Source organism: Manis pentadactyla, chromosome X (assembly GCF_030020395.1).
Source record: "Manis pentadactyla isolate mManPen7 chromosome X, mManPen7.hap1, whole genome shotgun sequence".
Taxonomy (NCBI): Eukaryota; Metazoa; Chordata; class Mammalia; order Pholidota; family Manidae; genus Manis; species Manis pentadactyla.
Window position 1 is genome coordinate 8,642,402 of NC_080038.1, and position 288,358 is coordinate 8,930,759.

General features: G+C 43.2%; 2 protein-coding genes and 1 pseudogene across 10 annotated transcripts; all 3 read right to left on the reverse strand.

Annotated features, from left to right (window-relative positions):
* Positions 1-15,471: 15,471 nt before the first annotated feature.
* On the reverse strand, positions 15,472-158,468 carry GPM6B (glycoprotein M6B). 8 transcript variants are annotated; one of them, XM_036912954.2, is made up of 9 exons: positions 55,200-55,638; positions 46,938-47,057; positions 30,163-30,349; positions 28,020-28,176; positions 22,420-22,591; positions 20,760-20,833; positions 19,858-19,923; positions 18,357-18,479; positions 16,869-17,000 (listed from the first exon to the last, which is right to left on the reverse strand). In XM_036912954.2, exons 1-8 carry the CDS (start codon positions 55,258-55,260, stop codon positions 18,399-18,401), a joined length of 918 nt encoding a protein of 305 aa, XP_036768849.1. In that variant the 5' UTR covers positions 55,261-55,638; the 3' UTR covers positions 16,869-17,000; positions 18,357-18,398. The 8 variants fall into 8 exon arrangements, 7 of the variants coding, with proteins under 7 accessions (XP_057352084.1, XP_036768847.1, XP_036768852.1 ...); XR_005030396.2 differs by having other exon boundaries at positions 16,897-17,000; positions 17,279-18,479; XM_057496101.1 differs by lacking the exons at positions 18,357-18,479; positions 55,200-55,638 and adding an exon at positions 158,124-158,468 and having other exon boundaries at positions 15,472-17,000.
* Positions 158,469-209,033: 50,565 nt separating this feature from the next.
* On the reverse strand, positions 209,034-226,375 carry GEMIN8 (gem nuclear organelle associated protein 8). Of its 2 annotated transcripts, none has more exons than XM_036912949.2 (4): positions 226,220-226,375; positions 218,892-218,936; positions 217,858-218,296; positions 209,034-209,555 (listed from the first exon to the last, which is right to left on the reverse strand). In XM_036912949.2, exons 2-4 carry the CDS (start codon positions 218,901-218,903, stop codon positions 209,299-209,301), a joined length of 708 nt encoding a protein of 235 aa, XP_036768844.1. In that variant the 5' UTR covers positions 218,904-218,936; positions 226,220-226,375; the 3' UTR covers positions 209,034-209,298. The 2 variants fall into 2 exon arrangements, with proteins under 2 accessions (XP_036768844.1, XP_036768845.1); XM_036912950.2 differs by lacking the exon at positions 226,220-226,375 and adding an exon at positions 226,080-226,205.
* Positions 226,376-232,377: 6,002 nt separating this feature from the next.
* LOC118928709 (U6 spliceosomal RNA) lies at positions 232,378-232,476 on the reverse strand (annotated as a pseudogene).
* Between the last annotated feature and the right edge of the window lie 55,882 nt (positions 232,477-288,358).

Genomic DNA, 288,358 nt, shown 5'->3' on the forward strand with positions numbered 1-288,358 from the left:
GTTCTTTCCTCTCCAGAATTGGGCAACCACCTGTCAAACAGGCGGCCATCTTTGTGAACACTGCTGATCTGTCCTTGAAAATGGCACAGGTCTTTCCGTTCTAGGCCCTAGAAAGAATACACTGTCATCTCTGGTCTTTACTTCAGGCTTCTTTTCTTGAGAATCAACATAAACCCTTCTTAGATGGTGACAAAAAGAGAATGTAACATTTATTTAGCACTTCTTGTGTGCCCAGAATTTTAAACCTTTACATGTATTAACTCACTTCATGTTCATATCATCCATAATGTAATTACTAGGACTATCCACATTTTATAGATTAGGAAATTTGAGGCACAGAGAGGTTAGTGACTTGACCAAGGTCTGGTGGCCATCAAGTTGCAAAGCCAGGATGCGTACCCACGTGTTGAGACCAGTACTGCCTCTAAGCTGGGCTCTTCTGGATCTGTGAGGACACAGAATGGGTTGCCCATTGGATGTCCCTTTCCAGGAAGACCTTTAGAAACCACACATTGAACAAATCAAGTACTGCACTTGAATGCAGTACCAGTGTTAAGTTCCACAGGGAAGAGAAGACTCATTTGATCTTGCTCCCCTTTCTTCATCTTTGTATAGCTGAAGCTCTCAGTACAGTATCTTGTGTACCGGAACATCTTGGAAAAGTTCTTTTTTCAACACTGCGAGCCACCAAAAAGTGGACATACAACTGCTGAGGGTGACCAACCTCCCAGTTTGTCTGGACTGGAGGGGCTTCCTGGGATGTGAGATTTTCAGTACTCAGCAATGGTCACCTAGCTCCTAACACAGGAAGTATTTATGTGGTCTGTCTTTCCAGTAAAGTCTTAGAGATCAATTCCCTTTACAATTACAGACTAAGCTGAACTGGTTTTGCCAATGGTGTTTGGCCACTGAGTTCTGTTAACAAAGTGGGAAGGAGATTGTTTTGGTGTTTATTATTCCTTAGGCTCCTAAGGAATTTTCCATGGAAGTATACCTTTGTAGGTAATTGAAGTTGTCCAGGCACTGATCATTAGCACACTTAGCATATCAAACATTGAGTCATATTGCCACCAAGAACTTAGCATCTTTCAATGGCACCTTGTAGCTTTTTTCTCCCTTCCAGCTTGGACATAGAACATTGTATGAATTTAAGGTATAGAGCTTGTTGGTTTGACTTAACATATTGCAAAATGATTACCACTATAGCATTAGTTAACACCTGCATCACATCACGTGACTACCACTTGTGAGGGCATTTAAGATCTATTCCCTTAGCAACTTTCAAGTATGCGATGCAGTATTAACTGTAATCACTATGGTGTACCTTAGATTCTCTGAACTTATCTTCTAACTGGAAGTTTGTGCTCTAACATCTCTTTCCCCCACTCCTCAACCCCTGGTAACCACCACTGCAGTGTCTCTGTGAGTTCAGCTTTTTAAGATTCCACATAGAAGTGAGAATACCTGATGTTTGTCTTTCTTTACCTTTTTTCACTAAGCATAATGCCCTCAATGTCCCATCTGTGTCACAAGTGACAGGATTTTCTTTCTCATGGCTGAATAATATTCCATTGTATATACATATACCACATCTTTATCCATTCATCTGTTGATGGGCTCATAAGTTGTTTCCATGGGTGGTGGTTTGTTTTGTTTTGCTATTGTGAAACATTCAGTGAATATTAGTGTGCAAATATCACTTCAAGATAGTGATTTCATTTTCTTTGGATGTATTTCCATAAGTGAGATCATGTATGGAGTTCTATTTTTAATTTTTTGAGGAACTGCCATATTGTTTTCCTTAATGGTTGTACCAAGTTTCATTCCCACCAACAGTGCACAGGGTTCCTTTACTCTATATCCTCACCAATACTTATCTCTTCTTTTTGATGATCACCACCCTAATAGGTGTGAAGTGATACCTCATTTGCATTTATTAGCATTTCCCTGATGATTAGTGGTACTGAGGACTTTTTCATGTAACCTGTTGGCCATTTGTATGTTGTCTGTGGGAAAATGCCTGCTTGCTTCCTCTTCCCGTTTTTTAATTAGATTGTTTTTTTGCTATTCAGTTGTGTGAATTCTTTATATATTTTGGATATTAACCCCTTATGAGATGTCAGATACATGGTTTGCAAATATTCTCTACCATCCCATAGGATGCCTTTTCATTTTGTTAATGGTTTCCTCTACTGTGTGGAAGCTTTTTATTTGCAGCCCCACTTGTTTATTTTTGTTTTTGTAGCCTTTGTTTTTGGTGTCAAATCCAAAAAGTCACCGCCAAGATGGATGTCAAGGAGTTGATCCCCTGTGTTTTCTTTTAGGGATTTTACAGTTACAGAACTATTCAAGTCTAATCCATTTTGATTTTTGTGAATGGTACTTAAGATAGGTGCCCAGTTTCATTCTTTTGCATGTGCCTATCCAGTTTTCCCAGCACCATTTATTGAAGAGACTATCCTTTCCCTATTGTATATTCTTGACTCCTTTGTTGTAAATTGACCACATGTGCGTAGGTTTATTTATGGCCTCTCTATTGTGTTGCACTGATCTGTGTATCTATTTTTATGCCAATACCAAACTGTTTTGATTTCTATAGGTTTGTAATATACCTTGAAATCAGGAATTACTAATTTTGTGGTTGCATACAAATTTTAGGGTTTTTCCTATTTCTGTGAAAAATGCCTTTGGAATTTTTGATAGGGATTGCATTGAGTTCATAGATTGCTTTGGGGAGTATGGACATTTTAATAATATTCTTCCAATCCATGAGCATGGAATATCTTTCCTTTGTTTTGTCATCTTCAATTTCTTTCTTCAGTGTCTTACAATTTTTAGTGTACAGATCTTTCATCTCCTTGGTTAAATTTGTTCCTAAGTATTTTATTCTTTTTGATGCTATTGTAAATGGTATTAATTTCTCTGTCTGATGGTTCATTGTTGGTGTATAGAAATATAACCCATTTCTGTATATTGATTTTTCTATCCTACTCTACTGAATTAATCTACTGGTTCTAAGGTTTTTTTGGTGGAGTCTTTAGTATCTTCTGTATATATAATTTGTCATTGCAAATAGATCCAGTTTTATTTCTTTCTGATTTGGATGACTTTTATTTCTTTTTCTTGCCTAATTGCTCTGGCCAGGTCTTCAAGTACTGTTTTGAGTAAAAGTAGCAAGAATGGGCATCCTTGCCCTGTTCCTGATCTTCAAGGAGAAGCTTTTAGCTTTTCATCATTAAGTAGGATATTAGCTATGGACTTGTCATGTATGACCTTTATTGCATTGAGGCACATTCCCTCCATATCCAGTTTGTTGAGAGTTTTTATCATGAAAGTATGTTGAATTTTGTCAAATGCCTTTTCTGCATTTAATGGGATGACCATATGATTTTTTATCCTTCATTTTGTTAATGTGGTATGTTACATTGCCTGATTTGTAAATGTTGGACCATTCTTGCATCCCTAGAATAAATCCCACTTGATCATGTTGTGTGATCCTTTCAATGTACTGTTTAATTCAGATTGTTCATAGATTGCTTTGGGGAGTATGGACATTTTAATAATATTCTTCCAATCCATGAGCATGGAATATCTTTCCATTTGTTTTGTCATCTTCAATTTCTTTCTTCATTGTCTTACAATTTTTAGTGTATGATCTATGTTCATCAGGGATATTGACCTAAAATTTTCTTTTAAGTGTCCTTGTCTAATTGTGGTATCGGGTTAATGCTGCCCTTGTATAGTGAGTTTGGAAGTGTTTGCTCCTCTTCTATTTTTTGGAAGCTTTTGAAAAAAACCCTGGAGTGAACTCTTTAAATGTTTAGTAGAATTCACCAGTAAAGCTATGTGGTCCTGGAATTTTTTTGTTAGGATATTTATGATTAGTGAATCAATCTCCTTAATAGTAATTGGTCTCTTCAGGTTTTCTCTTTATGATTCAGTTTTGGTAGGTTGTATGGTTGTGGGAATTTGTTTCTGCTAGGTTGTCCAGTTTGTTGGCATATAATTAGTCTCTTATCCTGTGTATTTGTATGATATCAGTTGTAATGTCTCCTTGTTCATTTATAATGTTGAGTTCTTTCTTTTATTCTTGGTTACTCTAACTAAAGGTTTGTCAGTTTATCTTTTCAAAAAACCACTTTTAGTTTTGTCTTTTTTTAAGTCTCTATTTCACTTATTTCTGCTCTGATCTTTAATTCCTTCCTTCTAACTTTGGGTTTAGTTCATTTTTTCCTAGTTCCTTGAGGTGTAAAGTTAGATTGTGTATTTGAGATCTTTCTTGTTTCTTAACGTAGGCATTTATTGGTATAAAATTCCCTCTTAAATTTCTTAAGATTTGTTTTGTGGCCTTACTTTTGATGCATCCTGGAGAATGTTCCATGTATGCTCAAGAAGAATGTGTATTTTGCACCTAGTGGATGTGTGAAAGTCAGTAAAGGGAAACCTCTTTTAGAGTGGAGTTGGAAAGCCCTGAAGGGGGAGCCCTCATGCACAAACTTTCCATCACAGCTTACTTCACATTCCTGAGCTAGAAAAAGTTCACTTTACTACCCTATCTGGAGGAAGGAAGATTTACTTTCTTGTCCCGAGCAACAGCCAAGCTAATGAGAAACTATCATCACTCTGACTGAGTTCTTGCTTTCCTCCAATAGACTTTTGCTCAGGGCAGCCCCTTCCAACTTCTTCCTTTTTCTCTATAAAGTAATGTTTCTCTCCTTTCTTCCCTGGACCTTTGCCTGTGGTTTGCCATAGCTTGCATGTCTGAATTACAACTCCTCTGTGATTCCCAAATACACTCATTTTGCTGGTAAAATAACTGGCTATTTTGTTTTTTAAGGTTCACATTATTTGGTAATCATAAGTTGGATCCAAAGGAGATGAACCTTTGAGGAGATAATGACCCCCAGAACTGTGTGCAGTATCCACTTGAGCCCATTGCGCTCTCTGCTTCCATGAGTGGTCTTTTTCCTTTTTGTTTGGTAGGTCTCCTCTTGGATTCAAACTCTCTCCTTTTGGTTGAGCTCACCAACTTTATTTGAGATCTGTTTTTGTTTTTATACAGACACCCACCCTTCTTGGTGAGTACTCTTTTGTTTTATATTTGTTCGTTCTGTTTCTGTATGGTGAAGCATCTTGGTAAGTCAACCATCCTGTTCAAAAGGGGGAAAATACGTGATTTCTGCTGTTTTAGAACAGCTGTTGGAAGACAGGGCCCCTCATAGTTAAGATATTTTAGAGAATCCAAAGGCAAGATAGGTTCCACCTGGTTCTTGGACCAGGCTCTTATAACTTTCTGGAAAAATGAGTGAACTTCTGGATAATATGGAACTGTAATGGCCATTCTTTGACTTAAATAAATCTACTTTAAGGGCACATTTAAGGATCCCAAACCTATCAAAGACAATGGAATGCATTCTTGGTATGCAGAAGGTTCTAAACAACAAAATTACTTCAAAAACACTTGGGCCATCTGAGCAGATGGCCAACTGCCAGACACACAATTTAGATCCAGCCATTCTTTTGAGTTATGTACCTGAGACATGGCTAAGATATATTTTTTAAAACAAAAGCTGTAAGATGTCTGTTTATTATGTCTATCTGTATATATGATACTTTTCTACCTTTGGATGGTATTGCCAAAATTAGTTTGTAACAAGCTCTATTTAATTGCTTAAGGAAAAATAAGTGCTTACGTAAATCGAGTAAACTAACCCAGATGTTTTTCAAGTTCATATGATCTGGGATAATCTTCAGTACATAAAAACGAGTTGAAGTTTGTTGGTTTAATTAAGACATATGTCTTAGAGTTATCAACACTGAATGTAATGCAAACATACAACTCTTATTCTACCTGGGTTTGCTAGTCAAATAAGTTCATGTTAATCTCTGTTGCAAAGTCTGTCAGCAAGAAAATTTACTTGAGATAATGGCTGGCTTTGTCTAAGGTCTCATAAAGTTTTTGTGAGTAATCTAAGCATAATTGTTGGGACAAATGACTTACATAGATGAATGAAAATGGGGTGAGACTTTAGGTACAGTGATTATATGTGCAATAATTTATGGTATTTGGCTTAAAAAAGATAACTTCCCTAAGTCTTTTGGTATCCCAAAACTTTAGAGTTTTCATATGTTAAATTAATGATGGAATTTCATTGAATATCTGGATCATTTTCTGAACAAGATAAAATACTAAAACATTAATTACTGAACATAGATTTATCCACATTTGTTTTCTTATTACCGAGAAACTAAAGGTATTTGGGTCTGTTAGTAAGCATGCTTACTGCCATGCTGAGAAAATTGTCTATGAGAAAGCAATCATTTCTAGAAATTATGAAAGGTATTTATTAATTTGCCAGTCCACAATTGCTTCTTAGTTTCTGTTGGGACTTAAAGATTCTAAGGGTTAAGAATTCGAATTAATATATGTAAAAATAAAACTATTGACAAGGGTGAAAGAAAACAGTTGCATATGAAAAGTATGCAAGGAAAATAGAATGTGTATTTTCAGTAAATGAAGGTATGAGGAATGGAAATGCCTTTTGTTGAGGGATATGAAGGTGATCTTGTCCTAAAGTAAAACTGGTTGTTTTGGAAAAGGAAAGAAAACAAGGGACAAACTAAAATAGACACAGAAAGTTGTAGAAGGTGTTTGAAAAAGGAACCTTGGGAAAGGAATTTTGTGTGTAATCAAGCTGGCTAGGATTTAAATGAATTTACTTAAAAATGTGTTTTAATACCAAAAGTATGCTAGTGCAAAATTAGAATTTGTTTTTTTTCTCTGTTAAAAAGACATTTTCTTAGACCACTAGTCTGTTCTTAATAAGAAATTGTAAACAACCTTTCTTTACCTTTAATCTGCCTAGGAAACAGATTCTGTATGTTGTCTTTATCAGATCTTTGGTTGCTTAGAAGAACTGTCTTCTCTATTCAAAAAAGCTAAGGCATAAGAAGAAAGCAAATCCTACCATTTGCAACAACATGGAGGAGCTAGAGGGTATTATGCTCAGTGAAATAAGCCAGGCGGAGAAAGACAAGTACCAAATGATTTCACTCATATGTGGAGTATAAGAACAAAGAAAAACAGAAGGAATAAAACAACAGCAGAATCACAGAACCCAAGAATGGACTAACAGTTACCAAAGGGAAAGGGACTGGGGAGGATGGGTGGGAAGGGAGGGATAAGGTGGGGGAAAAGAAAGGGGGCCTTACGATTAGCATGTATAATGTAGGGAGGGCACGGGGAGGGCTGTGCAACACAGAGAAGACAAGTAGTGATTCTACAGCATCTTACTACGCTGATGGACAGTGACTGTAATGGGGCTTGTTGGGGGGGACTTGGTGAAGTGGGGAGCCTAGTAAACATAATGTTTCTCATGTAATTGTAGATTAATGATACCAAAAAAAAAAAGCTAAGGCTTTTGCAGCTATGTGATCTTCTATATTTGTCCTTGAAATCTTTTTGTCATTTTGATTTAAGTAGATAATACAGGCTTGTTTCATAATTTTCTGTGATCCTATGTAGCCAAGCATCCAAACCTTTCAATATTCTTGACAAACTTCCCAAAATGCCAATTCTAAATAGAGTCTTTTTGACCTCAAACTATTTTTGAGAATTTTCATAGGACCCCTGGAACATCTCAAAAGATTTGTTCTCTCTCCTTATAAAAAGAGATGTTAGAAAATTAGGCTTATTTGATATGCTAAATTCATGGGAAGCATTGTCAAGAAGTAATTCTAAGCCTTCTTTATGTTGTAGTTGTATAGGTATATGTTTATATGGAAATCCTAGAATCCTGATAGGTCCTGGTATGATGTTCGGTGATGATTTTAAAATGTATGTCACAAAAATAACATTTACTTGTAAATAACATCAATTTATTTTTATATGTGTGTGTGAACTCCCATCAGGTCTTTGTGGCCATTTTTAAGGCTTTTGTCATTTATAGTTATTTTACTCTGATGCTTTTACAACAGATATTCCTACAGAAGTGCTTCATATTCAAAGAGACTCATGAAAAAGGAATTTGAGAAGTACTCTAGAATATAGATTTTTTTATAACTTAAAGATCATAACACTGAATTGGATAAGAATTTCTAAAACTCTAATGGAAAACTGATTGCTTTAATGATTTGTTTTCCAGATTTAAAGGACCTCTTTGTCCCTCCTCTCGTTTTATGCCCTCTGTAACTCATAGCAATTTGGTAACGTATCTTTGCAACAAAAATTGAAGCACTTATCTTTATCTCCCTACCTGATCCCTTCAGGATTCTAAAAGTCTTATTGAATATTCTTATTTTTCATGACAGTATATGTACTTGCATAAGTTAAGTGAGAATTTCTTCTTGTAGCAGGACTCCCAATGTACCTAGTCCCTGCTTCCTTTCACCCACAGCTGATAAAAGGGCATATGCTTCAATTTTGCAAATGTCTAATCAAATCCATAGGGAATAATCACAGTTTGGTAGGACAGTCTTTCCACAGTATACTCCCAGGAGACAAAAGTACCACACATCATAATTTGTAGCCCAAAGATTTCATTTATTGGAAACAACATCTCCAGAAAGACCCTCTTCAACCTCATTGGGAAGGCCTCTTGTCAGGTGCTGTTAACCAACCCTTGTGTCACCAAATGCCAAGGAATAAATTCTTGGATTCTCATGTCACAGCTAAAGAAAGTGCCAAACCTTCAGTGGACCTGTGTACCAACTGGTGACATCTGTAAAGATTTCCAGGAGTTGAAGCAGATGATAGCTCAAGGAGACAGCTTTCCCAAGATGACCAGGCCAGGCCTGTATACCTTTTTCTCAATGTTGCTTCTTAATTTCTTGCTCTCCCTTTTGGAAAGACAACACTCTTGTCCTTGTTTCCCAATCTGTTGCAAAAGGGGGAAACTCTTCTGACTGTTGAATCTTTCACCAGAAACTCCAGTCTGTTCATGTCAGAGATCCCTTGGTCTTACCTGTAACCATTTTCTTTTTATTTCCAAATACCACAGTCAGTTATACCTGCAAGCCTATGGGTGTTAACTATTGGTTTAGGCTATTACAGCCAGGTGTTCCCATATCTTGTTTCAGTCTTTCTCCAACCATAACATACTAGTTCAAGTTAACACCTTCACGTTTGAAAATCATATGACCTTTGTCCCCTTCCTGCCATGTTCTTTTTCCTATCTAAATACTGTCTGCTTGCCTTCCACTCGATATAAAGAGGCTACTCCTTTTTCAAAGGATTTTAGAAAAGACCCCTTTAGGATGGGATGGTACCTCACTGAATTTCATCCCAATTCCTGATCCCTGGCTTGAAAAGGTCAATCAGGGAATTCCAGCTAATGGATCTATCAATAACCAGACCTTAGCTGGAGTCTTCTGTGCTTTACCTGGTTTCACTTTTGTCCACAGTAGATGGCATTGCCCATGGGCATTTAAATATTAAGATAGCTGAGGTTGGTGCTTATTGGGGCATGTAACTGTCCCTGTTAGCATCCATAATTCTGATTATGGATCCATAATACTAACCTGCCATCAGTACACCCCATTAAACCTCCATAGCCACCTTCAATGGGCACTTTAAGGAGGCATACATTACTCTGGGTTTGCCTCCATAGGGGGTGCTAGTCGATTCACAGCCAAAGCAGTTCCAGCCCAGCAATGATCACTTGATTCATTGGCTAAAGTCGTTTTGGACAATTGCATAGCCCTTGATTACCTACTTGCTGAACAAGGAAGGATTTGTGCAATAGCAAATACCACCTGTTGCACATGGATAAATGCTTCTGGAGGGGTAGAAACCCAAATTTTACAAAGTCAGGGAGCAAACACACTAGTTGCAACAAACTTCACCTGATTCTCCATGGTCCTTTGATCTGTTCAGTTGGCTATGTTCATGCCTAGGGTCATGGTTCAGAACCATCATACAATTTGGAATTGTCATGTTACTTTTAATTCTGTTTTGTATGATTTAAGTTTTGTACCTGTTGCCTGTCAAACCTTTGTAGAAATAATGTACCAATAAGATGATGCCAGCTTAACACTTCATATGATCTAAGTGTGTGACCTCAACAAGATACAGACTTTGGATGGGAAGGGCCTGAGAGTTCTCCCTCCTTACCATCCTTATTACTCAAATGTGGCCTTGGGTGGCTTCCTACTGCTATGTGCTTTCCCTCCAATGTGGGACACGATAACCTGGAAAGGTCTGTCATGGCACCAAGGGACAAAAGCACTAAATACAGAAAACCTGACTCAGTCAGCATTGCTTTTGGGGAAAGATCTTGATTAAAAGGTAGAATGTAAAAATAAAGGGAACCCTCATTTAGAATGGAGTCAGGAAGGCAGAGCTGTCCTGCATGAATGTTCCATTGCAGCTTCATATTCCTGGGCAGAAAGAAGTTCATTTTATTACCCTAGCAGAAGGAAGGAAGATTTTCTCCTTGCCCAGCAACAGCCCAGACAATGAGAAACTATTGCCACTCTGAACTCTCACCTTTCCTTCAACAGACTTTCATTCAAAGCAGCCCTTCCTAACTTCCTCCTTTTACTATATAAAGTAACATTGCTCTCCTTTCTTCTCTGGACTTTGGCATAGCTTGCATGTCCTGAATTGCAACTCCTTTACTATTCCCAAATAAATTCATTTTGCTGGTAAAATAACTGCCTATTTTATTTTTAAGGATAACAGATGGAATGTTCTGTAAATGTTAAGTCCTTCTGGTACAATGTATTGTTTAACTCCAGTTTATTGTTTGTTGAGTTTTCTATCTGGATGATCTATCTGCTGTTGAAAGTAGGGTATTGAAGTAATCCTACTATTACGGTATTGTCTATTTCTCCCTTAAGGTGTGTTAATATTTAGGTGCTCTGTGTAAGTTTTACAAATGCTATTATCTTTTTGGTGAATGGCCCCTTTATCATTGTATTACCTTGTCTCTTATAGTCTTTGGCTTAAAGTCTATTTCTTCTGATGGAAGTATAGCTGCTTCTGATTTCCTTTGAATTCTGTTTGTATGGAATATCTTCTCCCATCTCTTCATTTTCCAACTGGTGTGTCCTTAAAGCTAGAGTCTCTTGTAGGCAGCAAATTTATGGTTCTCATTTTTTTTAATCCATTCAACTACTCTATCTTTTAATTGGAGATTTGAGCCCATTTACATTTAAAGTAATTACTGATAGGTATGGACTTAAAATTACCATTTTGTTAATTTTTTTTCTGGTTGTTTTGTAATTTGTTTCTTCCCCCTTTGTGATATGATTTCCTGTAGTGGTGTGTTTAGGTTTCTTTATCTTTTGTGTATTTACTATAGGTTTTTGCTTTGTAGTTGCCATGGGGGGGGTCTTATATAAAATGTCTAACTTTGAACATAAAAGCTGTATATTATAAACTCCCCTCACATTTTGTTACATGTCACAGTTTATATCTTTTTACATTGTATAGCTATTTATAAATTATTGTATAGTTATTAATACCTGTATTGTTTAATCTTCATGCTAGAGTTATAAGTGATTTACTCACCACCATTACAATATTACAGTTTTTAACTTAACTATATATTTACCTTTACCAGTGAGTTTTATACTTTGATATGTTTTCCTATTGCTAATTAGTATTTTCATTTCAGCTTGAAGAACTTCTTTTAACATTTCTGGTAAGGCTGGTCTGGTGATGATGGAGTCCTTCAGCTTTTGCTTGTCTGGAAACCCTTTCCTTCAGTTCTGAAGGATAACTTTGCTAGGTATAGTATTCTTGGTTGGCAGTTTGAATATATCATGCCACTCCCTTCCGGCCTGCAAACTTTCTGCTGAAAAATCTGTTGATAGTCTTATGGGGGTTGCCTTATATGTTACAAGTTGTTTTTTTTTTCCTGCTTTTAAGATTCTCTCCTTGTCTTTAACTTTTGACAGTTCTCTATAATGTGTATGTTAGTTCACTTGGTGGTTTCCCATAAAATATCTTCACTTTTTCATTCTTTTTTTTTTCTTCTCCTCTGGATTAATTCCACTGGCCTGTCTTCATATTTGCTGATCCTTTCTTCTGCTTGATCCTTTGATCTGTTTGTTGTTGAACCCCTCTTTTGAATTTTTCAGTTCAGTTATTGTATTCTTCAGCTCTGTGACTTCTTCTTGGTACTGTTTAGTATTTTCTCTTTGTTGACCTCAGTGAGCATTTGTATGAGTGTTATTTTGAACTCTCAGGTAAGTCACTTATTTCCATTTCATTAAGGTCTTTTTTTTTTGGAGTTTTATCCAGTTTTGTTTGAAACATATTCCACCATTTCTTCAATTGCCTTGACTCTCTGTTGGTTTCTGTGCACTCGAGAGAAACGCCACCTCTCCCAGTTTTGACAGCGGTCTCATATAGATGATCCTCAGTCAGTCCAGCCCAAACTCTTGGTTGCCTCTCAAACTTTTATGATTGTCCAAGCTGCTTTATTTGTTCTTGGTGCTTCTCAGTAGTTTAGGGTGTGTCAAGACTGGTCAGTGTCCCAAAGGGGAGGATCACTTCAGCAGTTAGATGCAGGTTAATTGGAAGCCAGAACCTCAAATGGCAGCTGGGAAAGTATGTAGTTAGGTCTCTTCCCAGGATAAACTGGGAGTGGGTGTTTTTGCCTGCTCCCCCTTCACTTGGCCTGCATGTCTAGCTGAGGGGGGTGCTCCTGTGCCTGTTAGAAACTGCTGTTTCTTTGCTGCAGCCCTGTGGGACTCTTGAATGCAAGCCCCATTGGTTACCAGAGCCAGTCAATCTGGGGATTTGTGCTTTGGGGTGGCAGCTGCTACAGCTGGGGCACAGAAGTGTGTGTCAGCTCCTTCCTAGGAGATACCGGTGACTTGAAACAGGCTAGAGGGAGCAGGTGTTAGAGGTATCTGCTAGCTTCCCTGGTCTCTGGGAGGATGGCAGCCAGCCCCTTGATGTGTGCTAAATTAGAAGCCAGACTCAGGCTGTAGCTGTTGGTATACACAGGGAGATACTTTCCAGGGAAAGATCTGGAGTCGGTGAGTCCCTAGAGCCGGGTAAGGGCTGTTTGTTGTAGTCTGCTGTGTCTTGTGGATGTAAGCCCTGTTGGCTTTAAGAGCTAGGTGTTTGGTGGGGGGGGCCTCCCTCAGGTAGCAGTCTTAAAAGTTGGGGCACTAGGTATGGGGTCCCAACCCTTTGCTCTTCTGGGAGAACCTTGCTGTTAGGTGTTACCTCCTGATTGTATGGCATTGTGCAGGGTGTTGGGTTTATGGTGAGAGCATGTGTCGGCCTTTCCTACCTGTTTTGAGTATTTTCTTGTTTGCTGGATGTATAAAAATAGCTCAGCTAGTTTTATTGGGAATTTTTTTCTTTCACAAAAAATTGCCCTGTGTAGAGTGGTACATTTGGTGTGTCACTGGGACGAGGGGAGTTCAGGAATCTCCTGTTGCCATTTTGGACCAGAGCTCTCAGATAACTTCTTTTATTTCTAATATTACTGAGTTTTTTCCCTAAACTTTTATATTCAAAGCCTTTGTCTAAATAACTCATTGTATACTTTTTTGTCTAGCTTGGGGCTTGATAGCTTCATTTATTCCCCCAGTCAACTTACATTCTAAACAGTGTTCTTAATATTCCATATCAGGCAGAGTACATTTAAAGAAAAGTTGTCATTTTTTATGAAGCGTTTCGGATGGCTGTGTCATTTAGAACACCAATGAATGCAGATGGTCGGATGCAACACCCTCCCTGCGGTCTCCTGCCTCCGCAAGACTCCCTGACTGAGCCTCCATGTAGACCTGCCCCAGGGAGGTACAAGAGTTCAAATATCAAAACAGTGAGGAAGATTGGGGGGCAGTTTAGAAAAAGAATATTCTTTGCCAAACTTGACTTAGCTCTATTTGTGATTTTGCTTCCTCAAAACTTCCTGAGTTTCATTCATCCTAATACTCATTTTGAAAAAGTTCCCTTAAACTTTGTAATTTTTCACAAACATCTGAGAACAAATTAGCCCTGCACTAGCTGAAGATACCATCATTTAGAAAAAGATATGAATAACAAATGTGATTGCCTCTTTTAAATCTTATAACATTATGACTATCATAGCATTAGAAAGTCCTACAAGGATTTTTTTCCCACTTCTTAAAAATTGTGGAATCTTTGGTCCTCGTTTTTTAATGGACTTAGAAGTGTTTGCTTATTGGTTTTTAAATGAGTAGTTTCTTCCCCTATAATTCTGACTTTATCTCATTCACAAGTTACAGCTAGGGAAATCTCTGCTCCACCCTCCAGAGGTTCCTACGTTTTACGGCAGGATGACTGTCAATAAGGGACTGCATGCAATCTCATCTGGCCATGATTTACATGTAGTTTATTCATATGACTTGTGTAACTTAATTAGTAATTGCACAAAATTGCTACATAAGGGATTAAGTAATGACAAACAGCATACGGTTTGGGCTTCTAATTGTTCGCCTGCCGAGTGTGAAGGAAGGATAATAATCTGGAGGCAGAACCTCATTTAGAAATGGCACTGTCAGTAGTGCCAAAAGATGATCCTTACTAAGAAAGGTCAGATGTGGAAAATCGAAATGCGTATTCAGTGCTGACAGACAAGCAGTTTGAACAGACAGTGAAATGAGATGAGACTCTAACAAATTTAGCTCTGCTGCTTTACAGAGTAACTGTTGGAGCTAGGTCTTTTTTAATATTCCTGAGTGACTCTTTTGGTAGACTTTTATTCCTTGGGTTGGTGTGACAGCCAATGAATGGCACATGGACCCTTAGGAAGATTCACAGAGAACTAGCAAGAACTTTAGTTACTGGTACTTCTGTCAACTACAGCCTAGGGGGTCGGTCATTTTGCTTAAGAGGTTTATGTCAGAAATGAAACATACACCCTCTCCTATAAACTTGATTTGCATACATATGTGAAATCTTGATGCTATTTAAGAATGACACCATACTGAGTACAAAAAAAGGTAGTATTTATGTTTGGTAAAAAGGCAAGTGAATGAAGCTATAATTTTATTTCATTCCTCTTAGTACATCTACAACTATTTCCACCTAAATAGATCCTTAAAATAAGCATACACAAGTATTGACTATTATCTACAAATATTTATTGTAACACTTAAACTACAGGAAGCCCTTGGCACTGATAGAAAATATTGATTCACTGTTAGGTTACAAAAATTTATACATAGCAAAATTTAATGCTCTTTACATAAAAATATTAGACTACTTAAACAAAACTTCCAAAACTTCCTGGTAATAGCTACCAGAATTAGAGAAGTAAAATTAGCCTTTAGACAACTGCCTCTTCTAGAACACTGGACTCTAACAGCACCTCCACTGCTGGAAAAAATATTGAAGTCTCTCATGCAACAGGAAAACAAAACACCAAGCTATTGTAGAACAACTGGTCTACACAGAATAGAGCTTCTCCCAATCAAAACAAAAAATTCAAGATCCAAATAAGCATTTTTAGGCATTAACAACAACACCAGAAAGAATCCAAATGAAATATTAATGTTCAAGTTTAATAGCATCTTGACAAAGCTGTGCTTCCTGTCATTTTATACATTTCTGCACATGTACATGTTTTAAAATCCAGGAAACAGCAAACCACAAGTTAATTCTTAACATGAGAATATACATTGTTAACCCTATATTACGCAGCCCCTTTTAAAAAGCACTGATGCGCCCAACACTTACACATATCATTTCATAAAGAACAACACAAAGCTTACCATCACTAATACCCAATACCTATACTCACTTAATGTTCTGGAACACAATGGTTTAGAAGGCAAGTTTCTTTTGAAAATGGCTTAAATGCAAGCAGTTTTTTTTGCTGAACATTGAACTTTATTATTCCAGGAAACTAAGATGTAGATAAGAAAAAATGAAATAGCAACTCTAAATTACTTAAGTATTCAAGTCTATAAAAGTAGGAGGCCCTGTGGTCTCTTTGTAATTAGGTCTTAGATCGTTGGTATGAAACTGTAAACTTGCTATTCAGACCACATAAAAATGGTTTAGACTGGTGATCATTTTAATAAGGTAACACTTCTTAAGAAAACCATATGTGGGACAAAATTCTATGAAGGATGTTGGGTCTTCTGTTGTAAAATATGTTCTTAGAAATTTAAAACAAAGACTCATTAAGGCAGAGCCGACATTTCCCAAGAATAATAGCGACTGAGTCATTTTATTAAAATCTATTATAAAGTAGATTCTGGAAAGCTTGTCAGTGAGTCGGACCCAGCTTTGGTGGTAGGCGTAGCAGGATTAGTGCTTAGCTCAGCATTAAGGAAAAGTAGGTTTCTGATTGGATCAGAAAAGTAATGTGTCCTGGACTCAGGGGACGGGTAAGTCAGCTTATTTTTAAAAAGTCAATTATAAGAATATCTTTGAGCCAAAGTGTAATAAATGTCAGCTGGCAGAAATGGAACATCACACCAATTCTACTTAGTCCCTACATAACTTTATTTGAGGACAGGGCATACGTGAATCTACGGTCACATTCCTTGATGCTGGCACATCCCGGGTCCCTATCAAGGAATACGCCATATTCCCACTGCCTGTCTTGGTATGATTGCTCTAGCAATAAATGTGACCATGCCACAAATTTCAAAAGGATGAACAATCATTTTGTCAAAGTGTTGCCTTTTAAAATGGCTAGCATAAAACCTCCGATACCTGTTCTAAAGAAAAAGATTTACCTACTGGAAGGTTTTCCTAGAAATACATCCCAGCAGCTTGAGACAGACAGTGAAGTGTTAGTTTGCACTTATACATTAGTTTGTTTGGTGGGATACACATCTGTGCTGCAGAGCAGCTGTCTGATGACTTGTCAGAGCTGTAAATTCGCCGGCGGAAACACTCTGGCAGACATTTATGTGTAAGAATTGAGTTGTTCTTTTGACCGCGACTGGATATCTTGCAGTTCCTGCTCTTCCTTTGCTCTCATATCTTGGTAAGCCTGCATTGTGCTTGCATCCTTTAAGTAAGCCCAGTTAGAAGACAGTATCATGAGGAAGTGGATCTGGAAAAGAAGGGTGAGCATGATGGCTAGTGAGCATGTCAGAAGGCAAAGCAAGCTGCTAGGCAGATTAGATGGGCTTTACTGTAAAAAGGGCCAAGGTTATTCTGTATTAATACTTCTCTTGCTATCAGAGGCATCAGATACTGCGAGCATGCTCTACCAGTGTGCTTAGTATTAAAAGGCTGAAGAAAAGTTAGTATACAAACATAATGAAAAAAATGGCCAAAGTTATTGTTAAAGAAAAGCAAAAATGAAATACGAGAGTGTTTTTTTTTTACCATTTTGAGAGTAATTTTAAAGACTGATGCAGAAGTTCAGGAACACGTTATGCAGTTACTTTAAGTGTACTGCATAGATCTTTCCTCTCTGTGGATAAAAAGCAATTCCCCTAAAGGCCTAGAAGTATGAACAATGCTTATTTTAAGTAATAAGCTACATATTTAATGTGGAAAAATTAAGTGAATGTCACAACCAAGTACTATTAGCAAAGCATGCAGGCTCTGGACAGTGTTTAAGTAGTGAAACTACATTTTCATTTTCTAACTGCCATTATTTCATTTCACAAAACATAAAAATCCTTATCATTCTTTACAGGTGATGTAGCAAACACTTCTTTCCCACTTATTTCCTCATCTTTCTTGCAAAAATCTACATCTCAAGTTCCTTATATTTCATATTTCCTTCTCAACATATTTGAGACTTTCAGATCCAGGCACAGTTGCTCTTCCCATTGAAATCTGAAGTGCAGTTTGAGAACTGGCTATGAGGAGTCAGTTACTACTCACCAAAACACCACAACTTAAGGTCATCACTTTTAGGCTCTGAAAGGAATGACTGTGTTGTGCAAAAACACACACACACAAATCCTTTTCTCAGAGAAAACAAATGGGTGGCCTTTATTTTTCTTCACATTTCCATCTGGTTTCTTTGAGGGGGATTTATTTGGTAGCGAACAAAGTAATCAAAAAATGTTTTTAATCAGATATTTTCCAGAAAGTCTGCCAAAACAAAATCCAGATTAAAATGGAGCTCTTCCATTTCATCTTCACTTTTCATCACTGAGATCGGTTATCAAGAAGCAAAAACAATGGAAAAGGCAGGCATTCCAAAATTTTAATACTTGAAATACTGCTCAAAGTTTAAGAAAATTAATGGATGCTCACCAATGTCAGTAAATAACTGAATCCTTTTCAAAATGTAGAAATAGCCAGATCTCATTATTTTGTAATTCATGTACGATAAGTCATTAATCTACCATGCAAAATGAGTACTAAAGCTATTTACAAATTAGTCTGACAAAACTGCCGAAGCCTAGGCTCTGCTTTAGTCTGGGGTGTCAGTGATATTTCACGCTACCCAAGTAGAGCTCTCTAAAGCTCCTTGTTGGCCTTATACAATTTAGAACTTAGTGCAGCAATCTTCCCGACTCTTAAACTTCAAAACCGCATAGTTATATGTAGTAGCCATCATGTAGATCAGCTGGTGGAAGAGAACAAAACAGGACAGTAAGATACAGGCAGTCAGGGCCAGTGCCATGGCACTGTTACACTTGGGCTCAGAGCCTCGGGTGTGTTTTCCCATTTATAATCGTAACCCAAGGTTTTTCCTATCTAGCACACAAACTTTTTCCTTACTTCACATGTACAAGTCCTCGGTTCTGCCCTCCATACATGTACTAAGACGACTTGGATGTGTTTTCAAGAATGAGAAAGAGCTGGGCCAACATGAGAAAGGTGAAGCTAAATGCTCTCTTTCCCCACATCTTCCCCAAACTGCCTACTCAGCGGCAGTTAGTCCTGCTCCTGTTGCTCAGCCCAGAGAACAGGTCACCACCGTGATTGAACAGGTTGCTGTTTTCATGGAAGGAGTGACTCAATGTTTGGAAAAACCGGGAATGACTCATTTCTGAGCTGGGATTTGCTCCTTGTACTAGCAATCTTAAAGTTCTTGGAATCACAACCCAAGCCCTCCCAAATGACACATACACACACACCTGTACACCCGTGTGTGTTCGCAGTTCCACTCTTGCCAATTTGCTTAGGAGCTGAAGTTTCTCAACCAATCAATACTCAGGGTGCTTTCCAAGTCCTTCACGGCCATGTGGAGTGGTGAAAAGGCTGTCCCCCACTGAGGTCAGTCATGGCAACACTGCGTTCTTGTGTCAGCGCTTAAACTATACATACATGTCCTTTTTGAAGTCCACTTAATGCCGTGTATTTTTCAGTTTTGCTCTTTAAATGCTCCCTAATCATAGTGCTAAATGATCCTCATTCAGGAGTGAGTTATAGTCCTGGTGACCGTGAATTCAGTGTTAATGTATCAGCAATCTATACTAAATAGGTCTTAAAACAGAAACACACAAGATTGTTTTGGTTTGATAAAAAACGGTGTGACCAGAGGCTCACCAAAACCTAATGCTGTGTTTCCCCTCGTATCTGCTAAGCCAGTGTTTGCAGAGACTTCGTAGAACACTGCTCATAAGAGGATCAGCTGTGCATGTAGGTATATAGGCCTGTTCCATTTGGAAATTAAGGTTTCTTGGCAAGAAATGGGTAACGCCTCACGTGAGCCTCTGTTCAGGAGTAAAGTCATGAAAGTGAGAGTGAAACACGCAGCGGTGCCCTGTGCCAGTCCTAGCGGGCCCATGTGTGGGGTGCTGGGGCCCTCTCTGCGTTCTACAGAACCAAATGCATTACCGACAGCTGCTGCCACGACAGCCAGCACGTGCTTTCTGCAGTCTAGCCACGCGCTACATTTCCAAGGTGGAGTCCCAGGACCGTTTGCTGGAAGGGAGACCTGTCCTGGTAGACTGCAGGGAAGGCGAGCTAGACTAGGCAGTCCTGGGGCCACTACTCACCAGGGCAATGACGGTGGCACCAGCTCCTGCACAGGCCACAATGAACAGGTGGTAGGACATGTAGAACTAGGAAAGAACAGGGCACTGACGTAAGCATTTTAGGTGGAATGGAATGGCTTGCTTCATCTTTCTCCTCTAGTGCTGTTTTCTGCAAGGCAGGGTACAAATGGGCACTCCCTATAAACCTGGTTTATAACCTTGCCTGCAGGGTGTCCATTCAGTCTGAGTATCTGGGCCTCACAGTGTATCATAACACTCCTGCACGACTGCAGCATGCAGCCAAGCTTTGAACCAGCCCAGTCAGTACGGGCTGATTATTTCAGTAACTCATCTGCTTTCCAAAAGCATGTTAGGATTCTCTTAAATATGCAAGCCCCCACTACTGCACTTAAGAATTCTCTTATAAACCAGTGCCTGAAGGATAAGCTAGGGCTGAGAGATTTTAACCCAAAATGTGTTAGGGTTTATTTCCAATTAAGAGTGAATAAGAAAGAACTGTAAATCATTCTAGAAATGTAATTGATTAACTGTGACTTGATTTATAAAAATTTGGTATATGAAAACTAAATGTTCATTTGTTCAGGGACAAACATTCTACTTTGAAAAACTATCTGAGGATGAAAGAGAAGAATCAGTGTATTCAGATTTGTAGGACTGGGATCACTCCCAAATTATTGCCCAAAGTGACAGCTCTCTGATTACGAAGGAGCCTCAGTGAATGGGCTGGGCCATGTGAAATGGCTATGTTCTAGTTCAAAAACGGCTGCACAGTGGAGATGATTACATACAGTTCAATCTTACGAAGTCTGTGAAAAATAGCTTTTAATAGCATTTGAACCCTCCAAGGGAACCTTCTCCTCTAAGTGACCATCTCTGAGCCCTCCAGCAAGGGTGGGGTTTACCTCATTTGTGTTGCAGATGTTCTCCAGGGCAGAGCCACATATTTTTCCTGGGAAAGCATTCCAAGGAATGATACCTGTGAAGTGAATCCCACTATGTTAGTTTTAGTGCAAACTACAGTGCCCCGTGCATTAGGGTCATCAATACTGGACCTACCTGCCTTCTGCAGAACAGGCTTTTGGGGATAAATAATAAGTCCAAATTGGACAATATCAACTAGTCTGTAAGAGATTTAATTTTCAAAGCTAGGTTGTCTCTAAAATGAGTTTATGCACTATAGTTAAATGGCTGCAGGATAACCCCCTGCTAAAGCATTTCATCATGCAGAGGCCAAGGACCTTTCCCCATGAATTTCATGGTCCATGGCCTTGGCACTCAAGCTTTTTGTTAGTGGGGTGCCATGAGCTAAGTTTTGGAATTGAGAGTCTGTGCTCAGAAAGTATCACGCGGCCTGACAGAGTGATTTAGATTATGTAATTTGGTCTCCGGCACCTCTCACTTCATGGAGCCCTGCTCCTCTGCAGTGACGTCACCCCCTGGGCTGCCGTTCCTGGTGCTAAGGCACAGTTTATGTACGTAAATATTAAACCCAGCTCAAATTATACTTCTCCCAGGAAGCAAGGCGGGAGAGTAAAGGAAAATAAATCCCTTATTCCTTCTATCCTTGCCCTGGGCAAGAGTGAGTCTGTATGCTTCAGAAGAATGAGAAACGACAAGTCCCCAAATTGTTAGTGAAACCAGTGATTTACAATGTTGTTTAAATGTTTATTTACTAATATTCTAAAAATCACTTTTAGGCCCTGTTTTCAGTCCATCATAAAGAACAGTGTGGTTGAGCCTTGGTCTTTATAAGAAGAGATTAGGCCCATGGGCAGTTCCATATCAGGTCATTAGAGGAGAAGCTGAAGATAAGACCCCAAACTGAAAATAGGCATGTCTCTCCAGAAAAGCTCTGAAAGAACAGTTACTCTTCTTCCAGTCTGGTGAAGAGCTCCTTTTTCCCCCTTGGCAGTTGTTTCTGCAAAGAACAGGACTTCCTACCATCCTGGCTCCAAGCAGTAAGTAAACCCCTTACCCAAGATGCTGCTTTCCCTGGTTCAACCAACAGGAGGAGCCGTGGCCCCTTTACTGCGAGGAGTCCATTAGAGAATAGGTCTGAGCAGGCTTCCCGCAGCTGGCTTTTCTATACATTCTGATGACTTTAAAATCTGTCTGGGTTTTATGTGTGTGTACAGATAAACTTCAGTGTAACTGTACAGTACAGATGAACTTTCAGCAATGGGTCATTTTTCAAAATGACCACAAGTGGGATGTGCAAATTGCTTGGATTATCTATCACCTGCAATGGTTTGGATGGAACAAAACTGAAGAAAAAATATAGAGGATATGCAGAAGTCTTTTTTGATTGAGCTGCATTATAAAAAGTTTCTTTCATTACATACTAAACTTGAAAATATGACAAAATTTTGAACCCACCTTTTAGCAACTAAGAGCTTTAAAAGCTGTTTCCCTCCTGAACACAAGAGCATATGGAGAGAGAGCATGCATTGCTCCAAGGGAAGAATATATGCACCAGGCCTGACCAGGAGACCCCCGTGTAACAATAAGGTCCAGATGTATATACCCAAGAGGATAAAAATTGGGGGGATTAAAAGGAGGTACCGTATTGCCGGATATCCACACAGATCTGCTCCACACCAGCTGTCCCATTGGTCTGGGGAGACTTGATGACCTCACAAGTTGACCATATGTTGTAGAACATAAACACAGGCACCGCCGAGAAACCAAACACGCCCAGCCAGGCCACTCCCAACACGTAGGTGAGGAAGACAAACTGAGCCAAAAACAAGGAGAAAGAATTGTCACTGACCCAGGCAAGGCGAATCCCTGGGAGGAGGGCTTACGCGCTCCCAGCCCCATACGGAGCCTACGGGATGCCTTCAGAGCACCACGGACAATAGGAGCGGAGAGCCAGGCCTGGCAGCTGGGCCGAGGTGCTCATGCTCTCCAGAGCCGTAGGATCAAGAATGTTACTGTCGGAAGCCACTTCAGGGACATAGCATGTCCACTGACCCCAAGCAGTGGTCTCCCTTGTCCAGAGATAATCATTAGTAAGAGGGCCTTCCAAGTCATGCTCTTTCTGAAACATCAGTTCTCCGTGTACCTTGGGATGGTGCCTGGACACTTTCACAGGCCACTGGATTATACCTTCGTATTAATTTCTCAAAAACTACCTTTATTTTACATAGCACAGAGCTTCATATAGCAAGTGCTATTTTACCACCTTTCTCAAAAGGAACTTCACTAGTTTTATGATCATATGACATTACTAATAGCATTAGATGCTTGGCCCTTTATTAGAAGTTTAAAGTGGCCTTGAACACAACTCAATGTGCAGTGAATCTGATAAAATTCTATTTCCCTCTAGTTTTCAAGATTCAAAACAGCTCTACAGGCAAATCAATGGCTGAGAAAAGTCTTCCTCGTGTTTGCCCCCATGTCACGGGCAGTTTCAGGAGGCCTGCAGTCACAGTGCTTTACTTTCTTGAGAACCTCCCTGACCACCAATTTTCAGAAAACTTTGAAAGACTGTTCAAAAACATTGTTTTTGTCTTCTCAGAATGTGCACCCACAGAGTGTGGGGGGGAGGGTTTGGAATTCTAGTTTGGCTTTCATTTTTTTTTAAGCTTATGCGGAAGACCTGAAGTTTCCATCTAAGTTTCCAAACTGCAGGAAATACCTGGATGATGTGAGGTGGGCCTGGGGGTTAGGCTCAGACAGGTGACCTCCTGTCGGTCACCATGGGAAACTGCAGAAACAAGAAGCTTTTTCTTTTCTTTCAAGGACATTTTGTAACATTTGCATTTCTAAGAATATTCAGAAACAGATTTCCACACTGCCATACCCCCTGCCTCCCCTTTATAACTGCATTACTCCAAACTAGGGTTCCTTTTTCTTACCTTTCAAAAGAATATTTTCTTTCTGATAACACCACAAAGACTTGCAGAAGGGCTGGTGGTTCTTTGCTTGGTGAGGCTTCCCTTCCTGCAGCTGTCAGAGCTCCAGAAGGGCAGGCCAGGGCCCAGTGGAGAGACCCCTTGGGGTCGTTCCTGTCATGGTATCCTCAGGCATTCAGACTGGCTTCACACAAAGGCCCAGCCAGAGCAAGGCCTTCTGGTGAGCAAGGGCAGCATGCATTTGTCACCCAGCTTCACTCGACCTGCGGTTGGCGCATTGCTACGGCCATCATCAGCCCTCCTGTCCGCTACGTCTCCCTAGGCACGCTCCAAGGCCGCTCAGGTCAGTGACTGCCCATCAACACCACCACAGGGCTCAAGGCACACGTGACCCGTGGGGAAATGAAGATGGCCCAGGGTCCCTCCACACAGCAGTGGCTTTCCAACTTTTTAGAACAAATCTTTTCTTTAATAAACTTTACCACATACAACAGCTAAAAACGGGTTGTGTCCTCCAAGCGGGGCACTGGCACAGGAGCCCCAGGCGCTGCGGCACAGGCCTCTCCAGGGCAGCCTGCTGCCTCTGGTAAAAAGCAAACTGAGGCATGCACCATTATCTCCAGAAACATGAACGTGTGCTGGGCACACACTGTCCAGGGGGGGCCCACCGGCAATGTACCTGGGAGGCTCTGCAGCCACAGCGGCCACCCTCTGCAGGAGAGGCCTGCACGCACAGGCATCAGGTCTGGTTGCTGACGGAGGCTCTGGCCCCCTTGTTTAACTGCTTTGCCCACAAAGCCCCTGTAAGGGCTCCCAGGACTACAGTGCTGAGCTGCAGGCAGTTGCTGATTTCATGCTGGGCCTTACGGAAGCTGGACCCCTTTGTTTTTGAAACTTGATGGGTAGAAGTGAGGAGGGAAAGCTGTCATTTGAAAGCTGCCAGGAGTTTTGGAGGGTTTCCTCCACTTTTTGTTTGCTATTTGCCCTTGTTCTTTTAAAAGGTGCCTCCTTCCCCGGGAATCAAGCATTCCCCTGACTTGTAGCCATGTACTCTTACTTTTTAAAAGACAGCTTTATCAAGATATAACTTGATATCTTGTCCACTGACCCCAAGCAGTGGTCTCCCTTGTCCAGAGATAATCATTAGTAAGAGGGCCTTCCAAGTCGTGCTCTTTCTGAAACACGACTTTTAAATTCACATACTCCCTAGTTCTGCAAACTTCTTAAGAAGCCAAACTGAGTTTTAAATTCACATACTCCCTAGTTCTGTGAACTTCTTAAGAAGCCAAACTGAACTGAGAATCCAGTTTGGGGTTTGGAATTGGAGAGGTTCAGGACAACCACCAAAGAGTAAGATTGCTCAGCAACTGAGGAGCAGGTTTCATCTCTGTAGGTCATTTCTTTTAGGAGCACAGTTTTCTGAAATGACACTCTGTGGAGATTATTTGTCCCTGGGAGCAGTGTATGCGTGCGTGCAGGTATGTATAGGTGTGTGTTCTTGCTCAAGCATTTATGTACAGAGATTAGGCAAGCAGATCTAAGGAGGCCGGCAGACAGCAGAAGCCCGCCCGGACCTTTCTGAAGTCCCACAGATGAAGTCCTTCAGGTGCACTTCAGTGGTGGCGTGTGGACCCATGCAGCTTATGCTCTGATGGACTGCCCTCGGATCTGGGCCAGGACACAGGGCTGGGCCCAGACGGGCTGCTGTGAATGAGCAAGAGCCCAGGAGGGCCAGGAGCAGGGCCCTGGGCCCGGCCAGGCCCATGGATCCCAGCAACCGTGGGCTTCTTGGTGGTGTTTCCTTCTGGCAGCCCCCTGCCCTTTGTTACACTGACAGCCTGGTGTTGGGGCTGCAGGGGGTCAAGGACTGGCCGACCGCCGTCAGATGACACTACAGGCCAGAGCAGCAGCCTGCAGCAAAGCAGCTCAGGGTGGCGGGAGGCAGCCTGCCCAGGGTGGGGCCGGCCGAGGGGTCTGGGCAACATGTGAGGCTGCCTGAGAAGTTTGCAGAGATGGCCCGGTAAAGAGGCCCTGGCCCCGAGCACCTGTGGGATGCAAGCTCGGATGGCTGAGGTGGGCATGCGCAGGAGGACTGATGGAGGCCGGCCCCAAGGTCAATTAAATCATCCGGATGTTTGGGGGCACCTCCTTGGCTGAAGGCTTCCTTCTTCCTTGTACCCCACATCTGCCTCTGGCCACTCCTCCCTCATTCCCCACGAAGGCTCCTTTCCTCCTCCCTCCCTAGTAGCCTGTGGCTTGCCTCAGGGTTCCCTCCTCCAATCATCTTGGCATGGACTTGCTCATGCCCGCCACTTTCCCATGCCCCAGCCCCAGCCCGGCATGCAGCACCCCCAGCCCCGCCCCCGCCCCAGCACTTGTGCTGCTCTAGGTAACTCCCCCCATGGCTGCAGGCACAGGGCAGCGGGGTTGGCACCGCCCTGCAAACACGGCCTGCACAGCCCACCTGCCTGCCCTGACCCTGGTGCTCACCTGCTTCATCCCTGCTCCTCTTTGCTGTTGATTTCATTCCCAGCCTGCCACTCAAGGCCTTTCCTGACCTGGTCCCTATCCCCCTCTCAAGCAGTGTCATTCCCCAGCCCCTCTGCTGGGCTGTTCCAGCCGGCCTGCCCGGGCTCCTGGACTGCCCCCCTTTCCTGGGCCTCTCTGTCCTGCTCATGCTCGATCGCCTTCTCCTGTCGCGAGTGGGGCAACTTCCCCACCCCAGCCCACTGCAATGCCCTCTGATTCTGCACACAGCAGCGGTGCCCCTCTCCCCATGCCCACTGCCCACTGCCACATTCTCTATTTCTGGTCCCAGGCCATTTAGCGAAGGACTGAGAAACTCAGCAGGAACCAGGGGCCAGACAGCAGCAGCAGAGCCACGCGCTTTGGTACAGTTTCCCTAGGACCCAAGGGTGGTGAAGGGACATGCAAGCTGCCAGTGACAGGGCTGCCCCGGGTAGGACAGCGCCTACCCTGAGAAACCTGACGCACCCTTCGTACCCAGGCTCACATCTGCTCACCAGGAAGCACACTACAGTCTGCGTGCCTCCCTGAGCAGGACTCGGGAATGCTGGCCTCTCCACGTGGTGTACGCCAGCCTCTGCGTCCTCTCCCAGCCAGAACAGAAAGCTGGGTGGGGGGCCAGCACCCAGGGAGCCCTGGCCTGCAGTGAGGGTGAGTGTTTTCCTCAGCAGAGGGCCCACAGTCTTCCTCAGCCGGCCTGGGGTTTCCGCCTCCGCATCACGGCTTCTCTCTTGACTCCCAAATTATTTTCTTTATACCTGAGCACTCTTTCAAATGCCAGACCAACACAGCTAGCTGCTTGAGGGCTTTTTGATGTGAATTTGCCATAATAAACTCTCAATGTGCCCCAAATCAAACTCCATGAATGCCTCTTCCCTGCTAGCCTCTCCACCCACGCTGAATTTCCTTTTGTGACCCAGCACTTTGTAACCCTGGTTTCTCAGGAGCTCTTAGGCTTTGTCCTCCTCACCAGAGGTCAGCAGACATCACCTGCAAAAGGCCATCTCAGGACCAGTTTTGGCTTGTGGGCCACAAAGGGTCTCTGTCACCCCACTCAGCTCTGCTGTTGGGGCAGGAAAGCAATCACAGACAATGTGGCAGCTGATGGGTGTGGCTGGGCGCCAATAAAATTACTGGCAGTCATTGAAACTTCAATTACATACAGTTTTCGTGTGTCACAAGATATTTGTTTTTCCCCCCAACAATTTAAGGGTACAAACCATTCTAGCTCATGGGCCATACGATACCAGATGGCGGGCTGGATTTGACCCAAGGGTTAGACCCCGGTAGCCCCTGACCCCTGTCTCACACTATAAGGTTCTTGAGGATCGGAGCTTATGTTTTTCATCTTCATACCGCAGTGACTAGCAAAGTCCCCAGCTAGGTGCTCAGTAGAAAAAGTGCTTGGTAAATACTCCCAGAAGGGTTGTGGCAGTTTATCAGAGTACATGCAAGTCTCTATGGCCACAATCCATACTCAAAGACAAAGGGACAATAGGAAAGCCATCACTTTTCACAGTGGGAACTTCATGTTTGGAAAATCTTCTGAACCCTTGTTACCTGAATGTTTGTAAGGGAAATGTTTACTACTTCAGCCATAGGTTTTCATTTATTATCAATAATATGTTGAAGGTTCTTCATATTCCTAACTCTGAATTGCTAAGAATATTTGTGTCATGGACTCTATCCACTCTGTTAGCTTGTAGCTTTCACCAAATACAAAGAAATGCCTAGAGGTGTGGCTGTGGTTGCATATCAGACTGTCAGGTTCATACTCACCATTCCGCTGATGCACCGGCCACAGGCAGTGGTCTTAAACTCCCCGTGCAGTTCTTTCACGGCACTTGTGGTGTAAAAGCCTTCTGCCAACAGAATGATCCCATACAAGAAGAAAAAGGACGCAATGCCGTAGATGACATACTGCATCAGCTGTATGCTATGAAAAGGAGCAAGAGATCTGTAAAGTGGAGTTCACTGCATGGTAGACAGACTAGGTTTTTTGGCCTCTGGAGGGAGGACATGAAGGTGACATTCCTGTGACATCTCCCACCCCTCTGATGGCTTTGGTGGCAGGCTTGTGGGGCATTCCAGGCAGGCCTCTGCTCACTGCACAGCAACCCGGGCCTTTCTTTTGAGGTGGGCAGCCTTCCCAGGCAAGGGGAAAGGTTCCTTCGGTCAGGTCCAGGGGCCCAGGTCTGGTATTCACCTACCCAAGTCCTGGTAGGAGGGTTAGAATCCTCCTTTTGCATATAGGTTAACACCGGCCTTGAGGAGTTGAGTTACACCTCCAAGGACGCACAGCTGGTGGCAGGTTGGCATTTGAACTCTGGTTCCATAGACAACATGTCCTTTCCGCCATATCACAGTGCCACCCAGCCAGGCCTAGTGGTTGGCACCATTCTGATGAAACTGCTAGGTAAGCCCTCGGGGCTCAGGGAGCAGCCCGACCAGATGCTGGTTGAATTGAGATTCTCACTATACAAGTGATAATACGTGAAGTAGGTTTAAGATACAGAAAGTTAATTCACAGCTAACTTTGTCCTACAAAGGCTTTCAAAGACCCAGACGACTATTCCTGAGCTTCTGGCTGCCCACTGGAACCACCTGGGGAGCTTGAGAAAATACTGACGCCTGCGTCCTATCCCAGATATTATGACTGAATTTGTCTGGGAGGAGGCATGGGCAGGGGCATTTTTTAAAGCTTCTTGGAAGTTTGAGAGCCACTGATTAAGATGGCTAGCTACTCAAATCAACACGCCTTTCCCAGGTTACTCATGGTAAATACTCCTTGATTTTCTTTGCACATACTTTGCACTCAATGAATTCTTTGTCTTGGTTGATCCTCCTTATACCCCACCCCTGCTCATTTCTTTTGATATTTGTGAAGAGATAAAAAGATATAAAATTCCCTAAGGACTCTTCCACCATGATTCCATTACTGTTCCATAAAAACTCATTCATGCCTTTTTCAGCATGGTGGAGAAGTTTCTTACAGTCATGAGATACCTGAACACTGAAACTTTGCGAGTCAAGGAAAGAGAAAGGAAATGGGCACAGGGGAAAATATTTGAGGGAAATGAATCCATCAGTGCTGAGCTTGCACGGTTACAAGAATCTGCTGTGCATGGGAGTTGTTGAGAATCCACAGAGATGATTCCAGAACAGAAAGGCAGAAATTTCAGGCTAAAGTCCCTAAACTTCCCCTTTCTGAAATGCAGGATGCCCTGGGATTTGTTCCCCCAGAACAGTTCATGTTAAAGTGCTGCTCCTGTAGACGTAAGCGTTGGGGCAATGGTCACGAGGGCCCCAACATTCCAGGGGTCGTAATTCCCTGGGATGACACTAGAGGGCGCCTGTGACTTGGGCCCAGGGTAACTGGTGGGATGACTGACAGCATCAAGCCGTCACCTTGCCACTGTCCCCGCATCGTAGCTACTGCGTGCAGAGTATCCTGTGTGTGCACCTTGCCATTCCCAGGTGAGATCCCACCCTGGGTCCCAAACACCTCAAGGGCCAAATACCCATTGCATTGCCATTTTAAATGTATATTTTTGTTATTGAAGGTAGAGCTGATATACACTATTATTGGTTTCAAGTATACAACATAGTGATTCAACAAATGATCTCCCACATTATTAAATGCTCATCCCCACTAGTGCAGTTACTGTCTGTCAACCTAGGAAGATGCTACAGCGCTACGGACTACATTCTCTGTGCTGTACTTTCATCCCTGTGACGAATTTACATTATGATTGAGATTTTGTGCCTCTTTACCCCCTTCTTGACCCTTTACTTCCTTCTCTCTCGGACCTTTTTCTATCTACACGCAATGAGCTTTAAAGAAAGCATCAGTTTCCTTCCAGGACAGCACATTGTAATTTCTTGCGTTTCAAATACATTTTTAAAGGGAAGTGGTACTTACACCTCACTCAGCAAGGCGTGGTCACTGGTGTTGGTGGAGAAGTGCTGCTCCAGAATGGCCACGGTGCCCGCAAGAGCCACATGCCCACAGCCACAGAACAAGGCGACCCCAGAGAAGCAGAGGATGGTGGCCACCAGAGAGGCATAGGGGACTCCTCCCAGACACTTGATGCAGCACTCAAAGCAGCCTGGACCCAAAGGAGAGAAAAATGCAGCTGTTGTGGACAAGATGCCTCCAGTCTCACGAACACCACACATAGCAGAGAAGGTTCCACTTTTCCATCTTCCCTCTCATGCTCTGTGGTTAATGGCCCAACATCCCAAGGGCCAGTGGGGTAGTGGGCATCACCTCACAGTCTGTGGGTGAGGACAGTAGGGCTCCAAGAGGGAAGGTACCTTAATGTGCTCGGGGCAAGTGGCAGAACAGCCACCTGAGAAGGCATTATGGAGTAAGTCACACTTCCAGAGCCTCCCGGCGGGCCAGGGGCCAGGGGTGGAGGGGTGGAGGGGGCCTGCCCAGGTAACGGTGCAGAGCAATCATTCCACTAACACAGTCAAAAGAGGACAGCGTGAAGCTGCAGTTCTGTGAAGAACAGTGGCCCTCAAGTCCCCCCAGCCTCAATCTGCTGGGTTTCCAGTACCTCCATTTCCGTAGCAGCCAATGGCTTTCCCCGAGCCTTTGCTATGCTGGGCAACCAAGAGAATCAAACACAGTAGGCATACTGCTCCTGGCCTCACACATACATCTATGTGACCATTTTGGGAAGGTGATGGGTATTTTGGTCCCTAGAGATATCAAGTCACCATGATCCACTCAAGTGCGTCCACTCAGGTCTCCCTCATGTCAGTGTCAGGAATCACCCTCACCTTATTTAAGAAAGATATCCACCCCACCACCAGCTCCAGGCAGCACAGCATTTCCCGCCCCCCCTCCTCCCGGGCTTCTGTGTGCCCACGGCCCCAACACACGTTCACAGTAAGAACCCTTAGCTGGTGGGTGACATTTAGGTAAGTGAGGAGGGAAAAGGAACAAGGGGAAAAAAAAAAAGAAAATGAACATCCATGAAGTGAAATGGAGGAGAGATCCACAACCCACTCTTCACCTTGAGAAGAGTCTCTTCATTTTAAAATAAACCTCTACTTGAGCGGGCCATAAAGACCTCCCTGCGGGGCAGGGCCGCTGACATGCCCAGCCCGGAGCCCTTTACACTTCGGCTGGAGCGGTGCTGGCCTCCGGTCCCTGTGGATATTACCCAGGCCTGTAAGGAGGTGGCCTGTCAGGGGACACTGGCTGCACACGGGGGTTAACAGCCATCCAGTGCACTTCATCTCTACCAGGCAAGCACGCCAAGCCAGCTAAATTCCTTTCCCCCGAAACGGTCTTTATAGCAGACAGGAACTGCTGCCCAGCACACCACGCTGGAGACCGACGTCTCCATTTTGATGAGCGTCCTACTCGAAACTAGCATTTGCTTCAACCTACCACAAGAGGTGACTCTAATCTCATTATACCGCATGAATCTTCAGTTCATGGGAAAATTTAAAGTGCCAGGACTTGAGGAGAAAGTGATGCTTTTTTATGAATCAGGGACTGGTGCTTTCTCTTATTTTAATACATGCCCAGCTGCTTTCACGAAGACCAGCCTCCTTGAAGGGGATCTATGCAAGGACATAAAATGGGACCAGCACTCTATCTGGGTCCACTTCACTAGCAAGTCAGGGCCTTAAAAAGAGCTCTGGACACTTGAGGCTGGGAACAAGCATGCTGGAGCGCCATCTTGTCACATGCCTTCCTGGGAGCTGAGAGGAGGGCAGAGGAAGGCAACTGCAGGTCCAAACTCTCTGGGCTCCCGGAGCAAGAGAACCGAACCCCACCACCAGGGTGCCGTTACAGAAAGGCCCTTGACCTGCACGCCTTGTACCATTCACCATGTTCTCAGCCCTGCTGACGATGTGAAGAACAAAATGAATGCCTGCTTCCCTGGCTAACGAAGTTCCTTGCTGGATAGAGATGTGTGGCTTTGGGACCACGCCGTCTAACACAGTAGCCGCTAGCACAGGTGGCTATTGAAATGATTAAAAGTTAAATAAGATAAAAACTTCACTTCCTTATTTGCAGTAGCCATATTTCACATGCTCAACAGCCACCCTATTGGACAGAGCAGATATAGAACTTTCCATCACTGCAGGACATTGGAAGATACATTGTGACTTGCCAGATATTCAGTTTTCTGTGATGTGAGCTGGGTTCTGGGCTGTACTTTGGATTTCATTAGTTCAATACGTTTTGAAGACCTACTGGTGCTAGGTACTGTGTGTGGCACTGAGGTTACAAATCTGAGCTAAGACATCATTTTCAAGGAGATCAGTCTAACGCTATAGGCAGAAAAGTGATACAGTTATTACAGTACAGTGCGATCAAGGCCAAGATACTGACTGCTGGAGAGCCAGTGGGCGGTGGGTGGGGAGGAACGGGAGGGAGAAGGACAGGAAGGAATAGAATTCACACTGGAGAGCGACCAGGAAAGGCTTTCCACAGAAAGGCCTAGTGTGCAGAACACATAAACAGCCGACATGGTGACACTGATATATAATCTGATAAGATATTTTTGTGCATATATTTTAATAAGCCCACACCCTTGCTCATCAGCTGGAGTTAGGTTAGTTGTCACAGCATAGTGCACTTGCCCTTTAACAAAAGAACTCAGCCCTCCTAATCCAGAGTTGCCACTTCAAAACACTCTTTTATCCAAAGGTTACAGCATTCTGCTTCTTGCAAAGGAAGTTTCACGGCTGCTCCCTGGCTCAGCAAGACAGACGGGGTTAAAAGAATGATGTTGCTCAGTCCACCACCAGATCATGGCTAAAGTTTCCCTCCAGTTTCTCTCTCTCAAGGACTCCTTCTACCCCATACTCTGGGTCTCATTTTACGACAGCAGGAAAAACCCGGGCTTGAATGACTTGGGGGATTACTGCAAAGGGCTGTACTCTTTCAGCAGATGCAAAGCTCTCACGTTTTCGCACATGAGTTTATTTGCACCTGTAGGAACTCTGGCTCCTGCAGAACAGAAGCCACCATGTTGGACATCGTTCCACACATGCAGATAAAACTCTTATGGGTGCTGCCAGCCAGTGTGAGTAGAAGCTTGCAGGATATAACATGGGAACACTTTACAGGAAACAATATAGCTGGATGCAGAGCTTAGTCTAGCTTGGTTGACCAGTTATCTGCAGGGCTAAAATTGCATGTGTGGTGGATATCCAACCACTCATAAGAGGATCACTCCACATTGTACCTTCTATGCTAATCTAGAAGCTCTCTTATCCACCGTGTGTAAGATATCTGGGAACACTGGGCAGTAGGGTTGTGTGCCACACACTTATCCCAGAGAAACCAAAACTGCAAAAAGAAAAACCTAAATATATTTGCTAAATGTGGATATCAATACCATTAGCATCCTCACGCTAATAGCATTCTGACTAGAAATGCAGGTAGGTGGGTGTGTACGAGGCATGGGTGGTAGTGGAGGCCAGGACGGTGATGTGTGTTCGGGTCTGCCTCACAGGCATGTGATCTGTGCAGTTCCATGGGCCTCCATGCTTGGCTTAATGCTCTTATTGCCATCTTGAAATTCTAAATAATTTTTGAACAACAGTATCTGAATTTTCATTTTGTACTGGGCCTGCAAGTTATGGAGCCAGTCCTGGGCGTATGTGTGTGGGAGGAGGCAGAAGGGGTTCTTTTTACTTTATGTGTCCAAACGACCATTCTGTTGTATTTTACAGTGTTAATATAGACAAACAGACCAGAAAGGCAGCTATCGCCTTGCCGCACTATCACTCTGCGTACAGTGACCATCAACTCTACATGTACTAGAATGAATGACTTCCCCTTGACTCTGAAAGGGAGTGGCAATCATCCACATAGTACCCATCACAGAGTGGATACTCAAAGTTCTCGTGAACCAGGGGTTAGCAAATTTAGTAAATTACAGCCTGTGTTTTTGTAAATAAAGTTTTACTGGAACATAGCTATGCCCACTCACTTACAAATGGTCTGTGGCTATTTTTGCCTGACAGTGGCAGAGTTGAGTAGCTGTGACGGAGACCACATGGCTTACAAAGCCTGAAATAGTTACTAACCACAGACAAAGTTTGCAGAGCCACATCCAGAAGCACAGATATTCAGAGTGTGGTCCCGGGACCAGCAGCAGCAGCATCTATCATTAGATTAAAAATGCCCTTTCCTGGGCCCCACCCCAGAACAACCAAGTCACAAACTCTGCGGGGTGGACACACTGATCTGTGTTTTCATGAGGCTTCCGCGTGGTGTTCCTGCGTGCTCAAATTCGAGAGCCACTATCCTACAGAATCACACAGCTCCTTGCTGTGTCAGTTCCACCTGCTTTCTTTTATCACCGGCCAAGTTCCACTACAATAAAAATCTAACTCCGCACAATGATTCCTGGCTTCTGGCCAAGGTGGAGTCATGGGGATCTAATTCATTCTCCTGCTTCAAACAACGGAAACACTGGACAAGATATATGAAACAATGGTCTTCCAGATATTAGACTCAGGCTATGAAGAACCATCCGTGGCTAATGAGTCAATTATTAAAAGAAATATACTCAACCAAAGAATCAACATTCAATGCCCTGTAATGCTCTTTGAAGCAACAGCTAGCATAGGTTCACCTGAAGGCACAGCTCAGGCTCAAAGGAGAAACTTCTCCCCTGACCTTGCTGTTATCATCATCCCGGGTACTGGGGTCTCTTACAGGCCTAATTTAAGTGAAGCTGTCAGTTAAGCAGAGTCAGACATGGGTGAGGAAGACAGCATTGGGCGGCAGGGAGCAGCTGTCCATCCATTCATTCCATTTCCTTCAACTAGCGTGTGTTCAATGCGCAGCAATGGTTTTGATGTCTGGCGCACTGGGCTGGGTGCCGGGGACTCCAGGGGAGCTAATATGAGTGTGCTCTACACTCCAGTGGAGTTCGCGGTCTGTGGGGGAAACACATATTAACTAACTTGTGTTAGCTCAAAAGTGCTAGGAAGGCAAGCAATGGGGACCTACTTAGGCTTCTGCGGGTGGCCAGAGATGCTTCCAGAGCTTAAATATGAAGGATGGATTTGAACCCACTCAGTAAAGGGAGGGAAGGATGGGCTAGGGAAGCTGCTCTGGGAAGCAGGAACAGCGTGATCAAAAGCTGTATGGTGGAAGAGAGCAGGGCACTTTCCAGGGCACGGAAGCAGCTGGAATACAGAGTTTGGAGCAAGGAAGGGGCAGGGAAGGCAGGAGGGGCCAATTCATACCTGACCGCAGAGGGCTTCCTAAGCAGCCTTAAGGATTCTGGACTTTGTCCTCGGAATCATATGAAGCTGTTGAGCAATCTAACCAGGGGAACAGATCAGGGTTGTAAAGGATGTTCCGATGTGCCAGGAACAAAGTGGCTGTGCAGATGAGTAGGAGTGTGGGGCACAGTTCAGGAGACAGATAGGGGAGCTTGGGCTGGGGCAAAGGTACTGGAGGGGCAGGAATCCAAGGGTCTGAGAGACATGAAGATGCCAAATGGGCTCCACAAGGTGTGGTTTTGATGCCAGGGTTGCGGATGGACTGCTGAGTACCCAGGATGCCTCCTAAATGCCCGGCATGTTGAACCAGATGGGTGTTGTGTTGTTGCCTGAGCTGGGGGTGACCAGAAGGGGGCAAGGCTTGGCGAACAACATGTTGAGCTCAGTGTTCAACATGCCAAATCTGAGGTGAGTGAGTGTCACCTTAAGGGAAGATTTCTGGTAGGGGGCTGGATATGTGGGTCTGTAGCCCAGAAGAACTCAAGTTGGATCCTGTCAGTTTCATTCTACTCAACAGCAACAAAAACAGGCAGAGGTCAAGAAACGAGAGGAGGGGATCATAAAGTGCCTTAGACCCTTGGCTTTGCAAAATGAGGTCCTTGCCTGAGCAGCATAGGCTTAAGCAGGGAGCTTGGGAGAAATGCAGAGTCTTGGGCCCCACCCCAGACCCACTCAATCCGAATGCACAGCCCCCAGGTGATCTGCGTTCGCAGCGGGTTGGAGAAGACCTCTCTGGTCAACAGTCCCATTTTCCAGTCTCAGGTGTGCATTCCTGAGTCCTTTTGTGCTCAGATGGGTTTGGGGTTTTCTCCTTCAGAGGGGGCCACCGGGCTTGGCTGGAACATTCTAGTTACTTGCAAATGAGAAGGCAAGTACCAGGTCCTGCAACAAAGACAGACTAAGCGCCCAAGTTGTCAGCTGTCTTGATTGCTGCGTTCTTAGGGTAAATTCCTAGGAGTGCAATTCCTGGGTCAAATGGTAAGTCTGTTTTGAGCATTTTGATGTACCTCCATACTGCTTTCCACAATGGTTGAACTAATTTACACTCCCACCAGCAGTGTAGGAGGGTTCCCCTTTCTCCACAGCCTCGCCAACATTTGTTGTTGTTTGTCTTTTGGATGGCAGCCATCCTTACTGGTGTGAGGTGTGTCAGCTGTCTTGAAAGAGTGCAACTAGAGTATGCCTCTGTGGAGCCACACAAATCCTGCTGCCCTGAGGATTTCAGACAGAGACGCTTTAGTGGGGTCCTGCCGTTGGGGTCTGAGAAAACAGGTATGCAGTCACGTGAGGACAGACTCGGGATGGTCCCCCACCACAGGGCAGAGGGTGCCTCCACAGACTCAGGCTATGCCTGGGATGAGGAGTTGCAGCAAGCCTGGCGTCTTTAAATACCGAGGTGGTGCCCAGGCCCAGCAGCGCAGCACACTGTTAGAAGGTTAGGCTGGCTAAGGACGGCTGATACTTTTCTTGGATATTCCCTATAAATCCACAGACTTGAGTTTTCCCAGGCTCCAAACCAGCAATGACCACGTTAATTAACAGAACCAGAAAAGGCAAGGAAAGCAGTTTTTTGATGACTGTGATCTACGAATGTTAAAAAAAAACAAAAACCCAATGCCAGGCTTTTTAGCACATTTTACTAATAATTCTCAGTAACTCTCAGCAAACTCCCTAAACCTCTGTTAGGCTAATAATATCTTAAGCCTTCATTAAGCCGGTCTCTGGGATCAAAAAGAATTTTAGGGTTTTGATTCACACAAAACCTCCAGTGTGCATTAGCCTAAGACAGTTTAAATATAAACCACATAGTAGGGAGAAAAAATACACATCAGTGCCTCTAACTCTCAATGGCCATTTTGTCTCCAGCTTCTCTAGAACCTTTTGTGCAGAACAACAGAATAAAACACGTTTTGTCCTCAGGCTGGCGGATGGCCGTTGCCATGGCTGAGTTCATAACGGCCCAGTGATTTGCCCCAAGTTGTCTGTGATCCTGGCTGCAGATTTAATGCTGGCTCAGAAGGAGGGCCGGCAGGAACAAGGGCGCAGATTCTTCCCCCAGGAATGAATGTCACACACACAGACACATGCCCTGTACACGCGGCCTTCCCTGCTACTTTACTGATTCCTACTGAGCCACAAAATTAAAAAGAAAAGGAGAACTAACAAGGTTTGCAACTTTCAAACAACCAGCAATGGGAAGATGGAGGCAGAGAGAATCCTGCTTAGGAAAAGCAACAGTGAATGTCGGCTGACGAAGGCCTCCCTGGTTCCGGGGTGGCCTCGCCAACAGTTCTCGACAGGGGGCAACTGTGCCACCCTGGGGACATGGAGCACCGTGTGCATGTAGTTTTGGTTCTCACAGCTTGGGAAGGGGGTGCTCCTGGCTCTAGTGCATAGAGACCAGGGAGGCTGTGAAATATCCTACAGTGCACAGGATGGTCCTCCAACAGTGATCTGACCCCCAGTGTCACTAGTGCCAAGGTGGGGAATCTGAGACAGCAGAAACAAGAAACAATACATCGTTTACATCAGGGGCTTTCCACCCGGCATGTTGATGGAGACACTTCCAGTCAGCACAACTCAGAGGGCACTACGGGCACATAGTGGGTAGAAGCCAGGGATGCTGTAAACACCACCCAGTGTACAGCACGCCCTCCCCAACCCAAGAAAGAATGATGGGAGGGAGAATGGCACTGACTCCAAGGGTGGGAAGCCCTGCTCTACAGTTAGAATCCTGGGCTCAGACACCAGGCGTTACTGCCCAAGGCTACAATTAAAATTAAAAAAAAAGCTCCCAATAAACTTTACTTTGTTTAAAAAATATTATAAACCAGAAGGTCTCTAATTTTGCCCCCCATTAGAATTATCTAGCGAGCTTTTGAAAACTCTGAAGCCCAGACATCAGCCCTGACCAATGAAATCAGAATTTTGGGGGTGTTGGGACGTAGGAATTAGAGGTTCCATTTGAAACAAAAAAGGCCCCCCAGGTGATTTCAATGGGCACCCACGTTAGAGAACAATTGTTACAAAAGCAAGGGGCAGCAAACTGGCCCACGGGCCCGACTCGCCTCGCCACGTAATACCTGTAACGTAAGAATGCTTTTTTTACATTTCTAAATAACTAACACAGCAAAACCTCAAAGAGTAATATTTCATGATGTATGAAAAGTATATGCAATTCAAACTTCTGTGTCCATAAATAAAGTTCTATTGGAACACAGCCACACTCGTTCATGTATGTACCATGCGCAGCTATTCTCAAGCTGCAAAGGCAGAGGTACGTAGTGGCAAAAGATATTTACTGCCTGGCCCTTGACAGGAAAAGTTTGCAGATCGCTGCTCAAACTTAAAGAGCAGTGTGTCTCCAGCTTTAATGTGCATATAAATGTCCTGGGGATCTCATTAAAATGTAGATTCTGTTGAGGCAGGTCTGGGGAGAGGACACTGCTTCTGTCAGTTCCCCTCACCACCAGTGCTGAGCCACAGGGGTTCCCACAGTGGGGGGGTCTGTGCAGCCCCAGGAGACCCTGAGACCCTTTCAGGTGGTCTGTGAGGCCAAGACTTTTCATAATAGCACTAAGATGTTATTGACTTTTTTCACAGCGTTGGCATTTATTTGCACCAGTAAAACTGCTGATGGCTGAGCGCGAATCAGACAGCGGCACCAGAGTGTCCGAATCAGCAGCGCATTCTTTACCACCATGCACTCGCAGCTCAGGCAGCAAAAATACAATAGACAGTGTCACTGTAAAATGACACTTAAAAAATTTTTTTTGATTTTTGATACAGGAAAAAATTACTAATTTTATTTGACTACAACCCCTGAGTTCACACCTTCTGATTATTCGGTGTGATGAAATGGGAAGGATACATGGAGCGCCTCTGCTGCATACCAAAGCGTGATGGTGTCCTGGGGGAGAGCTCTGGTGTCACTGAGTCACAAGTGGTGTTAGCACCTTTTTGGGGGAACATTTTTTCTTGAAAGACTGATTGGCAAGCTATAGTTGTTAAGCCTTGGGTATCTGGCAGAAATTTTCCCAAAAATGATCCCAGTGAGCTTGTCCCTTTTTAAGGGGACAACTGATAGCATTTGTTGCCAATCAGTTTTGGAAAATCTGCACCTGCCATGGTGAAGCACCAGCTTCCCAATCCTTAAAAGAATTTTTGCTGAAATTGGGGGTGAGATGAACAAGTGTGACCTTCTTGATAGGGTATAACAAAATGTGTCAGTATTTGGAAGGGCTGAACAACTCAGAGCACAATATTTTCCAAATGCCCAACATGTGATGTTACAAAATCCTTCTTGAATACAAAGCCAATCAACATAGAAGACAGAGCAACAGATTTTAATGGAATGGAGTACAAATGTTCATTGATATGGCTTCAGATTCCACATTACAAATAATCTTTAGGAAACCACGACTTGTTGAATTCGGGTGTATTACCAAGGAAGAGTTCCACAAATATATGAAAAGGCCACCAGAACACACCTCCCTTCTCCAACTACGTATCTGTTCGGTCTGAGTTTTCTTCCTATACTTCAACCCAAACTAGACGCTGCAAAATGCCTTTGAATGAACGCAGAGGTAGGGGTAAGAGGGCAGCTAATATGAATGCAGCTATTACAGAGATTTGCAAAAATGTAGAACAGTATTACTCTGCCCACTAAAGTTTTTATTTTGTTTTGAAAAGTAGTTCTATTTCCTCAAACTTGTGTATGTTAACATATAAGGGTTTATTGTTCTTATTTTAATTAAATTTATTTTTAAGAGTGTATAGGAGCCTACCATGCAAAACTTGGTAAGTGACTGGTAGAATGTGTTAAGAAGGTATCATGAAGTCAATGGGGGGGGGGGGGCTTCCTGACAAAAACTAAGTGGAAAATCACTGAAATGATAGGTAGGTGGTTTCCCCGTTCTCTTTTGACCTCCTTGGAGTTGTGGGTGCAAACTCAGCTCTTCTACTGCAAGTGGTAGTGGAATGGGTCTTCCTGAGTTTTATACAAAGGGTACAGGGTGTTTCCAACAGAGGCAGGAAGGATGAGAGTCAAAGCTTGGAGCTACTAAGCAGTGAACATCACATGACATCAGCCTGTGTGGGGTGGGCTGGGGGGGGCATGTACTGTGGCTGCAGAACCCATGGGCTCCCCCTACTTGGTGACAGGAAAGTGAAGGGGCTGTTGTCCTCAAGGAGAGAAGACAGTACTCTAGGGGACTAAGGGCACATCTCCATTTTGACATGTTTATGCACCTTGTGGCAGGGAGTCTTCTGAGACCCCTCTCCCCCAAATGACCCTGGCCCCTGATATTCACACCCTTGTGTAACTTCCTCTCCCTAGTGACCTGCATCTCTGATTAGGTTTCAAAAGACTGTGACTTCTGTCTCACTAGCTTTCGCTCACGCTCTCTCTCACTGTCTTGCTGGCATACTCTCACCTACTCTCTTGCTCTCTCTGAGGAAGCCAGCTGCCGTCATGAGGGAGTTATGGGAAAGCCCACATGGCCAAGAATCAGCAGAGGTCTTGGGCCAACAGCTAGTGAGAAACTGAGTCCTGCCAATAACCACAGGAGTGGGCTGGGAGGAGGACTGTTCCACGGTTGGGCCTTCAGCTGAGACAGTAGCCTTGGCTAACACTTTCATTAGAGACCCAGAGACAGCTAAGCTGAGCCCAGACTTCTGAGCTGCAGAAACTGAGAATACATATATATATACACACACACACACACACACATATACATGCATGCAAACGGGTTGTTATAAGACCACGGAATGGCTAGTCTTCATCCCGTTGCTCTGCTACCAGCTGACATTTCACCACTAGAGTTATTCCTTGGGGAGAAAGCACTGTCCATGGAAGTCCCCAGATAAAATGCAAGCATGATGATCTTCAGAGAAAATGTCGTCCCACCTCAATGGCTCTCTGACACCAGAGCTTTCTGTTTAGTGCAAAAGCTATTTTATAAAAGTTTTTGATGGACATGGGAACCTGTGGGAGTGTGTGTGGCTTATTTGTGAGTGAACAGGGCACCCGAAAGGACTCAGGCTGGGGAGGTAGGAGGACTGTCGCCCGTAGCAGCAGCTTTCAGCTACTCGCCCACTGCTTCCCGGCATCTCCAGTTAGCCCTAGGGGTGGCAAAAGACCTCCAAACCAAATTAATTTTAATTAGCTGTAACTGAAAACATGTGACACAAGGGTATCATAAAGGAAGCAAAGACCAGATGTCACTCTTTCTACAAGACTGAGAATCACTGCTTTGAATCATGCAAGTGGTGTCCCTAAAACCAGATGTGCCTGACAGAAAGCTCCCCATCACCACTCAATACTGATCGATCTGCTTTTCATCTCTGCTTTCCTTGTTTGCCTACTCTGAGCTGAGAAGCAGACACAAGACCCAAAGGCAAGTGGAATTCTAGCGCACAGCACAGACACAGTCAGCCGCTGTTACACCATCAAGCGCTAGTCACATGCTAACAACAGCTGATAAAAAATGAACATTCAGAAACAATGAAGAAATTATATTTACATGGTTGACATATTAGCCTTTCATAAATTAGCTATAAAATAGTTAAATGCTCTATATGGCCCATTCTTTTGTGAAAACTGTAGGTGATTTGAAAATGAAATAATTGATTCATAGCAGAAAACAAAATGCAAAGGGCTCTTAAAAAAAAAAAACCTCAGAAACATTATAGCATGAACTTGAGCTGTAATACACTCACACTGTGTCCAAAGTTAACCTCCATTTAGCCTGAAATACTTTGAGTGACTGGAAGCCCTTAGGCAGACCCAGATCTCCCCTTGGCTTATGTTGTGTAAACAAAGGAAGCTTCTCCAGCCAGCCTCTGGGGAGCAGAGAAACTCCCCCTCATCAGAGCCCACACAACATGATTGGACTGCTGCTTAGAGTGGACAGCCAGCCGTGGACAGAGGCTCCATGATGCACACCGAAGATGAAGGTTTTATCCCCCCTTGAAATACAGTTCAAGTGTTTTCAGAGACTATCTCAAACTGAATGGCCTCATAACCTCAGGTTAAGAAAGAGTGGCACTAAACAACAGCAACAAAAATCTACTAGTATTTCTCAGGACTCTCATATGCACAGGTGTCACTCTGGGAAGCGGAGCCGGGAGACAGAAGTCCAGGAGCCGCCTTCTCAGGTCACACCTGGGCAGGTGCACAGAACAGACCAGTGAGACCTGAGTCCTGGCAGTGAAGAAAGAGATACACGCCTGCTTATCCCTCCCTCCAGTCCCTGCCCTCTGTGGCTTCTCAGGAATCCCTTCTTGGCAATGGAAAGCCCAGCAGTGGGCTTCCTGCCAACGCGTCAACGAAGCGCCTGCCCCATGCCCTCCCCGCCCCTTCTGCTGTCACCTGCGGGGGACAGGGCATTCTTTGGGCTTCTGAATATACCTATGGCCACCTTAATCCGGGCACCAGAGCAATTCGGGTTTGGGAGACCGGCTGTGGCCAGCTGGTGACGGGGCAAGGGGATGGTTTTTCTACTTAGCTGAACTGCAGATTTCCCAGCGCATGCGAAGGCGCTCTCGGTCCATTGCCTTATAGCCTACGTGAAGCAGCAGCATCTCGTGAGTCACTGGGTTACAGCAAAGAACATGACGAGGGACGTTTGAGAACTTCTCCCAAGCTCCCATCCACGACTTTCTCCTCGCCCTCTCTTTGCCACCCGTTAACAAGCCTTTCCCACCTCCACTGCTCCTCCCGGCTCCCAAGCTTCTAAACAAAGGAAGAAGGCGGCATGCTTTGAGAAAAATAGCTAAGCGAATCCGAGGTCCCTCTCCTCCAAACCACCCAGGGCTCAGGGCATAGGACTGGCAAGCCTCACACACGCCTCCCCACAAAGCGAGAGAGGGAGAAGAATGGATACCTTCAATAGTTCTGTCTTTTCTAAAGAGATTTCTAGATATCGTGAGGCTGAATTCACTTCTTCAGCTCCTTCCTGTCTTCTCTCTTTTAGTGCTTCTCAACTTTCATGTGCATAGGAACCATCTGGAAATGTTCAAATTCACATTGTGATTCTGCAGGTGGGGCAGAGCCTGAGACTCTGCATTTGTAATAAGCTTGCAGTTGATGCCAATTCAGCCAGTTCACAGACCACAGACCACACTTGGAACAGAGGATCGAAATTCTCTTGACTACACGGCGAAGCCTGTGTACCACCACCTCCGGCGGCCGATGGAAGAATTCCGAACACGGTAAGCACAGTATTCCACCGAACACAAACGCGGCATGAACTGCGCCTTCCTTCCCTCGGCCACCATTCAGACGTAGGGCCCAGACGGCGTCACTCAGATTGCCCATGTGGCCCTCTAGCCTATGATTCCCTGTAGTCCTGGGAAGGAGATGGGTATTACCTGGCCAAAGAAGTTAACATATGAAAAAACAAGGAAAGCAAAACAAAGCAGATGGTGAGGGATTAACTATCCAAGTCCTCAAAATGTAATTCTACTGGGAACTTAGGCCAAAAAAGAAAACCATGAAAAGATCAAGGCAGAGGAAACTGGGCCCACCCTGGTCCGTGCTGCGGGGAGGAGGCGGGTGGGGGTCGGGTGGCCTCTCTGTAACAGCAGCATGGACGGCCTGGACAGCCTGTGTCAAACCTCTCTCCACCTCCCCCCCAGGAAACAAACACAACTGTTAAAAAAAAAAAAGGCACAAGGGCCATATGGAACTCTCTATTTTTTCCCTCACACCATCTGGTTTGGGATCTAAGTACAGGATGGCAACTGCGTGGACTGCAGAGCCAGCACGATCTCCGAGCAACCGGGCAAGCGGCCCCGCGGCGGGGTGCGGGCTGCGTTCCCTGTACTCCCCTCCCTCCGCACGGCCTCTCCGGCCGCCTCTGGACCCACACACGGTCCCACGGCGTGTGCAGAGAGGCACATTTTTTTCAATGACTTCGGTCAATGCACACGAAAAGTCAAAACTACCTGTGGGTACAGACCGTCTCAGGACCTGGGAAGACGAGGCTATAAATCAACTTCAGTGATTTTTGTCCCCGCCCCGCCCTGCCCCCGACGAGAACCTGCATGACATGAAATGCGCCAGCAACCTGACACCAGCAGGATTCTGCAGTTTCTCCTCCTGCCGTTCCCCAAATCCCCAAATGCTGAAAACGAATTTGCGTGTTGGTGGGTTGGGTTTTTTGTTTAGCTCGCCCGGAAGCAAAACCTGTTCTGATCCAAACTTACCAGGTGATCCAAACTCCACCTGGACAGCCAAGAGGCTGTTGACAAGGCTCCTGCCCAGCTGGAGCTCCCAAGAAAGATAAACGCGGTGGGTCTGTGGGAGCACCAGACCGTGCTGGTAGCACCGCGTAGTACGCGCTCTAGGTACCGCGTTACTTGTCAAAAACCCAAACTCTTCTGAATTCTGAAACAAATCGGCCCCAAAGATTTCAAAGAAACTGGAGCCTTGTATTTTTCTTCTTGGCTGCCGCTGCCGTGCAGAATGCCCGTGTTCTGCTGTTTGGTTGTAGGGTCAAAAGCACGTGAGTGTGATTCCAGGCCTCTTCCAGGCAACTGCTCCACAAGGAAACGAAACTTTGGCAAGAGCAATTGATAGAGGGCTTTCCCTCTAATAACATATTGACGTTTACTCTTTACCACACAATCTAGCAAAGACTCTTAGTTTTTAACTCGATTTCCAACTGGCCTGATGTTTTCCAAAGAATTCTTAAAATGAAGACCATTCCCGGTCAAGCAGTGGTGTCTGATGACTTTGTCATGTTAATACCCTCCCCCGCACCTCCACCCCCACTGAATTGTGCATATCTGATGCTGCTTTTATCTGGGGGGTGGGGCTTTAAAAAAACTGCTTTGACATAGTTTACATATAAAAGTCACCCGTTTTAAGTGTACAATTCAATGATTTTGAGTACATTTACAGTGTGTAACCATCGCCTCGATCTAACTTGGAAACATTTCCGTCACTCCAAACAAGATCCCTTGTACCCACAAGCAGTTAGACCCTGCTCCCCACATCCCCCAGCTTCTGGCAAACACTGCTTTCCCTTCTGTCTCTATGGATTTGCCTCTTGTGGCCATGTCACATAAATGGAGCCACACCACATGTGGTTCCTTGTGTCTGGCTTCTCTCACTCAACATGATGTGTTTGGGATTCATCCATGTTGTAGTATAAATCAGCACTTCATTCCTTCTTATTATTGAATAGCATTCCATTGTATGGATAGAGCATGTCTAATGGCAATTTTTAAAAGATTCCAGAACTCTCTCTGTTCTTTAAAGGACCTATGAGAACAAATGTCTGATGTCACGTCTTGTTCACTTTTTCTAACCAGCACTACACAGGCACACACCAAGCTGGTGCCCAATAGCCACGTGCTGAATGAAGCAATGCATAATTCAAGGTATAGAGAACTAAGTCCAAAATCAGATTTCATGTTAATTAAGCTAAAGCCACAACTTAGCTTTTAAGAGAAAAAAAGTGTTATTAAATTAATTATAGGTGTTATGACTTTGTGATTCAATGGGCGTCTTATGCTGTGCCTCAGAATTGCTCTTTCTAGAGTTGTAGGTTCTACACTCTCATTTCAGATTTATTCCTGAAAAAGTAAGCAACTGTTTGAGAGAAATGGCATTACAAGTTCACACAAAAGCATGGCAATACTTTAAGCCTGCGGTTGTGTTTATTGGACAGACCACCATCCCTTTACAGCCACATGTTAAGTAACTTGAAGTACTGATTCTAGCTGACTGAGCTGAGTTTACGACACACGTAGCCTTTGGGAATGTGGAGGGTGGACGTCCTCGTTGCCCAGCATTCTCCCCCTTTAGGGTCCCCAAATGGGCTGATGCATGTTTCACCTAGGCCCAGCACCTAGCAGTTCTGAGAGACCCAGTGGACCTACCTGATGGGACCAAATAACAGTTATCAGTTCTCATGTCATGGGCTTCGAATTCCCCCTCTCAAAGGCAATGACTGACGTTTACAACAGCGTGGCACGAGCAGAGGGGCCAGGAAGCCATTTGGGGACACTCCCGGTGCTCCTGGGGCCAAGGGTCCTGAGTGTCCTGGCCCAGTTCACGGTCCCATGGAGGACATGTGCGACACTCCCTCCCTCTACTGGTTCAGACACTGCAAATTTCGTGGTTACCCCAAAATCATATCTCATTGTACCCTGCTCCCTTTGAGAAGAAGAGGTGAGGGGAAGGAAGGGGAGGAGGGAGAAGAAAGAGGTGAAAGATGGGGTGGAATGGAGAGGAGGAGAGAAAAAGAAAGATGATTACAAAAATTGTAAAGGGCCAGTTCCACCCACGCTCTTGTGAACAAATTAATGCATCAAACAAAACATAAAATATCACCAAACGGAAAGAGCCATTCCAAATAATAGTAAAGATAACAGTTGACTTGCTATTAGAATTCACCCCGTGGCTTTATTTACCTGGACTGCTCAAGGGGCCAGCCCTGTCCCCCAGGGTTGGCACAGGATGGTACTGGTGGTTCTTTGAGCCTGGGTACATCCAGTGGTACCTGCCAATTTCCATTTCAGCTCTGCTGTTCACTGCCAATTTCAGGTGGCAAAGAGTCAGTGTCTCTATCTCCAGCAAAGATTCTATATCAGCATTAGCATTTATTCTTTTACCATATAGTTAAAGGAAATGGGGAGTTTAGACAATAAGCTATCAAAATGCAGCCTTTTGGACCATCTTATCAACCAGCACCATAAACTGAGAATGTTACTGTCTCCTCCTCCATTTTCAAATTTAAGTTTATAAAAGTCACCAAAATTGTCTTTTCTTTCCTTATTTTCTCCACACCCCTCCCCCCCAACCCACCTCTTAGAATGCTCACTTGGGGCAGACACTATTTATAGTGATAATCTGGCTTCTCACAGTAATATTTTTCTTGAACCAACTGAGCACCGTAATTATTGCAACAGAACAAGCAAAGGTGAATACAGGCTTCCTCTGCGCGATGGGACCCGGTTACAGCCTTGAAAATCTGGCAAATAGCCCTGCGATCTGCACAGTCTTGCAGGAAACTCACACCCTCCCACTGACATCTGTGGCATCCTCTCACCCTCACCTTAAGCTCAGTACTTCAGAGTCTAGAATGTTCTGGATTAAATCCTGTTCCAGTCATCTCCCAGTGTTTGACAGAGAAAGAGCTGCCGGTCTGGGGCTCGAATCACTGCTCACTCACACAGGGTGGCAAGTGGGGCCCTTGGAACTCAGGTCCTCCTCTGAGACTGTGACTACACTTCCCACTTCTTAGGGGATTGGAGAGAAAAATATCTACCAATTTGCCCAACACAGAGTACACTGCTGGTAACTAGCAGTTGAACCACCCCTTGAAATATCTTGAAACTACTGAATTTTAAACTAGCTGACTCTAAACCAGCAGTTACCCCTGAATTATCTTGAAAGCCCTAAGAGGTCATAAGGTCACTGTGGCCAGTTTATGCCTGAGGATCCCGTAAAACCGAGGAAAGGGGTATGCCCTCTGGGGCGGCACAAATGCTTAAGGATAAAAAAATGATTGGGACACCGCCATGGGTAACTATTGCTGCTCCATTTGGCATCTCTGACCTCCAAGGACACAAATAAGCAAACCACCCCAGCGGGCACGAATGGCCCCCCACGGCCCCCCACACTCCCAGCTCCACTCTCCACACCCCGAGAGCTTTCCTTTCCCACTGGGAAGTGGAGACCCACTTTTCTAGGTGGTGTTTTAGAGAAAACTTTTTTGGCTTCAAGGTAAAGTAAAAATGTATTTTAAAGACATTTAAAAGGGAAAACAGAGCTGCTGGGACAAGATCAGATCCGCACTCTGAAACGGTCTGCTGCTGCTGTTTTGGTGGTGAGGAGAGCCGCAGTCACAGGGCTTCTTCTGCAAAGCACACCGCACTGGTCCCCCCGTAACCTGCAGCCACATGGCCTGTCCCAAGTGCCCTTCAGCACAAGTACTATGATTATACCATCTCTGCAAGCGCACACAGCCAGGGCGATGGGATGGCAGCTGGGGAGGCACATCCGGGATGCACCAGGGCAGTTTGACCCCAGAGGGCACAGTTCCGGAGCCACATACTGTGGCCTGGGCATTGGCTGCAGCTTTATGTTCTTTAGCTGAGGCACTAGTTGCCTCAACATGAGTTTTTCTGAGGTCTGTTTGGAGGGGAGCTGTGCTTCTGGCCTCCTGAAGAAATGTCACAGGTCCCAGGCTACTTTGTTATTTCAGGGTTCTTAAAAGTTCTTAACTCTCAGCCTTCCCTGAGTTTAGATTTTTGCTTTACTGTCCAGGAGATTCTCTCTCAGACATGGGTGTGTGCTACATTCTCCAGAAGCAAAGACACCTAGTGGGGCTGGTGGAAAGAACCAGAAGACAGTCAAGTCGCCTGCTGGTCTGATCTGATTTCCTCTTGGTGAAGTGCCCGTGAGCCCTCCATATCGACCTCAGGTCAGGGGAATTCCAAGTAGTTTGATCACCTTTAATCTGCAAAACTTTCATCCTCCTTTAAGAAGGGGATGAGGAAAACTTCCCTCTCTCCATGCCCAACACACAGTAGGTGCCCGGGTAAATGTCTGCTGCACACAAACATTTGGTTGAATGCAAGGGAGCGCCCTGGGACCTGGGGACCACAAAATAGACCTCCAGGTCCCCCAGCCCACTCAAGCCAGGCCATGCAAAATTCAGGGAATCTCTGCATAGGATTCGTCCATCCTCTGTCCTCATCTCCTTCCGTAAATGGGGAAGTCGCCAGACCGGCCTCTGCCACAGCAGCCGGGAGGTAGTAATGAGAAGCCATGGGCACCCAGTGCTAACATGCTGTCTGGGGAAAACATGGCAGCCATGCCTGAGATGCTTAGTTCAGCATGAAAATACTAGTGTACTCCAGCGCATGCGGAGACGGGACCGGCCAGTGGACGCGTGCTCTCCCATCCGCTGGGAAGGCCTTTTGTAAATCTTTAGACATGAAAGAAAAGAAAATTATGTCTATTTTATATTTTTGAGCCAAACCAAAAGGCATTAAATATAAAATTATTTACAACATTTCAAAGAGCACAGTATACATCTTGTTTAAAGGGACAGGGTCCCAACAATTAGAAGGGAGTGACATGATTCCCAGGAGAAGCCTCCGCTTCAGTGGTTTATTAAAATGCTGGCAATTCTGGGCAACGGTCAAGAAATGGGAACATGTATAACCCCAGGAAGACCCTGGTAGGGTAGCTTGCAAATGTTCCCCTGAGAGAGGAGAAGACAGAGATGGGCAGGAGACCAATCTATACTGTTGAAGCACAAAAGACTGTGACATCTGAGGTACTATTATTGATGGTTGGTGCTGAGGTAAGCGGTGGCTGCTGAGGGCGAGACACGACTGTGGGTGGTCAGCACCCAAGGTGGGTGTGAAGCAAACAATGGGAAGTTGAGGAAAGGAAAACAAAACAATGCCTTGTACACCTTTTCTCATGTCCTTAGTGAATGTGATTTAGTGACAAGTCGGAACCACTGAGTTGCAGACTGGTATACTTTTTAGCATCTAGGAAATGATCACTGGAAAACTGACAAAGACCATGCTTCTAGAAAGCCCATACTCACTGGGCAAGGTCTTTGGAAGCTGTATCTACCATCCTTCACTTTTAGCTATTATTTAAAATATTAAAGGAAAGCTGTAACAACACTATCGAATACAGCAGAGGTCAGCAAACATTGGCCCTGTTTTTGCAAATAAAGTTTTATTGGAGCACAGCCACATCCATCATCTCTATCCTTTCTGTGGTCGTTTGATGCTATAATGGGGTACATTTTAGTAGTAACAACAGAGACTGTGTGGCCCACAGAGCTGAAAATATTCTCTCTCTGGCCCTTTACGGATGAAATGTGCTGATCTTTGATATCGAACATTATGATATGATAGCTAGTAAGGTTTGAATATATAAAGAAGTTAATATAATTAACCAAATCAGCCTACAAAATAGGAAATGATTTTCTTATGTGCCCTCTGAAGGGAAACACATTGGGCTGGCCAAGCATCAAAATTCTGTCTGGCATCATCATCTGCTAGTTACTCGGCCACCAACCAGCAAAATTATGGTCAAAATCAAGATCATACTACATGTAATGGTCTCTGAGCTGGGTTCTACTCCTATGTTGTAAGCTGAGCGGACTGAGGAAGGATGCTGTCTCGGAGAAGAACACTACTAAATGAATAAATAGAGGGACAAATGATGAACAGTGCGGTACATTTGTGAAGCTGGGATGGTGACCTCCATCTCTTAAAAGCCAGGGTGCATCACCTCCTTCATCTGTCCCACAGCCATCCCTATTCCTGGCCAACCATATCACTTGGATGGACATTTGGTCCTAAGGAGAAAAAACTGAGAGTGTCTCTGGAACAATCCAATTTATGGCCAGTCCCAGTGAGGGGAACTTTACGCCACGGGGACACTGGCTACTCCATGTGTTCTCAGATGCGTCAAGGCTAATAAATTGTATTATGAAGATTATTTACTCTAAACTGACCTGCACTTCCCAATAACAGAGAAGCATGATTTTTAACATTACAATCTGAATTCAAGATTTCCACTGAATTTCAAGGAAAGAGAATCCGGGTTTCCAGTCATGGGTCAAAATGCTTTGTGTAATGAAATAGAAAGGCCTAGTCTTGAGGAGTATGCTAATGGAAATGACGATAAAAAAGTAGGAGATGCACCAAATGACTGGTTGAGATCTTCTCCACACTTAAAATTTCTTGGTAAAAGAAATTAAAGCAAGCTGTAACATACCTACCACATATGTCCAGCACCATCTGGCCAGCCACTCTTTTCTCTACAGCCTATTCCCCAGACACCCTCTCTTCAAATGTCCTCCTTGGCAGATTCTTATAGGAAAAAAACTGCATCTTAAACTCTCTCTGTACCATATTCATATAGTCAAGTTAGAAAATGACAAAAAATATCTCAAAATCAAATAATTTATGGATCACCAGGAATAGTGTGACATGTTAAATACATCCCTCTGGCTTTTAGCATACAGGTCATATATTCCAGAAGAGTGTTTTTCTTCCTAAACGAAAAAAGAGAGGGCCAGAAGTGCACAGATTTGCTGAATTAAAAATAACATATATAAGAAATTTTATCATTTGACTGAAAAGTTAAATGGATATACTAAATTTTTAAACAAGCCAACAATTTGAATTCATTTCTTACTTCGACTATGTCCTTAATTTATTTCAAAATTGCACATTATTTCCAATTTACTACATTTTTCTTCCTATGTGGTTAGAAACTTAATTTGGTGGCTGATATTCTTGAATTCATTTCAGTGATGATTCACAGGGGCTTAACTAGCCTGACGGCAATTGTTCCAGTAGATTCCAATTTCCTATGTATAATAAAAATAATTTTCATCCCAGATACTTAAGATTTTATTTCACACACTAGAGCAACTGATTCCATGGTTTTTTACCCCTTGATTACACATGTCCAGCAATTCCAGATGCACTGGTTTTCACAAATGAATTGACATCAAGTAATACTCTACAGAAACAAATAGGAGCCGAACTCTCCTTGTCTTTATTACTGAGTCCCGTGATTTATTTCTTTTGATTCTGTCTTATTCATTTCCTCCACTTATTCCATTTCAGCAAATCTGCTTACTCAATCCTCACACTCTGATTTAATTTAATGCTTCCAATTTAAAAACTGCCATTTGTAATAATCTGGCATTTCTTACATCTGTCTAAGGAAACTGGCTTGCTGTTCTTAAAAATTCCTGAATATCCACTAAATACTTCTTGTGAATTTTGATCATCTACTAGTGTTCTGTGACAAAAGCTATGAGACTGTTTGTTTCAAAAAACATGTATGCTTTTTTTTCTTTTTTTGAGGACTTGGATTATTTTTGTTTAAAATAGGAACAAAGTCATTCTGATTTAAAGAAACAGCTCTCTTTGTCTTACCAAAACTCCCGGAATGTGACACCAACTAGAAAACTTGAGGTCAGTTTATAAAGCTAAATTTAACTTATATTCTTAATAAACACACTGTAATAGTTATCCAAAGCTATTAATTCACAAGCTACTGGATTCTAGCCATTGGGCAATAATACCCCAAGTTAAGAGACGGGTATCCCTTCTATCACTAACTCTGGAAAACAAATGGGAAAGGAGGAACAGAGATGAACAAATATATGTGCATAAAACACTCTGTGAGAAGTGACAAAATGTAAATTTAGTAAATTTAATCCCTTGCTGAAAGGCTTAAAAGAAAGAAAAAACCACCCACCCACTCAAGAATTACATAAGGCATTCCCTAATTATGTCAAGGTTTTAACTGCTAATTTCCATAAAGTAAACATTGATGTTATAAATTTAAAATTCAATCTGATGGAATGCACAGACATTTTTGATCATCGTTTTACGCCCGTGTGCGTGTGTGCGTGTGTGTGTGTGTGTGTGCGCGTGTGCCTTGAATGACAATGTGTGAGCAAGCTGGGGAAGCCACAAAGAGGATACTTGTGTGAGTTCTGACTGTGCAGCTGTCGTGTGAACTTGTTCATCTAAATGGAGATTAGTAGGTAAGCTGCCCTCCAAGCCAACATTCATGGTAGCTCACATTGCTATAATGACCCCTGTTGCTGCAGTAAAAATACACTCCCTGGTCCACATCCTTACTCAAGCATGTACCATACATGCAACACTGTCTTGTGTTAACTTGCTATTTTGGAATTAAACAGCTAGGGTTCATCAATTTGGGTAATTTTTAAAATTTCTCCAGGAATTATCTTTTGCTTCTGATTTTGTCTCTAAAACCATAGCTAACAAGTTTTCATGTATAGATGGACGATGGATGTAGTGGCAGCCTGTAGATTTGGCATTAAATAAGATTTAATTGACATAAAATATTAACAGTCCGTAAGACTAAACACTGATGAGATTCAGTTGTGTAGTAAGGCTTTACATTGGTTCTATACCCCTCACTTGCTTTTCGAGAGAAAAAAGGAAGGTATAGTTTTTGCCGATACCAAAACGGTTTTATCTGCCCCTGGCAAACACCATATTAATAAAAAGTATGTACTAAACAAAGTCATCTATTTTAGGAAAAAATCGCTCTAAATGGTGACAGGCTTCCTCACAACAATGTGATTACATCATTACATTCTGCAAACTTGCACTCTAACCATCATGGCAATGAACTTTAAACTTTTATCTCAATTTCTCAGCTTCACATATTCTCAAGAGCTTCTCTCTTATTGCTACTATCTGGTCATTCATGTAAATTAAAATAGACACATACAAGAAAAGGCAGAGTTTTGGGGTTTTTGTTTGATTTTTTGGTTGGGGGCGGGGTAGGTTTGATGCAGGGCTTGAACGAAGCTACCACTTTAAAAATTAAAATGTCACGTACTTAATGCCACTGAATTATACACTTAAAAATGGTTAACACGGCCAATTTTACGTTATACGGATTTTATCGCACTTTTTAAAAAGTAGTTCATTTGAAAAGCAAAATCGCTCGGTTTAGGGTACACTGTTATTACTGTATTGTGTTTCAAAGAAACTCCATATAAAGACAAGCAGCCTCTACCCAGGCATGCTGTTAGACTGAAATACGTGAAATTGCCATTTTTGTAGGTGTAAAATGATTGACTATCAGCGATCTCAGATAGTTCAACCTATATTCATAAGTGAAACATAGCTGTACCTCCAACCTTGAGAAGTACTATTGTGTCGTGACTGTCGGTGGCAGCAAGGGCTGTGAGAAATAACTTAGCACGGTGGTGGCTTTTGATGTTAGAGCCACTGCGGGTATAAAATATGTTCTTGAGCCTTTATGATAGTCTGTAACTTTGAGAGAGGGAGATAAATTACAATGCGGTGAGATGCCGTTAGCCTAACGGTGGCTGAGCTCAGGCAAGGGGGGTACCGAACTTGAAATCAGTCATTGTCTAGGAAGAGACTGATTAATTTTAGCTTCTATCTTCTGCCATTTTCTCCCCGCAAAATACTCCCTTCTCTAAAAAAGCCATTCAGTGTGCCAAAATCATGATATGCTCCGAGATCCCCCTTAAGGAACAGGACCTCTATCAATTTTCCTTCCCCAGATCTCCAAGTCATAATAGCAGGAGACACCCTACCCCCTTCTATTAGTACTAGGCGACACCTTGACACCCTTTCAAGCTCCAACGGTCAATGGTTATTACATGTCATAGTCAGGGCCCGACACATGGAAATAGCAAGCATATTCAACAAGGAAATTAGATGATGTTCAAACCCACTACCGCATCAGCAAACCAAAGCATCTTTAATATGCGTGTCCTTCTAAGTTCCTCCTCGGCAACAGCAGAAAGCAATGCATTCCACGCCCCAGGAACATAACATACAGAACCTGGGACCTAAGTTATGACCTATTACACTAATCAAAAAAAAAAAGACAGTTTCGTCCCTCCAGCTACCCAAGGTGACAAACTGCGGATACCCTTCCGTGAAATACCAGCTTTGCTGGGCAGCTTTGGAACAGGAATGGGCTGAAGAAAGGCTGCTCTATTAATTTTAACATCAGCCTTTGGGACAAAACCACCCTGAAAGCAAGACCGTGCCATCAGAGCGATTCCACAAGAGACACAAAGCAGGCCCCCACCCCCCCCCGTCGTGAGCACCCCCCGTGAAAAGCCTGGAACCGGCTATTGTCAGAGGGCCGGGTACCTTTTCTCTCTTGGCTTTGTTCAGTATTTTCCTCGGCTGCAGTTTCCATGGCTGGCTTCATACCATCCACCAAAAATGCCTTTTCCCACTCCCCCCGACACACACTTCTCTCCCCTCCTCTTCCTTTTCTCTTGGACTCCCCTCCGTCTCTTATTTACACCGCGTGATTGAGAGGCTCTGTTCTTCACTGCAGTGGATCACAGTCTCTTCCAAGATGTAAAAGTCTCGTCAGTGGCAATTTCCCTCTGCCTACTGGTCTATAAAGACAGCTGCCAAGGAGCAGGCAGCCATACGTCACCGAGGATACCAGTTAGAAAACAGCCCCTCTGTGCCCAAGTGCGCCCCAGTCCTGATGTGCGGCTGGGAGCCGCCCCCACCGCTCAGCCTCCCTCTGATCCCCTGCACTCCGCTCCAGCTCTCTCCTGCCTACTGCACCCAGTGAATGCTAATTAATTCTCCCAGGAAAGAAGAGATCTGTGACATCAGAGGAGGGGATGTGGAAGAGAAAGGAAACGGCCCCCTCCTACCACGTGACTTGGCTGGTTGGCCACATGTATGTTCCCAGGGCATGCCTGTCTGGCATAAGCAACCACTTTCTTTCCCGTGGGACCCCCTTATGGGGCATCACAGTTTGACTGATTTCATTTACCACCAACCCTGGCAGAATAAAGCCAGAGAACTGGCCCACGGTCTCTACTTTATTTGCTTTCTTTAATATTTGTCTCTCACACAATCTCTAGATAGATAGATAGATTTTAAACTATATCATCTATTAAAGAGAGGAGAAAAAATACCTATGAGAGAAGAAACCCAAAACATGGATTTAACAATAGCAATGTAACAGTTTGGTATTAGATTTAGAATTCATTCCCTGTCTATAACTAACATAGTTGATAATAAAAGAAATTTTAGCTCAAGCCCAATTCATAAAGAGGTACCCTTAGGTAAAAATAAGGCTAATATATGCTAGAAGAATATCCAGCTAACATTTTGGTGGCTTCTTGGGATGAAAATAAAAAATCGAGTGGTTTCTCCTATTGGCCGTGGTTATTTCTACATGGAACTTTATTAGAACCCTCCCTCAAAGTCAAAAGAGTGTTCTTGAGAGCATTCTAAATGTTTGGCCTAAAGGCTATCATACTGATGATTTTGATTGCTGGATTCACAAGCCTCCTTGCACACCCAGATACTATGGGACAGACATTCTCCATCCATCCAAGCTTGTAAGTCTTTATCATGGCTATGAGCCATGTTTCCAAGCATCACACACCATGTTTTAAGCATTTGGTTGACCCCACTAACCTTCATTTTCCCTATTAAAAAATCTGTAGAAATTCAAGCCAAATATGGGATGAATATTGATAACCACAGGGTGAAGGGTTCCCTGACCAAGAACAGAGTCTGCTGGTTTCTTAGGTCGAGCACCTATCTTAGAACCAAACAAAAAGACAAGCCAGGGACCACTCTCTCCTAAAATATCTCTCCCAGTTTTGAGGATTTATTGCTTAACACTAAAAACAAAACAAAACAAAACAAAAATAAAAAACAATGTGCAAGATCCTGTATCAAAATCCTCTAACAACCTGATCTTTTAATACATTAGTTTTAGATAATCCCCAAAGCCTTCTACATTTAATACCTCTGGCCCTGTTAAACCAGAAAAGATGTTTGAAAACCAGTTTAGCTTGTTTCAACATTTTCCTTTAATTTGACATCTCATTTTTCACTTCAACTATCGTGGAGAAGAGCACGCCCATCATCAACCATTCCCTTTAATTATGGACCCAGCCAAGTTTCTTGTCTCATGGTGAGGGGATTGAGAAGCATGGCAGCCTAAAATTTCAGGTTTTCGAAAAGAGATCCATTTGTGGTGTAACTGTCTCCATGGGAAACCTGCTGATGTGTCCAAACAGGATGGTCTTAAACATTTTTGCAAAGTCTACTGAGGTGCACTCAGACAGAAAGATGGCAACTGTTGCTTTTCACAGATCACTTTCCGTTGGCAGCTCAAATCCAAAACACAATTCAATTCGGCACAAAAGGGGACCATTGTGATTAGCTATGTTATTGGTTTTTATTTAAAAAGTATCTAGCGAAATCATTCAATGGCAGAACGGGCAGAACAGAATAATCTTTTTGGTTAGTCCTTGAATGATTTTTAAATGTTGGCTAAAGTGGGAAGGCAGAATATGGAAGACATTTAAAATTTAAGGACAACTCTGGTTCTCCATCATAGTCAGGGAAATGAAAAACATTGGACAAACTACTCACAAATTCTTTGCTTAATATCTTGCTCTACTTTGACCTGGAACACTACATGCAAATGAACAATTGATCATTTCTGCTTTATTCACAACTTCATTTTCTTTTCATTAGGCTAATATATGACAATTCTAAAAGTTCCCATGTTAACTTTATAAACATCCTCAAACCTCCCTGATGTTTATGATAAACCGCTTAAGTCTGAAAAAGGATAGAGAAGTATATACATTTATAACGTCTCTGAGGTATGTATCCATTTGTGGCCAGAAAAAGTGGGTATGTAGAAGGAGTAGACAGGAAATGTCTCGCAGAGCTGAAAAGCTTTTCTCTGAGGCCCCTGTGTTGAGGCAGTCTGGCTGAAGAATACTTCTGAAAGCCACAACAGGAAGAACAAATGTTGACACAAAATGCATGTATGAGATGGTACCACACAGAATTGCTAATACTAAGAAGAACAGTAGTTAAAGGACAGGAGTCAACAGCTAGGTGAAGAGGCACGTAGGACAAAGCATGGGGAAAGGGTGCAGAACTTCCATGCCCTCTCCCAGTCTGTGACTCTCCCCAGTTCTCCACTTGCTCACCAACCAGGAAGCTCTCCGAACCCTGTCCTTTTGGGTTTTTATGGAGGCTTCTTACATAGGCATGACTGATTAGACCATCATCCATGGTGACTGAACTCAATCTCTAGCCCCTTCTTCCTCCCCAGAGGTCAGTAGGTGGGACTGAGTTCCAACCCTCTAATTACATGGTTGGCTGCGTTGACACCCAGCCCCGTCCTTAGATTCCAAAAGTCACCTCATTAACATAACAAAAGACACCTTGAAGGCCCTCCATTACAGGGAAACTCCAAGGGTTTGAGTAACTCTGTGCCAGAACTGAAGGCCAAATACATATTTATTACAAATCACAATCCCACAGTCTCTAAGTACAGTAAGGTTGCACTGTGTGTCTCATATGCCTGTGATCCAATAGTTGATGGAAGCGCTGAACACAGCAAGACCAAGGTGCGAATACTCTCTAACCACTGTGGACATCATCCTGGGCAGTTGACTGGTTCACTCATTCATTCATTTATTCATTCAGTCAATAAAGATCATTGAGCACCTACTGCATGCCAAAAATGGAGTCACTATTCTATGTTCTGATTCCGATGGTGCAGTCAACTGAGGGAGCCCTGAGGACGGGATGACTGCACAGGAAGGCACAATGACCCACCTCTACATCCTTAGCACCGTCACATGGCCAGCAATAAACACTGTCAAATGCCTACTCCTCCCACCTTTCTGGAATTATATTACAGGTTTCTTCTGGCCTCAGGATGATTCTTCAATGGGGAGTCAATCACCAAGAAGGGATGCCTCCATATTTCTTCAAACTACTAATTCTACTGAAATTTTCCCATGTCATGGAACATTTTTTTCCCTAAAGTCCAGCCTCCCACAAGGAGCTAAGACTGCATCTGTGAAGGGCATCTTGGTGATGCTCTCTGACAGTGACAGGCAACTCACAGCCGGTGGGTTTCCCTGAGACCTGTTCTTTCCAATTCATTCCTAAAGTTTCTGGGGCCTAGGAGACACTCATATGCCCTGGCTTAATCCTTCCTTCCTCTTTGCCCCTCCAAGGAAATCAATCCCCAGAGAAACCACCCCAGAAGCAAAGACAACCCCGCTTGACATTCTACTGCACCTGCATGGAAGGATCTTAAATAAATTGTGTTGTAAAAGAAATTTTTGTTAAGTGACTCCTATTTTCACATTTACAACCTCCATGCTATGAATCGAAGTTGTGTTCTAATTGCAAATATCTGAACCTTTGGAGAGAACAGAATTACAAATACAGAAAGAATTCTTCAATCTTACATTTTAAGCAGAAAAGACATTCCTCAATATAAAGTAGCAATAGTACTCAAAATAATAATACTTCTGTGCTCTGTTCAAAATGTGGCATCAATTTGAAAACACAGGAACTAGAAATATAGAATGGAGCCAGAAATTTAGAATATGATTGTCTAGAAGTGGGTCCTTTCCATAATTAGACCTTCCCGAAGCTCTATCAATTTGGCAAAGCTTTTGTCTCCCATTACCAGCATGAAATTTGTAATTGCACATTCAGTGTGGGGTTTTTAATGCCTTCTGATTCCTTACTCTCATTCTTTTGCTGATGTATTTCCTCAGCCCCTCTTCTGTATCTGTTATACTTTCCTTCATGGGAAATGACACCACATAAAGCTAAGAGCGGAAATGACAAATCAAGCTGGATGACATATATGCAAACTGTCATACAGCAAGTATAAGCCATCACCATTAATGTTTCCTGTTAGTGGCAGAGGTGGTTCACAGGCAGGCCACTGCCACAAAGCTGGCTCATGCCGACCACAAAAAGCACACGGGAGCCTGTTAGTCAAATCTCTTCCCAACCTAATCTGTTGTTTACTTAGTGACAGGCAGCGTCCTCAGTACGAGCTGAAAGAGCCACCAACAGTCATTGCTGAGTTTGGCAAAAGCTACCTGAGGGGAGATGAACCTCTCCCTCCTGTCAAAAATTCCACTGTACCTCATCTTCTAAAGGAGACAAGAATACATGTGGCAGGAGCAGGCTGATGTGTCACATGGCAAAAACAGGTGTGGCATGAAAAGTCTCAATATACCAGGCTGGCAAATGGGCACATGGCGTGGGGAATACTGGGGCGTGAGGCATGTACATCTCCCTCACTGACATGGACCACATCTGTTTGTCCCAAAGTCAAGGTCAGCAGTGCTGCTTCTGTCCTCTCTCTTAAATCAGGGCTCAGCCTCAGCTAGTGACATCTGGGGCCGGCTAATTCCCTGGTGGGGTCTGTCATGTCCACCGCAAGATGTTCCGCAGAGCCCCTGGTCTCTACTCACTGGATGCCAGTGGCTCTACCCGAAACAGAAATGTTTCCAGACACTGCCAAGTATTTCTCAGAGGGCAGTTACCCCCAGTGGGAATCCACTGCCTTAAATCAACCTTTTCTTCTCTAAGTTTTCCCTGGCTACTGGGAGGTTCTGCTGGCCAGTGGCTACACACCGGAGTCATCTGGGAAGCTCTGAGAATACCAAGGCCCAGCTGAGGCTCTGATCTGACAGTCAGAGGTGTGTGGTGGGCACGGGAGCTTTACAATCTCTCCAGGGAATTCCAGAATGCAGCCAACTGCTGCAGGCAGTGGGGACACAAAATGTGTGATACAGTGACAGGGACACAACCAGAGCCATTTAATGAAAATTATACAGAGGGCAGTTTGATGGATGGAGAGGAGCCTGGAGGGGCCACACGTGACCTGGGAAGAGGTGGACACTCTGCACCCAGCTGAGGCAGAGACGAAAATGGCACCGAGGTGAGGAGAGGGGATTCAGGGCCGATTCCAAGACTTCCAGCTCAGAGCCCTCAGAGGTGGTGAGTGCCGTCAGGAACATTTGGGGAGAAGAGCTGACGGGTTCACTCCCTAGGGCTGCCATAACAACGTACTACAGACTGGGGAGCTTTAAGCAACAGAAATCATTCTGGTAGAGTTCCGGAGGTTCCAAGTCTGAGGTCTTTGTGTTGGGAGGGCCGTGCCCTTTCTGAGGGCTCTAGGGGCGCATCGCTCCTTGCGTCTTCCAGCTGCTGGGGGCTACCGGCTTGTAGACACACCAGTCCAGCCTCTGCCTTTGTCATCACACACAGTCCCCGTGTGTCTGTCTTTTCTTATAAGGACACAGGTCATGCTGGCCTGGGGCCCACACTAACTGAGTATGACCTCCCCGTAACCTGATCACATCTACCAAGACCGTGTTTCCAAATAGGGGCACATTCACAGGGACCAGGCCTTAAGGCTTCAACCCACTTTTCTGGGGACACAATTCAATCTACAATGGGTGATGAGGAGTCAGAGACGACAGAAACTATCAGGCTTGCCAGCCGCAGGGACCAAGGGAGATGGCACCGAGGGGAGACCTTGAGGGGGCCACCCAAGGCAGGGGGCCTCTGGTGGAGAACTCTGGGACAAGGCCCAGGTCGCTGGCACACACCCAGGACAGGGCGCTGTTACAGAGGAGGATGTGGTCCACGGTCGAGGCAGCCAGAAGGCGACCACTCGGCAAAGGCCACTGAACTAGAGAATTCCAGTGTCCTGAGTGCCTGTAGAAAGACTAGGATGGAGACCAGTCTGCAGAGGGGCTGGGAAGCAAAGACGAGCGCCAAGGACAGCGCGCTCTCTGGAGGAAGGTGACAGTGAGGGGAAGGCGAGGAAGGTGGAGACAGAAGTGACAGCAGAGGAAGCGAGTCCCAGGGTGCCTCAGGCACAGCTGATGGAGGTTCAAGAAGATGCGAGTGCAGGCGGCTGAGTGACAAAGGTGGATGACTTCTGGGCCCCTGCCTCCGGGGATGCCCTCTGCAGCCGGAGGGAGGAGAGAGGAGGTGGAGGGAAGAGGAGCGCTTACCCAGGATTTCAGGAACTCCAGCCTGGGAGAGCACACAGGGCCAGAGGGAGGCTGGCGTGGGAAAATGGCCCATGGGTCCTTGCTGTGGCCCCTGCCACAGCGCTAAGGGGCGGTGCCGCAGCCCCGTGTCACAGGCGACGCAGGGGAAGGAGTGCCAGCCGTGGTCTCCGTGAGGTGGCAGCTGGCGCCGGGTCCACGCTGCTTGGGGATTCGTGTGGCTACGTCTCCGGAGGGTCAGAGACACGAGGTACACAATCAACATCGCCTCATCCTCGTGTGCGTCCTCGATGGAACCACACTTAGAGTCACGACAGAGACAAGGACCATCAGATGGGTTTTCAAACTGGTTTTGGTTAAAAAGGAAGGTTCTGCCTCTTCCCGGACACACGAGGCATCTACCAGGAGGCGGACACTGTTCCACTGACGTGTGCTTCCTCGGTAATTACCCGTCGGGGGGCTCAGATCCCTCATGAGGGTGGCACACCTCAGTGAGCTCATCTGTGGGGGCTGCCAGTTCACTTGAGCACCAAGCATGTCCCAGCCCCTGACCCAGGCCAGGCCTTCCAGACCCTTCTGTTTGCTGCTCACCTGCAGCTACTGGGATTGCAGTCAGGGCTTCGGAGCAGCATCTACTGAGTTGGCCAGAAACCACCAGGGCCAGAGAATCCTCTCACCCAGACAGGTGGTGGCTCAACCTCAAGGCTGGGTGAAGCCGGGGTGCTCCAAGGGGGGGTTTCCTTACATTATTCACCAAAACCCCAACCCGTGCTGCCTCCTCACTCCTCTTCCCCTCCTGAAAGGCACAGTCCCAAGCCCGCCTCCTTCAGGAAGCGTCCTTGGTTGACTCCACCCATTGTCCTCTTATTCGGATGCTAGCCACCCCCATCTCTTGGTCATCAATGCAAGCCTCTCCAAACACAGCTGTCTGCGCTGGAAGGACACCTCCTGCTTTTCCCTGCCTCCCATACAGATGGGAGACAAAGACTCATGCCAACCCTAACCTTCAATGTCATGCCCCAAGGAGACAAGTCTCATTATCTTTGGCCTGTTTTGCTGAAGGAAGCCAGACATTTTCAAATCCAAGGTTAAATCAGAAGACACGTGGGCTGTGAAAATTCTCACAACCAAAGCTGGAAAGCGGACAAGCCTGGCAGGGTAGCGATAGAGATGATGTGACCCCTTTACCCTCCGAGAACTCCAGGGGCATTAAGGCAGCCTTACTGTTGCCTCAGTGGAGTCGCTGTCACCTTTCCCTCAAATGCAGTCAATGTGTGACTCTGGGTTTTTAGCTGCTGGGCTGTTGGATGAAGGCGCTTTGTCAGGCAGGCACATAGGCCTCCTGCACCTCTTGGGGACCTGGACCCCTGCAAGCCCACCCCCAACAGTGCTCACTTCCCATGGATCTGAGCAGCAGGAAGCATAAGCGGCCTGGGCCCGTTATATTTTCCCAGCCTTTGTACACGCTCCTCTGCAACTATCACCAAGTCATCACAAAAACAGTGTAAGCCCCGGCTGCCAGGGACACTTGGCTAGGTCCCTTCAAGAGCTGCATCCATGCGCTATAGGTGAGAGAGCTGGTGGAGGTGGACCCAGGCACCAGGCTCGGCACGGTGTCCAGAGGGCCCACCGCACCCACGAGATGTGACAGTAGCTCAGGAGGTGAGGAGAGAGGCCGACACTCAGGGGTCAGGGTCTCCTCCACACCGACAATGCTGCATGCCCCTCATTTTCCCCTTGTGATGGCAGCGGGCGGTGGGCATAGCCTCCCCCTGTGTGGATGGAGAAAGCCAAAGGGACGTGGCCAAGGCTGAGCTGAGCCTTGACTCAGGCCATGCGATGCCAAAGCCAGGAAGTCAGGAGTCAGGTAACGGCCGAAGCTACGCAAGGGCCCAGGTGACTAGGTGACTGGCTGCACCAGCTGCTTAACCTAGAGACTCGGTCACCACCAAAGGCGTGATCAGAAAGGCTTTTCCACAACCTGCTACACTGTCTCCAAACACGGTAGCCTGGAGCTCACCTATTCGCCCTCCCAAACCTCGGGAAAAACACAGGGCTGCAGGCCTCCCCGGCCCAATACGGTTTTCCTGCTTGGATCCTTGCCCACCACCGCTTCCAGCCCAGCTCTCCTGCTCTCTAACCTCCTGCGGCCACCTGACCTTCCGGGGCCTCCACTTCGCCATGCATTAAAAGGGATCACAGAGAACTCCCGTCCTCAGGCTAGAGTGAGGGCAGTGAGACAGTCCATGTGCAGCTCCCCCGCAGCACCTCCTGTGTGCTCCTTACACCGTCATACAGGTTCCAGGAGGAGGTAGAGAGAGGAAGGAATCGCTGGTGATTCTACATCCTTCCAGACCTTTCCCTGTCCCTGAGAGGTTTGCTTCTGAGCCCTTATGTGGCCTGACTGGATTTCCAAAGACACTCTCCACCCCTGACACCCCCCGAGACCTCCCTAAGTAGATACAGCCTGGATGCAACGCCTGCAAACAAATAAATGGAATGACGATGAATAAAGCCAGGGGATTAACCAAGATGTGCCTCCGAGGACACTCTTTAACAAATTGCCAAAATTGGTTGCCGGAATCTGGAGGATGTTGCTAACACCTGGGTCCTCAAGACCAAATTAGATTTGCTCTGGGTATTAACAACAACAAAAAGACATAGCGCCCTGCCCTGGGAAGGGCTTCTAGCTTGGTTTAATACTCTGACGTTATTGTATTGAAATTCTTAATCTGACTGTTGAACTTGTGTTTGGAAGGGAAGCCAATGGGATGATGGGGCATGCGCATGAGCAGAGCTCAAGGTGGGCTCAAGGTGGGCCCCTCGCCACCCTACCGGCAGATGGCACTCATGCTGCCCTGTGGGCCCGTGAGGCCTGGGAACTTCAGCGGGACTCAGAGTCTGTACAACGTAAGCACACTGTGTCTACCACTGAGTAAGCGCTGGCTCACCCCTCGCCAGTCATGAGGACTTTGCTGGCTCCCACCTGCGCCTCTGTTTTCTCACCTGTCAGAAGACCGGACAAGGTGCTTTGTGAGGCTGGTTCTGGCTCTCAGGTCCTCTGGGCAGGATGGTTGTAAGGCATAAAAGAGAAGCACATAAGGAGCTCCCACCCCCACTCCCCATCACCTTTCTTGCTGGCCTGAGTCACCCACTGTGCAGGTCAAATGATTCTCCACTTTCTCCAACGGATGTCTGAACACCCTCGGGTGGATTCCACTGGGCTCCAGGTATTCTTGCAGCAAGATGCCAGAAACTTCCTTTTGAAGAATGTGTTAAATTAGGTTGTTCTTAGCTTCGATCTAACAGTGCCCTTTAACCTCTCAAAGCAGTTACCCTAAACTTACCTTCATATGCTCAAGGCACAAGGGAAATGGAAACCCATAAAACCACTACAAATACATTTTATAGTAAAATTTAGACCCTTGTTAGCCACTTGGAAATATATTTTAGAAACAAAGTGGATCAACCTTAGTGCTACTCAACAGAACATACAAAAATCGAATTTCACATTCTAATGTTTTGTTATTTCCAAACAGAAACCTGGTTGAAGAGAGTTTAAGATTGGTTAAGATCTTTTCATGGATTGAGGATTATAATTTTTAGTACAATGGAAACAGTACATGTACCTTTTACAATTTAAAAAATAGGCTACTGATAGGCTAGGCTAGGCAGAATCTGCTATTTGTCAGCCCCGATCTGCCACAGTGGATTGAGGTGATGTGGGTGAGCACGTGGCGGTCACCTTCCTCTCCCACTGCTCTAGGTGTGACCTTCCTGAAACTGCCTACTCAGATGAAGGACGGTGAACACCCTAGACAAGCAGTCTCACGCCAAGTGACCCTGAAATCCACCAACACCTGAAAACCACTGATTTACAGAAGAATAGGATTATCCAGTATGTAGCTGGACAGAACATTTGAGATTTACTTCCTGATGGTACAATGCCTGCCTGCTCTTGCTAGTTCAGGGAAACGCCCAGGACTTGTGAACATATAACTCAAAAACCCATGGATGAACATCTACAGAAAACCACTGCCCTGTTGGGTCAGCCACCGATTGGACCAGGGTTGGTATATGAATCACACAAAAATGTGTGCCAATTTCATTTAGCGTACTGCTGTGAGAATCTACACTAAAAAGGACAAAAAAAATGCACATGCTTTTAAATATATTCACATTTACTCATGTGCATTATTTTATTAAATTGCCTCTTCTATATATTTTCTGGGATGGAAACTAGAAGTAGGACGAACTCATGGAGGTCCTTTATCCCACTAAAATAGTGAACTTTGAACTCTGGAAACCCTGAGATAACCATCCCTGCAGGTGAGACATACAATGTCCTAGCGTGCAAAAAGGGCAACCAGTGAGTACATCTCATGGAACTCTACTAATATTATTTTACATTATTCAGTCGCACACAATGTCTTCATACTGGGTAATATGCAACTTCAGAGCATCTCAGAGGAAAGAGCAAAATCTGAGGAATGACCTCAGTATGGTCTCCCATCTCAGGAACGGGCATGGGAACTGAGGCCAGCCACCTGCAGGTGTGCACAGCCGGAGCTGTGACTTCCGCAACTGTGCTTGCCATGGACAAAAGTGACAGTTTATGATTTTGCTGGAAATGTAACATCTGGTCCACACCCAAGCAATGTACAGCAGGATGCTGAAAGAACTTTTGGATACAACTGTACAACTGCTGCAGGTAATCACTGTGATGTCAGAGAGAAGCTGGGGACAGAGAGAGAAAGTGTTGTCAACATCTAAGGCAGAGAGGACAGAATTTTGTCACTGAAAAATGCTAGAAGGGAATTTTCAACAGATGATTTATGAACATCCCTAACAGGAAACTGATTTCTAGAAGCCAGCATAGGCTCTAGAAGGACAAGTAATACCAAAGTAACCTGATTTCACTTTCTATTTAAACATTTCTGAACTTAACATGTTTAAAGAACAGTAAATTAGAGAAAGTTGTTTTCTCCCCATGAACGTTTTATGAATCAATTTTATTCAAACTCTTCTCCTGCATCTTCAGCATTGTTTGTTCAACCCATCAGAATCTTTCTCATCAGTAGAGCACCATTTGGAGTCACCTATGAGTCTCCCAGAGCCCACTGTCATTGTGTCCTTCTGAAAAATCTGTGGGTGATGCTGAGATTCACACAGCGAATGACAAGTACCCACTGACAGATCTCATAACTTTATGTAGGGCAGGTAGAGTCCCTCCTAAATTATGCATTAACAATTCTTACATCAGTGGCACACTGTTTTGCTAAAACAAACTTTTTTTTTTTGTAAAGATAGGATCACTAGACCAGGTGAATGTCATCTTCTGTGCCGACTTAACAAGCCATTTGATAAACCCCACCCCCACGTTTTTGGAAATAAGGCAGTGTGATGTCAGCAACATGCCAGAACACTTTAGAACTCTGTGTTTGTTCTGTGCTTCCAATCAACAATCTGAGGTCACTTAATCATAAAGTCAGGTGTAATCAGAATGGGCTAATGTGCTCTCAAAGTGGTTACTAGACAATGGCATCAGTTCAGAGAGGAAGGTATCTAGTGCAAGGCCATTGGGCTTTGCCCTTGGTCCAATGTCATGGAAATGGCAATGTCACCGAGGCCCTTGAGAGGATGGGCCACTTCCCCTCCTAGGCATTAAGATGAAGTCACTGGACTTGGCCTAGAATTTCTCCACAGAAACTACAATGAGAAGAATTTTGCTCAAGTCCTCCCTGATTTTTCTCATCCTGCTTAAAATAAATGTTATACACACACTGAATTCTAAAGCAGGAGGAAAATTTTAAAGCCATCTAGCTCTACTCTCCTTTTCCAGTCTGTAACTGGGAAAGACAGGACTAAATATCTTGATTCACAGCCAAACATGCTTTTGTTTCACTCGATGCATAGTTATCCAAGTAAATATTCTGTTAGGATAAGGCCCAAATGCCCGAGCTGCAATGCACACACTGGACAGAGATAATTTTTCCTGAAATACACATCTTTTTGACAACACATTCATGTATTTTACAAAATACCTTTTAAAAGTAATATCATATTGGGCCAAGACAGAATGTAATCGAGAAGACAAGAAAATCAATGCTTGTTAATGTCAATTTATCTTTTTAATGAAAAGCCACTGATAGACCATGCCATGGATTAAGTGAGCGAATGCATGCCATGGGCTTTGCACAAGAGCTAGGAACACTGAATAAAAAGCAACTGTTATGATTAATAGATGAGACCATAGTGGGGTTTGACCACAGAGGAGACCACGAAGGCAATAAAGCTCCAGGATGGAGTTTGTCAAGTAGCTCTGGCCAGAGCATAAGGGATGGATAATGGTTATCTGCTCCCCCCACTCTCAGGGGCAAACCCAGGTTAGGGGGCAATTCCCAACTCCCAAGCTGGGACTCCCACTCATTCTTGCCCACTCAGGAAAGCAGATCAAAGTGCAAAGGAATGACGGTGGTGTTTAAGAATGGATGGGTGCACTTAGAAAAATAAAACAGAAATCAGTGTATATCTTCATGCTTTATTATTAGCAACAAAGTGGAGCTTCTCACCAATGACTGCAGCACACACGTGTGATATGTCTCACAGCCAAGAATAGCTGCTTTGGGGGAATATGGAATGATTCAAAGCACTTAAAGTGATCAAGTATTGAAAGAATCCGAGCTGCTGCTGGTGTATTGCCAATGTCGGCGGTAACAGAGAAAGACAAGCCAGTTCTGATTTAGGCTAATTCTTCATATCCCAAAACTAAAGATGAGTTTGTAGCTCTTATTTAAGTGCCTAATCCTAGGGGATGGAAGATAAAGGATAAATTGAGCACAGCACTATCAAACTCAGATGTATTTAGAAAATTTAAACATTTTTCGAATTGGCCATCCTGATCATTAGCTTGTTTAAAATGTCAAAAATCCTATTTGAAGGATTTGTTATGTAACCTTTTCTGCTGCTCTGTCAGTTTCATGGGCGAAAGTGACAGGCAGTTAGTCATATTCACACCAAATAGTTTATCAGTCAATATGTTAGTTATCCAGTATATTTACTTGCTTTTAAAAAGTAATCTGACTATTGTCCACTAATTACTGCTAACCCTAGTGGTAGGATTAGAAAGAAAGAAGATATGAATTTCAAACCTACTAACCCCATGCTTGTTTTAATACATTTGATGGGGGCAAAGACAGAAGTTATTTCACACTTTAAACCATCATCATTAAATATGATTCTTTTTGTCATTGTGAATAAAAGCAACCAATGAATATGTTTGCTTCAATGCATCTTAGGCTGCCCTCAGCTTTCTCAACCTAAAACCTCTGCACAGAATTGTAATTTTGGGGCGTTTCAGCCAGAACATTTCCATTCCCTTCTCTCTGCCCTCCTCCCGCCTCACTCATCAAAATTCTAGATATCTTCTTATTTCTTGATTTAAAAAAAAAAACATATTAAAGCTCACAGTCAGAAATACACCGAAGGGGACAGATGAAGGCCAATTCTTTCTTTTTGTACTTATAATTTACTGCTAGCAACACCTAAAACCAGTACTAAACCTTTTAACTCTTACTTGATAACTCACTTGTTTACTTGACATTTATTTTCCAAGCTCCAGCCCCATGCCAGGTACTGTGGGGCTGAAAAGAGAATGGAGATGCTTCCTCCTTTGAGCAGCTACGGCGCTCTTGGGAGCAGAGGGCACAGTCATTACTATTCTGCAAACACCTGCCTACCCACTCACAGGGGTGGGGACGTGGGGGACGGGGAGGGCGCTCTCACGGCAGCTGGAGTCACCGAGTCCGCATCTCACTGGAATGGACAGTGCTTGGACGGAGGCTCCCCGCCCCACCCATTCCCGGTTGCAGGCCCAGCTGCTGGCCCTACTGCAGCTGCTATGGGTGGTGCTGGCTGGCTGGCCAACAAGAGGGATCTGGTCCTCAGCTTCCCTGATGCACACAACTCACAGGAGGACAGGCAGAGCCCTGGGGCAGACACGGAGTGGAGCTGAACTCAGCCGATCAGGGCTGGGGGCCATGGGGTGTTCTCTGTGACAATTTTAGGATCTCACAGTTTTCCTCATGAGTCCCAGACCTCGCTGTAAAAACTAGGAGTTTAAGATTTTCCCCAACTCCACTTGGAAAGCAAGTTAGTTACTCAGGTCCTCTATGTTTCAGATGGTCATCTGCAGAGCTGGCTAATATTTAGTCTACACACTTTAAGGTGCCTGGGAAGATTAAACAAGAATGTAGCAAAGTGGTGAGAGCAGTTCCTGACTAGTATGGTAAGTATGAAATAAATGTTGGTATAGATAAAAGCTAGTCATTTAATGTGCCCTTTTAGAAGTCATCATTAGGCAAGACTTCCTCCAAGTCAGAGCATCGTTACCAGCACTCTGCCTGCCCATCAAGCACTCTCACTGAGTTTCAAATCAAGGGCAAGAAGTTTTGGTTTCAGGGGTTTGCGTAACTCCAGTTTCACTCAACTTTTAACTTGCATAGTGAAATGTGTAAGTACATGATCACTGCTACAAGGGACAAATGCTCAACGAGACTACGTATTAGCCCCCAGCTCAGCGAGGTAATGAACAGGGCAGCAGCTTACAGGCGTGCCAAAGCTGACTCGGAAACACACGCAAGATGGTACTGAGGATAACGGGCTCTTCAGCACAGATCTTATGCCACCTGTTGAGGTGGAACGAGCGAACAAACAAAACGTGTTGAACCATTGTTTTGTGATCTGCCAAGTCTGAATGAGACACGTCTTGGGCTTGCAACCAGCAGCAGTGGGCACTTTAAGTCTCTGAAATAGGTGTCCAATCTGGGGCTTCACTATCATACCCCTGACATGCATTTTAATCAGAAAAATGGATTAATGGGAACAGTTTATGGACTGTGGTTTTAATGCTAAGGTGGGCTTACCATACTAGCAAACAGAACCCAGACCTTAATTTAAGGAAGAACTAAATCCACACAGTCTCAGGCATTTAAAACCTGCGTGTGTCCAGGTACCTGAGCTACTTTGTAGAGGTGAATGAATGAGTTCTAACCCTAGTTTCTATCCAAGAAAGTCCATGGGCATAAATAACTTCCCATTTTTACAATGTAAAGATTTATCATGTTCTAGCTGTTCCGAGTTTATAATCAAGAGAAACAAAGATGCAATTTTGTATTTTTTTTTTAAAAAGCGCATTAGAGACATTGTAATAAAGACATTCTACATTTTCATTTCACACCTCAAGCACACTACCATCAGTATCTACTCAATACTCAATATAAACCTAAAATTCAATTAACATTCATTTTCTAGCTCCAAAGGGTGGTATAAAATTCACTTTCATGAACCATATAGACTACACTGTGAGTATACATGACAAATACACAAACTGCCTCCAATGAGTCATGTGAAACTTCAATTCAGAAGCAGTTTTGCAGGTCTTCATGGCTGCTTGGTAACACGTACATTATTCTTCAGCTATAAAATTCACACATTTAAAAAACGAACTGAGCTAAAGTGTGCCCACAAGGAACTAAATCAATGCCCTTCCCTGCATAAAAATCAGCTAGTTAGAGCAGGAAGGAAAATGTAGTTTTCCGATTGGTGAACGGAGGAGTCCATGCCCAATACTGTCATTTCATTGTATGGAACTCCTGGCTGAATTTGCAACATAAAAATCAAAGTTTACCATGCAAACATGTAGCTACACACCCAGGGAGAGTGCCAGTGGAGTAAACTGAAGACTTGACAAAAATACATGCCACCCAAATGGTATTAAAGTGGGAGACTGGCTTTGGGGACGCAAGTATGTCCACGGCCCTTCAAGCAGGGCCTGGACGCCATGAAGTTTTTGCTGCCCTTTCTAAACAGCGATTCCTCCTTTCCTTGGCTATGCCTCATGCAGGGGGTGGAAGGCTCCCGGCTCTTGCAGAACTCCCCGGCCCGCCGCACTTGAGAATTGTGGGCACGCAGCTCGGCGCGAGGGGAGTGGCCGAGTCCCCGACAGAAAGGGGCTGCCACGCAGACAAGAGGCGGCCGCACAGAAGGCCTGCCACCCGGGGTGCTGTGGTGACCGGAGGGCCACCCTATTCATCCCTTTCCCCGGCACAGAAAGCAGCCGTGCCGGAGGCCCTCAGAGCGCCACCCTCCCCTCTTTATCATCATTCATATCTCAGCTATGACAGGCCCAGGAGACTCCGAGGGGAAATGGGCCTCAAATTAGCATATTCTCCCTCCACACAATGGAGGCTTTTAAGCTTCTGCTTTTTAAAAGCAGGGGAGAGGGGAGCGGGGGCGAGGCGAGGCTGCTCTTAGCAACAGTGTCTGAAATTTAATGATTTGCCTTCTTCAAGGCAGCCTGCGTGCTTTTCAATTTTCTTAAAGTAAGCAAGCCTCTTCTCGAATGGCCTCAAAACTGACTAGAAAATATTTATTGGTCCACTGAGGAATAAACATCCTCCCTCTTGTCATTAAATTGCAATTAAACTCCTTGATTACAAAAAATAATTACAACCCCTCAACTCTTCCTCCAGTCCTGCTATGGAGCGTGACATCTCCCTGCCTCCTGGAGAAATGGACACAATGAAGAAATGCAGTTCCTGTACATACTAACAGGGAGGCCTCAGAGGGGACACCACGCCATGGGCCGTTCATACGCTTCCAATTTCCGGTAATGGAAAGGGGGGAAGCTACACGGCAACACGATGCCTTGATTACTCTTGACACTTAACCATGGGTTGGTTGCAAGCAATTGCTTCACGTTGCCTTTTCTCAGAGGCTGCCCCTGTCACCTTTGTTGCCGCTAAAGGAGAGTCCTAAAGCTGCAACAGGCATGGGATGGCAAACCAGACTGGAACAATGGGAAGGCCATAAAGACAACATCAATCTAGTCAATCTCTTAAGAGGCCAGCAAAAGCCATGGTTTGTGTTCCATGCCACTAAATATTAATTCTCCAAAAGATCACGCCTCAATTCGAGAGGGAGAACTTAAGATGCCTCTGGCTCCCCGTGAACTCCATGAAATGGCTTTGCCCTTTGACAATAACTCAAAGCCATCGGGTGCCCTTACTCACCAAGGTCCGGCTCCTTCACTGGGGCCCAGGAGACCCTGAGAGCCAGTACTCTGCCTGCCGAGAGGGACTGGGCACCTGCCTTGGCTGGGCCGGGCCCTGGAGGGCAGCCAGGCATTCCGTCTCCTCCCTTCTCCGAGGGGGCATGGAAAGTGGTGTCGGGGGCCATGGCTTTGTCTCCCAACCAGGCCCCCACAGGGCTCCTGTAGCCTCCTGCCTGCAGTAGGCCCCTGCCCCTGGCCTGTGTCCCCCGCACTGGGGACAAAGTCCACCCTTGTGTGTGTGTGATCAGTCCCCAGTCACCGATCCCAAGCCAGCCTCTAGCTCACTGTTTTCTTAAATTTAGCCCCAAGCCCTAGACCCCAACTCCATCTTGCTTTGTCCCCTACAGATACACACGAGTGGAACAGAACAGAGAGCCCAGAAATAGACCCACACAAATACAGTCAATGTTTGACAAAGGTAATTTCATGGAAAGAGAATATTCTTTCCGATAAATGGTGCTGGAAGAAGTGGACATCCATTGGCAGCACATGAACTTAGTCACATACCTCACATAGAAATTAACTCAGAATGGCCCACAGACCAAAATGGAAAATGGAAAAGTGTAACACTCCTAGAGGAAGATGTAGGGGCGACTCTGGGTTTGGCCATGGGTGTTCAGGCACGACACCGAAAGCGGGCTCCACGAATGAAAACATCGCCAAGGTAGATTTATTCAAACGGCAGCTTCAGAAGTGTGTGATATTTGGTTTGAGAGATTCTAACGACAACCAGTTCATCTAGCTAATGAGTTCAAGTGAAACACCTCATTGTGGATGATGCCCCTGCAGGGCTGCAGTCCTGTCTTCGGTGGGGACTACCTGGCTGAGCATCACGCCAGCCCCCCGGCAGGCTCCGTGCCATTCCTCCCCTGTTGACCCTGCAGCGACCTGGCTCTCTGAAGCCACAGTGTTCCCTGCTCGCATGTGCTGTGCTCATGTTTGAGGACTCTGGGATGGCTGGGGCCACGTCTGAGGCTTCCCAGTGTCCCCCTGGCCCTCACGTGTTGCCTGGTGCATGGTAGGTGCACAATAAATACTTTGAAACAAAACAAAATGCTGACACATATTCAGAGGACATGTGCTGTGCTCTACTTCCAGTCAAGCACCACCCAGAACACCTGCCCAGGTAAGAAGGAACTCCTCCTCCTGCCGGCACCCTCTCCCAGTGCTCTGCTATGCCTGTGCTCCTTGCAGTCCATCTGGGGAAACCTGAGGTGAAATTAGGGCCCCATCCCTCTCACATCAAGGTGCCCTTTCTAATAGAGCCAAACAGCTCCTACAGCTCAAAACCTCTCAGGTCTACATTTTAGGCCATTTCTTTTCTAAGCTCCAGGGGCTCATTTACAGCACACACCCACACTTGTGTATGTGTATTACATGCATATGGGTTTAGACACACGGTTGCAAATATGTACATATATACATATGTGCACATATATGAGGGGAAGGATGCTGGGGATAGGGAAGATTAATTCAGCTTAGAATATTTCAAATTTAGAAGGATGTAACATATTTCATGAAAGTATGTGGATGTACACATGCATGCGTGCATACATGTTTATCATAGTGCACAGATGTACACAAATCTACATTCACGCATATCTATATACATGCGCAAACACTTCACACAGACATGCACACATGGATGCACGTGCATAGATGTACATGCACAGAAATGTACACATGGTGCACCCACACGTACACACACACATATATATACTTGCACTTAAGTATTTCATATCCTTCTAAAGTCAAAATGTGCTAAGTTGAATTCATCTTCTTCCACCCCCATCTGAAGCCTCCCTCATCCTTCCCACTGTTCTTCCTCCTGTCAAAATTACCACTATCATCCCAACAACTTACATTGTTCAGAAATTCAGAATTCCAGCTCCTCCATTTACCAGCTAAGTCACTTTGGGAAGTTATTTAACTTCTACCTCTCTGGATAGCCATGTCTCCATCCGTATAATGGTCATACTATATTCCCACATTGTCATATTATTCAAAACAGTCATTCGAATTCTATAAAGTCCCTTTCTATACCACACACTCTCTCTAAAATACATATTAGTTGGCTATGATGTCTCCACACTGGATTAGTTATGGGGTGGGGGGATGTGGGTGTCAGTAGTTCAAGCCCACCCTTGCCCTTTTACCAATTTCTCCTGGTCTCAGGCTCGGATAGTAGCGACGGCTGGCTGGTTGGTTACTGACGTCTACAGTCTGCCATCTCAATCCCAGTCCAAGGCTTCTCTGTCTAAAACCAACACCTTCACTGAGTAGTCCCCACAATCTACAATGGTACCCTGCCTTCTAGAGAGAGTGGCTCAAAGCCTCTGCTTCTTGGACCAGTTTCCTCCCCACTCTTCCCTCTCCCCTTTGGCTTGCTCTAATTCCATTCATTTTCAGGGCATAACTCTAGGGCTACACCGTGTGGGGAATGCTCCCAATGATTTGGTTCTCACCACAACTCAGGTCTATGTACACCCCCACCCCAATTTACCACATTATGACATTACCTTTTTCTCCAAAGCCTCCAAGTGTTTAAGTCTTACACTCCAAAAAGATTTGACCTCTGATTAAATAGGGACCATATGTGTTCATTCTCTGGTGCCATGCCAGATGCCTAGCCTACGTTTAGAAAAATGTGTTCACATTCAATGAGAACTCACTGATTTTTCAAATAATAATTACTAAAATATTTGCAATGCTATGTCCTGTAGCATTTAAAATAAGAGTGTGACTTTTCCGAAAGAAAAAAAAGTAGGCCACATAGTATCACCTTTTTCAAGAAACTGGTAAGCAAACACTATTTCACTACCAAAGAGGAAAAATCTAGCGAAGTATATTATAAACTGTAAATCTGCCCATTCAACATATAACATTGGTAGGGCTCAATATGCAGAAACACTAAGTGGTTTTAATTTTCCACCTACAGTTTGTCAAGCCCAGGGGCCCAAAATGACCTCAATGTTGAACAGGAGGCACATCCATCTGCCAGCAGTAATTGTTTTATTGACCTGATTAAAGAACTATTTCCACTGGTCAAAAAGATCTATCCAGACACACCAGCCTTAGGCACACAATGGCGGTAATTAGAGATGCATGTTTCCCTAATTAAAATGCGAGTCAGTGGGCAGAACATAAAATAATGTATGATTAACATTTATTCAACACATTTCTTTCACTGGTTAGGATGTATGATTAAGCCAAAATCCATTTTTTTCAAAGACAGCTTTATGGAGACATTACTGACATACAGTATAATCCAGACATTTGAAATGTACAATTCAATAGTTTTTAGTTTATTCCTCCCTTTCCACTTGTTCAAGTTCTATGCGGACAACCATCACCACAATCTAATTTTGAACATTTTGGCTGACCCTAAAAGAAACTCTGACCCCATCAGCAGTCATTCCCCATTCCTCCCTACCCGACCCCACTCCCCAACACCGGTTCTAAGCAACCACTAGCTTTCTCTGTCTACGAATTTGCCTGTTCAGGACGTACCGTGTGTACTCCTTTGTAACTGGCTTCTTTCTCTTAGTATATTGTTTTCAGGGGTCATCCATGTTGTGGTATTTACCAGTATTTCCTTTTCTTATGGCATTTGGCTTGTCTCCACTTTTTGGTTGTTATGAATAACAAGGTCATGAACAGTCGCATGCAAGTTTTGATGTGGACACAAGTTTCCGTTTCTCTTGGGTCCATAACCTAAGAGTGGAAGTGCTCGGTCTTATGGTAACTGTATATTTAACCGTTTGAGGAACTGCGGACTGCTTTGGTAAGCAAGTGCACCATTTTGCATTTCCACCTGCCTTGTGTGAGGGCTTCATTTGCCCACATCCTCAGTGATACTTGCTGTGGCCCGTCTTTTTGAGTCTAGCCATCCTAGTGAGTGTGAGGTTTTGATTGGCATTTCCCTAATGATCAATGATGCTAAACATCTTTTCATGTGCTTATGGTCCATTTGCATTTCTCTCTCTTTTTTTTTTGGAGAAATGACTATTAAATCCTTGTCTATTTTTATTTGGGATTGTCTTTTTATTATTGAATGGTAAGACTTTTAAAAACTATATCCTGGGTATAGGTCCCTTAGGTATATGATTTTCAAATAGTTCCCTGCATTCCGTCAAGTTGTCTTTTCACTTTCTTGATGGTGTCCTTTACAGTACAGAAGTTTTTAACTTGGCTAAAGTCCAGTTTATCTGTTTTTTTTCTTCTGTTGCTGGTCCTTTTGGTGCTGCATGTAAGACACCATCATCTAACCCAAAATCATGAGGATTTACTTCCATGATTTCTTCTAACAGTTTTATAGCTTTAGGTTTTACGTTTAGGCCTGTGATCCATTTTGAGTTAATTTTTGTGAATGGTGGGTGACGGGGCCCAACTTCATTCTTTTGCATGTGGATATCCAGTTGTCCCAGAACCATGTGTTGAAAAGAGCATTCTTACCCCCATTTAATTGTCTTGGTACCTATGTTCATCCGTTCAGGAGGCTTTAACAAACCACCAGCGACTGAGGGGTTTAAACAACACACATTTATTTGTCACAGTTCTGGAGACTGGACATCCAATGTCAAGGTGCCAGCAAGTCAGGTGAGGTTCCACTTCCCGGTGCATCAGTGGCTGACTTCTCCCTGGGCCCTCGAATGAGGGAAGGGGTGAAGGAGCTCTCCTGGGTCTCTTTTATAAAGGCACTAATTCCAGTCACCAGGGCTCTGCCCTCATGACCTGATCATCTCCCAAAGGCCCCACCTTCAAATACCATGCTGGGGATTAGGTTTCAACACAGGAATTCGTGAGGCAGGAGCACAAACAATCAGTCTGTAGTAGTACCCTTGTTGAAAAATCACTTGACCACAAATGCTAAGGATCGCCTCTGGGCTCTCAATTCTATTCTGTTGCTTTATATGTTAATTCTTATGCCAGTACCACACTGCCCTGATGGCTGTTTCCCAGACGTCATTTTGATAGAATTCAATTTTTACACAAATGTGGGTTTTATTAAAAGTGACTGGAAAAACCACTTCACATCTGACTGATGTTCATTAGATGGCAAAGGCTTTTAGTGCCTTCATCTTCTGACAGTTAAAAGGTGCTTTCATCGTATACACATCCCATGAAACACAAACATCCCATTTGACAAATTCAACAACTTAGTACAGTTATTTGAACAAATAGCATCAAAAGTATTATTCCAGCTGGATACAATAAAATGATTGCCAAGCCTTGGATACAAAGAGACTCAGAGCCCAGGGAACTGGAGAATGTTATTCTCCAAGTCAATGCTGGGATCTAGAAGAATCTTCAAACTTAGGTAAGACAAAACATTCCACAGCATTTCCCAGCTGTCCACAGCTACAGGTGGTCCCCCCTCAGAACACACCAACATATTTCCTACTGTCTGAACAATCTATGGCTTAGAGTTCTTGAACCATTCTTTACCACGGATTAAACTGAACAGAAGTAAGAAAACAAGAGACAACACATTGCCTTAATATCAAGTAAGACCTAGAAAGCTGGGATATATCTTGCCTCACTTACTTGGGTATCTTCTAACATTTGCCAGAATGTTTCCTTTTCTCCAATGGAAATTTAAGCACCCGAAAGGCTTCCAGCTCTTTCAGTATTTATTTAGGATAGACTGGCATTTTCCATCTCACAGAATTTTCGTTCATTTGTATGAAATGGCCTTCTATCCAACCTATTCCATCAACCGACTCCAAAAACAAAAGGCTTCTTATGGAGGGTAGATTTTATTTTCGATTCGAGAGTAAAGCTGACAGTTAAAGTTCTCTCTCCTCTTATACATTTTTGTATTTATATTCAATTAAAAGTTATTTAGCTTTCAGTATACTACTAGTTATGTTTGTAAATCAAATTTTAGGGTTTCATTTAAATCGTTAACATTCTACCCCATCTACGGGCTGCTTTAGCTTCTTAGGACTGCGTACAGCCAGCAACTTTGCAAAGAAACTTGATCTGCAGGTGTTGGACCTGCGGCCACATGTTCCATAAGGGGAACGTGCCCACACAGAACCCAGGGCAACCTCCAGTCAACGACCTTCCCTGCGCCTTTTCTTGGAAACTTCCCTCTCCCCATGCGGGAAGCTGGGTCCTTCTAAAGATTCTTCTCAAGCCATCAGGGACTGTGTCCAAAGTGGTGGGCTCTTGGTCTTGCAGAGAATGGGTGGGGTATCCTATTCCACAGAACAGAATGCCCAAAACTCTGCCTTCCTTTCTCCCCTTTCCTTCCTCCGCCGTTTGGCTGCCTTCCTGAAACATCTAAACCTCTGGGTTTTCCACCTGTTTTCCACCTGAGCACATGTTGCATTTATTTCCTCTATGGAATTCTGAATTTCCACACATCTACCACATCTCTCGGTCACTCCAGAATTTCTAGACTCCTTTATCCACTTCTGACCTGTGTTCCTGGCCACTATTATCCATGTTCCTAGGCCATCCTTGAATCAAAAAAAAAAATCCCCCAAAAACCAAAAAACCAGACTCTTTCAAAATCCAGTAGTCACGAAAAGGCATCTCCTACACTCACTGCAGACTCAGGTTTGTTTTCTTGTTCCATATAGTGGTGTGGAAGGAAACCCATCCGGACCAGCCTGAGCACATACAGGCTTCTTGCCTCTCCCCATGACCTTTTTTTTTTTTAACACTAACATTTTCTTCCTTGACTAACCATCTTTCCTACTACCGACTCATACTTCTAGGCAAATGTCAGTATTGTGGTGGGCCACCAACACGCCCAGCAAGCGCTCACTTCTTGGCCCCATCAGATGCATGTATGATGAGGGTGAGTCCTTTCTGTGAACTGTGCCAGTGAGACTACTATGGACGACGACAAGCAGATGGCTTGGTCGTTAAGTCAGTGTTAGTATTGAGCTTCCTCCCCTCCCCCACCCAGCATTTTTCATGTTTTCATATGTTAAATACATAAACATGGTGGTATAAATCCAAAATCAATAAAAATATAAAGATGAGACCTTATGAAACTATTTGAGATGAAAGAAAATAACATTTTATATGTCTGCAAACATACTTACACACAAGTTGTTGCCAAAACTCTTGAGCGTTGAACAGAAAAAATTTGGCAGAAAATCAGGTAAGAGAGTGATAAGGTCATTTTAAAAAATCCAAACAATTTAAGTATTCAGAGACTAAATTTTAACATTTACAATGACTTTGTCTCTCCGGGTCTACTTTAAACAAATAAGGATTCTTGTTCTTTATGGATTTCAGTATATTATTTCTAAACGCAATGCATAAATATCCCATCTAAAATCTAGCATATTAATCCCACCCATATTTTTGCACAGTCTGAACACATGAATTCTGATTCTTTTCAGCCTCCTTATTATCACTCAGGCTCTTACATTATCCATTCCTTTATAGAAAATGGAAGTGTTTGCTAATCCGTTAGCCACTCGGCTGTAAGTGGATTAATGCTGGTGCATTAGGAAATGGCTCCTATATATCATGTCAAATGAGTAATTCCAATATTTGACATTATAATAAAGTGAAAAAGGCCCTCCAAATCACAGCTTTAACACTTTCTTGATAGTATGGTTCTTTTTCAAGCAACTATACAAATACTGTGATTTAAATATTAATTGATTTTTAAATTACCTGTTATTTCTGTAATTATATTTGCTTTAGGACAGAAGGTAAAGTATAGAATAAACACCTGCATTTTCTTTCTATGGGCTAAGCCCAGAACTACATGAATACCCAATGCCCATTATAAAGACATTAAGGCAGCTCCCAGGAAATTAACTAAAAATTTCAAATACTTCTCATGTTTACTCAGACAGCTACCCCATATCATGAATGTGCTCCACCCGGCAAAATTAAATTTGAGAATGAGATACTACTTTACATAAACCAGAATGGCCATAATAAAAAATTAGAAGTGTTGGTGCAGACATGGAATAAATGGAACCCCCATATGTCATCTGCTGGCAGAAATGTACAATGGTGCAGCCACTTTGAGAAGCAATATGGAAGTGTCTCAAAAAGTTAGAGTTGCCATATGACAATTCCACTCCTAGGTATATACCCAAGAGAAAAGAAAACATGTCCGCATAAAAACTTAGAGATGAAAATTTACAGCAGCATTAGTTGTAATAGCCAAAAAGCACAAATAATCCAAGTGTCCATCAACTGGCAAATGGATAAACAAAATGTGGTCCATCCATACAGCTAAATACTATTTGGCAATAAAAACAAAGTACTGATACATGCTTCAACAAGTATGGACCTCAAAAACTTTATGTTCAGTGAAAAAAGCCAGACATAAAAGAATACATACTATATAAGTCCATTTATATAGAATGTTCAGAAAAGCAGACAATAGAAAGTTGATTAGTGGTTCCACAGGGAAGCTGGGCCTGGGGATGGGAACAGGGATTAACGGTAAATAAACTCAAGGGATCTTACTGGGTGATGGAAATGTTCTAAAACTGGATTGTCGTGATGACTCTACAACTCAGCAAATTTACCAGAAGTCATTTAGTTGTCTTTAAAACTGGGAACTTTATGGTATGTAAATGATACCCCAATACAATTGTTTAAAAAATAGATGCAGAGGAAATAGTCAGGAAGCAGGTACAGTAAATGCAGGTCAGAGACGATGATGCCTGACCAGGTAGGAATGGACTTAGAGAAAGATGGGCTAATTCAAAAGCAGCTAAGAAAGAAGTGTTCAGATTTCCACAATGCCTTCCTTACCCACTTTACCATTCTGGACCTCTTATGGCACCAACACTGTCCCTCCCCTTCATTTTGACATAATCACACATTGCCTTACGTCATCAGTTGATTGTTTTGTGCACACTGTTATTGCCTGGAGGCCAGATGTGTACATGGGGGCACCATTAATACTCACCAACAAATGAATGGTGAAACAACTGGACACAATCAGCCCCAGGGTGGATATCATTGATTATTCTGGATTATAGTAACAGTCATCATAATGTTAAGACAATAAAAACTAGCAATTACATTCGAATAGGAATTGCTAAAGTCATCAACACAACAGTAGAGCAAAACTCAGTTTGCCAGAAAATTACCACCATAATTGATAGCAAAACGGGAACAGAAAACAGAATCAGTGAGTCAGCCAAAAGCAACATCTAAATATATTTTGGGGTGGAAAAATAAAAACTAGAAGAGAAGAATACTTTGAAGAACATTATTTGTCTCCCTAATTGAGATTCTATCCATTTACTAACTGAAGTCTTAAGCCCATGTAGAGCAGTAGACAGAACAATGTCCAGGAGATAGGAATGTGGATCTTGGAACCACTCAGGGGATCTTGGGCAATATCCTTAAGCTCTTTAAAATCCAGTTTCCCAGAAAAAAATGAGAACATGAAGCACTTTTCACAAAGTCAATGAAAGATACCAATGAAATTATGTGCAGCTTTTCAGATATGCAATGACTAAAAGTGTTACTGCTTTTATTGCAGTTATTACTTAAAATACTTGTAGTGATCCATTTTACAAATGAATTAAAGCTATACTGAAGTCACTTCTTAGAAAAAACATCAAAGTTCATTTGAGGAAAGTTCTACCTAGTGATGACTTTCTGTTCCAAGTCATTGAGGTACAGGGAACAGAATATCGATTTTGAGTCAGAGCTAGCTAGCTTCTAATGGTAAGCTCTGCCACTTATCAGCTGAATGATCGTGGGCAATAACTTAAACTCTCTAAGCCTCAGTTTCCTCATCTGTAAAGTGGGGATGATAATAACCCCTTAAGGTTGACGGAAGAGTTAACTAGATCCAATACACATAAAGCAACTTATACACTTCCTGGACATAGTAGGCTCTTGATGAATAGTAGCTACAATCATTATTATTCATATAAAAGCATGATTATTTAAAAGGTGTCTTGCTTTCAGTTCTATACCAGGTTTTTGCTAATCACCAGATATCTCAAAGAATAATGCATTTTGTTCTAGGATGGATGGACTCATCTCAGACATGTAACAACAGAAACAAAAGAACAGTTGAAATGGAGGGAAAATTATCCTGTCCTGCATACTGTAGACTGGTTTCACCTGATGAATTCTACTTTCCAGTCTTTGATGACATGAACCTTCAAAGATAACATCTAGCCAGGGTAATTGCCAGGAAGGTAGACTCTTCATTGTCTCAGAGGCATACATATTTTTAGAAAAGAGCATTACTTTGCTTCTTAAAATTTTCTTGGCAGCTTTTACCAATGGGCTCATGCATCTCTTTAGAGAAGAATTCCTCTCCACCTTCTTCCACAAACCTAAGTAATCTCATACCACACATTGCAAGTACCAAATTCCATAGAGATTTGTTCAAAGTTTATCCAAAATTTCCTCTTTGAAATGAGTGTTGCTAGCCTTAATTACAAATGAATGACCAGATGAAATAAAAATGCATCCTGATGTCCTTAGGTAGGGTATCAACTTTGATCAAGAGATAGAAACCACTTTTAAAAATATCATGGACCAAATCTATGATATGCTCAATGAGAATAAGAATTTCCTTTACACAGCTTACTGTATTGTGGTCTATTGAACATATTTTTAAGAAACTAAATACATGGAAATTTTCCCTGCTCTATTGTATTCATTAATGAAATACAGAAAGAGGCATTCTAAATATTTCATATGTGGACCTAAAGATAACAAAAAAGATGGTTCATAAGGACCCTGTCTTAGTTTGAGTTCCTCCTGAAGCTGAGCCTGAAACAGAGCTTGGTTGCAAACAGTTCATTTGGGAGTCAATCCCAGGAAATACAGGTAGGGCAAGTGAGAGAAGATAGCCAATAAAAATAAGTCAACAAGCAAGTTATCCATATGGGTGGCTGGGTCTTAGTCCCACTGGAGAACCCTGAGAGACATACAGAACTGTGCTTCAGAAGTATCCCACCAAGGGCATGGGAGCTGGGGTATTTACACACCACCTCCTGTCAGGGACTAGTTGAGGGCTGCTCCCAGGAGGTGTTAATTCTCTGACGTTTCTAGTCTGCCAGCAGGTTAGCAAGGCAGTCTCTGGAGGCCAATGCCCTCGGGCAAAGAAATGTAGGTGCTGGCATTTGCAAATCAGACTGGAGTTCACTGAAGTGGTGATAGGAGGGGATGTGGGCAGGGCCCCACAGCATCTGCTACAGATACATTACTTAGACTATTGAAGGGAACCCCCAGCACTTGGGGGAAAGGCGCAGAGTACAGAGATTCTGAGCTCACAGACGCACCAAGGCTGCGACTACACATAGTGTAACTCAGAGAATGACCTGAGAAGAGCAGAAGAGCTCTTCCATAGCTAAAGATAGAAAATAAAAGCCACATCAAGAAGGGTAGGATGGGAAGACACCCATCTGGGAAGCAAACCCCCAGTGCAGAAACTCACAAGCAGGAGGGGTGCCACAGGCAGACACCCTCCCTGAGGAGTGAGCCCCTGCCCTAGGGATCTGCACCAGGAAGACAAGCTCCCCGAACATTTGGCTTTGAAAATCAGCGGGGTTTAGCTCCAGGAGAGCTGGCGGGCTACAGGAAATGGAGTCTCTACCCTTAAAAGGCCCATGTTCACTATCACTCACTCCAAGAACCAACATGGAGGCAGCATTTTGAAAAGTGCCTAGGTTATATGTGAAGGAGACTTATTGACTAATTTTAGGGCATGTGTCAGAGAGTCAGGGATGTATAGGAACTTTCTCCAGGCACAGAAGTGCTGGTGGGGGCCATTTTTCTTGCCTTCCTTCAGCTTAGCTGCCCTGATGCCAGCGGGCACCAGTTCTGACACTCTCCATCGAGCTTACTAGCATTAAGAATCATATGATCATCTCAACAGATGCAGAAAAAGCAATCGACAAAATTCAACATCCATTCATGATAAAAACTCTGAACAAAGTGAGTGTAGAGGAATATACCTCAACATAATAAAAGCCATATGTGACATACCCATAGATAACATCATACTCAATGGTGAAAAGATGAAAGCTTTTCCTCTAAGATCAGGAACAAGATAAGGATGTCCACTCTTGCCACTTTTATTCAACATAGTACTGGAGGTCCTAGCCATGGCAATCAGATAAGAAAAAGAGATAAAAGGCATCCAAATTAGTAATGAAGAAGTAAAACTGTCACTATGTACAGGTGACATGATACTATATACAGAAAACCCTACAGACTCCACCAAAACTATTAGAATTAATCAATGAATTCAATAAAGTTGCATGATACAAAATCAATATACAAAAATGTACTGCGTTTCTATACACTAACAACAAACTAGCAGAAAGAGAAATTAAGAAAAAATCCCATTTACAAGTGCATCAAAAGGAACAAAATACCTAGGAATAAATTTAACCAAGGAGATGAAAGACCTATACTTCAAAAACTATAAGACATGGATGAACTAAATTGAAGATGACACAAATAAATGGAAAGATAGCCCATGCTCATGGATTAGAAAAATTAATATTGTTAAAATGTCATAATACCCAAAGCAATCTACAGATTCAATGCAATCCCTATTAAAATACCAGTAGCATTTTTCACAGAACTTGAACAAAGAATCCTAAAATTTGTATGGAACCTCAAAAGACATCAAACAACCATCACAATCTTGAGAAAGAAAAAAACAAAGTTGGAGGTATCACAATCCCAGATTTCAAACTATATTACAAAGCTACAGTAATCAAAACACCATGGTATTGATGCGTGCGCACTTGCACAAAACACACAGACCAATGGAACAGAATAGAGAGCCCAGAAATAAACCCACATGTATATGGTCAATTTGTCTATGACAAAGGAGGCAAGAATATACAATGGGGAAAAGACAGCCTCTTTATTAAGTGATGCTGAAAAAACTGGACAGTTACATGCAAAAGAATGGAACCCACCACTGTCTAACTCCATACACAAAGATAAAGTGGAAATGGATCAAAGACCTAAGTGTAAGACCTGAAACCATAAAACTGGAAGAAAACATGGGTAGTAAACTCTTTGACATCAGCCTTGGCAGTACATTTCTGGATCTGTTTCCTTGGGCAAAGGCAATAAAAGCAAAAATAACCAGGCAGGACTCCATCAAACTGAAAAGCTTTTGCACAGCAAAGGAAACCATCAACAAAATGAAAAGGCAACTTCGCAAACTAGAGACAATGTTTGCAAATGATATATCTGATAAGGCATTAATATCCAAAATATATTTTTAAAACTCATACAATTCAATGCCAAAAAAACCAACAATCCAATTAAAAAATGGGCAGAAAACCTGAATACATTTTTCCAAGACGACATACAGATGGCCAACACATGCAAGAAAAGATGCTCAACATCAGTAATCATCAGGGAAATGTAAATCAAAACCGCAATGAGATATTACCTCACACCTGTCAGAATGGCTAGTACCAAAAAGACAAGAAAAAACAAGTTTTAGAGAGGATGTGGAAAAAAGGGATCCATCATGCACTGTTGGTGGGAATGTAAGTTGATACAGCCACTATGGAAAGCAGTACGGTGGTTTCTCAAAAGATTAAAAACAGAAATGCCATATGACCTAGTAATTCTACTACTGGGAATTTACTTGAAGAAAACAAAATTCCTAATTCAAAAAGGTATCTGCACTCCCTATGTTTATTGCAGCATTATTTATAGCCAAGATATGGAAGCAACCTAAGTGTCCACTGACACATAAATGGATAAACAAGATGTGGAACATGTATACAATGGAATATTACTCAGCTATAAAAAAGAATGAGATCTTCCCATTTGTAATATGGATGGACCTAGAGGGTATTGTACTAAGTGAAATAAGGCAAACAGAGAAAGACAAATACCATATATGATTTCACTTATATGTGGAATCTAAAAAACAAATGAACAAAATAGTAACAGACTCTAAATACAGAGAACTGGTGGTTGCAAGAGGGGAGAGGTTGGGGGATGAGCAAAATAGGTGAAGGGGGTCAAGAGGTACAAACTTCCAGTTATAAGGTAAATAAGTCTTGGGGATATAAAGTACAACCAATATTGCAATAACATTGTATGGTGACAACTAGACTTTGTGGTATTTTGTGACTATATAAAATGTTGAATCACTGTGTTATACACCTGAAACTAATATAATATTGTATGTTAACTACACTTCAACTACAAATAAACTAAAAAACAATAAAATATACAATTAAATAAAAAATAAATAAAAGGAAACTCCACAAAAACATACATTAAGGGCTAGAACCTTCAAAATTGCCAACCCCTGCTCAGAAGTGAGCTATACTATGGAAAATGAATCTCACATAAATCCACAGAGTAGTGATCAGATATTTTATCTTCTCATCTAATGCTTTTCATGTAAATAGAGCATTTATTTTATTAAAGAGAAAGTTAATTATGATAATATGCCATAACTAAACAACACTAAGGGTGCAGGGTCATCAAATTGTTCTGTGAAGGACCAGATAGTAAGTGGTTTAGGCTTTGTTGGCCATATGGTCTCTGTCCCACCTATTCAACTCTGCCACTGTAGCTCCAAAGCAGCCATAGACAATATGCAAAAGAATGGATGTGGCTGTGTGTCAACATTTTTTGATTTACAAAAATAGCTGGCTAACCTGTGGGCCGTAGTTGATATAAGCAAAGGGAAAAGAAAGTTTGAAGAACGTAACATTTTTCTTATTTTCACTTCCATGACTGCAATATACCTCAACTATACTGCCTTTCTGCCCTTGTGTTTTTAAAAATTAATTAGAGAAATTTAATAGGTAATACAATGACATGATTGGATAATCAGTACATAAGCACTACACATTGAGACGTCTCACTTCTCTGGCCACTATTCACTGTCTTACTCGCCTCGCTGTGGGTCACCACTTTGAATAAACATACACACTTCCTACCTTTCCTACCCAAAAAGTAGCATTCTGTATTTAATCTTCTACACCCTATTGTTTAATACATAGGAGAACTGTTTCTATAAATCGGTGTACAACTTCCTCATCCTTTTTGCCAGCACAGTAATTTCTAGCATTGAAGGTACCCTTGGAGATAGGTTTAGCCGGCCCCCTATAGGCAGACACTGGTTTCTGGTCTTTTGCTATTACCAGTAAGTGCTGAGGGAAGGGCACGATGAAAAGCTTTTACATACGTCAGTTTGTACAGGTGTATGTATAGAGTATAGGATACATTTCCACAGGTGGGATTCTTGGATCAAAGGGCTGATGAAGTGATTTGGGCACAGACTGACAACATGTCCCCAACGAGGGCTGCCCTGTGTTTGCACTGCCCACTGTAGCTCATGGGAGTGTCTTCTAGCCTTGTTCTCATTGGAAAAAAGCAGAAAATCTACTTCACTTACTCATCTGCATCCCCAAAACCACTCCTAGGACCAGAGATTCACTAAAGGGACTCATGGGACCCAGCATATAGATGTACTTGTGACTAAGATTTATTAGCAACACAGACAGATCGTAAGGGAAAAGACGCTCATGGAGCCTGGAAGAACCCACGGGCAGGCCTCCTGGCATTCCCTCCCTCCCCAGAAGGGTCACACGGGGCACACTTGGCTCTCAACAATGAAAACACAACACTTGATGAGGTATTTCTACCCAGTGAAGCCAATAGAAAGTCTCAGGCTGGTCACGTAGGCACCTTCTGCCTGGACATATCAAAATGCCAGACTCCAGGAAGGAGAGCAGGTGTTCAGCATAAATCCACGGTCTGTACAGTCCAGGCACCCTGGACCAGTCTTATTTCAGGAAAAGTTCAGATGCGTCCAGGGAACTGTTCACCAGCCATGTTCCCGGACGCCAACCAAGGTTAGCCTTGTTGAGGAGAGCAGCATCAGGCCTGCTGTGTCAACTCTCTTCTGCACAATCGCAGGATAAAATGATTTCAGGTGAGCTAACCAGCTAGTCTGAAGCTATAGGCCAGCCGCTGGGCATAACTGTGGCCTTCAGCGAACTCTGGCTCAGGGCGGGGATTTCTGATTGGTCGGCTGCTTGCCTTGAACCACAAGGCACCACTTGAACCCAACTGGAGCTCCGCTCTGCTGCAGGAAAGTGTGCCTGGCATGCCGAAACTGTCTCCTGACAAAATTACTATTTTTTTCTAGCTACTTCTTTTAAAAACTGGCCCCATTCTTTCACTCTATAAAACTACAAAGAGCCACAAAGGAACTGAGGCTGGTGCTGGCTTCATAGGTTCTCATGAAAGAAAGACCGTCCTAGTCCAGCACAAAGGCTGACTAAAGAATACTTCTCCTTTGGTTTACAACTGAGATTTAAATATACAAAATCCGTAACAGGCGATCGCTCTCGGTAGCACGTATTTTCTAGTGATTCTACAAAAGCACACATTCACTAATGCAATCTACCTGTGCACCTGTAGAATAAACCATACAACTAAATTCTACAGGGCTTAACAGTAGAATTGTGAGACGCTTCTCTGCAAACATTTTAATAACCCCATTTTAAAGTTAATTTTTGATTGGAATATACATAAATATGATGCACAAAAGAGAAGTATACACCTAATTTCATTTTCACAAAATGGATGTACCCATGTAACCGGATTTTTAAAAACATCGCTAGCACCCAAGACCCCCCCACCTTATGCCTCTTCCACTCCCTTGACACCAGCCTCTACTCTGACTTTTAACACCACTGGTACGTTTGCTTGCTTTTGACTTTTATATAAATGGAATCATATGGAATGTTCTGTTCTGCATCCGGTTTCTTTCATTCAACAACCTTGTTGTGAGATTCATCTCTGTTGCTGTATGTCACAGCAGTTTATTTATCCAACCTACTGTTGTAGGACATCTGGATTCCTTCCAGTTTGGGGTTCTTACAAATAGTTCAGCATGTTCATTTTCAAAATGCTAGTAGAAATTTTTTTAACTGATGGATAGCAGGTATACAGTTGAGTACACAAATCCTGAGTACACAATTTAATTTACACACATACACCTCTGTAACCAAACCCAGGAGCAAGAAAGAAAATTCTCACATCCCCCCAGAAGGTTCCCTGAGACTGTCTCAATTTTAAATCCCTTCAAAGAGATGAGCAACCACCAATCTTTAGCTCCCAGCACAGCCGCCACTGAGGTACTGCAGCAAACATGGCTGACCCATGGGTTCCACTCCAGCCTCGGTCACTTGCTTCTGACCTTACAAAGGCCACTCTTAGCCTCTGTTTCATCATCTGCAAATGAGGAGGTGGAGTTGGATGGATCCCAGGGTCTCTGCAGCTGCAAAAGTCTACAGTTGATCAAATAAAACCACCCCCTTCCCTGCCCATCCTTCACTCCTAACCCCCAAGTCTCTGGGCTGCTATTGTGTCCTGGAGCTGGTGCAGGAAAGCCGAGGTCAGCTGTCACCGCTCCCCACTCACCAGCTCTGGGGGTTCTCACCTATCACTTTCACACGGCCCTCGGCCTTCTTGTCCTCTAGCTGAGGAACTGCAGCTTTTATTCTTCCCACTCGGGCTCCACTCCGAGTCTTTGTGGCTCGCCTCAGAACGCTTTCTAATTCTCTACATGCCTCTGGAGACTAGAGAGCCCCCCTAGGAGTTAATATTTTAGTAATGTTGACCAAAGGCGACTGAGGAGAGCGAAGGCCAGACAAAGCACACGGCCTCCAGAGGCTTCCTACTCAAAGTGTGCGCCGAACCCACTGCGTCAGCACACCTGGGGCCCTGGTATGACCGCAAATGTTCACGCTCCCCCGATCCCCGAGAGGGAATCGGCAGCTCCAGGAGATACCCAACGATCCTGTGTACACTCTTCTGGCCAGAAGTCCAAATCAGGTTTATGGGCTACAGTCAGGGTGCTGGAAGGGCTGCTTCCTTCTGAAGGCTCTAGGAGAGAATTTCCTAGCCTCTGTTAGCTTCTAGTGCCCACCTGGATTCTTCGGGTTGTGGCTCCTTCTTCCATCTTCAAAGCTTGTAACATAAGATCTTCAGATCTGTGTCCTCCACTTGTTCCATCTGCATATCTCCTTACAGCCCCCCTGCCTCCCTCTTACTAGGACCACTGTGATTGCATGGGACTGTCTGGGATAGTCTCCCCATCCCAAGGTCCTTAACTATGTCTGTAAACTCTCTTTTGCCATATAAGGTAACACATTCACAGCATCTGGGGATTAAGACCTGGACCTTGGGGAAGAGGGTCATTATTTGGCCTACCACCAATGAGGAGGAGAAATAAACTAGAATGAGGCAATAACTATTAGCCAACATCACTTATAAGTTATCACTTACATAGGTAGGAGAATCTGATGCAAAGAAGTCAAACAAAAATACCAGAAATTTTTATGCAGGACATGACTTTGCACCCTAACATGCAACAATAAAGGACCCATGGTTTTAAGCCCACAAAGTCTGAGCTCCTCCCTTTTAGAATGATAGCATCTTAGACTTGCAAGAAACCTTGATAGTAAATTGCTTCAATTTCCATATTGTACAAAGAAACGGAGATGGTGGCAGACTAGTGCCCTCCAACAATAGAGACAAGGATTTGAGGTCATGTTTTACACAACCCAATGTTACCTCTTTTTAAATTTGTAAAAATAGTTTTCAGTGATTTACTTTATTGAAATGTAGTTGATATACAATATTATATTGGTTTCAAGTATACAACATAGTGATTTAACAGTTATCCACATTATTAAATCCTCACCCCGAGTAGTGTAGCTACTATCTGTCAACATAGAGTGACATTACAGACCATATCCTATGGTATTTGCCTTTCTCTGCCTGGCTTATTTCATTTAACATAATACCCTCTAGGTCCATTCATACTGTTGCAAATGGCAAGTTTTCTTTCTTCTTTTACAGCTGAGTAATATTCCATTGTGGAAATGTACCACATCTTTATCCATTCATCTATTGATGTACACTTTGGTTGCTTCCATATCTTGGCTATTATACAGAATGCTGCAATAAACATAGGGGTGCATATATCCTTTTGAATCAGAGACTTTGTTTTCTTTGAGTAAATTCCTATAAGTGGAATTACTAGGTCATATAGTATTTCTATTTTTAATCTTTTCCAGAACCTCCATACTACTTTTCACAGTGGCTGCACCAATTGACATTCCCACCAATGGTGCAGGAGGGTTCCCATTTCTCCACATTCTCGCCACCACTTGTTATTTCTTGTCTTTTGGGTAGTGGCCATTCTGACTGGTGTGAGGTGATACCTCATTGTGGTTTGTATTTGCAGTGCTATCTCTTTTTCACATTTTAAGAAAGGCTTGGTTTGTTTTATTGAACACAGTCAAATCAATCTTTTGATAACTGCATGTTATCTAAAACTGAAACTGCCTGAATTAATTATTTTAATAAGCATATTAGTAGGTGCTCGGATACTCAGAGATACAAAATTCCCGGCTCTCCTGGAGTTCACACCATTAGGTGTGATTTGTACTATAAGCATACAGTATGAGCAACAGTGCAATAAGGATTAGTTCATGATTTCATTCATTCCACCACCATGAGTGATCCCCCCAAAGTTCCCCCACCCTGACCGTGAGTGCCAGAAACCTAAAGCACTTCAGGAGGTACAGAGAAGTGAGACCCCATTTGGCACTGCTTGTGTTGGCAATTCAGGTGCTGCATGTGTCTCAGAAGTTGAGGTGAGACGAGCCCCAGTGATGGAAGGCCTAGAAACACCCATTCTGCATATGAGGCACTATGACATCTGTGCCCGTGAAAAGGCAGGCCACTGCTTCAGCACACAAGAATCATCCAACTTCTTCTCTCTCAGCATTAAGTACTTGTGTGCCTTTTTGTCCCCCTTAAGAGCAGTTTTCTGGGGATTTTTCCCCCTCTCTCAACACCTCCCAGCCATTTCTGGATCATTCTGTTTGCTCCCCTCTCTCAAGGTCATAATTATTTAACATTCCAATCCATGGTATGCTGGCTAATGGCTAACAACTGGCTCTCTGCGAGGTGGGGTGGGGACCCAGATCTGTAGCATTTGTCCCTTTCCGTGGTGTAGATAATTCCCATCATGGCCAATCTTAAGCTACCTGCGTGACGTCGCTGAATTGAGTTGGGAGAAGACACTCATGACCAGGGGAAGAGCCAGGATGCACCACTCCAGCAGACCCCTGGACAATCAGGAAACTTCTGCAACCACGTCTACAAAGCGGACAAACCTCAGAGTCTTCAATCCAATTCTTCCCAACACGCTCCAGACTGGCCAGTTGCAAGTATCAGTTGGGACCTCTGCACCTCTGCTCAAATTCTTTCCAGGATGGTCTACCCAACCCTCTCAAGCCTTAGCTCTATCAGAGGCCCTCCCCGGCTACTCCTATCCCCACGACATTCTCTCTCCTCTTTTTGATCTGCCCCATACTTCTCTTCACCACAGGCCTTGAATTCTATTTGCTCATGGGATTTCTTGACGGTTTAGTGAACGTGAGCCATCTACAAGCTCCCCACAATTTCTGTAAGAGTAAAGACTAGCAGGAGTGCCTGTGGCATCATCCTTTGAATCGTTCACAGCAGACAGGCATACAGTGAGTGCTCAGTCCCACCTGCTTTATTTCTCCTTTGAAGTAATCTAAGCAGTTCCAAAAACTGAATCTGGGTACAAACCATGCACCCCTATTCTAAAATACATGAAAATCTACTATCACACAGCTTTGCCATTTGCAGCAAGTGTGGCTTTTTTAGCTTTGAGGTATGATTTACATACATTAAAGTTTACCCACTTTTAAGAATACAGTTTAATGAAATTTAGCAATTATATACAACCACATAATCACCACAATTAAGACACAGAACAGTTCCCCCACTTGGCAAAGTTTGTACTACCTTCTGCATCTGATCTCCTTCTCTGATCACTGGGAACCATTGATCTGCTTTTGGTTGCTACAGTGTGACTTTTCTAGAATGTCATATAAATCAAATCATACCATATGTTTGCAGTGGTCTTTTTTCATTTAGCATAATGTTTGAGATTCTCCCATATTGCTGCATGTACCCCTGGTTTTCCTTTTCACTGTTGAGTAGTATTCCACAGTAAGACTATACCACAGTTTTAAAAAATCTATTTACCAGTTGAAGGACATCTGAGTTATTTTTGCTTTGGGGCTATTGTGAATAATGCTGCTATGAACATTCACTTTAAGTCTTTGCGTAAACACATTTTATTTTTATTGCTAATTTTTTCATCTTTATTGAGTATTTGTGTATCAGGCACAATTACAAATGTATTATACCTACCACCTCACTTAATGCTAACACTGACCCCAAGAGAAGGGTACTTTTAGTTTATCTTTCAAAAAAATGAAGTTGCACATGTTTACATAGCTAGGACGTGGAGAAGTCAGGATTGGAACACTGCTATATCCTACATGGTTGTCCTAGGAATTAGATTAGTTAATATATATAAAGCACTTAGAATAATCAGCATTCAACAAACGTTAGTTATTGTAACTATGCTCCTTACCCCACATGATCATACCACCCACAGAGAACTCAACAGTGTTTGAAACAGGCTGTACAGACACTAAAATAAACGAACAATGCACCTCACCAATGTATGCGTATCAGTCGCATTCTGCCTGTTCTCGACTGATCTCTCTTTTCTTCTCATCCTCCACTCCAGCCTCAGATTAAAAAAGAAAACCATGTTTTGTCACCTTGGCAACTGATATCACATCATAGCAGCAATTGAAACCTCACTTAGAGCTCACATGCCCGTTAAGGCAAACACTTCAGTGAGTTGAAAGAAAATTGTATTTTTTCAGCCAGGTGCTTCCTTTTTATAGAGAAAGGAATTTTAGAAGACAAGAGAATCCTCACTGGAGTTCTTTCTTTTTTCCCTTTCATCAGCCCTTGTTTCCTCCCTTTAGTTATTTCAATTTTATGGATTTTAAGACTTAGAGCACAAAAATATCACATAGCCTTGTTGGTAGGTAAAACATCACTGTTATTTAAAATATATAAGAATCTTACAAAGAAGAAATTCAGATGGCCAACAGACGCATGATAAGATGCTCCACATCACTAATCATCACAGAAATGCAAATTAAAACCACAATGAGATATCACCTCACACCAGTAAGGATGGCCAGCATCAAAAAGACTAAGAACAACAAATGCTGGCAAGGATGCGGAGAAAGGGGAACCCTCCTACACTGCTGGTGGGAATGTAAGCTAGTTCAACCATTGTGGAAAGCAGTATGGAGGTTCCTCAAAAAACTAAAAATAGAAATACCATTTGACCCGGGAATCCCACTCCTTGGAATATACCCAAAGAATACAACTTCTCAGATTCAAAAAGACATATGCACCCCTATGTTTATCGCAGCACTTTTTACAATAGTCAAGATATGGAAGCAACCTAAGTGTCCATCAGTAGATGAATGGATAAAGAAGATGTGGTACATACACACAATGGAATATTATTCAGCCATAAGAAGAAAACAAATCCTACCATTTGCAACAACATGGATGGAGCTGGAGGACATTATGCTCAGTGAAATAAGCCAGGCGGAGAAAGACAAGTATCAAATGATTTCCCTCATTTGTGGAGTATAACAACAAAGCACAAGTGAAGGACCAAAACAGCAGCAGACTCACAGACTCCAAGAAGGAACTAGTGGTTACCGAAGGGGAGGGGTGTGGGAGGGCGGGTGGGGAGGGAGGGAGAAGGGGACTGAGGGGTATTATGTTTAGTATACATGGTGTGGGGGCCACGGGGAGAACAGTGTAGCACAGAGAAGGCACGTAGTGGATCTCTGGCATCTTACTACACTGATGGGCAGTGACTGCATTGGGGTATGGGTGGGGACTGGATAATATGGGTAAATGTAGTAACCACATTGTTTTTCATGTGAAACTTTCATAAGAGTGTATAGCAATCATACCTTAATAAAAAAATTTAAAAAAAAAGAATCTTACAACCCTCTGGCATAAAGATTTTGTATAAAAGATGGCTCCCATGTGGAGCCCAACCAAGGCAAAGTGCTCACTATAATCCCAGAATATTCTTTTTAAATAAAAAAGACAGTCACATAAGATAATCTCTGTGAAAACTCTGTAGGGAGGTATCCAAGTACCTTTGTTCCTGACATGGTAGTTATTTACTCTTACCTTTTGATGCTATCAAGTAGCCATTTTGGCAACTATAAGATTTCTCTCACATGAATATGAGACGACGAACACAGTCAAACCCTGAACATACTTACATGTGCTTTTAGATAAGGAATTCGTTTTCATATTCTCTGTTAAAAACAACACAAATTCAATTGTTCACCATTTTTTCTAATACCGTTTCAGCGCTCACCACTGTTTTTGGCAATCACAATGATATATTTTGTTATGGAAGAAGTCAGTAATGAGCACTCTGTTTCCATTGACTCTCAGGACTCAATACTGCTATTAATCAAATAAGAAAAATCTGTTTTAGGCTCTTGGTCTTCTAATTAATAATTAATTTGTTAATTGAGAGAGTGACCTAGACAGACTCAATTAACAAAAGTAATATATGCAGATGGCAACATAACTCAAACCAGAAATAAAGGATATACAGTAAGATTAAATCCCTCAGCATGGGCTTCATGAAAGCTGTGAATCCCTGGAAAACTGTAGGCAAAACCTGCAAACACCTGTATAGACGCCTTTCAGGGCAGGGAGTTTATAAATTTGTGACAGATTCTTCAGTGGTCCTGACCCAGAAACGGTGAGAACCAATAGTCTGGTTCATCTGGCTTAGTACAGCTCAGAGGTTAAATCTTAGGGTGAGGATGGTGGGGGCGGGAGCAGGGTGCACTCACATGCATTGGGTAGCGTGGCAGACTCACAGAGGAAGTTCTAAGTCAGTGGAGAGGGCAAAAACCACCCAAAGACAAAGCCACAAAGTCTATTAAGTGGATCTCAGTTGTTGGATGCGCAAGAGCCAAAATAAATCCTTTGTTCATTTTTAGCTGGGGGCTCCCCTTCCTGGAGGCAGGGTGGTCATGGTCCAGGTTGACAGTGGGGAAAGATGAGAGGGGAAACCCTGGTGGCTCTCTCTGTGGCTGCAGTCACATGCCCGAGTTTGTGAGAGTTAACTGCACATATCTCAAGACCCACCAGAGCCAGCGAATATTTTTCTGATAAAGATGACAAAGGCCTTAAGAACCATCCATGGTTTCTGCTCCAAACCCCAAACACCATTTTCATAACACTGAATGGTAAGTGTAACATGGCAGAGAGGTACACTATAAATAATATGAAGCGACGGTAATCGATAAAAGTACATCATAGAGCTTTTGGAAAATACCCAATGAGGAAAGTATCCTGATTATTACCCTCTAAAGAACTGCCTCTTTTGCTTCTGACTTCTTTTGTGGAAACACACAGTTTAAAAACTGGTATAACCATAGAAAGCCATATAGCTTTAAAGCAATCTCTCCTCTCCCCCGCCCTCAATCCCACCAGTGTTTTGCATCTTCGATAGACAGCGAGCAGGAACTTCAGGAACTGTATCCTTCTCAGTTCTGCTCAGACAACAAGAGACCTTGCACATTTTTACATATCACATAAATAATTTCACCAAACCAGCCTTCAGGGGCAGTGGACAGTGAAAAATAATGGATAATGTCACAGTCTGAGTATATCTCATTTCTGGATAGGAGCAAACGTCCTGGCCACATGCTACGGCCATTTGAAATCAACATCTAGGGCACCCCCTTTTGTCTGCTCACACCACAGTAACTGTTTCCACCTCCTACGAAAATGGTACCTTACATTGCCACGATGCAGAGCAGTTTAAAAGAAGACAGTCAGACTCAGTGGAAACTGTTTGAAGACACCAGGGATTCGGCCCCAGAGAAAACCACAAAAGCTGTAACACCATGAGGAAAAATAAGCTAGTGGTAGTTATTCAGACGCCAAACTGCCCATTGTGCGACCTCTTTCCATGCTGGCTGCTTCCCAGGGCTCATTATGAGAAAGGTTGTTCTTTCTCTCTCCCGAATGAATGTAGCTTTTGAGCACACTTTTCTAGTTACACTTGGTCCCAGCACCGATGGATTATTTTAACCATGATCTCCTAATGGGAAACTCACTCACTTTCTTCCTAGAGAAAGAGCTGCCTTGTTGTAATTATAGAGGTTTTCAGAACTCCAGGATGTGTGGTGCTTTGAAAGGAAAGAGACGAAGTCTCTGGCAAAACAACAGAGAAATAATTTCCCTTTGGTCCATCCGTGGCGCTTTTCTTCAGTCGGCAGTGAAATGGTGAAAGAAACCAGAATGAAATACTCATACTGCTGTTTCGTATTTTGCATCATAGGTGATAACCAAGTCAGTGTTTTTCCTAAAGCAATTCTTTGATAAATAAATAAAATCTCATTTTATTATACCCAGAATTGATAATGACAGCAGGAAGTGGCCCATTTATTTCTGGAAAGCAGTGTGAGGTTAGTGAAGGCAAGAGAAAAAGTTGCCACAAATCCTATCAATAAAGTTACATTAAAATGTTGCTGGATTCTCCACTTTGTTGTACAAAGGAACATGGAAAATCAGGGAGAGACTGACAAATCGCAAAGAAATCAGTGCTGACCCTTAACCTTCTGGCCATCTCTCCGAGGACATGCATGGTGATGTAAATGAATGACTGAAGCTGGTCTGTGGAGCATCTTATTCAGCAAAAAGGCAGAGTTGCTGATAAATTCTGGATCGCCTTGTCTGGCATCGCTGCCAATCCCCCCTGTAGAAAGCAGAGCGGGGTGCTGCTGTAGCAGATTGAGTACTGGGCCCCCTGGGAACTAAGTTGGTGAAGCCAAGGGATTCTGCGATGAAGCGGCTGTCTTCTCACGCTGGGTAAAGGGCCTATGCCAGGACACGCGGAGCACAGTGAAGGGAGTGGTACTGGCTTCAGGGCTTTCCAAAGGCTCAGAAAATGGCAAATTTGATTCCAGGGTCAGAGCTTTTAAAGGAAGGTGGCTTCAGCAGATTGGGATGATCTCAGAAATGACATGCTGGTAACATACTCATCAGTAAGCCCCAAACGATGTGAAAGAGAAACAGAGGGAATTTGGAATGGCTTACGGAACTCGCCCTTCCCAGGCAGCGCATATGAAAGACAGAAGGGTGCATGTTAAAAGGACAGACAGAACTTCCCAAGAGAACATGAGACAGGTGAGCTTCCGCAGTGTTCAAGAGTGTGTGGTAAGTGCAGCAAAGGCTGTGTGGTAAAAAGGTCAAGAGGTGCCCAGCTTTGCTGCCAACAGGTTTCATGAAGACCTCGGAAAAATCACTCAACCCTATACGTCACTAAATGTAAGTTCAATTCTATTTCCTCCTTTCTAAAACGCAGGTGGTAAGACACTGGCTTACAGGTGGGTGTAAAGATGAACGCACGTGAAGCAGCTCCTGGTCCACCACCACAAAGCGCAGGGTGGGCATACGCGAACTCCGTGGGAGGCTGGTGCAGTTTCAACAGGTAAGAGAAAACCTGATTATCTCCTCAACTTCATTTTGCTTCTGACTTCTTGGACAAGAACAATGGGCTTCAGCCAGGAAATAGTGAGAAAAAAAAACAGCAGGATGAGAGAGCTGAGGCCCCAAATTGATAAGAAGATATTCTAAAGGAATTTAAGCATTACAGTGAAGACAAACTACACCCCAGGTACCTGGAGAATCGGATGCTAAAATACCTGAATCCTCCCCTGTAATACCGATGCAGAGTCGGGAAAAGCAGTTGTAATTTTTAGAACAGAAAAAGATATATGCCTCAAAAACCATGCACTGCTGAATCTGATATACCTCCTAGTCAAGAGCCTAGAATAGATTATTAGAGAATGCCTTGTAAGCCCTTAGGAAAGGATGCTGTGATTATTAGATGTAAGAAGATTAGTCTCTCTTGCTTCTCTTCCTGGAAAGGTAATTAGATTGTTAGGCTTAGGGAATTTTCCAGACACAAACTATCTGGATATGGCAAGGCACTGGTAAAGGCCTTTCAAACTGCCCTTGTTCACCCAAGAAGGCCAATCAGAGCTTAATCTGAATTAAGGCCAAAAACATGGAACCAAGATGGTATCTACTGTTTGGTGTTCAGCTCTGGAGGCCACACTTCTAGAATAACTACAAGAAGTCCAATAAGTGGGAGGCAGGTGGAGGGGGGGTGGGGGGGCAAGATTAGAAATTATGCATGCAAGCGCTTAGCACAGCGCCTCCTTCGGAACTCAGATTCTGGGACATGTCTCCATTTCTCATCCCGGTGTGATGTCAGAATACTGAGGGAGATTCAAGCTGGGCAAAGAAATTTCCAGAAAGAGGAAAGCGCTTCATAAACATTGAAATAGCGTATAAAGGTACTCCTGGAAAAGAGAGATTTAAATGATGGGAGGAAATGCTGTATATCAAAAAGAAAACTAGAGAGCAATGACTGGCAATTGTTAGATTTCAAAAATAGAAGGCCAGCACCTCAGCAGGGCAAGCTTACAGTTTCCTCGGTTTCTGAGTCTTGAAGGTCATCTTCACAACTGACTTATAACTATAGGATTCTTTAATCAGACCCAAAACCAATCTTGGGTTTTTCTTGCATTTCCTTATTTCCCATAACTTCTGCTAATAGAACATGAATTAGATATGTAAATCAGCTCTCACTAAAAGTGAAATACAGGATCTTAGTCATCTTTTCTTAAATTAAAACGGTCTATTGTTGGTTATTAACCAGCCTACATATGAAAGAATAACTTTTAAAATGTGATGGTTGCATAAGAGTTTTCCTTTGCCCCTTGGGTCAAATGAGGGGAAATTCCATGGCACAGAAGAAAATGCATGCTGTTCCACAGAAAAGAATCTGTTTCCACAAAGTTTGGCAATAGCATTCTTGGACAATTAGTATCTTTCGTTTCTCACACGTACTCAATAGAGTGATTCACTGCGCAGCTCCCTGAAGTGGTGGTTATTGATTTGGACAAAACTTAGCCCACATTTTTTCCCTTGCTGGGGTCATTTCTTGTCTTAATTCTAAAGATGCTCCAAAGTGGTTAATCATGTACGTAAGTAAACAACAATGCATGGGAAACTCACAGGTGCGGTGCTTTATCCCCAATGTCTACCTTCTTGAGCAAGAGATGCTTCGAACATGGGAGGCTGGGGGAGTATTCCACCCGAGGATCGGACTAAAAGCCATCGGAGTAATATAGAAGACCTTAGGTGTCCATCAACTGACGACTGGGTAAACTCAAGATGGTACAGAGGCACACAATGGAGTGTTACTGGGTCATAAGAAGGCATGAAGTACTGACACAAGCTACAACATGGATGAGTCTCGAAAACATGCTGAGTGAAGGAAGCCACACCCGGAAGACCACATGATTCTATTTAATGTCCAGAATAAGACACTAACGGCAAACAACCTACACAAAGTAGATTAGTGGGTATCAGAGCTGGAGAGGATGCTCGGAGATGCCGAGTGACAGCTAATGGTACGGGTTTTCTTTAGAGGGACAAAAATACTCTAAAATGAGATCAGACAACTGCACAATGAATTGCACACTTTAAACGGGTACACTGAATGGTATGTGAATTATATAGTAATAAAGCTATTAAATAATATTAGGGAGTCATGGTGAAAATGTGGGGCCATCAATTTGTAATTCGGTTATCTGGTTTAGTTGCTATGTTGAACCAGTTGTCGTCCTTGGGCTTCTTTACTCTCCTTCCAGGACACCCTGTTCAGTGACATTTCAATTATGTTCCATCCCTTTATTTATTTTTAACCACTGTTTTGGGGTGGTGGAGGGTGTAGATAACTTCAGCCTTCAGAAGTGTCACAAAAACATTAGAGAGTTTCCATAAATCCTTCACCCAGCTTCTTTTGTTAACATCTTGCAAGACTACAGAACGTTAATCAAAGCTAAACTATTAACCTGATACAATGTTATTAGCTGAAATACAGAACTTATTTGGATTTTGCTAGTTTTCCCACTAATGTTCTTCCTCTACTGCAGGATCCAACCCAGGATGTCACCCTGCATTTACTGTCACTCCTCGTTAGCCTCCTTCAGTCTGTGAGAGTTCCTTGGTCTTTTACATAACCTGGACTCGTTTGAAGAGTATTGGTCATGTATTCTGCAGAATGTCCCTCAATTTGAATTTGTCCGATGTTTTCTCATGATCTGGTTGAAGCCGTGCATTGCTGGGAAGGAAACCAGAGATGGGATCTGTGTCCTTTGCAATGCACAGTATCGGGGGCAAATGATACCCATATACGTTACTCCTGATATTAACCTTGACCCCTTGGCAGGGGGAGGGGAATACTCCCTAGTTGTCCATTGACGTTTTAAATTTAAAGCTTAGCTCCATTCACTCCAAAAATATTTATTCAATGTTTGCCAAGTGCCAGAGATAGCATTAGGCTCCAGGGCAATGAATGCTCATTCCTATCTGCAAATCCAGATGGTCTCTGGAGACTGTTAAACAGCTCTGGTCTGTGTGTACATTTCTTTTAAACTGTACAATAAACGTATGTGTACAAAGAAAAGTATAAAGTAATTCACAGACTCTGCAGGCTTTGTCAGAAAGCCACGTTGTCCAAAGAGTCCTGTGCAAAAAGGGAAATCCTTTACAACCGTGAGCCAAGTCTGTTTGGCAGCTTCCAGATCTGTTTAAAGAAGTTAGACCTGTTCAGCTTCTGGCAGTGTCAGGAGATTTGGGGGACAAGGCAGGCAGGGGGCCTCCAACAGGGGCTCTGGGCTGAAGACGAGCAGGCGCCACACAGAAACCCCGGAGGCTACTTGACTCCACTCGTGGGTTCACCCCGTGCTGTTATCCCTTAGCGAAGTCTCACTGAGCAGTTCCGTCTGGGATCATCTTACAGGAGAGTCACGTGAGCAGGTCTGAAAACATACCGATGCTGAGGTTTACTCCCTGAGCTCCTGATTTAAGTGGTTCGAGGCAGGGCCTGGGCATCTGGCAGAGTATTAAACCCTCCCAGGTGTGGCTAATGTGAGCCAGGGCTGAGAATCACTGGGTCAGACTACGACCTGGCTCCTCAAACTATGGTCCTCAGGCCCCAGCATCGGCTTGACCTGGGAGTCTGTTAGAAATGAAAAACCCCAGACTTTCAGCAAGATTCCCAGGTGCTCTGGACACATGCGAAAGTTTGACAAGAATTGAGGTCGTGCTGCTCTGGACCACATATGATTGAGCTGCTCAAGGAGCCAGGAGGTATATGTGGTTATTTAAATAAAATTTAAAGGTCAGTTCCTCAATTGCATGAGCCCCATGTCAAGTGGTCAATAGCCACACGTGGCGGGTGGCTACCACAGTGGGCAGCAGACATGGGATGTTTCCACGGGACAGCGCTGGCTACAGTGTTAGACAAACAGTAGCCTTTGATATGCAGTGAAGGTCAGGGAACAGAGGTGGAGGCTTGTGGGCTCCAGCTGTCCCTGCAGGTGGGCCATCTCTCCTCATCCCTGAAAAAACAGGTTTCCTTACAGACCTAAGTAATCAGGATGGAGAAAGCCAAGGTGGCCCAGCCTGCTGGCAACACAATGAGGAATCTGATTTTGATCAGTTAAATTTTATATGGCTGTGCACATTCTACTAGAATAGAGGCACTGGGGAGGGTCGCACTAAATGACCATATGTCTCTTTTGACAGTGACAGGAGGCACTGCCACTACTGATTCCATGACAACTGGTACAGACTGCGATTTTGCAGGCCCCCCAGGATATATGGTCACTGAGGCTGCAGGCAGCAGAGAGAAGAGGACTATAACTGTAGGCATGAGTCATCGGCACTCAGATGGGAGAACATGGAGTGCGCACGACGACCCCGCTGGGTATATAGAGCCAGAGAAAAGGACAGTCAGGCACAGACTGCTGACCTGAGGGGGTTGGGCCACGCAGCAGGAACCTCAGAGCAGACTGAAATCAAGGCTCAGACACAGGGAGAGAAGGCAGGAGGTCCTAGAAGTCAGTAGAGGGAAGAAGTTGAAAGGGAGGCAGGGAAGGAGAGGCAGTAACAACAGAACACCATCTTGGAGGAGGGGCTGGGCAAGGCCAGGACTGGGTGAGGCAAGAGAGCACCCAGCCTGAGCTTGCAGACATAGGAGGGAGTACTTCCCAGCGTCCGGCCCCTGCTTCGCCCTGGCCCAGCCCTGGACAGCAGGTGCCACACCGCTGAGCCCAGGAGTGCTGACGGGGAGCAATGGGAAGGTGGAGTCCGAGAAACAGGGAATTCCCACCTGCTGGGCTGTTTCCTCTGCGAAACTCCAGTTTGGCAGTTTGACAGGAAAATGAGGTTTGGCTGATGCCCCAGGGGAGCAGGGTAGGGCGTTCTCTGAAGCCCCGGGGTCTCAGCAGCCAGCAGGGATCTCACAGCTGCTGGTCATTTGAGGTTCTCGAAGGTAAAGAGGCTGAGTGCTCCGCCCCCTGTGCCAGGAGCAGGAAGCCTCCAGGAAGGACCGTCCAGCAGTGGGGCAGAGGGGCCTTGGGTCCCAGTGCTCGGGTTCAAGCACGGACTCCACCCCTCTCCAGCTGGGTGACCTCAGGGAAGTGGCTTATCATCTTCGAGTCTGTTTCCTGATTCTTAAAACAGGGAGGTCAGGGTTTCCTTTTGGGGCGATGAAAATATTTGGGAACTAGATCGAGTTGGTGCTGGTACAACACTGTGAACTAAATGTCACCGAACTGCTCAATTTAAAATGGTTTATTTTATGTTATGTGAATTTCATCTCAATAAAAAAAAGACAGATGCCTGTGTCCTTCATAGGGTGGTCTTGGATTCAGCGGGCCAAGCCACACTGAGCGGTCAGAACAGTCTGACACCCAGGAAGCCCTCCAGTGACACTTACTGTGATTGTATCATAGTTCAGCTGCTTCATTCCATGTAAGGACCATGGAAATGTGCTCAATGCAGCCAGACTCTTCAAGGGGCTGCATTTTTGCCTAATGAACAATTAAAAGCCAAACAGTTATATTTTAAAATGCATTTCCTTTTAGAATGTATCTGAAGTATCCGGTCCTCCACATTTTCCGTCATGAGAATAGCAAGTTCCCATTTCATTAAGCTGTAGTTTGTCTTTTAAAATTTAAATACAGCATTAAAAAAAAGAAAGACTGGGCATCTTTAAATGACAACACTGTGCCATCTTTTCTTATCCTGAGCAACAACACAGGAGAATACTTAATAGTACATATTGTACAAAAAGACACATTTCAAATTGAGCTGCCAGCCATTTACAATGGATATATTAACACTATTTTTATCCAGAAAGAATGGGATTGAGAAAGACAGTATGAGGCAGTCAAAAGCTTTGTTTCAACAGTTTGTAAACAGATGCAAATAAAGATTGAAACTCCAGTCTAGGAATAATATAGCCCAACAATTTCATAAAGAAAAGCTTATATTTTTCTGGGGCTTAAGGAGAAAATGTTTTAAAAAATGAATGTTGGGGAAAATTAACACAATCGATGGCATATTTCTATTCCTTGGTAATTATATTCGACAGATATTCACCAAGCAATGAGTACTCAGCACAGTCTGTAAGGTGCGGGGGATACAAAACTGGTGAGCAGTTCTGAAGGCTGGAGGCTCACGGGTAACACCTGCAGTGCTGGGCCAGTAATGACAGTGAGCCACCTTCAGAAATGACAAAGGTATGATAGCAACCAAGAGCTTGGGCACTGTTGAAAAATCCATTTATTTACTGTTGTAGGTTGAGTTGTGTCCCAACAATCACCGGTGTTCAGGTCCTAGTGTCCATTTCCTACGACTGTGACCTTACCTGGAAATAGGGCTTTTGCACATGACATCAAGCCGAGGTCATACCTGGTTGCAGGGGGAACTATCACAATGACTGGCGTCTTTATAAGAGGGAAATTTGGGCACAGAAACACAGGGAAAATGTGAAGGCGCAGGGAGAAACTGGAGTAGTACGTCTACCAGCCACAGGAAGCAAGGACTGTAGGCAGCATGCGCAGGCAGGAGAGCGAGGCATGGAACAGACCCTCCCTCAGAGCCTCCAGGACCAGCCCTGCCGGGACCTTGGTTTTGGACTTCGGGTCTCTGGAACAGGAAGAGAATAGATTTCTGTTGTCTAAGCCACCCTGCTGTGGTACTTGGTCAGGGCAGCCCTAGGAAATGAATACCCATGCCATCTTGGGCATACCGTCCTCAAGGACCACAGGAGGTTGATGAGAAGAGGGGTCAAGGGCCCAAGCTCTCACATCGTACGTTTGACCCTGTCACGTAAGAGCTGTGTGGCCTTAAGCCAGGGTCTGATCATCCTGTGCCTCAGTTTCCTTGTTTTTAATGGGGACAGTAATAGAATCCACATCACATGGGTTGTGATGAGGATGAAATGAGATCAAAGTCAAGGAGGCTGAGTTAATGCTATTATCACTCTTGTGAAAGTTTTTGTTTTTACCCTATCTGAATATAATCCCTCTCTTTAAGCTCTCCTTCCCTCTGTAGCCTACTTTTTCATTCTCTGACAACTCAGTATTTCAAACATGGTAGAATCTACGGTGCCTATATTTCAATGAAAACACAAGCTTCATGAGCAATAGAATCAAAATCTATTTTTGTCATCTCCAGTTGTTACTAGAATAGCCCAACAATAGAAAGGCAAAAATAGTACCAAGAGTCTTTGCCCAGAGAGAACATGTATCCACCTGTGTCCCTGAATGGCTGCAGCTGGCTCCAGGTAGAGGGACAAACATGCTCAAAACCCGAAGAAATAGGGCAGACACAAATGAAGACAGGGACACGAAAGGGACGTTTCTCTAGGCAGAGCTGAATGAGACTCGTTCACTGGACTGTGAAGCCTGGTCTGGAACAATCTACTGCTTGTGAGGACAGCCTGCTGCCTACTCCGAAGGCATAAGCACCTCCTGCAAGCCCATGCAAGCTCAAGCATGGCACACCTACCTATAATCACCGGGGACAGTGGACAAGAGGGTGGCTGTCCTGCAGCAGAACCCAGCATCCGCTATATAGTGTGTATGCCCAACTTGAGTGGGCCTGTTGTCTGGACATCTGAGGTGACATCATGCACATACCAAGATGCTGTGTCACCCCCTATCCAGTTCCTGGAATAACGGACAAGGCCCTGGGGTAATTTGGGAGCACCACCTCAACTCCCAAGCTTGGGGGTTAGCCTGGGTTTGTATGAGTAGCAGGCAAGACCATTTTCCGGCTGTGTGTCTCAGTGTCACGGCAGGGCATGGGTCATGGGGCAGGAGGACACTTCCCTAGCTGTACTCTCCCACACAGCAGCCCCTTGCTGCCCCCACACAGCTGAAGATCAACCGCAAGTGCGTACCAGACAGGACCGTGGACGCTCCTATCAGCTCCCTGCCCACGTAAGTAATGCTCTCCGTGTAGAAGCGGGTGTCCTTTAGAAGGGCAGACTGTGATGTGGGACAAAACAAATGTAACAAGACCTCAGCACTCCCCCCAGTGTAAATTATGGGCCACCAAATCGCATCGGGGGCGGCAACTTGACAGGCGTGCAGTTTCTCAGGTGGAGGAGCTCCCCAGGGACCCCGGGGGGGCAGAGTTCTGGGAGCAGAGGGAGTTCGGGAGGGGCGGCCTGTCATTGGTACGGTCCTGGGCTCCAAGTCCTGTCTCCAGGGCAGTGCTCAGAAAAATGCAGTTGCTTCGGAAACCACACTTCTGGCCACCTGGGTCCTTCGATTCACTGGATTGTATATTTTAAGAATCATTTCACCATATTTGCTTCATCACTTTTTAAAAATAATTTACAACTAGGCATTTCAGTATGTATCTTACCAAAAAAGGCACATTTTCCTACATAACTACAATGCTATCAGCACCCCTACCAGAGTTAACTTGGTATCATCCTCACCCATGACTTATCCATATTCAAATTCTGCTAATTATCTCCCCAAAATGTCATTAACAGTTGGTTTGGTTGAACCAGGATTTTACAAGGTTCTAGATGTGAGACAATCAGAAGCAAATCTAGAAAGCAAAGAAATACAAATAAAAATTGTACTTTAATAAAGCTGACTTTAAAAAAAATCAAATGAAGCACCCACACTTTTGTGGGTTTTTTTTTCCTATTCAGGGTTAAAAGTAGGGGGGAAAATAGGAACAGATTATTTGGGGCAAGAAGGGTTTTTTCCTCCCCGCCTTCCACTTCTCCCTCAACCTCCCAGGCAATAGGGGGCAGGGAACCACCCACCAGTGGGGGTCCCAAGAACACAGCAGAGGAGTCTAGGAGAGGAGAGGAAACCCTGAAGTTATTTTTTAAAGAACCAACATGCTTTGGGAAGACAATGTGTTGGAAGGTTTCAGACCCACACAAAAGATCACTGCCATTTACTGAAGAGCAACTCTGCGCCTGACGTTTTCACATACATCCCATTTTGAGGTAGAGCAGGGAAATGGGATAAGGGTGATGCCACTGTAAAATCTACTTAGCCTGCAAGAAAGGCCCAGCTTATTCCTTAAGTCAGCCTTTGGGCTGTTCTCCTGCTTCTTCCAGTTGCCTTAATCAATTAAGTAACATTGTAACCAGGAGGAGAGGCAGACCTCTGATGTGTCCAACCTAGAACCGATATGGGTATAGAATGCCGAAATCCAGATCATCAGTCACCTAAATAACCCTATTCTTAAGGCAAAACGTCAAAGCAATTATTACCTATCTATATACATCATGCCTTATACTGACCCCTACCCACAAGACCCCATAAACCCCCAAATCCTGAACCCTTGAAGTACATCTCTTCTCTGAGGTTGCCCACACACCCCCTTCACGTGTGTACTCTACTTAAATAAAACTTTCTTGCTACATAAGTCTACTGTGCTTTGTGTCTGAATTCTTTTTGGGGGCAAAGACAAGAACTTGCTAACATCCACCACTGGTAGTGTCCCTGTCACTTTGCTATTTCATTCAGCTTACTAGCCTTTAGCACAAGTCTTTTCTCTTTCTGTTTTATTTCCGACAAACAGGGAAGCGGGTGGCGGGAACTTCAGAGTCAGGTGGGGTTTACATGTTCCCATCACCTGGGTGACCTGGATGAAACTGCAGCCATATGATCATGTTCTTTAGCAGCCTGCTTGAAAGTCTCCTTTCCTTTGCTTTGGGAAGTTCTCAGAACATAAACTCACTCCATCCAGGGCTCCGTGGCTCCCCCAGATTCTGGGGTGGTAGGGGTATAGTCCCTATACCGTGCAGATCAAGTGGACATTGGATGCCAGGTGGCCCTGGCTTTAGGAGTTGGCAAGGAATTTGCCCTACACTGAGCAGGAGTTCAATGAACTTTCCTTTTCTCCCTCTGTTCTTCATTGCTTCTTGCTATCTGCATGGCTGCACAAATAAAAGAGTCACTCTTCCTGGCACTATGCGACTGACACTCACTACTACTTTTGCCGTAGTGAATTCCTTTCCTGCCTGCACCCCCTCGACCTGTTCGTGAATTCTTTCTCGATCGGAGTCAAGAGCCCTCCCTCCCCGATGTGGGCTGAGGTTTCACCTAGCCAGCAGGAGAGACCTCCCCAACAACAATCTCACTCTCGAGGAGACCCTTCAAGAACTTTTTACTGTCCCCATTATACAGATAAGGAAACTGAGGCTGTAAGGAAGTTCAGTGGCCTGCTGTGTAGACAGAATCATGGTCCCCTCTCCCCCAAAAGATGTCCCCATCTTAATCCCTGGAAACTATAAATGCTTTAGGTTGTATGGCAGAGGGAGATTAGGGATGGAGATGGAATTAAGGTCACTCATTGGCTGACCTTAAAAATAGGGAGATTAGCCTGGATCATCCCGGTGGGTCTGCTGAATTCACAGGGTCCTTAAATATGGAAAAGGGAAGCAAAAGTGGTCCAAGCGACATCATGTGAAAAAGACTCATCCTGCCGTTGCTGGCTTTGAAAATGGAGGAAGACGCCACAAGCCAAGGAATGGGGGCAACTTCTAGAAGCCACAACAGGCAAGGAAACGAGTTCTTCCCAGAGCCTCTAGTGAGAAGCACGGTGCTGCCAACACCTTGATTTTAGCCCAGTGAAACCCATGTTGAAATTCCAACCTCCAGAACATAAGCTGACAAATTCGTGTTGTTTTTTGCCACTCAGTGTGTGGTAGTTGGCTACAGAAGCTGCACAAATGGATACAGCAGGAATGTAAGAACAGCCTCCATGGCAGACCATCCTTGGCTTTTACAATAGTATTTGGAGTATTTCCCCTCCCCTGGCCAGTAGATGTACTTTTTATAATGTACTTAAGCTAAGAATCAGTCTGCTTTTCTCAAGCAGTGCTATGGTCTGAATGTTGGTGTCCTCCCAAAATTCTGTTGCAATCCTAACCCCCAGAGGGAGGGATCAGGAGGTGGGGCCTTTGGGAGGTGCTTAGGCCATTGAGGGTGGAGCCTCGTGATGGGGTTAGTGTCCTCATAAACGAGGCTCCAGAGAGCTCCCCGGCGGCCCCTGCCACCAGGACACGGAACCAGGAAAGGGGCCACACTCAACACCAAATCTGCCTTGGCCTTGTCCCTCCCAGGCTCTAGAAGGGTGAGAAATCAGGGTCTGTGACCTATAAGCCGCCTGGTCTATGGTATTTTGTTACAGCAGCCCAAGTGGACTAAGATGAGCAGATAACTTACAACCAAGGAGAAGACCCACATGCAAACAGGTTGGCTGGTGTCATAAGCCACCCAGGGATTAAAGATTCACCAGATGGAAGTTGTGGTGTAGACAGTCCAGCCTTGGGCAATGAGAATATGGTTTTTAAATTCACATACACTGCTGCCAGGTTCTTCTCAGTAGGAACCTTTTATTCGGATAGCCAGAGGCCTCTTCCAGTGTGGACTGTTAAATTCCACTCAGGGAGAAAGTAATGACTTCAGTCCTACACCCTGAAAATTCTGATAAGCAGTCCCCCCAGAAACCTTGTAAATATTGCACCATATGGTAGCATCAGATAGGAAGACCCTAAATAAAATGAGAATAGCCTCAAACACAAAGAGCTGGATTCAAATGCTTGATTCCAAAAGCTACCCAGATGCTCACCAGTGACATTAAAAATTACAATGAAAGGGAAAGTCACTCTGCTTCTCTGCTGCTTAGCACTTTTTATTCTGAGCAGCCATCTCTATCTGCAAAGACCAGAGGTTCCCCAAATTTTGACATGCATCACTTGGAGGGCTTCTTAAACACACCGTTTGATTCAATAGGTCAGCTGAGAAGAGACCTCAGAATTTGCATTTCTGGCAAATTCCTAGGTGATGCTGACATTGCTCGTCCAGGAACCACATTTTGAGAAACACCAGTACAAAACCACTATCCCCACCTGAAAATCACTTTAACCTGGAGCCTGGGTCAGAGCCGGCCTTTTGTTTATGAAGTAAGCAGCAATTTGCAGTTTCTATGAAGGTTTCTTTTCTCTCCTTTGCTAAGAAACAAAGACCCTTTGCTCACACACCCGCTAATTCTCTAGGAACGTGCATGCACGCACACGGTTATGTCTGAGGTTACATCAGACCACATGAGGGTGAAGGCCTCACTACACACCTGTACAAGCAGAAAACGATGCTTTTGGAACCCAGGGTAGGCAGGAGAGGTGGGTGCAGGGACACTGGCTCTGTTCACAGCAGGGCATGGAGAGCTGTGCCCAATGTCACGTTCGTGTGGGGAGCAGACAGCAGGCCTCTCCCTCTCCTTAAAAAACCCCCCAAAGCAGAGTGACCATTTTAAAGGCAAATCCCATCACCCCTGCCCTGCACCTCTTCCTGCTCTTAGCATAAAATTCCAAATTCTTGACCAAGCTCTGCCAGGCCTTTGAGGGGCTAGCCCCTGCCCACTTCATCTCCAGTCTTTACTCCCTTCCATCTACACAGAAGCACATGAGTCAGCTTTTGGTTTTTCAGATACAACAGCTTCTACTCGGGGCCCTTTCAACTGGCCATTGCTGGGCCTGACACTCTGGCCCAGATCCGCACCAGCCAGCCTCCTCTGCTCACACAGACCCTAGCTCAAAATTCACCTCCACGGTGGGGTTCTCCTTGATTGCTTCTCTAACCCCCACCGCAGCGCCTCGCCATCATGCTAACCTGTTCTGCAGATACCGAAGCACCTGCTCACATTCCGAAACAGCGTTCTTCATTCACCTGCTCGCTTGTTTCTTGGCCTTGTCGCTTCACTAAAACGTAAGATGAGAACAGGAGTCTTGTTTACCTCATTCACCACTGTGGCCCCCGCAACCAAAACACAAACTGGAATGTAGAAAACACTCAATAAATAGTTATCAAATGAATACATCAGTCACAAGTGAGACATACAGCAACAAACCAAGTTTTCAATGAGGTTGCTGAACACTCAGGAGTTAACGCTACTACGCAGTCGGTCACTACTCAGCGCCAACCGAAGACCTTTGTGTCTACTAGCCATTTAATCCTCACAACCCTGGGAGAGAGTCACTATTACCTGCAGGGGAAGAAACTGGGCATGAAGAGGAATTACAAAACTAGTAAGTAGTCGAGTCAGGATTCAAAGTCAGGTGCTGTTAGTATGGAGACCTGCTCCAGCCACTGGGGTACACAGGATGTCTGCCTCCGAATGTCACTGGGGTCTGGCTTTTCCACACATGCACACTGAAGACAGGATGCCCTTCCCATTCACACGGAAACATTTTAGAGATTGGTAGTCCCCGCTGTGGTCCTCAGACAAAAACAAAGATGTTAGGTGCAAAATAGTTCAGTTCCTAATATCATCTATCAGAGGTTGCTACCACATTTCTTTTTAAAGAGCTTCTTTTCTCAGTGTTCAAGTCATCTTTCTAAATCAGGACAAGAGTCTTGATTAGTTATCAGTCACTCCATGTGGGTTTAGGGATGAGGATCTCGTTAGGGCTGTGTGATCCAATATGGTAGCCACTGGCCACATGTCCCCATCAAGCACTAGACTGGTGTTAGTCCCATTGAGAAGGACTGTATGTATAAAATTCACACTGGACCTCAAAAAGACCTAGGAGGAAAAATAACGTAAAAATGTCTTTTTTTGTACTGGTTACATATTGAAATAACATTTGGAGTATACTGGGTTAAATAATATTAATTTTACATGCTTTTTAACCTTTCACATTTCTAATAGCCTCTTGTGAGTTACATACGTGGCTCACACTATATTTCTATTGGATAGTGCTGGCCTAGTATTCTGCAATACTTCACATCAGATAAAATATTGAGTAGCTTTCCATGTTGGTAATGCATATCACCTTAATCAGCTTTTTATCTAGAAGCAAATGGCAGATTCCTCTAGATTCTGAATGTCAAATGAATTCATCAGGCTGCCTACAATTTAGCCAAATGCACATGACTAATCTGATGTTCTATATTTTTTCTCCTTCAAGAAGAGTGCATTTAGTGGCCATAAAGCAATTCTGCATTGTTCTACAATAGACAGAAAATTATTTTAAGGACCTATCAACCGATAATGCAAACTCACTCACCTAAAAAGATTCTGTCCATCTTACTTCATCTTTATTCAGTCATATTAAACATTTCTGGAACCATGGAGTAAGAAGAAATAACAAGCAGTCTCCATTTTCTTGCCACATTTCCCACCCTGGGAGCTACAAAATAATGCAGCATGTCATTAAGTGGGCTGGGTTTTCCCACAGACACGAGATAATTGAGCTTGGGTTCCTGACTGAGCACTCCAAATCAGAGAGACAAAGATGTAAATAAATATGACAGAAAGAACTATACAACCTCCAGCGTGCATAAGGACTCAAAATACTGAGGGGGATCCTTGTAGTGCAGGGGCCCAGAGGATGCGACCCCACAGAGCATTTGGCCCGAAGTTTGTATGACAGGGAACGGAAAGCCAGAAGAAAGTGCAGGAGAACGGCATTTCTTGAGCATCTACATGGAGTTTGCACATGTCCCCTTACGTTAGGACAAATCAGAAACGTGTCGGTACAGAAGTTTTGTTCCCCAACTCTTCATTCCTAGAAGGGCATTTTAAAAACCATTCTGTACCACTTTTCTAACGAAGTCTATAAACTGTGCATAAGTAAATTATACTTATACATGGAGGACTAGTTTATTATAAAATATACAGGCTTTGCATAAAAAACAGTTTCTCTGTGACTTCATTTCATCTTAAACTAATATATTAGCTAACAGAAGCACTAAATGTCCCATTAATTATTTTGCTTTGCCACCTAGAAAGAGGAATTCTTAGCTATTCAAATAGATGTCCAGGAAGTGTAAGCTAAATACCCTTTTCTCCCGGGGAAGTTCTACAACCACCTCCTCCCCTTCCCCCGGGGCAAATAGAGGCAATCTGCAAAAAGATCCCCTACAGTTTCGCAATAGTTGAGGCAGCCGAAAGTTTGGTTGCGAAGTGAGCAGGAAGGGACCTCTAGACATGGATTTGCCCCTGTCCTGTCCCGTCTTTCTGATGCCCCCTCAGCCATACCTTCACAAGCAGGTCTAGGGATGCATGATGGGGGCGGGGCACTGTCACCTTCCTAAGGACACAAAGTTGCTTCTAACAGTTCCTACATCTGTGTACACAAAGCCCAGTGCCAGGACTACCTGTTTCAGTTCCACCACCACCCCCACCTTGCACCCCTGCTGCAGACAAGAGTGATGGATGGAGTGAAGGACGTGCGCTGGAGGGAGACACTAGACCCCAATGCATAAGCAGACAAAGAAAGTGTGGATGGGAGAGAGAAAAGGTTTGCCTTATATGGGAAAGCCATATAATATTTAATGTCTGCATTTTGAGGTTTGTTTTAGTTTTTTGCCCCTATTGCTTCCAACTGTTACCATAATGGCCCCAAGCAAAAAACTGACATCTTTTTTAAAGCTAACACATACAAAGACCAAATATCTGTTGTTAAATAAGCAACAGAAATGCAATTTTGACCCTGCTATCTACACTGCTCCTCCCGATTCTGCAACTCAGAAGCAGAGAATGTGAATTGTTTTGGTTATGTGCTACGAAAAGGTCTCATAAAATTGGTATTGTACATACACATTCATGCAAATTTATTCAAATTTTAAGCTAAGCAGAAAACAAAATCTCATCCCGAAGTTTTGCATTTAAGCAATGATTAATTTAACCCAATGCTTTTAGGAACACAATCGATCTCTTTTCAGGCTACCATGTCTTTCTGCAGTGAAATCTTAAAACATTGCCCAACCTACCACGTTCCTTCATTCTTTATGTTTATAGCACGGTGCATGTCAGGATATAGCTGCTTTACTTGAGCATGTGAAAAATGCTTCCACCATGTACAGTATTTATAAGTTCCCAGCACTGTTGACATTACAGGGCCTGGGAGGGGTACAGTCCCTATATAATCCAATCCTCTGTACTCAAATGTCAAGGCATTTCCTCTCTTAGTCTACATGGAGAGGCCAGGAAACCCTAAGCCATCAGTCTTCTGCTGACATCGTCACTTCCCAGCTCTCAACATGACCAGCAACACTGAACCAAAGAGAAGGACTCCTGGGCCCCATCGCTCTCTACCTTAGGGCACTGCTGAATCAAAGATAATGACAGAGAAACACAGAAACTCTTATTCCTAATGGGGGATGCATGAAGATGGGCTAAGGTACCGACACCTCTCTATTAGTGGCCTTCATCTTCCAAGTACATTAACTGGGCCTATCAAGTCCACCGATAAATGCTTTGTGTTTCCATGGCTGGTAATAAGCCTGTACGTCAAGCTCAAAGGATGGCGACCCAAGTGGAAGGTTAAGTTCATCACTTAGGGTTTCCCCTTCAGGAGGGCTGTGGGGCTAACCTGGGGGAAGACACGGCACTGGAGTGAACAGCATGAGCTTCCTCATAGGGCCTCACTGTACCAGAAACACCTGTGGCAAGAGGCCACCACCTCTCTGCACAGGAAAATCTCAGTAGCCCACCAAACGTTGGTTTCCATCACAGACCCTCCACCCACAAGCTCCCCTTTGCCTTCTCCCCTGCGTGTCGAAGCCTAGGGTGGACACAGCAGCTTGCAATGTTGGGAGGGAAGGACAGTGGGGTAAGGCAGTGAGTCTCCACATAGCCTTCACATTAGACTCACCTGGGGAGATTGTCACAGGCCCCCTCCACCCCAGCTGCACCCCCGAACTATTAGACCCCAATCTCTGGCATGGAAGCCTGAGAGCAATAGTTCAGAAAGCTCCCCAATTGATTCCAATGTACAGGAAACTTTGAGAACCAGTGGTATATGGGGCAAATCAGAACTAAGGACTTTTTTCCTTCCAAAATGACCACCTTTCCACCCTCAAAATGTATGCGTTATTTACGGAGCTGATGTTCCTAATTGTAAAGTTTTATATTCTACAGGTGGGCTGGGCACAGAAAGAAAAAAAGAACAACAGATTGAGAACCGATTTAGATCATCCCTAGCACCCTTTCCGCATCCACAGTCTATTTTCCTGTGATTCCTAGGGGCTCATACCACATACAGAATGCACTAAGCACTAACGGAAAACGTCCCAGTTCCGAAACATTCCTCCCTGCAGCCGTGGACTACTGTAAAGTCCACTCGCTTGTGGAAAGCCATTTGGTTACAAGCTTGGTACAGAAAAAAGGCTTTTAATCATACCGGATCTTCCAATGCACACATAAAACTGGAAGGTAAACTTAATTACCTTCACTTGTCTTTCATGCTAAACCTCAAAGGATACAGAGAAACACACACATTTCTTTCTTTTCCGCCCTGGTAAGATGAAATCAGGAGTTGCGTTTGTCACATGGTTTCTAACCGAGCCAATATTTGGCAGTTCAAACTCTGTCCTCTCAGCCATTTCTGTATTCTTTGTTCAGCAGCCCTGCACGCCCTGAAGCATTATGCTGCGGTTCTCAGCGAGGGCAAACAGGGAACACATTCTTTTCTCTGCAAGAGAAAGATATAACTTTTTGCCTTTTATTTTTCTTCTACAAGGGGCAAGATTATTTTATTCCATCCATTTGGCTCCTGCATCTCCTCCCTCTTTTTTCTCCTGTTTTGTTCGGTGGTGGTTTCAAAATCCAAGACTAGAAATGGAGCCGGGAGAAAAAAAAAGGGTTGTTTTTTTTTGCCTTTTGTCACGCAGGCCAATTATCTAAAAGAGAATCACAGCTGATTCTGATGGCAACAATACCTCTTTCTCTGTAAAATATTTTTGCATTGCAGACCTCTCTACAGCCTCCAGAAATATACAGCACTTCCCTTTCATGGTGAAGTCTGGGCTCTCCAGGCCAACCAGAATAATGCGACACTGACGAGAAACTCAGGCTGCGCTATGCAAACAAAATTATCTGGGGCTTTGTTAAAAGGCAGATTCCCATTCCACAGGCCTGAGGCAGGGCCTGAGATTCTGGATTTCTGACCAGCTCCCAGGTGATGGTAATACTGCTGGTCTAAGGACCACATTGGAGAAGCAAGGCCCTAGACTGTGGTTCTCAACCTTGGTGCACACTGGAATTACCTAGTGAGCTTTAACTACTCCTCATGCCCAACCCTACTGAGACCAGTGCAACCCGAACCCATGGGCTGTGGTTCGGGCTGTAACAGCTAACCCACTCAAGGCAATTCTAATCTAAACCAAGTCCCAGAGAGTAACGTCAGAAAAACAGTGCTCAGCCACAGACTCTCCATCCTACAATTCCTCCAGCAGAAGACAGAAGATATTAAATCTGACTGTGTGGATAATGGCCAACACCCTTTCCCAGGGAGGTTAACACATACACTAGCAGTAGATCCATCCACCCAATGAATATTTGTGGAATGCCTAGTAAATCCCAGGAAAACTGTGCTGGGCAGTGGGATATGGTGGGGAAGAATACGCAGACTCGGTTCTCATTACTCATTGACATAAATCCTTAGGTTGTAGAGCTTCAGGTAAGTGCTGGGAAGAAGGAGACCGTGGAGCAGGGCAGTGGTCTCACATTAGAACTGGGCACACATATGATTTGTTTCTTGTCCAACCAATGATCACAGAATCACAGATTTTTTATTGTAGTAAAATATACATAACACAGACTTTATAATTCAGTGGCATTAAATACATCCACAATGTTGGGTAAGCATCACCACCATCTGTTTCCAGAACTTGTTCATCACTAGAAACAGAAACTCTGTGGCCATTAAATAATAATTCCCCTCCCGATCACATAATTTTTTTAACTGAAAGGGACCTGGGGAGGTTGGACTCCCATAGCCTGATTTTATAGGAGGAAAAACTGGCTTTCCAGTTCAGGATACTTGCCACAGTAGCAAGTTGAATAGAAATGCACACGAAAGAAAAGCTCCCAGCTATATGCTATCAGTTCATCACTCTCCATGGTCACTGAAGAAAGAAAGAAGTGTTGAACTTGCCAGCCATCGAGGGCAGAAGTTAAGTGACAGCAGGTTACTCTCCCTGGGTGCCATGGATATTTGGGCTGGATCATTCTTTGCACGTGAGGCGATCCTGTGCATTGTAGTAGCCTCCCTGGCCTCTACCCAGTCCACGCCAGTAGCACCCCTCTCCAGTTGTGACAAGCAGACACATCTCCAGACATTGCCAAATGTGCCCTGGGGGGCACAGTCAAGAACCAGTGAATTAGAAGGATGCTTTCTTCAAGGGCTGAAGAGCATGGCTTCAGTGTGACTCAGGACCCAAAAGGAAGATGCACTCTCCCTTCCAAGAGGGTAAGTCCACTTGCTACATGTGCAAACCCACCGTATCGCCACCACAGTGCACATTAAAATTACCTGGGGGAATTTTTAGCTAGCCCCAGGCTGCACCCCAGACCAGTTAAACCAGACTCTCTGGGGGCAGCACTTAGGCATCAGTAGTTTTTTCAAGCTCTCCAGAGGATCCCAACATGCAGCCCCGGTGGAGACCCACGGATCGAGCACCCGCTCCTCAAGCATGGTGGCCTTGAATCAGCAGCACTGCCACCACCTGGAAGGTTGTTAGAAACACAGACCTCCGGAATGAGAATGTGCATTGTAAACTAGATCCCCAAGCAATTCAAGCACACATTAAAGTTTGAGAAATGCTGCTCTGGAATCCATAAAAAATTGTACCTTGAGTGTTAAGTAGTCATGCTAATCTTTCTTCCAGCTGCACAAAGCAACTCAAATAAAATCCAAAGAAAACCTTGCAAACGGGACTTTTGAAAGAGCTGCTTCTCAGTTTCCCTTCTCTAAGCCCAAGAGGCCACACTTGCAGAGGTTGCAACACCAAGGGAGAAATGTGGCGTGTTTGCCATTGCGGACATTTGTCTGAGCTTGCAGTCCCCAGAGGGGGCCGGACACACTGCTATGCGCTCCGTGGGTGCTTCATAAATGTTTGTTGGCTGGCTGACCAGCCCAGATGTGAGAACAAAGTGCATTTCTCTCAGAGTTGGGGGAAATTTCTCCACTGAACCATCGCATAGGACTTGAAGCAAGCAGTCGCGAGTGTGTGGGTCTCTGGGTTTGGGGAAGCAGTGGGGCTGGAGGGAAGGCAGGTAAGGGAAGACTAGAATGGCAAGGGGCAACCAGGAGGCTGTGGAGAGCGCAGAATGCAGCACTGTACTCAGGGCAGGAACAAAAAGAAAAGTCTGCCAATCACCACATAGTGAATTCGCTTCTGGCTGCCAAAGTAGGGGCCACAGAACAATGAGCAATTGGAGCAGCTTGCTTCCACAATGCAGCCTTGTGAATGTCCACAGGCACAACATTTTGCCTACCATGCACTGGGCATTTTTCTCTCTGGGCTGTGCTCTAGACGTGGACAGCAAATTGTGTACCTCAGACACAGTTCATGGCAGGGCTAAGAAAAAACATTTGAACCAACTGTCCGGCCTCATCTTTGGGAAGGCCAGGATTTCTTTTTCTGGAAACCATTTTAGTGAGTAAGTGCAAGGGCTCAAAACAGCAGCGGCTGTCTTGTGAGCTGAATACTGACACACCAAAAGGGTCCCAAGAGTCTCCTTGCCAACTCAACTGCCCCCTAGGCACAGGTTGGGCATGAGCACGCTGCCCTTAAGCATTCAGTCATCACTCGTCAACTGACTTAACAAGTCATGTCAGTAACCTCTGTAAACAAGTTCTGACAAGTGCTGAAGTGGATCATGATAACATAACCCATGCCATCAATTTCTGTGTGTGCTTATGCACCAGGTGGCCTACCCAAATTGTCCCCAAGTGAGCATTTTCAGAAGTCCAGAATAATCACTTCTTCAGACAAAAACTGGGCTGTTTATGAACTACTGGCCTGGTTAACAAAGGATGAATTTTCATTTCAGCCCCTCTTTCTGTAGAGCTCCCTGCAGACAACAAAATCTTTACTTTTTCAATTACAGATTCACACAGGCTTGAGTCCAAGACTGGGCATATGACTTTGCCTCCCCTCAGCTCAGTTTCCTCATCTGACTATTGGAGTGTTGGTTGGTGACTATCCTACATGATTTCCGGAGAGACAATGAGCTCAAAAGATATCTGTGGTGCTCAGCTGTGATGAGAAAACTCATGAAAGCACACAAAGGCAACATTTATACACTTTCCAATATCCTTTTCTTTCCCAGTTCAAATAAAGAAGGGCTCTGGTCCATTCAATTTTCTTGAAGCCAAGAGCCATCTATGGCAACCAACCTCCTCCCTCCCTCTGCAGTTCTCAGACACACTTGAGGCTCTGGCAGATTCCACAGGGAACTGGAAGTCTCTTTCCTGAGGCTTCTATTCAAAATAAAGGGTCTTATATGTAGCGCACAAGGCTTAGGAAATATACACCTTGACCCTTTTTTCATCAGTCTCCAGAAGTATTTATTGATATACCTTTATTATTTCAGAATAAAAGCTCATATATTCCCAATTCATGTGATTTAGGTACATACTAAGACTAGAAGTACGCATATTAAATATAAAGTTTAATTTACTATTAAATATAGAGGTGTATTTTTTCCTGTGCCCAGTGACCTGCCCCGTGCATCCCACTTGAACGTGGCTCTGTTCTCCCACATTCTACTCAAGTGTGTCCCACCAGGTAAAGATACCTCGAGGCAACAAAAGCAGAGAGAAAATATGACTCTGGTCTCTGATTGTGTCATGGAAATTCAGTTTTAACCTTAAATGCAATTTCTTCTACAGAATGTTCTGGTGTGGAAGTCCAGTCCCCTTTTCTTAGAGCACTTTGCTGTGCTGTGTGCTCATTGTTAACAAGAAGTAAGAAGTTCACACTCTCATCACTTCAAAGTTTGGTTTTACCAGTAAAGCAGAATGCCAACGATAGGCTTAAGGAGAAGACTTTTATCCTTAAGTCAAAAGAATGCACTGACTTTTCTAATTATGGAGAAAGGAGTTCCCAGAATGGTCTATAAATAGGAAACATGTTTAGTCTTCTAAGTACAGAATAAAACAACCAATGAAGGTGCACATGACCATTTGTCCATTAGACCAAGGTAAATTAAGCACCTCATCATGTATCACGCTTGGTGCCTATGTTAACAAGTCACAATCATTGCCCACAAAGTGTTTACAGGTTCATGAAGGAAACAGACAAGTAAACAAATAATGATACCTGTTTGCAGGGGGTGGGGGGGGGTCTGAAAAAACTTCGGAGAGGAATACTGAAGGAAGAGTAGGCTGAAGCAACAGCCATGCCTTCATGTAGCCTTGTTCTGAGTAGGCATTTTAGTAGATTTAATTCTCAGGGTCTACCAGTTCTCCACAAGCAATTTTAACTACTGTGATTTCACTTGGAAGGTTATCTACTGAAACTTCAAACAGGCCAATTCTGGTTCACTTCAATCAGGGGTCAGCAAACTCTTCCGTGAAAAGCCAGCTGCTAAATATTTTAGACTTTGCAGGCCATATGCAGTTTGTCCCAACAACTCAACTTTCCCACTATAACACAAAAATAGCCAGAGACAATAAAAAAGTGAATGGGCCCAGCTATGTTGTAAAAAAAATTTGTTTATGGACACAACTTTGAATGCCATGTAATTTGCACATATCATGAAATATTCTTTTGATTTTTCTTTCAACCATTTAATATAAAAACCATCCTTAACCGGTGACCGTTCAAAAACAGGTGGCAGCCAGATTTGGCCTGTATGTCATAGTTTGCCAACTTTGGATCTAGATGGCCAGTTTATAACTAGGTTTGATCCCAAACTACAAACCTGAGTTAGCAACTGTCTTTACCATAACTTCTTCAGCCTTAAACATTTTCACTATAAATGTAGCATTTCCTAAACATGCACTCAATGATCCTTAAGATCTCATGTTTAACAACTCCATCTTAAAGGCGTATCATTATTTTAGTTTAATGACCAGATTTTCCTCCTAGCTTAAACTGAGTTACCGGCTCAAGTGAGACAGTATGGTGGCCACACTGAATCTACAACAACATTTATTCTGTCAAATATTGGCTCCCACCTCCTCGAACTACCACATTACTGGAGTCGATGACAATTCATATAAGGTACAGACCTAAATTTCACTTCTTTTCCCTGCACTGTACCTGAGGACTAATACTAATGAAAGGCAATGGTCACATTTGACAGAATGGCCAATGAGCCAGGCAGAGGGAAAAGGAACTCAGGGATGACAAGGTGCTGTAGTTACTGGTCCCTGGAGAGCCAAAGGTTTTTTCATAGCCCACAAGTAAGGGCTCATACCCCAGAAGTCACCTATGAACTGGTGTCTTTCACCCGTGAACTAGAGGTCCCCAAGTCCGTGAAGAGAAGCTTCCCACAGAGCTGGTTTATTTCATCTGCTGAGCGCGCTAAACCCCGTGCATGTATGCTGTGGTCTCCCTGCAAGGGGATGAGGGTTTGATTTCTGGGCAGGGAAGTTGTGTCACCATTGGGGGTCTCTCTCCTCTCCATCATCCTGGAGATGTAGAGTAACAGGCTGCAACTCTGCAGGGCCCTCAACCCTCCAAGTCCACGGGGAGAACTCACAGGCTCCAGGCCTAGCTTCGTCTCCATGGTTAAGCACAGCTGGTTCCAAGACCGAAACTCATTGCTGCTTAGGATGGATTCTCTCTCCAGGACACCTCAGGGAACTCTCGCTGGTGCCACAGTGCATGGGGGAGACAAGGCAGCAAGGCCTGGCCACGCTGACCCCCTCAAGGGGACCCCAAAACGCCTCGGCGCACTAAGCCTTTAAGCAAGCCCAAAGATTAAATCAATGTGCCTCAGACATGGAACCTGTCCTCTCCAAACTCCACTCCCACTCTTATGGCAAAAGACTTGGAAAAAACTGTGCTGTGTTTTGTGGTAAATCTAGACAAAATGCTGTGAAATCGAGCTCATCAGACAAACCAGATAGTATAAGTTTATCATGCAATCACCTCCCACATTTGATCTATATGAGTTTGTATAAGGCAGTTCTTTTCATGCATGGCTCTTAGAGTATATTTAATTTCTCTTACAGTTAGGAATATTCCTATTTAGCATACTCATCCTAAAATAGCTGAGTCACATGCTGAGGTATTTCATTGCAACTTTTTGTTACAAATGAAATCTTAGCTTCCTATGTTCATTTGCATTGATGCAAAGGATTATATGATGTTGAACAAAGATTTGTAAAGCCACACAAGAAAAAAATATAGCAGATCAGCTGGTTAAAAACACAAAGGTGGGCTCTTTCCTGGACGGTGATCTCCTGTAGAATCACTGCACATCTTACATCTTGCATCTGCAAAAGAAGGCTGCTGCTTTTAATCCGCTTTAAGGAAATAACATATAAGTTTGCTGAAACACAGAGGCTCATATAAGCAGAGCGCCCAAGCAGGCCTCCCGTATACTCGCCCCCTTATCCTGATGACTGCTCAGAGTATAAACAGTGGTAATAAGTGAATTGCAGCCACTACTTTCCCTGATACGTTACAACTGCATTTTGGTGAGAGGAAAGCACTTCATTATTTGCCACGCAAATACTTTCTTTTGGGGATTTTTCTTGTAATAGGAGAAATCTTACTTAGAGAGCGTCCATTGGGGCATCTCAGCTCATGCTCTTCTTTACAGTTTCTAAATATATCCACATAATCGCAGCAGCCCCAGGGGGTCAATAAGCTCCGTACCCTCTCCCTGCTATGATCCTGCCCCCACCGTAAGGCCAGGAGAACAGCCACAATGAAACCTGAAAATCTAATTGCTGTAGAGTGTAGTAATCTGGTACTTTTTTCATTTTTAGTTGTTTTAAGATTTCTAAACTTGTGTTGAAACATGTTGCTTTCATTTCCCTAGAGGGGAATAATATTCCTTTAGCAAAATTCTTAGGTCAAGCCCATGTGTATTTTGGAATGGACCAAAAGCTAGGGGAAAAAAAACAGCAGATATCATCTGGGGGGAAAAATCTGAGCCAATGAGTCAGACTTTTCTGGAAAGTGACTAGCATGGAACAGGGTCTTCCAGATTCTATGTGGAGGGTTGCTGTTCTCTGAGATGTTAATTGGCATTCCACAGTTAAATATCTTTGAAAATGATACAGTTCACATCTCCATCATGGAAATTAGTAATGGACTTTAGAAGATTAGCACCAAAGCAGCTATTTTTAAAATCTCAGTGTTCCAGACACTTCGATGACCTCAAAATCCCCATTTTCCCCCAAGGACTATCTGTCAGTATCTTGAGATATTGGTGTCCAGTTTATGGGCTAGAAATGCTGAGATACACTTAGGGTTTTCAAAGAAATCTGAAATAGGGTGCTTATGAACAGGAGTTTAAAAACATACGTAACTAGAAGATAGGTAGTTCATCATGTTAAAAATTAAGGGAAAAGAGACCTCTGTCTGCCTGGAAAATAACAGAACAAAACAGTGACTCACACATTGTCTAGTTGCAGGTACCACCCCCAAGTGAAAGGCATTACTGGTGTGAAACCGTATCCAGTACAGAGATGGAAAACACGACAGACAGGGCCAGCTATTTGGAAAACACACATTAAACCTTGGTATTACTCCTCATGCTTATATAAAAGCTACTTTTTAGCACAAGAATTAAAATACACTACTAAGTAATATTAGACAGGGCCATACGGAAGTGCCAATTTTGTAGGCAAAAAATGGTCACATGTTGGCAATTGCATTCGGCTCACTCTAACAGAGGAATTATATAGAGACAGGTACAAGACAGGGCGGTCTAGCATTTAAAAGATTGAACAAGGGAAATTGTGATGGTTCAGCTAATTAATTTGATTCTACTAGTGGGAAAAAAAATAAGGGACATTTATTCCAGATGACAGAGTCAACTGTTCAGCAGACATGTTTTTATTAGTAGGAAAAAATCTGGATATTCTTGTCTTAAGTATATACAACACACAGGCTCAACAATCCTTGCCCAACAGCTGAGCTCGGGTGATAAAATTCCACCGGCCTTATGAGTTGTTAAACACGTGTATTTTAGATGCTTCTCTCCTTTAGGGTTGACAGGTTTTTAAATTATCTTAAATGATCCAACAAATCTTTTCTCCCTTTTATGAATGGATTGGCATTATCCAATTGACATACGCTGACGATGGCGTTATCTTCCAAGAAAGACTATAGGTTAGAGTAAATCTACGAATACCTCTCAGGAGAAAATTGCATAATATTATAATTCTTTTAACCCAAGTGGAAAATTATACTTGACAGAAAGAACTTTCAAACAATCTATCCTCAGATGAGCTACTTTCATGTCTTGCTGCTTTGTTTTAAATGATTCAAATACAAACCGATTGTATTAATACACTGAAAAATCCAGATGCTTCCACATGTACATCCCATGAAAGCAGGCTGGTTTGTTAATAAGCATCCCTAAACCTGTGCATCAATCTGCATTTGCTACTCTCAAGGGGAAAATCTTCCACAGTGAATTATTTCTATTGTCAAAGAGAATCTGCAATCTGTGGATCATAACACTGCACCACTTTCCTACCCAGCTGCAAGTGATATTCAAGAATCCAAAGGAATGTCCCAAGTTTGTCCCAAAAATGTCCAGATGGGCTCACTCGCATACCACTCCAATAAACAGTGCAGGCCACGTGTGCGCATTCTGCTCAGCCCACCACATTCACACTCCCTAAGGTGCAGGCATCCGCGTGCTTCCACCAGCAGGTCTCCTGCTCCATGTACGTGTAAATCCCCCACAGATCTTATGATTCTACGAGTGTTTTCCTTTTAATCTACTTAACTGCATATCTTTATATTACCATTCATTTACATCCCCATTTTAAATTGATGAGAGAGATTATTAATGTCAACTGCAGAGCTTGACCACTATACACTGTTCGGTGCTACCATACCGTGTTAATGTCACTCTTGTCAAGATAGCCTTAATGGGGCTAAATGTATGGTTTCTTTTGGGCAACGGTTTCCAATCTCAGCACTAGGGACATTTAGGGCCATATAACTCTATGGGGGGGGGGGGTTCTGGGCACTGCAGGGTGCCCAGCAGCAGCATTCCTGGCCTCCACCCACAAGATGCCAGCAGTACCTCCCAGATGTGACAATGGAAAATGTCTGCAGATGGAGCCATATGGCCCCTGGGGAGAAATCATCCCTGGCTGAGAACCACTGCTTTAGACTTTCTGCAATTCTGAGGATAGACGGAAAACCCCTTAAAACTGCCTTTGTGTTCTCTTAAGATATTGCTGCTCAAAGTGTGGCCCCTGGACCAGCAGTGTCTGCAGCGTCGGGGAGCTTGTCAGAAATGCAGCATCTCAGGCGCCACCCTGGATGTGCTGAATCAGTATCTGAATTTTAACAAGATGCACAGGTGACTGTGATGCACACTGAAGTCTGAGAAGCACTCATCTATAATACCCTGGGTTGGTATCTGTCATTTAGTATCTTACAAAGAAGATTCAGTTAAAGGTGCTAATATGCCAGAATCACTTATTATTCAATGGTTGAGTTCTTTCCCATTATTTTTAGCTAGATATGTGCTCTTTATTTGATATGTATATATATATAGAGAGAGATAAACCGGGGAGGTGGGAATCATGTACTTGCCCCACCTTCTCCTAGGGATTAGCTCGGGCTCACTCATAGGTAGCAGAAAACGACCTCCACAACAGTACTTGTATCCCCCCAGACTCCAGTACATTGCTCCAAGCCTGATATTTAAAAGGCACATTATTTTATTCGAAATAATTGAGGATATAGAATGTACATTTTTAACAGGGGCAATATCACCCGACAGGATGAATACGAGTTCATGAGGGGCAAAATAAAACCTTACTCTTTTTATGTGGAAGGCACAACTATACACATGGTACGTAAACATGTACAGTGTATCTATGGGAGTAAGATTTCACAGGGATGCAATTAGGAAAAGAAGCCTAAGAAGTCTCCTTGGGGAGATAATAACAAATAAAAAGGCTGAGAAACACGGATTTAAAAAATGATCTCTTAAAAGAGAAAATCTTCTAAGACCCAAGGTAGCCTCGGGCAAATGGACTGCCGCGACAGCCCACAAGAACTCACTGGTGCTGTGTCGGAGTCAGAGGACAGAGCCACACAAGTCAGAATGAGAAGGGGGATGAACGGGGACCGAGACCAGGCTGGGGACCACACTGCTATGGAGGGGGCCTTCTTCTCAGCCATGGACCACGGCCTGACACTTCCACGCCAGTGGGGACCCCGCACACTGTGGGGACCTGGTACGCCAGGGAGGACCTCATGCGATGTCCTCTCTGCCTCTGAGCCTATCTCCCGGCCACCTGAGCAGGCAGGCCGCCGTGAACATGAAGGGCACTGATGATCAGAAGGCATCCAACATGACCTGGTGTAGTTTTTGTGAAGTGTTAGCGTCTCTTTTCCTATTAAGCAACCTCTCCAGCTATAAGATTATTAAATGTCATTAAGTTTGGAGTTTCTTGGCAAATAAATCTATTCCTTCTTCTTTGGATTCTGAACAAGTCATAAATAGAATTTTAGTATATTGTATTATAAAGTATTTCCACCCTGAAAATAACTTACTCAGTAAGGTGAAGTTAGATGGAAGGTTTAATGCCAAAGCCTCGTACAATCACTTGGGCTGTAATGCCACATAGGTGGTCCTAAAAATCATCATTCTTTTCAAAAACACAATAAAAAACACAGGGCTGTTGGGGAAAATGGGGTTAGGGACACAGTCCCTGATGAAGGGTTTGAGTACATATATCAAAAGAAAGAAACCTAATAAAAATGGCAGCACCATCTTACACATGTGAAATGATTAAGAAATACGTAAACCCAGCTAAACATTTCACTTCACCTTGACTTAGAGCTCTGGAGGGGCCGCCAGAGGGGTTGCAGCTTACTAAGCACAGCCAAGGGTGCGGGGCTGTGACCAGGAATCGGAGGGCGGTTCCTGTCCGCCGGCGCACGGGCGAGAGGGGCCCTGAGTGTATGAGGTGTGTGCGTGTGTGTGTCCTGTGCGGTCCAGCTCCGCCTGGTTCAGAAGGTAGTTTTCTGCTTGCACCTACTGTTTCACCTGGAGAAAACAGCGCATCAGCAAAGGTGGAATTCCGATCATCGTCATTCCCAAATACATCAATTGCACCAGAACATTTGTGGTCTCAAAACAAGAGTTAGAGCAGAACTGATTGTACTTCTAAGACTGCTTAATTTCTTAACCTTGGATGTTGTGTTAAAAAAGGGATCCTTTCTCTGAAGGACATTTTAATTCAGAGTCAGATCCATCAACTACTGTCTGAAGCCTACAAACAGAGAGGTCTAGCCCATCTTTCCCTCTGACAACGCTCCCAACTAATAGCATTTCCCACCGTTCCTGAGTTTCCAGAGCGTTCAAGAATTCACCTAAGAAACACACTGTGCTGAACACGGCAGGCAGCTGTGGGGGTGGTTCTAGACGCAGAGGAGTGGATGTGCAAGCCTTTCCATGACTTAGAATAATATTCCTTCCCCAGACTGGGCTCCATTACCAAATCTCTGAGGTTGCTTAGAGGAGTGCAGTGAGATAACATATCTTGAAATTACCTAGGCCAGTGCTTGAAAAATATCAGCTGAATGTAAATCTGGACCCAGATTGACTCATAATCATGAAGTATAATCCTTATCCTTCAAAAGGTAAGAGCACCACATCAAAACGTCCTTTTACTGCCTTGGCATAAAATGGTCATTCAGGCAGCTATAAAAATACAGAGAAAATAGAAAAGAAACATCCCCAACACTAAGGTAGTTTACAGACACAGGAAGCCATGGGCGAAGCAGCCACTTCTACTAACCCAGAGAGGATTTCATTTCCTCCCTCAGGGTTTTATTAGCTCTCGTCTCCCTGGTTTCTTGGGTTACATTCTGGAATGTCCCACTTCCTTGTCTTAAAAATACAATTCAATCTCCTGAGTCTATAAAAATTATTCTTGCTCAATCCGTTCCTCCTGGCATGGCATTTGAAGGAACTCCAGAGTCATGTGACAGGGTTTCACTCTTCCCCGAAACCTGCCAGAAATAAGGACCCCATGTTCCCAAAGTCCAGCCAGCCAGACATGGTCACACTGCAAAATCCGAAGATTTTTGCTTGCTTCTTGTGTTTTTTGCTTGCTTGTTTTGGCCACCACCCAGGTCGCTGTTCAAATTCACTTCTTGTACTGCACTCGTACCTGAAGATGGACACAGGCCATGAGGGCCGGGCTGTAAACTCAAGTGATTCTCCTATTACTCTCTGCTCGACCTGGTACAGAAGGTTAGACCCTGGGCAGGACTCGCAACCGAGAGAGAAATGCTTTGAAGGCCGAAGATGGCCTGCTGATTTTATTTCCCATTACACATTAGTTAAATGACCTCCCATTTTGAGTTTTATTTTAAAAAAAGAATTGCTAAGCCAAAGATGACATGTAGAAGCCAAAGATGACAACACAAGATTATACTAGAAGTGTCAACTTCTTGTATCAAGACTCATCAATTGTTGGTCTCAGTTCAGAATTCCTGTCTGATCAGCAGGCTAATAGTGGAGGCAGAAAATTAGTTGACTATGTAACAGGAGTCCAAGGCTGCGGTTTCCCCGATAGACTCAGTCTGCCATCACTGCAGTAGAGTCTTCTTTAAAGCACATCCTTGGGGGTAGAAATATGAATAAGATCCTATTTAAGGTCTTTATTCCTTTCTGGCATCCTTTGGGTGCCTTCAAAATAAGCAGGAAATACTCCAGGCCTAGACACATGGATGCTTCCTCTCACTCAATTTGTTATTAAAGGTGATTCCACACGAGGATTGGATTTTTGTTGACGATCTCTTGACCATTCCGGCCATTCTGAGCTTGAGGTGGCATGCTTCCTCCTATTGTATTAATGAATTGCCCGAAAAATGACTTCCCGACATTGCCACATTCATGCCCTGTAGAGGGCACTGCCACATTTTTGACGAGGTCACTTAAGCACACACAAGTTAAGTGGCTTGCCCAAGATCATGAGACAGTTTGCAGAAGTCACAGGGCCACACCCATGTCTCTGACCCTTAGTCTCTCTACTTGGTGACAACAGCTCCCACCCAAAGGTGCACCCCCAAAAGCCAGCAGAAAATCAGTAAGGACATGAGGAGAAGAACCTCAGGCTTCTGTCCCCCACCCTAGTCAGGGCTCATGGTCCACACTCACAACCAAACGCCAATCCAGTCACACAGAAGCCTCTTTTTATCCCAACAGCCTGGATAAGTCCAATGACCATTAATGGTGCCCCCAAGTGCAGGAGCTGCCGCCACAGTGAACTGCAGGAGGCCCATGTGACCCAGTCCCATGAAAAGGTACTAAGGGTCAGGCTCTATCAGGATGGAAGGAGGTACACGTGAGGGCACCCAGCAGGATATTAACGGGTATGGCCCCAATTTGACTCTGCCATGTAATCATGCTCTGGACTCTCTGGGACTGGACTGTAGGTTCTACAAATGACCTTAACCTGCCGTGGGTATCAGGGTCAAAGCTTTGCCAAAGGGGACCTCATTCAGGGATATCTCGGTGGGACAGACTTTGTCATGGCCACTCTGTCCAAGGGGTCCTCTCCTGGTCCATCACTGCCCATGGTGACTACAAGGTGAAAGCTCCTTGATACTGGGCCCCAGACATCCATTGCTTTGTTTCCAACCTAAGATTTCAAGACATCTCTGGGGTTCCTAGGGCCAGCCTCGGAATCTGGATCTACACCAGGCTAACCCCCAAGTACCCAGCTATCAGCCAGCCCCAGGAAACACTACCTCCCAGTTACTGGGCATTTGTCATGTGCCAGGCACCACGCCAGGCACTTTGATTGGAGTCAATGCGCTATTTACTCTTCACAACATCCTATCAGGTAAGTACAATCCCCAATTACAATGAGGAAATTGAAGCTCAGAGAATAAAATACAGGCACTTGCCCAAGGCAGGCAGTTAGCAGAACAGAGAGAGAACATTCTACCCTGAGGCGGGGGTTCCTTCTCAGTTTGCCATGCAGGCCCTTGGGTCTCCCCCAGTGCAGGGCACCCCCCCCCACCCAACACGAGTGCATTTCTCCCGGCAGGGTGCCCCAACAGCTGGGAGGAGCAGCTCCTTCCCTTGAAGAATCAAAGTCCACTAGACCGTAGAGCTGTAGTGGCCCTGTCACGACGAGCAGGCCATAAACATAAACGAAGGTGACACGACCACAAGAGGCGCCAGACGTGTCTGTGGTGGGCACGCAGCAGTAGAGCCAGAGGGCTGCCTGGCTGGGGAGATGAGGCCTCAGGCAGCAGTAGAGGCGAGCGCCCCCCAGTGGTCTGGAGGAGAGGGACGGGATCCTGTGCAGCCGCGTTTCCCCGAGCCGCTGGGTGGTAGGGCCCGGCTACCTCCTCGTGGCTGTGGGTTAAACCCACCGGACGCCCTTCTCGGAATAATGTGCTTAATGCATGAAACACCACATAGGATTTGGAAGAAAATCAATTAAACTGAAGTATAACTATCAAAATAAACAAATTTGAAATATGTATCATAAATATAATCATATAATATGTAAATATGCATAAACTGTGCTCTTTATAAATTCTGGGGGGGGTATAATATGCAGATTCCAAGTACAGACGAAGATGATATTTTGAGAGAGCAGGAACAACTGTCGTGAGACATCAGTGGCTGTGATTTCTGTTAACGGCAAAGCGAGCCACACTGCTAGGGTGACTGGTGTTCTGCCCACATCCAGACGCAAAGAAATGCTAAGTTTCTGTCGGTGGTTAATGAAAAGACAAATGGATTGTTTTGGTATTCCGATTCCGGCGGAGTTCTATCCCCACTGCCCCCTCGGAGGTGTGCAGACCCCTTTAGAAGCTCTTGTTCTCGACCAAGGGTCAGTAAGCTAGGGTACAATGCCCAGATCTGGCCTGTTGCCTGTTGTTCTAAATAAAACTTTACTGGCACATGGCCACACCCATTGGTTTGCATATTGTCTAGTACTGCTCTTGTGTGACAATGGCAGAGTGGAGTAGTTGTGACAGATAGTATATCTGGCTCTTTAAGAAACAACTTGCTGACCCCTGCATTAGACAGACTCAATAAACTGGGAATTCTCTGAACCTCTGGCACCAGCAGGGGCTCAGGCCTGGCACTGCAGGGGAGGAGGGGTGGATTCTAGTCAGATCCTTAAGGCCCCACCAGGCAAGCACCTAACGCCTCATGCATATTCAAGGCCTCCTGTGTTGCGTGCCAGTCGTTTTCTCGGGTGAAATGAGAGAACAAAAAACACAGACAACACAGACAAATAGACAGACAATGGCTGCAGCCCCCATGTGGCGCAGCACCTTTATTTTTATACTGCCTTTCTTGGACCTCAGCCAAGTGCTATACCCATCTTTCCCTTCTCAGGGGGGACAGACCAGAATATCTTGTTGATTTTCTTAGAAGCTGCCTAGTAAGCAGGAGCGGTATTTTCACACGTCCTCAAGGTCTCCCTATTTTCAGCGTGAGGCGTCTTGGCTCGTCTTCGAGGACAAGATATGTTGTTGTGGGCAGATAACTTCCAAGGACGGCACCAGTCGTTCTCAAGCTGGTGCTTTCCCGTGCTGCGTTCAGACATGGGGGAAGGTGCTTTCCCATTCTGCCTGCAAACATGTGAGAAGACAAAGGCCGTCCCCTACATCCTGAACTCTTACCATTAAGAAGGCATGAGCTCACTGTCCAAGAAGTTTGCCTCTGGGCCTGAGGTAGTGAGGCCAGCGTAGGCTTCCTGTGGCCTAGGCGTGCTTCTGCCTTCGAGAGAAATCCAATGATGTGGTGCTCCATGGATGCACTCTAGCCTTTACTAGACTACATCATCCTCTACTCAAATGAGGCTCTATTGAAGACTTCATTTCAGTTCTTTACAGTTTCTCAGCAGTTGACATGGAGTACTTCTTAAATTCTACGATAAAATTACCTCTCAGAGTGGGCTCCCTTGTAAATGCAGAACGTGTTCATGGTACTAAGAAATGCAATGATATAAATATTGCATGTGCATAAGCCATCTGTACAATGTGGAAATGAGCAGCTCCCCGAGACTTTTGTAGCCCAGCTAACCACTCCACCTCTCCCATGTTGCCCAGGTCATTTTGGTTTTCGAAACCAAACATATGTGCAACCGGCTATCACAGGAGGCTCCCGCAGAGTGGCCCAAGGCTGTCCCATGCTGCCCACCTTGCCAGTTTGCCCGGACTTACACCGCCTGGACATACTTTTCTGCTGTTATAAAGCTTAAAACCCTCTCTTTGATCTGGGATGTGAGAAGATTTGGCCTGAGACAGCTCTGTCCTCCATTCATGAAACAAGGGGACACAACAGAACAAAACAGACATCTGAATTCATCTTGATGTCAGATATTAAACCACAGGTCAAAACTTTAAAATGAAGCAGGGACTGTGTCGGTTCAAAAGTCACTGGCTGCTTATGTCAGTTTCTCCTTCCATTAATCTACTAAGCTTCATACACACACCTCATGTCTTTTCTTCCCAAATAAAGAACGTCTATAAACCTTCAAAAACTTTATGGAGTTGATCAAGAGTAAAGCAAGGGCTGCTTCTTCTGATAATCTGAGCAGCTGCTGCGGCAGAACCGCTTCTCTACCCTGCCAGCCCCCGCCCTTCGCTGGGCTTTCTCGGCAGCAGCTGCTTTTGTTTTCTGTCCCTGCGCCTCCTCCCACTTCCCCTCCCCCCAAGCAGTTACAAAGTTGGGGGAGAAGAAGGGGGGTGCTGAAACACAAAGCAGGGCTTGTTAAAATTTGAGTAAATCTGGGCTAATAGCCAAATTTAATTCTAAAGACCCATTCTGGAGGCTCAGGACTAAAATGGAACCTAGTAGAAGTCTGCTGTTTGTAGGACACCATGTCCCTATTGTGGGGAATAGGGAGAAGGGGCCAAGAGCTTACTTTGATTCGATTGGCCACCATGTTTTGAAGATGTGACACATATTAAAAATAAACCGTTTCTCATAGCGCGAAGCTATAGAGAGATTATTAGGTCAAAATGACAATTTATGATTAGAAATTTGAAACTCAACGGCTGTACTGCACGATCATATACTTCTTATATTTTCCGAACCATATGTAACTAGACCTTACCTTCCTAGAAATAGAGCAAATCTAGCATTTATATATACATATATTTTTTCTTTTAAGAACTGGCCAGCCTGATGTCCTTCACATTTTAGGATTGAATCCATTAGAAGCATCTGGTACTTCGAAGAACAGAGTAGCTGTTGGGAAAGAAAATCACCACCCAAGTTCATAAACTCTTTTCAATGATCAGATTACTCCCAGAACTGAGTCCAAAGAACAATTTTAGTACGTTAATCTCAATATGTCATTCTTTTATTAGTAAGTTATGTGGCAGTTATGAAAGAATGCTCTTTTGTGTTTTATAGTCAGGCCCAGAAAGATTCTAGAATGATGGTCTTAAGAGCAGGACCACCAACTTGAAAATGAGCTAATTGCACTTAGATTTGAGGGAATAAATATACAAAAAAGTCCGTATGCTTTTTCTGCTTTGATGTCTCCTATTAGTTCTACAACCCAATTGTAGATAAATTAGGGCATAAAGCTAATTTTTTATCCTTTCCACCCCGCCATCTCTCAAGAGTCCACAAAGAGGCCTGTGTGGGGTACTATCAGAGATGGCAGGCGACACTGACCGGGCACTTGCCATGTGCAGACACAGTGCCTGGCACATCCCTGGCAGCTTTGTGTTTACTCTGCACAACAACCCAGAGGAACTTCTACGGCCACAGAGACTGTGTGTGGAGAACCTAAATAACTTGTCAATAAGGGGCTACACCGGGATTCAAATTCAGGTTTATCTCACTTTCAAAATGACTCTTAACCATTTAAAATACAGCTTTTTCTAACTTCCCAATGGACTATTAAACATTGCACTTCATTTTTCAACTTAGAAAAAATGGCTTCAAAGAACACCTATTAAAGTTCATGTACTTCATTTCCAGAGGATCTGTTCAGCTCTTGACTTATAGCCCAGTCACTGTTACTTTACGCACAATTATAGCAGCTTGATTATCTGCTTTACCAACCACCATCAGTGGCAGGACTCAGAAAATGGTGAGAAGGCATCACTGACAGTAAAAATGAAATTAAAGAGTAGAACTTTCACATGAAACATCAAAAGCCCAACTACTTGAAACCATTTGATGCTTGGGCGTTATTCCTACCAGCTCATGCTTATATTGTAACATGGCACATGAGTGGTGTCCATTGTCAAAGATACTTATAAAAACAGATCAAAATCCACAGATCCCGCCTGAGCGAAATGGTCAGGGTTAATATCATTAGTACTGAGACGTGTTAACATGTGTCCCCCGATATGCTGCACTGTGAAGGGCACAGCGTAGACCTGCTGTGTCATTGCCCCAAATGGAGAACCTCAATCTAATCATGAGAACACATCAGACAAACCCAGACTGAGGGGCAAGCCACAAGATATCTGACCGGTGCTCTTCAAAGACCAGAGGTCAAGAAGGACAAGGAGAAACCGAGGGACTGTCACAGACTGCAGGAAACTAAGGAGATGTGGCAACTAAATGCCACGTGGGATCCTGAAAAATGACATCAGAGGAGAAACTGGTGAAATCCAAATAAAGGCTGTAGTTTCATGAACAGTACTGTATGGATTTTAATGTCCTTGTTTTGACTGTCACAGGATGGTTTATATAAATTGTGAATGTTGGGGAAGCTTGGTGAAGGGAATACAGGAACCCTGTACTTTTTTACAACTTCATCCAAAATTATTTCAGAATCAACACAAATTTTAAATGGATCAAATTCGGTTCCCCACACACATGGAAATATATATCTTAGAAATGTCTTCCCCAGAAATATCTAAAAGAAAAACATTTTGGTTATTTACAGAAGGGGCAAGCTTCCCATTTTCCAAGCACAGTGTTGGCACACAAATTTTTTTTTTAAATGAATATCTCATTCCCATTTACCAAGGCAGTACTACCTTGGCAATAACTTTTAAAAATAGACTTTTTATCTTAGTAGAGTTTTAGATTTACAAAATTACTATGAAGGTAGTACAGAGAGTTCCCATATACCCCACACCCAGTTTCCCCTAGTATTACTATCTTGCATTAGCATGGTGTATTTATCACGATTAATAACGACCCTGCACCCCACCCTGTACACCTCTATTTACGAAGCAGCTGACCCTGCTGGCTCTCTGGACAGGTTCATTACGTGGATGATGACGAAGACCAGCCTGCCACTAGTCCTGAATGTACTGAGCACTTACCAGGGGCCAGGCAGCGAACTTGCTGTCTTCATAAATCCCTGCATCTAATTCTCACAATAATGGAAGTAGGTAGGTGCCCCTTATCACTCTACCTACGCGGAGGAAACTGAAGCCCAGCAGGAGGACAAGGTGGAGCCAGGATTCACGTGCAGGACTGGTTTCTAAGGACACATTCCTACCACAGCGGATATACCGACACCTCTCTGCACCTGTTTACCTAAGCTTCCCATAGCTTATACATGTTCACATGGTTTTATTTAAAGTAATTAAAAGTCTTTCTAGTTCTTCCTCTTTGATTTGATTCACCTTAGCTTCACCCGTCTTTCCCTCTAACCTGTCAATAATGCCTTTGGTACCTGTCACCTAACACTCACCCTCCTTCCAGCTGAACTTTATCGCCCATGGGTCTGATCAGTGCTCTTGTCCAGTGGAACAGGACCCTGGGAAAATCTACCGGTTACCCGCCCCCAGGGTGGTACAGCTGTTACCCAGCCACGTTTGGGCCACACTTCAAAAAGCGTCCAAGTAGAGGCCCAGTGGTTCTCAACCTGACTATACATTAGAAACACGTGTGGAGCTGAAAAGTTCCTATGCCCAGGCAGCACCCCAGAAAATGACATCAGAATCTCTGGGGGTGGGACCCAGCCATCAGCATTTTTAAGGTGATTGGATTCCAGGTGATTCCAGGGTGCAGCCAGGTTGGGAACAAACGGGCCAGCACACATTTCCCTTTATCTGCAAGGGACTAAACACAGCGTGGACTCCAAGTTCTGGATCTTGGCATTACTGTCCTCCTTCAGTAAATCACACACCAGCAAGGATGGCAGCCACCTGTGGGGGGTGACAAAACCTTTATGAACAGAACGGGGCCCTTGTGATTGACTTTACTCCACAATCTAAGGATTGGAGAGAGATGAACATAAATAGCACAGAAGGACAGGCTGCTCCTAGAATTTCTCACCATTGACATCAAGCTCATTCATTCCTTTTGGGCAGAACCAATTATTCAGCTAAAATATCAAAGAGCAAACCTTGAGCATGCCGTTGTGAGTAACTTATTCTCCAAAGGGGCTTAATTTATGCAGGACAATATAAGCACGAGGAAAAAACAACATGGCATGTTTATATTCATGTATAACAACATGTTGCAAAGAGATTTAAAAACACACACAGATATCAGCAAACTAAAATCACTGGTAACAAAAAACTTTGATAGCACCTTACACTCTTCAACAGATAAAATAAATAATAACAATAATAATAATCATAATTATTATTATTGTTATTATTATAGCTTAAACACTTAGCATTTCCCACGGGTCGGGTGTTGTTCTATGCACTGTACATACATGAAACCATTTACCACTCACCCTTCGCAAAGTAGGTACTTCATTGTCCCTATTTTTCACATTAGAAAAATCAAGGCCCAGAGAAGTAGACTGTAGGTTACTAGTACTGAAATCCCGCAGTCTGACTCCGCAGTCCACTCTGTGAGCCATACAATGATGCTATTGCGTCTGATCCTCACGTTAGTGTTGCAATATGGCGTGAGCACACGAAAGTCGTGATTGCGGTACTGACGTGTCCACTGAGGCTTGGAGTGGTTCAGAGGTAAGATCACAGAGCTTTTAAGGGCTCACATCAGAGCAGAATTGTCTCTTGGCTTCCATTCCAAGCTCCTTCCTTGCTACACCACAATGAGTCCTTTCTTAGGTTCCTATCTATGGGCCAGCACCGACCAACAGAATTTTCTGCAGCGATGGAAAGGTACTAGATTTGTGTCATCCAGTATAGGAGCCTTTGGCCACATGTGACTGCTGAGTATTTTAAGTGCCACTAATGTATCTAAGGAACTGAATTTAATTTAATTTAAGCTAATTCAAATTGAGACAGTGACTATCGGATTGGAAACACAGTTAGAGAGGCCATGAAGGGTCTATCATTTTCACCGTTTATAATTACTTTTTAAACCAAATTCACTTCCAGGCTCTCTTCCCATGCTCATTTAACAGCTCATCGGTCCATCTCAAGCTCTATTGAAATACAAGACCACCCAGGGGTTTTTATACAGCACGAGCTCTGTGTTCTTCGGCATATTTGCCTGGCAAAACCACCCAGGCACTCTCGGCTTTCGAGTGGAATATGTGATTCACAAAATGGAGTAAATTCAAGGAAAATATTTCCCGAAGAAAAGCCATTACACGTTTCCTTGAATGATGAGGATGTAGTTTGTTTCCAAAGAGCCGGAAAAGGTTTCCTGATAAGGTGAACCTGAACTCCACTGACCAGTGGCCGATCCCCGCGGCTGCCTGAAAGACTGCCGCAGACGGTGAGATTGGCCTTACCACCCAAACGCCATCCCCCTGCCCCCCACCGCTGCCAGTCACCAGCCACACAGGGTGCTCATCGTTTCCTTTGTCCTCTCACACTTTCTTTTCCTCGCTGAGAAGCTCAAGGCCAAGACAAAGGTGAACAATCTTACCAAACAGTCCTACACTAAACCGAGAGAAAAATCCAAGAACAAAATCCAAAAGATTGGCTTCTTACTTCTAAAATGGAATTCTGGAAAGCACTGCTTCCCATTAAAGAAAATTGGACAGTTTTTCTGCAGTTTCTCTACTGAGGTATGTACCACTGCTGACAACTATCTATAGTTCAGAGAGCAAAGCAATGCTAAACCAGGGCAAGATTTAATCGTGTCACTATTTAAAGCAGTTCTTACAGAATGCTTTATTAGCATCTGAAGTCCAACTGCAGAAAGCCACTTCAGCGCCCCGCCAAGTCATCTGGCCTCCTTTACTTTTGCTTCTTGTGATTTTGACGTCTATGTGAAGTTTGTACACAGAACCGTTCAGCAGCAGAACCAGATACTTTTGAGGCAGTCCTTTGGGGGCAGACACAGCTGGAGGAAGGTTGGTCTTTTTTCAAATTTGAAAAAACCTGAACTGGAATAATCACCTAAATGGGGAAGCCAATAATGTGAAGGCAAAAAGAGAGAACTGAAATTATGCAGTGGAAGAAATAGTTGGGGTATTTTCTTTAGGAAATGTGGCAAGAATTCCTGCTTTCAATGTAAGGACGGGACATTGTTAAAAAAAAAAAAAGACAAAATAGTCATTTCATCTCAGGCATGCCAGTGAGACAATCATCGCTTTCTGTACTTGATCCAGTTTTGGTTATTTAAAAATGACTCCCCATATGGTTACTGTAAGAGGAAGATTAAAAATTTCCAGCTTAATCTATTTATTTTGTTTCCACATCTTAGCCTGAAGAAAACTCCATATGGGATCAGCAGAATCACTGAATCCATATTATTACATTAGTGTGAAGAAAATATAGTATTTACCTTAATTACTTTTTTATTTAGATGAGAAGCATTAAATATTTATCATCCAAAGTTTGTAGGGCTGAAAGCTATATGCTAATAATTTATACAGAGGGAGATGTTCAGTGTTACCTTAAAAACTACAAGACAATCCCAGCCCTTCCGTTCTTTTTAGATGACTACACCTGACCTTGAGGTCACATTCTGCTTCAGTGTCGAATGTAACTTCAAATTAGCATAATTTTACAATGTGTTCTTCCTCAATTTACACTAGCCAAGATGTCAGTCAAAAGCAGGGGGTGAGCCAACTCTCTAACATAGCGTTCAGACGTTAACAAACATTCTGGTATCTCCTTGTTCTACCTTGTTTACAGTCTTAATTTGGGGGCATTTACAAAGAAAGGGAATTTATATTCAAAATGTGTTAACACTATCAACTACTTGAAAAATTCTTCCTGTTCTCCATCGTGGATTTAGGAATAATTATAACATAAGCAACATGGACTGCAAGGGTATCGTTATTCTGAACAAAAAAATCACATTATTCCAGTGTTTGAGATTTCTAAAAATCTGAAGGTTTACTTTATATGCTTTTACCAATTTTACTTCTTTTTAATATGTAAGTGTGGCAGACACTGCTTCCTATTTTCCAGTATCTGTGGCCCTCACCCCCCTTCTGCAGTAATATTTTTAGCTGGCTGCCCAGCTAAAGAGTACATTCCCAGAAGCACTTGCAGTTATGTGTGATCAAATGACCAAGTTTTGGCCATTGGGATGTGAGCAAAAGTGACACGGGCAGCTTCCACAGAATGCCCTTAAGCAGAAGGGACTGCCCAACCTTTTCTTCTTCCTTTTAGCAGAAATGTGAAAGTGATGGCAGGAGTCACAGCAGCCAGGGACCATGAAATGGAAGCCAAGTCTCAAATACAACAGAACAACAAGACAGCCTAAGTCTCTGACTCCTTGGAGAACAGCCACCATACCAGCTGATACTTTTATATCAAATGGAAACTTCTGGCATGAAGTTATTAACAACATTGGGGGTGAGGGGAGCTCCACTGTAGTAGATAAATCTATATCGCAGCTAATTAGTATGATAACAAAAGCAATGAGATTGTGTGTTTTGTTCTATTAAAATAATTACAAAGGTGTATATACAAAGAACAGCTCTTCCAAGCCACCTGGCATCCACTGGTGCTGCCGAAGGATCTCCAGAGAGGACAAACAATTTACATTATGTATCGGGTCCCAAAATGGTGGTCCTCAGGTTGGTCACGCACCTTACTCACTGGACCTGGCCCAGTGGATGTGACCACTTTCCAAACATCTAACCCACCGTCAAAAGTGTGCCGCTCCTGAGGCCACTAAAACAAGTGAGTCACAGGTTTCCATATTCCCTTTCCTTCACTGGAAGAAGAAAACATTAGGAGAAATGGTGTTCTCCATAACCCCCCAGCCCCCAGTGGAAGGTCCCCAGTGGTTATAGGTACCAACTGGCAGAGGGACACAAGGATGGAGCTAGACTGCTGGGGTTCAAATACTGGCCTTGCCACTTCCTGGCTCTGTGGCCTCAGTGGCCATATCTGTGGAATGGTGAGGATTACATTGGTTGATGCAGATCAAGCACTTAGAACTGTGCCTCCATACAGTAAGGACAGACTCAGTAAATGTAAATGCTTTTCATGGGTGTGAGTCATATACGTGTGTATGTACTATACGTATGTAACATGTTATACACATGACTGCATACCTGTTATATATGACACACTCCTTTTATATAAAATGAATAGGTATATGCACATATGTATTGTGTGTTATACCTCCATTTCTTGACTGAGACATATCCTGACCTCTGTGAAAACCAAGCTGATTCATAAAAACACAGTACCCTTCTGTCCGGAGCACCCTTATTCTCTTGCTTTTGTAATACACCTAATAATGAAGTGTACCTGCCACTTAAACATCCCCTCCAGGGCTCTGAAAGGCCCAGCAGGGTTTTCAGCTGCTTTGGTCCAGCCTCAGGAGGGAAGGTGGCACGCGGGTACAGAGCAGGGAGGGCACCCAAGGCCTCTGGACCAGCCTCACGACGCTTTGAACCATGATTTTACTTTCTCGGTCACCAAAGGAGCTTATCTGAGTCATCAGAAAAGATGTTAACACACATACAAGCACATTCTGCCAGCCACTGAGAGATTCCCATTAAGGCAGAAATGGAAAACACTAGCTCACAATTGAAGCAGTCCTGTTCCCTACACTGCCCCCAAGTTTTTGGAATGGATGTTAAAAAAGAAAAAAAAAAGGCGGAGTTGTCATTGTCTCTGTCTCCAAAACAGGACGTATTTCTGTCACCAGTGTGGATCCAGGATGTAATGTATGCACGGATATGGCTACAAAAATTGTTACTCCCCACTTAGCAGAATTTGAAATGTTCTGGAAGTCTCAGTCACTTGCAAAATAGTCGTGTATAAAAACCAGTGCTGGGCCCTTGTACTGTTCACCATGTAACTTATTCACTATGTAAGAATTTGTTCTCCATGTAAGAACTTGTTCGTTATGCCTCAGAAGATTGGAGACTGACAAGAATTAGGCTTGGGGTGGATTCATGATTGTGCATTGAGCATTGACTCCCCTATGCAGAATTTTATTGTCGTTAACAACCATTTGATCAATAAATATGAGATGCCCTCTCAAAAAAAAAAAAAGTACACACTTCCAATTGTAAAATAAATAAGTAAAAAAAAAAAAACAAAAAAAAACAGTGCTGGGCGGTAGCCACAGGTCCCCTGGGTACCCGCCCCGGGCTACTGCAGGGCAAGTCAGGCCTGCATGCTGCGCAGCTTGAGTTGGTTTACAGAGAACATGTATTTGTTTATTAATGTGTGTGTGTGTTTTAAGAGGTTCCATCTCCAAAACATAAATTAATAAGGCAGCAGATCGGCTACAACAGGACCTACATGGCAGCAGAGGGGAGAGAGAAAAAGACTGAACTAGTCAAGTCCAGTGTTGCAGAGACTCCGGAGAAAGGCAGGCAAGCGGCCTCAGTAACTGCTCACGGGAGACACCCCAGGACCAGCCAAAGGGCCTTTCATCCCTGAGGCCCCCGGTTACTTAGAACCAATCCGTCAACGTTGTCTCACTCAGTTTAACATGGCAAGGACACATACAACCTATTTTTAAATATTCAAATTTTAATGATAGAAATTTAAAATACCTTTAATACTTTATAGTAATAACCTATGGTATTTTCAAAACAACTTACGTGTTCAAGTTATTGGTTGAAATGCCAGTTAGATGAGTGACTCACTGGACATGAGCAATTTACATGTAGAGATTTTTATAGCAAACTGTAGGTATTTTTAAACCAAGTAAGCACAGCCTGCCATTTCAAGTACGAAGTTACCATGGCAACAACATATACCCTATCTCCTCTATCCTAAAGATAACTTTTCATAAGTAATAAAATTATAGAAATAATTAAATGAAGCATTCCATTTGAGACTTTGAGACTAAACTACATAAGAGACTAGAATCTGTCAGGTATTCAAGCAACACGTTAATTAACGTTTAGGTTCCCGCAATGGTGTCGCCAGGCTTCTAAAGAAAGAAGCATCATGTAAGGACGATGTTTCATCATGTTACTACAGTTACTGACATCATTTATGGCTTATTCTGTGATGTAACTTGTGGTTTTGATCACTTTTATTACCAACCATCCCTATTCTCCTAATTGCATTAAACTATCCATGATAAGTTGCTATATTCAGAAAATGCCCTTTTGCAAAGGTTTGATTCTCCCCAATTGAATAAGTTTCAGCAGGATGTTCACTTGCAAAAGTAGCAACATTCAGACATAACTAATCCTGAAACTTGTTAATAATGTCATTGAAAGAGCCAGCTATGCAAAAGAAGAGAGAGATGTCTACTCTACGGTAATATATGTGGTGGAAAGGCAGACCAGTATTGGTACCGTCCTATCAGAAGACAATGTTTTTTTGAACAGATTTCTGTTGTCTTGCTTTTAATCCTTATAATTTCTCTGCTTGCTGGTCCATCTCTCCCACCAGAATGTGGGCTCTTCCTCAAGGCCAAGGACCCTCTTACACATAGTTCTTACACTTGGAACTTCACTTGGGCAATGAACGCACACAATGACCACTGGGAGGCTGCCAGTGAAACAAACTATGTCTCAGACAATGCCTTTGATGATGTCAACAAACCAGCAACATGGCCCTTCAGAGCCTGGGCTTCAGCTGCCGTATTATACTATGACAATGACACGTTAGACCTTCTCCGTCACATCACAGACAACTCACATTTCCCTGGGCAGATGTCCTACAGTGGGGCGACTCTTTCTTTCTTTCCTTCATGCTCTCTTACTTCCTTTACTTCTCCAAAGAAGTAAGTAAGTGGAATTGAGAAGCCATCTCAACTCCAACTCTCTTCAACATCAGGGAAGGGTCAAGAGAGGGCAAACCTTCCATCACAGAGATTTCAAATCATAGTATATACCAGTACAGACACCACAAAGAGGGATCAGACCGGAGGTGGCGGTGGGAGGCAGGAAGAAGACAGTTTCTTGACTGGCCAGTATGTGGCTCTATGATTTTCATTTGCTAATATTTTCATGAATTAAACACCTGCTTTCAAAGATAAGGATAAGTACTTCGATAAAGAGAGTTCTGATTACTAGCGGTTTCATGTCAGGGTGAACTCTTAATTCTAGGAAAGTAAGATATGGGTTTCCCCATTATTAATTACACCAAAGAAGAATTTTATTTTTATTTCAAGTAATGTTCATGAATGTTTAGCAGTTTTATAGAAATAATCAAGAATAAGACTTTCAAACAACTTGTGTAGAAGTCTTAGTATGTGAAATTATATTGGATTTTTCTCACCAAAATGTTAAAGATGTCTTAGTTAAACATTCATAGCAAAATAGAAATGTAGATATATTTAGGAGTAATTAAACCATATGGACATAAAAACTTGATATTTATCTGGAAATGACCATTTTTACTAATTTCAACTAAAAATGTGGAGGAAAAACTTCCCAGCAAAGATCGTTGATAGTACATTTTACACACCAATATTAAACCATCGAGAAACATTTATTAAATTTAAGTGAACCCCAGATAGAACGTAACTAAAGAGCTTTCTCCACATCATACGTGACCATTACCCAGATGGATACACCACTCAGAAACCCACATTCACAGAACAGATAAACTGGGGGATGATTTTATTGCTTCACCAAAGTTGTTGCTGAAGGACAGCATTCTTGGTTTTTAAGTATCTATGAGGGAAACCCCAGGTTTGGGGACAGAGAAACCTAAAGCCAGTGTCCTTTGAGGACTAATCAGAATGAGGCCATAGTTGAGTCTGAAAAGTTTCAGAAAACAATGAATGGATGCTTCCTTTGTCTCACTGCAAAACCAGGCTGGAAAGGGCCCTAGGGAGGGAATATTTAGGCTGCTACCTTTTTCAGCTTGTTGGACTGCTAGGCTGTATTGGACTGAACCATGTGAAAAATGCCATATTGCACGCTAAAAATGGTCAAATGTTGTCTATTTCATGTGCCACAACTTAAGATATTCACCCGGGACTGGGGAAGTCTGGGAACTATGGTACTTCAAACAGCCATGTACTACTATTCATTAGCAGCTCTTAGAAGAAAATAAAAAGGTTAAACCTCTTGCTTGAAATTAAATGGTAAATGAAAAAATAATTGGTTCATTTCAATGTTCTGTGCCATCTTCTTTTACCATATGAATATTTAAGAGCTTGCTAGAAAGACGCTGAAACAATAAACAAACAAAACCTTTCAGGTATGAAGACTTTCCCGAAGCTAGTTATGACTGAGTTTTATATCCTACGTGCAATTATCATGTTTCATTATTCTGATCATAAAGAAGGCCTTGTTTGTGGTGAGAGCTCAATGGAAATCGAAGTCAACAACTAGGTCCACATCAGCACAGCAGCCCACGTCTGTCTGCATCACAGACGCTGGTCCTGAAGGCTCCCCTTCAAAACGGCACCCTCTGGACCAGGCAACTCCGGCTCCACTTGGGTCTGACAACCTTTCTCGGAACAAAAAATAACTCAGTGTTGCTTCTTGAAGAGTCTGAGGCCTCCTCTTCTCACCAGTCCCTGAAAGGAGTGCCTGGCTTTGCAACACTGCCTCTGAGCATGGAGGGAAGAGGCCTCCCAGGCGGCAAGCCAAACAGAGGCAAACCACCAAGTAGAAGTTTCTGGTCAAAAACCCACTATGTCACACTGACTTTGGTCAGAAGCTTTATTTTTTTAATGATCTCTCACTTATCACAGTAGGCTGAGGAAACTACACTTCAGTCACAAAGTAGAAATGCCACCATTTTTGCACACATCTTTAAACACTAAAATAAGATGATAAAAAGTAGAAAGAACTGAGCTTGCACATCCAAATTGAGACTTCCGTTTTAAATTCTAGTGTTTCTACATTGAGAGATGGCCCCAAGACAAAAAACATGGCAAAGAGAAGTCAATTTCCAAAATGGACTCATGACGGGGGCCCTTTGGGATTGCCCAGCTCGAAATGTCTGGAAGAGTGTGTGCGTGAGCGAACGTGTGTGAGCGGGTGTGTGCTGGCGGGGGTGGTGTCCGGCAGCAGCAGGCAGTGTGTAGGAAATGTCCCACGGGCCAGTTCTGCTCTGGTCTTCATCAAGAGTAAGGGAGTAATGGCACTCTTTTAAAAACTGCATCTCCAAAGATACGTCTTAGGAGAATTTACACTTGTGATTTCTGTTGCCACCAAATAAATAAATAGAAGCTCGAGGCCCTGGGGAAGGATAAGAATATTTCTGTGAAGTGATGGGTAACAGCCGCACTGGTAATCTCATTTGACGGCTGAATGAACCACTTCCCAGGATAAATCAAGCCGGCCCTCTGGCCCAACCCTGGCCTCCTTGTCGCAGGGAGAGCAGCTATGTAAAACTCTTCCACGAAAGGTTTTCCAGTAAACTGCTCAGGGAAACTAGGTAATCTTGAACTTCGGAGAGTCACGTCACCACATGTGGGAGTAACAGTCCAACAGGAGAGCAGCGTTTTACTCACTCCAGGATTACCTTAGCTGCATCACTGGAAGACAGTAGTGGGAAATGGCCTTTTTTTCTCTTTCAACTAAGGATTTGTACCTTGAATCTTTGTACTTGGTCTTCGTGATGGTGCAAATCGAGTCTTTTCCCTTAGAAGAAATCCACATTTTAACATATTGGGGGTTTTATTTTCTTATTATAATATATCAGGGGTTGGTTTAAGTAAAAATACTTCAGTTCTTACGACCAGGCTGGTATATGATGACTCAGAATCAGCTCCCCCTACAGTTTCTATGTTAATCAGACCAAGTCTGTCCATTCAGCTGCACTTTCCGAAGTCACAGGTCTGCGGATGGGAACCATGACATCCCATGGAGTAAGATTGGACCCCAACTGATTTACTTTTTCTCTTAAAAAATGCAAAAGAAACTATGAGGGACCTTGTAATAGATTTTTTTTGAAGTGTGCAAAAATATAATTGGGAGCTGTAAAAGATCTAATTGTATGAAGACATATAGCATGTATACAAACAGGAGGTCCAGTACTGGAAACACACCAAGTGTCACGCAAATTATTCTATAAATTCACCGCAATCCCACTGAGAATCCTAACAGGGATGCTGATGGAACATAAAACACCGATTTCAACAGCAAAAACGAAGACTATCTCAGACACTTTTACAGAAGAACAAGTAAAAGTAATTAACAAAGTGTCATAGTAGCACAGGACTGGCAAACTAGACCAAAGGAACAGAATGCAGCCCCGAGATGCACACACATGTACAGTAGGGTAATTTAATATGTGAGAGATGGTTATTATACATTAGAACCAATGGGGGAAGGATGAACTAGTGAGTACATGGTGGTTTCTGTATAGGAAATAGAAAAAAATAGGTTTCTACCTCATACAACACCAAAAAACTAAAATCCCAGTGGAATAAAGACTGAAAAATGAAAAGCATACTGAAAAAAAAATTTTTTTAAGGAAAAAATAGAGGAATAGAAGAACATCTTCACGACCTTGGAGACTGGAACAATTTTAAAACAAGGCAAAAATAAAAGGCAAATCATGAAAGGAAAAGATTGACAATTAGGGCTTTATTAGAATTAAAAATGTGTACAAGAAATTTAAAAGATAAGCTACAAAGAACATGACATTGATAACACATTTACCTAAGGATTAGTAACCAGAATGTATAAAGAATTGCTACCAATCAGTAAAAACAAAAAAGGATGTAAATGAATGAGAAAACCAAGTGGCCAGTAACCTACCAAAGTTTCAACCTCGCTAGGGAAATTCAATACAAAAGACAATGAAATACTACTTCACACGTATCAGAGTTTTGAAAAGTTAAATACTGTGACAATACCAAATGCTGGTAAAGATACAGAGAAACTAGAACATCCATACACTACTGGCAGGAATATACGCTGATACCCCTTACTTGGGAAGCAGTACTGACCCTATGCAATTTCAAGCCAGCTCTGTGCAATGCCAAGCATTCATTCTGCTGATAGCACCATTATGTCAGTCAACAAGACAACAAAATTCCTCACTGAAGGAATGAAGGCAGATTATTACTAAGTCCAAACAACACAAGAGGAAAATTTGGCAAAAACAGTTTTATGTCTATTTCTAAAAATTTTCAGGATGAAAACTAGAAGTTATCCCAGGGCTTCAAACCCTTCTCCAAACCTGCTATCCAACTGGGAACACCCACTGGCCAACACTTCCCTAACTACTGTTAATTCAGACACTTTCTAAAACACCCCCTTTTTCAGGAAGGTAACTGGGAGGAGGTTTCACCATCTGTTACATCCTCATACGCCCTGAAGCCAGAAGATGTCCATACTGATCATATCCCAATATGCAACATCTACAAGGTCCTCTTTATTCACAACCCCTCCTGCTGTACCTCCCATTTCCAAGGTGGATAATGGGATACCTTATCTTTGTAACCTCTTCAGCTGAATGCGTGTTTTGCATGCACCCATCTCATCTCTCATCAATTCTGGCCAAAGTCCTTCCCACCCTACTGTGTCAATGTTTCCCACAAAAAGAGAGTGTAGGAACAGGTAGTTCAGGCATTCCTTAGCACAGCCCTATACACAAAGGCATTTAATAAATGCTTTTAGTCATAATGATTTAGAAGCAGATCTATTTTCTGGATAGAGCATCACTGAGTTTTAAAATAATGTTATTAACGTTGACCGAAAGCTGCCAGACATAAGAGTTCATTCTGTACAATACCATTTATATAAAGTGCAAAAACAGGCAAAACTATGTTGGCGAATTTAGGAGTGATTACCTTAGGTCGGGGGTGCCTGAAATGGAGTTTGTAGCAGATTTCTGAGGAGCTGGCAATACTCCCCTTCTTCACGCACTGGTTAAGTTTGTAAAAATTTATCAAGCTATATGCTTATGATTTGTCCACTTTTTGTGCATATGTTATACTTCGGTAACAAATTTTAACATGGTTTTATAATATTCATGCCTCTTACAAAATATCTAAAAATATTTGTGACAAGATATTGTTGTATAACAGAGCTGAAACCAATTTTTCATAATCCAGGACAGTGGCTTTGCAAAATGGTAATAATTCATGCACTGGAAATTCATCTCTTTAATGTTCTGAATTATTCTGTTTTACTTACCATGGAAACCGTCAGAATATGCCACACGAGAAAACTAAAAGGAAAACATAAAATAAAGTGCCACATCAACTAAAGTTATCTCAAGGGTTTGCATTTCTTTGCTAATTACATCTCCATTCTTTTGCTCCTTGTGTGAAGGAACAGATGCCTGAATTTAAGCTACCATTTTAAACCGTTCTATTTAAACATTCTTTTCAGAGAGTTGTGAAACACCACATCCCTAAACCTAACAGGGTGACCTGATGCACATACAAAACAGACTTTTCTAGGCTCCTTCTAAAAACCTTCACTTTAGAAGTAAGCCTTCACTTCCAAGTTTCTTACTCTTTTTATACTAGAACAATTTGCAAGTGCGCTCATATCTCCCAGAAAACACCGACTTAAGTCTCCATCTGGTGTGGGGCGGTGGGGTGGCGAGGTAGGAGGGGAGTTCCTGGATCAGAGGCCAGGGGATGGATCAATGGCTGTCGGAAAACGATCTCTGTGAGGAACGAGGGGAAAGCCAGTCCTTTCTCTTCCAACTCCTGCATCTCTCAAACACAAGGAAAAACATAATAAAGTCATGACTATGGACCCTAAGGATGGAACAGAACGTGCAGAAAGATTGCATTAAAGGCTTAATCTGGGTAGATTTGATTACAGCTAAGGAGATGAATTCTAAATGTGGAAAGGCCAAAGTAACTAAGGATATTAAGAAACAGAAGTAGATCCTTGATGTCTTTCTACTTAATGAAGAGAACAAAAGATGATGAAAAGGATCTTAGTAAGCAAAACGAACTTCATATAGATTCAGTCCTTTCAGAGATAAAATGCACTGACCATCAGAAGTTACCAGGGGAAGCCAGGCAGTCTCGATTCCCACGGGTGTTTGGTCTCATTATTGTGATGGTTCAGGTACCATTTTACTCCAAAGAATTAGGTGGTCTGCAACCCCCACCCCCACCCTGTTATACCTCCAGATTCTCTAATTATGTTGAAAGAAGGTTAAAGAACACAAAACTTCCTTTAGCTGGAAAAGTCAAGCAGCCCTTTTGGAAGGATAACACCTTTTTAACCAGGGAGCTTCCCATTCTGCACACGTGCTCAACCAAGTCCTCAATAGGGCCACTACTCAGTTTTTATGATGTGAAGCACGAAAGGTTTGCAATCCCTCTTACTCTAAAGCAGGGGTTTGCAGCCTGTGGCGACTTTGACCCCCCCGATGGTTGTTAATTGGCACTGTCAGGAGATACTTTTGGTTGTCACAACTAGGGGGGTTGTTACAACTAGGGAGGTTGTTACCAGCATGTAGTGGGCGGAGGCCAGGGAGGGCGCTCGCCATCCTACTGTGCCCAGGATAGCCCCTCAGGGCAAAGAACCATCCATCCCAAAATGTCAATAGTGCCCAGGTTAAAAAAGTCCGCTCTGAAAGTACACTTGAAAGGGGAGGTGAGGAGGCCTCTTTTATTTCAGTATCTCTCTCCAGCTGCTCTAAAGAAGAAAGTAGGATTTCACAGTCCTACAGAAAACAAATAAATATACAAGCGAACACTAAGCAATAACTCTAACTCAAGATCATTTACATTAGATCTTGTCACACCAAGTTCAAATGTACTAAGTGATATGTAGCCATTAAGAGTAAAAGTCAAAAGGTCAGGTTTAAGTCCTTTTTCCTTTGGCAGATTTTTTTTCCTAGCCAAGCCAGCAGTTTTTACATTTGGACATTAAAATCCTATGCTCTGATTACTAGGAAATGTACTCCTTTTTTGTTACATGGTCACTCAGCTCATCTATCAGATGTGAAGATCAACCTACTAAAATAAATTTTAAAATAAATGGTCAAGATTGATCAAGAAAAATAAAGAGATTACAAATTACCTATATCACTAGGAATGAATAGGGGAACATCACTACAGATCCTGCAGACAACAGGAATAAACAGATAATACAAGACTATTATGAAGCACTTCATGCCCCTAAAGTTAATAACTTAGATAAAATGGCAACAGTCCTTGAAAAACACAAATTACCAAAACTGAAAGAGGAAATCTGAGTAGTACTGTTAAATAAAATTCGTACTTTAAAACACTTCCCCAAACAAAACTTTTGATCCAATAGCTTCACTGGTGAATTCTTTCAAATATATAAGGAAGAAATAATGCCACTTTTAAAATTAATAATCAAATAAATGGACAAGGACCCAGGTTCCATTGAGTGCCCAAGCCCTCTGGAGTCACACCAGCAATGGCGCTCTCCATCCCAGAAAAGTTTACCCTTCCTTCCTTTTCCTCCTCATTCTTTGAAAGGGAGGAGGCAATAGACAAGATTAAAAACGCTTTGGCAAGATTCATTTGTATGTGTCCATTTGCAATCAATAATGATGTGTTACCCTCCCCCTATCTGGCTTGCAGTCCCCAGCTCCTTGTCCTCTCCCCACAGCCATTCTCTGCTGGGGTCAGGCCTGATTTTTCGGGATCCCACCAGTAACCTCGCTCAATCCTCCTGCTTCCACACGTTCCCTAACCTTTTCCATCTTTCCCAAATACCTCAAACCCTAGCCTCCATCAGAAGCTTCATCTAAGCTACAAGGTCTCACTCTCCTCAGAACTCCTTGACTTTTACTTGGAATTTTACAATCAGATACCAATGACTCTCTATCTCAGTGGGTTTCTTTTATCTCCTTGGGTAGATTGTCACTTCCCTCCTTAAAATACCTTCATGATTCCCTGTGACCAACAGGGAACGGCCTCCCCAGGGGATCCCTATCTAAAACGCCCCCTTCCTCTGAATTTTCCCCTCAGACAGTGGGAATTATTCTACAGCACCTTGCATTTACTTCTGTTGTAAACTGCTTATCTGCTCTTGGAAAGAACTGCGGTGATATGAGCACAGGACAGGGTGTTGTGTATCGATTTATGTTTTGCTTCACGACTTAGCACAGACCTGGCTCACTGAGCAAGACTCCGTAGGTACTTGCTGAGTGAGCAGCCGTCTTACAGTCCCAAGCGCCTTCATGTGACAAGCACATGACAGAAACTCAAGTGCCAGGAGCCTGGCATGTTCCAGCGGCACAGCACTGCCCCAGGTACTCAACCCAGCCACATAGGTGAGAATGGACGTGGGCCGGGTTCCTTCTCCTCCTGGCGCAACAATGGGGCTCAGTGACACGGGGTTTTACTCCAGCTTTCCTGAACCGCAAAAATCTGACAAGAAGTGCCTTTCACCAGAAGAGGAAAATACTTTCACAACAGCAAAACAAAAAAAGCTAGAGGCAAAAAAAAAAAAGTAATGAAATAACATTCCAACTGCTCTTTAAATTGTTCTTGTCTGTGTATGCCTACAACAAATTACTTCTCAAGTGACTTCAAGCTCTGAATCTCTTCTATGAAAATCTCTGCTAAACGTATTATTAAAGAATAATGTCATTTGCCCTATTTAATTGAGCATAGTTTATCAGCTTATAATATAGAAATATAATTTTACATACCTTGAAATCGAAACATTTACAGTGTAGACAGACGTTAACAAAGTGCATTTTATATGACAAAACCCCTATCCTTTCAACAAATATTTGTGGGGCACCAACAGTGCACCAGTCACTGGACTGAACACCAGAATAAAGCAATGAATAAAACAATCTTCACTCTTTTCAGTGTTTGAGCAGAAGAGAAGGCATGCTAAAAACACTAACAAGCCAGCTAACAGTAACCACAAAAATCATGTGAAAATCATTCCGTGGCTGAGACTGGCCCTCTTATCAACATTCAACTAATGGATCTGCCTCATTACCCCATATTCTTTCTTCTTCTTGTAAACCACACGGATCACTGTCCCCAGAACTCGGCTGCAAGGCTGCTCTCCAGGACATCTATGTACTACTTCTCCCACCAACTCAACCGGGTGCCTAAGAAAAGTCAGTTGTGTTTGATTGCGAACCTGTTCATGCCCGTTGTACTTGTGACTATAATTATGAGATTTAGCATTACATAAACTAATGATATGAGTGCCAAAGAAAGAGTTTTCATTTCTTTGAAAAGCGGGTCGATTGTTTCGGAGAGTCTTAAAGATGAGTCACTGGGAAGAAGAGTTGCCCAAAAAGGTACGGGCAAGGTCATTTTAAAGGTTTAAGGGAAGTGGGGGAGGTGATAATAAAAGGATTCTGTACACAGAGCGGCTCCAAAAGCCTTAAGTTCTCATTCTGCTTTAAAAGAATCTGAAACTGGAAACCAGAGGCCAGTGAATTTTGGCTTTGATTTATATGTAAGACAGGCTTTAAGGAATTCCAACCAGGGCTCACACTCAAAGCAAAGACCTTGACCCTACAACAAAATACGGGTGAATTAATGTTGAAAACTGAATAAAATGTATAAGACATGTATGTGGCACTTTTTATAATGCACCACTTTGGCATTTTCAATAAACCATCTAACTGCTTGACCCCCGGAGACAGCAGATAAGGACCTTCCCTAAGAAACCTTTGGAGGGGTCAAAGGGTTTGGGCCACAGCCTTTGCTGGAGCAAAAAAACATAGTAATTAATTACTTCCTGTTTGTCACTAACAGTGCTCTGTGTTATTAGGCTATGAGGTTTATTCAAAACTTCAGCCTGCGTCAGGAGACTGGAAAGGAGCTTTCTTCAAGACCAGAGGGTGGGCTCTTTGCTAGGTCTTTACACTGAACGGGAGGCAGGCCAGTGCACTGCGGGAATACTTCCGACTTTCGGCCCAGCTATTCATCAGATACCATTCCTTTGCGATGGCACCTGAATTCCTGAGCGAACGTCCAGAACCATGAGCTGTTTGTATGGGTCCACAGGGCGCTTCCTTCTGATCTTGGCTCTGAAGGTGGGCGTGGCCTGTGCGTGGGGTTTTGGAAAGGTGCTCTACAGTGGCCAGCTCTAAAGAGAAGAGGGCCCAAGAAGCCAAAGCTGGAAGCAAGGCGGCTCCCTCCACCAGCCTCCTTGGAGTACGGCCAGTCTTCCTTCAGGATGCCAGTGTTCAACGCAACTACAAATGGTGCCTGTGATGCTGGCTTCAGAGAAACAAATAGTGTTTAAACAATTAGGGCGCTGTTTTCTCATGTTTTTCAAGCATAACATTATCCACTCATTTCTTTTTTCTAAATTACATCCATTAAGATCTGTAAGAGCCAGAGAAATAACTTCAAGTCCTTTATTTTTTAGTAAACTGAGAGTAAGAAGAGAGGATGATTTACCAGAGATCACGTAACAAGTTAGTGGAATCGCTGGAGCAGGCACCTGGGCCTCCAGCTTGCCCTACGGTCCCCAGTTTCCTCACCCCAAATGACAGTACCAGTAGCACATGAGAGCTGGTTAGAAATGCAGAGACTCGGACCACATCCAGGCCCACTGGATCAGAGACTGCTTTAACTTGATCACAGATTATCTGTATGCACATTACAGTTAAAGAAGTACCCTGAACCAGTTTTTTAAATGCTATTTTGTGAAATGATTGTCTATATTTAAGCTCATAATCCTCATAAAAACTTTCTTGACACAAAAAGGATCAAAACAATTATTTAGCTATTTTGCTGTTATCTCATCATTTCTCACACAGTTTTCATTTAAAATTATAGGCAACGAAAGAAACAAAATCAGCATTTCTTTCTGGATGCACGATTCATATTAAAGCAGGATTGATATTCCACAAATGCCTTATGAATGAGAGGTTATTACATTGAATCCATTTAGTTGCTATATCTTTAGGCCTGTAACAGTATCAAAATTCTGTTAGGCTACGTGGGTTCCCATCAGATAAAACCGGAGTAACACTAAAATGTGTATGTGTGTGTGTGCGCGCATGCGCACATGCACGTGCATAATGGCCAAATGTGGAACTCTTCAATCAGTGGAAATAATTAGTTTCAACACACTCATTTAGGTGATGTACTGCATACAAACAATACATCTTCCCTTTGTGCAAAACCACCAAAGTTACTGAATAGTCAAACACACTTCAAACATTAATTGCCTCATTGCATTTACACGAAATGACCAGACTAGGCAAATCCATAGAGACAGAAAGTAGATTAGTGGTTGCTAGGGGCTGGGGGGAGGAGGGGATGGGGACTGAATTCTAATGGCTACAGGGTTTCTTTAGGGGTGATGACAATATTAGATTGTGGTTGTAGTTGTGGAACTCGGAATATACTAAGAAAAAAAATTCACCAAGTTTGTATACTTAAGCATGTAAATTGTATGGTATGTGAACTGTCTCTCAATGAAGGTGAAAAAAAAAATCAATTGGCTCAACAGTTAAAAATATATATCTTCTTTTAAGATGCATCAAAAGATAAAACTGCGTTTGCCACCACTGCCCATTATTTTATTTTTCATCTTTAAGATTTTGAACACCTCAAAATTTGGGTCCAAAGGGGCTTTTGTTTCCACAAATCTCACCTACTCTACCAGTAAATTAACTAATACTAGGTTAAGGAAGTGACTTGTATAAGAATCAAAGTCCCAACTCAGTGGACCAGCGGTCAAAATTTTCCCAACATTAGATCATTTCAATTAAAATATTCATAAGGGTATGTTTGGTAATTAAATACATCTGGAAAAATAAAACCAGTTCGTGGCCTTGTGCTGTATTTATAAGAAGCTACCAAAGGAAATCAGTATGTTTCCTTTTTGGCATGAAGGGAATTTTTTTTTTAATGCAAAAACTAAACACGAAAACCAAGGATACTGCCAGAACCGGTGAGGTATGCACGAATTAACATAAATTGGCAATTGAAGTGTAGAACCAACAATTGTCCAAGACACAAAGTACTTCCTTGAGAACAGGCCTCTGGTTTGGGCATTTGCTTCATGAGAACTGCATCTAACTTCCACACCTATTTAAAAAATAAAGCCACCCCTAATTAAGACCAGGATACCGTGAAAGCCATTCTCAAGAAGGTGTCTATGTGGTAATTCGAAGCTAAATGTCCAACCAGTACAAATCCCAATGCCTGCTGTTAAAAAAAAACAGAAATAACTTTTATTTCAGGAAAATTAACGAGTGCTTTCTTCAATATCACACTTCTATGTAAGTTCAACATCTCTGTGCCAAGCATTGCCAAAACAGTTACAGGCTGAGCAGCGGCCACCAGATGTTTCTGTACGAACCTCTCTTAAAAGGAAGCATTAAGTGATGTGACTACTCACGTAGGAGCATTAGAAGTAGTAGGTACCAGAGTTACAGGTCACGCAATTGTGCCCTTTCTCGAAGGATTTTATCCTAGTTCTTCCCAAACTTTTTGTAAGAAATTTTCCTGTCGAATTCAGGGGCCTTATTTTCTTTCATATTTTGATTACACAGTAAACTGTTTTTTAAAAGATTTAACTATAAAATTATTTGCACTTCCTTTTAAATGCAAAACAACGCTCCCTCCTTACTATCTCCCACCAGCATTTTAATCGGCCCAAAATAACACACACACACACACCACCTCCTTCCCCCAGCGACACACTCAGTGGCAGAGGGGATGTCGCATGGGGGCACCGTCAGGGCATTCCAAGCTGTTACTAGCGGCCCGCAATGGTTAGGCCCATTGACTTCCTCACTAGGAATGCTTCAGAGGGGCTTGCCACAGTCGGTGGCTTCTGTGGCGCTTGTGGCTGGAGCCTGCCTGCCACGAGAGGAGAATACAGCAGGGAGAGACCCTTCCCCAGGCACGGCTCTCCCACGTTTCCAGGGACGCGGCAGAATGAGGTTGATTTCCACGCCACTTTTACGAGTTTCCCTTCCGACAGAGTGCCCACGTAACAGGTGGCTGCCGGCAGCATTTCGGGGGTGTTAGTAAGTGACAAAGAATCTTCCACATGCCCAAAAGTCGCCCCGGGCCAGGCTGAGGCTGGAGATTTTCCGTCTCCAGAACTAGGCTTTTGCCATTCATAGGCGAGCCCCCCAAAGCAAAGGAACCCGCTTGGCACCCCTCCACCTGTGCCCAGGTCCGCGTTTGAGAGCTCCAACAGGGGGCAAAGTGGAGACTCACCCTGTCCCGTCCTGTCCCTCTCCCCTCCCTGGTTTCCAGGGTCATGGTTCCTAAATAAGCTCTCGGAAGACTCCAAGGCTGGGGAACTGGGCATCTATTTAATGTGGGTTTAAGGCCAATAGGATCACAGTTGGGTGGGGACAGGACTGGACTCGGGGCTGGGAGCCCGGCGGCAGGGAGAGCATCCCGGGAAATGGGCAAGCAGCTACTCCCCACCTACGCCTTAAAATGAAGCAGGAGCCCGCCCCCCGGGCCGCTCCGTCTGCCCCGCCGAGGCTCCCGCGAGCCCCGCTCTTCCGCTCCCGTGAGCCGCCCGCCGGGGCCGCCGCTGAGCGGAGCCGGCGGGGGATGCCCGGGCGCCGCGCAGGGACGCGCCCCTGGGGCTGGGGCCACCTGGGCAGCGCCCCTCCCACCTGCAGCCTCCGCCCCCGCCGCCGCGCGGCCCCGGGAGGCCCCCCCTGAGCGGGGGGCCGGCGCACTCACCCATGGCTGGAGACGGGCGGGGGGCGCGCGCTGCGGGCTCCGCGGGGACACTGAGGGCCGGGGGCGCAAGTTCGCAGGTCGGGCGGACACGTGCGCGCGCCGGGCTCCGGACGGGCTGCTGCGCGGCTGGCGGGCTGCTGGCTCCGGGGCCGGGGTGGGAGCGCGGCGCGGCTCCGCCTGCACTGGGGGCCGGCCGAGCCGAGAGGGGCCCTGACGTCAGCGCCGGGGGCTTTGTGCGCCCGCAGCCTGGGCCGAGCGGGACGGCCCGCAAGCTCGCGGCTTCTTCTGGCCCCCAGCTATTGCCGAGGGGCGCGGAGGCCGCAAAAGACCCCCTGGGGTTGCTGAGGGGACCGGGCTACCAGCACGTCGTCCCAGAGGCGAACTGTTACCGCTGGAATCGGCTTTGCCATTTTAGTCTTCACCCATTGTGCAGATAAAGAAACTGAGGCTGGGGACACAGACCCAAGGTCACCCAGTGTTTGGTAGCATTGCCTCCATTCAGTCGCCGATCCTTTTGTTCACATTTGGGCTCCGGGTGGTTACTTTATTAGGTGGGTCTCAGCCCTGGTTGCACATTAGAATCAGCTGGGGAGCGTTTAAGGCCCAGTTGCATCAGGACCTGGGGGGCTGGAGCGAGGGCATCCGAGCTGCGTAAGCTCCCCAGGTGCTTCCGGTGTGCATCCAAGGTCGCCAGCACTGACTTGAGTTATTCGTGGGTGATGCATGTCATTGAAGAGCACAGGCAGGGCTCTCCAGTTTGGGGTGGTGACACATTTGGTGGTGTCTGTAATTGGCCGTGCTTGGTCTCGGCTGTCCACCCCTGGCCTGGCAGGATCTGGGAGACTGCAAACGCCCCATCACTGCTTCTCCTGCTGTTTAGGCCTCGCACTTGAGCCTGTAAGTGAATTAACGGTTTACCAGTGTCCAGGGCTTCAATCCCTTCAGCCTCCTCAGAAGAGTTTCCTGTTTCCAAAGGTATTAGAAAAGCTCTGAGACCCTTGCAGTTGTAGGGCTAATGCTTTCTGACCCATTCTGAGCCCAACATTCCCCTGGAGAGTTTATGTTGTGCTTCATTGTTTTGAAAATACATCGTGTTACTTGATCAGAGGGTTACATAAACAGTAACAGATAGAACACATAAGGGACATTTAAGCCAGAAGAGAGAGGTTTTAGGACTGAGAAAGGGTAGAGGAGGCAAGCATTTCATCTACTGAAATTTATTGGATTAGGAAAGATTTTATCAAGGCAGAGCTCTAGAAAACCTAATGGCATTTTGCATAAAAGGACAGAGATTTGTGCTAGGCAGATCACACTGGCTCATTTTCACAATCCCACGAGGAATAGTCCAACGAATCTTCATACACTAATAAAACAGCAGGGAGCTCGTAGGTTTACCTTTTGGTCCTCCTGTTACAGGACTAATCGATTTGAATGAGGCCTGAATGCACGTGTATGCAGGAAACCAACGGCAGGTGGCAGGAACTGAGATTGCCTGCAAAGGGCGGAGATAGAGGCGGAAGTGGGTGAGGGCACCTGTCTTAGGGAGGAGACTTCAGTTTGGCTGGTTCTGACATCTTGGGAGAATCCTAGGAGACAGTGAGAACAACAGAATGGGACTTGGGCATGACTATCTCAAATAGCATTCTGGCAAGACATGACCTCACTCAGCCACTCTGGGACTAAAAACGCTAAGGTTTTGTGCACTGGGATGAAAGTAAGCCCTTTAGTCCACTTTCCTTCATTCCCTAGAAGTCTTGGATTTTTTTTCTTTTAACCTAAGAAAAGAATGAACAGCTGTCCAAATACTGGAGCTAGCCACACTGGGATACTGTGATAAAAACCGAGTGACAGCAATTGTGTGTACAATGTCAAGGGAGAGCCACATTTTTATAGAAGTTCTTACTCACTTTGGAAATGTCATGGACTGATTTCAACAAGCAATTGGCCCTAAAGCCCTTAAGAACAACAAAACAGCAGTTGGGAAATTAGCACGGCTACTATAGACAGGGTGCAGGTGATGGCTAACAAACATAGTCAACTGCTACTCAAAGAAACGCTATTTTAAAATAATAAGCCATGTGTCCCATATCAAGTAACTAAAACCTTAAAAGAAACAAAGCAAGACCTTGCAGATGGGTGAGTAAATTGGTAGAGCCTTTCTGGAAAGCTGTTTGGAGACTTCTGGCAATGTCTGGAGACAGTTTTAGTTGTCACACCTGAGGAGGGTACTACTGGCTTCCGGTGGGTGGAGGCCAGGGAGGCTGCTAAACATCCCATAATGCCCAGGATGGCCCCTGCTGCAACAAAGAACTATCCAGGCCCAAATGTCAGTAGTGCTGAGGTTGGGAGACCCTGATCTATATGATTGTATGTCAATGCAGCCTTGTTTCCAAAGAATTATGTGGGAAAATGCTCAGAGATTTTTTTATTTTTAAAGCAGAATAAAAAAGCTGAAAGTACAATATAATTCTATGTACATATTCATATGTACATATGTATGTATGGAAAAAGACTGAAAGAAAATAGGCCATGGTAGAGACAGTTACTATTCACCAAGCACATATATTTTATCTGGCCACACAGCTGGACTACATTTCCCAGATTTCTTAGCAGTTAGGTGGGGCTTAGCAATTGAGTTCTAGCCAGTGAGGTCCAAAGTGATGTCCACCACTTTCAGGCCTTACCCATAAAATTTCAAACAAAACATGTGCTTCTTCATGCTTTCCCCTTCTCTCAGCATGAATGTGATGTTGACACCCAGGGTGCCTTCGGAAGATACACATTGAAGATGGAATTGCATCTGCCAGCCTGGGTGACCAAACAACTGTAGAACAGAGGCTCACTCTCCCCGACATGCTCACAGCCTGCAGCGGGCTTGGACACTTATGTGAACCAGAAACAAACTGCCATTATGTTTGAGCTGTTATGTATTTGGGGGTTTACTTGTTATAGCAGTGGCCCTACTCTTACTAATATATTAACATATACCAAAATCCAAACAGAGTTCATCTCTGGGATTAATGGGTTTTTAAATTTTTATACCCTTCTGTGTTTTCCCAGGCTTCTACAGTGAACAAGAATAATTTTTATAATCAGGAAAAAATATATAGTTGTGCCTTACTCCCCAGTAGAGATAGTCTCCTAAAAATTTGATTTTAAACTATAAATGAAATCATATTTCCACTTGTTTTCATACAATTTGACTGGCATCTCATTGACCCTCAATGTCTCATCTAGGAGTACAAACTCATTATAAACTGTGAAGACACATTTCATCTGCTCCAATCTTTTGGGGTACATTTAACCACAAGTGCATTTCACTCCTTCCTGTTTCCTATGATTACTCATGCATGAGTCTTGGCAGATTTTTCATCAAAAATCTCCTTACAGGTAGAACCCTGGCTTGATGTTTGGTTCGTATAATCTCTCTGCTTCTTGCTTAGTCTAGTTACTTTCTCAGTACACCAGGACCAATTCCTTTCCTTCATAGCCTTTTCTCCTGTCTCACAGAAAGACGGCTACCTTCTGAAACTAAGGGAAGTCCATGGATCAGTCAACTTTTCTATAGTCACCTTATGGACAAGGAGAAAAAAAAAGAAGGCTGAGCTGCTTGCGGAAGGAAATGAAAATGTTCGCAAGCCTTGACAATGTTTTGGTGTGCCAACAAAAGCAGAGCTGACACAAAGTGGGGCAGGGGAAGTGCACGTGGAAAGGCAGCACCACGGATGTCCTCTGCTGCTCGAGTGGGGGTCAGAAGACACGTCAAAATGATGGAAAAGAAATAAGAGACTTGAGAGGAGGGATAACGTAAGGGACATAAATCCTCATCTTTCATGTCAAGGAGTCAGGAGACATTGTCTAAAGTTGATAAATCAAGAAAGAGAGAATTAGCGTATTATCAAGATCTGAGCCATTGTTCCAGGCCCCATCAGATCTGGTGTTGTTTATGAACAAACATTTCTAATGCCCCTTTGGCTCTCAGCAAACGACGTCCAAATTAAAGTGAAGATCAGTATAACTCCTCAGTGATAATATAAAGGACAACCGAACATAATTTATAATGAATAGTGTTTACCTCGATGTGTAAATATGCAGGCACGATTCTCCGAGGTGCAAAGAGGTCATCCGAGGAGCAGCTGAGTTGAAGAACCATCATGCGTGGGACAACTGAGATGCCAGCTGATCGAGATGGACACTGTTCAGCCATACGCCCAGAGGGGCCTGGCCATCCCTGTCATGATGCTCCAAAACAGTGAACAACTTGGTAAAGTTCCAAGCCAAACAAAGTTTGGTTTTACCTCAATTTACAATTTACTCAATTTACACATTCCTGAAAACATAATCTACTTCTCTTAAAACCATCCCAAAATAGCTTGTGTTTATGTGTAAGATGGAGTTATTTTTTAGGCACCAGTAAGTAGAGCAGATTTTTCATCTATACAAATGTCCAGAGGACATTAAAAAACTGATCAAGAGATGGGGACATGTCTTCATTGTGTGAGACTCTCCCGTGCATTGCAGAGGGCCTGTCATCCCGTCCTGGGGCCACTAAATGCCCACAGTGCCCCTTTTCCCATCACAGTGACAAACAAAAACACCCATGCCAATATCCAACGAGCCTCACCTCCACGCATCTAGATGATGGAAGGACCTCCAAAGGAACTCAAAACAAGAAATAGGTAAAAGAGATTGCCTCTGGGAGTAAGGCCACCAGTGGGAAGAGGAGGGATGGCAGGTTTTTCATCAAGCCCTGATATTTTATCTCATTGTTATCACGAGTCGGTGTTATTTCTAGATATGGAGATAGAGATATATTTAAATAAAGCACCTGTGTCCATTGGGTGTTTACTTCTATGCCTTCTGGACTCCTGAGACTTTATTTTTAGACATACACCATCTGTAAAATGGGTTTAATCATAGTCCTTACCTCATATAGTTGTTGCAGGGATTAAAGGAGATAATATTAGTAAGGCACTTATCATTTGGGGCTCAATAAATGGTAGCTATTGATACCAACACTGTGGCTAGTGATGTTAGCATTGTTAGCTCCCTGGGGAGCCTGAGGGGTCCCTGGGACAGCCAGAAAGCTGCTCTAGCGCAAGGGCATTCCAATATTTTGCAGTACAAAAAGGGATGAAAGTGTAGGGTCCAAAATTTCTCCTTTATTTTCTTTTAGGCAGACAGGGGAGGCCTCACTTGGCTCTGCTTCCATTCCAGAGGGTGGAAGGAAATTGTCTATTTCTATTCTTCCTTTGTACTGTATTTTATTTGTTGATTATAGGTGAGGGATGGGGGTCAGGTGGCCTTGAGTAGTAAGCAAATAGAAGGGTAGCAAGAAGCAACAGGAAATTAACAAAAATGACTTTCCTATGTAGTTGCACAGATCATGTAATCATAAACAATTTCAGTTTAAATGCACACCTTTTAAAAAAGACTGCAAATGCCCCAAAAGCTAATGAGTCACCATCAGTATTAATCTAGGTGGTTTTCTGAATTCCCCTGCGATCAGCCATCCTGAGAGCAGGCAAGTTGGATAAAAGGACTGCTAGAAAGTACAATGAAAAGCATAGGGCTCTGCAATGCAAGGGCAGTCAGCGCTGGGTGCGGGCACCAGGTGGGAGGCGGGGTGTACTGTAGCCAAGGAGACCTACAAAGAGCTGCCCCGACCTTGGGGAGGAAGGTGGAACAATGGTTAAAGCCCCACTAAGATGATCAACTTTGCCTTCTCCTCCTACATTTCACCGTGTCCAACTTTGGGATGGAAGAGAAGTGATGTTTGCCTGCCAGATGTCTAAGGGGTCAGTAGCCGTACGGGGTGGGAAATAACAGGGGCCTTTGTGACTCTCCCAGAGTCTCTTAGGACACTTACAGGAGACTGGTGAAGGGCTCCAGCTCTCTGCACCTCTGGTCCTCTCCTGAAGACCTTTCTGAGCATCTGGGGTGAGGACCCGGGATTCCCTCTCACACTTTCCTGGTTATCTTATGGTGTCCTGACCTTTCCATCTGGTTCCTTGGGTGAGGAAACTGGGTCTTGGAGATCTTGGGCCACGCGTCCTAGGCCACACACTGTGTACACGACAAATCTAGATGAAGATTTGAGGCCAGCTCTATCCGAATCCAAGCTCTGCCCACTCTACTACGTTACTGTCTGTAGACACTGTTTCCAGGAAAGAGTGCAGGTCTGGGCTGCAAGGAACAAGGGCAAGGCTGAGCCAGGGGCCGTTCTGGGGCCGTCTGCCAGTCAGTCTCCAGTTCAGCTGTGCCTTCTGGAAGAGGGAAATGGCTCCATCCTGCCGAGGCTCTTAACAGCATCGCAGGCGAGAAGGGAGGAGGAAGCAGGTCAAATACAAAACGCCAGCATCCCAAGGGGCTCTGGCTTTCAAAGCTGCCTAAAAGCAGATCCTGCCTTGAAAACAGGTCATTTCATGCTTTTTTGTGTGAGACAGAGCAGTTGGTAAGTAAGTTTTCTTCGGTTTCTACTGAGTACTTCACTCTGTACGTCTGGGTTACGTCCACCTCTGATGCATCTTTCCCAGCACACTACTTCGGGACTGTGGCTGAGTTACCCACAAACATGAATCTAGTTCAGAGTTCACAGTGGGGCCCCAAGAAGTCACAACAAATGCCCAAGAATAGAGTTAATCTGACAGTGTATCCTTTTGTTTGCAGACAAGGTTTAAAACAGAACTGTGTTCAGAGCTCAAATTATTTAATTAGCCCAGCATTTTCATTAGCGGACAATGATTTCTGTTATTCCTACCATACTTCCCATTTGCCTAGTAACTATGAATTTGGTAGCCTTTTGGGAAACAATGTTGCTTTGACTTGAATTTTCTTCTCTTTCCTCCCCAGTGATTCTTGAAAATGTCTCATAGAATCTCTGAGTTAAGTGGAACTTTATAACTCAGTCTAATCCTCCTCCACATACAGGAATCCCATGTCCTGTCCATGGCTGTCAGCTGTTCACAAATAGCTGAATCTTCTGAGGACAGGAAGCTCACAACTATTATTTCTCACAAACACGATTGTTGATAACTTCTGCATCCCAAGGTACTGTGTGCCTCCCATCCCCATTGCCCATCCCAAGGAGAGGCTCCTTTTATTCCAGGCTAAGTCAAGGTCCTTTGTTCTTCATTATGAAAGTCCTTAAAAAAACTCTCTCAGTATCCTGACTGTTCTATGGTTGACATTTCTCTGTGCAAATTCCTCTTCAAGCAGGGGGCTCTGAATGAGATGTACGTCTCTAGCTGGTTAGGCTGGAACCCCCTCTCCCCTTGAGTTGGAAACACTCTAAGTAACATGTGTTTTTGTTTGTTTTTATTGAGGTAAAATACACGCAACATAAAATGAACCAATTTAAAGTGTAGAATTCAGTGGCATTTTGTACATTCACAGTGTGGTACAAACACTGTTCCCGTACATTGTCACCAGCCCAGAGGGAAACTCTGTGCCCTTAGCATGGCCTGTCCCTCCAGCCACAGGCAACCGTTATTCTCCTTTCCTCTCTATGGATTTGCCGTTTGGGACATTTCATTCTACGTGGAATCACACAGTAGGTGGCTTGGCGCCTTGGCCTCCTCGCTTAGCATAATGATGTAGCATGTACCAGAACTTCCCTCCTTTTCCTATGGCTGAAAAATATTCCACTGGATGGATAGACCACATTTGTTTATTCACCCATCCTTCTAGTTCAAATTTTTGAGGAACTGCCATAGTGTCTTCCACTATGTGGAAATGGCTATACCATTTTACCCTCCCAACCTCAGCATCTAAGGCCCCTATTTCTCCGCATCCTCACCAATACTTGCTATTTTCCATTTTTAAAGTTATAGCTGTCCTAGTGCATGTTTAGTGATATTCTAAGTAATCTACTTTTAAAGACCTCTTTGACATGGCCTCCAAGGCCCTGCTTAGGTCCACCTAACCTCCCAGTGTGTGTCCCCCATCTCTATGCTCCCACCTCACTGCTCTCACAGGCCCTCCCTCCCAATGCAGGGCCTTTGCACATGCCATTCCTGCTGCCTTTGCCTGGCTAGAGCCCACTCATCATTTGGCTCAAAACCTGAACATTATTTCCCCTACTGTGACTTCCCACTAGGTCAACCACCCCAAATGAGAGTCTCATCACACCACCTACCTCTTCTTTCTAGGGCTTACCACAGTTGCCATTTTACTTCAGATTATGTGAATACATAATGTATGTTTTTCTCCTCCATTGAGCCATGACTATAGTGGGAGTAAATTGAAATGTGCTGATTAATGAATGAAAAGCTTCTCGAGGAACTTTCTGAGACTTTGAACTTGTGGCTCACTAAAACCTGAATGTCTTTTGAGCATAAACTTTCCAAATTCATGTCCCATCTCCTCCGCCCCAGAACTCTGTTCCTACAATGATAGTCTTCGTCTCTCCTGCATCATCCATCTCTCCCTTTTAATCGGATCATTCCCACTGGTTCACATGCATGTTCGAGGCAGGGCCTCATTTTCTTCTTCCCCTTCTTAGAAAACCTCTTGGAAGAGTCAGCTATACTTGCCAGTGCTTCATCACCTTTTGCTGACGTCTACTCCAATGAGCCTTGTATCGCCATCATTCTGCTGAAACTGCTCTTATCAAGGACACAAATGATTGCCATGTGGCAAGATGGGACCCTTGCAGCAGACACCTCTGTTCTTCCAGAAACATGTTCTTATCTCAGATTCCACGAAGCCACACATTTCTGGTTTTCCTTCTCCAGTGGAGATGGAACTTCTCTGTCTTCTTTGCTACTACTTAAAATTATCTTGTCATGACTGTTTATTTCTTATGGTCAGGAATCTCCTCCATTTGGACTTAATCATTTTGAACCTAAATAGATATCTTCAAAATTCTTGTTTGTATAAAAAATGCCATGATACCTTATAAGTGTCATTCTGAGTTTTGACACTACCACCTAAAATATTAGCTGCCCCTCTTACTTTTGGCGAGCACTCCTTCTAAATGTTCATCCATCTTGTGGATAAAAATGTTGATTCTGACAATCTTTCTTTCTTCCAATTGACCTCAACTCATTGATCAGCATTCTTTGAGCATGACTGTTTTCAGCTAGCTGGGTAATCCTTGATTGTGTTGACACCCAGCACACATTTCTGTATGTTGCCCACAAAGAAATCACCACTTCTGTTGTGGAAAAAGGCCATGGTCTGTTTAGCACACACAAAGTTCTAGGTTGATGCAGCTGTTCAGCCAGGGAAGGCACCTGCTAACAGGGTGATTTCCAAAATGCACAAGGAGAAAGGCCCATTAAAACCTCAGCAAAAGGAACACATGTAACAATTATGCAACCTCTGCATGTTTCAATGCCCAGAAACTTCCTCATGGAGAAGGAACCAGTTCTTGAATCACATGGAGTCCAAGGTCAGGGAGCACCTGCCTACAAGTCTCTTCTGCTCAGATGAGGCCGTGTGATCGGGTTTCCTCCTCCCCTCTTCAGCTCTTCCGGAAGCCTGGAGAGGATATCGAACATGTCCCTGTTCTCCCTTCTAGGTACTTTATCCAGGAAAGTAATGAAGTTGGAGGTGGGGTGTTGGGCTGGGAACTGCTGTACCTTAATATATGCTGGCTCCTGATGATCATCTCTTTCTTTTAAAAATGCTCAGAGATCCTTATCACTCTACTATACATTTATAGATGAACTCTATGTATCACTGAATATTTCCCCCAATGGATTCATGAAATAGAAGTAGGCAGGGTAAGCATTATCAAAATTTTGCAGAAGTGATCATAAGACAGGGAATGGTGTAGTGCCTTAGCAGAGCTTAGAGGACTCCCTCGCGGATGGTTTTAACTAGAACTTGCTGACTGGAGGCACAGTGACTCCCTTTCCCACCTGCCTATCAGTATCCAGTTAGAAGGGTGACACAGTGACTAGGCGACCCGCTGTGTTCTTTTGGGCAAGTCACCTAATTCCTTTGAACCCTCTTCCTCATGCTTGAGAGGCTGATAAGAATGCTACTGGCATTTCCCTCATGTGAGGAGTATAACAGTGAAGCAAAACTGAAGGAACAAAATGGCAGCAGACTCAGAGACTCCAAGAATGAACCAGTGGTTACCAAAGGGGAGGGGTGTGGGAGGGCGGGTGGGGAGGGAGGGAGAAGGGGACTGAGGGGTATTATGTTTAGTACACATGGTGTGCGGGATCACGGGGAGAGCAGTGTAGCACAGAGAAGGTGCATAGTGGATCTGTGGCATCTTACTACACTGATGGGCAGTGACTGCATTGGGGTATGGGTGGGGACTGGATAATATGGGTAAATGTAGTAACCACATTGTTTTTTCATGTGAAACCTTCATAAGAGTGTATATCAATCATACCTTAATAAAAAATTAAATAAAAAAAAAGAATGCTACTTGCCCATGCTACCCTGTGGAAGTTCGAGGAGGCTCATAGGAGAGTATTCGAGAACATGCTTTAAAGGAAAGCCCTGCCCCCAGGTTACTATTTTTGTTGTTATTGTAATGATCTGTCAAATCACCATCTCTCTCCTCACTCCCCTTATTCCCGATGGAAACTCGGAAACTCTTGCTTCAATCCAGGTTCCTGGTGCACCTTCACATGACCCAAAGAATCTGTGATCATATCTACAAAGCCCGGAAGAGCCCAGGGATGTAAACTGACAGGCTTGAAACCCCAGACTCATGTGAAAGGAATGAGACGTGGTCATCCCTACCACACCTCGACACACCCAAGGGACCAGCTGGACTCTCCTCCCTGTTCTGTGTCCTCAGTCCCTTACTGATGTCTGTTGACTGAGTGGCTGAATATAAAGAGCAGACAGACCTGGGATCCAACCTCACCTGGGCCCTTATTAGCTGAGCCCCAGTTTCTCCATCTGCAAACTGAAGACAATAGGCTCCTTGCAGAGATGGAGGATTTAAACACTTAGCTCTCCAGTCTTCTCTTTCCCACATGCAGTTTACCCTCAGCCCCCTTTCATAATGGTATCTGCTTTACATTTTGTTCGTTCAAGTTTTGCTCCTTGTCAAGGGAGGAAACAAAGTAGGATGTAGATGTCATCTCATCTACCCCACACCTTACTTCTATCCAGTGTGCGTCCCTCCTGTGCCTAGGCTTGAGTTAAAAAATATCCTTTGTGCTTTGTGGGTCACAGATAAAAGCATAGCACACACAAGGATAAAATATTAGCAAATCAGTCCACCTACATAATGTCCTTTTTTTTTAACAAGGCAATCAAAAACTGTAATGCTAATTCTGAAAGCTGTTATGCTTCTTTTGATTTCTTAAAATGCAATTGAATTTGAGATAAAGAATCAAAACCCTTTAAGAAAATTACATTGAATTCTCTATCTCCAAACAGGTCAGAGGTTGGGAGTAATTTCCTAATATGTAAAATGAATAATGATTGCTTTAGAATAATGCTAATTACATCCCCAAAGGGAATTTTATCTCAGTTAATTTTTTTCTTTGTACTGTCAAGTGACTGATTGTGAAGCAATTATAAAGCACTGCTTATTTGTCACCACTGAGTAGCACGCCCATTACCCTTCACAGTGTCCTGTGATTTCCTGCCATGTAGGCATCTGAAAACAGTAGTTTTGTGATTTAAATTTTTCAAGCAAAATGCCATTTAGGGGGCTGATTTGCTAATTGCCCTTTGAGCGTGTATGTCTTTGTACCACAGCAAAGAGCCCAGAGGAAACATGTAGGCGAGCGGCTGTTGAGGTAGCAGTAATTCTCTCTGCGTTTGGCTTCCACGTTCTTAAATTCTGTGTGGGTGGTGGGAGCAGACTGGCTGTCTCAGAAAGCCAGGCTCCTTCTCTTTCGCAGTAGCGGGGCACAGGGTTTCTTTGCCTCTTCGGGTATGCTTGGCCCCTTGGGTCTGTGTTCAGGGCCAGGTCCTTTGGGGATGTGTCTCCCCAGCCCTTCTGATGCCTGAGGCATTGTGTCTCACCTCTCCAACGCCTCACCTCTCCACTGGCTCCCTCCCTGGCGAAGCGAATTCTCACATCCTAGCAAGAAGCGCAAGCGCTGGTGGGGGCGCTGGTGGGTGGCACTTGGCCCAGGAAAACATGCACAGCTGGGCGGTGTGACCTGGTGATTCAGCTAAGGGCGTGGGCTTTGAGTCAAGTGGATGGGGCTCACATTCTGTCCCCGGCTTCATAGAAGCTCTGAGGACTTCAGATCAGTGGCTTGGACCTCTCTGACCAGGCATCCTCCCGTGCTGAACGGGACAGCGATCAAGCCTCTCTTAGCAGGACGGTTCTGAAGATGGAAGGAGTCAGGTGCAGCAAGAGGGCGGGGCAACGCCTGGCTTCAGCAAGCGCCGCAGGCCCCGCGGTGGCCGAGGCCTCCCTTGCTCTCACTCCTTAGGCCTGCCTTCCTCAGAAGGCCGTGCTTCCTGATGGTTGTGTGTGTGTGTGTGTGTGTGTGTGTGTGTGTGTGTGAGCGCACACACTTTCTCTGGTACACATGGAGCTGGCTGAAGAGGCGTGTGTGCGTGTGTGCATGTGCGAGCGTGGACTTGGCCGCCTGGCCACACTGCTCCCCTTTGGGAGGCAGCCCTCAGTGCTGTTTTTCTTGGCCATCTCACTTCATTAAGGGTTCATCACCAAAAAAAGACAAGGTGGCTAGAGGGCTTTGTTCCTTGAGTGGAGTCCCAAACCGCACAGGAAGGTTCTTGGGAAAGCCTTGTCTCTCTCTGAGACCAAACCATCTGACAGCTGGGGGCTCCTCCCCACGTACAGGAAGGGACACTGAGGCGGGGACCGTGCATGGCTCCCTCGGTGGCTTGGGCAGCTGCCACCCAAGCTGCACAGACCGGCTCTCTCACCCCCTTCCTTGGCTGGGCAGTAAGGCAGTTGTCTCCCTTTTGCTCCCACATTTGACTCATGATCACTGACTGTTCTCAATCTGTCTTTTTCTGATTTCCTTTTTCTTCTTCCTCCACCTCCTCAATTTTTTTTTTTTTTGCTTCCCTCTCCTCCGTGCATTCCCATCAGGTCCAGGCTGAGGCCCTGCCTGGCCGGGCTGTGCCCCCTGCAGCCAGCCCATGCTGTCTGGCCGGGTCACACCTGCTGGGAGCCGGTCGGGCCCCTCAGGCATTCCCAGGAGGGAGCCAGCGGTTGCAGGGCCCTGGGTAGACTCTTCCCAGCCCTCTCTGCTTTGCGAGAGGCTGAGGCCCGGTGATGCCATGTGTCCATCAGTCCCCAGGAGCAGCAGGCCCTGCTCGCAGTGAATGAGTCCTCTGCATAGCCACTGGGCAAAGCCCTGGTGGTCCTGGCAACCTGTTTCATGGTCACCGGGGTTAACTGACTTGGAAGCACAGCGAGTGATCCCTCTGTGCGATGGACTGGTGAGTTAGTTCATGCCGCGGGGCCCCAGAGCCGCCTTTTGCCCCTGGCCTGCCAGACAGGAAGGAGCCCCCTCCTGGGCAGCTCACCTTAAGTTTGTGTCTGTGAGGGTGACTGGCAGCCACATGGTACGCTGAGCTGGGGGTGCTTGTGCAAAGGCAGGCAACTGCCTCCTGGTTCCAAACTTATCTGACAGGGAATGTGGATTTTAACAAGTTTCCTGGGCCTCTGCACTCAGGGTGTGGGCCCGAACCAGCAGCAGCCTGGCCTGGGAGCTGGGGAGAAATGCCGGCTCACAGCCTGCGCCCCACCTCCGGAATCACCCTGGATCGGGGCCCAGGCTCTGGGGACTGCCATGCCTGCTGAGCAGGACCAGGCTAAGGCTGCTGGAACGAAGTACCACAAGCTTAGTGGCTTCACGCCGCCCAGATGTATTTTTTTCATGTCCTGGAGTTCGGGTGTCTGGAATCAGTTCACTGGGGTAAAGTCAAGGGGCTGGGAGGGTGGTGTCCTTCTAGCGGCTCCAGGAGACGCTGTTTCCTTGCCTGTCTCAGCTTCCTGCGGCTGCCTGGGTATTTCCTGGCTTGTGGCCCCTCTTCCATCTTCAGAGCACATCACTCCTATATCTGCTTCTGACATCCCGTCTCTTTCCCTGCCTCTGACCCTCTGGCTTCCCTCTCATAACGACTCTTGTGATGTCACTAAGCCCACTGAGATGATCTCCCACCTCAAGATCCTTAACCACATGTGCAAAGGCCCTTTGGCCATGTAAGGTACCATTCACAGGTTCCTGGGATTAGGACGTGGACAGATTTGGGGGCGCATTCTTCGGCCTTCCATAGGCAGTTATCTACAGAGGTCTTTGTCAATATGTAATTGTGTTACCTGAAAACCAGTGGACCAGTGTGTATCTATTTGCATCCTATTAATGCTTGCAGTTCCAAAGGTGTATGAGAGGAACCCCTGAGGTTCCCTTTGAATGGGTGAGTCTATGTAGTAGGCCCATGAATTGTCTTACTGATTCCTTGGGATCATCCCGTGCTTAGTAAGGGTTGTTAGATGGTCCCTCTTCTGCAGCCAGATAAGGAACCACGGCACTGTGCACACAGGTCACTTGCCCATGTTCACAGAGCTAACAGGTGATGGACAGCCAGGTGAGGCAGCCCTCGTGACTACAGCCGCACAGGGGATGGATTTGCTGTGGTCCCTCTAGGGATCATTTCTATTCTGATCAGAGCAGTGCTTCTCAAATCATAGTACACATGAGAATCGCCTGGAGAGCTTGTTACAACATGAGCTTCTGATTCAGCAGATCGGGGGTGGGGCTGATGAGCCTGTATTCTCACAAGCTCGTGGTGACTGGGTGATGATGCCAGCCTGAAGGTCACGCTCTGAGCAGCACAGCTGTGTCCGTCACTTCCAGGTTCAGGCTGGCTCCTACTCTGTGAATCTGCTCACATCTGGAGCATGGAGCTCCCCTAGTCTCGTGATCAAACTTTGGCGAGCATCAGAATTACTAGGAGAGCTGTGAAACAGATTCCTGGGCCCCACTTTCAGTTTCTGAGTCAGGGGGTATGCGGTGGGGCCCCCAGAAGGAGGTAATTCTTTAGAAATTCAGGCCGAGTCATCTTCCTTGGCTTTGGAGAAAGACATCAGGCAAAGAGATGAGGGTACTGCCAGGTGGCAGTTGACCAGCAGGCACTGAAAAGGTACGACCCCCAGGGTTATAGGTGGGGTGGCAACAGCATCTCCTAAAGTGAGTCACTGCCTCTCTGAGGCTTTCTTTTGTCACTGACAAAATGTAGGGGTGGGAGCATGCAGGGTACTTGGTGTTCATGTACATGTGAAATGGGCAGAATTCTAAAAATGGCCCCCCAAGATTCCCAGAGCCTGTGACTGTGATGAGCATTACTACCGTGACTATTAAGTTATATGGCAGAGGTGACCTTGAAGAGGACATTAACTGGATAGTCAATCGAACATGAGCCCTTAACGCAGAGAGCTTTCTCCAGTTGCTGGGAGAAGAGAAAGGCACAAAGATTAGAGTGTGAGAAGAGCTCTCCTCGTGCTGCTAGCTTGAAGATGGTGGGGCCACGAGACAATGAATGTGGGCCGTTCTTGGAGCTGAGGGGGGCTCCCGGCTAACAGCCAATGAGAAATAGGGATCCCAATCCTTAGTCCTACAACCACAAGGAACTGAATTCACCAACAGCCTGAATGAATGAACTTGAAAGCATGTTCTTCCTCAGAGCCTCCAGAGAGGATAGTAGACCTGCTGATGTTTTGAGTTCAGCTTTGTGAGACCCTGAGCAAAGAATCCAGCCATGCCATGCCAGGAGTCCTGACCTATGGACACTATAAGAACAAATTTGCATACTTTTAAGCCATTGAGTTTGTGGTTGTTTGTTATGTAGCAACAGAAAACTAACACAGTGCGCTTACATGAGCTAACGTAACCCCACCCTATGATTGATAACTTTAACTGTGGCTAGCCCTGGGTGTCACTGAAGCTATTAATAGAAAGAAAAATAAATAAACTCAACAAGAGACATGTAGCCAGGGGTTGTAAATAAACCACTGTGATGGGCTGAGCAATGCCCCCATCCCCCAAAGATGTCCCCAGAACCTGTGACTGTTACCTTATATGGTAAAAGGGACTTGGCAGAAGCGATTAAGTTTAGGATCTTGAGATGGAGAAGTGATCCTGGGTTATTTGGGTGGGTTCAGTGGCATTGCCAGGGTCCTTATAAGAGAAGACAAGAGGGTCAGAGTCGGACAAAGGAGAGATGAGAGGACGGAAGCAGGGGCTGGAGTGACGCACTCCACTTGAGGAAGGATTCTCCTCTGAGGCCTCCAGAAGGAAAACAGCCTCACCAACACCACAGTTCGGAGCTTCTGACCTGCAGAGCTGTAAATACTGCTTTAAGCCACTACATTCGAGGTAATTTGCTGCGGCAGCGATAGGAACCCAAGTAGCCCTTAGCTCAGCAGTGGTAACTCCATAAGCAGAGGCCCATGAAGGCTGCGAGCAACCTGAGGGGTGCAGAGCAGAGACGCCTCTCCATGTCCTAGCTTAGGAGGCAGACTGGAGAAACTTGGGGTGAGCTGTCACCCAGTGAAAGCCCTTGGGAGAGAGGGAGCGAGTATTGGACGTTTTCCAGAAAAGGACCCCCGACTTGTGACTGCTTTATTCGGTGGAGGCCAACGGCTGAGTGGTAATTTGTAGAAAGGGAAGTAATCATGGACTGCTTCCAGGGATATCTGAGCTCAAATCGCTTAATAGGGACAAAAAATGGCCTTTCCACTCACACTCAGTATTGGTACCACAATTTAAAAGAAATGTAAATGCAGTGAAATATGTAATGATATGGAAAACTGACATTTTCTCAAGCTTATGTGCGTCCTTTGGAGAAAAAAACCACACCACAACCTGAGGGAAGTTTGGCTACCTGGCTCTCCATCCGACTACTTTATAGGAACCTTTTCTGACTTTGACCATCCTCAATTGGTGTTTTTGTTTGCTTTTGTAATTTAAAAATTTTTGATTATTTTATCCTGAAAGGAAAGCTCATTACAGAAAAATGGGGAAAAAGAAAAATACCACCTATTCTCCCAACACCCTAATATAATATGTATAATATATAATATAACCACTATTTTTATATGTGTGCCTTTCCACATATCTACATTGTTCATCCACATCACATTCTTCATTCTTTTAAAAGGCTTTCTCACTGAATAGAGTCTAAAAAACAGTTTACTGTCATTACTTCAATGGCTTCACGATAGTGGAACTGTTTCTTTCACCATTCCAAGATTTTTGGCCATTTTGTGATGTCTGAGCAATATTGTAATCTAAGTAATCTAAGCAATATTGTGATGTCTTTGTGCATGTAACTTTTGTCTACAGTGAAGATTACTTCTTTAGGATGTATTTCTAAAAGTGAAATTACTGGGTTGTTGGTAATAAACACTCAAAAAAGCACATTTTAAGAAATCAATGTTACATTATTTACGTGTGTTTATGTGTGTGTGTAGACTGGGAATTTGTTTTGAGAGCACAGAAATCTCATCTTTTTCATCTACATGCAGCTACAGGCTGATAATGTCTCACCCTGCCTCTCGAACAATTCAGCCTGGGGTGTGCCTGTGAAAACGGTTCTAGCCCAGTGCATTGCTGGGAGGGATGTCCTGCTCCCGACCTGGCATGCCAGTCTGCTGAACCAGTGTCATTCGTCATCAGCATTACCCCACAACAAAGCGCGTCATGGGACGTATTCACCTCGTGATCATTTTCACCAACAGGACCTAACTGAACAGGACTGGTTTGTGGAAATCAGTGGGGCCGATTTGAACCGTTTTGATGGATCCCTTCAGAAAGTAGCAGCAGTTGAGTTACTATCATTTGCTTCTGTCCCTTTATTTTTCACACCTGTCAGAAAGCAAAAGTGGGACAAAGAGTTGTTTTTTCTTTTCTGGTGCACTTTAAAAAAAATTAAAGTCTAATTGACATATAATATCCTAGTTGTTCCAGGTGGTACCTTTTTTTAAGTGTACAATTTCAGAGGTTTTAAATAGCAAACATCACCACAAGCAATTTTAGAATGTTTTCATCACCTCTAAAACAACCATAGACCAAAGGGCAGTCACTTCCAATTGTCCCCCAAGCCTACCTCTTCCCCGCCCCCATCCCCCAGACCATCACGACAATGCTTTCTGTCTCTAGGGATTTGCCTATTCCAGGTATGTCACGTAAATACAATATGTAACCTCTTGTGACTGGCTTCTTTCACTTAACATAGTGTTTTCAAGGTCCATCCATGTTGTAGTGTGGGTCAGGATTGCCTCATTTTTATGGCATATTAATATTCCATTGTGTGTATAGAACACATTTTGTTTATCCATGCAGCCACTGATGGACATTGGGGTTGTTTCCAGTTTTTTGCTGTTATGAATAATGCTGCCATGAACATCTGTGTACACATTTAAGTGTGGACCTAAGTTTGCATTTCTCTTTTCTATACACCTGGGAGTAGAATTGCTAGCTGGTATGTAACTCTGTGCCTGACTTTTTGAGGAAATGCCAGGCTGTTTTCCAAAGCCTCTGCACAACTTTACATTCCCACCAGAGACATCTGAGGGCTCTGTTTTCTCCACATTCTCATCAACACTTGTTATCTTCTTTTTATTATAGCCATCCTAGTGTGGGTGAAGTGGTATCTTAACCTCATGGTTAAGGGCAATGAACATCTTTCATTGTTTATTGGCCATTTGTATATCATCTATTCAAATTCTTTGCCCATTTTTAAATTTGGGACATTTGTCTTATTATTGAGTTGCCAAGAGTTCTTCATATATTCTGGATCCAAGTTTCTTATTAGATAAATGATTTGCAAATGTTTTCTCCTGTTCTGTGGGTTGTCTTCACTGGTATACCTTTTTAGTCTACACATAAAAGAAGCAATAGCATTTAGACATTTGCTTTGGTCTTTTTCCAATCAGTTTTCTGATGTGTGTGTATGCACATGTGTGTGCATGTGCATGTATTAAATCCAGACTTTAAGCAGAATTTTGAAATGGGGACCCCAGAGCAGAAGCAGACCATTTGCTTGCCTGTCTGATTCTGAGGATCTGATTCTTACAGGAGTAAAACCGAACCAACACCAAAAAATGAGTTTCTTTTCTCTCCTGTGCCTCCAGCCTTCCTACCTAAACATGATCTCCAGAGATGGAGAGATGGAAAAGGACGTTATAAATTATCCACATTTTAGCAGGATCATCTCGCTACCCCAAATGAGAGAATGAGTCCATCCATTGAACATGAAATCCACTGCAGAATTTCTTCATGGAAAAAAACAATAAAATTTTTCACTACATTAGCCCCACATTGACAGGAACTGGCATGTTTCGTGTGTTGCACAAATGGTCCATCCTGAAGAAAAGTGCTGTATTTTCCCCATGGACATATGTATGCATGTTGATTTAAAGCAATAGCTGAGCATAGGAAGAAAAGTGGGGACACTGTCCCCTAAGGGCCCCTGCCATGTAATGGAGCAGTGTCAGGAGAAAGACGGATCTAGAAGGTCCTTCTTCTTCTTTCCTGCTGCACACACCCTACCACCCTCAAGTGGAGACCCGTGTCTCTGCTGCATCCTCCCCAGACCCTCATCAGGGACGCTGACTCCCCCCACCCCCTCCCCACCACCACCGCAGGTCCTCCAGCTCTCCGACTGCCTCCAGGGCATCCTGCCCCTCCCACACAACTTTGGACTCGCTTCTCTGCTTCCTGAGACTGTTTTCTCTGTTAGCATCTGTCTCCCCCACCTCCTGGCAAGTTTTTAAGGCTCGAGGCTGTCATTCCTCATCTAAAAAGAAGGGATTTTTTAAAATGTTTGAAGTGAGTTATATTTCAGTCTGGAAGAGTGGGAAACGCTGCTAGGCCAGCTCACACCAGCTCACGTGGTTGTGCTCTGCAGGCTGATGGTAGAGACGGGACAGCAGGTGGGCGCCACTTCTGTCAACACACTTTTTGGCTGGTCCTCTGCCTCTTCCTTCCCTGTGCCTCTGCTTTATGTTTGCGTCTTTTTGTCTTTCTTCCCTTTTTTCCCTTCCTTCGTTCCTCTCTCTTGCTTTCTTGAAACTTCTCTCCTTCCTACTAAACGATGAAAAGAAAACGGTAGTCATGAGACTCAAAGGCCAGTAAAACGAAGGAAGCCTGGAATCGTTTGGTTCTTTTCCTTTTTGCATTTTGTAAAATTTGGTCAAGTGAGTTTTTGAAAATTTGTATCTATTTAGAATTGTAGATGGTGGAGGGGACTTGGGCTAGTTCATGCAGCTCAACACATAACTGTACAATGAAGAAATGAAAGCTCAGAGGAGGTTACAGAAGAGAAAAGGAGGGTCAGACAAGGGCCCAAACAGCACCGCTAGTGAGCGGTAGAGTCAAGGGCAGAAGGTAGGTCTCTTGACCCCTTGGGCAGTGCTCTTGCCCCGCCTATGGGGTGGGGATTTTATGCATATGAATGCCTGGTTCATAAGGAAGCGTTGTTTGATAAATGTCATTATTATTATTTCAATTAGCAATGTCTGCAAACTTATGCAAGTCTCTGTTTAACTTAGGCTGATTCAAAGTCTGTAAGTCTAGGAATCAAATTCAGTGTCAGACAGAAAGAAAACAATGCATTGCTCAGTTTGACAGGTTTCCTAAAACTCATCACGGCCGAGTTTCCTAAAACTCTACAGCTTCCTATCCTGAAAAATGCTGGCTTCCTTCTGGTGGATGATTAAAACCAAAATCCAGTGCAAAAACAGGAATTGAAAACTGAAAAGCTGGTGCAACAGCTAATGGAGAAATGAGTGCGGATGTCAAGAGGCTCAGTCCTGGGCCCTCTCGTGGCTCAGCTCTGGCACATGGGGCTGTGAGTCAGGCTGCCCAGGGTAATTAAAGGCCATGGTATCAGTCATGAGAATGGCATGTTCCAGACTTAACAAGAAATGGTGCTATATGAACAGGCTCCATTAAAGTACCTATTGCATGGAATTACATGAGATGCATCTGTGTGAGAATCAGCTGGTTTCATGGAGGGTGAGGAGGGGAATGTCATGGCCCGGAGACATCCTCACCGTCTTGCTTTGAGAACCTTCCAGTGAAAACAGAAACAGTCTTCCTTCCAGCAGAAGCCTTCGGATTAGCTTTGTCCACTTTCATAGGCAGTAGAAACAGCATTCTCTTGTAACCCTTTCTTTCAGCATAAAAATCCTGATATATGACACAACAAGAATAAAAGAAATAATAGGGAAAAAATGGAATGAAAACACTGAGATAAAAGGCGTAGCACAGTTTTCCTGTTTGATGTTTTTTGGAGAAGTATGATCTGACTGGATTTTTGCTTCTCTCATCCTCACGGTGGTGGAGGCTCTGACTGTAGCAATCAGAGTCGAATGGAGGACCCATTGAATCAGCTCTCAGGAGAATGCAACGCTGGGAGAATTGTTAGGCTCAGAGCTTTAGAAGTAATGTTCATCAGAACATGCTGACATGCTGGTTGTCAGGGAGATGATCGGTACAGGGATCTGGGTGACCTCCCAGCTCAGTATGCCCCAGGAGAGCGCACGCCCGCCCCAGAGCGCCATGGCACCAGGGAGACGTCCATGCTATTTCAATCTTGTCTCTTGTGCTCTTATGGTTCACATCTCACAGCTTGAAGAAAGCCAGTGGAAGAAACCTCAGGCCTTGTGTGTCTCTAGGGTAACCATTTCTGATGTTGTAAATGAGCAAGTCATGGGGCTCTGGTGGGTTACTGAAACAGTGTGAGCTGGAGGGCATTTGCTCTGTAAAGAATCATGGACCATCTGCTGGATGACCAGCTCTCTGTGAGAGACCATGAGGTCAGGAAATAGGGGCCTAGCCCTCTGGGAACTCCCACTCAGGTTGGCTTTGGAAGAAGGACCTCGATTGGCTGACCCCACGCAAGGACGATTTAATGCAAAAAGCACTTTTGTGTCACTGATACTGAGACACCTCAGTCCACCCTTTACCCCATCCCAAGAGTCATGGCTCCTTAGGATCCACCCTGGGACTTATAACAAAAAGGCAGGACCTGCCTGGTTCAGAGACTCGGAGCATACTTAGTGGCCACGTGGCATCCACCACATGGAACTCAGATGGTATCCCACCCGGTCTCTGCCTGATTCCAAGAGGGAAACTTTACAAAGGTTGGGCCAATCCCGGTATGCCAGTGTTTGCTCTGGGCTTCTCCTGTCCCTTCCCATTAGCATGGCCACCCACATAACAAACACAAGCTAAAGTGGAAAGGGAACCCAATGGCTTTGTCTCCCTTTCAGAGTCCGTAATTCATACCACTGTATCCTGGGTTTTAAAGATCCCAGGTTGCTTCAGTTTGAACCATCAGGAGCTGAGTTCTCACCTGACTGGTCGAAAAATAGCAGTCATGCCAAAGCAGTTTATTGCCCGAACAGAAGAGAAAGCAAGAAAGCAAGGGAACGGGAGAGTGCGAGTGAGTGAGAGGCTCTGTGCAGGCGTCTGGGAAGCCTGATGCATTCCGTCCTGAGGCTTAATTAGTCCTATCAGTCATCTCAATCCCAGACGCTGCAGGGCAGTGGTTCTCAAACCTGGCTGCACATTAGAATCCCCTGGGAGCTTTTAAAATGTACATGCCCTATCCTACCACAAATTAAGTCCGACTCTCTGGGGGCGGTTCACAGACATGAAGATTTATTAGCGCTACTGCTGTAGAATCATCAGGTGAGGGAGAATCAGTGGCAGAGGACTTAGGAGGACCGGATGAAAACCCCCTGGTCGGAGTGGACTCTCTAGTACTCTATTTAAATATAAGGCCTTGACATGATCAGCATCAGGCCTGTGGAACTCCCGCTTGTTACTATTCTCAACATTCGGTGTTATCAAAACAATACTGGTTATATGCATGCATAAATACGTTTAACTGTATGGTAATGTCTCTGTGCAGAGACTCGTTTATCACTATGCTTCTGGAACCAAAGTACATTATGGTTTCGTTTTTATCAGGCAGGCCTTTGCCTCCTTTTGGGACGTAGGTCCCTAGACCATTCCTTTATTCAAAGAATGTGTATGGAGCGTGTGCTGGACACCGGAGCAGGACCACAGGTGATCAGAGAGCCGGGCGAGCCTGTGGAGCCCCGGCGGGCGGTGGGGAGAAGGGCAGAGCAGCACCCGCCCGATGGTGCTCTAACGAGGTGGACCGCACGCTAACGGAAGTCTGGGACTCAATGGCAGCTTTAGCCACAGGGCCAGAAGAGATGACTTTTCTGAGACTTGAGGGATGAGGAGTAGCTTTCCTGGCAGCTCATAGTGGGGATGGAACAGCAAGATTTCTTTCTTTCCTCAGAGGCAGGAGAGAAAGAAATCCCGACGTGGGCCTCCACCTGGCCTCCGTCTGTAAGACACCACGAAAAAGCAAGCAGAAACATGGGTGTATAATCCTGTTTCCTCCTAACACAGGGTTTGGGACACTTGTTCACAAGGGTGAAGGAGGTACCATCCTTGCCTTTTATTAAATCTTAGTCTCTTCGGGTCTCAGAATGATGACCTGTGTTACCATGCTTTCCTTTTTGAGGGCTAGTCCCCCAAAGCAGATTGTTGAATCTGCTATAATCGAATTCAAGCCACACCTAGAGAGAGGAATGAAAACACCTCATGACACAGAAGTATCCTGAGTGGCGTGCCTGCGACTTCAGTATGGTAGTGAGTGACACCCTATGGCAGTGTATCAATTTGCCATCTATTAGCGTATTTGATCTTCATAAAAGCTTGGTGAGGTAGATGAGACAAGACAGGCAATAGTATTCCCACTTCACATGACTCAAAAGGTCAAGTGACTGACCTGGAGTAAGGAAGTAATGAAGTGTTCTAGAATCCACATCTTCCTACTCCTTATCTCATCTTTCTACATGTTTCTTTCCTTCTGGCTGTACCATTTGTCACAAGTGTCTCCATGTCATCCCATTTAGAAAGAAGAGAAGGCTAGTCCTGGAATAACTCAATTGGAGAAGAATGTCTTAGCTTCAGTTTTGTCTCTTAGCAACCACATATATTTAGTGACGACTATGCCTATAAAGCATACCCAATGTGTACTCAGTTTCATATGTGCTCCTTGAATGGATCATCACTTCACTGTAGCTTTTGTCCAAAAACTCTAATGACTCTTTCAGACTCAGAATCTCATTTTTCACCCTCTCTGCTATGCAGATGATGTGTGAAATTCTGACATTTTCTCACTTTAAATAGAAATTTTCTTTAAGAGGATGATGCTAATGAAGGATATTTTTTTCTTAAACATTGTTTATGACTTTAGTGAACTTATGGGAATTTATATGCGCACAACGTTTTTTGGAGAACAATTTGACAGTGAATATCAAAACCCTAAAATACATTCTCTGTTTGACTTGCTCATTCTACTCTGGAATCTGTCCTAGGGAAAGCAAATCTAAAATGCAGACCAACATTTATGCATAAAAATGTTCGCTCATGCATTATTTAGTGGACTGGTTGAGTTAAATTTTACAAAGTCATAAAACAGAATATTATACTTCCATTAGAGTAAATAATTCTTTTAATGGTAAAATGCTTAGTATATTAGGTTAAGATATAAAGCAGAATACCAATGTAGAAGCATATTATGAACCTAGCTATGTAAAACCACATGGATGCAAGGGAAACAGCAAAATGTCAACAGCAGTTGTCTCTGGGAATTAGCATATTGGTAAATTTTTTCTCTCACACATATTTTTCTGTCACTCGGAAGTTTTCTGCAGTGAGTATCGTTATTGCCATAATCAGAAAGAAATTAGCTGTTAAAGGCTGCTGCTGTGCAGCATGTAGGTTCTTTACATGCACCTACATTGACAGCTCTGAGAATATGCTGCAGGGAGTGAGGTGAGGAGCAACGGAATCATTTCGGCACTGGCCTCCTGCTTCGACCCTCGATTCCCTACGGCCTGTTCCCTGCACGGCAGCCAGGGGGATGTAAGAGCAAATTGCCCTCTTCCACTCAGTATTCTCCAGTGGTTTCCCATCTCATTAAGGGAATGTCTTTCGCAGAGCTGACGAAGCCCTGTGGCATCTGCTGCCTCCTTCCCCCAACCCTGGCATCCCTGTTATCCTTTCCATAGGCCAGGAAAATTCCTGCCTCAGGGTCTTTGCGTGGGCTGTTCCCTCTGCTTGGAAAGCTATTCTCTCAGTGACCAGCATGGCTGCTCCCTCCCCATCGTCACATCTTTGCCCAAGGGTACCTGCTCAGTGAGGCATCCTAACCACCCAGTTCTGATCTCTACACCCTGCTTTCACTCCAGATATCCACCCTACACTAGTGTACACACCTTGTATTATCCTCTCCCTTCAAGTTCAGGCAGAACCTGTGAATATGATAGACTCTCTCTTCTGTGATTAGATTCCATTATATGGCAAAGGTAAAGGAACTTCACAAATGTAATTAAGGTCCCTAATCAGTTGATTTGAGTTGATTTTCCAAGGCCATATGAAAATTTAAAATATGGTGAAAGCCACATTAAAATAAGAAAAGATAGATTATTCAGTACATAGTTCTGGAATACCTATCTAGTCACCTGGAGAAAATAAGATGAAACCTCTATGTCTCCTCTTACACCAGATGGACCAAAGATATACATGTAAAAAATAAATCACAAAGAAATCCAACACTAAAATTTGGGGGAATTAATTTGTAATCATGGGAACAGCTTTTCAAATGCAGGACAGAAAGAAAATACGGAGGGAAAGATTAATAAATTTCTCTAAGAAAAAAAAACCTCCTGCATGGAAAATTATCACAAATGGTTAAAAGACAACACACACCACTAAAAACTTTTCAAGATATATGACTTATGACTAATTTCCTGAAGGCATAAAAAGCTCTTATAAATCAGTAAAATAAAGATAAAGAACCTAACAGAAAACTGGGACAGGACATGAATAAGCAGTTCTCAGAACAAGAAATCCTAATGGTCAATAAAGAGTGACAAAATGCCTGCTTTAATTTATAATTTTAAAAATGTCAATTAAAATATCAAGAAAATACATTGTTTTTCAATATCGGATGGGCAAAGATCCAACAATTTGTTAACAACTGCTACTGGCAAGCAAAAGAAGTAGGCACTCCCATCCTCTAATGGGGAGAAGTAGGCACGCCCATCTTCTGCTACCAAAGTACCTTTGCAGAGCACTGGTAATATCTCTGAAAATTAAAGCTGGACATATTCTTTGATCCAGCTATTCTGTGTCTAGGAATTTGTATTACAAGGACAAGTAAAAACAGATGTCTAGTCAAGGATATATACTATAGCCTTGTTTCCATTAAAAAATAAAAACCTAATTTTCCAATAAGAAGGAAACGCTGGTTAAATAAACTGTTCTATATCCCTACCATGGAATACTCTACAGCCATTTAATAAATGACCTGGGCTCTTACATGTGATTATGGGATGCAAGACACAGTAAATGCAAACAACATGTGCAGTGTATGGTCATTTGTAATAGAATAGATATCTATATAAATTATTGTATATGTATAAAAAGTTTCTGGAAAGATCCACAATGTTATCTCTGGGTGGTGGGACATGGGTCTATGTTGGGGGAAGGAAAACTTTGCCTCTCATTTTATAGCCCCTTTCTGTTCTTCATTTTTTATAATGTGCATGTGTTACATGTATTATAATAATAACCAGGTTATACTCTAAATGTCTTAATCATAGAGGACTGAAGTTGAACAGTGGAAGGTAGTTTACTCCTCATGCGTATTATCTTTGTTAGCAATAACATAAAGGGCTTTGAAGAGGCTGGAAGCTGGAATCAAAAGAGAATCTGTGAAATAAAGCCCTCCCTTAAGTATGGGAGGTCAGACGAGGACACATCTGTCTTCCAACTAAAGTAACATTCCACATTCCCACTTTCCAACTGAAGGACATGGCTGACTAGTCCCAAGCACACTGTAGACCAAGAGAACTAGCTTTACATTCTCAATCTACTACTACAGGGCAACTCAGGAAAAATTATTTAATCCCACTCCATCAGTTATGTAGCTGTATATTAGGCAAATCCTAAATATCAGTGGCTTAAAAGAGAGAGGGTTTTTTTCTCTCTCTCACAAAAGTTAATTTCAGAGTTGTGTACTCCAGGGCTAGTATGGTGGCCCTATGATCACCAAAGACCTAAACCCTTGTATCTTCCAGCCCTATCCTCCTAGCAAATGGCCTTCATCTCAAGGTTACATTCCATTCAAGGTGGTGCCTGGAGCTCCTGACATCCTGAACGATTCCAAACACCAGGAAGGTGTAAGGAATTAAGGACAAAAGACGTAACTCTTGATTGATTTAACTTTCTTTAAGCAGCCTCCCAAGAAGTCCCATACCACACTTCTGCTTTGCTCTTATTGACCAAAATGTGGTCATATGACCACACCTAGCTGCAAGGAAGACTGGAAAATGTGGTCTTTTAGCTGATCACATTTTTATCATGAATAAATTCAGTATTCTGTTACTCAGGAGCAGGGGGAAAATAGACATTAGGTGACAATTTGCACCCTTTCCCCACTCTCTAAGCTTAGTTTCACCTACAAAAGAGGATTAGTAACAAGTTTTTAAGGTTAATGTCAGGCTTAAAAGAAATAATGGGTGTAATGCATGGCACATAGTAGGTGCTTTATTAATACTTTGTTCCTTCGTCTACCCTTTTCTTACTGACTCTCGCAGTCACTGCTTCATGTAAGAAAGCAAAAGCAAGAAGGCAATATTGGTGATATCATTTTTCCAACCTGAGTCTTAAGTTTTCACTTACATTTGGCATACTTGATCAATTCTAGTTAAAGAAAAGTTTTGTCTGCAACCCTCTTTGTGTGAATATTGTTTGGCTTTTTTTTAAGGTGTAAAGATTACTTGGCCAGATTATAAATGTTAAGAAATCTATACAGCATGACAGTGTCTGAGGTAGATGGGTTGTGTTGCTTGTGGGTAAGAATGTGAGCTGTGGACTCAGGATTCTGGGTTTGACCCTTACCCAATTCCATACTAGCTCAATCACTCTGCAGAACTCACCCACTTATAAGGGGATAAAAACAGGATCTGCCTCCTGGAGCTGCTGTGAGGATGAAATGAGAATGGACAAATGGCTCAACCCAGCACCTGCCATAGTAGATGCTCAACAGATGTTGTTTTATGGAGGAGGGAGGCATTTGCTTTCCTCTATTCATATTTCCATAAGGGGAGAGAGAATTTCCATTCCATTTTCAAAGGGTGTGGTAAGCAGAATTCTGAGATTTCTGCCCCCCTAGTGTATACACTTTGTATCATCCTCTCCCCTCAAGTTCAGGCAGAACCTGTGAATATGATAGACTTTACCTTCTGTGATTAGGTTGCATTATATGGCAAAGGTAAAGGAACTTTGCAGATGTAATTAAGGTCTCTAATCAGTTAACTTTGAGTTCATCAAAAGGGAGATTATCCTGGGAGGACCTGACTTAATCAAGCGAGCCCTTTAAAAGAAGATTCTCTTTCTGGCCTTAAAGAAGAAAAGTGCAATATTATGAAGAGGGCCAGGTGGGAGGGAGTGGTGGGTAATCTCTTGGAGGTAAAACTGGTCCCCGGCTGACAGACAGCAAGAAAACCAAGGCTTCAGTCCTGTAACTGCAAAGAACTACTTCTGCCAACAACTACTAAGTGTGGAAGACGACACCAAGCCTGGGAATGAGAATGCATCCTAGCCCACGCCTTGCTTTCAGGCTTGTGAGATCCTGGGCAGAGCACCCAGTTACACTGGGCCTGGAGTCCTGACCCATGGAAACTGTGAGATAATACATTTGTGTCATTTTAAGCTGCTTAGTTTGTGGTAATTTGTTACATGGTTCTAGAGAACCAATACAGACAATAATATAGCTTGGCTCTTCTAGACCGGGAGTCAGCAAATTATGGCCTGGTCCACATGCCAAATGCAGTCCACCACCTGATTTTATAAACAAAAGGTTTTAGTGGTCCAGAGCTATGCCCATCGGTTTACATATTGCCTATGTACCTATGTCTGCTTTTGCGCTGCCATGCTAGAGTTGAGCAGCTGCAATGATTAAAATATTTACTGTCTGGTTCTTTATAGAAAAAGTTTACTGACCACCACTCTAAGATCTTGAGATAAGTACTTGATTGAGCACAAGTAGTTTACTTGGGTGGTGATCCCTGGAACCACTCAGTGAGTGGGGAGGTGAGAGGGGTACAGAAGGCAGCCAGTAGTGTTATCGAGCCTGCTATCATTGTGGGTGCCTGGGCTTAATCCCACCACAAAGGTCATGCACCTCGAAGTTATGTATGTGATGGGCAAGGAGCTGGGGGCATTTATCAACTTCCACCAGTCACTGCTTGTAGGCTGCCGCTTCTGAGGCTTTGGAGAAAGCCCGTGGGCAAAAAGATGGAAATACGGGCAGTTGGAAGGCAGCCGTAAGTGGTAAGTCCCGACAGATAAAGGTGGGGCAGGAGCAGGGTTTGCTCCAGGAGGGAAAAGATCATGCAGACAAGTCCAGCGTCCCTCCACACCCCCAGCCCATGAGTAACCTCTCCCCAGGGAAGAAGGGGTGGCGCGTCTAATGGGTGAATTTGGAAGGAGATGAATATGCTTGGCTGAGGGTTTCTTGAGTTATTTCTCTTCCAGATTTGCCTGCCCACACAGAGGGCCCATTCTGGTTTGTTCACCACGACAGGAGCTTGGAGCTTAAGGGGTGGGCATTGCCCCAGAAATAACAGAGCCCACAGTTAAGTGCAAGTCAGTAAGGATGTACTGGGCAGTCCATTTGCCCCCGAGTTTAAGGCCACCTTCTTCAATCATCTTATCAGTAAGAGTTGATATTTCTACGTTATTGGTTGGACTCCTGAATTTATTTCTCAATTGCTCCAGAACGTGGGTGGAAAGAGGGTTGCAATTTATTAGGCTCTTAAACCCCATAGATGGATATAATTTCTATGGACTGACTGACTTCCTTAGGTTCTTAATACAACAATTTACTTTCATGACAAATTACTGTGAAAGACTCAAACAATGCCCAGCGTGTGGGATGGGTGTCTTGTGGTTCTATTTGTTCCATACATTTGTTTCCTTACATAAAACAAGACTGAGTACAGAGTATTCAATGTTGGTCAGACATCTGCTTTTCCAACTAGTACACAGAACTGTTTTGCTGGAAAGTTGGCAGAAAGTGTTGTGTACCGGGAAATGCTCATGATGGATTAGTACTCTTCCCTTCATAACTTGAGCAACAATGGCTTTTTGACCTAAAGAGACACACTGTGTTCTAAAACAGAAATGACTGATGTGCAGATCCACCATAAAGGGAGACTTGCACGGGGAGAGCCATTTACTCCAGGGAACCAGAAGGAGCCACAGAGGAGAGAAGTCAGGTCTTTTGTGGTTTCTTTTTGGAAACTTGATTCTTATACCCATTTGCTTTTTCCTTCACATATGGTTATAATGAGATTCTCTGCTACTTGTGTTGTTTCTATTTGGTGTCCGCTTCTGTTTCTACTGAACCTCTTTCAAAAAGCTGAAACATCTCATGAAATGGTTCTAACTGAAAACAGAAAGATAAGTGACTGCATGTAGGCAAACAGAATAGTCAGACGAAGCAAGTTATTTTAAGTGTGATGAAAGTGGGCAGAGGATGAGCCAACAATGGGAGGACGTTGCCACGGCTGTTTTCCATCTAGAATAGCCCGGATCCTGACTGTCCTGACATGTGGTTTTCTCACAGTATGGCTGGTGGTTCCATGTGTCAGAAAAGGATCAGGTACAGCTGTGGGTAGCAAGGACTAAATCATGGTAGCTCAAGGAGACAGAAATGTACTTCCCTCACGTTAGTCAGGACAGGGCAGTCCAGAGCTGGTGTTGCTGTTGTGCTTCACTAAGACCTCAAGGACCCAGACACCTTTCATCTCACTGTTCTCCAATCCCAAGGGTGTGGCCTTCCATCTACGGTCTAAGATGAAGGCCAGGACCCCAGCCACCACATCAGAATTCTGGACAGCAGGAGAGGGGAGGCATGAAGAAGAAAACTTCACAATGGCACGCCCCATCTGTCTTTTGAAGGAGGTGCCTGGCAGCAGCCATGAGACCCTTTTGTTCACACCTCATTAGCCAGAACATGCATGGCCATGAGGTGCATGGCCACGCCTAACTGCAAGGGAGGCTGGGAAATGCAGTCTTTCCATGTATCCAGCTAAAAATCTGGGTTTCTATTACTATGGAAGAAAGGACATAGGATACTGGGGAACAACCTGCAGTGTCTGCCACAGTCAGCTAGAAACTGACTACTGGGATGTGTCCTCCATGTGTTGTTCCCAAATGCTGGGCTTAGAACCAGTGCCAACCCACAGCAAAGTATTCACTGGGCTGTGCTGAAATGTAAACAAATTTGAGCAATGTGGTGATTGCTTAATAGTTTTTTTTAAGAGACTGTTCATGGGAACTTCTGTGGAGCTCAAGACCCTGCAGCACCCCTGTGTGGGGTCTACATTAATTAGAAAGCTTTTGGCTGCAAGTCAAGTGGCTTAAAAATATGGAGTGAATCATCTCATATGATAAGAGAGTTGGAAGCACACAGGGCAATTCTCTACTATTGTCTTGGCTTCCCTGTCTTGGTCATAAATGACTTGCTGTGGCCTTACGTATCATACTCCCATGATAGCATCCAAAGCAAGAAGGAGTGGGGCTTTGCTTTCAAGGGGGAAAAGCCTATCCAGAGCCCTTCTCCTTAACAACTCATTGGGCAGAACTGGGTCACGTGGCACTCCCTAAACCACCCACTCGGAAAGGGCGGGGTTACCACGGGTGGTTTAGAACAGTCACAACTTGTTCTCTGGAGCTCAGCACATTGTCATCCAATATCTGAACAGTATCAGGGTTCAGGACAACCCGTGGTGTCAGCCACAGTTTCTTTCTGTCCTCTCCTTGCCTCAGGCTCTTCTGGGGAAGAGGGTGCAAAACCTGAAATGTATCTGTGCGTGTATAACTGCCCCTCTGACAATTGCCTTCCCTCAGGGAATCATCTGGTGGGAAGGAGTGGCTGGGAGAGGATGAGAAAGCATCGTTTTAACAGATCTCATATCTTCAATATCTTCGGCCCGTGCACGTGCTTCCTTGAGGGGCAGCAAAGGGAGCTGTCAAGTAAGTCAACAGATTCCAATACTCATCTTCGCATTTCTGAGTCAAGAGAGATGGCACTTCCAGGTCTCCCCAGGTTTTGGAATTTTCCTGAAAGGGAATGTCTAGATTAGGAAGACGAGGCACACTAGCTTAAGCTGACATAACTAGAGTATTATTTGAGTCACTACAAGATTAATACATCATGTTTGTTTCACAGAAAGGGCATGGAGTTGAGAAGTGTTCAAGATGGGAGGGATCATCGCCGGTGCTATGAGGCCCAACCCAAATACGGTAGAGCTCGGCGACAGAGTCCCTTGAATTCGTGTAGATTGTTGCAGCCTGGGTGAGAGTAGCTTGAGGGTTAGAGCTCGCCCGCGAACAGCAAGGCTTTTAACGCACAGGACTGGGAGGCTTGTCTAGTCAGTGGCTTGACAGTCTAAAACTTAGAAAAACCTTTTGAGATGTTCAAAGACTAGAGTTATACAGATTTAGTGTAAAATTTCCTTCTCACTGCAGCTAAAACCTTTCTATTTCCTATTATTTTTTATAACAGCTATATTGAGATGTAATTCACACACCAAACGATTCATCCATCTTAAATGTACATTTTAAAGGTGTTTAGTACATTCAGAGGTGTGTGGCCATCATCACAATCAATTTTGGAATGTTCTCATCACCCCAAAAAGAAACTCCACGCTCATTAATATTCCCTTTCCCCCTCAATCCCCGCGGCCCCTGTCAACCCCCAGTCTCCTTTCTGTCTCTGGATTTGCCATACAGGGCAGGGACATGGGGCAAGGGTCACATCATTGTAAAATCTACTTAGCCTGCAAAAAAGACCCATCTTATTTTTTAACTTAATCTATACGCTGTTCTTCCTCTTCTTCCAGCCCCTTAATCTATTAAGTAACTTTGTAACCAGGACAGGAGATAGACCTCTGAAGTGTAAACAAACCTATGTGGATAAAGGATGCTGAGATCCAGGTCAACACAGTCACCTACATAACCGTATTTTTAAGAGAAAACTTCAAAGGAATTATGACTCACCTGTATACATCATGCCTTATGCTGACCCCTACCCAAAAGGCCCTGTAACACCCTAAACCCTTAAGTGCTTCTCCTCTCTGGGGTTGCCCACACTCCCCTTTCTTAAGGTGTGTACTTTTTCCCTTAAACAAAAACTTCTCACTGCTCAATTTATTGTGTTATGTCTCTGTGCTTTTTCAGTGGCAAGCATCTTTGTTATTCTGCTATTTCATTCCATTTTCTAGACTTAAGCACAAGTCTTCACTCTCTCAGTCCTACTTCAGACAAGCAGGGAAGGGGCTACTGAGATCTCTGATCTGGGCTTGCAAGTTCCCATCGCCTGGGTGACCTAGACAGGACTGCAGCTGTACCATCATGCTCCTGAGTAGCCTGCCCAAAAATCTCCTTTCTTTGCCTTTGGGAAGTTCTCAGAACATAATCTCACTCCATCCAGTGCTTTGTGACTCCCCCAAATCCTGGGGTGGTAGGGGCTTAGTTCTCATGCTGTGCAGATTCGAGTGGACCCTGGATACCAGGTGACGCTGGCTTCAGGAGCTGGCGAGGGATCAGCCCTGTGCCGAGCAGGAGGTCAGTGAGCTTCCCTCTCCTCCCTCTGCTCTGCCTTGCTCTCTGCTGCGTGCACGCCTGCTGCCATTCACTGCCACTCTCGCTTTAATGAATTCCTTCCTTACCTACATTTGTCCGACCTGGTGGAGAATTCTTTCTCAGAGTCAAGAACCCTCCCCCAATCCAAGTTGAGTTTTCACCTAGAGCACAGGGAGAAATCTCACCAGATGCAGCTGCCTGACAACAATATAGATGGAATTATCCAATATTCAGATACATTATGTGCCATGAATTTCATCATCCTCATAAGTAGCATTGCTACAGTTAAACAGACCAGAGAGACCCATATATTTAATCATTAAATGGACATATTCATATAACCAGGCCATTGTCCAGTCATATATAACAAAACAGATGGGATGACCATCAGTTCCCTTAGTAGAATATCTGAGCTATTTGAAATTAATACGAATACAGTAAGACCATATTTTTGACTTGTTGTGTTGTTAGTGTTGTTGCTTTTTAAAAATTGTTCCTGGTATTTCTTCTTGAAGGGCCCCCACCCATAAGAAGGCGAAATTCCTGCTTCTCTTCCGGGTCCTCAGTTCCCGCCGGCGCCACCTGAAGCCCAATCACCCCTCGCCCCCCTAATCCCAGCACCTAGCCAATAGCCACCAGCCCCGTAGAAGTGACACCTCAATCACCCCATGCCCCTTCCTATATAACCCAGCACCTTTCCCCAATAAAGCGGAATTCTCCGGTGAATTGCTGCTGTGTGTTGCTCCTTTCCTTTCACTTCTAGTCTTTGGCCTTTTTGCCAACTTGCAAATTCAAGTCCTGCCATTCTGTCTGTGCTCATTGCCAAGGCAAGGGTTGAGATGCAAAAAGCAGAGCAATGAACAACCTTTTCCTGGCTTTTTAATTTCAAAAGCCAAGCCCTTTGGCCAGATTTGTGCCCTGTTCTGTGGCACTGCTGAGTTCCAGTGTGTGCTGGCATGGGGTGTACCCCCAGGAGGGAGGGGTGCTTTGGTTATTTGCATAAAGATACCATATGGCCTAGCAGCTGCCTGCCCGTTAGCTGAGAATGGAAAGGGTTACGGTTTGGGAAACAGATTTAGGAGAGTATCTGAGATGGATTCAGGCTTCACACACAGACCCCACGCATAGATGTCAGAGGGACTCACAGAGGTGAGGTCATATCCTTTCCCCTTTAAAAACAGCTGCTTGCTTCTTGATGCACGTGGAACAAACCTACATTCACCTCCTCCAGTGCCCACTGCAAACCAGTACTGTCCATAGAACTTTATGTGCTGATGGAAATGTCCCATTCTGTGCTGCCCGGGTGGCTCCTGAGCACCTGAAATGTGGCCAGTGTGACCGAGGAGCTGCATTGTCCATTTTAACTAATTTAAATGTAAGTGCCACATGTGGCTGGTGGCTACTGTGTTGGACAGTACAGACATCGAGCACTTCCATCATTGCATTAGTTTCTGTTAGACAGCACTGTTCCTCCAGAAACCAGCCCTGAGATGGGGGTTGGAATTTATTTGGAAGGAGAGGAAGGCAGCCAGAAAACAGCAAGTCCCCGCCGTGGGCCCTGGAGCCCAGAGGTGCGGGGAACTCGGGGAACGGGGCGGAGCACACACTGATGATCTCAGAATACCATCCAAGTGGTAAAGGACTTGGTGCATTTCTCCACCAACTCCCATCAGTCAGTGACTGAGCGCTGCTCCCACGGGGTGTTAAATCTTCAGTACTTTCACTGCCTGCAGCAGGGGCCGAGAAGGTTCTGTGGCCAGAGCAAGCCTTCAGGCCGAGTCACACAGGGCAGTGGTTGGGGCTGCTCAGGGCACCAGCAGTGCCTGCTCCATCCCAATCCTGCTCTCCAGATACAACCATAATGTTTCACACATCTCCTTAGGGACATTTCTGCATATATAAATATTAATACATGCAAATATATTTCTTTTTTTCCCCATTTCTACAAATGGGACCATTCCATACCTATGCTTGCTGCCCTCTGTTTTTTGCACTTAACGGTATATCCTGGAGCTATTTCACTGCAGCTGTTTCTTTCATTTCCTCCGCCTGGCTGTGTTCATCATGAAAAGAGTTCTGACTTAAAGAGAAAAAGAGCTGCAATGGCTTGCTGAAAGAATGCAAAGAGATTTGTTTAGCTTATGGATTTAAAAGGCAAGCTGTTTGTTGAGAGTGCAGAGTTTGGTTCAAGGCATTTCAGGATGGTGCGATTTCCCCGTGAAAAACAAATGGGAATTTGCTTGGTGATAAACTCAGGCAGTGTGTGGGCTCATGAGACAATAGAGTATGCAATCAACGGATTAACCCCTGGGGGCGGGGCGGGAACTGCAGTAACGGAAGGCAGCTGTCTCCGGGGGTCGCGCATCAGCAGCGTACCTGCACAGAGACATGGGGAGGCAGGGGTCAGGCCCCAGCTCTGCCACTGACTTGCTGTGTCACTGTTGAAGTCTCTTGACCTCTTAAGGCCTTGGTTTCCTTGCCTCCTGGGTGAGAATGGTAATGCCAGTGCTCCACCGGGCTTGATGCATGCACTGCCAGGGTGTGCAAACCCAAATGCCTTCAGGGCTAGGCAGGCAGGCAGGCAACAGGAGTCAAGGGAGGCTGCTGGAAGTCAGAGGGAGTGGTGGGGACTATAGCTAAGAGGGGACTAGGTCACACACACCCCATCTCACAGGCATGCACCTTTAAACAAATACTATCCTGGCTAAACAAAGCATGTCTGTGGGCTACTTGCAGCCCTTCAGCAAGAGTGTGCGTCCTAGAGATAAGTTATGATCTCCAGGGAGAGGAGGTGGCACTGCTGTGACTATTGACTAAGCTTCTTCGCCGTTGACTCTTTTGAAAGCCATGTCTCCTGCCGCAGCAGTCCCTCCCTGCACCTGTCAGGAGACGCTAGGTTGGGCTGTGGAAACGATGCTAAAATGCCAGGGGCTTTAAGCAAAGGTCTATTTCTCCTTCACACTACATGTCCCTTGTGGGACTACACTACTGACTGCTGACCTTCACATCCTCACGCGTGCAGCCTGACGGGCCTCACATTGCTCCAACGCGGGTGTTGCTGGGGCCTGGGAAAAGAGGAAAAACCATGCACAGAAGCACTTAAAGGCTTCTGCTTGCACTTCACTGACCACAGCAAGTCCCGTGGCCTGAGTTCCCCCAAGTGCAGTGCCATGCCCTAGGCAACCAGGGCTGGAAATACCGATGCCCAACACTGATGGGGCCCACCTCGCACGCCCAGCCAACTGTGTGCGTGCCCTTCCTCCATGCAGCCCACTGGGTGTGGGCACTCCGCCTCTGGCGAAGTTCCTCCCCTCACAGCTTTGCAAGCTTGAGGACTGACATTCACGGAGCCTCTGGGCTCTGTGGCCTTCCTTGTTGCCATGGCACTCAGTGCCTGAGCTCATTAGAGCCAAAGCAGTGGCATGGTGCTGGGACTGTCCTTTTCCCAGCCTCTGCTGTTTGGAGTCCATTCTCTGACAGTTTTTAAAGACTATTTTCTTCAGAGCAGCTTCAGGATTTCAATAAAAATAAGAAGAAGGTACAAAGATGTCCCATATACCCCACTGCCCCCCACATGCACAGCCTCCCCACTATCAACATGACTCACTAGAGTGGTACAATTTTTATCAAGGATGAACCTACATTGGCACATGATAATCTCCCAAAGCTCATAGCTTACCTTAGGGTTTACTCTTGGTGTACATTCTATAGGTTCGAAGAAATGGCTTAATAACACATATCCACCAGGGTATTACAGAGTAGTTTCGTTGCCCTGAAGATGCTCTGTGCTCTGAATTCACCCCCCGCCCCCAGCAACCACTCAGCTTTCTCCTGTCTCCATAGTGTTGCCTTTTCCAGAGCGTCATATAGCTGGAATCACGTAGCAGGTATCTTTTCAGAATGGCTTCTTTCACTTAGTAAGATGTACTTAAGGTTCCTTCATGTCTTCAAGGCTTGATAGCCCATTTTTTTAGTGCTGAATAGTACTCCATTGTCTGGATGTAACACAGTTTATTTATCCATTCACCTTCTGAAAACATTTTGGTTGCTTCCAAGTTTTGGCAATTATGAATAAAGTTACTATAAACATCCATGTGCAGGTTTTTGTGTGGATGTACGTAAGTTTTCAACTCCTTTAGGTAAATACCAAGGAGCACAATTGCTGGATTGTATGGTAAGAGTATGTTTAGTTTTGTAAGAAACCGCCAAACTGAATTCCAAAGTGGCTGCACCATTTTGCAGTTTTACCAGCAGTGTATGAGAGTTCCTGTTGCTCCACATCATCATTAGCATTTGGTGCTGTTGGTATTCTGGGTTTTGGCCATTCTGTAGTAGATGTGTAGTGCTATCTCGTTTTAATTTGCATTTTCCCTGATGACATATAATGTGGAGCATCTTTTCATATGCTTATTTGCCATCTGTATATCTTCTTTGTTGAGGACTTTGGCATCTGCATTCATGAGAGACATTGGTTTGTAGTTTTCTTATAGTGTCTTTGTCTGGTATTAGGGTAATGCTGGCCTCTATAGAATGAATTAGAAAGTGTTCCCTCTGCTTCTATCCTCTGAAAGAGATTGTAAAGATTTGGTATAATTTCTTCCTTTAATGTTTGGTAGAATTGACAGCTCAACCTATCTGGGCCTGGTGCTGTTTTGAAAGGTTATTAATGGTCGATTCAATTTTTAAAATAGATATAGGCCTATTCAGATCATCTGTTTCTTCCTGTGTGAGTTTTAAAGACTGTGTCTTTCAAGGAATTGGTCCTTTTCATCTAGGTTATCAAATTTGTGGGCATAGAGTTGTTCATTATATTCCTTTATTATCTTTTTAATTTCCATGGGATCTGTAACGATGTACCCTCTTTCATTTCTGATAGTAATTTGTGCTTTTTTTTTAGAGTTCTTTGTTCCTATTTTTATCTTTCACTCTTTTTCTACCTTTTGTGGTTTTAAACAATCATTTTATATGATTCAATATTTTCTTTCTCAGCATATCCATTATACTTTTTTGTTTTTTGTTTTGTTTTTTTACTTTTTTTAGTGGTTGGCCTGAAGTTTGCAATATACATTTATAACTAATCTAAGTTCACTTTCAAATAACACTATACCACTTCACAGCTAGTGTGAATATCTTATATAATAACAAAAAATCCTAATTCCTCCCTCTCATCTCTCATATCATTACTGTCATTCATTTCATTTGTATATAAGCATTCATAAGCATATACATATATACACACACATAAGATATACACAAGCATATAGAATTGAATACATTGTTGCTATTATTATTTTCAACAAACTGTTATCTGTTAGATTAAGAAAAATAAAATGTAAAAATAAAAAATAAAAGTGAAAAGCAAAATAATCTTACAGCATACACAAAATATCAACTAAAAATGTATTAAACACTTGGCTATAAGACCTGATACCATAAAACTCTAGAAGAAAATACAGAGGGTAAGCTCCTTGACATTGATCTTGGCAATGTTTTTCTGGATTTGACACCAAAAGCAAAGGCAACAAAAATAAAAACCAACAAGTGGGACAACATCAAACTGAAAGCTTCTGTACAGCAAAGGAAACCATCAACAAAATGAAAAGGCAACGTATGGAATGAGTGAAAATATTTGCAAATCATATATCTGATAAGAGGTTAATATCCAAAGTACGTAAAGAACTAAAACAACTCAATAGAAACAGTCTGATTTTAAAAAGGGCAGAGGATCTGAATAAACATTTTGCCAAAGAAGACATACAAGTGACCAAGAGGGAAATGAAAAGTTGCTCCACATCATTAGTCATCAGGGAAATGCCAATCAAAACCGTAATGAGATATCACCTCACATCTTTCAAAACAGCTATTATCAAAAGGTAAGAAATAACAAGCATTGGTAAGGATGTGGAGAAAAAAGAATCCTTGTGTACTGTTGGTGGTAATATTAACTGGCATAAGCACTGTGGAAAACAGCATGGTGGCTCCTCAGAAAATTAAAAGTACAACTCCATATCATCTAGCAATCCCACTTCTAGGGATATATCCAAAGGAAATGAAATCACTGTCTTGAAAATTTATCTGCACGCTAATGTTCACTGCAACATTATTCACCAAAGCCAAAACATGGAAACAACCTATGCGTCCACCAACAGATGAATAGTAAGAAGATGTACATATACACAATGGAATATTATTCAGCCATAAAAAGGAAGGAAATCCTGCCATGTGTGACAACATGGATTGGCCTTGAAGGCATTATACCATTACACTCAGAGAGAGAAAGACAGACAAATACCACATGATCTCACATGTGGAATCTAAAAAACAAACAAACCATGAACTCATAGATACAGAGAACTGATTGGTGTTTTGCCAGAGGCAAGGGGTGGGGATGGGTGAAATGGGTGAAGGTGGTCAAGAGGAACAAACTTCCAGTTATAAGATATATAAGTCCTGGGAATGTAACATACAGCATGGTGACTATAGTTGACCATACTGTACTGTATAATTGAAAGTTGCTAAGAGCATAAATCTTAAAAGTTCTCATTACAAGAAAAAACACTGTAACTATGTGGTGACAGATTTTCACTAAACTTGCTGTGGTAATCATCTCACAGTATTTACTGTCGGGCAGGAAGAAATTCCCTCTTCCCCTTGAGGTTCTTCTAGCTGGTCTGGAAGCAAACTGACATGAGAGGGATTAACAGGAGAAAAAAAAGTTGAATTACATGTGTACAGGGAAGCCATAGGCATGGATCCCAAAGCCAGGGAGAATGAGGTCTGTATGTGTCCTGGACCAAGGAGAAGGGGGTAAGGGTCTGGGGCTTCAAAGGAAAAGGGAAGCAACTCACAGGGATATAAGAAGAGTAAATGTTTGGTAAACCAAATACTCGATGGGCCACACCGAGGCAATGGGGCACAGAGAGAAATTTTACCCTCCTGTCACTTCCCTCCTGTCTACTGCCCCTGGCTCACATTATAATGTAGCTCTTGGTGGTGATGGCTCTCCTCCTGGAGCCGGTCCGCCAGCTCTTTCTATTATGGTAGGGGGGCCAAGTACCTTCCTGAGCCTTTTGGGCCTTCATGTTTTTTAGCTCAAGATAATCTGCATGTCACAATGGCACATCTTGGGGCGGCCTGCCCTGGGCCCCTACAATACCTATATCAACTTATTCTGTTATACACTTAAAACTAATATAATGCTATATGCCAGTTTGATTGTCATAAAATAAAAAAAAATAAATAAAAGAAAAGTAAAAAGTAAGATTCAAGACCCATATTGGAGTTTAGATTCCAGAAGAGGTATAGCTGCATAGGTTAACTAGACATACTGTTAAATGATGGGTTTTGTTTTCTGCTTTATTATCAGCTAAAGTTCTCAAATCATCACATTTCAGAATTGTTTTGTAGCCTATGATTAGGCCTGTCTTTTTTTACCTAAACATCTCACATGTTGCTTGTTAGCACAACAACTATACCACTATCACCATCCATTTCGGCGGGATGTGCGGCAGCAGTTCCCAAGGACCCTGGCCTGTAACTTTGCAAACAGAATGCATTCAGACATTCTGAGTTTTTACTTAAGGCAGACCAACTGCGTAAGTCCCCCCTGGATATATACATATATATACAGACAGATACCTTTACAGCAGGAGTGGGAATGTAAAGTGTAACCTAATTCTCTTTGCGACAGTCTGTTTTATTTAAAATCTGTATTTACACTAGTTAAGACTCCCGTTTTCTTGGCCAAGCACTTGTCCTGCCTGTGTGTCTGACCTTGCGGAAGCTGAGGTGCATTGCTGCATGCTAATTAAGAGAATTAGAAGTAGTTTACAAAACTTGCTGCTCCGCATTTCTCTGTCATCACCTCGGTCAAGCAGCCCTACCACCAGCTGGGAGAAATCTTCACTTCAGGTGGGATAAATGCTCCAAAAGGCTGTGCCCAGAGAAATGAGCAAATTGGCAAATGTTTCCGAACTACTTACAGGTTTAAAGAAAGCTTTCAGAAAAAAAAAAATCTTATCAAGATATGGAAAGAAAATGCTTTTTAAAAACCAGCCAAAGAGTCATGTTGAACTTGTCAAAATTATGTAAGACAGAAGCTGTAAGTGCTGTCCTTCAGGATGGAAATGAGCCACTTAGCATGCCCAAGCTACCCTAAAACAATGAAACTGCAATAAAATAACAAAACTGAGAAATGGGGGGGGAGGGGTTAGAATAAGAAAAATAAAGGTTTTCATTTTACCTTCACTGATTCCTTCTTCATGCTCTTCCTTTCTGTATGTAGATCAAAGTTTCTGACCTGTATCATTTTCCTTCTCTCCAAAGAACTCCTGTTAATATTTCTTGCAAGGCAGGTCTATTGGTAACAAACGTAATGGGAAACTACATAAAACAAATTGTCTAAAATTGACAAACTGGAACTGTTAAAAAATTAATTAGTTAAAACCCTTCCATAAGAGAAATCTCCAGGCCCACCTCCTTTCACTGGTTGAATACGTGTATGGTACGCCTTTGGTAGCTGGCCCACAGTACTTGCATATTGTGTTGTTGTTTTTTTTTCAGTCTTCATTCTCTTTGCTTTTTGGTGTTTGAAGATTCTATTGACATATCCTCTAGCTCAGAGATGTCCTTCCTCAGCTGTCCGGTCTACTAATAAGGCCACCAAGCAGTCTTCCCTTCGGTCACGGTGTTTTTGGGCTCTAGCACGTCTCATGGTTCTTAGGGTTTCCGTCTCTCTGCCTCTGTCGCCCATCCATTCTGTAGGTTGTGTATCCATTGGAGCCCTTGGCATAGTCATTGTAGCTGTTTTAAATTCCTGGTCCGGTGATCTCAACATCCCTGCCACGTCTGGGTCTGCGGCCTGCTCCGTTTTTTCGGATGGCGCCTCCTGCTGTTCGGTAACCCTTGTACCCCCTGCTCGATAGCCGGGCTGCTGTCGCAGGCAGAGGAACCGCTGCTCGGGGGCCTTGATGAGTGCGGTGGGGCTGGGCGGCGGAAGCCTCTGTAGGCCCGGGATTAGGTCTCCGGCTCCGGGAGCCTGGGCGCTGGACCAGGTGCCGCCCGAGGGCTGCTCCGTCTCTCCTCCCCGCTTAGGGCGGACGGGGTGGCTGGAGAGCGGGGAGTTGGCCGGTTCCCTTCCACAGGTCATCCGGGCCCTGCTTAACTAGTTTCCCCTGGGGGGAGGTCTGGCCAGGGAGAGAGTGCTCTGGCCTATTTCACGGTGGCTCCTTGCCCCAGCCCCTGCCCACGGCACTAGGGGGGTTTTCTCCGGTATTTACGGTGGGAATCTGGTGGGGCTCCTGGAGATAAATCTTATAATATTGCAGGGTCCCCTATGACTGGATCCCTCAGAGTTTTTAAATGTCAGGTTTGTCCACGAGGAGCCTCCAGCAATGGGCCAATTACAGTTCCGGTTTTCCAGGGCTGCATATGCTTCCACGGTAACTCTCCCCCATCTCTCCAATCTTGGGAGCAGCGGTTTACTGTGTCCACCTCTCTCTAAGGGTTCCTAGAAGAGTCGTTGATCTTTCAGTCTGTTCAGCTTTCTACTTGTTAGGCTAGAGAGGTGACTCCTGATCTGCTTACATGTGGAACCAGACTTTCCACCGGTTTAAAATCTCAACAAATGAAAGGTATACATGCACATAATTTAAAAGTCAAATAATCCTGCAAGACTTAGACTCAAAAATGTGGTAATCCTATCTGCCATCACTTCACACCTGATTCCACTCCCTAGAGGCCACCATTTTCAGGTGGTGGTAAGTGCTATGGAGGAAATCAAGGAAACAGAGGGTTTATGAGTGCCTTCCTGGTGGAGGGAGTTGTAGTTTTAAATAGGACATTGCGAAGGTGACATATGAATAAAGGACGGAGGGAGGGATTTATGTGGATACTTAGAGGGTGAGCTGTCCAGGTAGAGAAATGACCAATGCAAATTCCTGGGGCAAGAATGTGCCAGACTGCTCTGGATCGCTGTTCCTGAACTGATGTGTAGAGGAATACCCTGGGGGTCTTGTTAAAATGCAGATTCTGATTCAGTAGGTCTGGGGTGGAACTTGAGACACTGCACTTCTCACGAGCTCCCACTTGATGCTCATACTGCTGGTCCAGGGACCACACTTTGAGTTCCAAGGTCCTCTGAAGTTAGGAGATTGGTGGGGCTGGAGCAAATGAGAGAGGGGCAAGTAAGCTGAACTCATGTCAGAAAGATAATAGGGGACCAGTTCTTGTCATGCCTTAAAGGCCACAGTAAGTACTTGAACTATCATTGTGAATGAGATGGGAGCACAGAAGTGATGTGACCTGGCTTAGGTTCTAGAAGCATCTCTGTAGGAGCTGTGTAGAGAATTGATTGTAGGATAAAGGTGGCTAGGAAGCCACTGAATGAATCCAGGTGAGACGGTGGTGCTGTGGACATGGAGACAGCAGTTGTAATGTGAGAAGCAGGCAGCACCGGTTGGATTTCTGACGGATTGGTACGAGGCATGAAAGAGTTGCTTGAGCACCTGGAAGGATGGATGTGTCATTTCTGCACCATCTGACTCACTGATCTTTTCTCTCCAGTTCCACTGCCACTTCCCTAGTAAAGCCCCATTAATTCTTATTACTGTAATCGCCTTCCAACAGATACTGCAAACATCTTCTTGAGAAATGGCTTTGTTTAGTCCAGGCCTTGGTAAAGACCTGTAGTTGCTCACAGAGCCTAGTCTGGCAGGGGAAACCCTTCTTAAACTGGCCCTTTCCCACACTTCTGGGTCAGCACGCCCTTTGGGAAGCCATTACTCTAGCCCAGGGCCTCACGCCCTTCTCACCATCATGATGTGCATGCTACCAGGAGGAAGAGCTGTGGGATGTTTGCAAATCCTGGCACAGCTGCCCTGCCACCACCATGCTGTCTCCCATTTGAGCACTTTAGTCCACTTTTGTTATATATACTTTAAGGAAGCAAACATTTGCAAGCTGTCCTTCAGTGTTCCTTTATTGTAGCATCACATTGCTTGCATCTGTGCTACCCACTGTGGAGTCCACGGACCAGCAGCAGCAGCATTACCTGGGAGCTCGGAGAAATGCAAGTTCATGGGCCTCACCCCAGACTACTGAATCAGAATCTAACAGGAGGGCCCAGTAATCTGCGTTTTAGTGAGCCTCCCAGGTGATTCTTACACAGGCTAAAGTTTGAGAAATAGTGAATAACACCACACCTCAAATTGAGCATCAGTAGGTCCCTATGGCATGTTTGAGGACAGTTGATCTAGACCAGGGGGCTCAGTGGTGGCTGCACATTAGCATCACCTGGAAGGCTTTGCCTAGTGGTGTCTGGCTCCCATTGCCAGTGATTCCTATTTGATTGGCTAGAGAATGATCCAAGGGATTCTAATGTGCAGCCAGGGCTGAGAACCTTGGGAGTCTGGCAGATGATCTACATTCTGTTTCCCAAACACAACCATATTTTCTGCCCCTTACTGGTTACTTTTCCTAGAGTGTGTCTGTGCCATCTCCATACTGCCAGATCCATCCATTCTAGGGATTGAGCCCAAGTACAGCTTCTCCTCAAACTGGTCTCTGGTCCTCTTCTCTCAATTTCCTGAAGCCACATGGGTGGCTTCCATGGCATTTATAGCCAAATAAGACACCTGCAAGTTCTCTTTGTTAAGAGGACACCTCACTCAATGAAAAAGTGTTTCTCTAAGTACATCCTATGAAGTGTTAGCGTCCTGTCACACACTATTACCTATTTTGGGGAACAACTGTTCTTTGGCCAAAAGATACAAATTGAGAAATATTACACACCACCTGTTTTCTGCATATCATTCTCCACGTTTCCCTCCCAACCCTAGACCACAGCTTCTCAGTCTTTTTTTAATTACATTTTTTTCATGGAGGTGAAATTAATATAACAGAAAAGTAAACATTTTAATGTGAACATTTTGGTGGTATTTTGTACATCCACGGTGCTGTGTGACTATCACCTCTTTCTAGTTCCACAACATTTCCATCACCTGGAGAGGTAACCCTGCACCCATCACTCCCCATTTCTACCCAACCCCCAGCCATGAGGCATGTTATTTCTTCTTACTTTGAACCAATCTGCTTATCAGAAAATTGGGGATCATGCTTCCTCAGGTTGTTGGGAGAAACAAGGTGGGTAAGATGTGTACATTGTCCAGAACACTACACTTTATGTACCTAACAAAGGTCGGATCCTTACTCCACTTTCCCTTCAGTCTTGTCATTCTGGTGTCCGAGATGTCTGATTCCACAGCGCTCAAAAGAAAAGGCTCTTCAAATTCTTCCTTTAGGAATATAAAAATATATCTCCCCGCTTTGAAAGAGTAACTGATACAAATAAAATTAGCAAAAATCAATACTGAACATCTACTTTTACTTTAAAACTATTTTGGAATTATTTTAGATTTATAAGAAAGTTGTAAAGATGGTACGGAGCTCCTATATATACCTTCACCCAGTTTCCCATACTGATAACCTTTCATATATTAGGGTACATTTATCAAAACTAAGAAATCAACACTGGCACATTCTGATGAAATAAAATTATGGACTTTATCTGGATTTCACCAGTTTTCCTACTTGATATCCTTTTTCTGTTTCAGGATCCAATCCAGGATGGCAATCCACATGGCTGTTCGTTGTCATGTCTCCTTTGTGATGATTTCCATCTTTTCCTGGCTTTTCACGACCTTGAGGATTTTTAAGAGTACGAGTCAGGAATATTGGAGAATGTCACCCAGTTTGGGTTTATCTGATATTTTCCTTCTGAGACAGGGTTATGGGTTTTGAGCCTCCCACAGTGGTGAGTGCCTTCCATCCTTCACATCACACAGGCACCCACAGAACCAATCACTGGCGGTGTTAACCTTGAGCACTTGGATGATGCGCTGTCTGCCATGCTTTTCCACTGAGAGTTGTTCTTTTCCTCTTTCTTTGGAAGTGAGTCCCTAGTGTAGCCCCTACTCCATGGGGGAGGGAGAATAAGGCCTGCGTCCTGGAGGGGCAGTATCTACAGATATTATTGGGAATTCTTCTGTAAGGAAGATTTGTCCCTTCTCATCAGTTATTATTCAGTTATTTATCAGTATGGACTCCCGTGTATTTATTTTATACTTTGGGTCACAATCCAATACTATGTTATATATGTTGTTGTTCAACTGGGAGCTTTTTCAGATTGGCTCCCAGGGCCCTTTGACATACCCCAATCCCTTTTTTCTTTGCTATAATTAGCTATTCATGGAAGATTTGGTTTTCTTCCCCACATATCCACTGAAATTGCTTTAAGGTGTAAGTCTACTTTTTGGTTCTTAGTTTACCAGGTCTTTCTGTGACAATACTATTGATACTCTTCCTTCAAATTCCATTTCATTTTCTAAAAATTTACCATGGAATTTCCAAATACCACCACAGCTAGAGAAAAGAACATAATGAATCTCCACGTACCCATCATCCAGCTTCAACAATTCTCAAGAGTTTGCTGATCTTATTTCTACTGTCACCTCTCCCATGCTCTGCCACTGGAATACTTTAAAGGAAATCTCAGGCATCGTATGAGTTCAACTGTAAAGAGTTCAATGTCTTTAACAAATAAGGACCTTTTAAAAAACATAAACATAAAACAATGACTATACCTGAGAAAATGAATACTTCAATATCCCCAGTCTATATTCAAATTTCCCCCCAAATTTTAGTAGTTTGTTCAAATTAGGACCCATACAAAGTCCACACATTACATCTTAAAATAGTCCCTCCCCCTTGCCATTTTCTCTTCTCCAACACACTTTTTACAAGTCCGTTTGTTGGAGAAATTGGGTTTTCTGTCCTATCAAATTTCTCACATCTGGATGTCGCTGATTATATCTTCACAGTGTCTTTTAACATATTAGTCTACTCTTTGAACTTCTTGTAAATTGGTAATTAGATTTAGAGTCTTAATTACATTGTTTTGATATATACATATTGTGAAAATATTTGCAATATGAGACACATCTCAAGATGTATCTCTCAGTATATATCTACAGCTATCTATGTACCATCTATATTTGCAAAAAGACTTGTTTGGGGGTAAAGTTGACTTCCTAATGCATCACAGAAGCCATGTTGTCTGGTTGTCCCACTTACACGTTTCCCTTCTGAGACACTGCTAGCGCCTGGTTTTCCTCCTCTTCGTCTTTGCCGTTTCTTCTCAGTTCCCTTCACTGACTCCTTCTGACCAGTTTTAAAGTCTGGGCCCTGATGTCACTGGTCCATTCCTTCTACGCTAGCTATTGTCCCCTTTCCTATATTCCTAAAGCTGAGGGCTCTAAAGTCTGTATTTCTGATACAGACCCTCTCCACTGAGTTCCAAACTGGAATATCCAGTGACTGACAGGATGTCACTGGATGTCCTGTGAGCTCTTCAAACCCATGTCCCCAAAATAAATTATCCTTCCCAAACCTGTTTCTCATTGTTTTTCTTTACCTCAGTGAGTACAAGTATCATCTGAAACAGAAGCCCAAGCCATCCTAAACTTTTTCTTACCTTCCCCAAATTGTCATAATCTCAAGGTGTGTCCCCTCTTCTCATTGCTACAGCCTCAGTTCTAAAATTCAGATAAAAAGTGCAAATGCATTATCCTGAGTCACACATTCTCAAGCAGATGTAGGACTGAAACCTAACCCCATGCTCCAGCATGGAATACACTGGTATCTTGCTGAGGGCTGTAACCAGCTCCACTTTTGTGTGCTTTGGATATTGTGTTTTACAACATATTGTGTGACTATGGTTGTAGAGGTCAAGTTCAGCAGAGTGACACAGTTAAAAGTGGGTTGTTTTAGGAGTCAGAATATCTGGGTTTGACACCCACTTCCATCACTGAACGTAAACTTGGTTAAGCTGGTTAATTTCTCTGTGCTTCAGTCTCCTCATCTACAAAATGGGAGTAACAATCCCTTCACTACTTCTCTGAAATCCCCAAAGCTCTGGGAACTGGAAGCTGTGTTTTCTGTTGTTTCTTAAAAAAATAATGTTAGGCAGCCAAGCCCGACATGCCTGTAAGGATTTAATGACAAAACCTGACCTGAATGGAATTGAGGATATTTATGGTCTTTGCTTGTCCCACTTAGAATATTTTTCCATTTTATTGCACAATTGTCTTTGATGACAGACTGCTGCCCCAGTCCACTGGGACAGGTTCTATGTTTTACTTTTCAAAAGTACAAGAACGTCTGAATTCTGAAACACACCTGACCCTAGGCTTTTGAAAAATAGGTTGTGCACCTGAAATAGCTACTTCATAGGTGTGTTATAGGTGGATGGCTAAAGAAATTAATATTTGTAAAGTGATTAGAAGAAAATGTGGCCCATAGTAAGCCCTATATAAGTGTTTGACAAATAGGAATTTCATTAACCCTAGAAATGAAGTGAAACAAAGTATTTTGTGTCAGAATAGGGTTTGATGAACTTGGGAGCCTCCATCAAAGCTGGGTTCTACCATAGCTTTTCTGTTATCAAGAAATTAAAACATCTGAGAGGCAGAAAAACCCCTTCTGAACAGTACTCCAATCCCCTCCCTGCTCAGAACTAACCACTCTTCTGAAGTTGGGATGCAGGAATCATTTCCATGCAAGTTTCTCGATTTTAGTACATAGTGTTTTTAGTACAACGAAGAATGATGAGGCCCCAGAAGTCAACAGTGCAGCTCCCCTGCGTGCTCACAGCAGCACACACACACTGCGCTAATGATCGCGGCACACCTGGCTGCCGTCTTCCCTGCACGCAGTTCCCCCACGGAAGATGCTGTGGCTTAGTGAAATGGAATGGAAAGGATCAAACGTTTGCTGAACCAGCGAAGGAACAAGTCACGGGCACCTATCACAAATTATTTGTGAGTTATTTGGGAAGGACAGGTGGGAACGAGTGGTCAAAAAGCCAACACATCCACGTGAAGAGCTGGTGGGCCAACATTTCTGTGTATTTAGAAGAAGTTTCATACCCATTAGCACTTGTTAGCAATTTTTGAAGACAGGAAATAGATGTCAACATTATTTACTATGTGGCCAGCACTGTGGGTTTTACAGGCCCTAGCTCAGTGCAGCCCTCAGGATCCCATGTTAGGGAATTGTTAATACCTACTTGAAGAGTGAGAAACACGAAGCAGTGAAGTCACAAAGTCAGCAGGGTGGGACTGGATGGTAGTTCCTTTGGGGGAAGATATGGGTCCTTTCACTCTCACATAGCTGAGAAGCTGCTGTTGTTACCGGCTTTGGTTTGTATTTGTGCCTGAGCCACCTTTATCTTCTATTTAGGTGTATGAGTTTAAAATAAAGAAAGAGCACTAAAGATTCGAAATTTCAGTCATGTCACCTTAGGGGAAGTTAATTTTGATTTTTGTCTACAAAACCCAAGCACAAGATGCAACCACAGTAATAAAACGAGCTTGGAAAAACAGCATCTGGGGCTGATGAAAGAAATGCATTTGTCTCAGGGCAAGGGCTGAAATTGTGGAGCCAAGTGTTCTTAGGGAGAAACATGTCAATACTAAATCTTTGCACCAATCTTTGATGGACGTGCTGATCTTCAGGTCAACATGGGCGCACCCAGGCGACATACCGTGATAACTTATTTAAAAGGCAGCTGGCTTTTATAGATGGACTGTTCCATCAATTTTTAGATTTTCATTCTCAGAAATGTATTCTCTTATCAAAAACATTCAAAGAGTTCAATTATACCTTTTCTACAACAGATGAGACTGCAGAGTGGAGAAGGTCTGGGAATTAATTGTTCTTTGTTCTCAATTCTATGTGATATTCAGGCTCTGTAGAGACAACGAAATAACAGGATGTCAGACAGGTATGTTCGTTCTATTAGAGGAGGGGTCGGCAAAGTACTGCCCCATAGGCCAAACCTGGCCCATGGCCTGTTTTATAGTTTTATTGGAATACACCTACACACATTTGTTTACTTACTGTCTATGGCTGCTTTCACCCAGCAAGAGCAGGACTGAGTAGTCAGAACAAAGACCATGTGGCTTGCAAAGCTGAAAATATGAGCTCTCTGGCCCTCTACACACATCCATGCTGACCCCTTCATTGGAGAGAGGTGGCATTTGTCTTACTGCCTGATTGGATCATTTTTAGTGGGGACTACAGGAGTTCATGTGGGAGAGGCCCTCTGACTCACTTAAGACATCTGTATAGTTCAGATGGGTTAAAGAGAAAAAAACAGAAAAAAGGCAGAAAACAAGGCACAATCTCTAAGTGAGGACTTTAATGTGCTGAACAGTATTACTGATATGAAAAGCCAGGGTAATGATCCGAAGATCATTTTATGTTAAAAAAACAATCTCGTGCTTTGGCAACAGCCCACATCCCACCGACTTCCAAGGGGCTGACAGGGCAATCGCCTGACAGGCCCCCTGGGACTTTGGTGAGCACGGGTATTTCTCGTAAAGCCCCCAACCCGAGGAAAGGCACAAGAGGGGTGGGGAATGGGACACAAGGAAGGGGCTGGCTGGGGCTCAGAACTTCAGTGGGATGACAGGCCAGTATTTGGGCCGCTTTGTGTCGCAGTGCTTGTCAAAGCTCAGCTGCACTGCCGCCTCCATGGCCTGGATCTTGGCAGCGCTGTTGCCGTAGAGCCGCTTCATCTCAGCCTGACGCCGCTCGCCGGGCCTCTCGGCCGGGGTCTCCACTGAGCGGTGGCTGTGGCGGTACAGGTCGTGGTCCGCGTTCACGTAGTCCTCCAGGCGCTTGGCATCCAGCTGCTGCTGCCGCCCTGGGGACAGAATGACAGGAGGGAGGGTGCGGTGAGGTGGGTGCCTGGCTCCCTGGCACGTGCCTGCGCGCAGGCCCTGCACCACCATGTCACCGCCAGGGTCCTCAGAGTGCTGCCTACTTCTTGGGGGCTGTGCAATGGGAGGAGTGGCAGAGCCACCAGTGCACATACCACCGCTGTTATCAAACCTTTGCCAGTATCCCTGGACATACAGGAGAAAAACGAAACCTCCTGGGTTCCCTCTTTTCACCCTTGCAGCCTGGCCATGACCTACCCAGCGGGGCAGAGCTAGTGGGGCTGTTAGGTTTCAAAACCGTGCCAGGCCAGCAGGGAAATGAAATGCTTCCAGGCAAGTCCCGTGGTGCAAGCAGCAGTACTTCCTGCCACAAATGAGGTGGTGGGGGAAAGTCAGCCCCTGGGAAGGGGTACTGATTTTAGGTAATCTGGACAAGAGCAAGTGCTAGTAGCTACAGCATGGCAAGGACCATCCTGAGCCTTCCGCACATCCACACCACAAATCATACCAGAAGGTTAAGTGACTCAACATCTGCCAAGGTGAAGGAGCCTGCAAACGGAAGCCTTCTGGCTTCTAATCTTCCTGCAATATTAACAAATCTGCCACAGTGTGTCGACTTTCTCATACTGGATTTGACTTTCCACTTAACAGGTTAGTTTAGGCTAAAGCTCAAGTGATAGAGTTATATGCTTTTAATCCTATTAATTTCAATGGATTTCTGTAAGCAAGAAATATTTATTCAAATTACTCTTTTCTCTACTATAACAAGCCCTAATATCATAATCTTTATTTTTATGTAAACAAATAAAAATATCAATGAAACAATGCTGTATAAGGTAAAATTTAGCCAACTTACATGGATTTTTATAAGGGACTTGGTGAAGAAAAAAGAAATTGATAGAATGTACACATCTATATCTCCTTTGGCTACCAGGAGAAATGCTACTTAATAAGGAGTGATATGGTTTTAGCGGGAAAATAATGATCTAAATGGTGCTTTCCTTGTTAAAAAAAAGCAAAATGAAAGCTTAGCAGAGAGGAACACAAAGGTGAGCTGAAGCAAGCATGAAAAGAAAGATACTTAGTGTAGCTATGCATAGCCACTCTCATAAATCCTTTCTTTATAAGTAACACCTTAGAGTTGGAGGGAAATTTTATAAACTTAGAAACATTAAAAATGTGTATGCCCATTTCTGTCAGCCTATCTGCAGTTCATTTTTTACCTAAGGACATAATATGTGGATATGCCAAACGACTGCCAAAGAAGACAAATGCAATACAATTGTTACCTTATCCACGGAAAAGACATATATAATTCACTTACTGTGAAAGGCAGAATGAAACCAAAATAGTGGCCTAATACACAAATGAAAGGGAGGGGTGGTTAACAAGCATCTGTTTATGTTTGGTTTTGCTGCCAAATTTGAAACATCAGGATATAAACTGTTCAGCTTTCATGGGTGTTACATTTCCACTCCCCTCCATGCCCCTCAAAAGGCCTACTTCTGAAAAAGGCTTGGCATTTCCACATTAGCCAGGGACAACGGATTCCCTCAGCCACGTACGAGAGCCCTGGACATGGTACCAATCCTGGGGCTCTCACTTCTAGGGCCTGGAGGAACCAATCCTACCTGGGAGGCGGCTGTTTGGGGCCTTAGAGCCTCTGCATTTAGAGGGCAGTGATTCTCAGACCACAGTCCTTCTTACTCGCCAACTTGTCAAGACTATAATCAGCTTTACCGACAGACTTAGTGACACAACAGATGTTCAACTTCTTGTCTCCTTCTGAGCCCCTGAGCTCAGAAGTTTGAATAAACACTGGAAGCGTCACTCTTAATAAGTATTGCTCCCTGCTGTTAGGATATGTGAATTCAACCTTTTCACTTTGGTATCTTTATTTTTCTTTTCCTTTTAATTTAACATGGTTACAATCAAGCTTCTTTCTGCTACCCTTCTGACAGAAACGATCTTGCAGATATTCAACTGGTATAACAATTCTCCATCCAGAAATATATTCTTTTATTGTTGACATCTGAGGAGAAACACCATGTGCATACAAAGCATGGCCAGCAGGCAAGGAAGCCTGTGCAACTTTCCACATTCATACTCGGCATGTGTTCATGGGTTACACCACAGGGTTTCGGTTAATAAAGCTCACAATAGTGTAAAAACAAAAGAACCAAAGACACAGCCCTCTGCTCTCAAGTCTCTGCCTTCTCTCCTTCCCATCCAGGCTTCCTCATGAGAATGTAAGGCCCAACCCTTGTCCCCTCCCTGCCTTGCCCTCAAACACAGGCGTCAGGGGTGGGAGGCGCTCTGCTGTCCTGGCTCACCCCCGCCGCTGCCCCAATGCCTGCCACAAAGCAGGTGCTCGGGGAAGGATTGTGGAGGGTAGCTTGGACAAAGGCCATATATTATTTATTGTAAACAACTGTTTTCTTCCTGATGCTGTTAAAGAAAAATGATGACAACCCAGGGACAGGGTAACAGATGCTCAAATCTCAACAGGTGCTGGGAAGAGCTCCCTCCAGGAGGTTCCTCAGAGCCTCTGCTGCGGAGAGGCTGGGGGAAGGAGGGAGGGTGGGGGCATCAGTGAGTTGGGATCTGATCTTGTTCCCTTACATTTGCGTCTCTTTGCCTCTATTTACTTACATGATTTAAAAAAAATTCTAAGGCTAGACGACATATGGGAAAGCCAGTCAGCTTAAAACCAAGTACGCTCAGACCAGCTGGGCCCTGGAGGCCAGCGCGAGCAGCTGGAAGGACCTGCATGTACACCGATGGGACCAGGCAAACCTCAGCCGTTTGAAAGTCATCCGCTTACACTGTGTTCTGTTTATTGCTTCCTTCCCCCCAACGAAAGACAGGATTCTCAATCACAGGCCGTTTTCCTTCCTGTCAAAACAAGGTGAGGGCTCAGCCAAGCAGAGGGAGAATCATCTGACTGAAGCAGAGAAGCAGAACATCACGCTTCAGACACAACTGAAGAGGTGTCCTGGCATGGACAGGTTGGTCATTGTTCCTGAAAACAGCTGTGGGACTCAGTGTTATTAAGCACTTTTCTCTTGTAGGATATTTGGTCATGGGAATTTGTTTTAACACAAATTAGAGTATCTTTTTAGATACCAACTTTAAAACAGGGTTGTAGTGGGTTGAATAGTGTCGCTCAAAATTCATATCTACCTGGAACCTCAGAATGTGAGCTTATTTGGAAATAGGGTCTTTGCAGATATAATTAAGGGAAGGATCAAGATGAGATCATCCTGGCTTACGGTGGACCCTAAATCCAGTGAGTGTCTTTGTGTGAGAGACGCAGACACACAGAGCCATGGGGGGAAGCCATGTAAGCATGGAGGCAGTGGTGGCAGCAGTATTTGCCACGAGCCAGTGGATGCTGGGGGTCACCAGAAGCTGGAAGCAGCAAGGCCTTCGAGTCTTTGGAGGGAGTGTGGTCATGCCGACACCTTGATTTCAGACCTCAGCCCCCAGAACTGTGAGAACAAATTTCCATTGTTTGAAGCCACCCAGTTTGTGGTGATTTGTTACAGCAGGCCTAGGAAACCAATCCAAGGGTTACTATGCCTATTAGGTTAAAATAAGAAAAACTGCATTACGCTATTAGGAGAAACTTTACTGGATTCCATCTGGGTTCAGGATATATAACTTTGTTATTTTCACCTCCATCTATACATTTACATGATGTTACGAAGGTGGACTTACAGTCCATAAAGGAAGAAAAATCACGGGAAGTGACTTGGGCTGTAGAGGACCTGACATAGCAGGAAACAGCCTTTCAGTATTCCACAAATAAGCCCAAAGGCAGAGCATTTCAGAGGACAAAGTGCTAAGACAAATGAGTGACAAAGAATGTTATTTTTGCTCATTTTTCAAGAATGACATGTCTTTCTGATTATATTCTCTGCTATGTTGCCAGAGTTAAAGATCTTAGCACAACGAGATGAAAGCACCGACTCCAGCTTTACCACCAACGCCTCATTTCCGGCTTGTCAGCAACACCCCCGGAACAGAGGTGCTTGCCAGCAGCCTGGAGCCGTTCTGCTGGGTCTTCCATCCTTACCCCGCATCCCTCCCTCCATGACAAGCGTAATCCCCAAGTCGGTGGCCAGTCACCATTTTGACTTTTAGAATAAAAAGTCCCCCCTCTGTTCCATTTTCCTGCCCCTCCCTCCTTCCACTTTTCTATAGCCTTTCACACCTATCTTCTCACTGAGGGGCTTTCTGCACCTCTGAACATATGAACTAGATGAGACAAACACACGCGGCTACTCAATCACGACTAGACGACACAAACCACACTCAATCACTGTGATGCCCACTTTCATCTCAACTGATGGTTATTTATGACTAAAAAATGATACTTTTCTTATTTAACCTAACAATTAATGTTTTTCTTAAGAAATAAGTGAAAACACAGCTGACCTTTAAAGTTTCACAACTGCCTGCTTTCCCATAAGTAACATTACCACCGAAGTTTTATCTAACATAAACACCTCATTAGGAAATGATGACATAGGACATAATCAAAAGCATGCCTGTTCCCACTGCACAAAATGAGTTCCTCATTTATCCTACTTGTTTTATCATTAAAATATGTTAAATTAGAGATTATCTGGAAGAGTCGAGATCACAAACAAGAACATGCTGTCCTGTCTGAAGGATTTTATCCTAAGGAAATACTAAATAAGACTCAGATGATGACAAATTATATATAACATCTCTGTTTCTGTGGAAGTGAATAATACTGAAAAGCTAAGCCTCTCAAGTTTAGCTATATTTTTCCTTGCTAGTAGCATTTTATTAAATTCTGTGTTCTCTAAATGATTCATATTCAAAGTTGAATTTGCCCTTACTGAGTAAGTAGCTTCCAGCGGCTCAAATAGCAAAACAAAGCAATTTTAACCAAGTAGTCACACTACTCAGGTCCCTTATCACTATTAAGACATTTCCCAACTGTGTACGTAACTATACCTCTATGAACATTTCTAGTGAAGGTAATGGATTGGGAAACACCACGGGCATTCATATTACTTACATCTGAATTCCATGCTTCATTACCGCTCAAAGGAACATGTATTCATCCTACACACCATCAAAACTGCTGGTGTAAACAATAAAGCTGGTGAACGGCTGCCTGTTATTTCTGGTGGTGCATGGTCAAGCCCTGGAAGAGTGTTCTTACCCTTGCCAGACAATTCTCGTATCTCCTAGGGACCTGATAATGCCTTCTGCAGGACACAAAATCATCAGAAAAATCCCGGGACAAGTAGATTTCAATTATGGTACAACTACACATTTAAAAGGTACAAAGAAGCAGAAGCATAGTGTGTTTATTAGTGCTGTTATTAGTAATATGGAAGTGGGTTCATTTTTCCATGTATTTTACTATATTAAGTTATATTAAGCAGGAATGCCCTTGAAATGAACTCAAGTTGTGTTAACGACTACTTCAACAAAATTGTGATAATGACTAAATTTGAAGGTATTAAAACTTAAATTCTTCTGTGTTTTAAATATTCTAAATCAATTTAAAAGTTTGAAAGGTGCAGAGCAGGAATATATGACTTTTTTGGAAGCCATAGGACATCTTTACTAAAAATATGCAGAATTTCAATCAACCACTAATCAAAACAAACGTATCACAGTAAAGTCAGTTTACGGTTAATAATCCACATTAAAGGAGGAGTATTTTAGCAACTAGCCATAACCACCAAACTTTCTTGGGCAGCGACTTCCTATCAAGCACTGTTCTATAACTTTTCTCTTATTATCTCATTTGATCTTCCTAATTACCACTCCAACAATTAGGATCCCCATTTCACAGATAAAGAGACTGAGGCACAAAACAGTTAGGGCAGGTGCCCCACAAGAGGATAAGACTCTCCAGCCAGTAAGTGGTGGATCTAGGCTGGAGCCCAGGGATTTCAGCAGGCCCACTACAGCTGCCTCTGTTGATATTCCTAGCAATAATGTAAATACTGGGGAGGAGGGTTAAAGGTGGAAGTTGTAAGGGTTTTCATAAAACTCCCTTTTTTGCTGGTTTGCTGTCTAGAGAACAGTGAAATAAACGTGGACCACGTTTCTTCACAGCGAAGGCAAGACCTGTGCAGTTCACTGTATATCCCACTCACAGGCTGCATTTGGGAACAAAGAAAATTCTCACAGGGTGATTGCATTAGTTTCCTCAGGCTGTGGTAACAAAGTGCCGCAAACTAGGTGGCTTAGAACGACAGAAATGTACTGTCTCCCAGGTTGGAGGCCAGAGGCCAAGATCAAGGCATCAGTTGGCCATGCCCAGTCTAAAGGCACTCAGAAAGGTCTGTTCTAGGTGTCTCTCCTAGCTTCTGGTGGTCGCCTGGCTTGTGGCAGAACTTGTCTTCACATGGCCGCCTCCCCGGGTGCACATCTATCTCCGTGTCCAAATTTTTCCCTCTTTATAAGGACACCAGTCATAATGGATCAGTGCCCACCCTAATGACCTCATTTTAACTTGACTGCTTCTGTAAAGACCCTATTCAAATAAGGTCACACGCTGAGGTCTAGGTTAGGAGTCGAACAAATCTTTTTTAAAGGGATGCAATTCAACCCACAACAGGGATGATAATAGTACAGTTTGGAGCCTTTTAGTAAACTAAGCATAGTTAGGAATACTATCAAACTAACTATGAAGTTCATCAAGTTTTTAAAGCACTCACAGCCTAGCTCACTTCATAAAATGTGCCATAGAACCATAGCAAATTTGGCACTTTCTGGGATATTTGAAAGCCTTTGATCAAAGGAATGCTCATAATTAATACTGAAATACTTCATTCATTCATCATAATAATATTAAGTGCCAGGCACAACTTAGCAGGTAATTTTCGTGACTTTTTGGTGTTTTTTTTTACCTAACTAGAATTCTATCTGACAAAGGTAAGAGGGAAGAACAGGGACGGTTCTTAGCCATCACTGTAGCTAAACTGCTTACCCCAGAAGGATCCGTTTCATTATTTTATTTTCATTTCATTCATACCTGTTTTTTTATTAAATAATGATGTCAAGTTTATTTTACATTAGCAGGTAATTCAAAATGGCTTCTTAGGTGGCTGGGGTTTGCTCCTGACCTTAATTACAACTTCTTTCATAAGAGTAGCAATCTCTGGTGGGAAAAACATGTTATTCTACCTTCTGCTAAGAACAACAGAAACAAGCCCTATTTTCACAGTTTCTTTTTTAAAAGCTCTAACAAACAGCATGCCAGCCAAAGGTGGACATGCGTCAATGACTATACTCCCTAGGTGCGCTGTATACTTTTAAATGAGACTAATTGTTACTTCTACGTGTTCTGCAAAAAGGTAAAATTTATTTCTGGAGATCAACTGTGTTTAATAGAAAGTACTGTTCTCAAAATACTTGTTTGGATATGCTTTCTAATAATGCATCAAAGAATTCAACAGTTTAATCAAAAGAAGGGAGGGAAGAATCACAGGTAGGCACTCTGGGCATTGTACTTTATACAAAGCTGGCTGCTCAGTTTCCGGTACCCAGCAGAGATCAGTATATGCTAGCCCACTGTTAGGAAAATATAGATCATAAGGATGGAAATGAAACTTGCCTACTCCCAGGCTGCTATGTTTCTGTTTATAAGAAAATTCCAAGTAAAGTATCACATAATTAGAACTCAATAAAAATATTGAGACTAGATACTGGTTAATTTAAAAGGGAGAAAAGTATTTACGTCTGTTAGAGACACTTAAAATGCAAAGGGTCTGGTGAATCTTAAGAGGAAGGCAAGCACAAGTGGCAGTTTTAGTTCTCTTAGCAAGTTAGGAAGAAATTAAACACAATTCCTGCCTTCCCACTGAAGGAAGCACAGGAAGTGGTGTCAGCTGGGTACCACGGAACAAGTCAACTGACCTTCTTAGGGCTCACTTTCCTCATCTATAAAATGGGTGTAATACCTTGAGGGACTGTGGCAGAGATTAGGGAACACATGCATGTACACACTCGCATACACATGCACCCCATTTGGTGGAGGGTCTAACACTCAATAAATGTAGAGGCACTGTTAGGATAAGCTTTGTTCTAGAACTGAAAGCAAGCCCTGTATTAAAACAACTCTGGAAACTAATAGAACTGAGGTGCAACATCACCATACCTTTTCCCAGGCTTAGGACTGGATCTAGAATATTGTCAAGGAGTTATAAAATGACTTTAAAGATTAGGGAAGAAAACAATGCAGAAGGCAGGGCAGGAAAGGGAAGCACGTGGAGACAGGCCTGCACTTACGTCGCTCTTCCTTGTGCCTTTCGGTCTCTGCAAAGTACTGGCGGAGCTCCTCGGTGATCTCCATGTTGCTCAGGTCGCATTCCACTCCCCCATCTGACTCGCTCTCCATCTCGTCCTCTGCTAGCCAAGCTTGGTCTCTTCTTGTGCTGTCACGTGGATGCTGCCTGGCTCTTCGGGGACCTGAATGCCCATAGCGTGAGTTCTGAGAGGCCAAGTGATGGTCATAGGAGGACTGAGCAGATCTACCCTTGTAGGCATAAGAGCTCTGGGGAAGAGCTGAGGGAGAGAGGGGCCACAGGCAACTGAAATAAGACTCCACGGCCTTCTGATAGGCGTTCTGGTGCCTTCGCATCCAAGCCATGGCTTGATGATAATGCTGCCAGTATCTTGCATACACCGGATGAGAAAACCAAGCCTCAGTAATTTTCGATGATGATGCCTACAAAATGAAGGGAGGCATAGGCTAGATGCCACACAGTTCTAACAAGAGAAATCCTCAAATGTTTAATCAACTAACCAACAGGTATTTACTGAGCATCTCCTAAATAGCTACTCTACATCTGGAAGCTACTGAGCCAAAGAGAATACAGGACAGGTCCATGCCCACAATGTGCAAATGGATGCACATTTGCTCTGAAGTATGTGTACATGAGGTACGCACAGGACAATTAGTTTAAGATTAAGGCCATTATAAAGTAGGGACACAGGCTAAGAACTATTATTTTTAGTTAAGATGCAGGGAGATTATGGACCCAAAGTCTATCACCTTGGCCTTCTCTGTCCACTGTAATTCAGTGACTAGTTCCAAGTTAGAAAGGGCCTGCCAAGAACCACATGGACTAAAAGCATGATATTCTCTGGACTCTCTCTCCCTCTCTGCCCCCTAAATACCTGCTGGGCTGGCCTACTCCTCAGTGCCTTTTAGTTTTCTGACTTACTTCTTTGGTCTTCTCCATTATACAATGAGAACATGAAGACCACAAAGGCTAAAATTTACCTTTTTCTTTAATGAGTTAAAAAAAAACACAACTTACCTTTGTTGCCATCTCTGAGTATGAATATCCAAATGGGCACTGAAGCTAGGAAAGAACAAGCAAAGCACAAACATCAGGTGAGTACAGGGGGCGACACTCAGGGAGGGCTATTCTCTGGTTTGCAGAGCAGCTCCTCAAAGGTTGCTTCTTCCCAGTACCATGCCTGATCTTCATGCAACATGCCAGCATAGGGCCCTGGCACGGATTAGACTTTGTGGTCCAAATAGGAGGGATCCTCTTAAGTATGATTAAGTGGCTCAAAGGACACTGCATTTTTCAAGTACTTGTTTCCCTATTGAAAACAAAGTCTATGGAAAGAACCATATAAACAGTTAATAGTTAAGTATGAATATACAAAATAATATACAGAACATGAATAAAAGTGTTCAACTTCTACTTTTAATTTACTAATCCATAACCCAGGCTAATACCTATTTAAATTAACTCTGGAAGTCCCTGAGGCTTGACTAGAATAGAATACATTTGGCCAACTTACTACTTAATTTTTTCTCTTAATATAAGTTCAGAAGTTGAGAGCTACTAAAATGCCAGCCTATACCAGAATGTAGTTAAAAAAATATCCTAAATTGCAAGAGCATTTAAGCACCTGTGAGATGAAACCACTAATATAATGTGATGTGGAGCAGCTACTTGAGTTCTGAAACTTTGGAAATCAAATACTGAAGGAGACCTATTTTTTCTTACTAAATTGTAGGGCAGAATTGAAAAACCTCCCCAAGCCTTAGGAAATAAGCTTGACTTATTCTGTAATCTCTATCAGATGTTTTGCTATGCTTAATGTGGAAAACAGAGATGCTAAATTGATCACATCTTTTAACATTTAGCCAAAAGAGAACCATTCACTTTCTTTTTAAATATAATAAGCTTTCAAATAGGGTATTTCCAAGAGGGTGGACATGACCTTCTGTACATTTACCTGAAACTTAGCTCACACTTCCTGTTCCCTAGTCTAAATTCAGAAACACACACACATGCAGTGAATGTAAACTGGAAAAAAAGCTAACAAATGCAGTGAAAATGTAAGTGTAAATTAAGTTCACATTACTTTAAAACTATAATTTAAAGGTTTAAAACATGAGCAATGATCTGAAGACCTGGCTTACTGCTATGTGCTTTACAGGTTACTGAAGAGATATAAAACAGTCAATATAATTAAGGGGCTAACCAGCCAGAGAAATAAAGCTACCACAAATGAAATTATGATAGAAATCAGTACATACTTGAGTGCTAAACTGTTAGGTGCAGTCTTTAAGTGGCTAATGCATTCTAGCCAGGTTTCAGATTTCTATCACTGAAATGTGAATAGCTTTCTGAGAGCCGGCAGCACATAATGACATTAATGTGAACTCTATGTGTACCTTAATCAAATTTGTTTTAGAGATTAACAAGTAGCATAGGAATTAAATTAGAAAAGTCTACAAGACATCTTCTGGAAATTAAGAGTTTTGAATCCAGACTTCTATGCCTTATACAATGTACTTAGAACCAGATCAATGTAAGTATTTTCCCAAACTGGGAAATCTGACAGCTTCAAATACATAAAAAATGTTATTGTGGCTGAACACTACTGTAGACCTGGGAAAACCCTGTTTTTATTTATAACTGGGAAAATCACGCCTGGCTTTAAAGGTAGCAGTACCAACATTCTGAAAATGCACAAGATGGCTTATGAGAGGTTCCACTTCGCTGAGCTAGAAGTTTAGGCACGCGCAATAAAGCAGACAACTATTTAAGAGGTTCAAATGTAATCCATCATGTTCACCAGGCTGCTCAGATGTCAATGGCTGTAATTAACAAGGGGGAGGGAGTGCGAATTTGAGGAGAGGCTACTTATTTATGCTTTGATTCAGTAATTCGACAGAGGGGCTGCCATGTTACACTGCCTCAGAGACCATGCCAGGCACATCCTGAGCACTTTTGCAAGAAAGCAGCCAGGAGAACAAGCTGAGATGGCTGAAGAAAGGCACAGCTGGAGTTTGGACCAGAAGCATCTTGCACTCAGCCTGGAATGCTGCTGACTATAAAGTGAAACAAGTAATCACCAAAGGAGCTGGACTCTTTTAAGACCTAGGCTATTAAGGAAATAGGAATTTATATTAATGATGGAATACATACAACTTTGTCACTTGATTTTCGTCTCATTATGCTTTCCTCATTGTTTGGGCCACTGGGACACTTATAATCAAATCTGCTGCCAATCCTCCAGCAAGTTTAGAGTCCTAGGGCTGTATGTCGAATATGTTTGCTTCAACCTTGGCTTTATTATTTTCCTGCCCTAAATTCCAAAATCTATATATCCTATCCTTTCACATTTTAAGTATTTTTAAGATTCCTAAAATCTTACAGATACTCAACTAAAAATAGTTTGAATGAATGACAAATAATCTCTTAGAAATCAAATAAGGTATAGAAAAACCCGTCTAAAGGAAGAGCAGCTTGCATATGGCTTTATTATTATTAGCTTGCTATTTCCATTGCTACTCTTTGTATTTTATGCCAGCAAATTTTTTCTGTAAAGGGCCAATAGTAAATATTTTGGGCTTGTGGGCCACATATGGTCTCTGTCACATATCCTTCATAGATATTCTTGTTTTTTTTTTAATTTGTAAAAAATCTTTAAAGATGTAAACACCATTCTTAGTGCCTCAGAGAAGTACAAAAACCAAACCAGGCCACTACTTGCCCACCTGTTTTCTGTTAATCCATTATGAAGCTGTATAGACTCTGCCCTCAATACGCTGAACACCCTAATTGTTCCTCACTTTCTCTGGGAAATCAGTGGAGGAACCTCGTTGTTCTCATGCCCTGCATAAATGATTAGGCTCAGAAGACACTAGTGGAAGCAAGACAACTGTGATTAGGACCAACAGCAATCTCGACGACCAGTTCCCACTACTTGGGACAAAAGAATTGTCTCCAGGATGAAATAAGGAAATTGAACCGTTTCTTAAAGATCTACACAGACATTTGAAGACTTAATTAAAAAATGAACAAATTCCTGCAAAACAGTATCAATTGTCAGGGCTTAGAATGCAGATATAGCACCCTGACTTCCGGCTGAGCCTGTAGTGGCTGCCAGGTGCTGGACGGCAACCCCACCAGGGCCAGGGGGGGGGGGCAGCAGGAGAGCCGCGAGCGCCTCCCTCCGTGGAAGAAGGCACACACATCCTTCCCCGCTAACCACTCAGCTGGCTCATGCGAGGTGAGAACCTCTTGTAAAAACGGGTCCTATAAACTTTTTAAAAGCTGGTACCCTTTCCACACAGAGCTTAAGGAAGGACCTGATAAAAATGCCTGAATGGGTTTCTGAAAAGCCAACATTAAAATAACTCTAGACAGTAAAGTAACACTTTCTGACACCACCGTCATTTCAGAGAAAAGCTTATGGTTGTGGCAGCTTTAGAAGCCTTTCAGTGGCCTGTAATTTTGTCTTCCAGTCCCCACCTGTCTGGGAGTGTTCCTCCTCTTTCACAGGACACGTCTTCATGGGCTCAACAGCAGCTTTTCTCCCAACGGGATGAAAGATGAGATGGAGATCGGCAATGTCGGGGCGGGCCGCGATCCACAGCACTACCAACTGGGCGGCCCCCACCCCCACCCCCAGCCAGCACAATGGCCAACAATCGCTGCCCAGCTGAGCCGGGCCAGCACACAGACCGAATTCATTGTCTGTCCTCAAACACCCGAGCAGGAAGGGAAAAAAACAGCGTTGAGGTCATTCACGAAACACTGCTGAAGCCCAACGGCAAGACGGTGCCTCCAGAGTCTTGAACCATGCATTTCCCATACATTCCCTTTCTTAAAAAATGCACTAATTCTTCAATGAATCTGCTTTTTAAATGCATAAGCATGCATGAAGAATAACAGACAAGAGTTTTGTAGTTTTCAATAGATAAACTGTGACTATTTCCATCAAGTTATTAAAAAATTCCACAGGTAATGTGGCTTTGCTGAAAGGTAGTGACCCTGTATTTCTTTTACTGCATATTCACACGCTTGTTAGGTATAGGATTGAGGATGTGTCATAGCAACCAATAAATAAAATAAAAACCCAAAGTCCCCTCAAAAAGATACTGTATATACTCTAAGTGGATTTTCCTCTCTATCCTCCTTTCCCACTAGTATTCTGAAAATCACACACATGAAAACTCACTTGTTTTGATTTTTGCATAGAAACACATTATAAGTCAATCATGAAATAAGTTATGCTGGCTAAGGTCTGGAAAGTCAAACCTTTCCAGTAAGGCTCTCACTGATTTGGTTCTCTGAGCCAAGCAGATAATTTGGGGGGATCTAATTAGGCCTTCAGTACACCCTGTTTCAAGGCGAAAGGAAAGGGGTCTGTAGGGACTGCAGAAAATAAATGAAGGCGTGGTGAGAAATCTGAGTTTCATAAATTAAATCATATGCAGCTCGAAGGGATTTCTTTCCTATCAGAGAAGATGTCTTCCAATAATAATGCACACACTGGTAGGGACTTCGTCAACTAAGATGAATAATAAAGTGAGGTTTTTTGAGAGCATTGCTTCCTAGTCTGCAGCCCCAGATGCTTGATGGCAAGTTCATCAGGCATGCTGCTGCCCCCAGGGGCTCCCTTTCGTGGCTCTCATGGTCCCTGCTTAGAGATTTAGACCTAAAAGAAGGCTCTGGTCTGGACAGGCTTCTTCCACCCTCAGGAGTCAACGCTCTCAATCTCTAAGTGTGCGTGCGACTGTGTTCAGAAAGCCCTCACCTCTCTGCTTGTAATGATTAAACTGATGGGCAAGGGCACAAAAATCAGAGTTTTATTTCCTTTTCATTCCCTCAACCCCACACCCCAATTTACTCTCTTGTGGATGTTGAAATAAGTGTGTCACACAGGAGGCATAGCATGGTGGAGGAGAAAGACTGAAAGGTTGTAGTTAACTCTTTTTTAAATACAAATAACATTCCACCCACAGAACAGCATTGCTTTAAGTGGTCAGCAAGGGAGATGGATTCATTTGCAAGTTCCAAATCCCCATGTAATTTCAGAATTAGAAGTGAAATATGAGGCCGCTCAAAAACAGAGTTACCCTCTGATTCAGGTACACAACAGGCAATGGGACAGCTGGAAACTGGGATAACTGGGATGGACACAGTAATACTACGTCTCAAAAGAGGAAACGTAAGTTCACTTCATGGCAAGTGCACCTCTATTGCACAGGAAAACCTAGCGTGATCATAAAGGAACAAGGCTTCAACAGGCAGGTTATGCATGTTAAGAGCATATCAGCAAAAAGCACGTCTAGTTTAAAGTGGTTAATGAAAGGGTATCTCACCGCGACCCTCCTTACCCCAGAATGACTGGGGAGACACAGGCCCCGCAAGAGGTGTTATTATCTGAAAGAGAAAATGGCTGCCCCCAGAGAGAGGGAGCAGCAGCTTGTGGGTGAGGAAGCGCGTTTTTAAGGAGCAGGGGTAGGGTGTGTTCTGCATTGGTGATTGGATCTTAAGGGGTGGGCAACCACCTGGTTGGTGGTGATTGGATCTTAACAGGTGGGGATCTTAGTGTGCCAGAATTTGCCTTCAGTTAAGACCACCAGTAGATTTCAGGAGCCTCATTTCAAGTTTTACTTCTGTAAAGTATAAATGACATACGCAGTCTTTTCACATTAGTTGTTCTCTTCTGAATTCACACAGCACTCACTATGACCCACTCATTTGGGCATTTAATCAATTACTTGAAGGCATGGATTCTGCAATTACTTTTAAATTTCGTATTTTCCTCCCAGCATAAAAATCATAGCTAATATTTTCCTGCCCTTGGACGCTGTTTAGATTGTCTACCGTTTCCTGATAACAGTTTCTCCTCCTGCCTTCACCCTCCCTTAAATCACTGAGGAGCTAGTCACTCAAATAACTGAGTATAATGCTCCAAATCTTTTCTGGAAGCAGATGTTTAAATACATTAGTATGTTTTCTCAGATATTTCCAATTCATCTGACCTTTAACCAACTACAGTTATGCTCCTTTTTCACTTGTTCAACTGTTCTGTAGCTGGATTTCCTATTGGAGAGGAGTTCTAAATTCTGCACCTACCTGTAATTCCTCCAGCTTAACACTCTAGCCATCATGTTCAATTTCCCATTTTTCTTGTCTAGGCCCATCCCTAAACGTTGGGTCCTGAAAAACAGTATAATCCTTCACCATCTGTAGAACAGTTTTAGAATGAAAATTCCTCTCTGGAGCTTTACTTTGTAATATTTTCCCAGCACAGCGACGAACCCAAAGGGGATTTGTACACCTTACCACGAACTTACCTTCAGTTATGCCTATCCCCAGTCACTAACTGACAATCTTTTATGATAGTTTCTATTCGCATTGCCGTCCCAAAGGGGCTGTTACTTTTATAAACCGTATTGGTATAAATTGTATTTTTAAAGGTTATCCCCACCTCACAATGCATAGGGAACCCATAAAATAACCCCAGAGGAGTCCTGTTATTAATATTTGGTATAGACTTTCAAATAATGTTCTGACTTAACGTGCAAAACAGTTGAATATGGAATTGAGCCTGTAAAACAACTTTAAAAATCATTCCTGAAAAAAATAAAATTGTTCAGAAGCGTCTGATCTGTACGAAGTACTCAGGATTTCGGAGCTAAATGGTACTCTGGTTCAACTACATGGCTTCCGGTTCAACTCCCTTAACTACTGAGGAAGAACAGTGGGCGAAGGCTTTCTCTACCTCAAGCAAGGCGCGTAAAAGCCCACAGGTGCCAAGTGTGCAGATAACTTCCGCAAAAATTCTGACCTCTCTCACAGGGAAGAGAAGGAAAACCCCTATTTTTGAATAGAAGGGCTCAAATCCTAGACATCTCTTTAGGATGAGGCTGCCCTGAGCGATCTTCTGTTCAGAGACTGGGCTGGATGGGCAAAGTCCGAATTCTCCTTCCAGACCTAGCTTAATTAACAGTGTTACTCAGCATGTCAGCGCCACATGGGGAGCTTTAATAAAAATACCGATTCCTGGGCTCCACTTCCAGAGGTGCGAATTTAATTGGTCTGGGATGGGGCCCGGGCATTAGAATTCTTAAAAGTCACCCAGCGGTTCTGACGCACAGCACAGCTGAGAGCCTCTGGAACCAGTCCCCTCTCACAATTAACCAGCAACTAATTAGGAGTCTCGTGGGCCCCTGGCCGCACCTTTTGCTGCGGGATGACGGTAACTACAACAACGTGACGGTCAAGCCCTGGGCTCTCTCGGCCTCAGAGGAAGCCAGGCTCCGGGGCCTCCAGGCCCTTCCCTCACTCCCCAAGGGAAACCCAGCCGTCCCCGGAGTCACCTCGTGGACGCGGAGCCTGCAGATCCCCAGCGGTGGGCGAGCAGAGCTTTATTTCCTTTAGGGTACTGAAGGGTACTGAGCACGAGGACCTGTTAACCTGGCAACTGAAAGCGAGTTTCCGGCGCGGATCCTGTGACGCGCACGCCGGCAGTTCCCTACGTGCCGCCCTGACGTCACGTCGCGCGGCGATCTGCGTCACGTGGGGACCTGGGGAGAGATGAGGATCCGCCTCCCCGGGGGCAGTGTGGGGATGGCGGTGGGAAGGCCGTGGGAAGGCAGGGAGATGGCGGTGGTCGGGGGGTGGGGAGGCGGGGAGAGGGCGGGGGGAGCGGGGAGGCGCGGAGAGGGCGGGGCGGGGAGAGGGCGCGGAGGCGGGGCGGGGAGAGGGCGCGGAGGCGGGCAGGCGGGGAGAGGGCGGGGCGGCGAGGCTGGTGGCCGGGTGCAGCTCCCGGATCCGGGCCTTGGGTGGGGGGACCTGGGGCCGCGGCGGGTCGGATGGCTGTGTTTACGCAGATGGGTGTGGCGAGACAGGGAGACGAGGGTCGTTTTTGCACAGCCCCCGTGTCCGCACCAGTTCCTTGGCCTTTAACTTTTCGCCCTCCTCGCAACTCTGATTTTCGTTCTCTCCTAGTTAGGCTTTCTTTAAAAAACAACAACACAACTAACATACACAGTGGTCGTGGCCCAGGGGTTAGACGTACAGGCTTTGTAACTAAAGGCACCGGATCTGAGTTTGCGACTGTAGCGCTTAGTTTATTAACCCCTAGAAACCTCAGGTTCTCACCCGTAAGATGTAAATAATACCTAGTGCACAGTGCCTGGTGCGTTACAGCGAACAAAAAATAGTACCTTTTAACATTTTTATCACAGTCATTATCAGCAATGTCTGACCAGTTATCACAGGATTTGTTTATAACCAAGCATAAGCCACTCGAAGTCTAAGTGGCATATTTCTGGGGGTTGATTTTGCAAACTGCTGCAAAAACCTTAAAAGGGGGCATACTTTCGTCTAGAATTTCCACTTCTGGGAATTTATTCCAAGGAAAAGTAAATACAAACCGGATGTTTATTGCAGAATTGTTTTAAAAAGTGAAAACTGGGAACAAATGCCTTGTAAGAGGATATGGCTAAGTCAATTAGACTATTATCAATGGTGTGGACATTATCACAATGTTATTACCTTTAACAAGTATGTACTGGATGCCTAATACATACACCTCAAGTATTATTCTGTCTGTGCTGTGCATTGCAGCCGCTAGCCACAGATGGCTGTTGAAATGTACTCTGTACTGAGATGTGCTGTGAGAGTAGATTACACAGTAGCCTTTAAGAATTAGTACGAGAGAAAGAATGTAAATTATCTCCCTTTTTAATGGTGATAACATGTTAGGGAAGAATGTTTAGGTTAAATAAAGTATAAGATTAAAATTAATTTCACCTTTATCTTTTTACTTTATTAATGTAGTTATTACAACATTTAAAATGATAGATGTTAACATGCATTACAGGCGTAACTCAGAGACACTGTATGTTGGGTTCCAGGCCACTGCAGTAAAGAGAGTCAAATGAATTTTTTGGTTTCCCAGTGTATATAAAATTTATGTTTACACTGTACTGTAGTCTATTAAGTAAGCAGTAAGTAGCATTAGGTCTGAAAAACAATGTACATACTTTAATTAGAAAATACTTTATTGCCAAAAACAGTTAACCACCATCTGAACTTCCAGTGAGTCATAATCACTGATCACAGACCATCATAACAAATACAATAATAATGAAAAAGTTTGAAATATTGTGAGAATTACCAAAATGTGACACAGAGACACAAAGTGGGCAAATGCTATTGGAAAAATGGCACCAATAGACTTGGTCAATGCAGGGTTGCTACAAACCTTAAATTTGCAAAAAAAACCCCAAAACCCCACAATATCTGTGTAGTGCAACAAAGCTGAACTCAACAATAGATGCCTGTATATGTTTCTATTGGACTATTGGTCAGTGGTATTCTATTTACAGATATACAATGACAAGTAAGACAGTTTTTGACCTCATAAAAATGAGCACTGTTGAGAAGAGCATAGACAATGAACAGATAAATAATTGTACATCGGGGTAACTTATATGAAGAAAAGAAAGCAGGGTGAGGGCCATAAAGTGTGTGTATATTGAGGGGGGTTATTTTAGACAAGATTCTTCCTCCCTGTTCAGAAAATGGATGTGGGAGGAAGTGAGATATTTACAGATAGAATGGGGAGTGGATGGCAGGAGTGTGGTGTCTGCTGAGAAAAGTCAGGTATGGATTGAGGCTGATAAATAATTGGGGCCTGGGGGACTCTCTGCCTCACGGAAGAAACCACATCAGGAGTAGGAAAGAGAAGAGGGGTCAGCTGCCAGGGTGAGAGGACTGGGTGTGTGTGTTGGGGGTGCCTGGGGGAAAGGCAGAGCAAAGCTAGGCCTACAATGGCTCTGTTTCAGGTAGAGCAGTAACTGGAGTACTGAGAGAGATGTGCTATAGCGCTCCAAGTGTGTGAATATATATAATGGTATTACTCTGGCTGCTGTGACAGAGACCCAGGAGAAGAGTGGCTCAAACCATTAAGAAATGTACTGCTGTCTCGGTGTGTAAGGTGGATCCACAGGGCCAGGGACTCATCCCCTGGAGGGCCAAGTCACCCCTAGTTGAGAACCGCTGCTTTAAGGGTACTATCCAGACCATAACACTTCTGGTCAAATCCTACTAGTGGCCAGAAATTCATTATTTAGCCATCCTAATGTTGGGGGAGCGTTGTGATTTTCCTCGGTCCTTGTCCCTGCCGCAACAAAGAATTGAAGGGTAGAGACACAGTTAGTGAAGTAGAGTGAAAGTTTTATTTAAAATTACTTAAAGAGAGAAAAAATACAGGCCACCTCAGCAAGGAGAGGCACCCTGAAAGGTTTGGAGAAAGTTTAAGATTAAAAGGTTACACACTTAGAAAGTGAGGGTGACCTCAGAGAGAGGAGTGCCCCGAAAGGCTGGGGGTTCCCCCTTTTAAGGATTTTTCAGGAACGTGACTAAGGGCTGGGGGTGCAGACCTGTTAAGTGGTCTTTGAATACTTAGAATTAATGTAACATAAGGAACTTCCTGCTCTGATTTCTCCCTGGGATACAGGCGTCTTGGTCCGGGAGCAAATCAAACAGGCTGCCTGCCCAGCCCCCAAGGTGGGCTGAGTTATTGTGTTTGCTAAAGAGTAAGTTAAGAACCTTACATTTTTCCTGGGTGTTAAAACAGTCTTTAAGCTGGAATGCTTCCTGCCTTTTACTATGTTGTTTACGGCTGGGCCTGCATGATTAACACAATAAAGACATGGGCTATGCTGAGGGACCCTCCTTTATCTGGGGAACATTCAAACATTCCAGGCCAAGTTACTCCTGCCTTCTTGAGCTTTAATTGATTAACTTTGGGTCTTTTTGGTGGACTTTCCTGGCCTTTTTCTCTTTCCATCCCGCTCATATCTATTTTCCCGCCTAACATTAAGAGGAAAGGAATCTTGGAAACTGTATTCCGAATGAGGAGGTGGCCCTGTGTTTTTCATGTTCCAGGCTGACTTTTAGTCATTGTTCATTTAAATTCACTTGCATAAAATATCGGTGATGGGGAACACTAAGCACCCCCCCCCAAAATGACACTCCCGTTCGAAAAGGATGGGCACTGTCACATTCGAGGGCTCACCAGGGAGTGAAACTGGATTCTGAAGTGGAGGCTGCTGAAGGTTGGATTTTTTACTTGTGTTGTAGCGCCATCTGGTGGATATTTACAAGTCCTGCCGTTCCTCATCCTCGGGTATGGCCTGTTATTTGTCTCAGGTGTAAACCTCAAATTATACGTAACCCTTAAATGGATTTTAGCAAAACTTTAAAGGGTCTTTTCAGATGAAGAACTCTTTGAAGCTGGTTTCTCACCCTCGTCCCTATTGGCATTTGGGGCCGGATCATTCTTTGTGACGGGGGCTGCCCTGGACACTGGGATGTTTAGCAGCCTCCCTAGCCTCCACCCACCGGATGCCCGTAGTAACCTTATCCATTCTCTCTCCATTTGTGACAACCAGAAATTGCCAAATCTCCCCTGGGGGGCAAAATTGTCTCCAGCTGAGAACCATTCCTTTCAACAGAGCATCTGAAAGTCCATGGTCTATTAAGGCCATATGCCACAGCAGTTTCCTACCAGTCTCAGTGTATCCTGGGAGTGGCGGGTCGGTCCAGGAGGGAGGCAAGACAGTACTGGGAGAAAATGAGGCTCCGGGTGCAGCATGACATGCCTTCTTTTCAATGCTCTGGAGAACTCTCCTCCTGCTTGTTGCAACAACTGGAGATGAGATTGACTGAAAGGCCTGGTGAGAGGATACAGTTTCTTTAAACTCCCAGGGCAAGGAAATCTACAGAGGCCGTTGTCTAAAGTAGGAAGCAGCAGAGAATAATCCCAGCCCCTGGTGCTGGGGCCACAAGGATCCCATCAGGGTGTACAGGTGTGGGTGACCCTGCCAGGTGTGGGAATCCAGGGCGAATCGTATGGGGCTTTTTGGGCCCCTCACTCTTGGTACCCTTTGCCACATGAGAGCTGTGGAGGAACTCGTTGGGAGCCAGTCCCCTTGCTTGGGTCAAGGAAGGGGTGCTAAACCACCTGCAAACAGTCCTGAGTTCTTGTTTGTAAGCTGCAGAACAGAAAGTCCATCTCCCAGGAGCATTCCCTAGTGGGGTCCTGGCTTCAGGTCCCTCCAAGGGCCTCTCCTGCAATTTCCCTTAGATTTCACCTTCGTTTGCCCCACCACCCAGACCCTCCCTTTCAGCAGATGCCATCCCCTCATACTGACCAAATGCAGATGACCAGGTGCGGCTGTATCACTGTCTGATCTCTGCTTCACCATGCCTCTTGTTTTAGAGAAAGAGGTGCCTTGGCTCCTGCCTAGGCCAAGCCATCCTCGTGTTTTCTGGATCCCCTCCCCGTCCTCACCGGTGCCTCATGCCCTCAGCTATTCCCCTCTCTTCCCCAACTCCTTCCTCATCAGCACCCACCTGGCTCAGGCACTCTGATCTTTGTAATAGTTTGGGTTGATTTCTCATCTCTCCATGCTGTTCTTTCTACCTCTCTTTTTGGTCCTACTGCTGTAAAAAGTGGGCGACCTTGATTTCCTTGCCCCTTTTCCACTCAAACCATTGCCATCTCTCTTCTAGCAGGTCTGTTCCTGCAGAACTGTTCCACCAAGGCTTCCGCCAACGTCTTCCCGTTGGCTGGTACTTGGCCTCTCTGCAGCATTTGATACTACTGACCGTGTCCTCTTTCTCTGCAGCTACCACATTTCCCCTCCCCAAACTGCATAAGTAACATGTGCTTAGTGCACAGAACAAAACACAAGACGAAACTAAACACAAGAACACCACCACACATCTCAGACACCACATGCACTTACGCACAAAGGAGAGCGGCAGGATCACTCCCAACACTATTACTTTAAAAGAATCGTGGTATATTTAGTGTACATCCTCCCACATTTTTTTCTCCCTTAAAATACATTTGTCTGTTTTACTCGTCTGTGACTGTTCATGGAGCACGTTCTCTATGTCAGCACAGTCCTAGGCCTTATGGATCTGAACAGTGAGCCATAGGAAAATGCATTCCTACCTGGCCTCTTGGAGGCACCATTTTTTGGTTAATAAAATGTCTTTGGCTTCCTGTGATTTGCAACCCATAGTCATCACCTTGAAGTAGGCATCAGAGTTAAGTAATCAAGACTAAGAATGTACAGTTAATTATGTAAATACAAGGAAACTTTGACAAATCTCCAATAATGACATAGACACACATTTTTCTGATACAAATCTCAAAGAAAATAAAAACCACTGCTGCAAAAAAATTAACTGATGCTACCTATGTCTATATATCTATCTATACATATATATCTTACTTTGCAAAATGACATTCTTGTTTTAACATTAATTCCATTTTTATTTGCCTCATTTGCTGGCTGAATACTTTGGCTTCGTTTTATTTTTATTTATTTATTGAAGTATAGTTGACATACAGTATCATATTGGTTTCAAGTGTACAACATAGTGATTCAACAGTTGTATATATTATTAAATCCTCATCCCAACTAGTGTAGTTACTATCTGTCAACGTAGAAAACATTTGGAATGCTTCATGAATTTGCATGTCATCCTTGCGCAGGGGTCACGCTAATCTCTGTAGCCTTCCAATTTTAGTATATGCAGGAGCACCTTCCACGTGTTTTGTACATTAATAAATTTAAACAAGTACATACTACTCTTTTTCTTATACACACACATATACAACCAAATGTGTCTTGTTGTAGAGCCTATCGTATAACTCTTCCCCAGGAAGCTGACTCTGTGATGGAGATTAGGGTGCAGGATGTTTATTAAGGAATGACCTTGGGACCAACACCTGAAAGAAGCAGGAGTGGGTAGAACAGGGTTTCTCAACCCGGGCATATTGACACTCTGGACCGGGCAATACTTTGCTGTGGGGCTGTTCTGTGCATTGTGGCAAATTCAGCAGCAGCCTTGGCCTCTATCCTCTAGATGCCGGTAGCACTCACTAACACATACACACACACACACACACACACACACACACACACACACACACACACACACACACACACACACACCCTCTCCCTCCAGTTGTGACAACCAAAACCGTCTCCAGACACTGCCAAGTATCCTGGGGCTGGGGGCAAATCACCCACTGGGGTAGAGAGAAGAGCTGAACTTGGATGTGACCTAACAACAGTCTTTGTGGACTCCATGGGCACCTCGGGAGCTAGATGGGCCCTTCTCACCGCGTGCAGCAGTTGCTGGACGTGGGCCCCTGGGAAGGGGCGTGGCACTGGGTGAGGCGGCTCTCCGTGGCTGGAGCAAGACCTTCGCTGAATGGGGATCTGGGCTTTCCCAGGGTTCACAACATGCTACTCTATGTTCTTAATATACTTCTCAGCATTTTCCACTCAATGATAAAACTCTTGAGAATTGGGGCCATGCTTTATTTGCTTCTGTGTCATAAAAACCTAACATACTACATGGGAATAAATACTGGTTAAATGAAATCATGAAATGAAATGGAGCAATAATCGTGCTTCCTTGTATATTTGCAAACTTAAATACTATAACAAAAGGCTTCATTATGCGTTTTCCTGATATAAGGGAAACTCCAAAAAGATTAGTCCATTTTTACATTATTGTATTTAATTATGAGTACTTTTTTGAGAAGTGGCAAGAGTCACTATCAGCTGATAATACTAAATAGTACTGAGCTAATTTTTAATAGCGTTTTGAATCTTCAGTAGATGAGATTCTTTATCAGTAATCTAGAAGTAGAGCTACGGGATTGGTGTGGGGTGGAGCCAACTAATTTATGAAATATTACTCAGAATTCAAGTAATGAAAATTTTTGCTTAAATAGATAAGATTATAAACACTGTGTACAGCTCTTCAAAACAGTACCCATCTCCGTCCAGCAGAGGGTGCAGCTGTACAAATTACTGATAGAGAAAAAACGGGGAACATTAATCTCAGGCATATGCTACAGTGACATATATCACCATGTGTAAAGAAGTGTAACTAGACATGTAAAGTTCAATAATGGGTGCTTTATAGACTGCATTCCCAGCTCTAAGCTTTCATATTGTTTTTAAAGTTATTTTATCATCAGCAAGCTCAGGATTAGGTTAAAGTTGGCTTCTAAGTAATACTGTTAATTTCAACTGGCTAAAATCATTTAAGCCCAACAACATGTAAGGGTTTTTTTAGAGCATAACTTCACATATGGTATGTTTTCTGTTCTCAGAAGATATTTTACAGGTTATTACACTGAAGTAAAACACACCTACATTTAATGTGCCATATTCCCCTTTATAGATCACGAAAAAATGAAGTTTATAGTGCTCCCCTCCATATATTTTCAGACTCTTCTTGGCATGGATATTGTACACGGTGTCATGTGGTGAAATGTGCAAAGCCCTGTTCTAGGGGATGGAAGATTTGGCTTTGTCCCTTACTGGCTGTGTGACCTTGGTCAAGGTACTACTTCTTAGAGCCTGTCTTCATCTGTTAATGGAGGAACAGTGATGCCCACTGGGCCCACTTCACAGAACGGGTGATGTGTGCTCACGGTGTGAGCGCCGTGGACATGGGTCATCGGTGCCAGAGTACAGGAGTAACTGAACAACTGCAGCTGTCAGAAGTGGCCACCAGATGGCAGCCAGACTCGAGTGTTTCTCACTGTGAAGCACTTGAATCCCCGGTTCCTGGCCAATTCAGAGCAGTGGGAGGAAGCAGGCTCCGAACGAGCGGTCAGCAGGGAAGAGGGCTTTGATTAGTGTTACCACCTTATTTTTACCACAACCTCATAAAATAGATCCCCCTTCAGATGTGTTACTTACTTTAGATATGTTTCGAATTCCATTTTGGGGAATTTATCCTTTGCTAGTAATTCAAAACTATAAAAGGATAATAGCTATATATGTTTTTTATAGTATTGTGTTAAAAAGCAAAATCCAATCGAGTAAATTTGAATACCTAATTGGCTTTATTAAACGATTCGTGAATAGGGCAGCATCCCTTCGAGCAAACAGAGATGCTAAAATGGAATGTTTTTATAAGGAAGGAGGGTGGGGCAAGAAGTTATTAGCAAAAGATTGTCTCAAGCCAGGGTACCTTCCTTTTTGGGGGGAAGGGAATGGCAGGGTTTTTATGCAGATTACCTCACTGGTGCTGACCAAGAAATATCAGATTGATTGTTAAAGGGTCAATCCATTTTGGGCTTGTTTATCTTTTTACTAATTGTTTATGGATAATTAGTGAAATTGGAAGCAATTTAGGAACATGGTATACTAGGCAGCCACCAAAATGAAAATTATGACTATTTTCGAGGTGCATGGAAAATAAGTGTGATGAATGATAAGCAAAATAAGAGCAGAATGAATTATGTGTCATGTTAGTAACTATGTGAAAATCGAGAGCATATGTGTCTGGGAAGAAGTGGCACTAAAGGTGGAGTGGTAATAACTTCTGTTAAAAAGGAAAAGGAAAAGTCCAAAATGGAGTCATTTGCCACCCCCAGCAAACCAAGGCTTCATAGTTTCAACCTATCCCAGGAATGTGAGCTTTTAACAGTCAATATGAAATTTCCTGTGAGGTGGTATGCATGGTAAAAACCCTGCCATTCCCCTACCCCCCAAAAAGAAGATGTCCTGGCCTGTGACAATCCCTTTTTTCCTTTTGCTAATAACCTCTTGCCCCACCCTCCTGCCTATGAAAACCTTCCATTTGGTACAGCTCCCCGGAGCCTCTCTCTACCCACTGGAGGAGATGCTGCCCAATTCATGAGTAGCTTAATAAAGCCAATTAAATCTTCAGATTTACTCGTTGAATTTTGTTTTTTAACACCCTTGACATGTCAGAGAGTTAGTAGTCTCTCTGTATCTCTTGTCTTTTTGTGTCTGTCTTTCCTTCCTAATTCACATTATTGCTGTTATAGTGATATTGGCAGAACATGACACTTCTAAAGAGATTTTCATGCTTTGTTTGAAATACAGCAGTGCCTAAAATACCCAGCATTAGAGGGAAGAAGTGGCAAGTTTAAATGATTTATGAATTTGATATTTTGTTAAAAAATTTTTAACTGATTAAAAGACTAAAATTTTAAAAATCATTGTTTGCCTGATCTTAACTCAAACACAAAGACAACAGCAAAACCTTTTTGGCTAGAAATCTTTTTAAAATGCATTACATCCCATCCTGCCTTTTCCAACAGTTTCCGGAACATATCCTGTTCTTTTCTTTCAATCTCAAGCTTACCATGGTGAATGTCAATTTCTCTCCCACACTAGAATACGATGATGTCCTCATGCACAGTTCAGGTATAGGGTTATTTGCTTCTACGTGGCATGATCAGATCTCCTCTGAGTTTTGATTCCCTGATGCTTTTTTTGCTGTTTGGTCTTCCTCTCTCTTGCCATCTATCAGGTGTCATTTGTACAGATGCCAGTGTCCCAGCCTTTGGCAAACTTCCTTCCCTAACCACCCAACATGCTTGCTGCTTCTAATGTGCCTTGTTGGAAAATCACACAATCGAGTTTACTAGAGTTTGCAGAGAGCTCCAAAGGGCCTTCCACTCTATGTAAGTGTTTGGATGATGCAGATAGGGCCGTATCTATTTTGATCGCTCAGAGGTATTTTGGCTTGTTTCTCAGCTCTTGGCTGTTTCCTGGCCACGCAGAGGTCTCAGGGAAATGACCTCTGCACAAGGGACATGCTGCTGTAGGGAATGTAAAATCCTGGCTCTCAGACAGAAAGCATGGTAGTAGTGGATCCAGGCAACACCAACAAATCAATGGAAACTGAAAGCAGACTCAAGCGATCAATAGTCATCAAAAATCCCACACTTGCACCTCTCCATTCTTTTCCCATGTCACTTCATGCTTTCCATTCATAGACTTCATCCTGGTCCAAGTTTATCTCCAATTTAGAAAGGAGCAATAGAACAAGAAAAAGCAGAAAATTATACCAAATGGGGAATAATGATTTATGTGATTCAAGGATCTTCTCCTTTAGCCAACCAATACATAGGACACATTTTGAACACAAAAGGCATATTTTTAACACATAAAGCAGGTTGCTGATGCTGTGAAAACTCAAAAGCAATAGGCACTTATGCTCCCTACCCTCATTTTTTCCCCTGCAAAATAATTAACTGTAGGAACAGAGTGGACCACTTTTGTTATTAAAACTGAATTAAATGTAATGAAATCACACACAACTCTCTGGGAATATATGTGCTATATAAATCCAGGTATTTCTGCTACCTAGGGTCAGTGCTGTCTTCAAGTTCAATGTTAGCCACAATGAATATGTAGGCATTGTTTTGAGGAGAGTTTCTACCATAGTTTATTGAATTCCATCCCACTCTTGAAGGTATTTATGCACTTTCAGGGCCTAGGAAAACTTACCACACTTTCAAACCTCCTCTTTCTTCTCCTAAATACCCGACAAATTGGCAAATAACCACAAAACAAAAAAAGCAAATGCACCCCCTAAACTTCAGTGGTTAAAAGATAACTTGTAATCGGACATAATTTTTGGTTTCTTTTGCTTAGTTGTAAAGAAACTTATAGATTCCATGGATCTATGTGAAAGAAGTGACCTACACTTAGATCAGTGTATGAGAAATGACCATCTTCTAAGAATCAGTGCAAGTTGCTGGAGAAATTTTTGTTCAGCGTGATTAGAAATGATCATTAGTACTGGATAATGGATTGGAAGGTGCATACTGTTTTATTGCTTACCATGTGCAGGTGTAGACTGTCCAGGGAATGAAAGGGAATATATTTGGAATGAATAGCAGTGTTGTGTCTACATCAGACAAGATTTGCTGGTCATTGTGATAGAAAACTCATTGAAAAAATGGTTATCTTTTCCATAATTTGAAGGCTATGTTATTGAAAACCTACATTGCCCTGTTGTTATCCAAATACATCACATATTAAAAATGCATTTGTTGCATCTATTGAATTCTGGATTGTTCATGGAGGTAGGGACAAGGTGAACTTCTAGAAATCACCTACCCAAACATATTAGAATAATCCAAAAGTGCTTACAGCCCTGAAACCATTCCAAACCATATGTTACCCAGTAATTAAAAAAAATTCTGCCATCACACTTTTATGTTATGAAAAATTATGAATAACCAGTACCCTTTCCACCTTTTTTGTTCCTTTTCTATTGGAAATGATGATGGGGGACAAGATGGCCAAAAGGTTAGAAACTACAGAATACTTTCCCTTGTGGGTCTAGAATACCGTGAACATCTACAAATTTGATGATTGGTAGCTTCATGGATGTTGAGAATAATTTACGTACTCAACTTATTATGTAACCATTGGTTTTCTATTAAGCTAAACAAATGCAATCAATTTAATATGCATAATTGATAAGACCCATATAAATGAAGTAGTTTAATCTTTTACAGCGGTGGTTCTTAGCTTTGGATTCATACTAGCAGCACTTGGAGAGGTTATTTAAAAAACCCTAAACTCAGGCCACATCCCAGAGCAATTAAACTAGAATCTTTTGGGGCCGGGACTCAGACACCAGCACTTTGAGAGCTCATTAGGTGGTTCTAATATGTAGCTGAGTTTGGGAAACACTGCTTTATGGACTACCCCTGTTTAGTCTTAGTTGAGCATAAGTATGTTTGGGACTCTTTCTTTAACAGTCTTTAACAGTCTGTTTCTTTAAGAGTCTTTAGAGACTATTTCTATTTCTTTTGCTTTAAGCAAAAGCAAATCATTTGAAAAGAATAATTTTATTTTTCTTTTATTCCTCTTTTCTTTTTCTGTGCTCTTGGTTTTACTGCCGTATCGATCAATACAGCATGATAGCACACGGGGCAGGTCATCCTAGGTTTGAATATGGGTTGGGCTATTTACTAGTTATCACAGACTGGCAATATGACCCCACCTCTAGCAGTGACTCTCAACTCGAGGTCATTTTACCCCCTAGGAGACATTTGGCGATACTGGAGACACTTCCGATTGTCACCACTGGGGGGCTGCTTTTGCCGTCTAGCGGGGAGAGGCCAATGATCTTGCTAAACATGCTGCAGAGCACAGAACAGCATGGTATTACCTGGTGCTGAGGGGCAGGAACCCTGATCTACAGAATGAGGCTCTGGAGCCTGACTGCCTGTATTCAAATTCTTGTTCCTCCTCTTCCTAGTTGTAAACCTTGAGCCACTTACAATTTCTGCCTATATCTATCTGAAAATGTAAATATTATTAGTGCTCACCGTGGAGTTGATGGGAAGTTTGAATGAGCTAATGTATGTGAACAATTAACACATACATTAACTCTTCATTAACTGGTTTCATTTCCATTTGTTACTTTGGTCCTTATAATTACATAATCGCATTTCAAAATATTTTCACATTTGAACTTTTTTCTCTATGCATGTGCTTTTCTCTAGTCACAGTATGCATAGAAGCAGGAGTGTTTTTTTAAATAGCTTTATTGAGATATAATTCAGATACCATACAACTTACCCAGAGTCTACAATTCAATGGTTTTCTCAGTATGTTCACAGACTTGTGTAACTATTGCCACAATCAATTCTAGAACATTTCCATTGTCCCCCAAATAAAACCTGTACCCATTAGCAGGCACTGGCCATTTCCCTCCAACCCTCGTACTAGAAATTTTCTGTCTTTATAGATTTGCCTATTCTGGGCATTTCATATAAATGGATTAATTCAGTATCTAGTCTTCTATGTTTGGCTTCTTTCACTTAGCATAATGTTTTCAAGGTTTATCCATAGTGTAGTATGATCAGTACTTCACTCATTTTTATGGCTGAATAATAGTCCACTGTATGGATATGCCACATTTTCTTTATCTGTTCATCCAATGATGGATATTTGGGTTGTTTCTAACCTTTTGACTAATGTGATAGTGCTGCTATGAACATTTGTGCACAAGTATTTGAACACTTGCTTTGAATTCTTTTGGGTGTATATGTAAGAGTGGGATTGCTGGGTCATATGGTGTAACTCTGGGTCACATGGCCACATTTTGAGGGCGTGCCAGAATGCTTTCCAAAGAAGCTGTGTAGTTTTACATTCCCATTGGAATGCATGAGTATTCAAATTTGTCCATCCTCACCAACACTTGTTACTACTTGTCTATTTGACAGGTACTAGTGGGTATGAAGTGGCATATCACTGTGGTGATTATATATTGTTGTTTAAAAACATATTGACATGCATTTTCCAGGTCATCACCCTTCATAATCAACATTTAAAGTGACTTCAAAATATTCTTTCAAATGGTTATATTATAATTTGCTAGACGGTCTTCTATCTGTGGACATTTAAGATTCCAAATTTTTATCATTATAGGCAGATTTTCCTGCATACAGGTTTTCTAATGTTTAGATTATTTAAAGCTACTTTCAAGACCCATTTTGAAGTCTTTCTTTATCCGTGAAGAATGTATAAAGTAATATGCAACTGGAAAATTTTGTGTGATGGAGAAAACATTCTATGGTGGATTAATATTTATCATCAAAGGTTTAAAGTGGTGGAAAGCTCCAATAAAGAAAAAGATTCTAATCACATAGTGAATGCCAGTTTGGCCACCTAATCCATCTTTGCACAGCGATGGAAAGGTCCTCTCTAATTTCCACTTGAATAAACAGCGAACTCCCTGTGTTCACTATTGAGCTGGTACACTTCACTTTATTATTCCTTAAAAATAGACTTTTGTTACATAAGAAACAGGAATTATAAGCAAAAGGAAGGAAGGAAAATCCCCCTTCTTGGGAACAGTCATTGCCTCTTTCTATAGGGCCCCTGGCTGAGCATCCTTGATTCATTAGCAATTCTAACTACCTCCAGTGGTTTAGCAGGAGAAAAACCACTGTAGGCAGTTCTAATATACTCCTGGGGCCCCGAATGCTGAAACTGCTGGCTTTTCTTCCAAGGAGATCCCCTTAGAGAAAAGTAATCTTGTTTCTATTTGCTTTGGTCTTCTGGTTAGTTTATATGTACTTAAGAGCAAAATTCCGACAAATACGTGGGAGAAAGTTTCAGTGGGCCCTTCCATTTACTTCAGAAAATTGATTTAAAATTGGAGTGACATTAATTCCCAGCTCATTAATTAGATAGCTTGCAGGGTCCATCTTCTGCTAATTTAACTTATTTCCCTAAATTCTACTTTACTACTTTTGTATGCAAAGATGTGCCACCGAACTGATTTGATGGTCACAAAAGGGACTTTTTTTGACTTGTAAAAACAGATCTTTAAAAGAGTCTTTGAATATCATATTATAAATGCAGCAATACTTCTACACATTTATCATTCACATTCAAATACTTATTGAGCACCTACTGTGCATAAGGCAAGATGCTGGGACCTTGGACTGAATTACACAATGCGTCAGGTGCTAAGGGGAGAGACTCATCCTGAGGTGGGAAATCTGTATTGTGAATGGAAAAGGGTCCATTGAATAGGAACTCTCTGAGGATTTTCCAGACGCCAGCTTTTTTTCAGCTTCCCTATTTGGAAAGTAGAGATAAAACCCAAGCATGATGGAGGCAGGGAGGGGTCCTGGGGGTGTCTGACCAACATGAGAACAGGTGTGGGGTTCCGGTGTTTGCAGTGCTGGGCTGGTGGGAGGCTGGTGTGCCTTGCCGGGAGCCTGAAGTGCAGGAGAGAGCGGCAGCTTTATGTCACTGCACGATTTTGCCCTGGTCCCCAGGCATCTTGCAAATGCTCCTAGGCAAGTGTTTGCAAAGCTGTCTTTCCTTGGAATCTCTTGTGCTTCTTTAGAAAAATACAAATAGCTTAACTGCCAAGTCCCAAGATTTTGATTTAGTTGGGAGGTAAGGAGCCTGGGCTAGATTTTTCCTGAGCTTCCCCAGGCAATGTTCATGCAGTCAGGTGTGGGGATCTCTACAGCACAGGCATTCCAATCAGGCAGTGATGCCGGACCACTGGGCGGCACTTCGGAATCACCTGGAGACTGGTGAAAATGCTGATGCCTGGGGCTTATCGCTAGAGATGCTAATGTCCTGGTTCTTCAGTGGGCCTGAGCATGGAGACTTTCCCAAGTTCCCCAGGGGACTGCAATGGGCAAGCCAAGCTGAGAACCACTGGCTGAAAGGCATTCAGTCCTGATGAATCATCCCTGTTGCTATCAAAGCTCAAAATGAAGAAATGGTGGCAGATTGAGTAACAAAAGCAGAGAAATCAAGGGAGTTGGGAGATCAGAAGAAAGGATTCAGAGCAGACAGACTGTTCTAGAGGGAGTGCATAGACATGTCCTTATCAGTGCAACACCATTAAGTGCACTTCCTCTGACACATTGTACTTTGTCATTTAATGGGGGTGGGGGAGCAGGAAACACGAGCACTCCTGAAAAGACCTGCCACTTCTGGAAGGTTCGTGGCCAGTGCCTTGATTATGAAATGAGGCTTTTGCTTCCAGAGGATAAGTGGTCTCAGGAGTCCCCCGGGGCCAGTAGAACCAACAGAAGAGCATGGTCTGGTGATTTCTTCACCTAAAGGCAGGACACCTGTGCAGAGTGTGAGGCAGCCTTCACACAGATCAGAGAAACTAGGCCGAGTTTTGCAGACTCTGTACTCGTAACTATGCCTGTTTCTTCTCATTTACAAATGGCACAGCAGATGGCAGTCCAACATAAAAGGAATGAGATGGTTTTGTGACTGTCTCCAGTGGGGGCACCTGAGCAAGAGATGGAGTTGGGAATTGCGTTTGAGCATTGCCCAAAGGCACTTTTTGTGGGTGACAGGGCTGTTCTATATCTTTACTGCCCAGTCCGGTAGTCACGAGCCACATGAGCTCTTGAGCCCCTGAAATGTGATTAGTGAGAATGAGGATCTGAAATTTAATTTTATTTAATTTTAATTAAGTACAATTTACATTTAAGTAGCAACATGAGGCTAGTGGCTTCCACATTGCACAGTGAAGCTCTAGAGACGGAATCTTGCCTCTGTCACTTATTACCCAGTTAACCTGGGGCAAATTTCTAAGCTTCTTCAAGCCTCAGTTCCCTCATCTGTATTTCTTATTTCCTGGCACCAGAACTCTCTGGGAAAATACCTTGATGGCTAATTTAGCTGTGAAAATATAGGCCTTGGAGAAGAGTCTGGAATGGAAATGCAGAATGTATGAAGGGCTATTCATTTTCTATGAGAACATGGAAGAAATTATTCATTTACTGTTGGCCCTGATAAGAAGGAATAAGGGAGAAGGGGAAAGAGCAGCCAGTGAGAAAGGTTGGGGCTACATGGAATGTTGGGGTGGCTGAAAGGATTCTGGGAACAGGGAAAGCTAATATTAGTTCCAAGTTCCTTCTGTTACTGAGTTGTAGACCTACTCTATTTTTCTATTTGTCTGATGTTCAAGCTTATCTTTCACCTTTATCTACAGCCAGCTCAGATGTTTTTTTTCTCTCTTATAACTCACATGGGATTATTACCTTACATTGATGAGTCCAACTTCTATCTATTTTTACCGATTTGAAGGTCTTGTTTACCCCATCAGTTATCCTTGTCTCTCCTATAGTGGTGTTCGTTTTCAATAGCGTTTATTATTCTTTCTTTTCAAATGTCACTAATTACTCATTCAGTACATTCTGCCTTTGGCTCAAATGCTATTTGCAACTTATTTTCATCTTTCTTTTATTTTTGTCAGCCTGCTTCTTGTTGCTGAGTGAGCTCTTACAGATCATTCTTGTACTTAAGGATCAAACCTCTCCCTGAGGGCAGGCTGGGAAAAGTCTGAGAAGTATAGGGCTTTGACCATAGCTCCTGAAAAACTCAGAGCGTACAGGCTACTCTAGTGGTTATCAGACAGAAGTCTGACTTTCCTTACAGATGATGTGGTAACTTCAAGTTTGGAAATTCAAATTGAAATATTTTCTTCATCCCTAAGCAAAATAAAATTACCACCTCACCTGCAATTCAAGGGCCTTACCTCTGGGTGGCAGTGTTTTTAGTCCAAGCCACTCATCAATTTAAGTGGCCAACTGAAAGTGTATTGATCGAAATAAACATAAACATGCCTTTTGTCCCTCAAAATATATGTTTCTTATTGAAACAGCTTGGTGCAACTACCATGGCATAATTAATCAAGCTTATTACTTGAATTTTCAGCCAGCATTTTTATCCCAGAGATGGAGAACTGCAGTGGTACCTTTACACATTCTGGTGCTGAACACTTAATGATTTGAGGCCTGGGGAACATTGTGTTTTCCAGTGTGCTCAGATTTTTAATGTAGGCACTCAGGTGTCCTGAGTAAAGACAATTGTAGCTCCACTTCTGAAACCCCAACAGCAGAATAATAATCCAGGAAAAGCTGTGTTCCTTATTCTGAAGACTAAAGAGAAACCTCATTATGCAGTCACTTCATTTCAGCTATTTATTCTCCATGGTGAATAATAAACACAGGCATAAACTTTAAAGAGATATTTTCTTTTCCAGGAGATGGAATTGCTTAGAAAACTCTAGAATTGAAAAAAAAACTTGAATATGAATCTTGTCAGACTTGAAAACTAATGCTTGAAATTTTTATCTACTCTAAGTGGTGAGAGCTGCCAAAGAGTGTATTAAAAAAAGCACCCAAGTTTGTCTCTGAATAGATTGGGTGTTTCTCATTCAGTATTATATATGAAGAGTTCCTTACAGACTTAGAACATCCTGTCAAGCTCTCTTGTTTTACTGTGTTTCTAAATCATAGAGTGTGTTTGAAAAATAAAGTAATGGTGAGAGCCCTGATGTGTGGTAAAGCGTTGCTATTAGTGTCAATTTTTTCTTCCTACACCTTTACCTAGAGCTCCCATGAGGAAAATACTAGTGGGGAAAGGGAACACATGCTGAGAAATGGAAAAATATCTGAAAGGTACACAGAGCATTTGCTTTTCTTGAGGGGAGGAGGTGGGTTCCTTTTAGAACATGAGTCAAAGTGTTTGAATATCCCTAAGGTTGGTATATCAGTTAAGGTGCAGCCAGAAGGGAGAAATCACCTGTTATTTGAACTCTCTCACTGGAATCATTTGTGAAGTTTGAATTTTCACAAAAGGTTACCTAATAGTCTCCCCATCTCCATGGTGCTGCAAACCAGACTGTCATGGTGTCCTTATCAGAAAACTAAAAGTTATGTATTTTAGCAGTTTCCATGATTCAGACTGACATAGTGAGGTTTATCTGAAAAAAAAATTATGCTTGAATCTGAAAAATCATATTATGGAAGAAATCCTAACTATAAAGGAAAATGTTCAAGCTAAAGTGTTAGGTGAACAAAGCAAGTTAACAAGCAGTACATATAGAGAATTTCTAGTTTTAGTGAGGGCAGGGGAGCTTGGATTAGACTAACTCTCCTACATATATAAATTGAAAACATTTGACAAAATGTTAACTAAACAACTATTTGAAGGCACTTGAAAGTGACAAAAAGACTGCAGAAATAGGATTGGACTCTTGAAATCAGGGGACTGCACTGGGTAAGATCCAAGTTTATATCGTTTTCCTCTGAAGGCATTCTTCGGTCTATGCTAAAACCCAAAGGTGAGCTGATTTCATACTGGCTAGAGTTGTCAGAAGATCAGTTAGGCAATTCAGGAGTGGCTGGAATTTGAGTGATAAAACCCTAGGAAAGAGGGAGTCATGGAGGTGGCTGCATATAATCTCCCCTTAAATCCTCTATATGCATCTCACATATGCATAGAGATTTGTGTATAATCTCCCCTTGCATCCTCGGCTGATTCCTGAATTAAACTTGCATGAAGGGGCATCCAAAGATACTAGTGGAAGGCAACATCCGGAGAGCCAAAAAATGTGGGCAGAGATTTAAACTCCTGACCACAACAGAGAAGACAGAGTTTGGAGTTTGAGTCCTGCCACATTATGTAGGTTTGTCAAATACTTTGGGATTTGCACTGAAACTCAGGAAAGGTCATGCCAAGGGTGCTAAAACTCTGTCACAGGACTAAGAGATTAATCCTAAGGTCTGAGGACAAATAAAAACTGATCCATCCTAACAAAGCATGAAACCAAGCCTCCACAAGGGCAAGGTTATCAATCAGTAATTTAACTACCTGCAAAACAAAAATCAACAATAATTCACAGGGGATAACAGTCCAGATTTTCTAAAACATTATCCAAAACATTGTCCAACATACAAAAAAACTACAAGATGTGCAAAAAACAGAAACATGTGACATAAGATCTGGAAAGAAAGCAGTGAATAAAAACAGATGAAAATTTGCAGACAGGAACTTTGAGAGAGCTGTTATAAACATGTCCAAGAACTTAAATGACAAATTATTATAATGAGTGAACAGATGGGAAACCAAGGTAGAGAGAGAAACAAACACTATAAAAAAGGACCAAATGAAATTCTAAAACTGTAAAATACAATAACAGAAGAGAAAAATTCAGTGGATAGACTTATTAGCAGCTTGGAATTGGCACAAGAAAGGATCAATGAATTTTAAAGACAAATCAATAACAATTGTCCAAATTGAAGAATAAGGAGAAAAGGAGACCGAAAAAACAATAAGCAGCCTTCCTAATGACAGGGAGGACAATATCAAGTGATCTTCATGTGTGTAACTGATGTCTGAGAAGGACTGGAGAGAAAGGAGCATGAAAAATAATGAAGAAATAATGGTTGAAATGTTCCCAGTGGTGAAAAACATCACTTTATAGGTTTAAGCAGCTCAGGGAACATTAAGCAGATAAATTACAAATGATACTACACCTGGGCATATCATAGTCAACCTGCTGAGAACCAAAGGTAAAGAGAAAATCTTAAAGAAGTGGCTTGTTGGGAGGGAGACATTAAAAAACAATGGTATGAGTTATGGCTGACTTCTCATCCGATATAATAGCTACCCAGAGACAATGGAATGACATTTTAATAGTGCTTAAAGGAAAACTTCAACCAGAATTCTATATACAGAAAAAAAAATTAAATGAAATAAAAGAAACACAGAAATACATATCCAGAGAAAGTGTTTTTTAAATTAAAAAAGAAAAGAAAAGAATTTAAAGATATATTTTGACAAGGACAAAAGCAGAAGGAATTTGTTCCAAGCAAAGAACTGAATTGCAAGAAATGGGAAAGGAATTTCTTTAGGCTGAAGGGAAATGGCATCAAATGCTTTCTCAAGTACAAAAGAAGTAATAAAGAACACTGGAAGTGATAAGTATTTGCATGAATGTAAAAGACTCTTTTCATTTTTAATCTTAATCTCTTTAAAATGCATATGACTCTCTAAAGCAAAGATGGTACTTTGGCATTAATAATATATATAGGTGTAATATATATAACAACATTAACAAGGTGAGGTTAATGGATTATACTGGATGAGGTTCTTACATTTTATGTGAAATAGTATAATGTTAAATCTACATAGTTTCTGATAAGTTCAGGACACATATTGTAATGTTTAGAATATAGTTACTCAAAGTAATACAAAGAGGTATAAAAAGTCAATAGAGGAATTAAAATCGAACAACACTTGATTAACTAAGAAAGTAGAAACAGAGGGACAACAACAAAAAATGGGACAAATAAATATTTTTCTTAACTTTATCTAGAAGAAGTGGAAAATAACCAAGATAATAGAAAATAAAAAGTTGTTCTACCTGATAATAAACATGACCTATAAAACTATAGTGATTAGAATATTGTGATACTAGTGTAGGAAAAGATAGATCAATGGGAATAAGTCCACGAATATAGGGGAATTTGTAAAGATGGTGTTTCAACTTGGTGTTGGCGGAGGGGGAACCTACAGCTAACATACTTGTTGGTGAAAGACCAAGCAAGCACTTCTCCTAAAGATTAGGAAGAAGGCAAGGATATCTGCTTTCCCAACTTCCATCAACCCTGTGTTGTCTATTTGCAGATGATATGATCACATCAAGGTAATTCAATGGGTGAAAGGACAATCTTTTCAACAAATGTTCCCGGAACAATTGAATATCCACATGGAAATAGGTTAACCTCAGCCCCAAACTGATCCACAGGCTCCATACAATTCCAATCCAAATCCCAACAGGTTTTTTGGTAGACATAGACAAGCGCATTCGAAATTTACATGTGAATGCAAAAGACCTAGAACTGTCAAAACCCTCTTGAAACAGAGGAATACAATTGGAGGACTTTACCTTACTTCAGAACTTGTTTGCTGTGGGTCAGATTCCAGGAGGAGCCAGTTCTGAGACTGTGACATTTCATGTGAAAGCGTTACAGGAGACTGCTCACAGGAACACGTGTGAGGAGTGACGTATGATTAAGCAGAGGGAGAAGGTGAACAGCAGAAGAGCTGCAATGGGTACTTCAGTTGATCTTTCAGGTAGCCCTGCAATTGAGACAGCCCTTCAGAGCTGCCCTGCTTCGAGGTGAGGGAGGCCTGGCTTTTATACCCTCAGTTCACCCACTCCTGGCTGCCGGCTTCCCCCAGGGAAGGACTGTAACATTGGCCGAGTCAACATTCTGCAGCTGAGGGCCATCAGGCACTAGCACTTCCAGCAGCTGGGGAAGTGAGTGCTTCAGTTTTTAAAGAGGACCTAGGTCGTGCTCAGAGCACCCCCTACCATCCATCCTTTGTTCCACTCGGAGGCCCTCGCACCTTACAATAAGCTCCGGGAATAGCCTTTCAAGTAGGGTTGGTCTCTTTTTCTGCAAAAAGCTTTAGGAGGAAAGTTCATGAAAACTACAGCCTTCATCCCTGCAGCTGTTCTTGAGGCCACAGCTGACACTTGCCAACTCTCCCCTCTACTACTGATTGTGGGTTCTATTCACCCTTGGCTAGCTATCAAGGGGAGAAATAGTAAACAAAGTGTAGTATGGCCATTTGATGGAATACTACTATATTCATACGGTGGAAAATGGCTAAGCAATAAAACTGAGTTAAATGCTTATACATGAACAATGTGAATAAATCTCAAGAACATTTTGTTGTGTGATTCTATTTTTTTGACATTCAAGCACAGGCAAAACTACAGTGACAGAAATCAGAATAGTGATTGCCTACGGAGGGTGGGGATTGACAGGAAGGAGCCATGATGGAACCTTCTGGAGGAGATGGAAATATTCTACTTCTTGATTTGGGTGGAGGGCACATGGGTATATACATTCATCATAATTCATCCAATTGTACATAAAACATAAACCAAAATGTTAACCATGTTGGAATTGAGTGATTTTTGTTTTCTTATTTGCTAGATCTGTGTTTTCCAAGTTTTCCCCCAATGAACATGTATTTCTTGAGCAACTAGAATTTATTTTTAAGAAATGAATTGTTTGGTTTGAGCTAGGGAGCTGTTTTTCTTCTAATTTGATCACTTATAAGTTTAGGTCTACACAAGGTCATATTTTCCCTGGATGTACTTAATACTATAACACTTGTATTAGCATACTGCTTACAGAGGGTTTCAAAGTTCTAATGAGTCATAGATTTTGTATGGCTAGAAAGTAACTTGAAAAATCAGCCTAGTCCACAGCACTCAGGAGAGCTGCTTATTATTTGTTTATGTATCTTCTGGGTATGCCTCTAGGTAAACTTTCTTCAGCCAGCCTCTTTCAATGCTTTGTCATCTTGATGGATAATTGCTCAAAAGATCCTTTTGGGGAGGTGAAAGCCAGACAGAATACTATTATATTGAGGACAAAATGAGGTTATTGGCCTCTAGAATGTTCTTTCACTCAGTTGATCCTATTGCTCCATTATTGATATTTCTGTAGTTTGATTTTTCTATTATCTGTGATGAAATTAAAGAGCTGTTTGTATGTGTGAAACTCACTTTTCTTTGAGGGTCACTTCCTTTCATTATTTAAGAAATTTTAAGCATGGAAGCACCTCAGCTCCACAATGATATTCTTTAGTTAGGAATAAATGCACTGTACCCATCCCTGCCTTCTTCTATCCAGCAGACTGTCATTTACATATTAAGAGAGGAACCACCTTATTAAGGAACTTATACAAATTATCTCAAATATGTATGAGGAACAGGTGTTTACAGATAGAGTCACGGCATTGTATGGTATATGAGTCGACAGTTAGGGCTTCCCCCACCCCCCACCTTCATCCCTCCCTCTCCTTCCTTTATTCTCTCACTTTCCTTTCTTCTCCCCTGATTTTTTCCACAAGCCTGCCATGATTGAGCATCTGAGAGAGAATGTCACAGGAAATGTGGAGATGTTCAGGAATGCTAACTGGGACTGAGAACTCCTTATTGTGCCAGATTAGAAGAGAATGAAACTATTTGTTGGAATCCTTCCATGTGGACACCATAGGACCAAATAATTTATCTTCTAAACCAGCATACTTTTGAGAGGGAAAGAGTACTATTGCTAATTTAGTTAGCACAAAGCCATAAATGGGACTATTGCAGGCCATCTTGACTAGAATAAGCTTACCTGAACTGCTTTTAGCTAACCTGTGAGTGATGGCTGCCGTTGCCTGTGTGTTCGTACCCCAGAGGGGAGGGAGGGAACTGTGTCTAAGGAGAGAGTCCAGTTAAGGCAGGTTTTGTCTTTATTAGGTAAAGAAGAAAAGTAGTCTGTGTGTCTGTTGAAGTCCACAGCTGTCATGAATACTGTTACAAATATAGATTTCAGCATGCTTTTGTGGTTCATGATGCTCCAATATTGATGGAGATATGGCTTAGTGGGAAGCTTTCATTTTGGGGGTGGCCTGTCTCCTTCTTACCGACTTTTCTGTATGCAATCACATGTCTGTTCCTGAGAGACAATCTGTTGGCCTATTCACTGGAAAACTTCCCTTTGATTCAGCTTTGGCCTGCTCCATGCTTCCCTGCATTACTGTTTTGCTTTACACTAATCAAAATTGATGGCTATCGACCGACTTGGACACTGTTCTGATTTTATGAGTATTTTTGCACACAAACTGCTCCTTGGTTATGCCTATAATTGGTACAGAGGCTGCAGAATCATTTTTTGATTTAATTGGTTGTTCTTGACTTACTTTTAAGTAGTTTTTTGTGTGCAAAACAGCTACTGAGTCTAATTTGACGAGAATCCCGTTCATCAGTTTAAAAGCATAGTCATATTCCTGGGTCTGTACTGAGAAGAGGGAAGTTTGTTAAGGAAAAATGTATAGAATGTAAAGTCAATTCTCAATATTCAGCTGTGTCTGGGAACAAATCAGGGCAATATAAGTATGATGACTTTCACTTAATTCAATCACTTGTTAGTTTGATTCTATTTAATTTGATCAGAAACCCATAAAACCAAACCATTTGTAATAAGGGCAACACAACTCCTCCTCTTTTATTTTGATAGACTTTAATTACTGCAGGCAGGGCTACAGAGTCATTCAATTACTGGTTGTAATAACATTGTCATTTAATTAATAATGCATGCCTCATATCTGAGTGAGAGAGGAGTGTGAAGGCTTTAGAGAATGTTCACAACTGCAAAATGTAATCCAGATACATGCAATTAAAATTCCAAGACCTATTGACAAGGGTAAACTCCTGCTGTAGCTTACCGGGGATGGAAATGATGGACCACGTCCAATTGCTTGGTGAATAAACTATTCCTTAGTGAAACAAGGTAGGAGGCATTTTGGAACAATTATTAATAGTGGGGTTGCCAACTATTACAAATGGAGATGTAGTAGTAATAGTAATAAGAATAGTACTCATGATAGCAAACATATATAGTGCTTATTATGTGTTTGGCAATTTTCAAATACTTCATAGATATTCATTTCTTTAATCTTTACAACATCCTTCTTTACCTTCCTGTTATGGAAGGGTGTTGTCTTAGCTTGGATTCCCTTAGAAGATGGTTGAGACAAGAATTTGAATGCAGGTTGTTTATTTGGGAGGTGAAGGAAACTAGTAAAGAATGGGGAAGTGAGAGAGGAATGGAAAGGTAGGCAATAAAGGGTTAACAAATTATGTATCACTAATGGCAACTGGTGAAATTTGGGGAGGGAACCGGGACATTTTTATGTACCAACTCCTATCAGTCATTTGTTGAGGGCTGCCCCCAGGAGACATTAACTCCCTGGCACTTGCAGCCTGCCAGCCGGTGGCCAATGCAACTACAGTGCCAGAGAGAGCCTCCTGGCAAAGAGTCGCAGGGAGCTGGGCTGCCGGCACTGAAGGGGTCGGGGCTAGAGGCCCTGAGAGCATTTACATTAGTCTTTCATAATGTATAAAGTTTAAAAAGCAGGATATGAAATAATATGCATAGGCTGTCTCCATTTTTGCAATCTCACTCCACACACACAATATGCTCACACACTTACAAGTGTATAGAACCTACCACTGTGTTGCTGTGTCCCTTCCGTCCAGCTCCTCCCTGGATTGCATCCCCTGAATACCTCTTGAGCACTTCGTTCCCTCAGTCATCCGTCTACTCCCCTCTCCCTGCCCCACTTCTCTCTCATATGGAAGAGTAACCTTCTTGTTCTATTGAAATGCTCTTATTTGATACACGTACACTCTACTAGCTCTCATTTTTTCTCTTTGGGGTAGATGTTTGACCTAAGCAGAGGCTTAGGATGCTACTAAGCATCTTTTTCAACAGTTTGAGATATGCTTAGGTTTTCTTTGTATTTATTCTGCTTGGGGTTCATTGAGCTTCTTGAATCTGTGGGTTGGTATCTTTCATTGGTTTCATCAGTATTGGAACAATTCTCAGCCATTACTGCTTTGCTTTGAACATTGGTTCTGTTCCATCCTCTTTATTTCCTTTCTTTCTAGGAGTTCATTACATGTTTTTAGGTCTACTGTCTTTGTCCCTCATGGCTATTATGCTCTTTTCTGTATTTTCTATTTTTTTTATACACTGTACATCAATTTGTATGTATCTTCTCATCTGTCTTCTGTTCAGTTGTATCTAATCTAATTTTAAACCCATCTATTGAATTCTTAATTGTAGACACTTTCTTTTTGGGAGGATGTTCTAGAACTTGTTATTTTTCATTATAGATTCCAGGACTCTGCTGAAACTTTTTTTCAACGATCTTTTCCTATATTAATTATTTTAAGATTCTAGTAATCTTAATTATTTCAAGATTTTAGTATTACAAATCAGTTGCCATTCTGTTTAAATTGCTTGTTTTATTTCCTTAGCTTTTGGTCAATTACTTCTGTTTTTGTTTTGTTTTTTTAGCACGGCCTGTAATTTTTTAGTGGATACTGGATCTTGTGGGCAATAGATTATAGAGGGTCTGAATGATGTTCTCCTCTTCCAAAGAGGGTCAACTTTTCTTTGGCGGGCAAAGAAAGTGCCAGTTTCTCAGCTGGGTCCTATGGAGACATGGTTTTCAGGTTTTGTGAAGGACAGTCTACTTCAGTGCTTCCCTTAATCCTAGAGCATGTTTCTGTGTCTCAGCACATGGTCTAGGTGTTTAACTAAGCCTGAGGTGTTTATCAATGACCTTGGTAGAGTTGGAGCCACCACTGTTGTCTTCCTACCACCATGTGGTTGCTACAACCTCTGCCTAGCTTTTTGAAGCCTGTCAGCTGCTGTTTTTTTATGGGTTTCCAGGAGTCTCACCCTGCACATAGACAGCCTAGGAGGTAACTGATCATTTGAAGGGAAATTCTGGGCAGATTTTGGGGCTCAAGTTCTCTCTGGGACCTTGCCCCTCAATTTCCAGGCACACCGGCAGCTCCAAACTTTAATCTCCATCCCTTTGGCTCAGTAATATGGCTGCTGTCTGCTGGGCCATGAGTGTGAAGGACTCCTGGGGAATAACGGGTGACTATGGGGCTTCGCTCTTGTGCGCCTCTTTTCTCCAAGCGCCTGGCCCTGCTGAGCTTGCCTGCATTGATGCTCTGCAGTGCCCTCAGAGGGCTGTTTACTATATCGTGTTCAATATTTAGAATTGTTTTCAGCATGAGTATTAGTCACTACTGGTCATCCTTTGGTAATGCTGAAGTGTCACCTCCTCAGAGGGGTTTTCTCTAGCTACCATACCAAAGTGTTCTCTCCTTTTATCTCTTCTTTGTTTGTTTTTTAGTTTTTATCACAATATGTGTTTTAATTTATTTATTTTCATGTTTGTGCCTGTTTCCCCCTGAATGAATGTGCTAGAAAAATTCTATCCATGGAACTCTTACACATGGGCTATGTCTTAAGTTAATGGGTTGTGGAAGAAGGTAAGGGAGTATGAAAGTGGACAAGAAAGGGAGAGGCAGCAAAGAAGCTCCCTACTTTGCCAGGAGTGAGGTGGGAGGGGATTGCTAGGACTTGCAGAGAGAGGGCTGGAAGAGGCTGGTGTGTGTGCCTATGAGCTGACAAACCAGTTACTGGGATTGTTTCCTACTATGAACATGCAACTCATACCTGCTCCTCCCAGGAACACAGAGGTAGACACCATCATCCCCATTGCCTCAGGGGCACACACAGAGACAGGATTTAAATCCAACCCAGATCTATTTGACTCCAGAACCAGTGCTCTTTTTCCCACATCTTCAGATCACACACTTTAGTGTGCACATTTCTGACTCTTAAGGTCTAAATTGAGCTTGGACATCAGCTTTTGGTGATTCAGATATCAGCTGTCCAGTGGATGTCACTTTGGGAATCTCCTGTTACAGCACTGAATTAAATTTGAGGTTCAAGGACCTTATTAACAGTCTCCAATTAAAATAGACCATTATCATTAAGTGCAAAAAAAAAAACCCCCAAGACATTCCAGTGTGTACAATGTGGATGTAAAAGGAGAAGGAAAACATGGATTCACATGCAGAGAAAACCTTTGGATGATAAACAAGAAACTAATAACATGGGAGGGGAAATGAGCGGGTACGTAGGGATGTGGTGAGAGGAGACTTCTTGCCATATGCTCTTCTGAAACCTTGAATTTTGTACCCTGATAATTTAAGATGCATTTAAAATAATTAAATGAAAAATATCTACATAATTACTATGCAGACATGAATGATCAACAAACATTTTTTGCCTTTGACTGCCTACCATATCCCCTATAACCCTTCTGTTTTAGGATGCTGCTGCCAAGAAACCAGATTTTGGGCATATCATGTGACCATTCTGGACCAATTTCCCATAGAAAAACATGGAGATTAGTTAGAATTGTAATGACGTTATTTATATTATATTTACCTACCCAACAGATTAAAGAGAGTTTTTGATTGTCTTGATTTTGTATCATACTATTTCTATAGGATTATATGTTCCAAGTTTTCTAAAATATAGACTTACTAAAAGAATATAAAACTTTTGTAAGTTTTCATCATTTAAATAAAATATACTTATGACTGCTTAAAAAATTTCATTCAGCATTTTCATCTTCATGTGGGTACAACTGCTAACTTTTGGTGTTGAAAAGGGAAAAGTCAGGCTTTCATTTTAAAAGAGAAAAATGACTTTCTGGATGATGCCAGGAGTGAAGAACATTAAGACATAATTCTATAATTCAAGCCGACTCTCAGGAATCAAAGACATTCTTTGATGATCCAATTGCCTACTTAAAAGCAGGGATTTTTTTCTCTTCTGTTCTCTCTAGGATAACCGGAATTATTCATCTGAATAAAATGTGGCTTTTAAGAGAAAGAAAGAGTACATGATACCTTTGCATTTAGTGTACTTTTTTAGTGGAGTTTCTTTCACTTACTCCATTAGAGCAAAATAAATGATTCTGCTCCCTGATGTCACATATGGTCATGTCTAAGTGACGCTTTACGTTTATCTTAAGAGTATTTTGGCTTAAAGGCAGCACATGGAGTCTTCAGGTTCTTCAAATCCTAGGGAGCACCATCTGACTGCCTGAATAACACTGAAAACAGCGCACTGATGACTGGGCAATTCTATGTCGTCGGAGCCTTGCTAATTGGAGATGTGTCACACCGCCCCCTTAATTTAAGCATTCTGCTCTGCAAATGATGACTGCTGTTTTACATCCGTGCTTTTCCTTGCACATGACTCATCATTGGTTGCTCTGCTCCACACCAAGGGAGACACAGGCACTGTGTGTGATGAAGCGCCTAGCACCATGCCTGGTACATGGTGGCCCTCAGTAAGTATTATTATCTACAAGCAGTAAAAGGAAGGTTTGTCTGAACTCAGGTTCCCCTGACCCTGATGTTTGCCTAAGGAAATGCTCAAGAGAGAAGGAAAGGGAGGGTGCAGGATCGGAAGTCCAAGCCTCCGAAGATCCCTGGGAATTCTGGAGGATGAAGGAAGCCTCACAGCCTGTCCTGCCTCCAGACCTTCAGGTGAGGGAGCTAAGGTTCCCAGCTCCCGTACTCCTGAGGAGGAAGTGAACCCCCAGACACTTCCGCTCTCAGTACACAGGGTGAAGCAGCTACAGAGGCTGAGGGGCAGTACTCTGAGGAGAGTGGTAGGTGCCGGCCTTGAGAAGCAAAGCCTGCTGAAGCCTGGGGAAGGGCACACAGACGTACAAAAGAGACCAGAGGAGGTCAAGGCAGGTTGACCTTGTCTGCTGCAAGGTTAAAGTAGGTCTCGCTTTTCATGCCTATGACCAGTGCAGCTGCACAGGGGCCTGCCCTCAGAAGGGCTCCACGCCTGGGATTCAGGGCTCTGCAGTCATTATCTTGAGAGTCGTAGTAACTTCATCTTTGACTTCGTGTTTTGTAAGTGAGGTCCAATGGGACAATGGAGCATGCATTGGGCGCTTGGAGCCTCAGTTCTTGCACAGCCCTGCTTCCCGCTGCACAGTTCTAAGCGATATGGAGGCAGTTAGGGGCAGCTATGGGGAGCTTTCTGGCAAGGGTCTTGACATAGACTTGTACAGAGTCAAGGGACATGAAAAGAGGCAAATGGAGGGGGTACATAGTACAGGAGGTGGCAATGACATCTTCTCAGATGCAGAGCCGAACATCTTACAGTCATTTCTTTCTAGTAAGTATTCACTGAGTTCCAACTATACATCAGGCCCTGTTCGAAGTGTTAGAGGTACAGGACCCGCTCTTGCCCTCATTTTCATGTTTGTGGTGGAAGATAGAGTGTAAACATGTCTATTAGATTCCCGTGGCTGCTGTAACAAGGCACCACACACTTCGTGGCTGAAAACAACAGAAATCCAACCTCCCTCAGTTCTAGGGTTTAGACATCCTGACTCAGTGTGTGGGCAAGGCCACGCCCCTTCCAGAAGGCTCTAGGGAAGAACCTTTCCTTGCTTCTTCCTAGCTTTGTAGTCTCAGCTCTTCCTTGGGGTTTGGCAGCATAACCCCGATCTCTGCCTTTGTCTTCATGTGGCCATCTTCTCTCTCTCTGGGTTTGTACCTGTACCCAAATTTCCTTCTTCTTATAAAGACACCAATCCTATTGGATTAAGAGCCCACTATACTCCAGTACCATTCACGGGCATCTGTGGTTAAGAGTTCAAAATGTCTTTTGGGGGAATACAACTTAAACCATAATAACATGTAAACCTGTAAAAAAGAGCTCAGTAACTTCAGAAAGCGCTTCAATTGAAATAAAGCGAGGCCATGGGGATAAGAGGGATGTGTGTGAAGTAAGCTGGGGCTAGGTCTGTGGTAAGAGTCATAAGCTGAAGGAATAAAGTAGAGAGGAAAGGAGAGACACACAGACTGTCTGCTAGCTGGAGCAGACGTGTCCAAGGACTGACAGCACCTCCACTGCCTTCTCCCTGGCCTTCCTGGTCTTGCTCGGGGATTCTAGCCAGTGGCCGGGGCAGCTGGACTCTCTGGGGGGTTAGGTGTTCCCTGTGGTCTCTGAGCATCCACCTCTTCATGGCTTCTTTGCTTCTTGTTGAAACTTGTGAATTAAGAATCACCATGAACAAAAATGAATTTGTCAGCTGACATTTTATCCCTACTACATGCACAATAACCTAAGAACATCTCTGAAGGTAATGAAGGCACCTTGACCTCAAACCCGGTTTTATGAGACTCGGTCAAATGGGCATAGACATGGATTGTTGGGAACTGCTCTCAGTGCCCGTGTCATCAGGGCGTCACCACTCAGCCATCCTCCCTTCCTCTTCTTTGACTTGAGCTTGATTTTATTCACATCTATAGCTGTGTGTTTTCATTCAGGTCCCTGTTGGACCAATCTGGAATCTTAAGGGATGTCCGTGGAAAGGAAAGGGGCCATGGTATCAGGCTCTGAACATTACACTTGAATCAATTGTGTTGTGCATCTGCAGTGAAAACCATTCTCCAGAGTAACATATGCACAAAGATAATTGAAAAAACTAGAAGAAAAACAAAAAACTCACTTCTCAAAAAAGAAAACTAAATTTCAAAAACCAAACCAACCAAACAAACAAAATCCAAAATCCAGAGACAATCTTACCTGCTGTCCTCCTCATTTCTAAAGTGTGAGCCCTACTTTTCACCATAAACACACATCAGTTCCAGGTGGGCTAAGACTTCACCAGGAAAAGTAAAACTTTCCTAGAAAAACAGGTAAAGGATTCTGACACCCACTTCTGATGTGTGTTTGGGAGCTTGTCCCGCACCACCAAGCAATTCTCAAACATCAGCTGGGGGGGCCTACAATTCAACTCAGTTCTGACACTGTCTTCCCAGTGATAGCCTCAGACCCCACAGGGTGAGGGCTCAGCCCTGCAAGATGGCCCCCTCCCACTTTTGATGCCAGTCACAAGTCCACATTGTCATCTGTGCTTCTGACCCACTGGCTACAGTTTGGAGACCCCCATGTCCCCTGCTTGGGTTTGATTACTTTGCTAGAGTGGCTCACAGAACTCAGAGAAACATTTTAGTTACTAAATTACCAGTTTACTATAAATGGATAGAACTCAGGAGCAGCCAGATGGAAGACATACATAGGACAAAGTGTGGGAAAGGGCGCAGAGCGTCCGTGCCCTCCCCAGGTGCGCCACTCTCCCCGCATCGCCACATGTCGCCAACCTGGAAGGAAACCCATCCTGCCGGGATTTTATGGAGGCTTCATTAAATAGGCATGACTGATCAAATCATTGGTCTTTGGTCATTGAACTCAATCTCTAGCCCTTCTCCCCTCCCTGGAGGTCAGGCGAATGCCAACCTTCTAATCACATGTTGTCCCCCAGGAAACCAGCCCCTCCTTACATGTAGTCCCAAAGTCACCTCACTAACATAACAGAAGACACCTTTTTTGCTTAGAAAATTCCATGCATTTTAGGAGCTCTGTGCCAGAAATAAGAGGAAGACCAAATATGTATTTCTTATCATATATCACAATAGGAAAATAATTTCATAATCTTGACATGAAGTCCCCTTAAAGCATGGCATTGCAGTCAGAAACATCAAATTAAAATATTGAGAGATTTGACTTCATTTAAAAAAAACATAAACAACCTTATAGGTGACCAAAAATACCCTAACTTAAAAGATAAATATTAACCCATGGAAAATATTGAACATATATGACAGAAAAAAATATGGAGGGGTTATAAGCTATAATAGAACAGCCTTACAAATCAATAAACACTCCAATAGAAAAAGATGGACATAAAGCATCAACTCTTAAAAGCAGCTCAAATGGCCAATACATATATGGATATGTGTTCAACTTTGCTAATGAAAGAAATGCGAAGTAAAATAAGGTATAAATTTCACCTTATTGGGTGATAACGACTAAAAAGACTCACAATGGCCAGGATTGTGAAGGTGTGAGGAAAGGGGCCCCCACACGCTAGTGGTGGACATCTCGATTCATACAATCTGGGGCACACAATTCAGCTACATTCATCACAATGACTAATAGGCGTATCTTTTGCTCAAGCAATTCCACTTCTAGAAATTTATCTTGACAATGTAATCAAGTAAGTGAACAAAGCTACTGGTGGGGGTAAATAGAGAAACACGGGCCCCACATGGGGTCTGCTCTGCTAGGCCAAGCCACCAAACACGGCTTATTGCCTAACTTAATTGCAGTTTCAGCCTCTCCCAGGAGTGGAATTTTCAACCAATCAGTGTGGAATTTTCTGATCTCTGGAGAGGTAATCTGCATGATAGGACCCCCTGCTCTTCCTCCTAAATGGAGGGTGACCTGGCCTGAAACAAACCCTAAGATTTTCTTTTGCTAGTAACTTCTTGCCCCACCCTCCCGCCTATAAAAACCTTCCATTTTGTACAACTCCTGAGAGCATCTCTTTACTTGCTAAAGGGGATGCTGCCCAATTCATGAATGGCTTAGTAAAGCCAATTAGAGTTTCAAATTTACTTGTTGAATTTTTTTAACAGGGGTTTTATCACCACATTATAATAGTGAAAAAATGGAGACAGCCTAAGTACCCAAACTAGGGAACTGGATAAGTAAAGGACGGTTTATTTGTGCGATGGAATATGATGTGGCCATGAATAGGGCTGTTCAAAAACAAAATTCAACCGAGTAAATTTGAAGATCTAATTAACTTTATTAAGCAATTCATGAATCGGCAGCATCCCCTCTAGCAAATGGAGAGAGGCTCTGTGGAGTTGTATAACATGGGACGTTTTATAGACAGGAGGATGGGGCAAGAAATTATCAGCAAAAGGAAAGAAAGGATTGTTTCAGGCCAGGACATCTTCCTTTTTGTGAAGAGTTTTTATCAGATTGCCTCACTAGTGCGGACCAGGAAATTTCAGATTGTTAAAAGGCCACGTTCCTGGGATAGGTTGAAACTTGGTTTGCCATAGTGGGGGGCAAATGTGTCCATTTTGAGCTTGTTGTTTCTTTTTTTAACAGGATCAAATAAGTGTACAGACATGAAAATATGCTCGTGATATATTACATTTAAGAAAATTGGGCTTTGGAACACTGTCTATGGTGGGATCCTTATCCTGTTTACAAAAAAGACCTAAAAATGTTTAGTTAATAGTGATTCCTCTAGAGAGCAGAATTAGGGGACAGCTGTGGTTTCTTTCAAGGCAATGGAAGGCAGTGTTTCAAAGCTAGACTGCTGGGTTTGGACTGTGGGGTTCCAGTTCTGGCTTTGCTTTTTACTAGTTTTTTTTTTACCATTAGGTCCATTGCCTAATCTCTTTCAGCCTCTGTGTTTTCATCTTTTAAATTGGGCATAGACAATGTCTAGCTGACAGGGTTGTTGAGAGCATTCATACATGTGCGTCTTGTTTCATTTCATCACAGTGTTAGCAGATGGCCAGGACTTAATACCTTTTAGTATTAAGTATTTAGTATTTAGCTATCAGCATGACATTTTTCTATATGCCTTAAATTTTACAACAAACATCTATCACTTGAACAGTAAAAAAATCAATACATATACAAGGTGGCCAAAAAGGGTGGGAACACAGGCAAGTTATACATATAAAATGGCTTTATGATATTATATCACAAATATCACAAAACAGTATCTTTGATTCCTGACCTTAGGGCCACCCTGCATATTTTTTCTTTTTTCTAGGTTTTTAAAAATTGAGGTGAAATTCATATACTATTAAATTAGCCATTTGAAAGTGAACAATCCAGTGGCATTCAGATATATCCACAATGTTGTGCAAACACTTTTATCTAGTTCCAAAATATTTCCATCACCCCAGAAGGAGAGCCTGTACCTGTTAAGTAGTTGCTCCCCATTCCCTTCTCATTGCCACCCTTGGGAACCACCAATCTTCTTTATGGGATTTACCTATTCTGGATGTTTCAAATAAATGGAATCATACAGTATGGTATTTTGTATCTGGCTTCTTTCACTTGCCATGAAGTTTTTGAGGTTCACCCCCACTGTAGCATGTGTCAGAACTTCATGCCTTTTTAATGGCCGAGTAATATTCCATTGTCTGGCTATACTACACATTTGTTTATCCATGCATCTGTTGGTGGACAACTCGGCTGTCACCACCTTTTGGCTGTTGTGAATTGTGTGTCCATGAACATGCACATACAAGTGCTTGTTTGAGTATATTCTTGGGGGATATACCTAGGAGTGGACTTACTTTGTTGTATGGGAATTCTATGTTAACTTTTTGAGGAAATAATACACTGTCTTCCAGAGCAGCTGAACCATTTCACATTCCTAGCAATGTGTAATGGCTCTAATTTCTCTACATTCTCTCCAACGCTTGCTATTTTCCATTTTTTTAAATTATAGCCATTCTAGAGGATGTGAAATGATATTGCATTGTGATTTTGATCTGCATTTTCCACTGATGATATGGAGCATCTTTTCAGGTCCTTGTTGGCTGCTTGTATATCTGCTATAGAGAAATGTCTGAGTCCTTTGCCCATTTTTTCAGTTGGGTTATCTTTTTATTGTTGAGTTGTAAGAGTTCTTAATATATTCTGGCTATATATTTGCTCTTGAAAACACAGGGTGCTACTCATCCTTAAAGGCCAAAAGCCTAATGTACCCAGCTAGAATTTTATTTCTTAACAGAGAACATGCAACAGACTTTATGTGGCACACAAAGCTAAAAATACTTACTCTTACACTATCTAGCTCTTTACAGAAAATGCTTGCTGACTCCTGGACTATAAATTCCTGGAGGGCAGAGATGGTTCTTGGCAGAGACTTAAATGCTCAAAGTGATGGCCCTTGGTTACTGAAAAACCTAGTGCTTTGCATTTAATATAAAGTGAAGTAATATATTTTAGAAAAAATTCCTTCCAAAGTGATTATGACTAAAAGAATTCTGACCTTCAAATCTATTTATTTGGAAACTTCACCTATATGGACTACCTCATTTTCTGGAAAAGCAGACCAAATGAAGTGTTCCTATAATTTTGTTCACTAAATGTTGTGGCTGAGCTTCTAGGCAATGATTTGAAAAAAACAATTTACATGATTCAAACCCTGAAGTCTGAAACGCAGTGTAAGACCAATAACATCATTATCATTTGGTCTGTTGCTGTTCTTACTTGCTGCTGTGGGAACACAAGATTATTGGTACATACTGTCACTCAATTTATGGCTCAGAAACTAGAGCCGGCAATTACCTCGTAGATAGCAAAGGCCTGTAAATGTCTTGGCTCTTACCTGAAGAGGTTTCAGACTGACAGAAGAAATGTGCTTAAAAATAACGCATCTATTTTAGAGATCCTGAAACTTGGACATTGCCACATTGCTATTCTCATCAGTCTAGGCTTCCTTTATACAGCAGAACTAGCAGCATGAAAGAGGCACCTTGCCCTTAGCTGCTTAACCATGATTTTTTTAGTCCCAGCTTGAGCATTTTTCAGGCCTTGACAATCAGATTGAATTTAGGAGCTGATTGCAGCCTCATGGAGGGAAATTAAAAGTTGTGACTGCATTAGCCTCTGGTCTTCCATGCGAACAGCTGAGGTCTGGATTCGATTCTAATTAAAAGCAGACAGGAATTGCTGAGGTGAAAGTAAAAGAGAAGGAAGCGTCTGTCTTAATAATCAGTAAGGCGCGCTTGCAGGGACCCGTGCTTGGGGGAGTGCGCAACCAGTCCATGACACAGTCAGCAAACCTTTTCTATAAAGAGCCAGATGGTAAATATTCTCAGCTTTGCAGGCCGTACGGTCTTTGCTGCAACTCTTCAACTCTGCCATTGCACAGACAAGAAAAGAAATAAATCGCATGGCTCTGCACCAATCAAACTTTATGTACAAAAATAGGATTTCGCCTGTGGGTGGTAGTTTGCCAACCCAGGCCTACACATTCAATCTGAGGTTTGGCTGCTGGGTTTCTTCCTCCTGCTGACACACTTTTGAGGATTTCTGTGTTTACAATCCACCCAAGGAAGGTGACCAGGGAAGGAAGAGGGAGAGGCTCTGCCCACAGAGCACATTTTCTGTTAGGATTCTCCTGATGCACTTGGCTGGAGACCTTGGCTAACTCATAGCTGCTATGGGATTGATGATCCATGGAGCTCTAGACACATTCCTGTGGCAGATTTAACGGGAAGAATCAAGAACTGACTGAGTGTTATCTATAGGACTGAGGTAAATGGGGAGACAGCTCTTCCCAAGGTAGTGTGTGTCCAACACTTTTTTACTCACATGAATTTTTGGGTTCATCTGTTCTTTCTCTTAGTAAACTAAATGTGAATTATCTATGCCTAGTTTCAGTGTAGATCAGTCACTCATGCTGAGCTTTTTTTCCCTTGCATAGATATTCCAAAGATGCCCTTTAATTTCTTCTGAGAAGTGAGAACTCAGAGTAATAAAGGGGAGTGGTCTTTTATCATACCTTTCAACACGAACTGGTGTTCAAATGTATGCTAAAATAACAAGAGCTCAAACAGTAGCTAGTGTACTTTCTATGCATAAAAGCACAGGGAGAAACCGAAATGGAAATAATGGCAGATTTATAAATCTATGGCAATTTATAATCTGTATCTATATTCAATCTACAATCAACTTATAAATTTAAAATGGTCTCTACAACTGAAAACATCAAAATAAAAAACATAAAATTAAGAGGTCAACAAATTAGGGAAATATTTGCCAAGAATAAGAATTAATATGCCCTGTATATAAAGAACTGCCATGATTTAAAAAAACAAAGAATATTTCAGCCCTGAACAGAAAAAGAGCACACATGAGAAATGTCACAAATGAGGAAATGCAAATGGTCAGTGAACATGAAAGACTGTCCAGCTTCACTAGTAATCAGAGAATTGCACAGAATTTTTCATACTAATTTTCATCTATCAAATTATCAAAAGTTAAAAAATGATAATAGTCAAAACTGGTATCTTTACAGTGAGACAGACACTTTTGGACAATGCTGTTAAACATTGTATATCTTTGCTATAAGACAACTTAGCAACATGCATTCAGAACCTGATACTCATATTCCCTGGTCTAGTTTGGGTCTAGGAATTTATTAGGAATCTATCCAAAGGAACCGATCAGAAATTCAGACAAAGATTTATTTCTCCAAACACCTACTAATTTTTGATCTTGGGGAGAAAAACGTGGGTGGGCAAACTACAACCTGTGGGCGTGCCACCTGTTTTTATGCAGCCTGAAAGCTAAGAATGGTATTTTAAAAAACGTGGTTAAAAAATTCTAAGGAAGAAGAATAGTTCATGACATGTGAAAATGATACAGAAGTTTTATTGGCACACAGCCATATCCATGCATTTACATAGTGTCTATGGCCAAGTTGGTGCTTTAGCAGCAGGCTTGAGACATTGGACAGAGGCTTTAGGGGCCCGCAAAGCCCCCAAAGTTTGCTATCTGACTCTTTCCTGAAGTTTTTTGTTGACTGCTGGTGTAATAAATAATGGAATGCTCACATGGTATAATATCTCTAGCCATTAAAATGATATTTGTAATTAACTTTTAGTAACATGAAAAAATACTCATAACATTATGTTGAGTGAAAAAAAATCTGGAGTGGAGCTATTTATACCAAAGTTTCCCAAGGAGTGTTCTGTTGGATAATAATAGAATTCATACGCTGAGAAAACCGCATTTAAGAAGTTACATAGGACTTCTCATGGCTTTCACTCTGCTACTTTGTACAGCCAGTCTCTGAGAGGGAGAGCATGGTGGGCTGTTTCCCAGTTTTCTGTCCATGGATCCCAGTGTTCCATGGAACATGATTTTGGAAATGCTGGTTTGTGCACAATGGCTTCTATTATCCTAAGATGTTCTATGTTTGCAGGCACATATGTACACAAGAGAGAAAAATGAGTCAAAATGTTGACTGTGTTTACTTCTCAGTGATAGGGTTATAAATAATTTTGGGGGGTGTGTATTTTTATGTATTTTCTAGAACAAGCATGACTTAATCTTGCAATCAGAAAAAAGTATTAGTAAGAATATGGAGTGATACTTGCCAAAGGAAGAAGATTCTGGAATCAAGGTAGAATCTTTGAGTAAATTAGAAATACATAAAATACTGTGTACATGCAGCCGAATTTCAAGTCACTGCCAATGATCCAGTCCACTTGCTCCCCTCCCCCTTTTTATTTCTATCTGTGTATGTGTCTATGTATGTAGTTAGGCTGATGTAATTTAAAACGACTGTCTAGATAATTTAGGACAGGTTTCTGTATTTGAATACAGGAGCTAATCTTGTTATTTTGCTTCCAAGTAAGAATCATCATTTCCTCCCAGTCAAACTGGACTAATTTCATTTTTAAAATAAACTTTTAATTTTGGAATGATTTTTGATTTACAGAAAAGTTGCAGAGATAGTCCAGAGAGTTCCTAACCACCCTTCACCCAGCTTCCTCTAATGTTAACATCATACGTGACCATGGTACCTTTGTCAACGCTGAGAACTCAACAGTGTTATGTTCCTATTAACTCCAGAACCTCTGTGCATTTCTACCAGTTTTTCCACTGATCTCCCTTTTTCTGTTCCAGGATCCAATCCGGGAAACCACACTGCATTTAAGGAGCTGGTTTCTTTTAATTGAGTGAAAACTTTTAAGAACGAGCTCCATCTCAGTTTTGTGATTTATAAATTACTAATTATAGGTGAAGCATTTGGCTATTGCTGATTAAATTCCTGTAAGTGGCATGAGGTGTCCGGGAGACCCTCTACTTGTGCTTCTAGACTTTCCATGGCCTTTGGTCCAGATAAAGAGCTTTCAAATCTGCAATCCATTTTTATAGAGATCTCAATCTATCACCCCCAGTGACTCCAGGAAGAAAGCAAAGTGAATGTAATTTTGTTATGTTTCCCATTGCACTGACTAAAAAATTGAAATGTGAGATGCTTACAACCTGTACAGATGCACAGGGTCTTGGGATCTTGTGCTTAGAAGGGCCCTGTGTTTGGTCTGATGCTCTGTTTGAACCTTTCTGAGATTTTTAATGATTGAGGAACAAGGGGTCCTGCATTTTCATTTTACCCTGGGCCCTGCAAATTGGGAAGGAGGCCCAGCCTGAAGAGTTTGCCTTGCTCACAGAAGGGTACACAGAACTGGAGTTTGGTGGACTTCAGTGCTTTCTGACTTGGCGTTTCCTCTTCTTTCTCCTACACTATAATTTCCATCAACCTTGGGTTGAATCCAACTTTGTAGTCCATTCCCTTAATTTCCCAGAACTTTACCTTTCTGGCTCTGTATCAATGCTTTAGCATTTTTGCATGTAATTTTTGCCTTGACAACTTGGATTTGTTTTAAAAATAAATCAATCTGAAAACTTGTTTACCTGTGGGTTAGACAAACTGCTCTGCTAATTTATGTTCATAATGATTTCCTAGCGGTGGCTACTGCCTCAGCAGCTATGCATATCATATTTATTAAACAAGTTTAAAGCAAAATAAAAATGGCTCTATTTTGTTTCCAAGGTTGGTTAATTAGCTCATGTGGTTGTCAGGGCTGAACTGTGAATTATAACTCTTTTCCTGAAGGGGAGACACTGGTTTTTCTGCAGACATGGAAACACTAGGCTGAGCAGTGTGATTTTAAAGTCAGGGAGCACTGCTTGGTGGCCACATAGCCCAATAAATGCTCAGTGGCCTGGATGGCAGACCCACAGTATCCATGTTGGCCTGGAAAGCACTTGATAAAATTATCGCATGGCACTTTGAGAGAGATGAGGGCTCAGCTGAGTGAGGACTTCACGCTTGGCTTTATATCACTAACAGAAATGGTGGTTTTGTCTGGCACTGATCTATCCTGCTTTAATTTTAGCCCTGTGAGGGCCTGGCTGTATGGGCACTGTTTTTCCAATAGAGTTGTGTCATAGTCATGCCTGCATTTGGTTTATAGAATCAACCACAACAATTTAGGAGAGAGGAAGACAGGGAGAGAGGGAATTGTTGGGGGGCAGGTGCGGGTGGTGAGGGGCATGGGAAATAGTAACCAGAATAATGGACACTGTAAAGACTCTGAACACATATCCAAGAATGTAGAAGTTAATATTGGAAAGGTTGGCATTACAATTCAGTAGGAAAAGAAAGATGATTAAATGTTCATATTATTTTGCTATCCATTTGGAAGTAAATTGATATAAACTCCTACCTTATACCACTTATAAAAATATACACTAACTGGATTAATAAATCTCAATGTAAAATGAAATCTTCACGAACATTTGAAGAAAAAGTAGGAAAATGTTTCTATAACCTTGTGGGTGAGCAGAGTTCAGAAATCAAGATAAGAAACTTAGAGGCAATCAAGAAAATGATTAATAGACATATTAATTAAAAAATATTCCTGAAAGGAAAAATGTTTAATAAAAAAACCAAAAGGTCAGAGTCAAATATGGACAGTCCACATGCCAGGCAAAACCTTAATACCTCCGATTTTCGAAGAACTCCCACAAATTGACTGGAAAAACAATACAAAAGAATGTTTATATTTCTAGAAACTAAAATGCAAATGATTGATAAGCTAATGAAAGGAGGCTTAACCTCATTAGCATCCAGGGGAATGCAGAGTTGAAGTTCAATTGTCACTTGGCTGATTGCAAAAAATTGAAGGTTGGTAACATACAGTACTGGTGACAATCTGGGAAAACAGACATTTGTGATTGCTGTGGAAAGGTGAATGTAGTACCTTTATGGAAAGCTATCTTTAAATATTTGTCAAAATGAAAAAATGGATATGCCTTTGGCCCAGAAATCCCAGCTATGGGAATCTATTCTACAGAATGAAACAGCATAACAGATGGCATAACTATAGGTACAATCCAGGCAGCTTTTTCTGTTAGTGGTAAAACTGGAAACAACTTGAATGTTCCTCAGTAGAAAAATGGATGAATTAATCATGCCAGTTCTTATTGTGAATGATATATATAGCTGTAATCCATTTTTTCTAGTAATCTAACACTAGAAGAAAATGCTGCCTGTATGTACCTATAGTAGAGGGATGCAGTGATACATTACTAAGTAAGGGTTGGAGCGGGGGGACAATCTTCAGGGTAAAATACAGAGCATAGTACAAGTTAGTAGAAAAAAATAGACCCTGTCTCTCACATGCATGTGTTCATATACCAGCATAGTGAGAGATGTAGCAGATATGCCCTGAATTATTATTATTATTGGGTATCTTGAGGGGTTTGGTTGGATTGGGAGGCTAGATGAGTGTAAAGGACTTAGCACTGCATGTGTTGTAGTCAACATTTTAAATGAATGGAACATGTTATTATTATGCTTTCATGAAGATTTACAAATGCTTATTATAAAAGTAATATAAAATGGCATGACATTAAAAAAGAGATTTTGTCAAGTTTTGAATATCTCCCTGTGTCATCTTTGTGTATGTGTGTGTATATGCCTTCTGTATTGGCACCATAGATACGTATAGTTAAGAATCTTGTTTTACTTAATTATGCATTTCTCATGGTATTTTAAGATCCTCAGTATTATATATATTTTTAGTATTATAGTTTTCGATGGCTGAATGTTATGTTTTTTTCACAAAGCATCATGATTTTCTTATCTATTCCCCTGATGTTAGGCATATGCTAGTTTTAGTTTTCTGCTATTATGGTTCTTGCTGCATGGACACCTTTATGCTTATTATTTTTATTCTTTCTGTTGATTCATTTAAAAAAGTATGTACCCTGGCATGTGATTACTACTCAAACTATAAAGGAATATTTATTGATCCTGTTACATACTGCCTTAGCAATAACATTTTATATCAGATATTTGAAGTGAGATTCACTGTAGTCTCTGTCTGTGGGCAAACCTTCTAAGGGTAGATCTGAAAATAATGTGCAAAGTACAGCTTTTCTCTGCATTTTACTCATCTCCCATTGTAAAGGCACACATTACCACTTGTTCATTAAAACTATACGTTTTCATTATATTGAAATGCCTATAATAGCTGAAAGGATCTTTTAAGATGAATTTGACAGCATTCTTGGAAATATTAACAGTAACGTACATTAATCAGATACTCCTTGAATGGATGACCCCACTTTCTCTCGTAGTGTAATGGATTGACACATCATTTCTTGTGCTGCCTCCCTGCCATCTCTGGACACATCCTTTTAGAACTGTTTCCACCTGCCTGAGTTACAGCAGCTTATTAGTGGAAATATGAGAGAACTACAGTTTTTGTTTCCCTGGTCATCCAGGTAAGTCACATTTCCTATGGTTCTGATGTAGCCCTTTATAGTAGATTCTCCCTGGTATTTAGGGGGAGATTTCACAAACACAGGTGGGCTTTGAGACCCCTTCACCTCTCTTCACTATTGACAGCTAGGGGCCTGGGGATGCATGCATCTTGCTCTGATCTTTTTGTCTGTTATAAATGATGCAACGATACCCTTGAGCCATGGGTGTGCATCACTTAACTGTTTTCTATTACTTTGGCGCTTACTGAATAGGCTTTAACCTTGTTCTTCTTCCTCTCAAGAAGGGATTCCTACCATGGATTGTACTAATCCTATGGACAGTTTTACCTCCTCTTTTTCAACAATCTCAGCCAGCTCGGACAAGACATTTGGTATTTTTAAGCTTCAGTGGCCATGAACTAGGAGTTGTAACTGCTCGTTTTCATTTAATTAGGCTTGTTTTTAGGAAAGGGGTCACAGGCTTTCATGTTTTCTTACTTTTCAAGCAACAGCAAAATATCATTAGTATATTACCTGCCACACTCCCTTCCCCTGTTCCCATAGAGAACATAAGACACTTGTGGTAAAGACATCTGTTTTACACATATAACAGAAGGTACCATTAGAACACAACAGAAGTAGAAAAGAAATGGAATGCAAACTATTTGAACAACTAGAATCTATTTAACTGATGTTCACACTCGGATAGTATAGGTTACTTCATAAGTGATATACCTTAAATTGAAATGCTCTAAGATATTTACCACTACCTTTCTGCTAACTTCTTTTTCTGCACTAAAAGCAACTTTTTGTTAGTTAACCATTAGCTATCCTCTGCCCTCTTCCCCCCGTCAAACAATCTCGCTAGCAATTGCCAGTGGGATTGGTATTATGTTAAGCAAGTTAAACAGATGTAGCTCCTACCTCCATGATCTACGCTCTAAAAATAGCATCTCACAGGGTTACCACAGTTGAAGGAAAATAAAAACGCATGGAACAATGTCATAAAAAATGTTACACCAGCTGTTCCTCCTACCCATTAGTGCGTGTGTGTGAAGTATAATTACATACAGTAAAATGCTCTAATCTTTGGCATACAATTCAATGAATTTTGACAATACGTACACTTATATAACCAATACCTCAATCATGATATAGACTCTTCCATCACTTCGGAAAGTTCCATTGTACCCCTTCCCTGTTAATTCTCTTTCCTTCCAGACAAACTATGCTTTGATTTCTATCACCATAGATTAGTTCTGTGTATTCTAGAACTTCATATACATGGAATCACAGGGTACAGACTCTTTGGTGTCTGGTTTACTTCATGCAACATAAAGATTCTGAGATTCAGCCATGTTGTTGCAGGCATTAGTTCATTCTTTTTTGTGCTAGTATTTCATACTCTAGACATGCCACGAGGTGTCTTTCATGCTCCTATTGATGGGCACCTCATGTGTTTGTTGTTTGGGGCTATAATGAATAAAGCTGTGATGAACATTCTTGGTAGTGTTTTTGAGGACATATGTTTGTGTTTCTCTTTGTTCAGTCCCTGGGAATAGAATTGCTGGATCATGAGGTGGTTTTATATTTAACTTTATTAAGAAACTGCCATATAGACATCTCATTTTACATTCCTACTGGCAATGTATGAGAGTTCCCTTTGCCCCGAATCCTTGCCAACATTTGTTTGATATTGCTAGTTTTTAATTTTTAAATTTGAATTATATATTTGAATGAAAGAGTTCGGCCAGTCTAGTATGTAGTGGTATCTCTCTGTGGTTTTCATTTGCATCTGTGTGGTGACTAATAATGCTGAGCATCTTTTTCATGCTTTCATCAGCTGTTCATGTACCTTCTGTTTTGACATGTCTGTTCAAATCTTTTGCTCCTTTTTTATTCAATTGTCTTTTTTGTAACTGATTTGTTGGAGTTCTTTAAACATTCTAGAAACAAGTTGGAGATAATTTTTTCTCCAAGTCTGTGGCTTGAATTTTCATTTTCTTAATGGTGTCTTTTGATAAATAAAAGTTTAAACCCAGTAGGCATATAAAAGTCTCATAATTTTTTTCAAAATTTTTTCTTTAAGGGTGGGGATCTTGCATTCTGTCTAAGAAATCCTTGCTTAATTTCTCTTGTAGTAGTAGCTTTATCATGAAGTTCTCATATCCAGGTCTGCAATCCATCTTGAGATGACTTTGTGAATGGTGTGAGGTATGGGTCAAAGTTCATCTATTTTATACAGGTATCTTCTTGCTCCAGGGTCATCTGTTAAAGATACTTTCCTTTTCACACTTGGTTGCTGTAGAATCTTTGCCAAAAGTTATTTGACCATAGGTGTGTGGGTCTTTCTTCACTCCATGGTGTTTCATTGGTATATTTGTGGATCATGTGCCAGTCCACACGGTGTTGATCCCTGTACCTGTATGGGAAGTCTTGAAGGCAGGAATGTAAGTCCTCTAGTTTTTCTTTTTTTGGTCTTTTGCATTTGTATAAAGTTTAGAGTTAGCTTTCAGTTTCTATTAAAAAAAAAAAACGCTGGGCTTTATTCCTATGTTCGTATGAACCCTTGACCATTAGCCTAATATTTTATTCCATTACATGATGAAGTTTTTATTATGTTAAATGAAGTCTCAGTTTCTGAAAAACAAATACCTTAGAAAGAGTCTTATTCTAATGAACATGTCTCTCAAGCACAAACTTTTACTGCAAAGTCAAGTTTTGCCTTCATACCTAGGAGAAATCAGGATGATTCAAAAGGAAATGCGGGCTGATTGCTGTTCTCTGAGCATCAGGAAATGCCAACCCAGGAAGCCAGATGAACTCATTGTGCGCCAACTGTCGTTACTCTGCAAAATCATCTGGAGGCCAAAGTGATTGTGAAAAAACAGAGTAAGAGACAAATCTGAAAGTAAGGGGTGGTTTTTGGCTTAAGGAGGACACTCTGATGATCTAGAATGTGGCATATTAAAACATTAGATTATTATTTAAATGAAAGGGCAAAAGTAAAAAACTCTTATTAGGCTTTGCAGAGCTTTAAAAATATGTCAGGCATGGGTGGCGATGGGGTCCTAAGATGCCAGTTTGAGAACCACAGACATAATGATTTTAGTCTTCTCCTTTCCTGCTTGGTACCCAGTGGGTGTGTTATCAATGGATACTGCTATCATTTGAATATAGGTGTTTTCTTAATCATTTTTTGAATGACTGCCTATGCATAGTAATGTGGAGGGATTTATAGAATATTCAGGAAGACACATTGGCTGCTGAATAATTTGAGTTCAATAAGGCACAAAGGGATTAATTTTCGGACAGCAGATTCATTTTTTCACTTACTAGCATACCTCTAATAACTGCTAGGTGTTGGATGTAGAGTGATGAACAAAACAGGTTTCTCTTTCACCAAGCTCACAATGTACTTGGGAGGGGCATATAACAATCAAGGAAATAAACATAAAAACACAATTACGAGTTGTGACACACGCAACCAAGAAAATGATCAGAATGCGATGATAGAGAAAAATCACTTAGATTGGTATTATGGAAGGCTTCTGTGAGGAGGGAGAGTTCTATCCGGGGTAAAGTAGGATCTTGCAAATTAAAGGAAGTTCTCTGAGGACCCCCAGAATAAGAGATGGATCACACAAAGTGGGGTTAGGCTGTTGGGGAGCCTATCCAAAGTAGACCTTTGAGTGCTGGGGCAGTTTTGAGGAAGAGGTGTGTAGGTCAATAAGGTTAGGACCATGTAGCTACAAGGCAAGGAGAGCCGATGAGCATAGAAGGTTTCAGGAATGGGCAGAAGATGGAGACAACTTACATGGCAAAGGTTTGCAACAAAAAGTCAGTGCTTGGCACCTAGGAGGTTCAAGCAGACGGATGGAGAAATCTTCAAATCAGTGAAAAAGCATGATGATAGATCCTCTTATTTTTTCTTAGCCTCACCTGCCTAAAGGTCCATTGCGTGCCATGCTTTAAAAAAAAAACCCACCCAAGTTCCACACTAATATATTGATGCTCTATGTTCTGTTGGACCTATTTATAGAGGAGATGTTCTTTTACATCTCCTCGATAAAAATGATAAAAAAAGATCATTCTTCAACATCAGTATGGAAATAAATTCCTTTGGGTGGAGACCAAGATATAACCCATGGGATGCCAACTTCTTCTGTATATATTAGAGTATGGTGTCACATTTTCAACAGAAACATTATTTTCTATGCATGTTATTTTCACTGGGGGCTACTATTTTGTGGGTCATATGTTCCATCTGAGAAAATGAGAATCATTATACACAGCAATTAAAATATGGTAACCTCTTGAAAATATCACCTCGAGTATTTATAATCTTTCTCAACCCATAAACATCATTCATTATTAATTCAGCCATGAAACTAAATGTAATGGAAATAGTGAAATAGCCCATGGGTCTTGTAAAATGGGTTTTAAAAGTTGGTTATCTTAGGGACAAATGTAATGACCCAATAAACTCAACGTGTAGGATTTTCTTGAGGTGCATATATCATTTGAATCATTTAGCTTTTCGGTTCTCCACTTGCCTGTTAGCTGCTACTGAATAAAGAGAGGATATTGCAGCATCTGGGTCTCACATCTCATAAACACCAGGACTATAAGGTCTCATTGAAGAGTATTTGGCTCCCCCCATGGATCTGATATATTCTCCCTTTAGATGTTGCTAATGTTCTTATGAACTGTAACTCTGTGGAATATGAGTTACTGATATTTTTAGTTGAACTCAGGATGATCTACAAGGTATGAATCGGATTCTAAATAGTTAATTCATCACAATGTAGATGAAGTTCATAAGCAATGGAAAACCACAACATGGAGAGATCAAATGTCAGCAAGGTATGTGGAGGACCTGAAACTCTCCAGGGAACCACAGAACTTCCTGATGCCAGGCATGCCCAAAGCCAAAGCTGATTTGCCCTAGATGACGACGTGGTGCCGGCAGGAATAGGCACGTTGGCTGAATGAGACGAGACTCCTCAGTTCCTTTGCAAACTACAGGTTTGCTTTAAACTTTGCAAAGCCACATCTTCAATCCAATTACTCTTTCTTGAAAAGGACACAAGACAGAAAAAAAATACTGTGACCAAAAAGTTGGGCATGGTTCCAATGAATGTCTCAAAAGCTGCTTATAGTAGCTCCTATTCCTCAAAGTTGTGCAATTGTCACATTCATTTCCTTTCCCGTGTGAGTAAAGTGTTAGGATCTAGTTTTCCTAGATGTTGGGAGGAAGTTGGGAAGGAAGGCAGCACGTCCCACACTTGGGCTGATTTCCTATAAGGGCTCCTAACAGTCATTGTAGAGACTGGTTTTCCAGCTGACCCTGAAGGAGGGTGTGGACAGAACCGTCATTGGCTGATTGATTGTCCTTAAAAAGTCGACTCTTCTGAAGACCTTTGGATGACCATTTAATTTAACACTTATTTTAAACTGAAGTGAAGATACTTGATAAATTGCTCAGCCTGGCTTCGAGAGCTTGGGCACTCTGCTTGTCAGGTGGAAGAACAGCTTCTTTGAGGTAACTGCCCCACTCTCTTTACCTCATGGCTCAAACTGTTTCCAGATTTCTGTCCGCCAAGTTCTTGCTCCATCCATTTTAGGGTTTCAAAATGTAGAACCAGCTCTGATGGCGTGCTTACTATTCATGAAACCACTCGATGAAAAAGCAAACATCAATCTTTTTTTTTCCCCCCTTAAGGTGGTTTTAGAAGCTATGGGTAACTGGGTGTAACTGAACTGTAGGGGGCAGGAAAGAATGACAGCAGTGGTTCTCCCTGCTGTGCTTTGGCCAAGGCAGCCTTTTCTTGATAAAAGATTTTATTCAAGTCTCTGCAATGTGATGTCATTTGTAGTGTAATGCAGAGACATTAATAGGGTGAAATCATTTAAAATGATGTCATAGATTCTTCCAGACAACACGAAGTCTAGAAAATACTCCTTTTCTGAGCTAAAGTCACAAACATCACTACTTCACCTCCAATCTGAACAGCATCAAAGAGAAGGAACAGATGGGTCTTCTGAGTTAGCGGTGAGGAAGAGATCATTCCTTCTACCCTTTATGTGTTATCCCAAATTTCCTGGAAGAGCAGCTCCAAGGCTGAGGAGTTTTAAAGTACAGTGTGAAGAGAGCTTGACCTGAAAACACCCAGAAGAGCAGAGTGTGGAAGTCACTTATTTACTTCCTAGAATACAGTGAAACTCACTTCTAGGAACTTACCTGAAGAAAACAAACCCCCTGATTTGAAAACACATATGCACCCCTATGTTTACGCCACACTATTTGCAATTGCCAAGATATGGAAGCAACCTAAGTGTCCATCAGTAAATGAAGGATAAAGAAGATGTGGTACATATACACAATGGAATACTATTCAGTCATAAAAGAAAAAGAAATCGTGCCATTTGCAACAACATGGACAGACCTAGAGGATATTTATTATGCTCAGTGAAGTAAGCCAGGTGGAGAAAGACAAGTATCATATGATTTCACTTATTTTTGGAGTATAAAAACAAAGCAAAACTGAGGGAACAAAATAGCAGTAGACTTACAGACACTGAAAAGTGACTAGTGGTTACCAAGGGGGAGACATTGGGGCAGGTGGCAGAGGATGGTAAGGGGGATAAAGGGCCACAATAATTTTAATCACAATATAAGGTGGTCGTGGGGATGGTAGCACAGCATGGAGGATATTGTCAACGGTTTTGTAATGTCTTTCTACCTTGATAGATAGTGACCACACTAGAGGGGGTGAGAATCTAATAATATTGGTAACTGTTGAACCACTGTGTTGTAAATTTGAAACCAGTAAGATTGTATATCAATGATACTTTAATAAAAAAGAGAAAAGAAAAATACATAACTCATTAAAAAAAGAATATAGTGAGTACTTATTTTTTGCTTGCTCTGTATGTGGTTGGGAAGCCACATGGGCCAGGTGGGGCTGACCCCACCTCTAGATTCCTAATGTGCTCATGGGGCCCAGGTTTAGCCCAGGAAAGCCTTGTACAGGACGCTGGGGGAATCTCTCAGGAGAGCAGCCTTCCCCCTGCCAGGGAAACACTTGTTAGAGTGGCGGAGGGATGATCTCAGAGTGGCCTGAGAAGCATGGAGGGAAGGCAAATAGGAAGAGAGAAAAGGTAAGGAGAAGGGAAGGATAGAAGAAAGCTTACTACTGACTGTGGAACCGAGGGTGAGTTTCTCTGGGAACAGGAATACCCACCTTGCAGGGCCATTAGGAGTTTGAGAGGAATTGGGTAAGTCGCAAAGGTGGAACCTGCCCATCTATTGTAATTTGTTAGGTCACTACCTGAAGAGAGCGAGGTACCTAAGTTATTTAATATTTGTAACCAGCTTCTGAAACAGCCCATTCTGCAAAATTAGATTTTTCTCTCCTGCAAAACGAGGGGCTCACACTTGATCATCTCTAAGGGTCCCCTGTCCAGTTCTGATCTTCGCCAAACGCTTCCTCGGCCATCGCCAATGGACGCACGAATAATTCAGGCGCGATGACAGCGGATGCGCGCCAGAGGTCACTGTTGGTCCGGTTGATTCCTTGCTTCATCCGTCTTGTTAGGAATGCAGAGGAGACAAGAGACAGTGGAAAATCACGCACAGCCACCACTGCGTGTACAGCCTCACTTTCCCTGTAATGTGGAGCTACAGCACTTTTTGCTTCCTTACTTCCCAGTCATCCACCATATAAAATATATAATATTTAATTCATTATAGCTGCCCCCTTTAGAGTATAGTTTGGTTAGGCAATTTTTCTCTGAAGAATAGTATTGTGCTTAATTATTAGAAACTAAAAATCTTACACCTCTGATGAAAAGGTGAGCTTGAACACAAGCATTTCAGCAAAAGTTTGGCCTGTTTCTCTTTCTTTCTTGGTTCTGCTGTGTGCTGCTACCTATCGTCTCAAAGTCACTGCTGACAAGATGCCTCGCCTTGCTGAAGACCTTATGGTTCTGCTCATAGACTGTTCTGGAAGCACCAGTGGTTCCCCACAACTTGTAACTTCACTGGCCATGTGAGTCCTAGCCTTGGGTGTGAAGGTCTGGAGAAAGTGAGCATGAGTCTGAGTGTGTGTGTACCTATGCTGCTCCTCTCCCCATTGAACATCAAGTCTGTTCCTGTTCAAATAGTTTGCTTTGTTTTGTGGGTATGTAAGAGACTCACCATGTCCACCCCTGCACTTTGCATACCCCTTTGAAGCTAGGCTTCAATGTGTCACTGGTTCTGGCCAATGAACTCTTGATTAGAAGTGACGTACCACTCCTGGCTAAAGCAATTAAGAGTCTGTGTGTCATATCCATCTCTCTGTTTGCATGCTTTGACCTTGCAAGCCGCACGTTCCATCTGGCAGAGCCACAAAATGAAAGGGAATGTAGTGCCTATGATTAAGCAATAAATGTTTTGCATTAAGGTGCTGAGACTCTAGGATTTATTTGTTATTGCAGTCTAGCCTAGCCTATCCCAACTAACATAGTGAGAATGTGAACACATAGAGGAGAAAGAGATGGGCTTTGTCCAGAAGCTAACTGTAGTCCCTGACATTTTAATTCTCAATTCTTAATTGCTGTTATTGATAAATTTGTAAGCAAGGGTGAAAGGAATCCTCCTGTAGGCCAACCACTACATCAGGGGAAGGGCCATTCCTGGAAAGCATATTTTTGGGTTCTAGCAGAAGCTGGAAATTATCATAAGGACATTCTAAGGCATCAATATAAGATACATTTGAATAACACACATGGATGAGTCTTGAACCCATGGTCCTATGGAGGAATATCCAGCAAGGTTCATAACGGACCCAGCTCCTAGGTGAAAGAACCCTGACCACTCTCGAATTAGTAGCGGTGCCGTGACTCCTGCCATGCCCTGGAGAGCAAGATTTCAGGGTCCTTTCAAAAACACCTGGATTCCTCTTCTGTCCACCCAGGCTGAAAGTGCATGTTATCCTAATCTTACCAAGATGAAAAGAACTTCAAATAATTTTTTCCAACCAGATTTATTTTTGATGTCTTTTGATCCCAAGTTCTAAACCAAAAGAAAGGAATTTTTAGTTTGATGGCTATGACCCTAATGGATTTTTTTTTCACTCACAAAGTGACTGATGAGGAAATATTTAATTAAAAAATTCTTCTCTTATCATAAAATTTCCAGTGCATCTCATTAAAGCTCACTGGTGATGAAGGGTTTTAAGGTGAGTCACAGGTAAGAGAATTTACTTTCAGCACAATTTGGAAAGCTTGATTCAGCTTTATCTACTGCTAGGTTTAGTTTTAACTTGCTTCCTCATCTATTTTCTTTTCCCCATTTTATTAAAATGCTAGAATGGTCTTCAGCAGCCTACATTTTCTCACAGGACTTCAGGCTTCTCTTTCTGCCTTGGGGTTGAGTTTGAGAGTGAGTTATCTTCTCAAGGTCTCTCGCTCTCTCCAATAAGTAGGAGATTCCTCAAGGATGCACAGCCACGATCATATCAAGTTATTAAAGAGTTCCTTAGAATCCAGACATTCAGCTCCAGGCTTCACAAGTGACAACCCTTGGTAAATTGAGAGGGGTGCCACTCTACTGAGTCCCATGGAGACCTTCCTTTAGGGTGTTATAGATGAACTGTTTCTGCCTTGGGGAACCTGCAGGCATCGTATCTAGACAGTGGTCCTCTCCCACACGTTCTGTCCTACTAAATAACTGTGGGAGGCTGGCTTCCTCTTTGCTTACATTTTAATACTTTAACTTAGGGTCTTGTGATTAGCTACTAACATAAAACTCAAAAACCAATGAAAAGATATTAAAAAGATTTGCTCACTCCCATGGTTGCTGGCAGGGCTCAGTTTCTACCTGACTGTTGGGCACATGGGCCTCTCCATAGGGCTGCTCACTAAACATGGCTGCTTGCTTCCTTCCGAGTGAGTGATTCAAAAGACAGGAGAGCAAGAGAGTGCCCCAGACAGAAGTCCCAGGCTTTTGTAACCTGATCTGGAAAGTGCCATGCCATCACTCCTGTTGTCTGCTCTTCGTCACACAGACTAACCCTGGTACCACACGAGAGTGTGAATACCGAGAGGCAGGGATCAGCCAGGGTCATCTTGGAGACTGGTTGGTGCACACGCTCTTGTTTCTCTGGCTAAGCTTCTGCGATGCTCTCTCTGCCTGTGCAACTCTGCTCCACTCACACCTGGTTAATTGCTGTTCACCCTCAGTGTAACCATCTGGTTCCCAGAGAAGACTTCTCTGCTCTTAACCTTGCTGTAGTCTTACATTGGGTGCTTACTTAATTAATCTCTCTCTCTGCCCAACCTCTGAACTTTAAACTCCAAGTTTATGTTGATTTTGCTTATGAATGTATCCTTGGCTCAGTGACTGATGCAAGGTAGATGTGTTGAATGGATAAGTTAGTAGGTCAAGAAGGTCAAGGTCAGTACATGGGGAATGAACGTGAGAGGAAGTCCAGGTGTGTAAGGCAATACCTGTGAGGACTGGAATTACATGAGGTGAGGAATGAGGCATTTCCCTTTCTTCCAAAGCTCTCTATTCCTCCCCCTTTACCCATGCCCTTGGCCTTTCTTACTTTCCTTCCTTCCCTTCTTCTATGTCTCATTCTTCTGCTTGACTAGCACACTTTATCCTGACTGTGTCAACTTCTCACCGACAGTAATTGTAAAAGGGGAGTCACAGGTTGGAACAGGAAAATGAGAAGTGAAGTGAGCTATGCAACAGGAGTAAGTGTTTTATAACCGTCCTGGGCAGAGGACAGGAAGTCAAGGCAGAACTCTTCCAGGACACACACTGCTAGACTGTTACCCAACTGGGTAACCGGGGAATTTTCATTCTGTCATATATTCACTTAACCCACATTTAGGAAGAAGATTTTACCTGTCTGAGAATGGGCTGGGAGTTGGGAATATAAAGACTTGAGGAGGTGGGCCTCCCGATATCAGGAGGCCTGCTGTATTCAAACTGTGGGGAGGTCGGGAGATGGCAAATGAATGGGAATTTGAAAAGGGAATGGTTCTGCAGGGTGTAAAATGCAGAGAAAGTCAAATATACCAAGGCCTGTTGGAGATGCCAAGTGACAAGAGATGAGGTTCAACTCATGGTGGAAGTGGATCCTGAAGGGTTAACTGTGCCCTCCTCACAAGGATTGACAAGATTTTTAGGGCATTGGGGAGGGTGACGGATAATTCTAATTTGTGCTGGTGGAAAGTCATTCTGAGAGAGACAGAGCAGAGCTAACAATACTGTAATAATATTTATTGCACATATAATATATGCTAGATGCTGTACCAAGTACTAAAAATGCCTTACTTCCCTTAACCCTCCCAACAAGCTTATGAGGAAGGAACCACTCCCAGGGGGACAGGGGATAGATCCTACACCCTGAGTGGGAGATAGGGAGAGTATTCCCTTGGTGATGCTCCAGAAAGAGGCAGAATGAATGTGCTTTGTATTTGGACCTTGACTGTCCATGTCACACTATGTATCTCAGGGATGACAGATTCTGGAGAAAGGGGTGGGTGAGAGCCAACACTTCTCTTGTCCTCCTTTCGTTGCTGTTTTCTGTTAAAATTCTGTTTTGTTTGAAGAACCATCTCTTCTGCCTGCTGACCTGGGTTGGGCTTCATCAGCCACTTAACACAGAGACCCCAGGCGATGGCAGGTGCTCTGTGGGTTACCTTTAAAGCAAAACCCCTGAATAAACAGTTCAGTCAAAACACACCAGGCGTCCAATCTCACAACCCATAAAGTCAAACCTGACTTTGGCATCCTGTGGAGAACCATTTTTGCCAGAGTTGGCAGTCGCCAGAATTGGGGTGCAGGGCACATTTGTCTTAGGGCTCCCCCCACCTCCTCTTCTTGGAAAACTGTCAGACTTTGTGGGGCTTCTCTTCCTCATCAAAACACAACTGGCTTGTGGCCATTTCTTCAAGGTCCTATCTTTCCCCAAGAAAATGGTCACGATGCATCAATTAACTAGATATTAATCCTTTGTAACGAGTTAGTCCATCAGTAATATTCTATCCCTCAGATTACGGAAGCCTTGCATTTCGGGTGATGCTAATGTGGGGTGTGGAAAACAAGAGTAGAGAAGGTTGTCTGCTCTGCAATGCCTTCTCCCCTTAGCCCATGACTCCCTCCAGTCTTACATCAATGAAGATGGAGAAGGAAAGAAAGATTTCTTTGCTTGACAGGTCTCAGCTATTCTTTATCATGGTTTTGCTGTTTCTCTGGCCAGTACTCATTAACCTTCTAGATTGTGTCACGCATTCAGGAGGCTGGGCTCTCTCTGTGAGGCCCTAACGTTTTCTCTGAAGGGTGCGGCAGAGGGTCACGTCACCACACACTTCCCTGATGTGGCGATCTGAGCCCAGCTCATCCTCTCCCATCTGCCCTTCAGCTGCTGTTGTGGGTGGTGCGCTCCTCGGTCACTTGCTGCTGGCTCCCTTCTCGCAGAAGGGAGCCTTCTCAGGTTGGGTGCTAGTAAGGTGGCTCCATGTGACCACTACACCAGACGCATGCAGGTGGCTTGCTAGCCCTACTATGTGCTGCCTGGCATCTCTCTCCTGTTCTCCTTCCCCCTGCTCAGGGAACCCAAGGCAGAGCATGCATCTTGAGTCTAAGTGGACATCCAACCAGTGCCCAGATGCTAGTTTTCTCTTGCACTCTCCTTGCAGGCACATGCAATATATGGTTCTTCTGGTGCCTGGCCTTCATTCGGATTCAGAATTGGTGAGGATGCCCACGGAAGAGGTGAGGAAAAAGCTATGTGCTTCCCTAGCCTGACCAACCCTCCCCCCAGTCTCTACCATCCTCTGGGAAAGGGGGAGAAAGACTGCAGGCAGAGGGTAGCTAATGAGGCTCCGCTCCCTCTTGGGAAGCCCTGTGGGGAAGCGTCTGTTCCCAGGTATCTGGGGCTCTCTTTAAAATGGGGGGTCCTTAGCATTTTGGCCCTAGCTCCAATTCCTAGCCACAGGAAAACTCTTTACTCAAGTTCCAATCAAATAAGCACCACACAAAAGCCAAAAATAATAAAATAAATGATTAATGGTTTCAGTAAAAAATCTATATGTCAAAACCTGACTTGAACAATGACAAACTGGGAAAACATTTGTAATGTGTATGCCAGATAAAGATTGTGATTATAAGCATATAAAAGCTGTTGGGAGGCAATTAAAAAAGATAGGGACATTCCACTAGAAAAACATGGACAAAATACACTAGCAGGTAAAGTAATAGAGGAAGGTTATAATGTAAATTTGAAAATGAAAAAGTAGCTCACCTTACCAATTCAATTATCAGAGGGATAAAAAATGAAATAACTTCAAAATGTACTTTTGTCTAATGAAAAACAAAGACTGAAACAGAACACCACATAGTATGGCCAAAGGTAAAGAAACAGACACTTTTGTACACTGCTGATAGGTGTATAAATTGATACAAACCTTTTGGAAAATAATTCGGCAATAAATACCAAATTCTTTAACATTTTTCACCCCTTTAGAGTCTGCAGTTCTACTTTTAAGATAAAAGGGAAGGCAAATGAATTTGAATTTATATGCAGAAATAGCTACAAGGATGTTCACTGTAAAACTTGAAAACCACTAAACTATTCAACAGAAGGGGACTGATTAAAGAAATGATCAAGTATTGTACAACTACTACACATAACATTGTACAAAAATACTCAATAGTATGGGAAAGTGTTCAAAAAGTGGCTCATAAAACAGTATTATGCCATGATCTTATTTTTTAAAAGCACTGTATCTGTGAGCCCACATTGAACAAAGAAGGAAACAATTGGTTTCAACATGTTAACTGAAATATCAAGGGGTAGGGAGTGAAGGGAAAGAAAAGGAGGGTGTTACCTTTTCTCTTTATTTTATACATTTTCTATCATTTCTACAATGCATATGTCCTTCATTTGTGTCAAGAAAATAAACAGTAAGAATCATAGAAATATGGCAAAGAGAATTAAAGGTAGAAAGATGATACAAAAGTAAGGACAAATTTACCACACTACATGCATGCCCCAACATCCAGCACACTGAGAGAGATGAGCCTTGCATTTAAGAAGCACTGCTCTCTGATAAGCCACAGACTGGGAGAAAATATTCAGGAAAGATATATCTGATAAAGGACTGTTATCCCAAATACACAAAGAACTCTTATAACTCAACAGTAAGAAATTGACCAACCCGATTAAAAAATGGGCAAAAGACCCAAACAGACAGCTCACCAAAGAAGATATACAGATGGCAAATAAGCATATGGAAAGATACTCAAAGTCATATGTCATTAGGGATTGCAAATTAAAACAACACTGAGATGCCACTACACACTATTAGAATGGTCAAAATCCAAAACACTAACAAATAGTTCTAAAATTCATATGGAACCATGAAAGACCCCGAATAGCCAAAATAATACTTAGAAGGAAGAATAAAATGAGGGGGGAATTATGCTCCCCAACTTCAAGCTCTACTACAAAGCCACAGTAATCAAGACAATATGGTACTGGCACAAGAGCAGAGCCATAGATCAATGGAATAGAGAGTTCAGATATAAACCCGCACATATATGGCCAGTTAATATATGATAAAGGAGCCACGGATATACAATGGAGAAAGGATAGCCTCTTCAATAGCTGGTGTTGGCAAAACTGGACAGCTACATGTAGGAGAATGAAACTGGATTACTGTCTAACTCCATACACAAAAGTAAACTCGAAATGGATCAAAGACCTGAATGTAAGTCATGAAACCATAAAACTCTTAAAAGAAAACATAGGCAAAACTCTCTTGAATATAAACATGAGCAACTTTTTCATGAACGTATCTCCTCAGGTAAGGGAAACAAAAGCAAAAATGAACAAGTGGGACTACAACAAGCTAAAAAGCTTCTGTGCAGCAGAGGACACCATCAGTAGAACAAAAAGGCATCCTACAGTATGGGAGAATATATTCATAATGACATATCTGATAAGGGGTTAACATCCAACATATATAAACAACTCACACACCTCAACACCCAAAAAGCAAATAACCCTATTAAAGAATGGGCAGAGGATGCGAACAGACACTTCCCCAAAGAAGAAATTCAGATGGCCAACAGGCACATGAAAAGATGCTCCACATCACTAATCATCAGGGAAATGCAAATAACCACAAGGAGCTATCACCTCACACCAGTTAGGATGGCCAACATCCAAGAGACAAGCAACAACAAATGTTGGTGAGGATGTGGAGAAAGGGAAACCCTCCTACACTGCTGGTGGGAATGTAAATTAGTTCAACCACTGTGGAAAGCAGTATGGAGGTTCCTCAAAAAACTAAAAATAGAAATACCATTTGACCCAGGAATTCCACTCCTAGGAATTTACCCTAAGAATGCAGCAGCCCAGTTTGAAAAAGACATATGCACCCCTATGTTTATCACAGCACTATTTACAATAGCCAAGAAATGGGAGCAACCTAAGTGTCCATTAGTAGATGAATGGATAAAGAAGGTGTGGTACATATACACAATGGAATATTATTCAGCTATAAGAAGAAAACAAATCCTACCATTTGCAACAATATGGATGGAGCTAGAGGGGATTATGCTCAGTGAAATAAGCCAGGTGGCAAAAGACAAGTATCAAATGATTTCCCTAATTTGTGCAGTATAACAACGAAGCAAAAATGAAGGAACAAAACAGCAGCAGACTCACAGACTCCAAGAAGGGACTAGCGGTTACCAAAGGGGAGGGGTGGTGGAGGGCAGGTGGGGAGGGAGGGAGAAGGGGATTGTGGGGTATTATGATTGTCACACATGGTGGGGGGAGGATCATGGGGAAGACAGTGTAGCACAGAGAAGGCAAATAGTGACTCTGTGGCATCTTACTACACTGATGGGCAGTGACTGCAATAGGGTGTGTGTGGGGAACTTGATAATAGGGGCGAATGTAGTAACCACAATGTTGCTCATGTGAAACATGAGCATGATTGTATATCAATGATACCTTAATAAAAAAAAATTCAAAACACTGACCATCAAACGCTGGTGAGGATGTGGAGCAACATGCTGGTGCTGCTGAAGAAAAATGGTATAGGCACTTTAGAAGACATTTTGGCAGGATTTATAAAACTATATTCTTACCAAATGACCAGCAGTCATGCTCCTTGGAATTTACCCAAATGAGTTGAAAATTAATGTTCACACAAACACATGCACACAGATGCTTATTCATAATTGCCAAAATTTGGAAGCAGGCAAGATGTCTTTTATTAGGTAAATGGATAAATAAATGGTGGTACATCCAGGTAATGGAATAGTATTCAGCACTAGAAACAAATAATCTACAAGCCCTGAAAAGACATGGAGGAAACTTAAATGCTTATTGCTAAGAGAAAGAAGTAAATCTGAAAGGCTACATACTATGTGATTCCAACTATATGACATTCTGGAAAAGGCAGAAGTATAGAATCAGTAAAAAGATCAGTGGTTGTCAGGGGTTAGGAGAGCGGAGGGAGGGATGAATAGGCAGAGCACGAAGGATCTTCAGGGCAGTGAAATTACTCTGTACTATAGACAATGGTGGATACACGTCATTGTACACTTGTCAAAACCCACAGGAAGTACAGCGTGAGTGACTTTTCATATAAACTATGGACTCTGGGTGAAAATGTAGGTTCCCCAGTTGTAGCAAATGCTCCCCTCTGGCGGGGAGCCGATAGTCGGGGAGGCTGTGTGTGCGTCTGGGCAGCAGGAAAATGGGAAATCTGTTTACTTTTACTGTAAACCCAAAACTGCTTCAAAAGATAAATTCTGTTGAGAGAGAGAGAGAGAGAGAGAGAGAGAGAGAGAGAGATTGAGAGAGAGAGAGAGCTGGGCCCCATAGCACCCCATAGCATGGTTTGAGCCAATGTAAAGACCCTTCACAGTTTTGAGGGAGCACATGTAACAGACCGTGATCCTGGGTCTTGAAAGAAATTTCTCCTCTGGCTTGTCCTAAAGACGACAATGTGTTTTGTACTAACAAACAAACAAAACCCCCCAAACGCCAAAAAAGCAATTTGACCACTCTTGTCAACTCCCTTGATCTTGCCTGGTGGCCTGTAATACCGAAGCTCAGTTAAGGAAATCAAGATGAGGAGGAGCCAAAATAAAATGGATAGTGAGCACAATTCTCCGGTGATCTGGTTCCTACAAGGATCACGTTTAGTGTACAGGCGTGCTCGGGTGCTACTGCAGATTTGGTTCCACATCCCCACAATAAAGCGAACATTGCAATAAAGTGAGCCAAGTGAACTTTTTGGTTTCCCAGTGCATAGGGAAGTTACGTTTATACTCTGCTGTAGTCTACTGTGCAATAGTATTAAGACTAAAAAGCAATGTTAGTACCTTAACTAAAAAATACTTTGTTGCTAAAAAATGTTAACAATCATCTGAGCTTTCAGAGAGCTGTGATCTTTTTGCTGGTGAGAGGTCTGGCCTCGATGCTGGCGGCAGCTGACCGATCAGGGTGGGGGTTGCTGAAGGCTGGGGTGGCTGTGGCAGTTTCTTAAAATAAGACAACAATTAAATTTGCCACATGGACTAACTCTTGTTTCACAAACGAGCGATGCCATTTGATAGCATTTTACACATCTTCCACACCAAGCTTATTTCTAGCTTTTGATTTAAAGGGAGAGATGTGTGACTCTCCCTTCCCCTCGAACACTTAGAGACCCGTGTAGGGTTATTACCCGGCTTAATTTCCATATTATTATGTCTCAGGGAATAAAGAGGCCCAAGTGGAGGGAGAGAGATGGGGACAGGGCAGGTTGGAGGCGTTATCAGAACATACACACCATGCACTGAATAAGTTTGCTGCCTTATATGGGTGTGGTTTGTGGCGTTCTCCCAAAATTACAATCGTCACATCAAAGATCACTGATCACATGTCACCATAACAAATATTATCACAATGCAAGCATTTGAAGTATTGTGAGAATTATCAAAATGTGACCCAGAGACACAAAGTAAGGAAATACTATTGGAAAAATGATGCTGATATACTTGCTCAATGCAGGGTTCCCACAAACCTTTAATTTGTAAAAGTCTGCAAAGAGCAATAAAGCAAAATTGCTGGACATGCAATCCAACACAGCAGACAGCAGAGCATGCTGGCGACGATCTATAAATACTATTTCTTAACATTTAGCTTTTGCTCAGTGAGAGGTTCTCCTCTTGGGCAAGTACTCAGCATGCAGGGATCCCATGTTATCAGTACAGTTGGATTCAGATGCTTTGAGATCAGCAGAAATGGGGTAAAGTCAACTGTTGTGGAACTTGAGTATTTGCCTGAAAAGAAATCCATTCAGAGACTACATGGTGGTAGGCAGGCCCAGCTACCCAAGGGTCACCCCTGGGCTGGGCGATGCTTTCCTGAGAAAGCACTTCTGGGTGGGCCTCCACCACATGGCCGGGCTGGGAGAACTTAGACACTTTATCTTTTCTCAAGGTCCAACTTTTCTCTTTTCCTCCCCCCCCACCTTCACCCACCCAGCCTCATCACCCCACCCCTCCCTTTCTCTCCCCACCTTCGTGTCTGCCCTTCTCTTGTCCTCCATCTCCCACAGCCTTGAAGCTGGCGCTCCCAGTCAGCATGCGGTGCTCTGCGCCTTCTCA

Bases quoted from the DNA above. Each gene is read 5' to 3' on its own strand.
- GEMIN8 (XM_036912949.2), bottom strand. The intron at 209,556-217,857 runs GTAAGTGCAGGC...TTCTGTCCCCAG, and splicing joins AAGGCACAAGGAAGAGCGAC to GGCGGCAGCAGCAGCTGGAT.
- GPM6B (XM_036912952.2), bottom strand. From the start codon at position 55,260: ATGAAGCCAGCCATGGAAACTGCAGCCGAGGAAAATACTGAACAAAGC. The intron at 30,350-46,937 runs GTAAATAAAGCC...CTTTGGGTCCAG, and splicing joins TGGCCCCTTGAGCAGTCCAG to GCTGCTTTGAGTGCTGCATC. The intron at 28,177-30,162 runs GTAAGTACCACT...TCCTTTTCATAG, and splicing joins CACGCCTTGCTGAGTGAGGT to CATACAGCTGATGCAGTATG.